Below are 243,793 nucleotides of genomic sequence, written 5' to 3'. Positions count from 1 at the left end.
TCTACTTCAAACTCTCTTTTCCCTTGATCTTCCATTGTTAATTTCAGTCTCAGCCTGTTTCTTGCCTTATGTCTATGTGGTTTCCCCTCCCACTCCCAGCTCTGTTTCCGGGTTTTTGTCTTTTGTTGTTGCTTTTGTTTTTGTTGTTTGTTTTTTACAGAGCAGGAGTCACAGGGAGAAAGGCCCTCATCTACCATCCCTGAGCCAAGTCACTAGTAAGGGAAGAACAAGGAGTTACCTTATGTGGAAAAAGGCTCCTGAGGCTGAACCCTAAAAGACCGAGCTGTATGACAGTCAGTCAGGTTTCATGCGTAGGATATAAAGTCCCAATAGTGACAGGAAAAGATGTGTTGCTCAGCTCTGTAGCAATTGCTTTGAACTCCTTAGAGAAAACACAGAGTCCACCTGGGAAAACAGGGTAAGACATGTTCCTCCTGTAGCTGAACCTGTCAGGTGAGGGTACCTACAGTTTTAAGCCAGGAAGGACTCGAAGATAGGCATCATTTCACCCACTGGCTGAGCAATAAAGGAGACGTGCTAATCTATAATTTAAACAACACACCCATCCATTTGGCAGCTAGGCAAACCCTGTTTCCTTGATTCTCCACCTTAAAAAAAAAAAAAAATCTGGCTTTAGTGGTAAGAAGGCTCAGAGTAGGATGGAACAATGAATAAAATCAAATACCCAAATGCAAATCAAATGTAAATGTCATCATTTACATCATCAAATGTCATATGGTACAGAGCTGGTACCGTTCTAAGTGTGTAACTGAATTGAACTTGGGTCTTACTTGCCTGCCGTGCAGCAGAGCCAATTTACTACCACTGGGTTGTGATGAAGGAAATCACAGCGTTTATTTGTAGGGTGCAAAGCAAGGAGTATGGCGCGGCTCGTGCTCAAAAGACCTGAATTCCCTGATGGCTTTCAGGGAAGGGTTTTCAAGGCAGCATCAGGGGTGGAGGTTGCAGGGTGCGTGATCAGCTCATGGACTTTCTTCTGATTGGTGTGTAAGGTAAAAGGGTGATGTTTCAGGAATCTTTATCATCAACCTTCTGGTTCCAACCAGTCTGGGGTCTACGTGCTCGTGTTCAGCATTTAGTCCCCATGGGTGGGAGGGCGGCCTTAGCTCCTGCAGAACAACTCAAAAACATGTGTCAGGTTGTAACATGTATCCCTTGAGGAGGAACTCAGACTCTGTTTTATTGCTGAACTATTGTTTCTTGACTGCTTTTCCTTTGTTTCTGCCTTCCCTCACTTCCCTAATTAGCAACTGCTTGAGTCTGCTCATTGGAACTCAGGGAAGCCTTAGGAGACTAAAGCCTTTTCCTACAAACAAGAAATGGGGGACACAGAGGGACTTTTGTACCCGGCAGGACCCCACAGGGTGCTGCTCACTTTCAATCCCCTCTTTTCTTTGATACTCCTCAATCGTGAGGGGACCAGGGGCAGGACCAGAAAGGGAATCAAGTTCTAGATAAAGAGGTTAATCACAAACTCGGCAGGGGAACTCGGTTTTAGGGGGACTTGGTTTCAAGTGAACTGGAGAGAAGTTAATTTATTATACACAGTGGATTCCGTATAATGATTTCCGTAGATGTTTTGAGGCAGGGGGAGGAACCTAAGACAAGAATTGAGTAAAATGTTTACCAAGGGTGATCTCATCTTGGGGCCTGGAAAGGATGATGACTCGTGCAGTAAGTACAACACCAAACTGTCTTAATCAAAAGGAATTGATTTGACTTCTCTTCGGCACACCCCTCTAATAGTGGTCAGTAATACTGAGAGCAAGACCAGACATGGACCATTCATTTCTACCTTAAGAGAGCTTTAAAAACCAAAGTCAGCATATTCAAAGTCTTTTGCCCATTGGAAGGGGCCTAGCATGCCAGGAGAACGTTTGCTTTTATCTCTCTCTATAATATATCCAATCTGCCAAGTCTTCTTTTCGGAGAAGCATGGAAAAATGCCCAAGATGGGACACAAAGCAAACTATGCTCACTACACTTAAAGTGAAACTAAAGGAATATTTTGCTTCCAAAACCGGAATCTAAGTAAGTAAACACAGAAAAGTAATACCTGCTACCTATCATACCTTAAATTGTTGGAAGATGTGAAGGCAGCCATTTCTAGCCTCTGCACCCAGTGGGTAGTCAATAAAGTTATTGACAATCTCATTCCTGCCCATCATAAAAGGGCTAAAAACTAAGGGTAAGTAATATTGGACAATTACCAGTAATACACTGGAACAATGCCAGGGAGAAGCCACAGAGTTCATTAAATCAAAGCAATTAGAGCAAGGCGTTTTAGGTAGAACTGCCTAGGAAAATACATCACGTGCCAGCTTTGTGATTGTTACTGCACGAAAACTAGTACATGAATATCCTCTGCTACTACCGTAATCCTGGAATTGCCTCTATCACATGTATATTCCTTCTTTCGGCATGAATTCTGTAAGTTGATAAAGTTGCCTCTGGGGAATAGCACAGCTGAGCTCTTCTGGGATCGTGGCCCTCTTGCTGGACACACACCCATACTTTCCTATATCCTCCTGCCCTGCTCTCCTATTCCGTTGTGACCTACTGAACTCGCATCTACTCCGACAAGATCAGGGTTGGAATCAGAGCTGAAGAGAATGAACTTGTCTGACGCTACCGCATCAGGTACAAGTAAAATGTACCACGAGTCCACAACTCAGCATGAAGAGTGAATGAAATGGAAAACTGGTGAGGTCAAAGGTGTAAAACATAATTAATACATTCATAGAACGTCAGAGCCACTGGGGAGATTGAAGGTCCCTTAGTATAACTCTCTTACTTTACAGAAAGAGAAAACTGTAGCCCAGAGAAATTATTTGTCTCAAATCACAGTCACAATTAAAGAATGAAAAACAAAGTAAAATGATGTCTAAGGACCTTTAAAGATCGAAAACATTAGGTAAAACTACTAATCATGTAGAAGCATTTGGAATTTTAAAAATTCAAATCTGTGTATCTATTTAACAAGTATTTTCTGAGAGCTTATTACATGCCAGATAGAGCACTGAACAAAAACAGACAAAAATCCTTGTGCTCATGGAGTATACAATCTAGTGGGGAAAGAAAAGAAACATTAAGTAAAATATATAGTATGCCATACAGCTGTAAGTATCATGAAGAAAAATAATGCAGGGGAAGGGGAGACGGAGCACCTAAGCATGGGGGTGGGTAGGAGGGTCACATTTTAAAACAGGGTGGTCAGGGAAGGCCCTCTACTTCTGATACACTTGAATGAAGGCTTGACGGAGGTAATAAAGTGAGCCAAACATTATCTGAGGGACAAATGTCTCCAGGCAGAGAGAGCTAATGAAAAAGAAGAGTCCCTGGAACGTCCATCGAAATACAAGGTCAACGCGGTCCAGCAGAACAAGCAAGGAGGAAAGTAGTGGGTGATAAAGTCTCAGCAGTAACTGGGACCAGATTTTACAGGGTCTTGTATGACACTGTAAGGACTCCGGCTTTTCCTGAAGGAAATGATAGCCAAAGGAGACTTTGAGCAGAGGAGAGACATGATCTCACTTTTTTGAAAGGACTGCTAAGTGGTCCTAAGTGCTAAGAACTTAGGTGGTGCTAAGAAAAGTCTATAGTGGGCAAATAGAGAAACAGAACCAACCAGGAGGCTACTGCAATAACTCGGGTGAGACATGATGATGACTTAGAACAGAGTTGTAGTAGGGCAGACATGGAAAAAATAGCTGTATTTTAAATATATCTTCAAGGTAGAGCCAACAAGGATTGGATGTGGGCTGTATAAGAAAGACAAGAGTGAAGGTTGCCTCCATGTTTTTTTGGCCAGAACAACTAGAAGGATGGTGTTGTCATCTGCTGAGAATGGAGAAGACTGCAGGAAGAAACAGATGTTTTTATAGTTTGGGATGTGTGCATGTGTGTGAGAGAGAGAGAATGCGTGTGTGTGCAGAGGGTGGAGATCAGAAGGTTTGGTTTTAGATGTGTTAAATTTGGCTGCTGTATTGAGAAAGTACACAGGTGCAAGAAGAGATTACTTAGGAACTCTTAAAATAATCTATGAGAGAGATGATGGTGGTTTGGACCAGGCATCTCGCAGTAGAAGTAATGTGAACTGGAAATATATTTTGCAGGTAGAGTTGACAGGATTTGCTGATGAAGTGATGAAAGATGAAAGAGAGAAAAAGAGGAAAGTCAATGATTTCTTCAAGGTTCTTGGCCTCAGTAACTAGACAAATGGAATTACTATTAACTGATACGGGGGAGACTATAGAAAGAGCAAATTGAGGGAAACCAATGATGTGGAAATGTCAAGTAGGCAGTTAGGGTTAAAAGTTTGCATTTTCAGGGAGAGGTCTGCACCAGATATATAAATGTGGGAGTTATCAGTATATAGGTAATATTTAGAGCCACAAGACTAAAACAGATCACCGAAAGAGCAAGTGTAGATACAAAAGAAGCCCAGGGACTGAGCCCTGGGATACTCTCAAAAGCTTTGGGGTTGTGGGAGCCATGTGTAAGGTACCTCAAAAAAACAGAGTGATCAATTGTGTTTAATTCTGATGCCAGGTCCAGATAAAGTCTGAGAATGACCATTGGATTTAGCAATGTGGATGTCATGGATGACTTTGAAAAGAGCACTTTCATTGGAGAGGTAAAGGCAAACAGTCTTACTAGAATGTATTCAAGAGTGAATGTGATGAGAAAAACAGGAACAGGAAGTATAGACACGCAAGGAGTTTTGTTATAAAGAGAAGCAGAGAAGGTTGGTGGTACATGAAGGAGAATGTGGGGTAAAGAAAGGCAGCAGGTGGCTTTCTTTTTCTTTCTCTCTCTCTCCTTTCTTTTTTTCTTGGTTAGTTTTCAAGACGGGAGAAATTACAGCAAGTTTATATACTGATAGGAACACTCTAGTAGTCAAGGAAAAATTATGATGCAGAAGAGAAGGGGAAGAAATGCAGAGGCAATGTCCTTTCGTAGGTACAAGGGAACTGGATCCAGCCAGTAGTCAGAGTAGGCCTAAGACAGAAGAGCGAACAGCTCATCCATATTAACAGGAATTAACACACACAGGTAGGTAGGTAGGTATGACGGTGGGAGCTCAGGGAAGTTCCCTTTGGACTGCTTGTTTTTTCAGTGATACAGAAAGCATCGTCACCAACTGAGAGTGAGTGTGAGGGAAAACCTATAGGAACTTTGAAGAGAGTAAAAAAAAGAAACAGTTATCTAGGAAAGTGTTCATTCTTAATCCATCGTTTTTCACTTGAAATGTCTGTCACCTTCCTTATTTGAAATAGTGGGCCCAAATTTAATCCTGTCCCTCACCCCCCCGCCCTGAAATCAAAATCTATCTCATTTAGGCTCAATCTTATCTTCAGGCCTCTTCTTCCTTATTAGTCCCTGCTAATTTAGAAAACTTGTAGAATTTGTCCTCCCAACCATGACTTCAGAAACGTGTAAATTCAGGCAAACTCTTAGAGTCCAGGCTCCTTTCCAAAGCACATTCATCCAATTCAAACAGGATTCACCGCACTATCATCACTAAGGGTCATGAGACTCAGGCTTCCTCCTTGGTAGCTGCTGGTTATCCCAGCATTCTCTAACCCCACAAAAATAAATCTTTAGATACTGTCTACACATAACCAAACTACAATACAAAAGCATACTCATTCTCAGGTGAGATTTATATTCATAGACTTAACCTAGAGGAAGAAGACTTGAAATTTCCCTGGTCCTGTGTAAGACCTAATCCCTTCACCATTCTTCCATTAACTTGATGTCAGACAAGTCAATTCACCTATATCAGATAACCAAACTAAAAAAGTAGAACAAAACCAGCAGAAAAAACAAACAAACAATCAAAACATGTTGGACGACACCAAAGAAACAAATAAAAACCAATACAACTTATCCTAGGAGTGAAAAACTTTAACATCTGAAAATCAATTAATATAATACATCTTATTAATAGAAAAAATGACAAAAATACATGATAATCTGAATAGATGCAAAAAAAGCATTTGACAAAACCCAACAACTTTTCATGATAAAAACACTCAACAAACTAGTAATAGAAGGGAACTTCCTTAAACTAATAAAACCTATCCAAGAAAAATGCACAGCTAACATCCCACATACTAGTGAAAGACTAAATGCTTTCCCCCTAAGATCAGGAACAGGACAAGGATGTCATCATTCCTATTCAACATTGTACTGGATGATCTATCCAGGGCAATTAGGCAAGAAAAAGAAATCAAAGGCATCCAGATTGGAAAAGAAGTAAAACTGTCTCTATTTCCAAATGAGAAAATCTTATAGATGAAAAATCCTAAGGAATGCCCTAAAAAACTATTAGGCATAAAAAATTAATTCAGGAAGGTTACAGGATACAAGATTGATATACAAAAATCAATTGTAGGGCTTCCCTGGTGGCGCAGTGGTTGAGAATCTGCCTGCCAATGCAAGGGACACGGGTTTGAGCCCTGGCCTGGGAAGATCCCACATGCCGCAGAGCAACTAGGCCCGTGAGCCACAATTACTGAGCCTGCGCATCTGGAGCCCGTGCTCCGCAACAAGAGAGGCTGCGACAGTGAGAGGCCCGCGCACCGTGATGAAGAGTGGCCCCCGCTTGCCGCAACTGGAGAAAGCCCTCGCACAGAAACGAAGACCCAACACAGCCATAAATAAATAAATAAACAAAATTAAAAAAAAAAATCAATTGTATTTCTATACATTTGTGACGAACAATCTGAAAATAAAATTAAGGAAATAATCCATTGAAAATAGCATCAAGAAGAATAAAATACTTTGGAATAAATTTAACAAAAAAGTACACATTTTATGCTCTGAAAATTACAAAACATTGTTGAAAGAAATTAAAGACTTAAATGAGTGGAAAGACATCCCATGTTCATGGATCAGATGGCAATAGCTCCCAAATTGACCTATAGATTCAACGCGATCCTTATCAAAATCTCAGCTGGCTTTTTTGCAGGAAGGTGATCTTAAAATTTATATAAAAAATGCAAGGGACTCAGTATAGCAAAACAATCTTGAAAAAGAAGAACAAAGTTGGAGAACTCATGCCTCTCAATTTCGTAACTTACTACAAAGCCACAATAATCAAGACAGAATGTATTGGTTTAAGGATAAACATATAGATTAATGGAATAGAACTGAGAGTTCAGAAATAAACCCTAACATTAATGGTCCAACTTTTTTTTTTTTTTTTTTTTGGCTGCATCAGGTCTTAGTTGCGGCACACAGGATCTTTGTTGTGACATGTGGGATCTTTCGTTGCGGTGCAAGGGCTTCTCTCTAGTTGCGGTGTGTGGGCTCCAGAGCACGTGGGCTCTGCAGTTTGTGGCACATGGGCTCTCTAGGGTGCGAGCTCAGTAGTTGTGGTTTGCGGGTTTAGCTGCCCTGAGGCATGTGGGATCTTAGTTCCCCGACAAGGGATCAAACCCGCGTCCCCTGCATTGGAAGGCGGATTCTTTACCACTGGACCACCAGGGAAGTCCCAATGGTCCATTGATTTTTGACAACAGTGTCACATCAATTCAGTGGGGCAAATAATAGTTTTTTGAATAAATGATGCTGGGACAACTAGATATCCTCATGCAAAAGAATGAGGTTAGACCCCTATCTAACACTATATACAAATATTAACTCAAAATAGATCATAGACCTTGGTGTAAGAGCTAAAACTATAAAACTCTTAGAAGAACACACAGGAGTAAATCTTTGTGACCTTGGATTATGTAATGGCTAAAGCAACAAAAGAAAAAGTAGATGAATTGGACTTCCTCAAAATTAAAAACTTTTGTCCTGCAAAGGAAACCATCAAGAAAGTGAAAAGACAATCTCCAGAACAACAGGAAATATTTGCAAATCATAAGTCTAATAATGGACCTTATGGAGAATATATTAACAACTCTCATAACTCAATCATCAAAAGATAAATAACGCAATTACAAAATGGCAAAGGATCTGAAAAGACAGCTCTCCAAAAAGGATATACAAGGGGCTAATAAGCACATGAAAAGATGCTCAACATCATTAGCCATCAGGAAAATGCAAATCAAATCCACGAGATACCACTTCATACCCAGTAGGATGACCATAATTAAAGAGACAGATAAGGACAAGGGTTGGAGGATGTGAAGACATCTGAACCCTTATACACAGTTGGTGGGAATGTAAAATGGTGCAGCCACTCTGTAAAACAGTTTGCAGTTCCTCAAAATGTTCAACGTAGAGCTACCATATGACCCAGCAAATCCCCTCCTAGGTATACACCCAAGAGAAATGAAAACGTATGTCCACAGAAAAACTTGTAAAACAAATGTTCATAGCAGCCTTATTCATAATAGCTAATTAGTAGAAACAGCCCAAATGTTCATCAATTGATAAATGGGTAAATAAAATGCAGTACATCCATAGAGTAGAATATTATTCAGCAATAAAAGCAATGAAGTACTGATACATACTACAACATGCACAAATCTGAAAAACATTATACTAAAGATTCCAGTCACAAAAGACTATATATTATAAAATTCCATTCATATGAAAAGTCCAAAATAGACAAATCTGTAGAGACAGAAAGTGGGCTGGTGATTGCCAGGGGAATGGGAAACAACAGCTAATGGGTATGGGATTTTTCTTTTCTATATTTAAAAAAAAGTTTAATTGTGGTAAAAAAAAAAACCCACACATAATCTAAAATTTACCATTGTAACCATTTTTAAGTATACTGTTTAGTAGTGTTAAGTATATTCACATTGTTGTGAAACAGACCTCTAGAACTTTTTCATCTTGCAAAACTGAAACTCTACTCATTAATCAACTTCCAATTTCCCCCTCCTCCCAGACCCTGGTAACCATCACTCCACTTTCTGTCTCCATGAATTTGACTACTCTAGGTTCCTCATATGAGTGGAATCACACAGTATTTGTCTTTTTGTTTCTGGCTTACTTCACTTACCATCATGTCCTTAAGGCTAATCCATGTTATAGTACGTGACAGGATTTCTTTCCTTTTTAGGGCTGAATAGTATTCCACTGTACGTATATACCACATTTTGTTTATTCATTCATCTGCTGTTGGAAACTTAGGTTGCTTCCACCTCTTGGCTATTGTGAATAATGCCATTATGAACATGGGTGTGCAGATATCTGTTGAAGATCCTGCTTTCAATTATTTTGGATATACACCCAGAAGTGGGATTGCTGGATCACAGGGGCATCTCTTTAGAATGACAAAAGTGTTCTAAAATTTGTTAGTGGGGACAGTTGTACAACCCTAGAATATACTAAAAACCACTGAATTGTACATTTCAAGTGGGTGAATCAAATGGTATATGAATTATGTCTCAATGAAGCTGTTAAAAAATACAACTCAGAAAGGCTAAATCAAGGATATAGTTACATAAGGATTTTGACTGAACTGAATAATTAATCTGGTTAAATAACCAGTCAATCTTGTCACATGGGTAATTCTGACTCTTATTTGCAATGACCTGGCTAGATATTTAGGTGTTTTTTGAGACATAACTTAAGTGCTTTTTAAACACTGACCATTAGAAGACGTAGGAAAAAGAAAATGTCAGTACCTATCTTTAATTCACAATATTAAACCTTTTCATATTTTGTGTCAAGAAACACTGTGGGGGCTTGCCTGGTGGCGCAGTGGTTGAGAATCTGCCTGCCAATGCAGGGGACACGGGTTCGCGCCCTGGTCTGGGAAGATCCCACATGCCGCGGAGCAACTAGGCCCGTGAGCCACAACTACTGAGCCTGCGCGTCTGGAGCCTGTGCTCCGCAACAAAAAGAGGCCACAATAGTGAGAGGTCCGCGCACCGCGATGAAGAGTAGCCCCCGCTTGCCGCAACGACAGGAAGCCCTAGCACAGAAACGAAGACCCAACATAGTAATCAATCAATCAATCAATAAATCTTTAAAAAAAAAAAAAAAAAAAAGAAACACTGTGAAGAAATAACAAATTCATACTAACTATAGCAATTTTTATTTCATCTGCTCTGTAGGTATGGCATTCACCAGATTTTTTTAAAGATAGGGAAATAAGGTAGAATTTTTTTTAATAAGTTTAAGGTAGAATATTTTTAATAAGTTTATATTTTTAATAATATAAACTTATAATATATAATAAGTTTATATATTAATATAAATAAGTTTATAAATTAATATTAATATAAAATAAGTTTATATATTTTAATAATATTTTTAATAAGTTTAAGGTAGAATATTTTTTTAATAAGTTTAAATCATAAGTCCATTATTAGACTTATGATTTGCTTTATTCACTTTGACTTCAGATTCACTTTTTGAAATGTCACTCACAATTATTTCACATAAAAGATGCCCAAAAGACAGAGAGTTTATTTGCCTTTCTCTTTTTTGCAATAAAAATTATAAAATTTAAAAGTCCTATGTCCATTGTCACTGAATGGGGAAAGAGGGAATAAATTAAAAAACAGGAGAGAAAAATTTTTGAGAAAAAAAAAACATACATCAAATTCAGATTGTTCTCATCTCTAATTGTTATACACAACTAGAAAAGTTAACAGCAAAACAGATGGCCACTGAGGCTCAGAAACTCATTTTATCACCTTCTCTTCTGCTTCATCCAGACATTTTCAATTTTGTCAAGACTCAAAGTACAGATATAGACTCAAAGTACAGATATAGAAGACTCAAAGTACAGATACAGAAAGACAATAAATGAGATAATCACAAAGATTTCTAATAATCTCTTCTAATCAGAGCAGAGCAAAGTGAGAGAAACCTTACCAGTCTGACTGATCATTTTTAAAGCAACATGCTCCATGTGGTTTACAGCAAAGAGACAAGTTTGGAAGCCAACTTTCAATCTTGGTGCCAAGCAGAGTGAAACAATGGTCATGATCTAATTATAGTGATAGCTGTTATTATGTGGGACAGTCTTTCTTTTCAGATTACACATCTTATAAACTTTAACATCTTTTCATAAATAATCTCTCAGGGTTGACTTTAAGTGAAGGTTGAAATACTAACAGTTGATTTCAGATTCTTATTACAGATTTTTCAAAGTCCGTCTGTGTGCAGAAGCAAAATTATGAATGGCGACTCGAAGAGTTGAGTTCCCTTCAGGGATATCACAGGAATTGATGACTGAATGTAGTGCCCGGGTATATGCTGCAAATAAAGATTTGCACAGTGGTGAATGAAGTCAGATTCTAAACAATTCTCCCAACCTTTTTCTATTAGTACTGTTTCTCTGCCCAGTCTCACAGGAATTAACTTTAACCCATTCACTGAATAAATATTTACTGAGTACTTACCACACGCCAAGTACTCTGTGATTATAGAAACAAAAGATAAGGGAGAGGATGGACACAAAAATTAAATTGCAGTGTAATATTTCCAGACCAGAGGCATATACAAAATGTCATCACAGAATGAAGTTTGGAATGAAAGAAAAACTAGGAGAGGATGGAAAAGATTTCCAGAAGTGGTAACATTTAAGATGGTCTTGAAGGATTAATAAAAGTAAAGGAAAGAAGGCATTCTAGGCAAAGAAATGAGTGTGTGGGGTGCAAAGGTATAAAAAAATGTGGCATGTCCTGGCAGTAGCAAGTTCGATAAGGCTAGAGGGTTGCCTGGAGCCAGAGAGAAAATATGCCAAATATGACATGTATTTTGTACTGTAATGGTAAGTCCTACAGGTTTGATGATAGGGGAATGGCACGATCAGATTTGTGTTTTTAAAATATAACTCACAGGACTGATAAGAAACTCATATCACAGGGCAACAGGAATACAAATACTTGCAGTACTTTCAGTGTGTGTATGAAGCCTATATAATCTCTACAGTATGTAAATCAATATATTTAAGAATGGACAGGAAACAGAAATATTAGTCTCAGCAGGAATGACTCATCTTCTCTAGCTGGGATCCCTGATAAAGATAGAGTTTATATTGGTCCTCATTTCCCTCAGTGATCCTTAGCAGAACTGAAAGTCTAATGTGGATATCTACACATTATAAATAATATATATATGTGAATATAAATAATAAGTCTATGTTAGATAAGACCTAACTTAGATGGCCGTAAGAGGCAAGCTCTAATATTCTTCATTTACAGGAGGACCTGAAACCCTAGTCTCACTACTGTGGAGTGAGCTAGAAATATTTCCCCAGCATAAATGGAGACAAGAAGATAACAGATCTCAAAGAGAAATATAATTCACTATAATTATTTTTATTGCCTCAGTTGTTTTGTAAAGGGGGTAGAATAGTCTCTGATATATACTAAGCCCTTAGTCAATAAATGCTAAATTACTACAATCACTACTTTTACTGTTGTTGTTTTCTTAACTGCCACCAGGCCCCAACCATTCCTTTAAGAGACTTACCTTTGTGGTTTTTATAGAAAATACAATTGTTGGCACAGGTATCAGGATGAGCATCCCAAAAATCAGGACCACAGCAGCATAGTGGAGGTAAAGTAATATTATACAGCTGCATTTTCTCCTGGATCTGGGCTTTTAAAGCTTCTACATATCTATAAAAATACAGTATGACCAGGCAAAGTGAACCACTAGGAAGAGAATGAGTGTGAGTCCTTATTTTACTACCAGCTTTAAACTGTTAAACTATTTCATATCTCTGTGCCTCAACTCTTCCTCTTTGTCCTGGGAAGCAGCACTAGGAAAAATGTAGTGCTATTCCAGAGAGGTATTAGGCAATCAAGAAATTTGATGAAGTTCTGTACTCCCAAAAGTATGAGAAGACACAGTCATCTCTTTTTTAAGGAAAATGAGAACACTGACTTCCTAACACGTTTCCTCTAGAGCCAAAATTTCACACAGAACTTTTCAAAGTACCTTTGGTATTCCTTTTCTTTCTGTTGTTTTTCTCTGGCTCCTTTTACTTCCTCAAGTTGTAGCTGGGCTAGTATCTCACTCATCTTCTCCCCTGAATATGGCTCTTCACGAAAGTTCATTCTTAATACCCTCTGCTCTTCAGCATAACGTTGCTGCTCTTTCTTTTTCTTAATTCTGAGAATAAAATCATAACGTGGTTAGGAATTTCGTAAAATCATTATTTAGAATTAGCTTCTAGATCCAAATAACTCAAGAAATTCCCAGAAACAGGGAAGTCAGGAAATCAGTTTAACACCCCTAGAAAAGCCTCAAAAACTCCTGCTGGCTGATTTGAGTTTATCCCGTAGTTCATGTATACACATAGCCTCTTGAATGGAAATGACCAATGGTTACTACTAAAAGAGTTTTCCTGTAAGAATTCTAATACAAGAACTTTCTCAGGTTAAAACTACAAGTAGACAGGGCTTCTGCTTCTGGCTAAAACGGAGTAATAGGGACTGGGCTTGCCCTTCCACCTTAAACAACCAAATAGATAAATAAACAAATCAACCCAGAAATCAACCAGACCAAATACAAGAAAACAATGGTTTTCAAGACACTAGATATTAGGCAGCAAAAGACAGTGATCCTTGACAGATGGAAGACAAATGAAGTGAGCCCTACAAGTGCCCAAGCTTACTGCCTCAGAAGTTTCAAGGCAGCAGCACAGGGAGTTGAGGTGGAGCCTGGGAGACTCCCTGAGTTGAGGAGATGAAGCTCAAAGTCCAGGGACACAAAAGCAACTAGAGCTCCTAAGACAGAAAACCAGGGAGAGAGAGCTGCTCAGAGAGAGGACCCTAGAGATCTGCAGAGGGTCTCCTTCTACTACACAGCAGAGCACTGTGCATGTACGTGAGGAAATGATTTGGGGCCAGGGACAGAACCATCCGAAAGAATAACAGGGAACAGTGTCCTGTGCTCACACAGAGCACAGAATAGAGCCTGTTCCCACCAGTCAAGACTTGAAAAACTCATAATGCACAGGACATTGGGTAAAGTTTTCAGAAAGAGTTTACCTCAGTGGTGGGAAATAATGATTAGTCCTAGACTGAGCACTGCTCCAGACACACCCAACATTGTAACAGCAAAGCCCCAAAGTAACTTAACTGCATCCCAAAACAAAGCTCAGGAAAATTTATAAGAATACAAAGATATCCAGTAACCAACAAGGTAAATTCACAATGTTGGACATCTAATCAAAGATAAGATGCAAAGAGGCAGGAAAACACAACTCATAATGAAGAGAATAATCAATCAATCAAAATCAACCTAGAATGGACAGTAATTAGAATTAGCACAGAAGGACATTAAAACAGATAGTACAACTATATCCTATATGTTCAAAAAGTTTAGACATAAAAAAGGCTGAAATCAACTTCTTGAGATGAAAACTACAATTTCTGAGATGAAAAATACATTTGAGAATAAGCTTATATATTAAAGAAATGGAATTAATAATAGGTGACCTTCCAAAACAGAAAGCACTAGGCCCAGATGGGTTCACCGAACAATTAAGGAAGAAATTATACCAAATCTCTTCAATCTCTTTCAGTGGGCAGAAACAGAAAGAATATTTCTTAACTCATTCTATGAGGTCAGCATTACTCTAATACCAAAACCTGACAAAGATATTACAAGAAAACTACAACTAATATCTCTCATGAACAAGAGGCAGAAATCCTCAAAAATACTAGCAAGTCAAATCCAATGGTGTACATATATTACATTCCACAACCAAGTGGAATTTATGCCAAGAAAGCAAGCCTGGTTCAACATGAAAAAAATCAATTAATGTAATAGATCACGTCAATAAGCTAAATAAGAAAAATCACAAGATCCTATAAATAGATACAGAAAAAGCATTTGACAAAATCCAATACCATATAATCCAGCAATCATACTCCTTGGTATTTACTCAAAGGAGTTGAAAACTTATACCCACGCAAAACCTGCACATGGATGATTAAAGTAGCTTTATTTATTTTATTTATTTATTTATTTATTTATTTATTTATGGCTGTGTTGGGTCTTTGTTGCTGTGCACGGGCTGTCTCTACTTGCAGTGAGCGGGGGCTACTCTTCGTTGCAGCGTGCGGGCTTCTCATTGTCGTGGCTTCTCCTGTTGCAGAGCACGGGCTCTAGGTGCGCAGGCTTCAGTAGTTGTGGCACATGGGCTCAGTAGCTGTGGCTTGCAGGCTCTAGAGCTCAGGCTCAGTAGTTGTGGCACACAGGCTTAGTGGCTCCGCGGCATGTGGGATATTCCCCGGCCAGGGCTCGAACCTGTGTCCCTTGCATTGGCAGGAAGATTCTTAACCACTGTGCCACCAGGGAAGCCCTAAAGTAGCTTTACTTATAATTGCCAAATCTTGGAAGAAACCAAGATGTCCTTCAGTAAGTGAATGGATATATAAACTGTTGTACATCCAGACAATGAAATATTATTCAGTACTAAAAAGAAATGAGCTATCAAGCCATGAAGAGACATTGCACATAAATGCATATTACTAAGTGAAAGAAGCCAATCTCAAAAAGCTACATACTGTATGATTCCAACCATATGACATTCTGGAAATAGTAAAACAATGGAGAAAGTGAAAGATCAGTGGTTGCCAGAAGCTGGGGTTGGAGGGAGGGAAAGAAGGGTGAAAAGGCAGAGCATAAAGGACTTTTAGAGTAGTAAAACTATTCTGTGTGATACTATAATGATGGATACATGTCATTACACATTTGCCCAAACCCATAAATGTACAACACCAAGAGTGATCCCTAATGTAAACTATAAACTTGGGGTGATAATGATGTGTCAATGTAGGCTTATCACTTGTTAACAAATGTACCACACCGGGCCGGGGGATGTTGATAATGGCGGAGGCTCTGAATGTCAGGGGACAGGGAGTACATATGGGAAATTGCTCTACCTTCCTCTCAAATTTGCTGTGAATCTAAACTGCTCTATAAAAATAAATTCTTTATTAAAAAAATACACTGGATGGGATTACCAGCAGATTAAATGCTGCAGAACGAAATCTGAAAGCATAATGATAGAAATTATCCAAAATAAACCACAGGGGAAAAATCCAAAAAATTAAAAGGAACACAAAAAAGCAGTTAATCCAATTAAAAATGGGTAAAGGACTTGAATAGACATTTCTCCAAAGATGATCTATAAATGACCAACAAACATGAAAAGATGCTCAATATCACTAATCTTTAGGAAAATGCAAACCAAAATCTCAATGAGGTATCACCTCATACCACATTCACAGCAATATGAATATGTTTATTTATTAACACTACTGAACTGTACACTTGAAAATGGTTACAATGGTAAATTTTACATTATGTGTTTTATACCACCAAAAAAAAAAAGACATGTCACATAAATATATAAATGAACAAATGGAGGGGGAAAAATGAAACAAAGTTGTTTTTAGACATACAAAAACTGAAAGAATTCATCCCTAGTACAGGCATAACCCAGAGATACTGCAGGTTTGGTTCCAGACCACTGTAATAAAGGGAATATTGCAATAAAGCAAGTCACATGAATTTTTTGGTTTCCCAGTGCATATAAAAGTTCTGTTTACACTACACTGTAGTCTTTTAAGTGTGCAATAACACAATGTACATGCCTTAATTAAAAACTCATGCTATTGGCAAAATGGCACCAGTAGAACTGCTCAACACAGGGTTGCCACATACCTTCAATTTGTAAAAAATGCAATACCTGCAAAGTGCAATAAAACATAGTGCAATAAAACGAGGTATGCCTGTGTATCCACAACTAAAAGAAATGTTAAAGGTTGTCTTTCAGACATGAGCAAAGTGATACTTTAGGTAATATATATAAGATTTTTCTTATTAGTTAAATCTCTTTAAATAATAATAGACTGCTTTAACAAAAATAACAATGTATTTTATATATAAAAGTAAAATGTATGACAATAGCATAAAGGTTGGGAAGAGAGAAATGGAAGAACATTACTTTAAGATTCTTATATTAAGATTTTTATACTATATGTGAAGTAGTATAATATCATTTGAAGGTAGACTGTGAAAAGTTAGAGATGTATGACATAAATCCTAGAACAACCAATAAAATAACAAAAATGTCATAGTTAACATGCCATCAAAGGAGATGTAATAGATATAAAATTATAAAAGTAATTCAAAAGAAGGCATAAAAAGAGAAAAAGAGGACAAAGAACAGATGGGACAAATAGCAAGATAATATACTTATATCAAACCCTACCAAAAATCACATTAAAAGTAAATGATCTAAACACCCCAATTAAAAGGAAGAGATTGTCAGATCTGACAAAAAGTCACAACCCAACTACATGCTGCTGACAAGAAACGCACTTTAAATATAAAGAAACAAATAGATTAAAAATACAAGAAATACAAAAGATATGCTAGCACTAGTTAAAAGAAGGTTGGAGTAGGTATATTAGTATCAGACAATGTACATTTCAGAGCAAACAAAATATCAGAGATAAAGATCACTTCATAATTATGGAGTCAATTATAATTGAGAAGACCTAACAATCCCAAACAGTTATGTATCTAATAAAAGAGCTTCAAAATACATGAAACAAAGACTGATGGAACTTCAAGGAGATACAATAAATCCATAGTTACAGGCAGAGATTTTTAATACCCTCTCTCAATTATTGATAGAATAACTAGGCATAAAAATGGCAAAGATATGGACTTGATCAACATCATCAACCAATTTGACCTAATGGACATTTATAGAACACTCCACAACATTTATAGAATAGCAGAACACACATTTATAGAACAAGAGAATACACATTCTTCTATTATAAGGTTATTGGACTTAGAACATTTACAAAGATAAATCATATTCTGGGCCATAAAACAAGTGTCAGTAAATTCAAAAGACTTCAAGACATACATAGTACAATAGAATTAAATTAGAAATCAATAACAGAAAGATCCTTGAAAGATCTCCAAATACTTGGAAATTAAATAACACACTGCTAAATAACCTATGACCAAAGAAGAAAAAAGGGGAAATTAGAAGGTATTTTGAACCAAATGAAAATGAATTTATTGAATGTGGCTAAAGAGTATTTAGTATGATATTTATAGCACTAAATGCCTATTTGAGAAAAGAAGGAAGGTATCAAGTAAATGTCCTAATCTTCTACCTTAAGAAACTTAAAAAAGAGGAGGAAATTAAATCTAAAGTAAGCAGAAGAAAAGAAATAATAGAGATTGAAGCAGAAATCAATGAATTAGAAAACAGAATTAAAAAAATTAATGAAACCAAACACTAGGACTTTGAGAAGATCAATAAAACTGATAAATCTTGAGCTTATCTAATCATGAAAAAAAAAAGAGAGAGAGAAGATACAATTTTTAAGATAAAAAATAAGAGAAATGAAACTACTACAGATTCTACAGATATTAAAAGGATAATAGGAGAATACTAAGAATAATTTTATGCCAATAAATTAGACAACCTAGATGAAATGACAAATTTGTTGAAACAAACTACTAAAGCCTCATCAAGAAAAAAATAACCTGAATACCCCTATTTCTACTATCAATGTTGAAACTGTTGTTAAGAACATTTCCACAGTGAAAAGTCCAGAAACAGGGACAGTCACTGGCAAATTCTACCAAACAGTTAGGGAAGAAATAATGCCAATTCTACATAAACTCTTCCTCCCAAATACTCCCCAGCTCATTCTATGAGGCTAGCATTTCCCTGAAAACAAAACCTGTCAAAGATATTACAAGAAAAGTAAAAGCCAATATCTCCTAGAACATAGATGTAAATTCTAAACAAAATTTTTAGCAAATCTTACCAAACAATACATTATAAATTTATTTATTTATTTATTTCTGGCTGCGTTGGGTCTTTGTTGCTGCGCGCGGGCTTTCTCTAGTCGCCGCAAGCGGGCTTTCTCTAGTTGCCGCAAGCGGAGGCTACTCTTCGTTGTGGTGCTCGGGCTTCTCATTGTGGTGGCTTCTCTTGTTGCGGAGCACGGGCTCTAGGAGCACGGGCTCTAGGCACGCGGGCTTCAGTAGTTGTGGTGCGTGGGCTCAGTAGTTGTGGCTCGCGGGCTTAGTTGTTCCGCGGCATGTGGGATCTTCCCAGACCAGGGGTGGAACCCATGTCCCCTGCCTTGGCAGGTGGATTCTTAACCACTGCACCATCAGGGAAGTCCCTCAAACAATACATTAAAAGGATAATACATTATTACCAAGTGGGGTGTAACCCCAGGAATGCAGGACTGATTTAACATTCGAAAATCAAACAATGTTATTCACCATATTAGCAAACTAGAAAAGAAAACCTATGATCATCTCGCTAGAGAGGAAAAAAAAAAATTGACAAAATCCAACATCCATTCCAGATAAAGATTCTCAACCAACTAGGAAGAGAAGGGAACCTAAGAAAAAACTATAGCTAACATCATACTTGATGGTGAAAGACTAAATGCTTTCTCTCTAAAATCAGGATTGTCCACTCTCATCACTTCTATTCAACATTCTGGAGGTTCTAGCCAGTGAAATCAGGCAAGACAGAGAAATAAAAGACATCCAGATTTAAAGGAAGAAGTAAAACCGTTTTTGTTTAAAGATGACATGATTACCATGTAAAAAAATCCAATGAATTAATAAGTGAGTACAAAGATCCATACCCCAAAATCAACTGTGTATTTCCATATACTAGCAACGACAACAACAAAATCAGCAATTGAAAATTTCTAAAAATACCATTTACAATAGCTTCAAAAATATGAAATACTTCAGGATAGACCTGACAAAAAATGTGAAAGACCTATACACTGAAAACTGTAACTGAGAAAAATTAAAGGAGAGCTAAATAAATGTTCCTGGGTTGGAAGACTCAATATCATTAAGATGTCAATTCTCCCCAGATTATCTAGAGATTCAACACAATCCCACTCAAAATCCAAGAAGGTTCTTTGGTAGAAATTGACAAACATTTTAAAATTCATATGGAAATGCAAATGGCCTAAAATAGCCATGGCGACTCTGGGGAAAAATAAACTGGAGGGCTAACACTACCTGATTTCAAGCATTATTATAAAACTATACCAATCAGAACAGCATGGTAGTAGCATAAAGATAGACAAATAGATCAGGAAAACAGAAAAGAAAGTCCAGAAATAAACCCACACATATAAGGACAGCTCATTTTTTTTAACATCTTTACTGAGATATTATTTGCATACCATAAAGTTCACATGACCATAATGTAATTTGAGAACATTTTCATCATCCCCAAAAGAAACCTTGTACTCATTAACAGTCACCTTCCACCCACTCCCACTTAGCCCTAGGCAAACACTAATTTTTCTGTCTCTATAGATTGCCTGTTCTTGACATTTCATATAAATGGGATCATACAATATGCAGCCTTTCATGACTGGCTTCTTTCACTTGGCATAAGTCCATGTTGTAGCATGTACTGGTACTTCATTCCTTTTTGTTGCTGATATTCTACTGTATAGATATTATCTGTATCTATATATTTTATTTATCTATTCATCAGTTTATGGACATTTGGGATGCTTCCACTTCCTGGCTATTTTGAATAATGCTGCTATGAACATTTGTGTAAGTTTGTGTGTGGACGTACATTTTTAGTTCTCTTGGGTATACACCCAAGAATGGAATTGCTGAGTCATATGGTAACTCTATGTTTAACCTTTTGAGAAATTGCTAAACTGTTTTCCAAAGTGATTGTACCATTTTACATTCCCCACCAACAATGTATGGGACTTCTAAATTTTAGACATCCTCATCAGCACTTGTTATAATTTGTCTTTTTTATTAGAGCAATTCTTATGCATGTGAAGTGGTATCTCACTGTGGTTTTGATTTGCACTTCCCAATAACTAATGATGTTGCATATCTTTTCAAGTGCTTATTAGCCATTTATATATTTTCCTAGGAGAAATGTCTAGTTAAATCCTTTGTCTACCTTTTAATTGGGTTATCTTTTTATTATTGAGTTGTAAGAGTTCTTTTATATATTCTGACTACAAGTCTCTCATCAGATATATGATTTGCAAATAATTTCTCCCATTCTGTAGTTGTTTTTTCACTTTCTTGATGGTTTTTAACTTTGATGAAGTCCAACATCAACCTTCTCTTTTATTGTTTGCTGGACAACTGATTTTTGACAAATGCACAAAAGCAATGCAGTGGAGAAAGAATAACTTTTCAGCAAATGGATATCCACATACAAAAAAATAAACTTCAAACTATATGTGAAAATTAACTCAAACTGGATTGCGGACCTAAATGTAAAACCTACAATGATAATCTTTCTAGAAGAAAACAAAAAAGAAAATTTTTGTGACCTTGGGTTAGGCAATGATATCTTAAATATGATGCCAAAAGTACAACATATTTAGTCATTCAGGAAATGTAAACTAAAACCACAATGAGATGCCACTACATACCTATTCAAATGGCTAAAATGAAAAAGACTGACCATACCAAGTGTTGGTGATGATGTAAGGGAACTTGAACTCTTACAAGTTATATTACTCTTGCTGGTGGTAATATAAAGTGGTACAACTACTTCGGAAAGCCTTTTGACAGTTTCTTTAAAAAATGAAATATATACCTACCATGATGATCCAGTCCACTCTCAGGTATTCACCCAAGACAAAAGGTAACATATTTCCAAAGACCTGCACGTGAATGTTCACTGCAGCTTTATTTGTAATAGCCAAAAACTGGAAACAACTCAAATGTCCATCAAAGTATGAATGGATAAACAAATTGTGGTATATCCATACAATGGAATACTATCCAGTAACAAAAAGGAATAAACTCTTGGTATCATAACAACAAGGACAAAATAATTACTCTGAATAAAAGGAGCTGGGCCCAAGAGTACATGTTGTATGACTCCAGAAAATGCAAACTAATCTATAGTGACACAAAGCAAACCAGTGGTTGCCTGGGGAAAAAGCTGGGGAGGGCAGGAAAGAGGTGCTACCTAGGGCATGAGGAAACTTTTGAGGATGATAGATATGTTCACTATCTTGACTATGATAGTCGTTGTGTGTGTGTGTATGAGAGAAGACATCAAAGTTTACACTTTTATATGTGTAGTTTATTGAATATCAATTATGTTTATTCAAAAAAAACCACCTACTTGCAGAGAGGAAATGAGTTGCTCAGTGAGAAAATTGTCAGAAAACCTAATTTAAGAGCTTTTGTTAAGAAATATAATTACTTCAAGGCTAGAACTTATAAATATATTCTGATAATGTCAGTTGCTAAAAATTACTTTGAAACAAATGAGCTATTGTTTTCTGAACAGTAGTGTGAGGTCAATTCATACTCACACCTCTTCAATAAAGCATGAACTGCTGAAAATTCTGGGCTTCTATCCATTTGTAGCAGGTTATTTGCTCCAGGGGAATTATGGGCTTCCTTTTACTTAGATTAACACAGGTATATACTAAAACCCAGGAAGCTGTCTTATAAAGGCTGAAAGATCAGGCACTGGAAAAGCACAAGAAACTTGTATTGTATGTGCAACTAAGTCCATCCAGATTATGAGAGCTAATCTCTGGCCACCTCTAGCAGAGTGACAAGGCCACTTTGAACAAGGATTTTCTTATAACTGTTCTGCCACACTTGCTGTTCTTTCTTGAGCTACAACTGTAAGTCTAAGTTGAGTATTCCTCAAAGAGTATAGAACGTAAATATAGCTTTTATGGTATGATTCAAACTCAAGTGCAATATAAAGTTGTAAGAGGGCAGAGGTAAGAAATCTCACTATTGTCACTTGGGCAGAGAGATAATGTTTTTATAACTAGCAAGGATCAAGATTTAAAGGCATATAAGGTTGTGTACTAGGAATGTGAGAAAGGTAATGTGGAGAAGAGCCACAAGACACATACCTCTTCACAATTGACTTTTTTTTTTTTTTTTTTGGCTGTGCCGCAAACTATGAGAGCTCTTAGTTCCCCCGAACAGGGATCGAACCTGTGCCCCCTGCAGTGGAAGCTTGGAGTCCTAACCACTGGACCACCAGGGAATTCCCCAAAATTGACTTTAAAATACATGTCGCTGTGCTCTCTTAAAATATAATGCATGAAATAAGAGAATAAAAGGAAGAGATTAAAAGAGTACAAAAGTTTAAAGATAAGCCTAAGATCATAGGTGCCCTTGGCTAAAGATCGTCTTATATAAAGATCTTATTCCAAAGAGAGCCAGTAAAAAAAAGTAAATGTTTTTAGGACATTCATATTTGATTAGTTCAATAACTCCTTAGCTTGTGAAAAAGGCGAATGTGAAAAGATTTTTCTGTAGATAAGAAATTAAAGTGAGGTTTTCAATAGTGAAACAAATGGAGCCAAGTGAATTACAACAGAACAGCTTAGTTACTGGTATAATTCTCTATACCATTTATTCTCTATACCAGTAAACTAAGAGCTAAGGAAACACGTCAGCATTGTTTCTCAAATGTTGGTAACAGGACAATTACTAGAAATGATGGAATCAGCCCTTTCCCCCTTCTCCCCCATAGCTACTCCTCTCCTCACAGTCAAACATCTTAAGGGTTGTCTAGCTTTCTCTCTCTATTTCCTGATCTCCTCTCCCACGCCAATATGGCTTATTAAGACCCATCAATCACTCCACCAAAACAAGTCTAAGGTCAGTGGTGGCCTACAGGTTAATCCATCTAGCATTTACATTCTCAACAGGGGCAACATTGTACCTAAGGCAGCAAAAATTGATTCAAGGGAGCAAAATATCTTAGATATTAAAATAGTTTGGGGCTCTCCAAAAAGTCATAGTACATAAGCAGAAATACACTACCATCTAGGCATTCTCCATATCTTACACTATGCCTTCTTCCCAGGTGACTTTACACATACCATCTGCTTCAGTTACCACCCACTACCAGTAACTCATTAAGCTACAGTTCCAGCATAGACCATTCCTCTGAGATTCAAACCTACTTAACTACCTGCCAATTTGACATTCCACTTGAGTGTCTCAAAGGTATTTATCTGGGAAAAGAACCCGCAGCTTTGGTCAGATTCTCAGGTTAAGAACTACTGCCATACAGTAGTTTCAGAAAGGATCATAAAAATAAAAAATGGCAAAAACCAACTAAAAAAGTTGATATAAACAATTATTCTATAAACAAGTTTATTCTTCTCGGATGTCTTTAAAGCTTCTTGCATAAATATACCTTTTAGCTGACACACAATAGAAACTAAACTAGGTTGGAAATCAACATGTCAACATATCGGTTTTTCCCAGGGCACTGACGTGAATACAATTATACTGGTTCTCTGGTTATGCTAAAAGGTATTCTAAAACCAGTGTCAGACTTTCAGTAAAAGAGAGTAAGAATACAAAACACTGCAAATTGATTTGTAAACTTGCTACACTGGGTGTTTGCATAACTAAACAACAAGTAGATGTCAATATTTACATTTTGAAGAGAATCCTGAAAAGAAAGTAATATCACAGGCAAACTGCATTAAAAATATGTTCTTATAATTACAACAACAACTCAAAAACTCTTGTTAGCTATCTTCCATATAAAGTCACACCACTAATCCTTTACAAAGTTAAACCAAGATAGAGACCTAGAACTAAAATCGAGGGCTATCTTTTTGGCTCTATGGATTCATACTTCTTGACCAATCACAGAAATTTGCCAACACTAACACTATCAAATAAAAGGAATTCTGCATCCAAGAATAAGAAATAGATTTATTTCAGGAGTTGAAAGAGGTGCTCTGTTAGGTGGTGGTGATGGGATGAACTGGGAGATTGGGATTGACATATATACACTAAGAAGTATAAAATAGATAACTAATAAGAACCTGCTGTATAAAAAAATACAATAAAATAATATTCAAAAAAAAAAAGAGGTGCTCTGTTAGAAAAATAACTTCTCAAGGAGATGACAGAAATCTTCCTCTTTGGTACAACGTGATTAAGGTCTCATCTAGCACAGTCTAAATCTTTGCCTGCTGATCCTGTTTTTCTGTTCAACTTTTTTTCTCTGTCTCTGTTTCTTGATTCTGATAGTATTCTTCCTTAGTGATTTCTCAAATCATTACTAAAAATAACTTAATATTTCCTACTGGACACTCTACTTGGATTTCCTTTAAGAACTTCAAATCCAATATGCCCCCAAACTAAACTTATCCTCTCCACCTCCACCTCCTTCCTGGAAAATGTTTCATAGTACCCCATTTACCTGGTGGCCTAAGCCATAAACCTGGGACTTATCCTTGAATTCTCCTCTGACAATATTTTATTACTTCTACCTCTTTTGCTCTTAAAACTGCCTCCTCCTCGCTGCCTTCCTGGCCCTGGCTTATAACTTATTGAAGTTACAGACTTCAAAGTGCTTAGGTGATGGAGTCAAATAAATCTGGGATTGAATCCCAGTTCTGCCATTGCTAAGTGTGATCTTAATCTTAGGCAAATTACTTAAACTCTCTGGGGCTCATTTTCTCATCTGTAAAATAAAAAGAATAATAAAATTTACCTCATACGGTTATTGAAGTAGGCAAATGAGCTAATGCCTCTAAAACACCCAACAGTATGTCTGGCATATTGTAAACACTCAATGAATGGTGGCCGCCACTACCCTGCAGGACTGTATATCAATTAAATGATACAATAATCTATGTAAAGCATTTAACATGCAGTAAGGGCTTAATATTTAGTAACCTTTAAAAAATTAATTTCACCTTTCATCTTCTGTATAAGTATATTACTTCAGTAATACCCTAACATCTAGTCTTAGCCATTTTATCTATTCCTCACAATGCCTCTAAATGGCTGTTTTCAGGATAAAATCCAAATTCCTTCTCATGACATACAAAGTTCTTTATGATCTTTCCTCATTTTGAAGGTTTACTTCTTGCCATTCCTTTAGCTCCAATCACATCCAACTCAGAAGTGTCCTATTCTTTCATGAGTTACTGCTTTTACAATGCTATTCTTTTTGCCTAGAATTCCCATCTACTCTTTTCCCCAATCCAATTCCAATTTTGTCTCATACTACTTCTTCTAACCCTTCACAACTCAGCCCAGGAAGCCTTCCCTGTCCTCGAGAAAATGGACCCAGCACCAGCAGCAGCAGCCTTGGCGCATGTCCTGGCCCTGGGCAATTTATATCCCAGCGAGGCTTCCTGGGGGACTGACTTCTCTCTTTTTTTTGTGATTGAACAGCTCTGCCCCATGGGGGGCCTTTTTCACACTTGAGTTCGAAACACAGTCTCCGCGCTCTCAGACATTCTTGTAATTTTTTCCTTCTAATGACATAAGAAGGAAGATTTTATTTTACTGATATTTTACTTGATTTTTTACATTTATGTTGATGAAAGAAATTAGTCTGTAACATTGCTTTCTTGTAATACCCATGACAGGTTGGTATTAAGGTTATACCGTCTTCTATAATTATCTGGGAAGTATTCCCTGTTTTCCATTCTCTGGAATATCTTATATAAAACTTGGTATTATTTTTTCCCTTAAATATTTGGCAACTAACATTTATTGAGCATATACTACATGCCAGATTCTATACTAAGCTCATTTACTATGTTACCTCATTTAATCCTCACAGCAACTTTCTAAGGTATATATCATTATTATCCCTGTTTTATAGAGAAGAAACTGGGTCTTACAGAAGGTAACTTTCCCAAAGTCACAGAGCTGGTAGGCAGCAGAACTGGGACTTCAACACATGTATCCCCATGTTCTTAATCACTTGCTATACTGTCTTGTAATACTTAATATATGGTATTATGATTACCTATTCATTTATCTGCCTCCCCATTAGTCAGTGAAATCTATCTAGTAAGATCCTTGAAGGGTGGGATCATGTCTTCCATTTTTTGCACCTCTTAAATCTAGCATCATGTCTACCAATTAAAAGATGCTCAATAAGTAGCTGCTAAGTGAATGAATGAAAACATATCATTTGATTCTTAAAACAACTGGGTGAGGTAAAGTGGTTATTATCAATCCAGGTTCAGAAAGCAGGTATATGTTTACTTTAGAATGTTGCTAAAATGGCTTCTGTCTTTAAGTTAAAACATATAACCCCCATGCAAAGAAGGCATACATGATTTAGTTTCTTCAACAAGGAAAAAGCAAAAAATAAATTTTAATTACTTGCAAACTGTCAATGACAACAGATTTAATGTTCTGATACCATCTGTAAGACAGAGACCTTCATATTTTTTCTGGGGTCAAGAGTATAAATCCAACAAGAAAAAGATTATCTGGTGAGAAAATGGCAATAAAACAAAAGCCTTAAGCAGAAAAGCTTTCAAAGAAGGTCAGCAGTATAGCTAAAGAAGAATTCCCCACCGACTATGCCATGTGGTAGGGATGTCATAAGAAGATTTAAGGTAGACATAAAATACCCACAGCAGGGATGTCCTGGCTTCAGTTAAATGAACTGAAATTTCCATTCTGTCTTTTGCCTGATGAGTCTGTAAAAACGCTTATATATGGGCACCACAGAACTGAGATTTTTTTTTGATGTAGATCAGATCATAATTATGGCAAAATAACTAGGTTATAGTAAGACAAATCTGGCCTAGATATAAGAATGAACGTCCGAGAGCCAATGTCCTTATGTTCTGAAATTGTTATTTGGGAGATTATATCAATATAACTACAATCCTAAAGAATATTAAGAATAGAAAAGATCCTTGAAATATTTAAATAGAATTCTGCCTAAAGGATACCCTAGACAACCTCATGAGGATTCTTCCAAGCCTCTCTCTTCTAACCCCAATCCAAAATACACATACACACACACTTTTTTACTGCAGCAGTTTTTGTCAAGTTGCTTTTAGGACAAGAGTATTATAACATATCTCAAAGGGGAAAAAAAATGTGAGAATAAAAACATACCAAAGGAACTATTAAACACCTCACAGGAAAACTATTCTCACCAGTGGACTGCCACATAAAAATTTCAGAAGTCTTTGTACTCTCTATAGCAAAACAAACAAGATATTCAGCAAGGGGTCCCTTACAATGTAGATATTGCTTAGGCTCCCAAAGTCAAATATGCTAAAGATAAAAAATTGAAATGCAGAAAGAATAGAAAAAAATGATTTACTTCCACCAGTGAAAGACAATTCTTTTTTTTTTTTAATTTATGTATTTATTTATTTTTGGCTGCATTGGGTCTTCATTGCTGCGTGCAGGTTTTTCTCTAGTTGTGGCGAGCGGGGGCTACTCTTTGTTGTGGTGCACGGGCTTCTCATTGCGGTGGCTTCTCTTGTTGCGGAGCTCGGGCTCTAGGCACGTGGGCTTCAATAGTCATGGGACGCGGGCTCAGTAGTTGTGGCTTGCGGGCTCTAGAGCACAGGCTCAGTAGTTGTGGTGCATGGACTTAGTTGCTCAGTGGCATGTGGGATCTTCCTGGACCAGGGCTCGGACCCATGTCCCCTGCATTGGCAGGTGGATTCTCAACCACTGCACCACCAGGGAAGCCCAAAAGACAATTCTTAAACATCTTGGAGTGTTTACTTTAGTCATTTTGTTCATCATCATTGTTTTTGCAAAAAGCTTTGTTTCCATTGAGTCCATAGCTTGGGAGCAGTTCAGGGGTGGTTAAGAAGCTGCCCTGGGGAAGGAGGCACAGGCTCAGGCAGAAGCCCCAAGGACAGGGGCCTGCAGCAGTGCCCCTCATAGGCCACTGGGTCTTCTTATTTTACTTGGAATATTTACATTTATGCTCATGAGAGAAATTAGTCTGTAAGTGTTGATTTCTGGTAATGTCCTTGTCAGGCTGGTACTAAGATTACGCTGGCCTCTACAATTATTTGGGAAGTATTCTCTGTTTTCCATTCTCTAGAATAGTTTATGTAAACCCTGGCGTTATTTTTTTCCCTTAAATATTTGGGATCCCCTAATGAAGACATCTGAGCCTGGACCTGAACTTGAATTTTTCTTTTAGGTAAGATTTTTTTTTTCAGTAAGTGATTTAATTCCTTTATGTGATATGGGTTTACTCAGATTTCTATTCCTTCTTGCATCCATTTTCAGTTTTTTATTTTTACAGGAGTTTGTCTATTTCATCAAAGTGATCAAATTTCTTAGTGTAAAGTTGTTCATAATGTCCTCTTATGAACATTTAATGTTTCTAGGCTCTGTAGTAATGGCTCCCTTTTCATTCCTAATACTGGTAAATGATGTCTTCTCTCATTTCGTTTCACTGATTAGTAAAAGAGATATGTCCCCAGCAAAACTAAATTTTCGGCTTTGCTGATTTTCTCCATTGTACATTTGTTTTCTATTTCATTGATTTCTATTCTTTCTGATTTCTTTCTTCCGGTTGGATTTGCTATTGTTTCCTAGCTTCTTAGGATAGCAAATTATAATGTCGATTTTTCAGCCTTTTCACTTTTTCTGATAATTTCAGTTGAGGCTGCAATGTTCCCTCTAAGCACTGCTTTAGCTGCATCTGAGAAGTTTTGATATGTTTTATTTTCATTCTTATTCCCTTCAAAGCACTTCCTAATTTCCACTATAATTTTACCTTTGAAAATGTACTTCTTACTAATTTATAGCTTAATATTGCTATAGAGAACATACTCTAGAAGATAACCCAGGATGTGATCAACTTTGGTAAACGCCATGAACACTTGAAAATATATTGTCTCCGTTCGGTGTTTTTATGAATGTTTTCATTTTTCTTAAGGAAATATCTAGCAGTAAAGCAGCTGGGTCATAGCGTAGGTGTACATTTAACTATATAAAAATACTAAACAGTTTTCTAAAGTAGCTGTGCTCTTCTCCTCTTTCACTTTAAATACATGAGTTACAGTTAATCTACACCCTTGCCACTATTTGGTACTGTTAAGTTGGGTTTTGTTTGTTTGTTTGTCTGTTTAAGCTATTCTAGTGAGTATGAAGTGGTATCTCATTGTGCATGGAGTGCATATTTTAAGATCCTATTTTTTAAATTTCAGACTTTCTATTTTATTCTATTTTAAAGATTCCAGTTCTCTGGTGAAATTCTCCATATTTTCATCTATTTTCTCCATCTTTTCCTCTATTTACTTAAAAATATTAATCATGTGTTTTAAAGTCCTTGCCTGATAACACCAGTATCTGTGGCATCTGTGAGCCTGCTTCTGTTAACTTGTGGTTATCTGGTCCTATCTCTTGACATGCCTAGAAAATTTTAACTGAATAATATTGTTTTAAAATTTTTTATAGGCTCCAAATTATGTTATCTATGACCAGAAAGAGTTTACCCTTTTCTCTGCTAGGCAGAGAGTGCAGCATTCATCACTTTTATCCAATCAAGACACTTGAGCAGAAGCAAGAAGAACAACAATTCTGCAGCCTGTGGAAAGAAAACCACATTCACAGAAAGATAGACAAAATGAAAAGGCAGAGGGCTATGTAACAGATGAAGGAACAAGATAAAACCCCAGAAAAACAATTAAATGAAGTGGAGATAGGCAACCTTCCAGAAAAAGAACTCAGAATAATGATAGTGAAGATGATCCAGGACCTCGGAAAAAGAATGGAGGCAAACAAAGATGGAGAAGATGCAAGAAATGTTTAACAAAGAACTAGAAGAATTAAAGAACAAACACCTAGAAGAATTAAAGTGCACACGGAACATTCTCCAGGATAGACCACATCTTGGGTCACAAATCAAGCCTCAGTAAATTTAAGAAAATTGAAATCATATCAAGCATCTTTTCTGACCATGAAGCTATGAGATTAGAAATCAATTACAGGGAAAAAAACGTAAAAAACACAAACACATAGAGGCTAAACAATACATTACTAAATAACCAAGAGATCACTGAAGAAATCAAAGAGGAAATCAAAAAAACCTAGAGACAAATGACAATGAAAACACGATGACCCAAAACCTATGGGATGCAGCAAAAGCAGTTCTAAGAGGGAAGTTTATAGCAATACAATCCTACCTCAAGAAACAAGAAAAATCTCAAATAAACAATCTAACCTTACACCTAAAGGAACTAGAGAAAGACGAAAAAACAAAACCCAAAGTTAGCAGAAGAAAAGAAATCATCAAGATCAGAGCAGAAATAAATGAAATAGAAACAAAGAAAACAATAGCAAAGATCAATAAAACTAAAAGCTGGTTCTTTGAGAAGATAAACAAAATTGATAAGCCTTTAGCCAGACTCCTCAAGAAAAAGAGGGAGAGGACTCAAATCAATAAAATTAGACATGAAAAAGGAGAAGTTACAATGGACACCGCAGAAATACAAAGCATCCTAAGAGACTACTACAAGCAACTGTATGCCAACAAAATGGACAACCTGGAAGAAATGGACAAATTCTTAGAAAGGTATAAATTTCCAAGACTGAACCAGGAAGAAATAGAAAATATGGACAGACCAGTCACAAGTAATGAAATGGAAACCGTGATATAAAATCTTCCAACAAACAGAAGTCCAGGACCAGATGGCTTCACAGGTGAATTCTATCAAACATTTAGAGAAGAGCTAACACCCATCTTTCTCAAACTCTTCCAAAAAATTGCAGAGGAAGGAACACTCCCAAACTCATTCTACAAGGCCACCATCACCCTGATACCAAAACCAGACAAAGATACTACAAAAAAAAAAAAATTACAGACCAATATCACTGATGAATGTAGATGCAAAAAGACCTGAACAGACACTTCACCAAAGATGATATACAGATGGCTAGTAAGCATATGAAAAGATGCTCCTCATCATATGTCATCAGGGAAATGCAATTTAAAACAACGAGACACCACACACTCCTATTACAATGGCCAAAATCCAAAACGCCGACAGCATCAAATGCTGACAAGGATGTGGAGCAACAGGAACTCTCATTTATTGCTGATGGATTGCAAAGTGGTACAGTCATTTTGGAAGAAAGTTTGATAGTTTCTTAGAAAAATGAACATCCTCTTACCATACAATCCAGCAAATGGAGTCCTCAATATTTACCCAAAGGAGTTGAAAATTTATGCCCACACAAAACCTGTACATGGATGCTTATAGTAGCTTTATTTGTAACTGCCAAATCTTGGAAGAAACCAAGATATCCTTCAGTAGGTGCATGGATAAATAAACTGTAGTACATCCAGATTTTAGAATATTATTCAGCACTAAAAAGAAATGAATTATCAAACCATGAAAAGGAATTTGAGGAATCTTAAATGCATAATACTAAGAGGAAAAAGTCAATCTGAACAGGCTACATACTGTATGATTCCAGCTATATGATATTCTGAAAATATTGGGTTGGCCAAAAGTGCCTTTGGTTTTTAAGTAAAAATAAAAGACACATTTTTTCATTTTCACCAAGAAGTTTATTGAACAACATATTCACTCACCCTTTTGTTCCACTACCTTCTGCCATTTTTCAGGCAACTTCATAATTCCATCTTCCCAAAACTTTTTATCTTTTTGAGCAAAGAACTGTTCCAGGTGCCTTTTACAGCTTCCAGGGAATTAAAATTTTTTCCATTAAGAGAATTTTATAAAGACCAAAATAAACGGAAATCCAAAGGTGCAGTGTCTGGTGAATGTGGCAGGTGAATCAGAAGTTCCCAGCCAAGCTGTAATAGTTTTTGCCTGGTCATCAAAGAAACATGCAGTCTTGCATTATCCTGATGGAAGATTATGCGTTTTCTGTTGACTAATTCTGGATGCTTTTCATTGAGTGCTGCTTTCAGTTGGTCTAACTGGGAGCAGTACTTGTTGGAATTAATCGTCTGGTTTTCCAGAAGAAGCTCATAATAGAGGACTCCTTTCCAATCCCACCACATATACAACATCACCTTCTTTGGATGAAGACTGGCCTTTGGTGTGGTTGGTGGTGGTTCATTTCACTTGCCCCACAATCTCTTCCTTCCGTTCCACATTAGTGTACAGTATCCACTTTCATCACCCCTCACAATTTGTTTTCAAAATGGAACGTTTTCATTACGTTTAAGTAGAGAATCGCATGCGGAAATACGGTCCAGAAGGTTTTCTTCGCTTAACTTATGTGGAACCCAAACATCAAAGCGATTAACATAACCAAGCTGGTGCAAATGATTTTCAGCACTTGATTTGGATATTTTGAGTATGTCGGCTATCTCCCGTGTGGTATAATGTTGATTATTCTCAATTAATGTCTCGATTTGATCGCTATCAACTTCAACTGGTCTACCTGACCGTGGAGCATCATCCAGTGAGAAATCTACAGCACAAAACTTTGCAGACCACTTTTGACATGTTCAATCAGTCACAGCACCTTCTCTATATACTGCACAAATCTTTTTTTGCATTTCGGTTGCGTATTTACCTTTCTTGAAATAATAAAGCATAATATGCCAAAAATGTTGGGTTTTTTCTTCCATCTTCAATATTAAAATGGCTACACAAAAATTCACCGATTTTCATAAGTCTTTTTTTAAATGCACGCTGATATGACAGCTGTCACATACAATCTAACAAACTTGTTTTGAATGAAGTTAAAGACAACTAAGTGCTACTAGAGCCATCTTACAGAAAAACCAAACGAACCTTTTGGCCAACCCAATAGCAAAACAATGGAGTCAGTAACAAGATCAGTGGTTGCCATAGGCTGGGGGAAGGGAGAGATGAATACACAGAGCACAGAGCATTTTTAGGGCAATAAAACTATTCTGTATAATACTACATTTGTAGATACATGTCATTATACATTTTTCAAAACCTATAATAATGTACAACACTGAGAGTGAAGCCTAATGTAAAATATAGATTATGATATGTCAATGTAGGTTTATGAGTTGTAACAAATGTATCACTGTGGTACAAGATATTGACAGTGGAGGAATCAGTCCATGTGTAGGGGCAGGGAGTAAATGGGAACTTTTTGTACTTTCTGCTTAATTTTGCTATGAACCTAAAACTATTCCCAAAAAAAAGTCTATTAAAAAAACATAGCTCTTAACCATCTTTTAATACTACAACCCAGATCAAAAATAGTTGTTTGCACTATGGATAAGAAGGTAAAACCACTGCTTGATTATTTCTAAAACCTAGCTTCCAAAATCATCTTAACTGGTAATTTAAGGCTCACAATGAGGATCAAAGAACTTACTTTTCAATTTTCTTCCTTTGTTCTTTTTGCCTTTGTTGTTCTTTCACTTGTTCTCTTTCAATATCCATGAAGAGTCGTCTATATCTCAGGTACTGCTTTTGACGCTAAAGAAAAGAAGTTAAAATTGTTAAGATTCCGCTCTCATAGGACTTTCCAAGAAAGGAAAATATCCTTGTGCCATAGACAAGAAAACTATATGATACAAAAGTCACAGGGAATTAAGTCCTTAATTTCCTTCTATTTATGGTGACTCAGGATAATATCACATATAGCAAGAGATTTATATTTTCAAGCACATAGCTATTAGATGTAACAGACAAATCAGAAAAAGAAGTACTAATTTAGTTTGCCCTTAGCATGGTCAGTTGTCAATAGCACTTGAGGAAATGATTATATTTAATATGATAAGATACATACTATATTTACTCTGTGTTCCCAAGTAGTAAGTACCACAGAAGCAGAGCCAAAGAAAGAATGTAAGAGGTATTTTATAACAGAACAACGTCACTTTAACTTTTCAAAATTAAAACCACACTACAAAAGCACACTCTAAGCCTAGCCTAATATGGTGGGGAGGAGGGAAGATTGAGGAATATCAGAGCATCATACTTTTAAAGGGAACAAGTATAATAAAAGCAAATGCTGGGGCTTCCCTGGTGGCACAGTGGTTAAGAATCTGCCTGCCAATGCAGGGTACATGGGTTCGAGCCCTGGTCCGGGAAGATCCCACATGCCACGGAGCAACTAAGCCCATGTGCCACAACTACTGAGCCCACATGCCACAACTGCTGAAGCCCACGTGCCACAACTACTGAAGCCCACGTGCCTAGAGCCCATGCTCCACAACAAGAGAAGCCACCGCAAGGAGAAGCCCGTGCACCGCAAGGAAGAGTAGCCCCTGCTCGCCACAGCTAGAGAAAGCCCGCGCGCAGGAACAAAGACACAACGCAGCCAAAAATAAATAAATAAATAATAATAAAAAAAAAAAGCAAATGCTACTACCCTGTGTGTGATCTGTTCATACTTCCAAATTTATATATTCTCTTTTTAAGGGCACAAGCTACTCAAAGAGCACTAGTATACACACAGACATGTTTTTGTCCTTAGAGTAGCTTGTGTCTTTTTGGTAAAAGTTATTAAAACTATAATAACAGTTCTCAATATTGAGGATACATCACAATCATCTGTGGTGTTTTTTTAAAACAAAGATGCCCCAAACCTACCTAAGATACTGATTCAGTATATCTGCTTTGGGTCCTGGCATTTGTATTTGGAAAAAAGCTCCATGTCTGATTCTGGTGCATGGCCAGTGTTAAAAACTGTTCATTTAAACTAACTTTAGATTGAAAAGGAAAAAAAGGAAGTCACAAATTAAAACTCTTCCTAAAATTAGCTATTATGGCAAATATACACTAACTGAAGAAACTCACTAGGATCACCTCTCTGATTTCACATCAAGGTACCCTAAATCCTAGAAGCTTAGAAGAGAAGTTCAACATATTAAAATGAGTCAAGTAACTTTTGTGCCTTTATCTATGGAATTTGTAGTACTAGCTCTTAATGTGTTAGGACACAACAAATTGTTTCCAATCTCACATATACTATTAAAGTAGAAACACTGATGTCCAAAAGCCATTATCACTACATACCTCTTTCTTGTCTTCCTCTTGACTTACTCCTGACTGAAGTGCCAGTGGAGTTTGGAATTCAGTGTTCAGTCCTGATTGATATTCACCACCAACCTGTTAGAAAGTCCAGTCACACAAAGAGACAAAATTGCCAAAAGTTAGCCCTATGTATGCTTTTGATAATTTCATCTATTGATTCCTTTCTCCTGCAATCTTGACCTCAACTGGATAAAAAAATTTAAAAAAACAAATATAAAAGAATAAAATTTTAAGAAAGAATAAAAGAAAGAAATTAATCAAACAAAAACAATAAAGAAAAGAAAATATCCAGGTCAAAAACATGGATGGGGACTTCCCTGGTGGTGCAGTGGTTAAGAATCCGCCTGCCAATGCAGGGGACACGGGTTTGAGACCTGGTCCGGGAAGATCCCACATGCCATGGAGCAACTAAGCCCGTGTGCCACAACTACTGAGCCTGTGCTCTAGAGCCCGCAAGCCACAACTACTGAGCCCACACACCACAACTACTGAAGCCCACGCCTAGAGCCCATGCTCCTCAACAAGAGAAGCCTCCGCAATGAGAAGCCTGCACACCGCAACGAAGAGTAGCTCCCGCTTGCCACAACTAGAGAAAGCCAGCACACAGCAACGAAGACCCAATGCAGCCAAAAAAAAAAAAAAAGAGGATGAACTAATGACAGATCAAAATGTTCAGAATGAAAGTACTTCTAAACTGATCACTTGAAATCACTCTATCATGAGTGTGTGCTTGGGACTGAATCCAGGATATAAAACTAGATCCCTTAACATCTCAAATCTATAATCATTTTCAATTTATACATATTCTTGCAAGGTGTGAGTTTAGAGAATAAAAGCTTGAAAATATTATAGCCATCAACTGACATGGCAGGGAAGAAACTGGGGCTTATTTCCCCCCTAATTATTAGAAAAGTCTGTTGACGTAACTTAGTACACTTACTTGGACATAATATGGTTCAAATTATGATCTCTAACTTTTAGAAATAAAAGTTTAAAATTACTTTTATCTTTTTAGCTTAAAAGTTATTTATCTTTCAGCAAAGTTGCAAGATACAAGATCAGTATGCAAAAATCTATTGTATTTTTATGTACTTGCCATGAACAATCTGAAAATGAAATTAAGGGGAAAATCCATATAAAATACCATCAAAAAATACTTAGGAATAAATTTAATAAAGGAAGTGTAAATTGTATACACTGAAACCAACAAAACATTGTTGAAAGAAATAGAAGATCTAAATGAATCAGAAGGCTTAATATTGTTAAGATGGCAAATTGATCAACAGATTTAATGCAATCTACATCAAAATTTCAGCTGACTTCTTTGTAGAAGTTGACAAGGTTATCCTTAAATTCATACGAAAATGCAAGGGACCTGGAATAGCTGAGATGACCTTGAAACAGAAGAACAAAGTTGGAGAACTCACTCTCCCCAATTTCAAAACTTACTGCAAAGCTACACTGATCAACACAGTGTGGTACTAGCATAAGGACAGACTTATAGATCAATGGAATAGAACTGATAGTTCAGAAATAAACTCTTAAATTTACAATCAACTAATTTTTGACAAGAGTGACAAGCGAATTCAATGGGTAAAAAGAGTCTTTTCAACAAATGATGTTGGGTCAACTGGATATCCAAGTGCAAAAAAGAATGAAGTTGGACCTCTACTGAACACCATATAAGAAAATTAATGCAAAGGGGATTGAAGACCTTGCAGAATGCAAGAGATATAAAATTCTTAGAGAAACACACAGGAGTAAATCTTCATGACCTTGGATCAGGCAATGGTTTCTTAGAAATGACACCAAAAGCACAAGCCACGAAAAAGTAAGTAACCTGGACTTCTTCAAAATTAAAAATTTCTGTGCTGCAAAGGAAAGGAAACCACCAAGAAAGTGAAAAGACAACCCACAGGATAGGAGAAAACATCTGCAAATCACAAAACGAATAAGGGTCTTGTATGTAGAATATGTTAAGAACTCACATAACTCAATAATTAGAAGACAAATAATCCAATTACAAATTGCGCAGAGGATTTAATAATTTTCCAAAGAAGATATACGCATGGCCAATAAGCACGTGAAGAGATGCTCATCATTAATCATCAAGTAAATGTAAACCAAAACCACAATGAGATACGACTTCACACCCATTAAGAGAACTATAATTAAAAAGGCAGACAATGACAAATGTTGGTGAGGATGCAGAGAAATTGGAACCCTCATAATACTGCCAGTGAGAATGAAAAATAGTGCAGCCACTTTGGAAACCAGTTTGGCAGTTCCTCAAAGGTTAAGCATATGATTACCATAAGTCTCAGCAATTCCCCTCCTAGGTATATACCCAAGGGAAATGGAAACACATATCACAGAAAAACTTATAAACAAATGTTCATAGCAGCATTATTCATGACAGTCAAGAAGTGGAAACAATCCAAATGTCCATCAACTGATGAATGGATAAATAAAACGTGCTATATGAATATAATAGAATATTATCCAATGAATAGGAATGAAGTACTACTACATGCTACAAGGTCAATGAACTTTGAAAACATTACGCTAAGTGAAAGAAGTCAGTGACAAAAGGCCATTCCACGATCTCATTTATATAAAATGTCCAGAACAGGCAAATCTATAGAGACAGAAAGTAGATTAGTGGTTGCTTAGGGCTGGGGATGGGGGTGAGGGGAAAAAGGGAGCGAGTGGCTGCTAATGGGTATATGACTTTTGGGGAGTGATGAAAATATTCTAAAATCGATTGTGGCAAAGTTTGCACAACCCTTTGAATATAGTAAAAACACTGAATTGTACACTTTAAATGGGTTACTTGTATGGTATATAAAGTAGTCAATCCTCATTATTTGAATACTCCTATATTATTTGTGAATTTGCCTATTCGCTAAAATGTATTTATCACAAAGTTAATACTCGCATTGCTTTTGTGGTCACTTGCAGACATGCACAGAGCTGTGAAAAATCTGAATCGTCAGTTGTGCACATTGCCAGCTGAGGTCGAACACGGTGATGCTCTACCTTTGTTTGGGCCTTCATGCTGTAAACAAGTATCCCTTTCAAGGTACATTTGGTGCAAAGGTTTTTGTATTTTTGTGCTTTTTTTGTTGATTTTGCTGTTTAAAACATCCCTCAAGCACAGTGCTGAAGCACTACCTAGTGTTCTTAAGCATAAGAAGGCTGTGATGTGCCTTATGGAGAAAATATTTACATGTATTAGATAAGCTTCGTTCAGGCACGAGCTATAGTGACACTGGCCCTGAGTACAATGTTAATGAATCAACAACACACATTAAAAAGGTGTCTTTAAACAGAAATTCACACAAAACAGTTGAGCAATGAATGGTTCAGTATTCACTAAAATTCAGTGTTTACGGCAACTTTATAGAACATAACTACTATGAATAAAGAGAACTGATTGTATATTTCAATAAGGCTGTTATTTTTAAAGTTATTTATTTGTTATAGAGGAAATCTGAAAACAATACATAGCAAAAGGCTAATGGTGGTTATCTCTGGAATTTTGGGGGTTTTTTCTTTTTGTTTATTTGTATTTACTTTCGCTATAATAAAAATGAAATTTTCTGCTTTCAAAAAAGTAAGAAAAACCGGACTTCCAGCACTGGCCAAGGAGTAAGCCCACTCTGAGCCTCTCTCTCTCACTGATTGTAACTAAAAATTCCAGGAAATGTGGCCCCTGGTATCTGGAGAGTATATGGGGTGGGTATCCTCAAGAGGAGTGAGTTCAGAACTCCACTCAATACTCTGTAATGACCTATATGCGAACAGAATCTATAAAAAGAGTGGATATGTGTATACGTATAACTGATTCACTTTGCTGTACAGCAGAAACTAACACAACATTATAAATCAACTATACTCCAATAAAAATTAATTTAAAAAAAAAAGATGCATGAGTTAGAAAAGTGGATTCCTTAATTCTGTGTATGAACTGGCACACATCCCAGAATCACCCCTGAGCTGTGCATGCATGGTATGGACTTAAAGAAGTATAATGAAGGCTTTGAGAACTGAACTAACATTGGAGCCACTGTTCACAGAAGATGAGGAAGAACGTATAATCTGAATTTAACCAGGTTGACTGCTTGCCAAAACAAACAAAAAAAAATATGCAACATTATTCAGATGATTTTAATAGAAACCTGTCTCACAATATAATATTCAAAATTGGACCCAGAAGAAAAGACGGCAAGATAATCCAGAATATGGATCCAAAGAAAGACAATTCTTCCTCTGAGATTAGTAGGAACAGGTAAGAATGGCAAAAAAGTAAATGGTCAAGGGAGTGATTGCATGATGGCTTCTATTTTTTTTTTTTAACGAAAGTCTGAGAGTATGGGGGTGCAGCAGGAACTTTAAGGAGTATTTAAGGGTTAGAATTATCAGTGTGGGCCATAGGTGAGGGAGCAGACAAGTGGCAAGTAAGGAAAAAGCTAGGCAGCACTGGGGACCCAGCTGTGACTATAAACCGTAAGGATGAATGTGTATAAATCTACACTATTAAAGAGCTTTTTTCCAATAAGGCTGGATTATTTGGGAGCCTAAAATGTGAAAGGACTGATCCAGGGTTGAGGATTTTCAGGGCTGGTATGGCAGAAGGACAAGAAGAAGAGGTTCTGACTACCAAAGCTGCACCCTCAACTAAACAGTCAGCATTCGGTACCCTCTTCTGTGCTCAGCTAATGCCCTATGCATCCTCCACCACTAAGTACGTTGCTTCAAAATTATCACTTATTTGTCAGTCTCTCTTCTTTAGACTGTCTGAAATTTGAGTGCTATGTCTTGTTCATAGTTATATCTTTGATATTTAGAACCTAAACAATGGCTAACATCAAACAGGTGCTCAGTAAGTGTTTGATTGACTAATTCTTTCTAAACAAATTTAGCAAGAAACTAGCAGGTACCAGGCACCATGTTAAAGGCTGTCCACACTCCAGTAAACAAAACAAGTGTGGTGCCTCTCCTCATAAAGCTTATAGACTAGTGGAAGCCATGTAAATAAGTAAATAATTACGAACTGTCTTGTTTATGGAGAAGGAAACAAACAGAATGCAGGGACAGAGGAAAAACAGAAGAGGGGAGGCCTAATCTTGATAAGGTGGTCAGAGCAGTCTTTTCTAAAAAGGTGACATTTAAGCTGAAACGTGAAGGATGAGAAGGGACCAACTTTGTGAAGAAAAAAGAGAAGACTATCCAAGCAGAGGGGGAAAAAAAGCAAAACAGCTGAAGTAGAAAAGGGCCTGGCATAGTTCAGGATATATAAATGGCGATGCAGAAGAAAACATGACAGCCTTCCCTTAGACCAATCTTAGAGACCCAAACCAAAAATAACAGAGGATCTGCAGTTTAGTCCTAAAAACCTCAGCCCAAATCCATAATTCTGCCTTTATGCCTCCTTTTCTTTCTGCTCTCTTAAAACAGCCAAGAGGAAATTTCTCTTTATCTCTTTCATATATTCTAACAACGCTGGTTGCCTGAAGGCTCTGTCTTTAAAATAACGTGAAACCACAAGTCAGAAATTATCCAGACAATGGTAAAATTCTAGTGGGAATAAACTAGACTTCAGTTAAGTCATAGAAAAATCTTAGTAGGCCAGCGTACTGTGACATTTTCTTGAAAAACTATAGATCTTAAATCAATACACCAAAACTTAGGCAATATAACCCTAACAAGCTCCAGCCCAAATTCTGAATAGTTTATTTCTTGGTGATCCTACCTTATGCTCTACCAGGTTACTAATGGAGATCTAGTCCTGTCTGTTGGTGAAAGATCCTCCTGACCCCTCCCCCTCAGAAACCACTTATTTCTTTCCCTCTCACACCATAGAAGACAACGGCCACCAGAAATACACCTTTAATAAAAGAACATACATGTAAAAAATACAATTTTCCAATAGGCAACAAGCGCTCCTGACAATACCCTAGGCTTCGGCGGGTAATCTTAGATTTTACACACTATGAAATAAACTCAGGATCTGCTTTTTGCTCAGCCTTACTGCTCCCAGCTCAGTAGGACCCATAACCCTATCTAAACTCCAGGGCTCATACTCTACAGTCTGCTTTACCTGTCTGCTGCTGGAAGCCTCTCTCTGGTGCTTGGGTGGAAGATGTTGATGGCCGGCCGGAAGCAAACCTGCTCGCTGTCTTTCAGCTGTTCCAACAGACGGTTGCTGTATGGAGCGTAAGCTCTAAAAGATACAAATGCATTCACCAAATTGTGTGAGCAGTGACGTAATGGTAGTAAAAATACTTTAGGCTGCAGCGATACCCCTGCTGTAATCTAAATAGGTCAGAATAGTCTAATACATTACGGCATAAAAGTAGACATTACACTTCCTTCCACTACTATGGATCTTAACTGTATCTGCAAAGCAATAAGTTTCTCTATCCATAAAACAAGGATAAGAATAGTATCCATCTCCCAGGGTAATTGTGAGAGTTAAATGAGACAATGGATACAAAGTTTTAGAACCATTTTGGCTATGGTAAATGCTTAATGAATTTAAGCTGTTAGTCTTAATAATATTAATAACATTATTGATAATATTAATAAGAGATAACACTATCATCATCATCATTGTTGTTGGTAGCATAGCTCTGGCAAGTCTATATCAGACTCTAACTAACTGACTTTCTGCTGCTTACACTTTACTATACTCTGCTCTACCTGCTCTCTGGTGGAGCCTGGATCCTGGATTTCATGTAAAACATATTCATGATGCTCCAGAAATAACTCCATTCTCCATCTCTCATCTGTCATATTATGTGAGGCCTGCCCATAGTTCCTGTGCTAAAAGAAAACAAACATTGAACATCAATTGTCCAAGCGGTAGCATCATGCCAGGGCAATAGTAAAAGCTTCAGTGAAGAGGCCAGAAGTAGTTTCAACAGGGCAGAATGGTCACGGAACAGGAGGACATTATATCTTTGCCCATTGTTATTGACCTTAACACTAAACCCCTGAAGCAGTTACTACTTTGCCCTGTCAATCTTGAACCAAAACCTAAGGAATTTACTCTCTGTTACTTACTTCTCACTATATTCTGCTTTACTTATTCTCTGGGAGAGGCTAGGTCTTGAATACCAGGTGAAACATACCGATGGCACTCCAGAAGCAACTCCTCTTTCAATCTCCCATTTCTCAAAAGATGAGGGCTGCTTGATACACTTGTTCTAAAGGAATAACAAAACACAGAACTAATTGTCTAAGCAAAAATTATAGGTTAGTGACAATACTGTACACTTCAGTGACAACCCCGAAATAATGATACTAGGGGAGGGTAATATAACAATTAGAGGTGTGCGTGTGTGTGTTTAATATAAAATTTCCAAACATACATAAAAGTGGGAAAAAAATTAGTATAATAGATCCCAGATACCTATCACCCAGCACCGACAATTAGCAACATCATGTTTTTTGTTTTTGTTTTTTCTTTTAATTTTTATTGGAGTATGGTTGATTTTACAATGTTGTATTAGTTTCAGGTGCACAGCAAAGTGAGTCAGTTATACATACATCCACTCTTTTTTAGATTCTTTTCCCATATAGGCCATTACAGAGTATTGAGTAGAGTTCCCTGTGCTATACAGTAGGTCCTTATTAGTTATCTATTTTATATATAGTAGTGTGTATATGTCAATCCCAATCTCCCAATTTGTCCCTCCCAGCAACATCATGTTTTTTCATCCATCTCTTCTCCCACTCTTTTTCCTGGAGTATTTTAAAGCAAATCCCAGATTATTCTGGCATTTTTTTTCTTTTTCATTTTTTGCATGGGGCAACTCTTTATTCAACAACACATTTGGAAGAAGATAAGGCAACAAGGCAATATTTTTATAATGTTGCTAGCATTTTCTCAGGTAAAGCCAGGAAAAAAGCTTGTGTCATTTCCCAAAGTACTCCTACTCGATGTCCCCAATAACTCCATGAAGAAACACTAGAAGTGGTGAAGTCTAGGAAGTTTTGAGTGGCAAACAGCTTGTTTTTTCCTTCATCATAATTGGTTTGCAAATTGGATGTCTGGCTTTGGTGTACTGCTTCAGATGGCCAAGAGCAGAATTCCTTCAGTATGTATAAGACTAAAGGTCAAAAGCCAAATTTGCTGAAGGACTTGAGTTCAAGAAGAACAATTTACGGATAACCAATCAATGTTATATAAAACCTATCTCTTATTTAACCCAAATGACAGAGGTATGCTTTCTCACCTGGACTCTTTAGATCTGGCACACTCTGAAATAAATGAAGACATCATACTCTTAGCCTAACTCTAGAAGCTTTAATTCTATGTAGTCTACATACTAGCTAGCTTGGCAAGCTCCAGCCCAAATCTTAAGTAATTTCATCTGTTACTCTTTTAGAAAGTAGACAGTGCTCTCACTGTATTCTGCTCTACCTGCTCTCTAGGGGAGGCTTGGTCTTGCATTTTAGGTTTAACATACTGATGACACCCAAGAGTCAATTCATCTCTCACTCTCTCTTCTCTCATAAAAGATGACAGTTGCTTCAGAAACATGTTCAAAAGAAACAACAAAAACAGAAAACAAGTCGTCTAACCAGGGCAACAGGCTAATCTTAATACTCTAGGCTTCAGTGAGAACTCCAGGGAAATGGTACCAGATGAGGATATTCTGATACATTTTGGCTTGAACGAGGATGTTATACTTTTACCCCAACTCTATAGATCTTCATTTTTTTTTTTTTTAAATTAAACCTTTCTTACAACACTTCTTAATTTTATTTATTTATTTATTTTTGCCGTGTTGGGTCTTCGTTTCTGTGCAAGGGCTTTCTCTAGTTGCGGCAAGCGGGGGCCACTCTTCATTGCGGTGCGCGGGCCTCTTACTATCGCGGCCTCTCTTGCTGTGGAGCACAGGCTCCAGATGCGCAGGCTCAGCAGTGGTGGCTCACGGGCCCAGTTGCTCCGTGGCATGTGGGATCCTCCCAGACCAGGGCTCGAACCCGTGTCCCCTGCACTGGCAGGCAGACTCTCAACCGCTGCGCCACCAGGGAAGCCCCTAGATCTTAATTTTTAATCCCCAAACACGTACAGAATAGTCTGACAAACCATCCCCCCCAAATTTTAAGTAATTCAGTATCTGCTAATTCTTCCTATAATATTCACGTAAGGGCAGTATGCTTGTGGTAATAAAGTGGGCTTCAGCAAAAGTTATAGCATAATCTTAGTAAATTAAAATAGTCTGATTCCACAATAAGAATATGAATGTGACTTATCATCCTTCTGAATGACAGAACTGATTTGACTGATACAGTTCACTGAACAAGGACCTGATTCTATATTTGACATTACCAGTTGTTGAAAATGTATAAAATCCAGTTACTTTATTTCTTATCTATCTCTTTCTGATTGTGCTCTACCTGATCTCTGATGAAGGCCTGGTCCTGAAGTTTAGGAGGCAGATACTGATAACCTGCCAGAGGAAAGTCTTCTCTCCCTTTCTCATTTGTCATATCACAATATGACTCCTTGAAGCGTACCTTCTAAAAGAGAAAAAAACATAAAGTGTAAATTGTTCAGTGGGAGTAACGTGATAGCAATAATATTCTAGGCTTTATTGGGAGCCTTACGGTAATTTTTTCAACTCCAGATAATGTGAAACATTATGGAATACAATAGAAAACCATACTTTTTGAAATCTAGCTAAGAACAATCTTGGAAAGTTCCAAACTAAACCCAAACAATGCAGTTCCTGATGGTCTCTCTCCTTTTTCTGCTCTACCTTGCTGTTGATGAAGGCCTGATCTTGATGCCTGTGTAGAAGATCCTGATGGACATCCAGAGGAAACACCTCTCCCCCACTCCTACCTATCAAAATTGATGCTGGCGGCTTCAAATTTGCTTTCTAAAAAAGAACAAATATAAAATAGCAATTGTTCAGTTAAGAAAGACAGGTTAATCAATAATACTTTAGGTTGCACTGAGAATTCAGGAGTTAACTGAGGTCAGAATATAATTGAACATCTTATAGAATTAACAAATTATACTCTATTCCCCATAAACCCAGCCACAACCCTAAGTAATTTACTTCCTGTTGATCCCTTTCTTCTTCCTCTTGGTCTAACTGATCCCTGGTGGAGGGCTGACCTTGGAACCTGGGTAAAAAATACTGTTGGACACTTGTGGGCCACTCTTTTTTCCCATCTTTCAGCTCTCAAAACAAATGACGGCTGCAAGAAATACTTTCCCTAATGAAGAAAATTTTTTAAAAAGCAAATTGTTCAGACAGGAGTAATATGCTGCTGATAATACTTTAACACTTAATAAGAACCCTGGACATTTATTTGATAAATCAATCAGTAAACTATTTTGTTCCAACTATGGCTCTCCAAATCAGCTGCAATATAGTCCTTGCAAATCTCACTACAAGCCTTAAAGAGCTTATTTCTTTTTGTTATATCTCCTTTCCACTCTATTTTACCTGATCTCTGGGTAGAAAATCCTGGTCCTGGCATTTGGGTTGAACATTCTGGTCTTTGGGAAGAACATGCTGGTCTGTGGGTAGAAAAGCCTGGTTTTGGAGTAGAAAATCTTGGCCTTCCAAAACAATATTCCCATCTTCTAGTTCAACACTCTGATCTTTCAGCGTAACACTCTGAGTTTTGGTCTTAACAGCCTGGGCTTTGGGCTCAACAGCTTGGCCTTCCAAAACAATATTCCCATCTTCTAGTTCAACACTCTGATCTTTCAGCGTAACACTCTGAGTTTTGGTCTTAACAGCCTGGGCTTTGGGCTCAACAGCTCGGCCTTCCAGCTCGATATCCTGGGCACCGAGCCTCAGCTCAACGCTCTGGGCTTCCAGCTCAACACTGCAGACACCTGTCACATCACCCTGGGTTTGCAGCAGGTCACCTTGGGCTTCCGGAAGATAATCCTGGGCTTCTGGCAGAACATCCTGATGTAACTGCTTTACCTCTTCCTCTTCCATCACAGCAAATAATGGATTTTTGAATTGTACTTTCTAAAAGTGAACATAAACATCAAATATAGAATGCCAAGCATCAGCAACACTGGGTTTTCTGCAAGATTCCTAAAATAATCTTAAAAGGATACAGTAGTCAAACAAATTACTAAAATAAAATGCAAAATTACGGTCTTTGCTCAACTCAATAGAACCTAAATCTACAGTCCCAAACCAGTACAAGAATACTGGCATCTCTAGTCCAAATCATAATTACTTTAATTTCTATTACACTATCTCTTTTCACTCTGCTTTACCTGAACTGTGCTGAAAGGTATATCCTTGTCTTCAAAAAGAAGATCCTGCTGGTCCCCCCAAGACAAATTCTTTTTCCCTTTCTTATCTATCATAATAGATGAAGATTGCTCAGTGTCAGGTTCCTAAAGAACACACAAACAAAAATGGAAAAGAAAAAAAAAAACAACCAAATGTATCTGTTACAGGTAGAAACAAGAATGCATGCAAAAGAATTAAGTTAGAACTCTTCCTCACACCATATATAAAAACTAACTCAAAATGGATTATAGACCTAAATATGAGAGACAAAATTATAAAATTCTTAGAAGAAGACATAGGATTAAGCAATGGCTTAATAGATACTGCACCAAAGGCACAAGCAGCAAAAGAAAAATAGATAAATTAGACTATACCAAAACTAAAACTTCTGTGCTGCAAATGATAGCATTAAGAAAGTGAAATGACAACCCAGAGAATGGGAGAAAATACTTGCAATCAAGTATCTGATAAGGGACTTTTATTCAGTATAAAGAATTCTTATAACTTGATAATAAAAAGACAACTCAATTTAAAAATGGCACTACATTTGAATACAGATTCTCTCCACGAGAGATATATAAATGGGCAATAAGCACATGAAAAGATACTCAAGATGATTAGTCATCAGGAAAATACAAATCAAAAGTATGGAGAGAGACCACTTCACACCCACTAAGGTGGCTATAAAAAAGATGGGCAATAACAAGTTTTGAAGACGATGTGGAGAAATTGGAACCCTCATACATTGCTGATGGAAAACACCTTGGCAGGGGCTTCCCTGGTGGCGCAGTGGATAAGAATCTGCCTGCCAATGCAGGGGACAGAGGTTCGATCCCTGGTCTGGGAAGATCCCACATGCCGTGGAGCAACTAAGCCCGTGCACCACAACTACTGAGCCTGTGCTCTAGAGCCCGCGAGTCACAACTACTGAAGCCCGCATGCCTAGAGCCCGTGCTCCGCAACAAGAGAAGCCACCGCAATGAGAAGTCTGCACACCGCATCAAAGAGTAGCCCCCGCTCGCCGCAACTAGAGAAAAGCCCACGCACAGCGATGAAGATCCAACACAGCCAAAAATAAATTTTAAAATTAATTAATTTTTTTAAAATTAAAAAAAAAAAACACCTTGGCAGTTCCTCAAAATATTAAAGAGTTAACATGACCCAGAAATTCCACAACCAGAGAAATGAATGTCCATACAAAAACATGTAAAAACTGCTTATAGCACAATTATTCATAAAAGCTAAGAAATGGAAACAACACAAATGTCTATCAACTGATGAACAGATATACCAAGTGTGACATACTGATGTACTTATACATGCTACAATGTGGATGAACTTTGAATACATTATGCAAAGTGAAAGAAGCCAGTCACAAAAGACCCCATATTATATTATTCCATTTATATGAAATGCCCAGAATAAGCAAATCTACAGAGACAGAAAGTAGTTTAGTGGTTGCTTAGTACTGGGGGTAGGGACAGGGAGGGACTGGGGAGTGACAGTTAACAGGTACAGGGTTTCTTTCAGGGGTGAAGAAAATCTTCTAAATTAGATTGTGGTGACAGTTGCACAACCCTGTGAATATACCAAAAACCTCTGAACTGTACACTTTAAGTGGGTGAATTGTGTGGTATGTGAATTATAGCTTAATAAAACTGTTAGAAAAAAACAACTATTGGGCATTATAATCTTAATACTTAAACCCATCCTTAATTAGCTGTGGATAGCTCTAACAAGGCATCTTTTTTCCTCTACTCTTTACATTTCCCTACCTGATCTTCCATACATTTCTGGTAATCTACAAGAGTTAAAAGACCTTGATGGACCTCAAAGGGCATTTCTCCTCTTATCCCTACATTTATCCTAGTGAATGATGGTTTCCTACAAAGTGCTTTCTGAAAAAAAAGAAAAATTAATACAAATATAAATGGTCTAGAGAAAGCAATATGCTCATGACACTAAGCTGAGTTTTTGTGAAAGATCTGGAGCAATCCTAGCAGGTTATGGTAGTCTAATACAGAATAGTGAGTTCTATTTCAAGTATACAAACAAGTCACTTACATATCAAACACATGGAAGTGAAATTCCTGGTAGGAGAATTTTTTTTTTTAACATCTTTATTGGAGTATAATTGCTTTACATTGTTCTGTTAGTTTCTGCTGTATAACAAAGTGAATCAGCTATACATATACATATATCCCCGTATCCACTCCCTCTAGTGTCTCCCTCCCTCCCTCCCTATCCCACCCCTCTAGGTGGTCACAAAGCACGGAGCTGATCTTGGTAGGAGAATATTTTAACTTTATAAATGATAATTTGCCCCTATCCTAGCCAGTAACAATTTCAGAAGGCTTATAATTTTGTCTTGGTGATCTAACAGTGGGCAAGGCAAATATATCTCTTCTATGTTTATCTCTAAATCTGGAACAACAATAACAACCAGAGAGATTCTAATGTCAGTCAAAATAAGTCTAACAAGAAAACAAAACCAGAGTTCAGCTGGGTTATAGATTGTTCTCCTTTCTGACTGGCAGCTTCCTCCTTCACACAACTGAATGGGTAGAAAACTGCTCAGATTTGAGGGGAAGACTACATACTTGATAAGAAAAATTTCACTAATTTCTTAGATCATTCTCAATTATATGGAGTAGATTTGTTTGTGATGTTTTACCTGAAAAACACACATGCATTCTTTGGAAGCAAGCAGCTAGCCTGAATTCACCATCAACATCATAATGAATTACACTTAAATGGCACCTTTGATGTATCAAACTGGTTTACACAAGGATGTTATCTCAGACTTAATCCTCCTCCCTTCTACTGGAGAATTATTTCAGTCAGGCCTAGGAACAGTACTCTTTCTGGGAAAAACATCAGTTGAAAGATTTGAACATGCTCCACACAATGTGAAGTATCAGTCTCTAGGCTCTGATAACCCTTTTTTTTTTTTCTGGTTTAAATAAAATGTGTCCAATCATCTCCTTTGAGCAGTACCGGGAAGTCAGTCTTATGGACCAAACTATAGTACTGCCAAATCCGTGGTAGAGGTATGAAAATTGTCAAGAAACTAAGTCAAGAATTTAGTTTCAAAAGAGTCTTAAGTCACAACAAGGCAATCCTAGAAAAAGTTAACCATACTTAATGCATCTAAGATGGAATGCCATATGTAGGCACACCCATGCCCACTTGTTTTTTATATTTAACTATAAATTTCTTAATTATCGCTGAAGAGGAAGGTATTAGAGCTTAGTATTCTACCAACTGCAAACATATAAGAGACAAATGTCTTTGATGGTTGCACAGAGATACTGAAGGAAAAAATACCAAAATAAAATATAAACATATATGTAACCTAGGAAAATGTAAAAAAATACCAGTTAGGAAGCAAAACTGAGAAAGAACTAAGCAAGAGACAGAGTTCATAATGGTACCAAAAAAAAAGAGTAAAAAAAGACTAATTAATGATCCATTTTACTGATGCTGCCTATCAAAACTTGAAATTAATGCTAAAATTAAGTAAACACAGGAAAACACATGGGTTTAACATCCAAATTTGTGAACATGGAAATAAGGAGGCACCAAAACAATGTAATTTTACAAGCACAGCTTTAAATATTCTTTTAAGTCTAACTCCATATTTAGGTTCCAATTATTCACTCTAAACTTATTCTATATTTTGAATCAAAAGAATTTCTTTCTTTTTAAAAAATAATGGTATTGACTTTTTCCTGATTAAAAAATAAAATATATACATTATGGAAAATTTCTACAGTAAAGAAAACCAAGAGAAAAAAATAAAAATCACCTATAATAACACTATCCAGAAATAATCAGTATTAACCTCTTGGTCCATTTCTTTCCAGGCCTTTGTCTGTGCTCATAGCATTCTCTCCCCATCTCGATATTTTGCTTTATTTTTTTCATAGCACTTATCATTTGAAATTATATTTTGTATTTATGTGCTTATTTATTATATGCTTCCCTACTAACACAGGAGCTCCTTGTCTACCTTTTCACCACTGTTAAGTCCTGCTTCTAGAACAATGCCTGGCAATGGTAGACATTCCATAAATATTTATGGAATGAATTTTTTTAATTGAACTTATATTGTATCTAATTTTATATCCTACTTTTTCCACTTAACTTTATATCACAGACACTTTCCCTAGTCTTCAGATATCCTTTGAAAGCATGATATTTTTGATAATAGCTATAAACGAATATATCATAACTTTTAAACTGCTCCCTACTATTGGATAATTAAGGTTATTTCCAATTATTTTTCAGGTCTAAATAATGTAGAGATGTAAATTAATCTTTATCTTATTTTTTATCTGTATTTTTCGAACCAGCTCATTAGAATTTAATTTACCTCTTGGGTGGGAAAGTTTTTCTTTCGATCATCTGGAAACACCGATGCATTTTTTTTATTCACAGTCTTAAATGATGCCAGCCGTTGACGTGCTTCTTTCATGGTTTGACTAAGCTGCCAAAGAAAGGGGAAAAAAAGAAAACAAAAACAGGCTAAAGTCTTAATACCAAATTCACTAAGTGTTCCAACAGGAAAACAGGCCCCTATTATTAAAAAAAATGCCAGACCTAAGACAAGAGGATTACTTGGAAAGGAGATTTTCTGATCTGCTGATAAGTGTATTTACAACATTATTTTCATTATCTTAAGAGACTGTATTTCATGACTTGATTTAAGTGCTGTTACTCAAATCATTTTTTAATAATGTATGCTTTATATTAAGTACGTACACAAAAATATTAGAACCTAAAAGTCTGAATTTGGAAATTATTGAGCAGATACATTCCTTACCTTCTATCCATCTTCTTAATAAAGAGTTATTTCTTCAACTGGTCCTTGCATGCCTGATCACTTTTATCACTCCTTGTAAGAAGACTCTATTCCTAGTCCCCCTAAAATCCTTTTTTCCTATTTACATGAGTCTCTTCTTCACCCATAACATTTGAAAACTATAGTTATTTAGTCTTTTCTCAAATGTCTCTTCTTCCAGGAAGCCTTCCTAAGTTAATTAAGAGTATAAATTCAAACCTGTCAACAGAACCAATTTGTCTCAGGTACTCTAGGTAACAATTGATAATAAATATTAATATTAAATATGTTAATTTTGTGTTCATTCCTTATCTCTACCTACCAATTTCAGTAAGTATCTATTTTGATTTCTTTTTCAGAGAAGCACACAGTCTAATTTACATTTCACATATCTGCACAGAATGTTCCTTTAAGGAAAATACAGAAAAGCACATTCCCTATACTACTCAGTGAAATTATGGCGAAGCCAGGACCAGTTCTAACCCATCCAGTGAAAGTTTAATGACATCATTTCTCCCTGAAAGGGAAATAATGACTATGATTTACAGATAGAAATAACAAATACTTTATGATATTTACTAATAGTGACATAGAGATAAAAACACTCTCTTGCTAACAGCCCGGTTTCCTTACAGCATTATCACCTCTGTTTTGTCCTCGTTTCTAGAAGGTCTATACCTCTAGCCAGAGAAATCAGCTTGAAACATTACTCTTTATTCTACTAAGAGGAGGACTTCCAAATTTGGTTAGTGCAGAGGGCTAAAGCGGTCAAGATAGAGTTAATCACAACGCAAAAAGAGATAGTATATCTGCAGTTGAAGTTATGAAAAAATACAGAGCCATGAACATGCTTACTTTTACTCCTTGCCAAGTGTGGTAGACATTATTGCCCTGCACAAAGTGACCAAGGATGCAAAATACTTGCTGTAACAGATTTAAAATAAGAGTACATAATCTTCATTTTCCATCAAGTCCAAACCTCTATTAGTCGCAGATTGATTTTAGTCCCTTAAGCAGGATATTTCAACTGGTCCGGCAGTTGGACTAAACATTACGTTCAGTTTTTCTGTCTTTACCAAAACCCTTCATCAAATCAACCAAAAGATCCTTTCAATAACCTGCTATGAGGACTGTAGTAGGCTGAATAATGGCCACCCAAAGATATCAGGGCTTAATCCCTGAAATGTTACTTTATAAGGAGAAAGGGCCTTTGCACGTGTGATTAAGGATCTTGAGATGAGGAGATAATCCTGGATTATCCAGACAGGCACTAAATGCCATCACAAGTGTTTTTATAAGAGAGGTAGAGGAAGATCAGACATACGGAAGAAGTGATGTGAAGATGGAGGCAGAGATGGGTCTGATGTGGTCACAAGCAAAGGAATGCCAGCAGACACCAAAAGCTTCAAGAGTCAAGGAACAAATTCTCCCTAGAATCTGCAGACACCTGGATTTTGACTTAGTGAAACTGATTTTGGACTTCTGGCCTCCACAACTGTGAGAGAATAAGTTTCTGTCATTTTAAGCCACTGAGTTTGGGGTAATTCGTTACAGCAGCCACAGGAAACTAATACAAAGACCAAAGTTAATGTTAATAAGCACTAAACAAAACACAGAAGACAAGGGGATGGTAAAAATCAAATTATGTAAAATGAACAGGCAGAGAAGTACGTTCCTCTTATTGTAAGATAATGGTGATCACTACATATATTGGTGAGTATGTGTGTGTATATATATGCATTTGTATGTGTATATATATACATATATATTTACATATGTGAGTTTAAACACATATATGTGTTGTGTTTGTAACTACTCAAAACATAAAATTTGACCAAAAGTCTTGTCTGTTCTTTTTCTTTTTGGGGGGCCGCGCCACGCGGCTTGTGGGATAGTTCCCCGACCAGGGATTGAACCCAGGGCCACAGCAGTGAAAGCACCAAGTCCTAACCACTGGACTGCCAGGGAACTCCCCCAAAAGTCTTTTCTGTCCTAGAAGCTTAGACACAATTTTCATTCCTTTGTAGCTGTTGTTATCAACAAAGACTGGCACTGAATCGCTAACCAAGACTTAAAAATTCCCTGATGGAAATAAATTATTATATAATTACATAGAAAACCCAGCTATCAATAAGCAAAGGTAGTTCTGACCAATAAAATGTACTATATAAACAAATTTTGAGATTTAAATAAACAAATTTTGAGACTTAAATCTTAAAATCTAAAGCAAACACTGATCATATATTAAAATGTAAAGCTTCAAACAAATATGTAGGATGAAATTTGACAAATATAGATATCTACTGTGACATTGTTCCCCACTCATTGTTCATATTTTCTTCAGTTCTTTTTTTTTTTTTTTTTTAAACTTTGGGTTTATTTATTTATTTATTTTTATGGCCGTGTTGGGTCTTCGTTTCTGTGTGAGGGCTTTCTCTAGTTGCGGCAAGTGGGGGCCATTCTTCATCGCGGTGCGCGGGCCTCTCACTATCGCGGCCTCTCTTGCTGCGGAGCACAGGCTCCAGACACGCAGGCTCAGTAATTGTGGCTCACGGGCCCAGTTGCTTCGCGGCATGTGGGATCTTCCCAGACCAGGGCTCAAACCCATATCCTCTGCATTGGCAGGCAGATTCTCAACCACTGCGCCACCAGGGAAGCCCCAGTTCTTTTTAATTTATTCAGACAATTAGGAATTTATATGGAACTATATAAATGAAACAATGTAGTAATAACATGTAGGTCATGGGAAAAGACTATAGATGAGATCTAACATTTATAGAATTTCACCTATTGCACTGCCATGGAGGCCTAATACCAATGTATTTAAATGTATGTTAATGCCATAAAAATCTACCCAAAGTTGAATTCTATCCAAGTACAATATAGTTTATTTGCAAAAGATAACATATTGAGTTTTCAGTGTGTTAGACTTTCCTACAGCCACAAAAATACCATACACCTAAAAATTCACATGAGGCCCTTAGCATAGACTATGAACCCCAATGTAGTGCATCAATTTACCTTTAAGTAGGCATACCAAACTAGAGGTTGGCCAGTAACCTAGACCTAATGCAAAAAGGCAGGATGGGCCAATAAAGATTCCTTACCTTACATAATGAACAAGGAAGTGTTCAGAGAAAAAGTCAGAGACAGGAGCTGGACCTAAAAGATCCTAAGATGGAGAGAAGAGGCTAAAGGAGCCTCAGGTATGCCAAAGTTTTGGAGCTGTGATGATGAAAATACCAGTTAGTAGTAGAAAAATAAGTAAAGAAGAGAGAACACATGTAGAGACAGGATGACCAACTCTCCGTTTGCCTGAAACTGTCCCAAAGGAGTTAGCGCTTAACTCTGTCTCATTGTCTAGTTCTTAGCGACATCTAGTGGATAGAAACTGCAACAAAAACAGTAAGATTAAAAAAAATTGAGCATCTATTGTCATGGTGTTGTATGGGCAAAAGTTTACAGGCTTAAAGTAGTTTAAGTCACTGAACATTCCTCAGTAGTGCATCTTCTTTTAAGAAAAAAACAGGGTTGGGAATTCCCTGGCGGTCCAGTGGTTAGGACTCCGCGCTTGTACGGCTGGGGGCACGTGTTCGATCCCTGGTTGGGGAACTAAGATCCCACATGCCACAAGGCACAGCCAAAAAAAAAGGAAAAGAAAAAAATGGTATAAAAACTTTTCAGATTTGGGGAACATTTAAGGCTTTTCATAACCTGATTTTTCCTACCCGTCTAACCTCATTTTCTGTTGCTTTACCCTGTACACTATCAATTAGAAAGGTTCCATCACTTATTAGCAAATATATTGGGTTGGCCAGAAAGTTTGTTCGGGTTTTTGTACGCTGTTACAGAAAAACCTGAACGAACTTTCTGGCCAACCCAATACTAAGCTCATTACATATTCTAGACTTTTTACTATTCCTCCTATCTCAAAATTCTTTTGAATTTACCAATTAAATTCAGTTTACCAATTCAAAATACACAGCTCAAATCCACCTCTTCCAGGAATTCTTCCCAAACTATTTCCTTGGAATTAAAAAATTTTTGAATTTGCACTGTACAAATTTATCAACAATGCAGCAATTATCTCCATATTATTATCTAATAGATTGGGGGTCTACCAGCTTTGTATCTCTACTTGGAAATATAAACCCATGAAAGGTCCTATTTCACATATTAGTATCCCTACAATGTTTAACAAACACAGTATATTCAAATATCTGTGGACTGATGTGTCCTATTCATGTATCAAACAGATGAAGTAAAATCCTCACTACAATGGAATTTATAGCTACCAGTAGCATGAAAGCAAGGACTGTTATTCTGTCTCAGTCAATGTTCTATCCTTTGCAATTTCTGCAGTGCCTGGCTCAATAAATATTTGCTCAGTAAACTGTTCATAATCTTAAAAACACAAATGGTTATAAAAATGATCACTACAAACCAAATAATGACAAGAAAAAGTCATAGTTTGGGCAGAGAGAAAAATCTTTTTAATAAGTATTTCAACATAACACGTGCTTATAAAGCTTTCCCTATTTATACTAACAGCATAATCCGATTTGCTTCATACTTATGACGAAGTATGTCAGCAATCACACAACTTTTATTTTCACATAATCATAATTTTCCACATTTTTGTTCTCCTCTCACTAACCCTAGGATTACATTTTAGAATGATAAGATGAAGGATTATTCCCACAGAAGAGTTGAAGAACATGATCAACCGGACAAAAGCCTGGGTATATTATGCAGGGTGGAGGGGGGTACTGATTAGATGGCATCAAGTGATTTGAGTGGATGAATCTACTCATGGTGGTTAATTTTTAAATATTCGTTATATAAAGTGAGTCACTAAAAAGTTACATTAAAAAATTCTGAATATGTTAATTTAGAGTTTACTATATTATTACTTGACTTATAGATCAATTTATTGTGATAATCAGATTGAGGGACAGAAAAAAGAAACAAAAATAATCTTTTGTCCATATGCCACAAACTGAGAGTAACTTACCCATAACACAATTTCAGTATAACTGAAAAATCTACATTCTTTGACCTAAAGCTCTTTCTAATAAGTTTTGAACTCTAACACTCTGGCACCTTTCTTTAGATGATTCTTAAGTGTCTGACCAATAAATATAAATTTAAAATATATATAAAAATAAACATCATCCCATTATTCCCCACTTTACAAAGGTAAATAAAAAGAGGAGGTGATAAAAAGCGAAGTTGAATGCGACACCTCCTAATCTCTACATCATAGCCTAAAAAAAAACCCAGAGACATAAAATAAAATGAATATGTACTTACAGCCTGGGCTTGTTGTTGGAATAGTTCATTCTGATTCTCTCTATCTTCTATTCCATCCTCAAGCTTCTGGGAAGGAGGTAACCTAGCACTTCCAATAGCAGCATTCAAATGGTTTGGAAAAACACTCGTTCTTTTAAGAGTTAAGTATGCTGGATCGGAAGAGTGCATGGCTAGAGAGCCTTCTTTTTCTGCCTACACAAAGGAAGAAAGAGTGAGCTTCCCCCAGTCCAGTGCAATCAAATAATGTCTACCAGCAGCCCAAAAGCTTTAAAACTGGGGTTGGGGGGAAGGAGGGGAAGACTTTAGCTGGCAAAAAAACTAACATTTATCAGGCGCCTACTATGTGCTAATATTTTACATTATCTAATTCTCAAAACAACACTGGGAAACAAGTATCATATCCCCATTTCACACATAAAGAAACTATAGTCGAGAGAATTTAAGTAATTAGCCCAAGGTCACAAAGCTAGTAGGCAGCAAAGCCAGAATTCAAACCCCAACCCCAAACTCTGACATTGTTTATAACTATTTGGCGAAAGCAAAAGAGGGAGTCAGAACAACACAGGAAACAGAAACAACAGTTTCTCTGTATACAATCCACTGCCCTCACTAGTAAATCAGATTATGCGAAGCCTGGAATCAAAAGAAAGTGATTCTGTCATTGCCTAATAGCATTTCTCATAACAAACACACTTCCCATTCAATCTTTACTCAGGCTCACTTTTGAACTTACGGCTTCATAAGACCTCTGAAGTTGTTGCTTTTTTCTCAGCCTAATTTGCTGATTTACTCGGCGTTTGACTTGTCTCTGAAAACGCTTCAGAGCTTCTTGTTTCTTTCTTAGCTGTTCCTTTAGCTCTTCTTCAATCAAATATGCTGAAGTCTTTAAAGATGAAAAATAGAAAATAAACTTACATGTCCCATTCGTTTTGCCCATTAGGACTCTGTTGTAAACACAAAGCAGTCAGAATACAGCCCTGAAAAAATAATTCAGTTCTACAACCCAAAATTCCCCATACAGTAAAGAAATCACAGGAGTTCAGAGCTGATAATCTAGACGTAGCTAGTGAGTACCAAGAACTTAAACCAAATCACAAACCAAAAATTGGAATCTGTGAGCACTCAAATCAAATCTTAATTTTTCATTGTACTGAGAACTAAAAGTATCTTCATTAATTCTTTTTTTTTTTTTTTTTTTTAATTTTTTTTTTTTTTTTTTTTTTATTTATTTATTATTTATGGCTGTGTTGGGTCTTCGTTTCTGTGCGAGGGCTTTCTCTAGTTGTGGCAAGTGGGGGCCACTCTTCATCGCGGTGCGCGGGCCTCTCATTATCGCGGCCTCTCCTGCTGCGGAGCACAGGCTCCAGAAGCGCAGGCTCAGTAATTGTGGCTCACGGGCCTAGTTGCTCCGCGGCATGTGGGATCTTCCCAGACCAGGGCTCGAACCCGTGTCCCCTGCATTGGCAGGCAGATTCCCAACCACTGCGCCACCAGGGAAGCCCTTCATTAATTCTTAATGAACCAATTCAAACCTATATTATGTTACATTCTCTAAAATGAGTAAAATAGTCCAGATACACCAGATTGCTCACCACTCACCCACTATGTCCTATTATAAAATGAGAATTAGGCTTCATTTTTAACCTAGCATGCCCTTCTTGTCACCTCTATCTAGAAAAGGCCTACTCAGTCAAGACCATCCAATACCCATCTAGTACCTCTCACTCTTATTAACGTTGAGTACAATACTTCTTAACTCCCCCATTAGATTATGAATTCTTTGAGGGCAGGAAATGTATTTAATTCTCCTTTGTTTCCCCTATGGTATACAACACAGAGCCTTGAATACAAAGGTACTCAATATTTATATAATGCTTAATTCCAAAACATTCTAAACAATCTGGAACATTTTATCACATTTGAGTCCTTGATCATTGTTCACCTCCTCCAAGTGCTTTGAATAACAAAGTCATTATAATAACAGCAGTTACCATTATTAAAGATCTATTATGAGATAAACACTTTAACTACCTTGTATCAATGAATCCTCAAAACTACCTCCAATACTAGGTATTCTTAACTCTTATGTTAAAAATGAGGAAATGGGGCTCAGAAGGATTAATCTTTAGTAGTAGCCCAAGATCCTATAGCTGGCAAGCAGCAGAGCTAGAAGTTTCTCTGACTCCAACACTTATGCCCTATACTGTACTGCTTTTCTCTTGACTATGTCTCTCTTCCATAAGGAATCTTCATATTAAATAAAATCATCATACCTCCTATCTATCCCTTCTTCTAATGCAGTGATTCCAAATTCTAATTCTGAGGGGTGCCCCAAATTATTTCACAGAGAGTCATTAAATTCTCCAAATCAAATGAATTTAAGTTCCAATTAAAATTAAAATTTCCAAGAAATCTATCCCATAAACTATTCTACAAGAGTATGTACCATAGGAGTAGAATGTACAAGACAGATATCAATGAATAATTAAGTAAAATAATTCCAAAGTAGATATATATGTAGTAAAGCCTGAACAAGTGACTCAAGTTAAGTCAAGACCCAGACAAATTTAAGCCATTCTGCCTTTCTTTTATTCCCATTGTCTCTGTCGGCCCTCTTTTACTCGTACCTTGGGATTATCAAACATCTTATTGAAGTGCATGACTGGTTCCAAATTGTGGATCTCAAGCATAAACCAAAGATAAGATTGTACCATAGAAACATATTTTAGAAACATATTTTTCTTATCAACCCTATTGTGTAAGACAACCAGAACCTGAAAACACTTGTTCCATGGGATGTTAAGAGGTTCCCAGAATCATATAAACTTGAGAAATACTGGGTTAAACAAAAATAAATAGTCGGCCCTCTGTATCCACAGGTTCCTCATCCTCAGATTCAACCAACCATGAATGAAAAGAAAATTTTCCATAAAGTTCCAAAAAAGCAAAACTTAAATATGCCAAGCACAGGCAACTATTTACATAGCATCTACATTGTATTAGGTATTATAAGTAATCTAGAGGTGATTTAAAATATATAGGAGGATGTACATAGGTTATATGCAAATTCTATGCTATTTTATACAACTGCTTGAGCATCTGTGAATTTTGGTATCTGCAGGTGGGGGAGGTGGGGGAAGAGAGGGGTCCTGGAACCAATCCCCTCCAGATACTGAGGGACAACCGTACTGTTTCAATTGTACAACCAATTCTTCATAGCCTTTTTGCACCCTATAGACCATCCAAGGGGGCAATACAGAATGAAGTGTTTCTCAGGACAATCAAAGAATACATTCGGATAATTTATATATGGTGGAACTAATAGTTAGATTTCATAGTCCTTAGTCTCCAAAGGTGATCTCCCCTTCTGCCCCCAATGAATCAAGCCTCCCAGTATGTATGCTCTTGTGTAGTCATCTCCCATACTGAATGTAGTCTGACTGTATACTCAATAGACTGAGGCACAAGTGTTGGCTCCATGACTTCCCAGGCAAGGTCATAAAGCAACCTCCACCTAGGGAAGCCCATACTAGCCAAGCAGAGAGACCACGTGGAAAGAGGAAGATGTCCAGCCAGCCCTCAGCCATTCTAGTCATCCTAGCCCAAGTGCCAGATATATGAGTAAGAAAGCCATGTAGGACATTACAGCCCAGCAGATGCCAGATAAAGAAGAACCAAGAAATCCAGCCACCAGCCAGAATCCAGTCAAGTTGTTCCAGACATCATCAGCTATTGGAGTCACCCCAACTGAGGGCTCAGACACTGTGGAGCAGACAAGCCATCCCCTCAGTGCCCTGCTCAAATTCCTGATGCACAATATTGTTTGCTTTATGCCTTTAAAGTGGTTTAGAGTGGTTTCTTACACAACAGTAGATAATCAGATAAATTATAAAACAATGCAATAGCTATATATGCTGATAGGAAAGCAGTATCCTTGGATGATAATTTAATTAAGGGGCAGTCTCAAACTATGGCGTTTTTAGGAATTCTGATGGCTCCTTGAAACTTAAGGACAAAAATGATTAGGCATTTCCCTTTAGCATAGACATGATCTTAGGGTAACCAAGCTTTAGAAGTTCTAAGTTGACAAGACCTATGTCTGTTAATAAGAGTGAATTCCCCAGGCTGTATATGCTAAAGTGATAAAGAGTTCTATTAGATGCTTGATCAAATTGCCTTTGACTGGTAATGATCAGAATTTTTTAAATGAGGGAAAGGAGACATGTTTACACATGCTCCAAGACTTTAATATTTTGAGTTGATATGTGGGAACATGTGATGATTCTTTTTAACACAGAAAATCTTGGTCGTTTTTAGACATTTTTATGCTATTGATATTATAAAGATATCATAATATGGGCAATTAAAAACAGGTGTCAATAATTTAAATACCAAAATAACTTTGTACCAAATCTTACTGATTCTTCTGGGATGTTTCGTACATTTATCCCTTTTCATTTCCATTTCAATCCCTTTTTCAAGGCTTTCCCTCTACATTACTTACCACTAAAATCCTGGTGCTATACTTCATGCCTAAATTGTTACCATTACATCCTAATTTGTCCCTCAGGAGCCAATCGCTCCTTCACCTTTAAAAATGTTAAAGCAGGACTTCCTTGGTTGCTCAGTGCTTAAGAACCCGCCTGCAAATGCAGGGGACACGGGTTCGAGCCCTGGTCGGGGAAGATCCCACATGCCACGGGGCAACTAAGCCCGTGCGCTACAACTACTGAGCCTGCACTCTAGAGCCCGCAAGCCACAACTACTGAGCCCGCGTGCCACAACTACTGAAGCTCGTGTGCGTAGAGCCCGTGCTCCACAACAAGAAAAGCCACCGCAATGAGAAGCCTGCTCGCCGCAACTAGAGAAAGCCGCACGCAGCAATGAAGACCCAACGCAGCCAAAAATAATAAATAAAATAAATAAATAGTTATAAAAAATAGAACTTTAAAAAAAATGTTAAAGCAATTAATCTAATCAAAACACTATTTGATCATGAAATTAATCTGTAAATATTAAACAATGAATGAATTCAATCCCTTCTCCAAAATTTCCTGTGGTTCCCTACCACTCCTATTTTCCACAATCCTATCAACCACCATGCCCCTACTAGGCCTTCCACTGCAATCAATCTAACCTACCCTTAAATCCTAAATATACCTTGCTTACTTCCTACTCTCTCCATTCTTCTTAATTGGAGAATCATCCTCTTTCTTTTTGATTAACGAAATTCTTCATTAAACTTTCTTGGGTCACATCAATTCAAAACCATATCTTTCTTCGTTAAGTGCTATAGTCTTAGCACTTTATCATATACTACTCAGACTCAAAATCCTTTCTGGAAATAGCATAGTAATAAATGAATGCATATGTATATACATCCTTACAGACATAAATAAAATGAACGCATACATGCCATTGCACTGCTATTTAACATTTACTTGAAACATGTCTCATTTCTTCTCTGAGATGAAGGACCACTAAGAGAACCTACCTCATACTTTTCAACTCATGTTCAGCACCTTGTCTATACATTGTGAAGATCTTCACACATCTTGTGCATTCCATAAATATCTACATGCTCCATCAGGAAAAGGAGATATGTAAACAACTTACTATAAATATAATGTGGTATTTATAATAATCAATGAACCACAATAATATATGAACAAATAGCTAAGGAGCACAGTTTGGCGAAAGACAATCAAAAATCTTCTTACCAAAAATGAAAAAAAAAAATCTTACAAAATTGTCCTCCTGTGTTAATAGCTACGTAAGAGAGTTGTCTGACAGGCACACATGTCAATTTGCAAAAGTTTCCCTTCATCTGAAATGCTCTTCCCTTTCATCTGTACTCACAGCACTTCCATTCTTTAAGGACTAACACAAACTATATTACCTCATTCACTCATTCAACAACTATATCCTGAAGACTTGCCATATGCCAGTACAGGAATGAACAAAACATAAAGATCCCTGTCCCCATGGAATTTACAGTTAAACTTTCTCGGAATCCCAATCAGAATTCATCTCTTTCTCCTTTATTCTCCCACTACATCTGAACCTTACTGAATCTCCATTACAAAACTTACCATAAACTTTAAGCAATCAATGTTACATTAACTGTGGTCGTCATCCCTACTACATTGTAGAGCGTCTGAAAGACAGTGCCTATGTCTTGTGCATAGAAAGCAATCAAGGGTTTGCAAAGCAAACTGAAATATATATAGGTAACAAATATTTGATTATGCCGACTAAAGCTGCAGCAAGTTTCGGCAGATACATATTTGTTCTATAATCCTAATGCAAGAACATATCTATTTATGACAGAATAGAAACGGTAACCCCAGACTGCTCATCTTATCTGAGCACCAGGGATTTGAGAAGGCTAATACAAAGAAAGATGGAGGAAGAACCCCACCATACTTGCATCAAACTGACACTCACAGATGCCGGGACTGCTGAACTATCCGGCGGGGCAGGCTCCACCCATGCCCCAACGGGTACTATAGCCTGGTTCCTCTCAGCCAGCACTGCCAACACGTCCTTGCTCTTCAGGGGGTTTAAAGCCAGGGGCAACTCTGTGGTATTTCGAGGCTTCTTGAGGGGGGCCATACTTCCTGGCATCTATGATTCCTGGTTAGGAGAGAGGAAAAGCTTAAAATCTTCAAACGACCGCCTTAAAAGCTCAACCCCCTAACACGTATGCCACAGGCTCCTGAAAAGGAGAGAAGCCTTGGAGGGAGGCAGTAGCCTGACAAGGATACTGGAGAAGAAGGAACGAAAAGGGAAAAAAGGGAAGAGAAGGGGGAAGAAACAAAGGAAGGAAATGTTTAAAGATCGCCCTCGGAAAGGAACAGGGACGAGAAGGGGGAGAAACAAGAATCTGAATGAGAGAACGAAGTTTGTGCCAGTGGCGGCAAAGCGATGCAGGAAAGGGAGGAAAGTGCGTAGCAGCCGGAGGGCAAGGGGGCTGGGAGGGTGCGGGGTGGGAACCTGGGTCTGAGGCAAAGAGTCCGAATAATTGGTGTCCGGTTATGGGGGGGAAGCGCTGGACGCCGGGGAGTCCCGGACCAAAGAAAAGCCTGTTTCTCAAGCCTCAGGGTCCCACTCCTGCTGAGACTGCACCGGCCTAGTATCGATAGCGGTTCGCCACGGATTCAAGCTACCACTGACACTAAGGGAACCGCCTCCGGTAAACCGCCGCTTTGGAGATGGCTGCCCCGCCTCGCCGCGCCCCGCCCCTTGGCGGCCTTGTATCTGCCTCTTCCGGGCTTGTGTCACCTACCGGAGACTGGAAAGGCGTGAGGGGCGGGGTTTCGCGCTCCAGAGGTTCGTCACTTCCGCTTTGTCTCGCTGTGTGGGCGGGACTTATAAACGCGCGTGGAACTGGTGGGGCAGGGGTGAGTTCGCGTGGCCGCTGGGTAACAGGCGGGCGGAAGTGTCGCCCCACTGGCCGTGCCCCGAGTGTCCCGGCGCTGGGACCATCCCACGTCCTTCAGGAAAAGAAGTATGTTGGGCTGAAGAGCTGGTTGGGCAGGGCAGGGGACCAGTTGAGGGAAGCACGGGAAAAGGATGGGAGAAGGCGGGCCTGGCAGGGCTTTCTTGAGGAACGAACTAAGCCAACAGTAAATCATACTGATCTTTTGTACACCTCGCTACGTTAACGGAGCTCTTTCATACCTGTTCTTATATATAAACATCGCAGCCTCATGAGTGGTCTCCCTGTCTGCTCCAAGCTTTGCTATAATCCTGGGACACTTCGCTATTATCCATGTGGAATACCCATTCGTTCGTTCGTGTAATATATAATTGAGAGATTTTTATATACCACCACTGTTCTAGGCACTGGAAGTATATAGCAGTGAACAAAACAGACATATATCCCTTGTTCATGGAATTGACAATGAGAAGTAACCAAATAGACTAATGAATAAGTAGACAAATGTGTCTGGTGCTGATGAGCATTGTAGAGTAAAAGCTGAGGAAGAGGATTAAGTGTGTTGGAGGGTAGGGGAGATGCAATTTTAGATAGGATGACCAGAGAACACTTCACTGAGGTACTTTTGAGCAAAGACTCCAATGCAAAATTCCATGAGGTAATGGAACAAGCTACTTTAATTTTCACCAGAGAGTGTTCCAAAAGAGTGTTCCAGGCAAAAGGAACAGCAAGTACAATCACTCCAAGGTGGGTGCCTGCCTGGCTGAGAAACTGACCCTGGGGTTTTCCAACATTAAAGAGGCTGGAAAGAAGAGGGAAATGCAAAGAGATTGGGAAGGATCAGCCAGCAAGCTAAGGAAGAAAACCAGGAGGGTGTGATACCTTGAAAGCCAAGTGAAGAAAGTGTTTTGTTTAAGAGAACCAACCACCTATGTTAAAAACTCTGCTATTAGGTCAAATAGGATGAGGACTGAGAATTTACCATTGGATTTAACAATATGGAGGTCATAGACGACTTTTATAAGAGCGGTATTTTTAGAGTAGTTTGAGAGCAAAAGCCTGATGGGGTAGACTTAAAAGAGAGGGGGAGGAAGAATTGGAGACAGTCATTTTAGACAACTCTTTCAATGAGTTTTATTGTAAAGGGACACAGAGAAATGCGTAGCTGAAAGGAGAGATAGGATCATAGGAGGATTCTTTAATATCGCAGCACATATGTTTTGTTGATGGGAATTATCCAGTAAACAAAAGAAAACTGACAATGCAGGAGAGAGGAGAATTTTTGTATCTATGTCCTTAGGTGGGCAAGAGGGAACAGGATCTAGTGAACAATTGGAAGGATTGGCCTTAGATAGCAGGAGAGAGAGAGTTCATTATAACATTAGCAGTGAAAATAGAATATATACTGGTAATTGGGTAATATGGCAGTGGGAAGTTCTTTTCTGATTCCTCTGTTTTTTCTGTAAAACAGAATTGTAGCCAGCCTACAAGATGGCCTCTGATGATCCCCACCTCCTGGTATTCACACCCTGTGTAGTCCCCTTTCACACCGTACCAGAGTTGGTCTGTGTGACAGATCGAATATGGCAGAAGGGATGGTATGTCACTTCAGAGATGAGGTTATAAAAGATACTGTGTCCTCTCTCTGTTTCTCTTTCTCTCTCTCTCTCTCCAGCGTGCACTCTCATTCTTTCCATCTCTTACTCTTGCTCTCACTCTCATTCTCACTCTCACTCAGGTCACTTCCTCTGGGGGGGAGCCATTTATGTCATGGTAAGTCACATAAAAAAGCCCACATGGCGAAGAACTCAAGGCTCATGCTAACAGCCAGGTGAATGATCTTGGAAGTGGATCCTCCAGCCCCAGTCAGGTCTTCAGAGACTATAGTCTTGGCGAACAACTTGACTGCAATCTCATAAGAGACTCAGAGACAGACGACCCAGCCAGAAACTGTATGAGATAATATTTGTTGTTTTCAGATGCTAGATTCTGAGGTAATTTGTTACACAGAGATAACTAATACAAATAGAAAACAAGTTCATCAATTAATAAAATAGAGGAAGAGATGTTGGAGGTTTGAAGAAGGTATAAAATAGTTGTCCAGAAGAGTAGAAGTATGAACTAGAAACATGTGCAATTGCCAGACAGCCTTAGGGACCCATGTGAGGTTCATGATTATGAATTTAAAGTGAGACTAGTCAGCATGGTTGAGTGTTTTCCTTCAGTTGCATGGTTACAGGCATAGCCATAGGTAGAAATTTTACTTTTAATCAGGGTTGAGGTTTTACCAAACTATTACTCTCAAACAAGAAAGGGGCAAGAGAGTTAAAGTTGAGTGCAAGGGAGTGATTAAATGACTGACCATGGAATTTAAGATAGGTAATATGGGAAAGGATAACAAGTAGATAAGGGACCTTGTAAAATTTGTAGGATCAAGAGATTGTAGGCTCCAGTGGGGATCTAAGGTTTATTAGAGTAGGATACTAGAGGGAATGCACTGAAAAAATAAGAGATGGTGATCCAAGAGTGGGATGTTTGAAACTGCAGATATTGGTACTGTCAAAGTTTATGGTATGACCAAGGGAGGGAGTAGGAGAACAAGATGACTGGAGAAGAAGAAGTCATAGAAATGAGGGCAAGAGCACTGGATGGATTATTCCTGAGGTTGTTGAAATCACCAGGATACATGACCAGAGAGTGTTGGCGAGAGCCAGGAGCAACAATCTTCAAGGAATTTCAGGAAAAGACCCGGAGACTGGTAGATGAGTGTAGCCTGGAAAGTAGCGAGTGACATAGTCTAACATCAGATTCAAAGCAAGAGGTGAAGCTGAGAAAAAAAGGAGCTCCCTTTTTATAAATAATAAAATAAAAAATAAATGGTTTGTAAATAGCCCTGAGTAATCAAGTAACAAGAAGGAAACCCATCCCACATCCACCCAGAAGGATGAGGAAAAGAACATACCACTGGAGAGGGCCAGAGGGAGATTGATCTGTACACCTCCATACACACACACACACACACACACACACACACACACACACTCAGAAGAAGTGTTACTAGGTAGCTCCTTGCTCTCTCTAACCCTCTACCTCAGGTCTGTGCCTCCCACTAACTGCTGTGCCAGTGGCTTCATATGAATCTATACTCTCGTATGTCTAGAGAGATCACATCTTGGGCCCTGCACCCATTTTCTGACGTCTTCTCAAGGCTTATCTTCTGTATGGCCAGAGTTTGTTTCTCAACAAGAGAACTGTTTGCTTAGAAATGTCTCTCTTCTTCAGAAACTCGAATGGGTATTGCTGGCAGCAGTCTTGCGGCCCTACTCCAGAGCACTCCTCATCGGGCTGGATAGTCTCTGATGTGTGTGGCTGGGGGGTCCCTGGCCATCTCTGCACAAAGCCCTGAGTCACTGGGTCCCTGGCAGTGGTCCACCCCACACAGAACTCAGAAATGTGCTGCTTGGTCGTCACTGTCCTATTTGTGGCCGACTGACACCCCCCACCTGTAACGAATTAGAAAACTTGGTCACCCGTTCGTCCTAAGGGCCTATCCTAAGGAGAACCTCTCTGGAAGTGGGAAAGCTGCCTATTCCCACTCTCGTGGGATCTGGATATAGGGATCCTCAGGCAGCTGAGTCGTACCCTCTTCCACTCTCTTTCCCAAATTTAAGCAGGATTCCCCAGGGCTAACAACCAATGTTCTGGGATATTTCCTGAAAGTTCTCTTTGTTCCTCCTCCTCCTTACCCACCTCACAAAATAACCCTTCTAACTGGAATAGTTGATGAGGGTTCTTCTGCTTGCCTGTGCAAAATGAGTTTCTGCAGCAGCATTTCATTGTATGTGGCACTGATAGCAGATTGTTCCGGTTGTCTCAATAGCACCTGCTGTACTGATCTTTGCAAAAAATTCTCTAATTTTATCATAGATGCAGAAGTCTTTCCCCTTTCTGTCGGTGATAAAAAAAAATTAACACAAGAATTTCATTGTCCTCCTCGTTATCAAATACTCATCTTGGATGGACACAGAGATGCGCTTCCCAGATCCCCCTTCAAGGAAGGACTTGTTGGCCCAGCTTCTGAGAATGTTGTAGTCCCTTGAGCTGTCGGCTCCTTCAGGGACGGCCTCAGCTTCAGAGAGCAGCCTCACCCCCCTCTGAGGAGGAGCCGCATCCTGAGACTGGTGGGTCTGGGGATGTAAAGGCCTGGCGGTTTCTGCCTAACTTGGAACAACGCCAGTGAGCCATCATTTCAGCTTCAGAGCTCCCGTGGGCTTGGCTGAGGTTGTCCAACCTGCATCACAGCTCAACCTCTTCCTGTGCCTCTTCCTGCTTCCTCCTCCTCCCTTCCACAGGTGCCAATCTCCAGCACACTCCCTGATAAACATCCTGAACTTGAGTCTTAGAGTCTGCTTCCTGGAGAGCCCACCTACAACCCCCTCTGAGTGTTGTTAGGCCTCAGGGACCAAGGCACTAACAGCTCTGAGGCCACATAATTCCCAGTGTAAAAATACATAGACAATCCTTATCATTATTCTTTTCCACCAAACCACAGTTTAAAGTCCTTCCTATTCCCTGTTGACACTTTTGAGCCTCTGGATTAAGCTAAGTCTCAAGGTTACCCCACCTCTAGACTTTCAAAATATGTGAGCCAAGGAAGTTGTTTATCGTGAATGCCAATTTGCATTAGGTTTTATATTGTTTGTAACACAGAGAGCCCTGAGATGAGCAAAGTAGAGGGAGGCAATTGGTAAATGTAGGAGGATGAAGCAGATAAGCAGAAGATTCCGAGTTACCTACAAAAACTGGTTCCAGGAGCTGCTTCAGTGTTTGAGCTCTCCAATTCGAGATCCTTGTGATGTGCCTCTCCTCTGATGGTACCTTCCCTGGGATATCTGTTCTTTGAAGCCAAGGAAGCTTCACGAAGATAAGAGACTTTGCCTTAACACTAGTTAGGACCAAAAAGATTTTATCTATCAATAAATTGTTACCAATATTATTCACCATATTTTTACTGTTTTAGAAAATGTACCTCTAAAATATAAAAATTACAATCATTAAAGATACTTTAAAAAATATGTTGCAGGATCTAAAAGCAATTTCAAAAGAGGAATTTCAAAGATGTTTTATAGAATAAGTAACAGGCGCTCAAGATAACTATTTGGAGAAAACCAAGTCATTCATTTTGTGTGTTCTTCTATGATTGTTATAATTATCCACTATTAATAGTCTCGTTTTCTATATCCCAAATCTCTAGAGACAGCATATTATAGCGCAGAGAACAGAGACTTTGGAAACAAACCTGGATTTATATTCTGACTCTGCAATTTACTGTTTATGGTCAAGTCACATAATCTGCATCTTTGTTTCTTCATCTACAATATGGGTGGAACAATTGACCTTTCAGGACTTTTTTGTGAAAATGAAGGTAATATATGTGAAATGTGTAATATATAATAGGTTTTCAATAAATGCTCGCTAAATTTTTTTTTTTAGGAAGCAACATAGAATTCATCTCTTCTGCCCCTAGCAGACTGATTTGTCTGCACATGGCCCAGCCTGGGATAGCATTCTATCCTCCTGGCTATTGTGACTGATACTGAGCTGTGTCTGTGACCTATTCCGCACCAGCCACAGTCCTCCACCAAGTTTTTTTTAGCTAGCTTCATCAAAATTCTCCTCCTCCCTGGATAACAAGCCGCACACTCCAATGTGTTAACCACTAGCTACATGTCGCTATTTAATTTCAAATTAATTAAAATTAGATAAAATTTATAATTCAGTTCCTCAGTCCTACTAGCCACATTTGGAGTTCTCAATAGCCACGTGTGGCTAACAGCTACTGTGCTTACCAGCAGAGATACAGAAGTTATATCGGGCAGCACTGATACCTTAGACTGACTGGCAACGACGGCCCCCCTCAAAAAGCGTAAGAAGGTTTATGAGAATGAAGCTGACACCAAGACATAAGCAAGAGAGATGAGAGATAACTGCCATGGCTTTTAAGTATCTCATTCCCAATTATTCTGGTTCCCTCCGAAATTTTGTTACATGGTGCAAGAAATTCCTCCTTTTGGGCTTCAAACAGTTTAAGTTGAACTTCTGTCACTTACAACCAAAAAATCTTGATGAATCACATTCTTTAACTTGACGAGCAGCAAACCAGATGCAGAATCCTGGAGGGCTAACTCTGGTAAGGATCTGTAAATGAGACAGAGCTGGACCCTAAAAGTACTACAACAAGGGGTGAACATTTTGGCCTGTCTTCAAGGCCACCTTCCTACTAACTTAGTTGGGGCCTTCTTTTAAGAAACCTTGTCTCAGGACTTGCCTGGTGGTGCAGTGGTTAAGAATCTGCCTGCCAATGCAGGGGACACGGGTTCGATCCCTGGTCCAGGAAGATCCCACATGCTGGGGAGCAGCTAAACCCATGCGCCAAACTACTGAGCCCACGTGCCACAACTACTGAAGCCTACGCACCTAGAGCCCATGCTCCACAGCAAGAGAAGCCACTGCAATGAGAAGTCCCCGCATCAAAACGAAGAGTAGCCCCTGCTCACCGCAACTAGAGAAAGCCCGAGCGCAGCAACGAAGACCCAACGCAGCCAAAAAATACATAAAATTAAAAAAAAAAAAAAAGAAACCTTGTCTCTCCCTATGTTGCATCCCATGTATCATAAATTCATCTTCTTAGTGTCCCCAGACTCACCACTGGGGACCCAATCATTCTCTTGCTGACTAAGTTTTTTTTTTTTAAGTCCCTGTTGCTCGCCTTTATCCTTCCTTGTCTCACGTCTTGTCTCAGAGCCTTCCTTTTTTCTACCCACTTTTTACTTCTGGGCCTGAGTGAAGGCAGCCTCTTTCAGGAGTGTAGTATGTGAACACTAGTCCAAGAAGCACAAGCTGAATCTGCACTATGCTGACTTATAAACTGTGTGACTTTGAGCAGGTTACTTAACCTCTCTGAGCTTCATGTCCCTCCTTGGGAAAAAATTCTTACCACATAAAGTTGTTAGAAGATTAAATAAGGCCATATTCTGAAAGACAATTTGTTGATGGCGGGGAGCCTCGTGGAGAACCCCAGAAATGAAGGGTTTAAACGAGAAAGGAGAATTTATTAAAAGGATACAGGAATGTCTCCAGGATACAGCTGAGCCTGAGGAATGAACTAGTACTAGGGTAGCTGTTTCAAACATTTTACATATTTATTTATTTTTAGAAGGCCCTGCTAAATCTATAGTTTCTTTTTTTTTAAATTTTTATTTATTTGTTTTTTTATACAGCAGGTCCTTGTTACTTGTCTATTTTATGCATATTGGTGTGTATGTGTTGGTCCCAATCTCCCAATTCAACCCCCCCCGCCACTTTCCCCCCTTGGTGTCCATGCGTTTGTTCTCTACATCTGTGTCTCTATTTCTGCCTTGCAAGCCTTGCATCTGTGTCTCTATTTCTGCCTTGCAAGCCTCTATTTCATCTGTGCCATTTTTCTAGATTCCACATATATGCATTGACATACAATGTTTGTTTTTCTCTTTCTGACTTGCTTCACTCTATGGCAGTCTCTGGGTCCATCCGGGTCTCTACAGGTGGCCCAGTTTTGTTCCTTTTTGTGGCTGAGTGGTGTTCCATTGTATGTGTGTGCCACACCTTCATTATCCATTCGTCTGTTGATGGGCATTTAGGTTGCTTAAGCATTTTACATATTTAATCCTCACAGCAACTCGTTCAGTCCTCAAGTCAACACTCTGAGGTAGGTAATACTATAATAATCATCCCCATTTTACAGATACGGAAACTGAGAGATTGAGTAGTTTAACTCAACACCTAGTAACGTGGTAGCCAGGTTTCAAATTCAGGGAGTTTGGCTTCAGAGTCTGTGTTAACCCCTACGTCATATTGTCTCAAATGGTGATAAGTACGATGAAAAAAGAAGCTGGGACTGGTAGATAGCAAGACAGAAAGGACCTGGATCCTCGATAACATTGCTGAGCCACTTACTTTTACAAGTTACAGACATGCCCTTATTTAGGACTCTGGTTATATAAGATAATAAATCCCTTTATTGGGGGACTTCCCTGGTGGTCCAGTGGTTAAGACTCCATGCTACCAATGCAGGGCGCCTGGCTTCAATCCCTGGTCAGGGAAGTAGATCCTGCGTGCTGCAACTGAAGATCCCGCGCGCCTAACTAAGACCCAGCACAGCCAAATAAATAAAATATTAAAAATAAATAAATATAAATAAATAAATAAAAGACAATTTGTAAGGGGCAATGCAAATATATTATCAACAGTATTATAGATATAGATGCAGCTCTCCCAACTAGAGTTAAGCACCTAGGCAAGGATTGTGTTTTCTGTTACTTTTGAATGTGACACCCCCACATCCCACTCCTCTTACTAAAGTCTGGAACACGGAGTGCTCTTCACACAGTAGGCAGTTATTAGATGCTGGCCAGCTGATTTCCATTTCCGTGCCTCCCTCTTTGGGAGGAGGGCAGGAGACGGAGCATGGGACCAAACCCGTTCCTGATAAGGTTGGTGGGAGGACACCATCTGAGGATCTAGGAGAAAAGAAAAAATGAAGCCATTCATGAGTTGGGGGTAATTTGTGGCTTCCCCATGATTTTTCAACCTGTTTTTCTTTGAGCACTGAAGCTTTACATGAACAGAAATCCAGAGATGTTTTCTAGAATGTCCTTGCCACATCTCAAATAGGTCAACGAAAGCTGGATCTCTCCATGCTTTAATAGCAATTCATGTCTCCTCTTTGTTCCTCTGGAGAGTTGCTGAATAGGGCACGTTCATCGACCGTGGACACAAGCCTGAGTTCCTCTCATTTTCTGAGGGGGTGGGAATTCTATTCAGAAATCAAATATTGACTCTCAGCATAAAACACTTTGATGTTTTCAAGTTTTCCAGTTTGGAACTGGGAGCACCTCCTCCCTGCCTTATGGAAATCTGGACCCCATGCCGTTGCAGGATCACATTGTTTCTGCTAGTAAACTCCACGCCTTTTTGAGACACCCTATCTCTGTAGAACGCTTTTCTTCCAGGCGTCCCCTCACATTCACAGAACTCACAGGCAGCAAAACGAACGTTCAGGATGAAGGCCCCGGGGAGGGCACGGGGAGACTTTTGACCCCCATCTCTGTTCATATTTGATGTTTCTCAGAAGCGAGCCAGAGGTGGGGAACTTTAAAAAGAAAAAGGAAAGAAAAAATGTCCTTGGGGAGGGCCATTCCTCACTCTCCAGGCCCACAGAAAGCTTGTTTTGTTCCAAAGAGAGCTGGCTAATCTGTCTCTGGTTCGCTGGTTGCTGGAGCAGCAGGGCCCTGCCTTCTCTCAGCTCAAAGCCTCACACAAATTCCTCGTTCCCAGGCAACGCGCTGCAGCTCCACAAATTCTCAAGTCCTCCCTCTCCCTCCTTTCTGGCAAATTGAACTGATGGTAGGGACAGCTCTGGCACCATTCACATATAGGTTTATGGAACAAAGAATCGAAAATAACTTCAGCAACGAGAGAGGGCACCAGGAGTGGGCAGAGAGGTCCACCTTACATCCTGAAGCTTAGTCAGAGCGTGGGTGCTGGGGGTAAAGGGTTAGACCAGGATTTGGACTTCCAACTGATGACCCAGAGAGGTGGTCGGGAGCCACAGCTTTGTGAGCGACTAACCTGGGTTTCGAATCCAAGTTCTGCCACTTAGTAACTATATGACCTCAACAAATTGCTAACTTCTTGAAGTTTTAGTCTCTCTTGTTTGTAAAATGAGGTGATAATATCTACTGAAAAGGAGGTACTGGGAGAATTAAATGAACAAATAGATACAAAGTGCCTGACAGTAAGAGTAGCTTACACACACACACACACACACACACACACACACACACACACGCTTTGAGAGCAGTTAGAGAAGGGGAGAAGGTTTGGACAGGATACGTTCCTGCAAGGTCACCCAGAAATCTGGGGAATTAACTTCTCCTTACCCCGGAGAAGCAGCCTTCAACCCATATCTGGTGGCAGTTGGTGGATAAATATCCCAGCTCCCTTGCCCCTTGGGTGGGATAATTGAGGCTTATTCTTCATTATTTCCCACAGGATTAAGCTCTAGCTGTCCACGGTAGTAAATTGCTTGATGTGCAACCTTCATTGGCTTCCTTCCCTTCCATGTCTCATTCCCCCAATATCCTACCTGGTTTTGCTGGGGTCACCTTTCAGATAAACTATTTAGCTTCTTGTCTTGGAGTCTGCCTCTGGGGGAACCTGGACTAAGATATCAATATTTCTCCAAATTTCTGAAGGCCTAAGTTCTCAGCACTATCTCTGACTCCAAACTCCTGCTTCACCTGAATTAGTCCCTTTAGAGATCATTTCACTGTTCTATATGTGCTGTCCTCCTGCACCACCTTGTTGATCCAGACCTGGAACTCCGTCCTTTGTCTCAGTGTGTAAACACACACACACACACACACACACACACACACACACCCGTATTAGTTTTCTATGCTGCATAACTAATTGCCACAAATTTAGCAGCTTAAAACAACATACATTTATTTTTTTTACAGTTTCTGTGGGTCAGGTACAGCTTAGCTGGATTTTCTGCTCAAGGTTTCATCAGACTTCAGTTAAGGTGTCAGCTGGTTTGCATTCCTTTCTGAAGCTCAAGGTCCTCTTCCAAGCTCATGTAGTCATTGGAAGAGTTCAGTTCCTTGTGCCTGTAGTACTGAGGTTCCTATTTTCTTGCCAGCTATTAGCTGAGGGTAGCTCTCGGCTCCTAGAGCCACCAGCATTTCCTTGCCACGAGGCTGTTTCACAACAGGGCAGTTGACTTCTTCAGAGTCAGCAGGACCATCTCTCTCTCTCTGGTCTGCTAAGTCTGAGTCTTATATAACATAATCTAACCAAGGGAGTGGCTATCCTATCACCTTTGCCATATTCTATCAGCTAGAAGCACACACACACATACCGCAATTTGTGTACAGTAAACTTTTCTTAGAGTTTTGAAGAAGACAGAGGAGAAAGGGTTTTATAGTGTAACAATGCAAGTTGTTCTTCAACTGTTTTCAGCTCCCTGCCCCTTGTTGCTTCCTCACCCCGACCTCACGTCTCTCCTCTCTGCTCTTTCTCCATCCCCAATTCCTGTTTATTTCTATTGCACAGGGGTTTATCTTTTTGTGCCTTGATGTCTTCTGCTCCAGGCCTTACCTTCCACTCCATGTGGCATATCTAGATATTTTTCTTGCTAAAGACAATTTACTCTATAAGAGGAATTTGGGTGCCATTTGTCAGATTATTTTTCATTCTGCTACCAAAGATTAATTACAGTTTAGTGGAGGAGACAGATTTGACTCAATTAATAACAGGAAGTGAATGAAGGGAAGGAGGGAGAGGGTGCTAAATATAAAAATCACCACTGATGTTACGATATTAGCAAGGACCAAACCTCTCCAGTAGTATCGGTGCCAGAGCCTTCTTCCTGCGGCCTGGAGACAAGACAAGAGGCCAAGTGGGCAGGGACATTCTTCAATCTAATGGTAGGGCTTCCCTGGTGGCGCAGTGGTTGAGAATCTGCCTGCTAATGCAGGGGACACGGGTTCGAGCCCTGGTCTGGGAAGATCCCACATGCCACGTGAGCCACAACTAGAGGAAGCCCTTGCACAGAAACGAAGACCCAGCACAGCCATAAATAAATAAATAAATAAATTTAAATCTAATGGTAGGGTTATTAAAACCTACTTATCTATACATCATTCGTGTGTGTGTGCGTGTGTGTGTGTGTGTGTTGGGGGAGGTTTCCATTCTGAGCTGCAGGGCCACTGTCTGTGTGCTCAGCATAGCGGCCTGAGTACAGCAGGCCAGGGCTGCCGTGGGCATGGGGGAGGGGAGGGTCGGAATCCCAGAGCCCCAGAGCGGGTGCCAGACGAGAGTGGCCTGAAGCACCTGTGTGCAGCCGAAGGGCCAAGAGGACCGGGCCGAGCTGCTCAGGAGAGGACGATGCCCGCGGAAATGCATCTGTTGAAGTGCTCAGAGGAGGAAAGGGCACGGGCCTTGGAGGCGGTCAGTCAAGCAGGGTGTCTACACATTGTTTAATAGCCATGTTATGCAGAGCTCAGAGCTCCTCCCTGGGAGGAGACCCATAAGAATGAAGAATTACAGCCCCTGCCCTGGAGAGTCTCCCAGGCTAATGAGGAGATGGCCACAGTAACCATGTTTTCTGATCCCAAGGGGGACAACCCTCTTCAAAGCTAAAGAAAAGTAATATTTATAATGAGGATATCCGTACCAAAAGAAAAAAACGAAAGACAAAAAAACAAAAACCCCCGTCTGAATCATCAACAGTTAGCTGGAACAGACACACCCACAGGGAAAAACCCAAGGAGTTCATGGAAGGATAAAACGAGGTCAGCTCAGACAGGTGAGATCACCGGTACGTGTTGTGTGTGAGACTAAGTTGGCTGGACCGTTACCTTATGTTTCTGTCACCCGTTGCCTATTGGATCAGTGGCCCCCCTCAAGTGAATCCCAGTTACTTCTGGGAATTCCCAAAGGGCTGCCTCATGTGTGCTCACACATCGCTCTGTCATCTGCAGTTGCTATTTGGTGCCCTCCCCGCTGTCATTCCTCTGGCCCAGCTCCCCCTCACAGTTGCCCTTCACTCCACCAGCTGCTAGAGAAGCCCCCTTACCCCCCAACAAGTTCTGGCCCATTCAATAGTCAGCAACTGTCTGCTGAGCACCTACTATGTGCCCCGCCCTGTGTTACACAGTAGGGCTACAGAGGCCAATAAGGCACAGTCCTTCAATCAGAGAACTCTCTGTTCTTGAGATGAGAAAAGCACAGAAGCAGATGATATACGCTTCTGTAGGGCTACTCATCTTAAAACACCTGAAGCAGGATTGCAGAATTGCTCCTCGTACACTCAGATGTGCAAAGGCACAGTGGTGCCTTTGTGCCTTTGCAGCTGCTGGGGTCTCCCATGTGAGCCTCCCACCCCCCCACCCCAGGGCAGCAGAGGAAAACCAAAAGTCAGTCCATCCTGGTAAACTCAGTCTAACCCAACCACCTGAATGTTCTCTTGAGGTAGCTCAGTCTCTGCTTGGATCAGTCTTTCCAGTTTCTTCCCCAAACCCAGCTCTTCTCTGAGAAGGGTTAGGGTGAGCATAGGTGGTGTGGTTTAGGGGTCCTTGTGGCAACGGGGGAGATGGTGTCCGGGGACCTGTGTGGCCTTCTCAGGACTCCCACTGGTCTCTGCATGAGTCTAGGTTGCTCCCTGGTCTGAGGGCAGTTGGTGGCCCAGCTATCACCTGCACAGTGCGGCCCCTTTGCTCCCTGTTCTGCCCTCTACTAGTGCTTTACCCTTCAGCACCTCTGGGTCCCCTCAAGGGAACATGTGGCCACTTTGGGGCACTTTCGTATTCTGCGTGGGTGTAAGGAGCCTCAGGTTCATCCCTGGAGGGGACGTGGAGAACTTAGATCCTGCCCAGGTCTCCCTCTATCACAGTTCTCTTTCCACAGTCCTTCAGGATGAAAAAGGCAGAGTTCAGGCTTTCTATTTCCTGAACATCATATCCTTTTACCTCAGACAATAAGCCTCTGGACCTAACCATCACAGGCAAAAGATGCCATTTGTCTACAACTATAGAAGAACGCTATGGTCTGGTCCACAGCCTGCTCTGTGATACATCAAAGGAGCAGATAAAAGAAATTAAAATATCCTTCTGTACCTTACAAATACTGGCTTTCAAACCTTTCGTCTTGCTACTGACTCTAAAATACTATTTTCGATGTCAGAAGCTGAATATTGCCTTTCTCTTTTTCATAGTATTCATGCTGAAACACCATTAACTCTACCAGAGGCAGACAAGCGCCTTGAGCTGTGTAGGAAAAAGTCACAACCATAAAGATGCAAAAGGAAAAAGAATCTGACTTGTGTATCTCAGAATATTTTTTGGAGTTCCTCTGTGAAGTTCAAAAGCAATGCTTCCCACCTCTTCTCCCCATCCTTTGGCTCAGATGATGCACTCAATCTTCAGTTCTAGAAACCTGGCTTACACAAGCTGTCTCCAGTACGTAAAAAGAATACTTTGAGAGATAGCTACTGCATTTACAAAACCAAGGTCAGCGTTAGAGACAATCAAGAGGGGAAGTTGTAAACTTTGGTCTCACCAAGATAAAAGATCCCTAAAGGAATGGAAAAGAAGAAGAGGCAGTTTTTTCTTAAAGTTTAAAATATCACCTCTCCAACAAAGAATTTTCTAGGCACTCTACCGTACTAAATCTTCAACAATCCTCTCAACAATTTCTACAAGGAAGCTACTGTTTTCCCCCCTTACAGATGTGAAATTGGAGCATTAACAAGGTTGCACACCCATCCCCAGATCACACAAGCATCCATTCCACTGACGCCCCTCAGGAGACGGTGTGGACGTGGTAATGAAGGATCAGGGTAGAGCTGGGGTGTCTCTCTTCATCACGCCTCAAGACTTGAGGGAACGGCTGGGCTGTAGCTGGTGACAGAACCCCAGGCTCTTGGGCTATTACCTTCATCTTTGCTCTGACATGTTCTAGAAAATGGGCTGGAGGCTGGGGAATGAGCAGAGTAGCTTCTGGAGAAAGGTCCCCAGCAACTACGTGATTCTATGATAGGAGAGAGAAGCCCAAGCAGGACCAGGACCGGTATGAAAATAATAGAATTCAAGCCATATTCCAATCTTCTTTCTTTGGGGTGGAACAGAAGTTTTCCATTTCTTCAGCAGTTTCTGGAATCTCTCATTCCCCAGCTTTTGAAAAGCTCCTCTCCCTTCATTTTCAGAGCTTATTGGAGGTGTGTCCCTGGCACACACCCTCCTTCGCAGGAACAGGGAGTGTGAGGTGGAGACAGGACAGGTTGGGACGCACAAGGTCCAGTTTAGTGTGTGTCCCAGGCCAGTCCCTTCATTGAGCCCAAATCCTCATCTCCCCCTGGCAGTGGGGCTCAGCGCAGCTGGGCAAAGAACTGCTAGGCTGCTGGGACCCATCAGACTGAACCCTGTGCTGGAGATTATCTCCCAAGCAGATACCCTCCTCCGAACCCGGGATGTAGGGCTTTGAAACTAGAAAATGCCAGGTCTGAAAGAGAGGAAAGAACAAGTCCAGCAACACACAGAGCTCTGTGTATTCAGAGAGAACTTGGCAGGGTTGTGTTCGGGCAGAGAAACTCCGAGTGGTACAAAGAGACGTGCCCAGAGTGGAGAAATCATGCTAATTGTGTGCACCAGAGCTGGAGAACGCCACCCAAAATGAAGAGAGAAAGGGAAGCTCTGTCCAGAGCCTTCAGTGCCCTGCGCCTCACTCCTTTTCTCTACCTGCTTCTGATCCAGACAGGTAGGAGACCGGAGGGTAAGAAAGGGTCTGGAGAAGGGACCCGGGGCTTTCCAAGGAGAGGGAGGGGAGAGCTGAGGGCCAGAATGCCTCTGGGGCGGGAGGAGGGGAGAATGCTCCGCCGCCGTGGGAAGCGTCTCAGTGAATTCAGGCATTCGTGTTGAATGTATTTCTTCATTCTGTGTGCCTCCTGCCCGGCCCCTGCCCCCCACCCCCCAAAGCCTGCATGACTTTGCAGCTCCCACGGCATTCAGTACATTAGATGGAGGGCAATGAGCCGTTTCTGATGGGATGTCTTGTTGGCGTGGGCCAGTCCGGCATTCCTTCCGAGGGACTATGGTGGGCCTTGGAGGGGTGGGGAAATCTTGGTTTTGTGCCTCCCCAACCGCCACCCTGGCTTCTCTGAGCGTAAAATAACAAGGGAGATGAAAGAAGCTTTGGAGATAATAAGCCTCCTGGTTTGGGAGAGTAACACCAACCTATGCATAACACACGCGCCATAGACACCTACCTCCCCCTACCAACTCCTTGGAGAAATGATCTTATTTGAAATACATGTGCTTATGTGCACACACACATGCGCACACACACACACGCTATTCCAGAGAGCCTAGGAATTCACAATTTAGTGGGGCAAATAAGATGCAGAGATCATTTTAATAAAATGCAGAAACTACTATGAGTCAGAGAGGCAGAGGGTTCCAAGAATCAGAGAGAGGTCACCTACCCCATCAGGAAGCTGGTGCTGGTGGTACAGGATGGGAGTGGGGGAATATCAGGGGAGGTTTCCTGGGAATGTCTGCACTGAATTTTAAAAGATGAGAAAAACAGGTAGGTGTGGGAGTGAGCATTATAGTTGGGAAAATGGGCCAAGGTCAACAGCTTGAAATGGTATCACATGTCAGGAGCAGGCCAGCCAGTCCCCGCTGCTGGAGAGGAAAGTGTGGATGGAGTTAGGTGAGACTGGTAAACCCTGCTAAGGAAACTGTAATATAATTTGCAAACAATGGGAGCGGGGGAGGATGCTGAATGGTTTTTAATCTGGGAACCAGCGGGGCCAGAGTATAGCTCAGATCCCTCACTCTGCAGTGAGGCGTTGGAGGTGAAACTGTAGGCAAGCAAGATAGGAAAGGAAGCCTGTATCCATTTGCTGGAACCACAGACTGGGTGGCTTCAACAGCAGAAATGTATTGTCTCACAGTTCTGGAGGCTAAAAGTTCAAGATCAAGGTGTTGGCAAGGCTGTGCTCCCTCTGAAGGCCCTAGGGAAGGTTCTGTTCCAGCCCTCTCTGCTGGCTTCTGGGAGTTCCTTGGCTGTGACAGATTAACTTTAATCTTCACATGGCATTCTCCCCTGTGCTTGTGTGTATATCCAAATTTCTCCTTTTTAAAAGGACACCAGTCATCTTCGATTAGGGGCCAACCTCACTCCAGCATGACCTCATCTTAGCTTATTACCTTGGCAATGACCACACTGCAAAATAAGGTCACATTCTGAGATACTTGGGGTTAGGACTTCAAGATATGAATTTTAGGGGACACAAGTCAAACCATAGAGAGGCTATTGCAATAGTTCAGGAGAGAAATGACCTGGGCTGGAATTCGAACAAAGAGAGGGGGAGTGAGGGATGTTGAGATAATATTTTGGAGGGAAAGTCAGGACCTAGTGATTTACAGGAAGTGAAACGATCTAGAGAAGGAGGTAGGGTTTCTGTTTGAAACCATAAATTTAAAAAATGGGGCAAGGTTGGGAGATATGATAACTAGTGTTACTCACATTGAGGTTGAAATGCCTATGAGACATTTGTGGGAAAATGTTGAATAACCTAAAGCTGGAGGGTTGGAGAGAAGTATTTGGAAACTGTCAGCCAAGAGGTGAGATTTAAAACGATGAGAATGAATAAATATTACCTTAGAGGAGAAAATGAGCTAAATATGGAACATTGAGGAACCCCAAGATTTGCAGAGGAAGGCAGAGAATAAAGCCCATTGAGGAGACCCAGAAGGAACAATCAGAGGCACAGAGGGAGACCTGGAAGACTGTGGTATCCAGAAAGTGAAGGGAGTTGGGAGTTTCCCGGAGAATCATCATCAAATGTATCAAGGAACCCAGTATAATAAGGACCTGAAAGAGCCCATTGGATATGCCAATTAAAAGGTTACCATTAGGGACTTACCTGGTGGCGCAGTGGTTAAGAATCCGTCTGCCAATGCAGGGGTACACGGGTTCGAGCCCTGGTCCAGGAAGATCCCACATGCCACGGAGCAACTAAGCCCATGCACCACAACTACTGAGCCCATGTGCCACAACTACTGAAGCCCTTGCGCCTAGAGCCCATGCTCCGCGACAAGAGAAGCCACTGCAATGAGAAGCCCGCGCACCGCAACGAAGAGTAGCCCCTGCTCTCCGCAACTAGAGAAAGCCCACGTGCAGCAACGAAGACCCAACACAGCCAAAAATAAATAAATAAATAAATTTATTTAAAAAAAAATAAAAGAGGTTACCATTAGCCTTGGTGAGAGCAGTCTCAGCAGAAATTACAATAAGTTGAGGAAATGAGAGCTGAGGGTATGGAGGCAGTGAATTGGGAATAGGAAATGCACAATGAATTATACAAATCAGAGATGTCCCTAAGCTCTTTCAGGTCATCATATGGTAAAGAAAAAAATATATAGAAAGATCTTGTCAGTCAGTGTGATTAGGCAAAAACAAAAGGTGACAAAGGATCTTCTGTGAGGGAAAATGGAACTTAATAAGGACTATATAACAAGGGACTTCCCTGGCGGTCCAGCGGTTAAGACTCCATGCTTCCACTGCAGGGGGCATGGGTTCGATCACTGGTCAAGGAACTAAGATCCGTCATGCCAAGTGGCTCGGCCAAAAAAAAAAAAAAAAGTATAACAAAAAAATTCTAAATATAAACTATGCTAATAAGATATTAGTTACAATCTATGACAGGTAAGAGGTAAGTGCAGGGTCAGGCCATTGTACTGCTGTGGACTCAAGAGCAATGAAGAGCTGAGATTCTATAAGGAATTTCTGCCATCCTCAATCTATGAGGAACATGTCAGCTTCTGTGACAAATAAATTCCAAAACTTAAGTCCTCCTGGCATTAACCATGGAGTAGTCAGTGCCATTTCAGGCTAGGTCTGGGATGAGGCAAGACTCTGTTCCATGAGGTTTTTCAGGGACCAAGCTGATGGAGCGCTATCAACTTTGACATGTGTGTCCAATGGTCAGTCTGAGATTTATCTTCATTTCTTTTAGGTAGAGGATTAAAAAAAAAGGAGGGAGGTTTTTCTAAATCAGCCTATAAATGGTGTCCACCACTTTTACTAGTATTACTGGCTAGAAATCAGTAGTAGCATAATTAATTGCAAGGGAGGCTGGGAAATGTAGTTTTAAGATTGGCACTAAAAGGGGGGCTGGACCATGTGGCCCTGGCTCCCAGAGATTTACCGTAATCCCTTGCCATACTCCCTACGGCAGCAATCACCAAACTAGCCTCAGGCAAGTAACACTTAGTGCTCTGAACCTAATACGGCCTAATGAGGCTTTCCTAAATTCATCACAGCCCTATTCCTGGAACATTCAAACAAGGCTTTTCTAGAGGCTAGGATACTAATTTAGACATAAACACAACATGCCATAAATCTACATAATCTGATTTGCAAGATGTTACTCTCTGGGATCCTAGAGCCAGCCCATCCTCTACGGACCCAATAGGAAGAAGTCCCTTGCCTGGTTTCCACCCTTTTAGTCCTAAGATGACCTTCACATTGTAGGTGCTGTCTTTTTTTTTTTTTTTTTTAATTGCAATTGAAAATTACGTACAGGAACATGCATTTTGCATAAGGATACAGTTTTATGAACCTTTACGAAGTGAACAGACCCATTTAATCAGCCCCCAAGACCAAGAAAAAGAACATTTCAGCACCTCGGAAGCACCCCCATACTATTTCTGTTACTATTGCCTTCCCCTCAGGGTCACAGTGGTGTCCTAACTTCTAATACGGATTAATTTTGCATGTCTTTGAACTTCATAAAAATGGAATTATATGTATGCATTCTTTTATGCCTGGCTTCTTTCAATGAGCACCAAATTTGTAAGATTCATGCATTTTGTTGTTAAAATTATAACTTGTTTGGTCTCAGTGCTATAGAATATTCCATAGACACTGTGGTTGTTTACAGTTTGGGCCTTTATGCATAGAGTTGTTAAAACATTCTAGTAGATGTCTTTTGGTGAACAGATATACCCAGGAGTAGAATTTGCTGAGTTATACGTGTGTGGTTAGACTTAGTAGACATAGCCAGAGTTTTCAAAAGTGGTTGTATCAATCTACTTTCCCACCAGCAGTGACTGAGAGTTCCAGATGTTCCATATATTCACCAATAATTGAATCTTTTCTTTTTCATTTTAGCTATCCTAGTAGGAGGTAGCATCAAATTATGGTTTAAAATTGCATTTTTTTTTTTAATTTTTAAAATTTATTTATTTTTGGCTGCGTTGGGTCTTCGTTGCTGCGTGCGGGCTTTCTCTAGTTGCGGTGAGCGGGGGCTACTCTTCGTCGCGGTGCGCGGGCTTCTCATTGCGGTGGCTTTTCTTGTTGCGGAGCACAGGCTCTAGGCACGTGGGCTTCAGTAGTTGTGGTTCACGGGCTCTAGGGCGCAGGCTCAGTAACTGTGGCACACGGGCTTAGTTGCTCTGCAGCATGTGGGATCTTCCCGGACCAGGGCTGGAACCTGTGTCCCCTGCCTTGGCAGGCATATTCTTAACCACTGCGCCACCAGGGATATTGCGTTTCTATGATGATTAATGAAGTTGTCTTTTTCATATACTTATTAGCCATTTGGAAATCCTTTTATGTGAGGTACCTGTTCCAAGTCTTTTGCCCACTTTCTATTGAGTTTCCTGGATTTTGTTAAAGTAGTAATTTGTAGGAGTTTAAAATATATATGTTGGATATGAGTCATTTATAGGATATATGTATTACAACTATCTCCCACTGTACAGCTTGCCTTTTCACTCTCTGAATGGTGTCTTTTGATGAACAGAAACTCTTAATTTTATTGTGTCCAGTGTATCATTTTCTTCTTTTATGGGTACCACTTTTCTGTCCTGTCAAAAAATCTGTGTCTTCCCTCAAGTCATGGAGATATTATGCTATGTTTTCTTTTTAAAACATTGTTTTACCTTTCACACTTAGATCCACAATCTACCTAGAATTGCTATTTGTGTGAGATGTGAGATAAGGATCAAGATTCTTTTTTTTTTTCCTATGTGGCCCAGCACTATTTATTAAAAAGAAAAAAAAATCTTTCTCCACTTCACTGCAGTGTCACCTGTGTCATAAGTCAAGCAATCAGGGAGTTCCCTGGCGGTCCAGTGGTTAGGACTCCATGCTCCTACTGCAGGGGGCACGGGTTCGATCCCTGGTCAGGAACTAAGATCCCACAAGCCTCGCAGCCAAAAAAAGAAAAAAGTCAAGCTATCATGTTTAAGTCTGTTTTTGGACTCTCTATTCTGTTCCATTGATCTATTTGTCTATCCTTGTGCCAATATCACAAAGTAAACCTCCTGGGATTTTGATTGGCATTGTATTAAATTTATAAGTCAGCTTGGGAGATATGACAGCTTAACAATAATGATTATTCCAATCCAAAACACGGTAAATCTCTGTGTGTCATCTTAACACTTATTAGCTAGGTACACATTACTGAACATCTACACTCTGTACAGTGTAGAAAAAAAGCTATCCTTCTCTTCCTGGATCCCAAGGGCCTTCTTCACAATTTCCGTTTCCTGGTTTTCTCTTATATTCCTGAGTGATTGACACTTAAAATGATTTCACAGTTTTGTAGGCCTCAGCGTGGTAACAGCATAAGAATACAATACAATAACCCCAACAGTGAAAGCCCTGTATAGTAGGGACAGAGGAGGGGGGTTGTTTTCTCAGAGCATTTAATATCCTTTATTATTAATTCATTAAGAAGAATATTAAAAATGAAAAGTGGAAAGCAATATTTTTTCCTCTTCAAAAACCACGCTGTGTGCTGCTCTTGGGTTACTGTATGCAGTTCTGGTTACCACATCTCAAAAAAAGAAATAATAGAGCTGGAGAAAGCCCAAACAAGGGTATCTATACTAGCCAAAGGGAAAGAGGGACTTCCTTGTGGAGACATATCCAAACAAAACAAAAAGCCCTTCAGATAAAAAGGGATTTAACTGCAGTCCATGGTATCAGAGTGTACAGATTAGGTGTAATATGTTTCGCACTATCTCATTGATACTTTTAAAAGGTAAATTGATGGCAAATACTGGTAAAAGAAAACCTTTGCCCAGCAAAAAGGATCACATGAAAATGAGTAGATGATGGTTTCTTTAAAGGAAGAGGCTATTAAGGGACCCCAAGGCTACTGGTAGGTACATTCTATTTTTTTTTAGCATTTTATTTTTATTTTTTTTTGAATTTTATTTTATTTATTTTTTTATACAGCAGATTCTTATTAGTCATCAATTTAATACACATCAGTGTATACATGTCAATCCCAATCGCCCAATTCATCACACCACCACCACCCCCACACCCCCGCCGCTTTCCCCCCTTGGCGTCCATACGTTTGTTCTCTACATCTGTGTCTCAATTTCTGCCCTGCAAACCGGTACATCTGTACCATTTTTCTAGGTTCCACATATATGCGTTAATATACGATATTTGTTTTTCTCTTTCTGACTTACTTCACTCTGTATGACAGTCTCTAGATCCATCCACGTCTCAACAAATTACCCAATTTCATTCCTTTTTATGGCTGAGTAATATTCCATTGTATATATGTACCACATCTTCTTTATCCATTCGTCTGTCGATGGGCATTTAGGTTGCTTCCATGACCTGGCTATTGTAAACAGTGTTGCAATGAACATTGGGGTGCATGTGTCCTTTTGAATTATGGTTTTGTCTGGGTATATGCCCAGTAGTGGGATTGCTGGGTCATATGGCAATTTTATTTTTAGTTCTTTAAGGAACCTCCATACTGTTCTCCATAGTGGCTGTATCAATTTACATTCCCACCAACAGTGCAAGAGGGTTCCCTTTCCTCCACACCCTCTCCAGCATTTGTTGTTTGTAGATTTTCTGATGATGCCAATTCTAACTGGTGTGAGGTGATACCTCATTGTAGTTTTGATTTGCATTTCTCTAATAATTAGTGATGTTGAGCAGCTTTTCATGTGCTTCTTGGCCATCTGTATGTCTTCTTTGGAGAAATGTCTATTTAGGTCTTCTGCCCATTTTTTGATTGGGTTGTTTGTTTTTTTAATATTGAACTGCATGAGCTGTTTATATATTTTGGAGATTAATCCTTTGTCTGTTGATTCGTTTGCAAATATTTTCTCCCATTCTGAGGGTGTCTTTTCGTCTTGTTTATGGTTTCCTTTGCTGTGCAAAAGATTTGAAGTTTCATTAGGTCCCATTTGTTTATTTTTGTTTTTATTTCCATTACTCTAGGAGGTGGATCAAAAAAGATCTTGCTGTGATTCATGTCAAAGAGTGTTCTTCCTATGTTTTCCTCTAAGAGTTTTATACTGTCCGGTCTTACATTTAGGTCTCTAATCCATTTTGAGTTTATTTTTGTGTATGGTGTTAGGGAGTGTTCTAATTTCATTCTTTTACATGTAGCTGTCCAATTTTCCCAGTACCACTTATTGAAGAGACTGTCTTTTCTCCATTGTATATCCTTGCCTCCTTTGTCATAGATTAGTTGACCATAGGTGCCTGGGTTTATCTCTGGGCTTTCTATCTTGTTCCATCGATCTATGTTTCTGTTTTTGTGCCAGTACCATATTATCTTGATTACTGCAGCTTTGTATTATAGTCTGAAGTCAGGGAGTCTGATTCCTCCAGCTCCATTTTTTTCCCTCAAGACTGCTTTGGCTATTCGGGATCTTTTGTGTCTCCATACAAATTTTAAGATTTTTTGTTCTAGTTCTGTAAAAAAAAGCCATTGGTAATTTGATAGTGATTGCATTGAATCTGTAGATTGCTTTGGGTACTATAGTCATTTTCACAATATTGATTCTTCCAATCCAAGAACATGGTATATCTCTCCATCTGTTGGTACCATCTTTAATTTCTTTCATCGGTGTCTTTTAGTTTTCTGCATACAGGTCTTTTGTCTCCCTAGGTAGGTTTATTCCTAGGTATTTTATTCTTTTTGTTGCAATGGTGAATGGGAGTGTTTCCTTAATTTCTCTTTCACATTTTTCATCATTGGTGTATAGGAATGCAAGAGATTTCTGTGCATTAATTTTGTATCCTGCAACTTTACCAAATTCACTCATTAGCTCTAGTAGTTTTCTGGTGGCCTCTTTAGGATTCTCTATGTATAGTATCATGTCATCTGCAAACAGTGACAGTTTTACTTCTTCTTTTCCAATTTGTATTCCTTTTATTTCTTTTTCTTCTCTGATTGCCATGGCTAGGACTTCCAAAACTATGTTGAATAATAGTGGTGAGAGTGGACATCCTTGTCTTGTTCCTGATCTTAGAGGAAATGCTTTCAGGTTTTCACCATTGAGAATGATGTTTGCTGTGGGTTTGTCGTATATGGTCTTTATTATGTTGAGGTAGGTTCCCTCTATGCCCACTTCCTGGAGAGTTTTTATCATAAACAGGTGTTGAATTTTGTCAAAAGCTTTTTCTGCATCTATTGAGATGATCATATGGTTTTTATTCTTCAATTTGTTAATATGGTGTATCACATTGATTGATTTGCGTATATTGAAGAATCCTTGCATCCCTGGGATAAATCCCACTTGATCATGGTGTATGATCGTTTTAATGTGTTGGTGGATTCTGTTTGCTGGTATTTTGTTGAGGATTTTTGCATCTATATTCATCAGTGATATTGGTCTGTAGTTTTCTTTTTTTTGTAGTATCTTTGTCTGGTTTTGGTATCAGGGTGATGGTGGCCTCATAGAATGAGTTTGGGGGTGTTCCTTCCTCTGCAATTTTTTGGAAGAGTTTGAGAAGGTTGGGTGTTAGGTCTTCTCTAAAGGTTTGATAGAATTCACCTGTGAAGCCATCTGGTCCTGGACTTTTGTTTGTTGGAAGATTTAAAATCACAGTTTCAATTTCATTACTTGTGATTGGTCTGTTCATGTTTTCTATTTCTTCCTGGTTCAGTCTTGCAAGGTTATACCTTTCTAAGAATTTGTCCATTTTTTCCAGGTTGTCCATTTTATTGGCATACAGTTGCTTGTAGTAGTCTCTTAGGATGCTTTGTATTTCTGCTGTGTCTGTTGTAACTTCTCCTTTTTCATTTCTAATTTTATTGATTTGAGTCCTCTCCCTCTTTTTCTTGATGAGTCCAGCTAATGGTTTATCAATTTTCTTTATCTTCTCAAAGAACCAGCTTTTAGTTTTATTGATCTTTGCTATTGTTTTCTTTTTTTCTATTTCATTTATTTCTGCTCTGATCTTTATGATTTCTTTCCTTCTGCTAACTTTGGGTTTTGTTTGTTCTTCTTTCTCTAGTTCCTTTAGGTGTAAGGTTAGATTGTTTATTTGAGATTTTTCTTGTTTCTTGATGTAGGCTTGTATAGCGATAAACTTCCCTCTTAGAACTGCTTTTGCTGCATCCCATAGGTTTTGGGTCATCGTGTTTTCATTGTCATTTGTCTCTAGGTTTTTTTGATTTCCTCTTTGATTTCTTCAGTGATCTCTTGGTTATTTAGTAATGTATTGTTTAGCCTCCATGTGTTTGTGTTTTTTACGTTTTTTTCCCCGTAATTCATTTCTAATCTCATAGCGTTGTGGTCAGAAAAGACGCTTGATATGATTTCAATTTTCTTAAATTTACTGAGGCTTGATTTGTGACACAAGATGTGATCTATCCTGGAGAATGTTCCATGCACATTTGAGAAGAAAGTGAAATCTGCTGTTTTTGGATGGAATGTCCTATAAATATCAATTAAATCTATCTGGTCTATTGTGTCATTTAAAGCTTGTGTTTCCTTGTTAATTTTCTGTTTGGATGATCTGTCCATTGGTGTAAGTGAGGTTTTAACGTCCCCCACTATTACGGTGTTACTGTCGATTTCCTCTTTTATAGCTGTTAACAGTTGCCTTATGTATTGAGGTGTTCCTATGTTGGGTACATATATATTTATAATTGTTATATCTTCTTCTTGGATTGATCCCTTGATCATTATGTAGTGTCCTTCCTTGTCTCTTGTAACATTCTTTATGTTAAAGTCTATTTTATCTGATATGAGTATTGCTACTCCAGCTTTCTTTTGATTTCCATTTGCATGGAATATCTTTTTCCATCCCCTCACTTTCAGTCTGTATGTGTCCCTAGGTCTGAAGTGGGTCTCTTGTAGACATCATATGTATGGGTCTTGTTTTTGTATCCATTCAGCAAGCCTGTGTCTTTTGGTTGGAGCATTTAATCCATTCACATTTAAGGTAATTATCGATATGTATGTTCCTATGACCATTTTCTTAATTGTTTTGGGTTTGTTTTTGTAGGTCCTTTTCTTCTCTTGTGTTTCCCACTTAGAGAAGTTCCTTTAGCATTTGTTGTAGAGCTGGTTTTATGGTGCTGAATTCTCTTAGCTTTTGCTTGTCTGTAAAGGTTTTGATTTCTCCATCGAATCTGAATGAGATCCTTGCTGGGTAGAGTAATCTTTGTCATAGGTTCTTCCCTTTCATCATTTTAAGTATATCACGCCACTCCCTTCTGGCTTGCAGAGTTTCTGCTGAGAAATCAGCTGTTAACCTTATGGGAGTTCCCTTGTATGTTATTTGTCGTTTTTCCCTTGCTGCTTTCAATAATTTTTCTTTTTTTTAAATTTTTGCCTATTTGATTACTATGTGTCTCGTGTTTCTCCTTGGGTTTATCCTGTATGGGACTCTCTGCACTTCCTGGACTTGGGTGGCTATTTCCTTTCCCATGTTAGGGAAGTTTTCAATTATAATCTCTTCAAATATTTTCTCTGGTCCTTTCTCTCTCTCTTCTCCTTCTGGGACCCCTATAATGCGAATGTTGTTGCGTTTCATGTTGTCCCAGAGGTCTCTTAGGCTGTCTTCATTTCTTTTCATTATTTTTTCTTTATTCTGTTCCGCAGCAGTGAATTCCACCATTCTGTCTTCCAGGTCACTTATCCGTTCTTCTGCCTCAGTTATTCTGCTATTGATTCCTTCTAGTGTATTTTTCATTTCAGTTATTGTATTGTTCACCTCTGTTTGTTTGTTCTTTAATTCTTCTAAGTCTTTGTTAAACATTTCTTGCATCTTCTCGATTTTTGCCTCCATTCTTTTTCCAAGGTCCTGGATCATCTTCACTATCATTATTCTGAATTCTTTTTCTGGAAGGTTGGCTATCTCCACTTCATTTAGTTGTTTTTCTGGGGTTTTATCTTGTTCCTCCATCTGGTACATAGCCCGCTGCCTTTTCATCTTGTCTATCTTTCTGTGAATGTGGTTTTTGTTCCACAGGCTGGAGGATTGTAGTTCTTCTTGCTTCTGCTGTCTGCCCTCTGGTGGATGAGGCTATCTAAGAGGCTTGTGCAAGTGTCCTGATGGGAGGGACTGGTGGTGGGTAGAGCTGACTGTTGCTCTGGTGGGCAGAGCTCAGTTAGACTTTAATCCGTTTGACTGCTGATGAGTGGGGCTGGGTACCCTCCCTGTTGGTTGTTTGGCCTGAGGCAACCCAACACTGGAGCCTACCTGGGCTCTTTGGTGGGGCTAATGGCAGACTCTGGGAGGGCTCACTCCAAGGAGTACTTCCCAGTCTTCTGCTGCCAGTGTCCTTGTCCCCACGGTGAGCCACAGCCACCCCCGCCTCTGCAGGAGACCCTCCAACACTAGCAGGTAGGTCTTGTTCAGTCTCTCCTGGGGTCACTGCTCCTTCCCCTGGGTCCCGATGAGCACACGACTTTGTGTATGCCCTCCAAGAGTGGAGTCGCTCTTTCGCCCAGTCCTGTAGAAGTCCTGCAATCAAATCCCACTAACCTTCAAAGTCTGATTCTCTAGGAATTCCTCCTCCCGTTGCCAGACCCCCAGGTTGGGAAGCCTGACGTGGGGCTCAGAACCTTCACTCCAGTGTGTGGACCTCTGTGGTATAAGTGTTCTCCAGTCTGTGAGTCACCCACCCAGCATTTATGGGATTTGATTTTACTGTGATTGTGCCCCTCCTACCGTCTCACTGTGGCTTCTCCTTTGTCTTTGGATGTGGGGTATCTTTTTTGGTGAGTTCCAGTGTCTTCCTGTCGATGATTGTCCAGCAGCTAGTTGTGATTCTGGTGTTCTCACAAGAGGGAGTGAGAGCACGTCCTTCTACTCCACCATCTTTGTTCCAATCGGTTCTGGAGGCTGAAGTTCAAGATCAAGATGCTAGTAGAGCTGGCTTCTTCTGAAGTCTTTCTTCTTGGCTACCTTCTCTTTGTGTGTTCACTTGGTGCTCCCTCGGCACCTGTGCACCCTTGGTGTCTCTTCGGTACATTTTTATACTTTAAAGCTTGACATTCCTTGGTGTCACCGCAGTTCAAAATCCTACTTGACGAGGGCCACCTACCTGATCCGGTATGGCCGTTTAAATTGATAGGGACGTCTTGCTGCGAGGTCAATTTCCTTTTGTTCGGCCTCCAGCGGGAACAGAGACTTTCTACATAATGATGCCTCAGAGACTTGAGGACGATGATTAAGTTAATCATTTCTCAAGGTTGAATAGTCCCAGTCCCTTTTATTTGCACTGTTAGCCATTTCCTCACTTCTGTGTCCTGCTTTGGCACCTGTCCCAGTTCTCTGTGTCCCTTGAAAGTTGTGGGACCCTGAACTTAAAAGCAACTCCGATTTTGGCGCGAGTTTTGGGAACCAGTGTTTGCTCCCCAAAAACGCTTTCTTTGTCAGCTTCTGAGAAAGACTGCTCCCTCCACCAAGAACATACCTACATACATCCCTACGACTCATGGGCAGGCCCTGTTCACAGGCATCCACCTAGAAGAGGGTGAGGCCCAGGGCAATCCACATGCTGTAGCTTCTCCAATGTTTTTATCCAGAAGAATCAAGTTTAAATTGGTAGAAAGAGGGACTTCTCTGGCGGTCCTGTGGTTAGGACTCCATACTTCCAATGCAGGGGTCACGGGTTCAATCCCTGGTCAGGGAACTAAGATCCCACATGCTGCGCAGTGTGGTCAAAATAAATAAATAAATAAATTGGTAGAAAGAGCTGACTTGAAGGGGGAAAGACATCACAAAAGCACTAGAAGGACCTTGTGTGGGATGGAAGAGAGTGGACGATGGGGAAACTCAGGGAGGGCCAGAGAAGACAGAAGGGGGGAGGAGAATCCCTTCCACTTTTTCTTGGGGCTGGGACTGTCACTGTCCAGCCTCCGGGAGGGAGGAAAGGGGAACCTCAGTGCTTGGGGTTGCTAAACCCCAGGATGGCTCTGCATATATATCACTCTCATGTGCCAACCCCACTGCTTCAGACTGGGTCCTGAGGAAGGGGGGTAGATGTGCCCACCCTGGCCTTTAATGAAGCTCAGTGATTTTTTTCAGGGCCACCTCAAGTCACACACACCAAACCCTATTTGCCTATTCAGGGAAATTTGAAAGCTTTTGTTTCTAAATCAAAGCAAGCCTGGGACCTAGCAGATACAAGGCAGGAAATCCCATCTAAACAATCACAGAAACTAAGAGCTGGAGAAATCTTAAGGATCGTGTAGCCAAACGATTTCAGCCTGATACACAGAGCCATAAGGATTCCTAGCAGCACCCCAAGGTATTGGAGAGGACAGGGCTCTGGTCCTCACCACCTCTTTGACCAAATCAGGTGAACTAGAACTAAATTTCATTTCTTTTCAATTTCTATAAGGTTTTGTGGGAACAAAAATACCTTTAATTTAAAAAATTTGAAAATAGTTGATTTTGTCCATTCTAACTCCTGCCAATTGAGACTCCTCTCAGTAACAAGTATATAATATTCATACATATGGTGGCTTTCATCATTAAAGTAGTCTCTTCCATGCTTAAGGTTTTATGATTGTAACATCCTTGACAGGTGATGGATCATAGAATGTCAGGGTGGAGAAGGCTCCTAGAGATCATCTGGTCCCACCACCTCACTATTCAGAGGAGGAAATGGAAGCACAGAGAGGTGAAAGAACAGTCAATTGGCCTTTCCTTGACCACTTCCAAAGATGATGAGCTCATTACTTAACAATGCATTTGCTCCCAAAATGGACTGGATATGTTTTTAACTTAAATTTGCTTCGATCTGTACAACTAACCTTTTAGTTCCATTGCCTCCTGGTTTGGTCTGGGTCCTCGAGGTACAAGGAGAGGAATAGGGGTTGGAAAGGTACAGCTCACCTTCGCCAAATCTACACTGCAGCAGCAGCAGAGTGGGAAATAGGGATGAGAAAGAAGGAGGGAACTTCAGAGGCAATGAGAGTCAAAGGAAGCAGCTGGGGGTGCAGAGGGACAGAGAATCTGACATGTATGTGTCTATTCAGCTAAATTCAGCCCTGTTCCTAGCTGACATCCTCTCCAGAAGACCCCTCCCTCAGGTGGCTGTATTGCTCTGCAAGGCCAGGTGACACCAACAAGCAGCATCTGTTCAGGCCCCAAAGTTCCTAAGAGATCTCTGAAATGTGAGATGTGTCTCTGGATGGGGCTGCCATTGGACAAGATGGTCAAATCCCAGAACTAACTACAGGGCTGGAAAAAACCATGAGACCATCTCGTTACCACTCATTTGACCTGTGGGAAATCTGAGCCCTGAACAGATAAGCAACTTCTCCCAGGTCCTAAGTCAACAATAGGGCCCCGATCTCTGATTCTCTATTCTGTGTTCTCTCCCCTACACCACAGTAACTGACACACATATCGTGCTTTTGCACTGTGAACTGGATAAGACACTTGCTCTTGTTATTGTTGTCATCCTTATTTTCTAAAAGAGAAGAGTGAGGCCTAGAAGGATGACTTGCCCAAATTCTCACAGCCAGTAAGCAGTGGAGCCCAATCGTACAAGGTCTTCTGACTCCAAGCTCTTTGCTTGACCTGTCCCAAATCCCTCTTCCATAGGGGATGCAAATTGGGCTGGAGTTTGGGTGAATTTCCAGGACTGTTCTGCCCTGGGCAGGCCTAGTATGATGCTACGTGCAGCTGGGGCAAGGATAGGGGAGGCTCTTGGTATGACCAGAGAGTTGTCCAGTTGTCCTCAGGCCCCTAAACTTGCCCTTTACTGGCACTGTCTCACGACACCCTCCTTTCTTTGGGAATCTACATTTCCATGCTTTCTCCATCCCCCGCTCTCCCAATGCCCAATTAAGGAGAAAATCTGACAAATTCACTCTGAGGTCTAATGACCTATAAGCTTCAGTGGGTAGGGATGTTTGTCAGTTTTGCTCACTGATATATCCTGGGGACATAGAACAGTGCCTGGCACATGGGAAGTCTCAATACGTATTTCCATAAATGGGCCACATAAGGTATGGGTTAGCTGGAATCTTCCTCAAGAGGAAGGCAATGGGGAAAACTGCCAGAGGCAGAGGTCCAGATTGAAGAAGGATTGAGGTCAAAGGGGTGGGTGTGAGGGATGACAGGGGAGTGGAGGGGCCAGAGCTACAGTCGAAGGGTAAGAAGGAAGGACTGACAGGGAGTGAAGGGCCCAGAAGGGTGAGGCACGGAGAGACCAGAGGACTCGAAGATGGGAGTGAGGTTAGGAGCCAGGGCCTGACGCTGCCCTCGCCTCGTGGGTCTCTGTTCGCAGAGCCCCTGGAGGGGGTGAACATCACCAGCCCGGTGCGCCTGATCCATGGCACAGTGGGGAAGGCGGCCCTGCTTTCCGTGCAGTACAGCAGCACCAGCAGTGACAAACCCGTTGTCAAGTGGCAGCTGAAGCGGGACAAGCCAGTGACCGTGGTTCAGTCCATCGGCACAGAGGTCATTGGTACCCTGCGGCCCGACTATCGAGACCGCATCCGCCTCTTTGAAAACGGCTCCCTGCTTCTCAGCGACCTGCAGCTGGCTGACGAGGGCACCTATGAGGTTGAGATCTCTATCACTGATGACACCTTCACTGGGGAGAAGACCATCAACCTCACTGTAGATGGTAAAGTCTCTGGCAGGGAAGGAGGCGGGACTGGTGACTGGGACTGGGGCCACATCCACCCAGTACATTAGCTAGACCCCAGGAAAACCCACACAAAAGCCACCTGGGAGTGAACCAACTGGAATGTTAGAGGTTGGCAGATAGGCCATAGCTAACACGTATACAGCGCTTACTATGTGCCAGAAACGATTGTAAGTGCTTTGCCTATATTGACTCATGTAATGCTCATAATAATCTAGGGATAGTTAATATCAGGGACCCCATTTTGCAGATGAGGAAACTGGGGCATAAGTTCAGGCAGCTAGTAAGTGGTAGAGCCAATATTTGAACCTATTTGGACCTAAGCTTAGCCCAACTAAAATATCGTCCAGGCTGGGTCAGTTTAAGACATCTTGGAAAGGTATTTGGGAAGAAGGGAAGGGAAGGTCCATGAGGGCAGGGACCATAGCTGTCTTGTTTGGCATTGTACTCCCTGTGCTCAGTAGGTGCTCAATAAATAGTGGGTAAATAAATGAGTGAGTGGATGGATGGATGGATGGGTGGATGGATGGTGGTAAAGAGCTGGAGTGATGATCTCTGAAGACCGCAGACTGAGTTGGAAGGTAGGCAGTTAAGAAGGGGAAGGGAGATGCTTTTTGGCCTGTGGCTCACAGGCTCCCCCCACCCCCGGGCTCAGTGCCCATTTCGAGGCCCCAGGTGTTAGTGGCTTCGACCACGGTGCTGGAGCTCAGCGAGGCCTTTACCCTGAACTGCTCGCACGAGAATGGCACCAAGCCCAGCTACACATGGCTGAAGGACGGCAAGCCCCTCCTCAACGACTCGCGGATGCTCCTGTCCCCCGACCAAAAGGTGCTCACCATCACCCGCGTGCTCATGGAGGACGACGACCTGTACAGCTGTGTGGTGGAGAACCCCATCAGCCAGGGCCGCAGCCTGCCCGTCAAGATCACCGTGTACAGTGAGTCTCCCGCTGCCCTCCCCTGGGACTCAGAGCCCTGAGAGGCAGGTGCCCATGAGAGGCTAAGGACATCCCAGACAGAGTGCCACTGGACGGGGAGAGAGGCAGAGATGGGCCAGCTCTCCCTGGAGGACAGCCACAGGTGGGAAGTGAGCTCTGGGCAAAGTCCACCACTGGCCAGCCATGCTGCCTGGGGTTCCTTTTCTATTCCTTCGGCCGCAGGAAGCTCTCCTCACCACACCCCCTGCCCCCTCTGAAGTCTCTCCCACCTCTCTGCCTCTCTCTCCCTAGGAAGAAGCTCCCTCTACATAATCTTGTCCACAGGAGGCATCTTCCTCCTCGTGACCCTGGTGACAGTCTGTGCCTGCTGGAAACCCTCCAAAAAGTCTGGGTAACTCTCCAAGTTCCTCTCCCTGAGCACCTGAATCCTTTAACCCATCCCAGCCCCAAGTTCTGTTCTTTCCTTTGTCTCTTTAAACGCCTTTCCTCCCAGGGCCCCGCACCTCTTCCTAGGAGATCCATCTTACCACTGCATGTGTTGTATATGGAACCACATCCTGTGCTCACAACCCTGACAACCCCAGCACTATGAATACTGGTTTCACTTGCACGGCACCTTTTGTGAGCCAGGCACTGTGTTTGTGGTTAGGGTGTTACATTTAAATGTGATTATCTGCAGTTTACAGACAACGACCCCGAGACTCATATTAGTTAAATGACTTGCCCACAGTCACAATGCTAGGGACAGACTCAGGATGCAAACCTAGATGGGACGCATCCCAAAGCCCTGGACTACTCCCCCTCCCACCGCACTCAGCCCGTCTTCCTGTTACAAGGCCTCGTTTATGGCCATCAGATCCCGCCCGTGTCCTCACCCCCAGAACTTCTCCTGCTCACACTCGACAGCTCTGTTCACAGGGTGCTGGGTTGATTTGCAGGAAGAAGAGGAAGCTGGAGAAGCAAAACTCCCTGGAATATATGGATCAGAATGATGACCGCCTGAAAGCAGAAGGTGAGCTCCCAGCCACGCACTCACCCGTCCCATCTTCACTCAGATCAGTGAGCTGCTGGGAAAAGGCTGAAATGGGCGACAAGGAAGCCAGCTCTGCAGGGCCCCTTCCTCCATCAACTGCACGAAGACTGCAGAGCAGGGAGAGGAGCGGCCAAGGTAGGACCTCGGTATTCCGGACCCTTTGGTGGAGGCTGGCTTCCCGATGGCCTTAACTGGCCATTGGGAAGCAAAGAGTGTGTAAGTGCTGGCTGGTGGAAAGGGTTCTGTACCCGGGCCAGCCACCCCATTCTTTGCTCCGTGCAGCAGACACCCTCCCGCGAAGTGGAGAGCAGGAGCGGAAGAGCCCCATGGCACTCTACATCCTGAAGGACAAGGTAAGCAGCTCCGGGCTGGGTGCCCTGCAAACACTCCGCCAGCCCCTGCCATGTTCTGGTGTTACGTAGCCATACCATATTGATATACCTTTCTAGGACTCAGACTAACCCTGAGAAATATTTGTGTCATCCCCACTTTAGAGATGAGAAAAATAAGGCTGACAAGGGTGAAATGACTTGCCCGGGATCAAACAAGTCAATCAGTGGCAAATCTAGGCTTCAAACCCAGGTCTTTGGACACTGTCTCTGGTGGTTTCCCTACTATTCCATAACCAACTCTGTCCCACGCTGTCCAAGGCAGGTGGAAGGCGCAGAGTAAGTGGACAAAGCACTCAAAGTAATGCATTTCAACATTTAATGAGCACCTATTATGTGCCAGGCCCCACGCTAGGTGTCCTATGTTGCAAGAAAAAACAGACCTACGCCTGCAGCCCTCCAGGCAGTCGGAGTGTGGAGGGGACTATGTCCCCTCCACCTCGGTATTCCCAGCGCCCTGGAACAGCAGGCGCGCTCCCAGCCCTGGCCGGCTGTCCGCTGACCCCTCGCGGCACGTGTCCTTGCAGGACTCCCCGGAGCCCGAGGAGAACCCCGCGCCGGAGCCTCGGAGCGCGACGGAGCCCGGCCCGCCCGGCTACTCTGTGTCGCCGGCCGTGCCGGGCCGCTCGCCGGGGCTGCCCAGCCGCTCTGCCCGCCGCTACCCGCGCTCTCCAGCGCGCTCCCCCGCCACGGGCCGGACGCACACGTCGCCGCCCCGGGCCCCGAGTTCTCCCGGCCGCTCGCGCAGCGCCTCGCGCACACTGCGGACTGCGGGCGGCGTGCACCTGATCCGCGAGCAAGACGAGGCCGGCCCGGTGGAGATCAGCGCCTGAGCCTCCTCGGGAGCCCCTGGGAGGCGCCCGCGCACTGCTGCCCGCGGCCCGGGGGAGGGCAGGGCAGCGGGGCCGCAGCCCGCCAGGGGCGAGGGGCGAGGGGCGTGGGGCGAGGGGCGAGGGAGGTCCTCACCCGGCGCGAGGGGTCCAGCGCGTGGACGACTGTGAGCATGCGCAGATGGGGGGACGCGGCGGGAAGGCGGAGGGTGGATCCGACGGTGAAACCGGGTTACGTTTGCTCCCGGCTCTTTAGTTGTGTTCTCAGTGGGTGTGGGTTGTGCCCTTTTAGGACCATATAGATTATTAAATTTACGGCCCAATCCCCGGAGGGGCTTATGGAAACTAACATCAGTAACCAAACCCCCTTGACTCTCCTATGCCCTTCTTAGGGCGCACTCACGCTTCCCACCCATTCCCCTTCCCTCCGAACGAACTCTTGGTTCCTGGGGAACTTTTTTGGCAAGCCCAGATTAGAGAGGCCACTTGACTCAAACGTACAACTGTCCTAAACTAAGGGGAAGTCCGATGCCCTTTACTGGGTGTACAGAGGGCTGTTCTGAGCGTCCACGGAATCATTGTGAAGGCAGTGCCTTGGAGCGCCCTTCTCAGGCATATGGTACCTCGATACCTACCAGTTGCTGAGGGAGGAGCTCAAGTACAATACATTCCGTTGCCCCGCTACCGGGGTTCTAGCAAGAGCAAAGGATTCAAGCCTCCCACGCTTGGCCTCCTCCCACGCTTGGCCTCCTCCCACGCTTGGCCTCCTCCCAAAGCCTCCCTCAGTGGCGTGCCCGGCATTCTTTCCGTCTCTGTTCCATAGAGAAGGGGCTTCTCACTCATTCTCCAGGCCCAGAAGGCTAGATCAAGTGAAGATCTGTCTTTTGACCCCTCATACCTATGGCTTCTCCCTGGCTTTGTACGAAACAAGCCTTTCAAACAATCATTATCCCCCGGAAAGTTGTTGGGCTTCCTCCAGCTGTAAGAGGATGGAGTTCGACTCTCCCCAAAAATGGTAGGGGGAGGAGGAGGCTTATTGCTCCCCAGCATGTCGTGGAGACATGATGGAACCCTTGGCCTCTGGCCTCTCACCCGCCCTGCTCCCAGGTGCTCAGGTCCCAGGAGACAGGACAAGGGAAGACTCCGCAGTCACACAGACAGCAGAACACCGAGAGGCTGGTCCACTGTGTAGCCCGGCCACGCCCATGCCGCCGCCTCTTGAACAGTTTGTAGGAACGGTAATCTACCGTGTGAAGAGAGAGGGCAATTAAAAAGCTGAAAGAGAAGAAGTCCCTCGCTGTGTTCTGACCTCTCTCCCCTGATGCCTCTTGTGCATCCCTGGTCCCTCCTTAACTTCCTAAGCTCCTGCTCTGACTCTGCACCATCCCACAGAGCGACTCTCAAGGTCCCTGTTCCCCACCACTCCACACTGGGGCCAGTTTTGTCCCAGCCCCAAGGACAACAACATTTCTAGTTGTTCCTCTCTGCTCTTACCTGGACGTCGTGCCCCTCCCAGCTCCCTGTCCCTATGCACTTCTCCAGGCTCATCTGAGCAGGTGTGCCTTTGCAGCTCCCCTTCCTTAGCCAGAACTGCTCCCCTCACTTCCCCATGTGCCTCATCTAGAAGGAGATAATGCATGCAGGGGAAAGTTGCTCAGGCAGGTGGAAGATGCAGGACTTGGAGATGGGTACATGCTGGTCAGCCTTGAGAGGCAAGGGTGAAGATTAAGGTGAGATGAGGGCAAGTTGTACTCCAAACCCCGGTTCTGCATCCCTGAGGGGCCGGCTTCCCAGGCTCAAGCCAAATCTGCCTTAAATGGGGTGAGGGGGGAGTGGTTTTGTTTTTGTTTCGTTTTGATCTTCATCTTTGTATTACTGGCATCTAGCAGAGTGCCTAGCACATACTGGATGCTCAATAAACTTTTGATGAAATGAAGTGACAACTTTATTCCACTTAATCAAGGAGAACAAACAGCCTAAAAATACCAGTCATTTCCCTTTTCTCTTTTCTTCTCACATCCCTCCATCATCCTTCACCCTCTCTGGAAATCCCATATTGTCCATTCCAAAATCATCACTCACTCATTCATTCATTCATTTATTCGGGTGTTCTTTCGTTTATTCAACAAACATGTATTAATCTACCATGATCCGCCCTGTGCCAGACACTGGGGAAACAGCATAACTATGCCATGACCCCGACCAAAGAGAGTCTCATGGAGGAAGACAGATAAGTAAACAGATTATTACAATACAGTGTGGAAAATGCAACGACAGGTAGATACAGGGTGCTATAAAGGCATGTAAGAGCGGCATCTAACCCAGACTAGGGATCGTCAGCAAAGGTATCTTGGAGGAGAACAAGCCTGAACTTAGTCTTAAGATTGGTTAATCACATGGGGCGTGGTGGGGAGGATAAAAGGACACATATTCCAGGCAGAAGGAGCAGCATATATAAAAGCTTAGAAGTGTAAGGTGAGTCCTGACTTCTTAGCACTCATAAAATGTGGATTACCCAAGGGCAAATGTTTATATTAGCACTGACGAAAGACCAGACTTGTGCCAGTGGCAAGGTGTGGGAGCTGAACCTGAGACTCCTGGATTAAATTGGTATTGGCCCCCAGCTGGTAGCATCCCAGGCTCCTAAAATAAAAAATACAAATCCTCTCTGGAAAAAAACATCTCCTTAAATTTTCAGAGACTAAGACCAACCAAAGACAAGTTCACAAGGAAAGGTCATTAAACACAGAAGGAAACAAATCACCATGAATGAAAGTCAGCAAATATAAGAAGCAATAGATTTAGACACCCGAGGTCTTCAGATACTGAAATTATCAGATAGAAAACATAAAATAATTATGAAATGCTTGAAGTAATACAAGACAAAATTACAAAAATGAACAAGCAACAAGAGACAATCAAAAGTGATCAAATTTGGAAAGGAACAAATAGAACTCATAAATAAAAATATAATTTATTGAAATAAAAATGTAAATGAGTTTAACAGCACACTAAAAACAGCTGAAGAGAGTTAGTTAACTGAAAGGTGTACATGAAGAAATTATTCAGAATTAGGCACAGACAGACAAGGAGATGAAATATATGAGAAGAGAGATTAAGGGATACGGCATGTAGCATGAAAAGGTCTGACACACATTTCCTCAAGAGCTCAAAGGGGAGAATAGAGAGATGGAGAAGAGACAATATTTTAAGAGTAATGACTGAAATTTTTGTAGAACTCATGACAAATGTAAATATACAGATTCAAGAAGGTTGACACACAAGATATTTTAAAAGATTTCCACACCTACATAAAATGTAATAAAACTAGAGTACACCAAAGACAAAGAGAAGATCTTGTTGACTAAAAAAAATGCAAAACTTGAGAGTTGTGAATTAAGTTTTATTTGGGGCAAAATGAGGACTATAGCCTAGGAGAAATCATTTCAGATAGCCCTGAGAGACTGCTCCAGAAGCAGGGAGGACGGTCAGTGTTGTATATGATTTTAGTGAAGGAAGGTGCCTGCAGTCAAACACACATTTTGGCAAAGTCTTGCTGCTAGTCATGAGGAGCAGATGTCACTGGTAATGATTTTAATGCTTTTTTAGAAGATACAAGGAGATGCAAGAATTGGGCTCATAAAATCTTCTCCTGAAAATATCTACTGCAAGACCTGTTCTGCCACTTTGTCCCAGAGCACAGAGTGCCTCATTCCTGATCTCCACCTTGAACTCCTTTCAGGGTGTGTTGCAGGTCAGCAGCTGCAGTGGCTCATGATTTAATCTTTGTAGACGTAGATGGCAAGTGCCAATTTATATTGAATAGTTGGCAATCTTAAAGGCAGTCAGAGGGAAAAAGACAGATCTTACACATTTAGACAACAATAATAAAAGAAATCATTTGAAAGTGAATAATATCTTCAAAATGATGGGCAAAAACAACAATTAACTCAGAATATTGTACCTAGCAATGCAGTCTTCCAGATATGAGGGTAAAATATATTATCATCTGAACAAAAACTACAGTTCACCATCAACACTAAAAGAACTCCTAAAAGACGCATTTTAGGAAGAAGGAAAATTATTCCAAAAGAAAGTTTTGAGGCAGAAGAAAGAATAGTGAGCAAAGAAATTAGTAAAAACATAAGCAAATCTAAATAGTACCTGATAGGGATTTCCCTGGTGGTCCAGTGATTAAGAATCTGCCTTCCAATGCAGGGGATGTGGGTTCGATCCCTGGCCAGGAAGCTAAGCCCGGGCGCTCTAGAGCCCACGTGCTGCAACTTCTGAGCCCATGTGCTCTGGAGCCTGCAAACCACAACTAAATAGAAGCCTGAACACCGCAATAAAAGATCCTGCATGCCTCAACTAAGACCCGATGCAACCAAATAAATAAATAAATAAATAATTTAAAATAAATAAATAAATAGTATCTTATAAAATGAAAATAATATCTAATTTGTGGTTTCAAAACCTGACAAATAAAATACAGGGAAATGATATCATGTATATAAACCAGGAGGGGAGTTATCAGAATTAAATTATTCCAAAGTCCTTGAATTCTTTCAGGAGGAGAAGATGGCTAAGATATTAATTTCAGATTTTATTGAGTATGCAGGGGAACATTATCAAGGTAACTGCAAAAAAAAAAAAAAGAAAATGAGAGAATTGGTATAAGTTCCAAATCGATAAAGGGGGGAATGGAATAAGGAAACAAACACAAACTCAATCAATTTCTTTTAAAGCCGAGAAAAGAGAAAAAAAGCATAGAGGGTTTCCCTGGTGGCACAGTGGTTAAGAATCTGCCTGCCGGGGGGCTTCCCTGGTGGCGCAGTGGTTGAGAATCTGCCTGCCGATGCAGGGGACACGGGTTCGAGCCCTGGTCTGGGAAGATCCCACATGCCGCGGAGCAACTGGGCCCGTGAGCCACAACTACTGAGCCTGAGCGTCTGGAGCCTCTGCTCCGCAACAAGAGAGGCCGCGATAGTGAGAGGCCCGCGCACCGTGATGAAGAGTGGCCCCCACTCGCCGCAACTGGAGAAAGCCCTCACACAGAAACAAAGACCCAACACAGCCAAACATAAAAATAATAAATAAATAATAAATAAAAAATTAAAAAAAAAAAAAAGAATCTGCCTGCTGGGCTTCCCTGGTGGTGTAGTGGTTGAGAATCTGCCTGCCAATGCAGGGGACACGAGTTCGAGCCCTGGTCTGGGAAGGTCCCACATGCCGCGGAGCAACTGGACCCGTGAGCCACAACTACTGAGCCTGCGCGTCTGGAGCCTGTGCTCCCCAACAAGAGAGACCACGACAGTGAGAGGCCCGCGCACCGCGATGAAGAGTGGCCCCCGCTCACCGCAACTAGAGAAAGCCCTCGCACAGAAACGAAGACTCAACACAGCCAAAAATAATAAATAAATAATTAATTAATTAAAATTTTTTTAAAAAAAGAGAAAACATGAGGCCAAACTTGTTCTCACAACATCTCTAATTCACAGAGAGTTATTTTCCCAAATGTATAAAACTCCTGAGAGTTATTGAGAAAAAGACAAATAAGCAATAGAAAAATGAGCTATAGATAGAAACAAATACTTCCCAGAAGAAAAAACACAAATGGCGAATAATACTTGAAAAGATGCTCAGCTTCATTATTTAATCAGGCAAATGCAAATTAAGACAATAATAATATATTTTTTTGCATACTAGATTGTCAAAAATAAGAAATCCATCAACTCTTCTGAAGATGTGGTTTAAGGTTATTGGGACAACCAAATGATCTGGAAAACAATTTGTCATTAGCATCTGAAGTTGAATATTTGTATGTCCCAAGACACAGAAATTCTACTACTAGGTTTTTTATTCCCTAAAGAAAATCTTAATTATACTAGAAGACATACAAAATAAACATTCAGCACGGTTCATAATAGAAGAAGAAAAAGAACCACTTGATATACTACAGAGTAAGGAAATTATCAAAGACACTCTTCTGCAAAGAATCATAGAATTGTACCTGATTCCTGACAGCACCCAATTTAGAGCAAAACTTCGCTTCCTAGGACCCTCCTCAATACCCAGTCAAAGTCCAAATCTTATCATAGGTTCTAACACCTTACTGAGGCACCCCATGGTGCACACTCCCCTTAGCTGCAAGGAGTAATAAACCCAACATGTTAACAACAGGTATGTTCTGGTGGTCTTTTCTTTGCCTGCAGGGCATTGACAAGCTGAACACAAAGTACAATAACTGATCTCTTTTTCTTCTTGGACATGTGAGCAGACAGTTAAATACTGATGCCAACAGCTTTCAAAATCTCTACTTGGTCCAATTTCCAATGTTTGGTCTAGATGTGACCCATAGACATTGGTGTTGAGGAAGCCAAGAAACTGTGGTGTTGAGAGTGTTAGAGGTGATTTCCACATGGACCCTCGAATTGCCCGTGATGTTGATGGGATCAGGAAGGAGGAAGCAGAAGCAGAGCCAGTCAAGTGGCCTCAGGGCAACTTTCCCTTGGCTAAGAGGAGATCATTCCTGTCTCCTCTCTTGTCTCAATTTCCCTCCAGCTACTGGCATCATGGAACAAAGAGGAGAGTTTGGAAAATGGGACCAAACGGACTCAAGCAAAGAGGGAAACAAAATAAAGCAAAACAAAATAAAAACAAGAAAACAGAAAGGGCAGGATCTCAAGGCCAAAGAGAGTGCCCTGGGTGGTGAGGGCCGGCCGGCTGTGACTCTGTTGGTCAGTGAGGGCCTATGCCCCTTCCAGAACCCTCAAGGGCTACTTAACACATACCTAGTGTTTTCACAGCACTTACATACCCACTATCAACAAACTTCATACAGACACTTCACAGATAAAGAAGGTGGGGCTTGGAAAAGTTATGTGACTTATTTGAGGTCCCTCTGCCAGTACGAGGTGGAGATAGGATCACAACCTAAGCATAACTGACATCAAATCCCACCTGAATTAGTACTGTTTACCCCACCAGCTTGACCAGCAGGAGTCCCTGGGCTGCATTTTCAGAAAACACAGAATAAGACGCCAGAGAAACCAGGAGAAAAAAATGTCCTCTGGAGGGTCCTTGAAGAGCACCTAATCTCTCTCCTCTCTCTTCCCTCTTACAAGCAATGAAAGAGTTACTCACAAAAACACAAAACTCTAAAACTAGGGGGTGAAGGAAGATAGTATTTAAACTGGTCACTGGCCGGAGCATCCCCAGGGTCCCAGAGCAGAGCTTCCTTGAAATAGTTGGAGGCGGGTCCCATTGACTAACGTCATCCCCATGACTCACGCAGTCGGCTCTTCCTTAGTGTGTGGAAATGAGACAGTCAGGATGCTGATGGGACAGGTTGCTGGAAATGATCACTGTGGTCTCTGAGAGCCATCCAGACATACCTCACTGTTGGGAAGTCCCCTCGGCCATCACTCCACGGATCCCTGAGTGCCCTGGATGCTTGGACTGAGTGAGGAGAAAGAGTCTTAACGTCCTAAGGAAGAGCTCAGAATGATGGGGCCTTCCAATCCCCATCAGTTCTTAGCACTTGGGTGTCCAGAGTCTGGGAATGGAAAGAGGCTGTGCCAACGGCATGTCCAGGGGTGAGTCACGTAACTGTGGGGCAAGGGCCCCTCCCCAGCTGCTGCAGCCTCCAGGCTCCATTCCTGCACTACAGCACTGGCGCCTCTCCTCGCTGAGTCACCTGCCCGTTCCTACTCAGCGGAGGACAGCGCTAGTCATGAATCTGAATTCCTTTGAGACTTGCCCTCTTACCCCCCAAGGGAAATTTATACCATCTTTCTGGATTATAGAGATTTGAGTCAAATCAGGCTGCCATCAAATAATTAGCAGAGAACTTGTTTAGTCTCCCCAAGTCCAATGTATAAGCAGAAGAGACTAAAAAGGACTGCTAACAGCAACGTTCCTGGGGAGCAGGTAGTCACTGGGTCAGACAGGCCTGGGGGGTTCTGGACCTGGGAAATCCCAAATTGGCTAGATGTGCAGTAAATCCATCTGTCCCACCACATCCTTTCTTGTTCATCCTTGGCTGACTTCAGTGTCCATGTGAATACCTCCTTCATCACTCTGTCCCCACAGATCCCTGACCCCATAAATTCTACTCCGCTATGCCTGGCACACACATGCCCAGGCACGCGCCATGGAGTTTGTCACTGCTCTTAGTTCCTCCACTTCTGAAATACCAAGCTCTATTCTCTGACCCCAATTCCTATTCTTCCAGCTCTGTCACTCTGTTACTTTAACTCTATTTTTTACCCCTTGGAAATGCCCAGTTTGGAGAGACCACAGTGTTCTCTTGCTCTAATTGTCTTAATCAGTCTTGGTCTGCATTTGAGGGGAAAGAGAAGAAAGAGTGAAGGAGGCCTTCCTCTTGATAGGCTGTGAGGGCCGTGGCTGCAGCTGGCACCGAGGCCAGGCTGAGAAGGGGGAGGAAGGGAGGGAGTCGGCTGGGTTAGGGGCCCCACAAAGGAGCTGGCCAGGAACAATGGGGAACAAAGGCTGGACATTCTTCCGCTGAGTCTCCAGAGCCTGGCCTTGGCCTTCCGGGAGCAGTTCCAGGAAATGTCTGAGATTCCAGATTTGGAAGGAAGAGACCTGTAAACAGGAGCTGGGCTCTGAGAGGGGAGAGCAGCATCTCTGTAGGCAGGGGGTGGGGAGCCACGGGGTGAGCACTGACATTGCAGGCTGACAAGCTACAGTCCTGTCCGCTCTAGACATGAGGTTTCAGGGCTGGAAAAACTCTTAAAGGTCATGTACTCCAACCACCTTTCCAGGGCCTGAGAAATATCCCTGCCAAGGATGCTCAAATAGTTTCAATGACGGGATGTGCATAAAAATAAATGTATCACAATATTGGCTAAGCTTTACTGATCACTTACAATGCATTAGGCACTGTGCTAGGTGATTTTATGCTTTATCTCCTCTCACTCTTACTGCAGCTCTCAAGGTAGGAACTATTATTATTATTATTATTATTATTATTCTCACTTTACAAATAAGGAAACTGACTTTCAGGGGTTAAGTCACTTGCCCGAGGTCTCCCAGAAGCTTATCTCATCTGTCTCTGGGCTGACTAGGCACACAGAGTGGGCGTCTCCCAGACTGTCCAAGAGCCTGTGATCTTCTCTGTCTTCTGACCTACCACCCTGACCTCTCCCCGGGAAACGGGCCAGGGCATGACAAGACACTCTTGCTCCCCGCACTCGGCTTCCGGGGCCTGCTTTCCTCTACCCTCAGCTTCAGAATGCTGTGCCCTGACATTCCACCTCTGGGTTTTCACGCCACTCTAGCAGGGGGTCGCTTGGAAGCCAAGGGGTTGGGATTGGGATTCAAGGGTTCCATAGAGGCTTGAGGTAAAGGATCAAAACAGTGGCTGGAGTTATGGTTAGGCTGCGGATTACCTCTAAGAAATTCTAGACTAGATCACAAGATAAACCCTAGGGCGGGGCTTGGAGTCAGAGGTTATGACTAAAGGATCAAGGTCAGAGACTTTCTCTCCTCTGGTCTCCTCCCAGTTCTCCAAGGCACTGAGGGCCAGGCAGGAAGCATCGGTTTCCTCAAAGCCGCTTCCCTCCTGGGGCAGAGTCTCGGTCACAAACAACCACCACCACCGCGCCCGCCCCTCCTTCCCTCCGCTGTGAGCTCAGAGCAGTGGGACAAAGTGCTACGGACGAGGACAGAGGCCCGAGGGCAGCCATGGGCTCTGGAGGAGTTTGCCTCCTCGGGGCCCGTCAGCCCCTGCCTCTCCTGCTTCTGCTCGTCACAGGTGAGTGTGGCCCTCCCCACTCCTAGCCCACGCTCCGCTCCGTTGGTCCGAGGCCTGGCCGAGGCAGGGAGGAGACCCCCTTGCTCCTTTGCTTCCCTTTTGCAGTGGGGGGTACCAGAGACGACGGTGGTGATGATGATGATGGTGATGTTGAGTGTGAGGCAGACAGACTGAGAGCTCCACTGGCCCTCACCTGGGGGCCCCGCGCGCATGCTGGCCTTCTCCCCTCCCAGCTAGCGTGTTATTGGGGAACTGATCTTCAGGCAAGAGGAGGAAGATGAGGCGTGCAGGGATTTGGGGGCCCTATTTGTAGTCAGACTGGGCTCCACCTCCTTTTCTCTCCCAGGAGGCATGGCTCAGGACTCCCCACCCCAGATCCTCATCCACCCCGAGGACCAGCTGCTCCAGGGCCCTGGCCCGGCCAAGATGAGCTGCCAGGCCTCAGGCCAGCCGCCTCCCACCATCCGCTGGCTGCTGAATGGGCATCCCCTGAGCATGGTGCCCCCAGACATTCACCACCTCCTACCTGACGGAACCCTCCTGCTGCTGCGGCCCCCTCCCCGGGGACGTGCCCACGATGACCAGGCCCTGTCCACAGACCTGGGTGTCTACACGTGTGAGGCCAGCAACCGGCTGGGCACGGCAGTCAGCCGGGGCGCTCGGCTGTCTGTGGCTGGTGAGGCCTGGGCGGGGAGACTTGGGAGTGGAGACCTGGGCTGGGGGTGGCCCTAGATGGGAGACCTGGGAGGTGGGGCTCTGAAGAGTGAGCTCAAGGCAGCGGAAAGGTAGGTAATGCAGAACGCTGGGAGATGCCAAGGCGGGACCTGGATGTGGGGACTGGGTCCCGCTCTCTGCGACCCTCCCTCCTCCCCACAGTCCTTCGGGAAGATTTCCAGGTCCAGCCTCGGGACGCGGTGGCCACAGTGGGCGAGCAGGTGATTCTGCAGTGTGGGCCGCCCTGGGGCCACCCAGAGCCCACAGTCTCATGGTGGAAGGATGGGAAACCCCTGGCCCTGCAGCCAGGGCGGCACTCGGTGAGTGTAACCCCCTTCACCTCACCCTGTCCTGGCCACAACTGTGCACACCCGAGGGACTGACCCGCCCCGTGGCCCAATGTCCCCCTGCAGAATTTGAGGAAGGGGAGGCGGTGAGGCCTTAGACTTCCCTCCCCACTCAGAGGCCCTCCCCGCAGGGGAGACTTCACAACGCACCTGGTCCTGACAGGTGTCCAGAGGTTCCCTGCTGATGGCAAGAGCAGAGAAGAGTGACGCAGGGACCTATATGTGCGTGGCCACCAACAGTGTAGGACGACGGGAGAGCCGGGCAGCCAGGGTGTCTGTCCAAGGTAAGGGGAGGGCGGTCAGGGCCAAGGTCGGGGGCTCCAGTTAGGGTGGTGTGGTCTGCTTTTGGCTGGGGTTAGGGGATGTGGGAGCGGAACCCGGGATCAGGGTCAGAGCGGCGGGGACCCCATTTAGGGGTGGTTCCCCTGTCCTAGAATAGAAATCGGAGTGCTCTCAACCTGGGCGAGCTGCGAGTTCTGGCCCCTCTGTGGCCGAGGGATGTCCCACTCCTCAATTCCTCCATTCTGGCCTATGGGCCCCACCCCAGCCCTGTGCTCCCCACAGAGCCCCAGGAATACAAGGAGCCCCTGGAGCTTCTGGCTGTGCGCATTCAGCTGGAAAACGTGACCCTGCTGAACCCAGACCCTGCAAAGGGCACCCAGCCTGGTCCTGCTGTGTGGCTCAGCTGGAAGGTGAGGCCCAGGACCTGGGCTGGAGCCCGTCACAGCTTCAGAAAGGGCTGGTCACGAGAGCCCTGAGCCCTCCTCTCCCTCTGGACTCTTTCCCAGGTGAGCGGCCCTGCTGCACCTGCCCAGTCCTACACGGCCCTGTTCAGGACCCAGGCTGCCCCCGGAGGCCAGGGAGCCCCGTGGGCAGAGGCCCTGCTGGCTGGCTGGCAGAGCGCAGAGCTTGAGGGCCTCCACTGGGGCCAAGACTATGAGTTCAAAGTGAGACCATCCTCCGGGCGGGCTCAAGGCCCCGACAGCAACGTGCTGCTCCTGAGGCTGCCTGAACAAGGTCAGGGACAGATGCCCCCCAAAACCCAACAATATACCCCCAGCCCCTTTTTGTCCCACTCTAGCCGGGGGGGATGGTGGGTCCCAACCCTGGGCTCCCTCCTGCCCTGGCTCAGCAAGCAGAGCTGAGAAAGGCTCTTAGTCTCATCAGTATGGCTCTGACCCTGTGTCCCATTCCAGCTCTTTTCCCTAGAGCCTTCTCCCTCAGCATCCCTTACAGCCTCTCTCCCTCCCCCCTCCCCAGTGCCCAGTGCCCCTCCGCAGGAGGTGACCCTTTTACCTGGCAACGGCAGTGTCCTCGTGAGCTGGGTCCCACCACCTGCTGAAAAGCACAATGGCATCATCCGTGGCTACCAGGTACCCTCCACAAACTGACACACCCCCTCCTAGTGGTGCCAGGAGATCCCTCTTCCCTGGCCTCCTGTAAGACACTTGCTCTGGGCACTAAGAAATGGTACTTGGGCAGAGAAGCAAGGGAAACTTACTGTTGTTGGGCAAGGACCCTACTGTCTGCCAGACGCTGCCGAGCACTTACTTACACAATCTCATTTCATCTCATAGCCCACCCTGGGTCATTGTCCCCAATTTACAGACATGGAAAGTGAGGCTAAGGTCACAGGTGCGGGAAACAGAACAGGAGTCAAACCAGGCCGTGTCTGACTCCCAGCTTCTAAGGCAGTGGTGTCAGAGGGCGGTTCCTGGACCAGCCAACATCAGCATCACCTGAGAACTTGTTAGAATGCAGATCCTTAGGTCCTTTGCCAGGCTTTGTGAATCAGAAAGTCGGGGAGGGACCCGGCAATCCGGATTTTATCAAATCCTCCAAGTGATCCTGAAGCACGCTGACGTTTGTGAACCACGGGTCTAACGCCTATTTCGGCAGATTACTTTTGTCCCTCGTCTGTCGGTCTAGAGAGAAGTCTCTCCCACGCTGTAGGGGGAGGAGGAAATAGGACGTGTGGGTGCATGCGAGGGGCGTCCCCAGGTGAACGGCAGGACGGGGCGGCCACACGCCCGGAGTCTGATCCGCAAGAGGAAGGGCTGAGCTGCTGGGCTGGTGCCAGGGGGCGAGCTCCCCTCTGTTTGCGTCTCAGGTCTGGAGCCTGGGCAACACCTCGTTGCCCCCCGCCAACTGGACGGTGGCGGGCGAGCAGACCCGGCTGGAGATCGCCACCCGCATGCCAGGCTCCTACTGCGTACAAGTGGCCGCAGTCACTGGGGCTGGGGCTGGGCAGCCCAGCAGCCCTGTCTGCCTCCTTTTAGGTGAGGACAGTGCCCACCGGCCCCACCCAGACCCATTCAGGCCCCATCTCCGCCTTCCTCTCTCCCCGCTCACGCTTCCGGCTCCTTCCCCTCGTCTGCCCCACCCTCACTGCCTCGGCCGCCCCCTCCCCACTGAGCTCAAGTTCCCATACAGAGCAGGCCGTGGAGCAAGCTGCCCAGGAACCCAGTGCGCACGGGCCGTGGACCCTGGAGCAACTGAGGGCGGCCTTGAGGCAGCCAGAGGTCATTGCCAGCGGGGGTGTTGTGCTCTGGCTGCTGCTGCTGGGCACCGCCGTGTGCGTCCACCGCCGGCGCCGAGCTGGGGTGCACCTGGGCCCAGGTGAGAAGGTGAAGTGGGCTCCCAGGTGATCAGGTCTTCCCTGGGTCCAGCCAGAACGCTACAGGGGTTTAGACCGCTAGCCAGGTGCTGGAGACTCTGGGCTGACCCTTCCTCCTGCCCTCTCCTAGGTCTGTACAGACATACCAGTGAGGACGCCATCCTAAAACACAGGTGAGAGACGAAAGGGCCTGAGGCGAGGGAGGGGCAGAGGGGCCGAGGGACAGTGGAGCTGGGATGGAGAACTGGCCAGAGTACTAGTCTCCCCTACTGCCAGGCAATTTGGCATCCTGGTACCTGAATTTCCCTTGAACTTCAAGTGAAAATTAATTTCTCTTTCATTAATGTTCCTATCACACCACTTGACAAGGTGAGTAAACTGAAGACTCACGACTCAAGTGACTGCCCAAGGCTACACAGCTAGTAGCTGCCTTCTGAATTCCTAATCCAGTGCTCTTGTTACCAAGCTCTCATGAATACTTGCTGCACTCTCCTGCTGACTCGTTGTGCTAGGTGGAGAGTAACTAGCACAGGAGGACCAGTCTGATTTCTAATTTGCTCTGCACACTCAGCATCTACCTAGTAGTCCCTCTGGGTACAGGAAATCACCTTCCCACGGAGGCATCTTTCCTTCGCAATAATCCACCCGCAGTTCCAGCAGAGGGCGCTCTGCCCTTGCGTGATGGATTCTTACTCCTTGTTCTCAGCCGCGGAGCCCGCCTGCAGGTACATCTGCTCCAACCGCGTTTGGCTGACAGAGCAAGTCTCCCATTATGAGACACGATACTAAAAAAGAAAACATCCTTTTTTCTCCTACTGGCTGAATTTTACACTAAATAACCATTTCATCTCTGCCCACCTTCTCCTGTTCTTTATCTCATTAGATCTCCTCTGGGAGATTTCACATTCCAGGTCTGCATCTTTCAACAGGAATTTATCAAGCACCTACTGTGTGTGAGACACATCCAGCTCTACCATTTTGCTGTCAGTTTCTCGGCCCAGAGCAAGGTTCTGTGCTGGCTGGTGCTGTGTTCCTGCGTTGTTCTGTGCTCATTGGTCTTTCCCTTCCAGCTACCTCCTGGGCTTAGTCGGCTCTGCCCCGAACTTTCTCTGGCTCCCCTGGGACTTCATCCCTTCTTCCTGAGGGAGATTCCACTCTGATCACTTTGTTCATTCATTCCTTTAGAACACCTTCCGTCTAGCAGAGACAGCCACGCAAGCATAAATGCAATCCAGAGTTGGGAGTGCAGAAAGATGTACAAGTACAAGGAAGGGCCTGGGGGGGGGGGAACTATGGGAGGAAGAAGATTTCACATCTACCCTGACAGTAAGAAGGGGAAGGGCAAAGGGAACAGCAAGAAATAGCCTGTTGCGTTCATAGGGAAAGACAAACCTTTTGGTCTGGCTGGGGCATACTGTGTGGGATGGGTCAGAGCAAAAGGATAAGACTGAGGAGCTGAAAGCCAGACCAACGAGGGCCCTGTTAACCATGCTAGGCAGGTGGGTTCTATCCTGGTAAATGGGGAGCCACTGAAGGTTTTAGGCAGAAAAGTGCTTTGGTCTGATCCCTGCCGCATAGTGTCCCATTCAAAGGGAAGCAGGCTAGAGGTAGAGAAGCCAACATTCAGGTAGCAAACTCCTGATCTGCTGGCTGAGTGATCTCACATTTCTTCTTCTCAACTTACAGCATCAGCCTTGTAAGGAAGGCCTTACTGTTGCCATTTTACAGATGGAGAAACTGGGGCTTAGAGAGGCTAACAGACTGAGTGGCCCAGGGTTGCACAGCTAGGCTGCAGCAGATCTGGCTCCAGGTCTGTGTTCTTTTTGTGTCAGCCCATAGCTATCTCTCTTTGATACCTCCTAGCTCTGGGCAACTCAGACTTCCCCTGATCCCAGGACAAGAAAGCGGCGCTGAGTTTGGGACAGCAGATCAGAGATCTGTAGGAGACTGTGAGGGGCTGAAAAGTAGTGAGAATAACACCCCACCCCTTCTGCTACCCGCTGAGCTGGAGGTCTTGGCCAATCTTGTTCTCCCTCCACCCCGCCCTCCATTGCCCAGGATGGATCACGGTGACTCCCCGTGGCTGGCAGACACTTGGCGCTCCACCTCTGGCTCTCGGGACCTCAGCAGCAGCAGCAGTCTCAGCAGCCGACTGGGAGTGGACCCCCGGGACCCACTAGACGGTCGTCGCTCCTGTGAGCATGTCCCGAGGGGGTGGGGTGGGCCTGGCAGTGGAGCAGGGGTCCCAGGGCTGGAGAAGGGGGGCATGGGTGGGATGCGCTCACCATAATTCCTCCTGTCGTTTTTATTGCAGTGATCTCCTGGGATTCCCGAAGCCCCGGTGTGCCCCTGCTTCCCGACACCAGCACTTTTTATGGCTCCCTCATCAATGAGCTGCCTTCCAGCCCCCCAGCCCGGCCAAGTCCCCAGGCCCCAGCTGCCAGGCGGCTCACACCCCAGCTGGCCAGGGCCTCCAGTCCCTGGCCCAGTTCGGACAGCCTCTGCGGCCGCAGGGGCCTCTCTTCTCCGCGCTTGTCTCTGGCCCCTGCAGAGGCTTGGAAGGCCAAAAAAAAGCAGGGTAAGGATGGGAGGATGGACACGGCCTGAATCGGGTGGTAGGGGGGACAGGAGAGAGCATGGGGTGACCTCGACGCCGGGTGTGGGCCGCACCCCACTCACAGCCTGTCCTGATGGACGCCTATCGCCACGCACCCAGCCCGGAGTGTGCTGGCCTTAGCTTTTCTTTACACCGTGCTCTTGCTTGGGTTTTGCCACACCAGCAGTGAGCCTTGTTTCTGCAGCCAGCTCAACTCAGCAAACATTTAATAAGCACCACTGTATGCCAGACGGGGGACACAGAGACACCAGATATAATCCTTACTCTCTACGAGCTCAAAGTCTAACGAAAGTGCCTGACCAGTGCACAGATAATTCTAGAACCTGGAGGGGTGTAACCAGTGCTAGCCCGATGCCTCAGGCACTCATGACCTCTCTACTACGCACTGTGTCCATACGTACTACATACGTGCACGATATATGGGTCTGCCCAGGTACCCACCTCCAACTGGTTTCCCAGAGAATGAGTATTTCCTTTCTGTCCAGACTTTTCTCCTGACTTCCGGCTACCTGCTTTGACTTTCTAGAGAGAAATAATTATAGTCTCTGTTTCTTTAGCAACTACTCTATGTGAGGTGCTTTACTTATATTTGTTTTCAAATATTTCATTTAACCCTCACAACATATTGGCTAGGTGCTATTTCTCTAATTTTACAAGATTGGGAAAGAGGATCAGAATTGGGTAACTTGTTCAAAACTCCATGTCCATAAGCGGCAGATCTCAAATTTGAAGCCAGAATGGTCTGCTTCCAAAGGCTACTCTGAATCTCTCTGGGAGCACCCTTGGGAAATTCTATTCTCTCCCTGACTCTTTTCTCCTGTTTCTGAACATTGTCTGCACTCTCTCTGCTGTCTTCCTGAGCCTCCTGTACTGATTAGTAAGATTTACAAATGTTCAACAGCCAGTTTTGTTAAGTGGATATAATCCAACTTTTATTAAGACAAAGATGGATTCAGAGTAATTAAGAGCTTGTCCAATATCCAGAATTTTATGACTCTAAATATTAGCCAAGCTGGCATCCTTTCCAGCTTTGCCTCAGAGCTATTGCATTAGAAATCATCTGTGATAATGAAATACCAGCTAAAAAGAGGTTGCAGAAGTCTCATTTAAAAACTAGCTTTTCCATGGATAACCACACTAATTTGAATATAATGTATACCCTGTCTGAGAACATTAATACTACCCCACAAAAGGTGAGCAATTTTCTACACTCAGTTCTTAAGAAGGTTCCAATTCTGAGATGAAGCTTCCTAACCTCACTCAGAGATTCAGGTCCTCACTGCACCCCTTTTCTTCTCACCCGGCTCCACCCCACCATTGCCCAGGATGGGCTGAGAACAGCGACTCCCCTGGGCTGGTGGACACTTGGCCTACCTCTGGCTCTTTGCAGCGGCAGCAAGATCTCAGAGGCATGGAGCTCCTCTACTGCTGTCAGCTAGTCCGAAAGGCTGCTTCCTTGACTTCTAAAACTGGCAGGCTCTCTCAGTGTCCTCTACCCCCTTGACTTGCTTATTCTTTTTTCTTTTCTTTTCTTTTTTAATAAATCTATTTATTTATATATCTGTTTGTGGCTGAGTTGGGTCTTCGTTACTGGGCCCGGGCTTTCTCTAGTTGCAGCAAGCGGGGGTTACTCTTCGTTGCGGTGCACAGGCTTCTCATTGCGATGGCTTCTCTTGTCACGGAGCACAGGCTCTAGGCTCACGGGCTTCAGTAGTTGTGGCACGCAGGCTCAGTAGTTGTGACTCACGGGCTCTAGAGCGCAGGCTCAGTAGTTGTGGCGCACAGACTTAGTTGCTCCGCGACATGTGGGATCTTCCCAGACCAGGGCTCGAACCCGTGTCCCCTGCATTGGCAGGTGGATTCTCAACCACTGTGCCACCAGGGAAGTCCCCTTTTTCTTATTATCTGACCTTAGTTGGGTTTTTTCCTCTGTGACTAATAATCTCACAACTGCTGTCTCCCGTGTCTAATCCATTATATCTTATTCTCAGTTCACTTTGCTGATACATATCATCAGTACATTGAATAGCCTCATTAAATAATTAATTCAAACAAATATTTATCGCAATTCAGGTGTGCCCAACAAGATTCCACCTAACCCTGATAACATGTTTACTGTATAGTTTAATTCAAATAATATTGAAACTAAATTCAAGTAATTCCAAGCAAGGTGGAAGGAGGGTTGTTTTGTTACCAGAATCCTTAGAGGAAATGATAGGAGCAGGGATGAGTATGGCCTTTTCCTTCCCTTTCCACCCAAACCAACATAAACAACAGGTGCCCCCATTTCTGAGCTTAGTCAAGAAGCCAGGCACAGGACAAGACAAAGGTGATGAGAGCAGGGTTGGAGCACCCAAATTTGGCCTCCGGGACTCCCTGGGTCATATGACAATTAAAGGAAATGAGTAAAAGCCAAACCAGCCAAAGTACAAAAGGAAACTTTGATGGAGGAAGTCTAGCTATTGTGTGGCTTTTCATCCCAGTGGCTCAGAAGGTCTGGCTACTGTACATGGATTCCTAGGGTCCAGATGGATTCTTGATGAATGCCTTGTCCCTGCTTTGAACCTGCCCCAGATCTTTGAAATCAGACTGACTAGACAGCTCTGTCTTGAGAGTCCTGCCTGGTCTCCGGTCCCCTTTCCTAACTGGGCTTCTGATCATGTGACACTGACCTGAAGGCTGTTTCTTTTCTCCTTTGCTCGATGTTCTCCTGTTCCTGTTCTTGGGAAAATCCTTTTCCCTTTATTATTCTGCTCCTCTCTGGTTTAAGCTGAGATCCATTTTGGTTTTGGCCTGACCAAGTCATTGCACACAGCCGGGTCTTCTGTATTGTCACACTTCACTCAGAGCCCTGTCTCCTAAGTGGCCACATGGGCCTGATGATAGCTGCCACCTTGTACATGATTCTTCTCACCTTGTGTTTAAACCTGCATCTCTGATATCATCCATCCATTCACTCATTCATTCAACACGCACTGAATATCCACGGGCAGGGCATTGCCTCCCTGGGTGAGACCAACACATCTTCCTGTTTTAAAGTTCCTCTTCCCATCAGCTGACTCTCTCCCTTCACACCTGACATGGTCTGGAGCTCCCTGGTTTTGTCTTCCTCATTCAGCTCAACTTGACAGCCCAACCCATCTCTCCAAGTGAGAGACACTTGGGTTTATCAGGGCAAGACTATGCAGAGCCATGTAAGATATTTGCAATGTGAGAAGTGGAAATTAACAGATTCTCTCCAAGAAAAGAAGGAGTATTTGCCTTCACGGAGCCAAAAGTCATGACAGTAGGTAGCAATTTGAGGGTATAGAGATCAGGAAATTGGAATGTGTACAGTAAAGAGAAATAAATATATCTGTTAGGTGCCAAAAACTTTCCAATCTGTTTTCAGTTAACTGGCCAAACCATGCTTTGCAGTGGTTGTTTACAAACGAAACGGGCTCAGGAAGGTTAATGGATCTACCTGAGGTCACACAGCTAATACGTGGCTGAGCCAGGCTGAGTGCAGGTGTTTTGACTCCAAGCTTAGTGCTCCTTCCATTATATCACAGCAGCCTGGATGGAGGGAGGTTCTTCCCTCTTCCCTCTGGGTTCAAGAACCCTAAAGCTTAACTGGATGACCAGGCGGAAGATAGAGCCTGTGGTTGAGGTCTGCAAGGCACACCCAGGCTTGGCCTCCAGCCACCGACTCTTTGCTTTGCAGAGCTGCACCAGGCCAACAGCTCCCCGCTGCTCCGGGCCAGCCACCCCGTGGAGCTCTGGGCCTGTGAGTTGGGCAACCGAGGCTCCAAGAACCTTTCCCAAAGCCCAGGTGAGAGGAGGGCACTGCGAGGCAGGTGAAGGGGTGAGGCAGGGTGTGGGGCTTCTCCTGTCCCTGAGGAGGCTGGCTGGGTGCGGACAGGACTCTGAGGGGCTGGGTAGATGGACAAACTGGGGCCCGGGGCTGATGGGGGTTCTGCTCTCTCACGCCCAGCCTGTCGTTCCCCAGGAGCTGTGCCCTGGGCCCTGGTTGCCTGGCGGGCCCTGGGACCACAGCTCCTCGGCTCCTGCAGTGAGCTGGTGACTCGCCCTCTCCCCGCAGCACCCCTCTCTCCTCGTGGACCCCCCACTCAGAGTCAACAGACGCAGTAAGAGGGCACAGGCTCAGGAAGCAGGGCTGGGCACTGGGGGTGTGGGGTGTCTGCTGAGCGTGGACGGGGCTGGGGGAGGGGTGGCGGGGCCAGGAGGACGGCACTAACCATCCTGCCATCTTACCCCAATCAGGCACTCGGTGGAGCCCCAAGCCCCCTCCTGCCCCCCACTGCCAGCAGCCCCCGTCCCCGCCTTTATCCCCTCCAGTCCCCAGGCCTCTTCCCTCTCTGGCCCCAGCCCAGCATCCAGTCGCCTGTCCAGCTCGTCACTGTCATCCCTGGGGGATGACCAGGACAGTGTGCTGACCCCTGAGGAGGTGGCGCTGTGCCTGGAGCTCAGTGAGGGTGAGGAGACCCCCAGGTGAGTGGCCAGAGGGGCAACCAAAGGATACAGATGTGAGCGCGAGGCAGGAGCGTGCCTACGTCTGCTGCCTCCACCCTCCTCAACGGGGCTGTTTCTGCCACTCCATGCCCCGCCTCCCCCCTCCCCCCCCGACCGCGTCCCATCCCCCGTTTCGCCTCTTCCTAGGAACAGTGTCTCTCCAATGCCAAGGACTCCTTCACCCCCCATCACCTATGGCTACATCAGCGTCCCGACGGCCTCGGAGCTAGCGGACATGGGCAGGCCTGGAGGAGGGGTGGGGTCCGAGGTGAGGGGCTTGCTGTGCCCACCTCGGCCCTGCCCCACACCCACGCCCAGCGAGGGCTCCTTGGCCAACGGCTGGGGCTCGGCCTCTGAGGACAACGCCCCCAGCGCCAGAGCCAGTCTGGTCAGCTCCTCCGACGGCTCCTTTCTCGCCGACGCCCACTTCGCCCGGGCCCTGGCCGTGGCTGCGGACAGCTTTGGCTTTGGTCTGGAGCCCAGGGAGGCAGACTGCGTCTTCACAGGTACGTGAGATCGCGGGCTTACTCCTCACCCCCACCCCCTGGAGTGGACACAGCTTCTCCCCAAGCAAGAGGCAAAGCACCCTAAGCATCGGATTCATCGTCATCATCCCTAAAACAGCTAGTTTTTTATTGACGGATGACTATGTCCCAGGCACTATGATAAGTGCTTCACATACACTCAGCATTAACAGCAACTCTCTGAAGAATATTCTTTGTCATTCTTTTCCAAATGAGGAAACTGTAAGTCCAACGGCTTTATTAGCTTGCTCAAGGTCACCTACCAGAACCAGGATAAATTGTTCAAGTTAAAATCACAGAGGCAGCCAATTGTGCAGTCCATTCTGCTACCTCCAGGACCCTCTTACCAGATGTGGGTCTCCAGGAAAGGTTGCTCCCCAGCCCAGTGACCCGGCTCCGTCCCCACTGTGGGAAGTTCTGTTTTCTCTCATACGTCCCCCTGTGCTTTCAAGGCCTTCTTCCTGTCCTGTGTGTGGCAGGGTGGGAAGTCACTGGGCTGCCTGTTTCACGTGTCTAGCAGGTGGGACCGTCATCCCCAAGTCAACAGAAGGTAGTCAGGGCTCCCCATGGCCCTTTGGTGTGCCCTTCCTCAGACACTCTATTAGATCCCCTAGACCCATCTTACGAGCCCTAACTCTACCTTTTGCCCCGCAAAAAAAGCAGTCAGCCTTGTGGCGAATAGGAGAGCAAGGATTACCTAGGACAGAAGGCCAGGGCTGGGCTAGGAGGAAAGAGTTCAAGCTGTTCTCTCTGAAGAAACCAACAGACATCTTCCTTTCCCTGGGGCAGAGGCTCCTGTGGATGTGGCCACTGGGGGTGATCGACCGAGTGGGGCTGGGTTATGTCTAGGGTTGGGTGTATGCCTTAAGCAGCCCCAAGCTCTCTGCCCTAAACTGGTCCATAAGGGTGAAGGACAACCCTCCACAGATACCTCTACCCTCCCTGACAGATGCTTTGTCACCTCCCTCCCCCCGGGATGACCTCTTCCTGAACTCCGCCCTCTCCCTGCCCCCGTGGGAGTGGAGGTCAGAGTGGTTGGAGGACATGGAGAAAAACCACACCCAGTGGCTGGGAAGGGGGCTGCCTCCCTGGCCCCCCACCTCTCGGATCTCGTCCCAGAGAAGTCAGCTCAGCTGTCCTGCGCCCAAGGCCGGCGGTAAGTGTCTGGCTGGCTGGCTGATGTGGCGATCTTGACTGCAGGGGTTCTTGGCAGTGGGGTGGGGTCCAAGAAGGCGCCTGGGGTCTGGCAGGAGAGCTAAGGAGCTGGGGGATAAATCCATCCTCCTTCAACTTCTCCTACAGACGCCTCGTGAGCTGATCCCGAGACTGCCAAGAGGAGAATCAGAACCCTCTCCCCTGTCAGCCACCAGCCTGGGCTGTGGACTGTGGGTCTTGGCCTGTGCTTCTCTGCAGTTGGGGTCCACCTCTCCCAGCCTCCAGAGTTCTCCGTCCTGGATTGTGAAAACAAATGAAAGCAAAACAAAATACGAACAAAGCGGACCTGGAGCCCCCGGGGGGAAAAAATCATCTCCACCTGACTCCCAGCCCTTGCTTTTCCTTCTGCTTCATCCACGTCCAAAACCAGGTCATTTGGGCCTAAGAAGCAGCCCTAAATCCTGATCTCCCCACCCACTTGGATCACGGGAAGTGGAGGAGCCAAATGTCTGCCTGGAGGACAGCAGTGGCTCACGGGAGAGGGCTGTGGAGGAAGGAGCTTCTCATCTCAGGGCCTCCCCTCTCAGCCCTTTCTGGACCATTCCTAGCTCTCTCCCCAAACACACCACGAAGGGACATAAAGAGAGACTCCACTGAGGCAATGAGGCCCTATCTCAGCACCAAGACAAAGGGTTCAGGATGAGTCTAGGGAGGAAGATGAAGGAAGAGTGACGAACGTGGGACAAATGCACCCTCCTCACACTGTTGTCACTATAAGCTTAAGGAATTTGATACCATAAAGCTACGATGACTTGAGTTCTATGAGGTCACTCTGCGGGGCACCATCCTGGGGAGGGCTCCCGGGTTAGAAAGGGATGCAGTGTTCATTGACACTCTGGCTGTCACTCCTTTCTGTTCTGTTGTGAATGGGGGAATTACCTGCAGCTTCCAGACTTTAAGCAGAATCCAGGAAAGGGAGGGGTGGGGGATTTTTGGGGGGGTCTGCTGGTCTTAGCAACTTGTCCTGTGAAGACAACTCCTGCTTTCAGAGGTCCCAGCTGCCCTCCCCAAAGACCAGTCCCAGATGGTTTCTTAAAATAGACAAAGTAGGGGCTTCCCTGGTGGCGCAGTGGTTGAGAATCTGCCTGCTAATGCAGGGGACACGGGTTCGAGCCCTGGTCTGGGAAGATCCCACATGCCGCGGAGCAACTGGGCCCGTGAGCCACACCTACTGAGCCTGCGCGTCTGGAGCCTGTGCTCCGCAACAAGAGAGGCCGCGATAGTGAGAGGCCCGCGCACCGCGATGAAGAGTGGCCCCCGCTTGCCACAACTAGAGAAAGCCCTCACACAGAAACGAAGACCCAACACAGCCATAAATTAATTAATTAATTTTTTAAAAAAAGTTTATTAAAAAAAAATAGACAAAGTAGCTAAGTTTCACAAAAGGTAGAACCACCTGTAACGGTTGGCTAGTGGGCACCCTTCAGACAAAAAACAGAACAGAGAAATGGAGGAGCAGGACTTCCAGAGCCTGAGCCGCAGAAAACCAATGGCGGGCAGGCAGGGCTGCATCCTCTCACTTGGTGGGAAAGGTCAGGGGCAGAATCCACACGCTGGGCGGTTGCTACCGGGCACGCCCAGGGCCGTGATCTCAGGATGAGGAGTCAGTGCCCTGGATACACATCCGTTCCTCTTTATTTGCTTTTCCTTTTTTGGATTTTATTTTTCTTTTAGCTTCCTGGTAAAATTCCTTTTGAAAACATGCCAACCTCATTTGCCAGACCAAATGAGAAAAAAGGGATTTGTACACACTTAGGTCAAAGTGGCAGGAGAGGTCAGAGCCTGGGACTGGGGGGGGGGGGTCAGCGGCCATCCCCTGAGAGCCCAGAGCAGTCACTGGGCAAGTGAGACGGAAACAGACCTCAGTGCCCAGCGAGTGGCGTGGGCTGTGGGTTCGGGAGTGATGGGGACTATGGCGTTCGTGGCCAAAATTAAAAGGAAATTCTCTGCCAGTCTAACCAGCTACATCTGGGCCTAATCTGGCTAAGAGGTGCCCGTCTACACACACCCTTCGTGAGGGGGTGTGGCTGGTTGTCTGAAAAAGTCTGTTTTTCCTTCTTGGCTGGGATTTCCCCCATCAGCTCCTTCTTTCTTTGAGTTTTTAAAAATTACTGTTATTGTAAGGGGTATATTTCCTGATAGGGGAGGAGGCCACCAAGGGAGGGCCTGGCTCGGCTCTCAGAAGGCGAGACAAGATTCTCGCTGTTGGTTATTTGGAAAGTCCTTCTGGGTGTAACTGGGAAGACAGTGGCTTCAGCTCCTTCTGGAGGCAAAACAGGTGGCATCTCTTAGCCCTGCCCTCAACTAGTGCTTTCAGCTGAAGAAGCTCAAATGATATATACACGCTCGCAGCCCCCTTCCTCCCCACATCCCGCACAAAACCAGACAAACAGGGCCCAGGGCTCTGATCAGACTCTTTTTATTGTCTTTTTTATGAATGGGTCCCAGATGGCAAGGGAAGAGCTGGCTCCTGGCTTCTAGGCCAGTTTCTCAGGGAGCCCCACGCATCATTGCTGAGAGGGAAGAGACTCGTCCCTGCTCCTCTCTGCTCAGCCCTCATTCACCAGGGGGAGGGGCTCTTGCTCAGGCTCCCGGCCCAGGGACACGCCCTTCCCCATGGGATTTCTGGTATTTCATCAAAGGTCATCTTGGTTCCTAGAGAGAGAGAGAGAGAGAGAGAGAGAGGCTGGTTTGCAAGGCGCTGGTCGGGACAAACAGGACCCAGTAGGGATGCACCTCATTTCTGGTCAGCCTCTCTCCTGATCCAGCTCTCCTACAGAGTCTGGCCCCTCCGTTACATCATCTGTCTTCATCCTTTGTCACCTGTACTCCAGGAGTCCTCCCTTCCTCCTTACTCACGGGGTCCCCTCCTTTTGACACTTCCCCCAGAAGACCTCTCTGCCTTCCTACTTTTAATCATCCCGTGGCCCACGCTCCCTAGCCCTCCACTCTTGTTTTTTGCCATCCCCAGCCCCTACCTCTCCACGCTTCTGTCCTGGCCTTTGGCTCTAGCTCCGGCTCCGGCTCCGGCTCCGGCCAGGGCCCCGGGAGCCCCGAGAGCTGCCGGAGCCTCTCGAAGAGTTGCTGCCGGCTGTGGAACAGGTGCTGGTGCCCTGGCCCCGGGACAGGAAGCTTGGTCGGCTGTAGGGGAGCCAGGCCTCTTCTGCAGCACGAGACAGAGGGGCATTTGTGCCCAGGCAGGGGGAGAACATCGCTGCTTGCCCCCGTGCCCCCCTAACCGCCATCCCAGCTCTGGAAGCAGAGTTGAGGGCAGACCATCCTGGGGGCTGAGGAGAAGCAGAGCGCGCAGCCCATGGCCTTCACATAACACGTGCTCAGAAACCCGTGGGGAACTCCCACGCAGAGAGGGCCTTGGGAAAGCAGGGACAGAGCGCCCGGCTCCCACTCTTTTCTCCTCTGGGCTTCAGTCCTGGGAAAGGATACAACTTGGGAACCTCAGGGGATTTTGCCCAAAGAGAGCTAGAGAGACAAGTGTCTTTGATGTTGATCAAATGTTGACCTCCTCCCAGCTGGAGGTCAGGGGTGAGCTGGGTTGAAAATTAGTGCATCAGTGGCACGGTCTGTACCACCTGTTAGGCCCCAGTCCCTGCGCCCACCCTCTTGTGTAGCAGGGGCCCTCCTTACCATCCAGGTGCGGGCCCCGCCAGGCGCCCAGGGGCCCGGCCTGCGCCACTCTCCTCCCCCCACTGTGCTCCCGCTCCCGTTCCAAGGAGGACATGCTGCCTGCAGCCCTCAGCCCCAAGGCCCAGCTTGCCTCTTCCTCCGGCGGCGGCAAGGGAGGGGGCGGCAAGTCTGGGGAGAGACCTGCTTTCAGCACTCTCCTGCTTCTCCCGATATGGGTCTTTCTCCCACTCCCACTCCCTGGCGTCAGAGGGCGCTGAACGAACAGCCCAAGGTTTGGGTCCACTCTCTCCCTCCTCCAGCCCGCAGAGCTCACCCTTGGTTATCCGCCTGCTTCCCCTACTGTCACCACCTCCCAGGCTCATGGCCCCCTCACCCCCAGGACTGTGCTCCCGCCGGTAGGGAAGAGCCTTGGGTTTCTTCCGGATTCGGGCACGGGGCCCGTGAAGTGGAGGAGTCATCTCCCCAGGCGCCTGCCGGGTTCTCCCTGTGGCATCGGGAGATGCAGGGAGGAGCGGGTAAGAGAGTTGGTCAAGAAAGGGGCTTGAGGGTGAAGGGGAAACAAGCTTCCGGGGGATGGGGAGGTGGAGGCCAGTTGAGGGGTCTACAGACTCACCTGGGGCACTGCTGGCTGTACTAGCGGCAGGGCTGGGGCTGTGATGGAGGGCCATGGGGTCAGCACCCAGGCCAGCAGACCTCCCTTCATGGCTACTCAGCGTGGGCTGGGATACACTGAGAGGGGAACTTGGCCCAAGGGGCGCCCTCCTGCAATGACATGAGGCTTCATTTGTTTGCTCAACAGACACTAAGTGCCTACTGTGTGCCAGGCACCGTGCTAAACAATCAACCTAACACTCAGATGAATAAGACACAGCTCGTCCTCCACAAGGCTCCCATGCTGGTGGAATACTAGGAAAGCCAACTTTGAAATGCCCCAGGAAGCTTGCAGAGTCCCTCCAATGACTGTCGGGAGTGAGAGACCTTGCCAGCCTCCACATTTCTCCCCAGATCACACTTCCACCCTGATACAGCCATGAGACCTCTGGGCCCCAGATTCATCCATCCATCTGGTCATCCACCCATTCACCCACTGAATAGATATGTACGGAGGGCCTGTAACATGCAAGGTACTATACACCTCCCTACCTGGGCGTCTGGTGGAGATGGGGAATGTCAGTGGGGGGCTGGGGAGGGTCAGGAGGTGAGGGGGTAAGAGTGGCTGTGGACTGCTGTCCATAGGAAGGTGTGGGAGAGGGTGTTTCCCCTCGGGACGGAGGGACCAAACACCCCCCGCTGGTGCTGGGCTCTGCCACGTGGCTCCTCTCGGGCACTGGTGGGCCCCACTCTTCCGGCTCTGAGCTGGGGGCAAAGAGGCAGGAGGGCGGGGTGACTGAGTAGCTTCATACCCTCCCTCTGGCCTTCCGCTGCCCCCTTCCCTTCCTCTCCCAGCATCTTTGCCCTCCGCCGACAGGAGGCCCTGGGCTGGTCCCATGTGTACAGGGCATCTGCAGGCAAGGCGCCTCCTTACCCGCCCTCCAGCTCCTCCTCAGGCCCCTCTAGGCAGCTCAGTTCACAGGAAGGGGGCGGGGGTGGCAGCGCTTCTGGCCAGTTGAGAGAGGGCATCTGTACAGGTTTTCCCAGAAGCTTTACTTTGCCTCCCCTGGCTCCTGAGGAGAGCAGGGTGGGGCCACAGCAAGATACAGGCAGGAAAGAGGCAGAGGTGAGACACGTCAGAAAGGAGTGCTGGGCTAGGTCCCAGAAGGGGGGGTGGAGGACACTCTTTGGGGAAGATGCTGCTCAGGGCTAAAATGGGGGTGTTGGGAACTGGAGCCCTACCACTGTCCCCCTGGCTCCATTCTGGAGGAGCATACTGGCTCCAGTCGCCTGGTTCCCCTGAGGGGTGTGGAGGGAACCCCCCGTGGAAGGTCTGCAGCTCCTCGCCGGCCAGGTCAATGGTGCTGTAGACGGGACCCTCAGCAGAGGCGGCAGCTCCCCGGGCCGTCTGAGCCAGGTAAAGGGAGATCCCTGCTTCTGAGGGGGAGAAAGACAGTGGCCCCGGGGAGGAGACGGGGCAGAGACAGAAAAATAGAGGACAACAGGAGAATGGAGGGCACAAGGGGATCCCACTTCTTCCCCTATCCCAATCCGGGGTAAAGGTGAGGCATGAGAGAGGCTCCCCCAACTCACAGCTTCCCAAGGACCACGCAGTCTCAGCAAGACTGGGACCCCTTGGCCCCCTTCAGTTTGCCCCAGCCGGTCGGGAGGAGAGAGGGTGCAGGGCCTCCTGGTGTACCCCTGAGGGAAGCAGAACTCCTCACCATTGTAATATCTGTCGTCTGGGTCAGGATTGCTGGGGCAGCAGCTTCCCCTGGGTTCCTGGGCCGAGGGGCTGCGAGATGAGTGCGGCCACGAGTCTGCCAGCCACGGGTAAGGAGCAGGGCCAAGGCCCATTGGTGGCCTGAGGGACAGTAGGTGAACGCTGGGGACAGAGAGCCTGAAGAGGTCAGTGAAGTAAGGGAGGCAGGGGTAATGGGAGCTGGAGGACGGTAACGGTGAGTGTGGCGGTGAGAGGAGGGCGGAGGTCAGCACGGGGAGGCAGCTGGGCCTGGGACGAAGGGAGTGGTCTCATCTTGGGGAGATGAGCTAAGAGAATTACCTGGAACTGGCTGCCGACAGGCCCTCTGAGTGTGGGAAGGACACTGGGGAAGACGAGGGGGAGACTGTGAGAAGCGCGGCTACCTGGGGTCCGAACCCCGCCCCACCCCCACCCCGGGGGCAGAGATGTCTTACCTGCAGGTGTGTAAGCAAAGGAGGCTTCCGAAACGGAACCCGTGGGAGAAAGAAGAGGGGAAATGGGGAGAAAAGTCAGAAATATCCATATTCTGGTCCACTCCTTGGGCCTGGTCCTAATTCCACCACTCGGGTTGTACCCTGGACCAATTTCATCGGAATTCCTAGGGATGCGACTCAGGCATCAGTATTTTTCTAAAGCTCCCCAAGTGATTCCTGCGTGTAGCGAAGATTGAGAACCTCTGAACTAAGAGACCTCACATCTCTCCGGACACGCCCCTTCCCAGGGAGAAGCAGAACTCAAGTCTCCTCCTTTCAGCGGGTCCCCCCTTTCCATCCAGACCCCGCCTGACAATTTATCGCCTGGGATCCTGGCCACACTCCCTCTGCCAGCCCCCGACCCCCAGGAAATGAGTTTCCGCCCCCCGCCCCCCAGACTTGCCCCTTCTCTACTGAGGCTGACCGCAAAGCCTGCTCCTTCCCGAGGCATTTTAAGGACAAATCTCACTCCTCTCAGCAAACTCAGGCCCCGCCCCGCCCCCTCTGGGCTCCGATCTTCCCCGTCCCCCCCCCAACCCCCCAGCCCAGGTCCCGACAGCTCCCGGTTCCACCTTGGGCACCCGGCCCCTGTCCAAGGGGCTGAGTTCCCGGGCGACCCCTCGCCCGACGCCGCTCCGGGAGCTGTTGAGTCCCTCCTCCTCTCTTTCCATCCTCCCCGCCTCCCTCCCTGGGGGGGAAGGGATCTCCAGGCTCCGCCCACTCCAAGGCCCTCCTTTCCATCCCCGCGGCGCCCTTGTGACCCCCGCCCGCTCTGCCCCCGGGCCGGGCTCTCACCCGTGTAGTGACTGAGCTCCTTGCGCTGCCTCTGGCGCCGGTAGAGGGCGGCGCAGAGCCCGAGGAGCAGCGCCCCGCACGCGGCGCCGCTGCCCGCGAGGAAGGCGGGCTCCCGCAGCACCCTCGCCAGCCGCTCCGCCAGCCCCGGGCCCGCCTCGAGCCCAGGCTCCAGTTCCGGCGGAGACGCTGTGGGGGTCAGAGAGGTGAGGGGAGTAGAGGCACCGCTACCCCAGGGCCCCCCTTAACTCCCAGCCCCGCCCTCCCACCCCCTCCGGACTCACGCAGCTGCACCGACACCGGGACACTGGCCACGCCCACGCCCGCGCTGGTGGCCGCCGCCACCTGGGTCCGGTAGAGGAGACCGGGCAGCAGTCCCCGGAGCACCGCCGAGCGCGCCCAGCCTGCCGCGGACCGGTTGAGGTGGAAGCGGCTCTCATTGCCCAGGCACCAGATCTGGGGAGGCCGAGACCCAGGTTTAGAGTTTCAGAAGTGGCTTCTGGCCTCACGGGGAAACTTGAAGCTCTGGATGGTAGAAGGGGCTTAGCCGGGCGTAATTCAACTCAGAGAGGGCACTCTGAAACCTGTCTCCTCTTCCCCCAGCCTCGTCTCCAGGCCCAAAGCCAGTCCTAGGTTCCCTCCTCCCTGATCCTAACCCCAGCCTGGTCTCCAGGCCCAAAGCCAGTCCTAGGTTCCCTCCTCCCTGATCCTAACCCCAGCCTGGTCTCCAGGCCCAAAGCCAGTCCTAGGTTCCCTCCTCCCTGATCCTAACTCCTGGAGCCTCCCTCTCCCTCCACTCCCCAGCCCGCCCACCTTCTCAACCCCTGCACCTGGTATTCCTTGATGACCCCATTTTGCTGGGAGGGGAGCGGAGGTTCCCAAGACACAGTGATACTGCTGTTGCCTTCACCCCCCAAGGCCACTGCCACTCCCTGGGGGGGACCACTGGGGGCTGGGCCAGGGTGGAGCATGGTGAGAAGGACACAGACAGTCATTGCAAGCTGCCCCTCGTGCCCCGCCCTTCCTCATCCTCCCAGTTCTAACATCTTAGGGAAGCGAGATGCATCCCTCCTTCCCGCCGGCTCCTTGCTCTCCGCAGGCAAACCTTCATCCTCCCCCACTCCCTCCCTCTTGTCCACCCATCAGCTCTGGGCCCCACCCCCTTACCCTCCTCAGGAATGCTCCTGGTCACCAAGGGGCTTTCAGCCCCCAGCCCCTCCTGGCCTTGAGCTTGCACCTTGATCTGAATTTGAGTCCCTGGGGGGAGTCCTCTTAGCACAGTACTTTGCTGGCTTGGGGACTGTAGGTCCAGCACTGACCAGCTTCCCCCATCAGGACCTGCTACCCTCCAAGACACCCGGAAAGCTTGTACCAGCTGGACTGGGCCATCTACCTGTGGGAGGCAGGACAAAGCACACCAGGGGGAGAGCTGGAGCCACACAAGCCCTCCAGCCCCAGCCCTCCTCCACTCACCCATCTTCCCCAGCCGCTCACCTCGCACCCTCCCACACCCATGCTTGGAGGCCCCTTTGTGCCCCATCATCACCTCCGCCCTTAACCTCATCCCTAGGCCACACTCACAGTCCAGGACACCTGCAGGGTCCGGGGCCCAAGGACTACGGGCTCCTGCAGACGCACAGCCACTTCAGCCAGTCCCCGCTGGCCCCTCCACGGGTCCTCCTCCACTGGCCTGGATGGGTCGCTGTCTACAGACCAAAGAGCCCACTCAGCAGGGGCCACCGGGACAGGGGTCAGGACTGAGAGTGTGTGTATGTTCCACCTCTGCCCTGCCCCACAGACCACTACTTAGTACTTCGGAGCACATCCCAGGGTCAGGAACAGGCTGGTCAGGGGAAGACCTTCGAGAGGTGGGCCAGGGTGTCCAGCTAACATGAGTATTCTTTCTGCGTGACTACATATGTGCCCTTTAAAGGCCCTGTTCCTCATCTCTCACATGAAGATGACCCTCCAAGTTTCCTTCCACTCCTTATAATCTGCGTTATCTGTGGGTAAAGGCTCAGAAGTGAGGAGTTACCAAGATGCCTGAATCATCTTCCTCTCTTTCCCTCTCTCCTCTTCTCTCGTTCCCTCAGTGAAAGGGAAGCATGACCTCCTATTCCAGGCCGGGCCACCAGGACAGACCTGGAACCAGGTAGGTGCCATGGTTTGCGGGGAGGGGGTGCTCTGCCATGTTTCACGTTATACCTGTGACCCAGAGACCCTGACCTTACTCACCCTGGGTGCGGACGGGCTTGGAGACGGGGCTGGGCTCACTGAGGCCCCAGGTTCCCACGGCTCGCACCAGGAACAGGTAGATGGTATTGGGCTGCAGACCGCTGACGGTGTGTGTCTCCAGCTGCACGCCATCTGCCACCGTCCGCCACATGTTGCCAGAGGCTTGGCTACAACAAGAATGAGGTGACAGAGCTGTCCGAGCCCAACCTGTCTATTTCATCTCATCCATTCTCTGTCACCCCCTACTACCTCCTCACCCTGGCAGACCTCTCGCCACAACAGCAAAGCCTTTAAGGACACAGGGGCCCCTCCTTGTAACATTCCATGTTTGCATTCAAAACCTTCTCTTTACCTGAAAGCCTCTATCACATAAGAGGTGACTGTGGCCCCAGCTTGTGGGTTAGGCTTCCAGGTCAGGGTAATGCTGTTCTTGGTAATGTCAGTGACCACTGGTTGCGAGGGAGGCCCCGGAGGGGTACTGGGTTCTGTAGGGGGGTCTGGTGATACTCCCCAGTCTTCTGCAGTGAGGAGATAATCTTTGAGTAGAAGGATGGGGAAAAGATGGCCCCAGCGTAACCTTCCTCCTTCCCAGAGGAGCTGTGGCGCTGTGACAGTGGTGATGGTGGAGGGGGGACATAGTGAACTAACCCCTGCTCACATGTGCCTCCCAAGGGCACCACTTCTGTCCTCCTTCTCCCCACCACCATGACCCTGGCATTTGGAAGATAAAATCAGTCCTGGGGTTTGGGGAGGTACTGGCCACCTTTGAAGCAGGTTTGGAGAAGGGTGCTGGCAAAACAAGGGAACAAAGGAAAAACTCACCCCGCCTCCTAAGCCAGCCACTCCAGGTGGCCTCCCCTGTGGAACTCTTGGCCACACAGCTGTAGAATCCCATGTGCATCTCCTGCGGGAGAGGGCGGAGGATGGGCAAACTGGGAGTGGAGCAAGGTAGGGCGAAGGAGTGGAGGTGGGTGTACAGAAGGATGGGGAGGATGTTGTCCACTCTAGGTGGCCTGAGAGCAGAGGGGCAGAGGTGGAGTTCAAGTTGCAGCAGGTACTGGAGTTGGGCATGTGGACCACGTGGCCATTCTCAGTTACTTGGGCCCCAGGAGTGAGACTCACCTGCACACTGGCGATGTGCAGGGTACCGTTGGCCATTAGGTTGAGTTGGACGCCATCCCCTTGCAGCCACTGCCCATCCTTCTTCCACTGGACGCTAGGCTGAGGGTTCCCAGTCACTCTGCATGGCAGCCACACAGAGGAGCCAAGTGCCAGCGTCTGATTGGCTGGTCCCTGGAGGATGATGGGAGGCAGCCCATCCAGGGAGGCTGAGAGAGGAAGAACTTGGGCACCTCAGGCGAGGGTCCTGGGTTCAGGCAACCAGCCCCTTGTCCTCATCTCTGCTCCTGCACTTCCCCTCCCCTGGATATTGCAGGGGGCTTCCATAACCACCTGTTGTCTCTGTGTGGGATCAGCCATCTATTAGTGGCTTCTGTACCTGATTTCCAAACTTCAAGGACATGCCTCAGGAACATGCCTCTCCCCTTGCAGATATATTACATAGAATCCAAGAAAAACAGATCTCTTTAAGTCATGATTTCCTTCCAGGCCACGAGTCCAGCCCTGTCTCCATGGGCACGTACCTCCTTTCACCTCCAACAGAGCCTTGGCCAGGATGCTGCCGGCCACACTGACAGCCTGGCACACGTAGTAGCCAGCATCCCCGCTCTGCACTTCAGTGATGCTGAGCTGGCCTCTGGGAGAGACTGAGAAGCGCCCCGTGGGCTGAAGTGACTGACTGGGGAATAGCAGGGCCTGGGGACAGAGCAAGCAACCAAGCCACCTGGCAGCTGGCAGGGAGAGCTCCCCATTCTCACCAACCCCAGAATCCAGAGAAGTCCTAAGGTTCTAGTTCATACTCTGTCCCAAGCCAGTTTTGTGACCTTAGGCAAACTAGTTAACCCTATTCACAAGAATAAGGGAGTTTTATTAAATGATTTGGGGGTGCCCGTCCCAGCTCTACCAGTCAGGAAACTGAGCAAGCTATTTAACCTTCCTGAGCCCCAATTTCCCCAAATTTGACTCTTAGAGGATAGTTATGAGGATTAAATCAAGTGATTACCTGAAACTCTTTCAGTACATTGGATGATAAACGTTAAGTACTTTCCCCTTCTTTCTGGCTTTAACATTTTACATTAGATACACAGAAGGTAGGGAAGCAGGTTTTAATGGCACCATGCTGAGCCCCTGACTGATACTTATTCCCACCCTCTACTACCATCAGCGTTTTTATTCATTTAAGAATCTAATTAAAATGCAGCATTCCCCAATGCTAGAGAAGATGTTGGAAAATTGTGGCTGTGGATTTGCAACGAGGTAGTGGGTGGCCTGGTTTCCCAGTGGGATGGGGTTAATGAGACTTATTTTATTATACTGACCCTGTTTCCCAGTAGCAAAATTCCCACCCTTCCCTTGGTGCGAGTTACTTGTGTTGTAACATTAACTAATGTTCATTCCAATTCTATATGCTGAGATTTGTTTGCTAAGGTTGAGGGGTGTCTGTGAGCTCCCCCTGGTGGAAGTCCTTTGTAATTAGAAAAGCTTGTAGTGTTCTACCCTGAGCAGCTTTGGTACAGTCATTGCTTTCCAGAGCGGAATGTTAAAGCCCAGGCCCCAGGCCTGGGGAGGAGGAAGGATCTAATTGGATCTGCTACATCCTCAGGACAGCCTTGCCCAAAACAGAAAGATTCTCCAAGGAATTACCATACAGGACTGTTCCCTACCTCCAAAACATATTATCATATGTTCCAGGCCTTTTATATTCATTATCTTATTTAATCCTCCCAAATAACTTGCACAGCTTTCTGGAAGGAAAGGTAAGACAGAACCCCAGAGAGAAGTTTGCAGAATGTAGAAGGAGGAAGGCTGAGACCCAGAGGAGAAGCTGGTGGGAAGGCCTGTGGAGCTGGCCACCTACTTGACTTCCCTCCTTTTGCCAGAAGATGGCAGGCGGGGGGTTTCCTTTGGTCTCGCACTGGAAAGCTATGCTCTCTCCAGGAGCCGCCATCTGGTCCTGGGGCTGGGTCACCAGCTGGGGTGGGACTGGGAAGGGGAGGGGAGATAAAGGAACAGGGAGTCAGGGGTACTAAGAAGGGAGACAGAGGGAACAGGAGAGAGAAGCCTGAGCTTGGCTTAAGCAGGAGCAGATGTCCATCTCTTGCTCAAGCCTGCTTAGCTTTCCCATCCTTCCTCCCCTTCCAGAAATCTCAGGGGACGCACTCATATCTCCTGCTCTGTCCTTTCTCCTCATTCTCCACCTCCACCCATCCTCCGTCTTCCCTCGTCTCATCCCTGCTGCAGGCAGTCCCAGGTGGGGCCCTCACCGTGAACACTGAGGGAGCCGGAGGCTTCGGCGCGGCCCACGCTGTTCTCCGCCACACAAGTGTAAGTCCCCTCATCTTCAGCGCTCACACGCCCGATCCAAAGGCTGTGGTCGCTCCGGATCTCATACCTGCTCCACCCCCCCACCCCCAGGCTGGATTGGCCACAGCTACAGACCCTTTCTCACCCACCCAGGACACACACCAGGATCAGGGTACATAAGGACAAGGTAGACCTCAACAGGGACAGAAGCTGGTACCCATGGACCCATGAACGGACGTGGGGACTGGTTAGCGCAGGGGCCACAGGCTCTGGGGGACAGACTTCTCTGTGCCATCAAGTGAGAGGCATCTGCCTTCCTTCCCCCCTCCCCCCCAGTTTTCTAGGGCTGGGTATGTTCTTGAGCTGATTGGGTCTCCTTACAGGCAGTAGGAGGGGGCTTCTCACCTGCCTGTGGGCAGTTCCCCATCCTCCTTGCGCCAGCGTAGACGAGGCGGGGGATCCCCCTGCACCTCACATGGGAAGTCCACGGGGGCATCAGCCAGGACCACCTGATTCACTGGTCTACGCAGGAATGAGGGACGCTCTGTGCAGAGGGAGTGAGTGAATAGTCAGGGGGTCTGCTCAGTTACTCACTCCCCAGGTTACACACTCCCGTAACTCCAAAACCCCACGTGCCTACCCAGGACCACAAGTTTGGCTTCCCCACTCTCCCGTTCTCCTGCCATGTTGGAGGCCACGCACACATACATCCCTGCATCACTCTTGAGCGTATGTGACATCATCAGCTTCCCTCCACGGAGCTGCAGAGTAATAATGGAAACTTTGATCCCTTATAGCCATCAAAGCATATTTGTTTATCTGATCCTCAAAGCAAGCCAATGAAGAAGACCAGTGAATTTGACCCACTTATCAGATAAGGAATCCTTGAGTGATCTGCGCAAGGTGGGGCTCAGGTGTTTCATTTCTCCCACAGCCCAGACCACCTCCCACCAGTCCCTGGGGCATCATACTCCCCACCTTCTTACACTGATTCCGTCCTACCTTTGCTGATTTATCCCCCACTCAGTAGCTGACTCTCAGCCTCTGGTCAGCTAATGCCCCAATTTCAAATCTCTTGTCTTATCGCCTCCAGGACTTTCCCCCCCGCCCCTCCAAGACCTTTAGATTCAGGCCTTCCTCCTCTGACACAGGTCTCAGACCCCTAGCCTAGGGCTTCGCCCCTCAGGATGTCCCTGGCCCGGACCCTGGCTCCCAGTCGTTGGATCCCCAGCCGTGGCCCCGCCCCTCACCGTGATCCTTCCCTCCTCCTCCTTGAGTCTAGCACCGTCCTTCTTCCAGGACACGGAAGGCTCTGGGTGGCCGCGGGGGGGCACGCATTCCATTACCGCGGGCTCCCCCACGGCCACCACCACGTTCCTAGGAGACTGCCGGAAATCATCGCGGAGGACTGGAGAGAGGGAGAGCGAGAGCGAGAGAGAGAGAGAATGAATGACCAGGGGAATAAATAGGGTGTGGGGTGACATAACTGGGTGAGGACACAGGAAAGTGTTTTGGGGAGAGGGGGATCACCGCAGACCGCAGACCGGAACTCTTCCCGGGTTGCGACAACACCAGGCCCACTTCCTCCTCCGGCCAAAGCGAGGGCTTTAGAGGCCAAAGGTCTTAGTCCCAAAGGGAAGCTGCTGAATGGGTTGAGATTGGGCCTGGCTCTGGATGGCATTACCCGGTGCCCTCCCGCCTCCCCGAGGCTCTGGAAGCAACCAGGGGACTCCTACCTGCCACTTCTAGAGAGGCGTTTCTACTAGCCGCCGCTCCCAGGTAGTTGCGCGCTACGCAAGTGTAGACACCCTCGTCCGGCCGCGCGCGGCGCCCGTGCACGATGCGTGGGAAGAAGAGGGCGCCGCTGGGCAGAAGCAGGCGGTGTGCGCGCGGGTCCTCGCGCGCGGTGGCCACGCGCGCCCCATTCTTGTACCACTCGATGTTGGGCCGCGGCCGGCCCTCCGCGCGGCAGGGCAGCGTGGCCGGCTCGCCTCGGGAGACCAGCAGATCTGGCGGCTGCTCCACGATGCGCGGCATCGCGTCCTCCGGCCCGACCTTTGACCCTGAGGGGGGTGGGGGGCGCAGAGCATTCAGACCCGGAAACCGGGAGAAAGATCGAATCTCCAGAGAGAAGAAAGATCTCCGCCTGCCCACCCTCTCTGTGTGTAGGGTCGAGTATCTCCTTCGGGACAGGTGCCCCGCACGTTCTTAGGCTGGAAAGGAGATGCCTGCGGACAGGCAGATCAGTAGAGGAATCTGGACACCTGCTCCTAGGCCGGCTTTCTAGGCCGGCTAACGACGCCAGCCTCCTCTCCTGCCAAGTTGAAGTGCAGAGTGACTGGGCCACGGCTTGGCAAGTAGACCGCGCCTCTAGCCGACTGGTTTTCAGTCCCCCTCCCGCGCTGGTTCACAGACCTGTGAACAACCATAAGCGGTGCACCAGCGCCGACAATTTGTTCTTCGCCTCCGCGCGGTCCCGGACCAGCGATATGGAGACTGTGGCCCAGCCTGGGGCCCCCCCTTAGGAAAGGGAAGAAGTGAATGATGGGCTGAGGGCTGGGACTCCTTATCCTGGAGCCCGTGAATGGGCACAGTGCCCACGTTTCTGGGTCCTGTGAAGTCACAGGAATTGAACGCAAATGATGGTGGAATAGTGAGTAACGCTCCTTTTCTAAGAGGGCATAGTTTTCAACAGATTATGCTACAGGTTGATATAGTTAAGAAAGGCTAAGAATCATTGAGAGAGGAATTCCTCTACTTTCCTTGGTCACTCAGATCCGTTCACCGCATGTCTGCTCCTGCCCCTCACTTGGCCTACAGACTTCTGCTCGCTTCTTCTTCTGCAGTTTGGGATCCAGGATCCTCGAGCGGGTTGAGCTCAGACGCCCACCCCCAGATTCGTCAAAAGTGGATTTGTAACCTATGGCGGCCAGTAGGCGTCGCTGCCGCCTCGCGTAACCTGGTGTCCTTAAATAATGAGGGACAGCCCCGTGCTTCTGTTCTCTGCCTCCCCTCCCCCGCCCCCGCCCCCAACGCCCCACCCCACCCCCAGTTCCAAAATCCGCGGGGACCTCTTGCTTCCAGCCTCTGTACGGGATTGGGTTTCATTTCTCAGCCCCGGCTCTTAAGAAGTTCTAGTGGAGACAAAGCTGCATGGGCTGCCCCGTGCTGCTGCTATCCTGGGGGGAGGGTATCTAACTGGTTAGGGACAAGAAGATCGGTTTCCCTCCCACTTAGGGAAGGAAGGAATTTTTCTCGATTTCCTCCCTTTCAGATGGAAATCTCTGCTTCTCACTCGTTTCTTCTCCTCCATCCCATTCCAGTCCCCGTTTAGATAGACCAGACCCCACGTGAGCGACCCTGGAGTGGTTAAGAGCTCAAGGAGTGTCGTGGAACCGACAGGGGCTGGAATCTCAGACGCTGACACTTCCTAGCTGTCAGAACTAGGGCAAATTATTGAACTTGTCTGGGTCGAAGTTTCTTTACCTGTAATGTGGCAGTAGTGATAGGGTTGTCACAAGACCAGAGTGTATGTAAAGCACTTGGAAGAAGACTCCATGAATATGGCTATTCTACCATTAGTTACGGGCTCTTCCTCCCTGGCCCACCTTACCTTATCTTGACCTCTACAGTCTCTACCTGAATCAGATTCTTCCAGGCCCCAAAATTCCCTTTCCCCCCTTCACATGGCCTTTGGGTGTAATGGAAGTTGGTTTGTTATTGCCAAGCTTTACGTTGCTTTCGTGACCATTGGGATACTATTCATCCACTCTGAGTTTGTTTTCTCAGTCACAAAATGTGACCATCAACGCACCTCCTTAAATTTTCGAGTTTGAATGAGACCGTGTGTGGTGAAAACACTGTAAGAGCGCTGGGGGAGCAGAGGCGCGTCTGGGGTGTCCGTGAGAACCTCCTGGGAATCTAAGAGGGTCAGGAGGTTGGAGAATCCCATCTCATTCCCCATCTTCTTCCTCCTTGCTCCCTCCATACAAACCACACCCTTCTCATCGGCTCTTTCCCCCTAATTCCTGTAGACACAGCTGCAGGCGTCCTTTCCCTGGAATTTCTTCCCTGTCATTCCAGGTCTCAGGAGATGCTTCGACAGCAGCTAATGAATAGCTAATGGCCACGCTAATGGGGCTCTGGCGCTCCTCCCCCAGCACCTGGATTACCCCACTCACAAACACACATCCATTGCCTGGGTCTCCTTTCTTGCCACCTTGGAGTCCCCAGCACGGTGCTGGTAGATTCGAGCGGGTAGAGGCGGAGGGATGAAGGCTGTGCCCAGAGGGGGATCAACAGCAAAGTCGTTCAGGGATGCGGGAGTTCCCGATGCGGCCGGCAGGGGGCGCAATTGGCCCTCTCCCCAGGCTCCGGCAGATCTACTCTCGCCGCCTCCCCGCAGCGCTAGGGGAAAGCGCGCTGTCTCAGTCATTTATTAATCACCGTAATTAGCGGTAATGACCTCCCCGCCAGCGCTGCCCGCCCGCCGCAGCTCTGCCGGGGTGGGCCGGCGGTGAGTTCTACCTCTGAGGGGCAAACTTCTAAGTTTCCCTGAAATGGTCGCCGCCTCTACCTTCTTCTGTAGCAAACACATGTTAACATTTTGGCGTCATCACCCTCGTCCTAAGTGAGTTCTTGGAAAACTTAGGGTCCCAAAGGGAAACCTGTTACCTGGGTGGGTCACCGAGTGGCCCGGCTTGGCCCAGGCCCTCCAGCGACCGCGCCCCCTCCTCTACCCTCCGTGCTGTGGGTCCCGGCCTCTCTTACTCCGGTTCTTCTCACCTGGGGTGGCCGTGGGCATCGGTTGGGGAGGAGAGGAGTGGTGGACTCAGCTGCCAACTCTTCCCAAGCCCTCGACCTCCCGCCGATATCCCCACTCAGGTGCTTTAAGCCCCAAACTATCCATTGGCCCCCACCACCCGGGAGGCGCTGGGAGGCGCGGGAGGGCATCGCTCGGTCCCGGACCTTGCCGCCCTCCCACCTTACCCCATCCCTGGATCCGAAGTCCCCGTGGGGCAGGGTCTCACCGTTGAGATAAGGATCGCCGGGGGTCAGCTGGCTTTGGTTGAGCGTCGCCACCGAGGAGTTGAAGCCGAAGAGCAGGTCGCTGGAGTTGGAGATGTCCCCGCCCAAGGAGTCCGCGAACAAGTTCATCTGCAGCAGCGTTTTAAGCAGGTAGCGCAGCATGGCGCGACCCGACTGAGACCGGGGCTGGGGGCTCGGAGCCCAGCCCCTGGGTCTGAGACCCGCGGGCCGGGAGCCGTAAGCCCCTCTACAGCCTCTGCGCGCTGTCCCAGCCACGGTGCCGCTCTCCTGCCGGCGCGCCTGGGTACCGCGCGTGCCTCCGCGTGCCCTCCTCCTTCCCTCGTCCTTCTCTCTCCACCCGCCAGTGCCCGGGTCCCCCGGGAGCTGGGCGGGCAGAAAGCAGGTGCCACGCGGTTCACCGCGTAATTAAGGGATTAATCCGCCGCCTTCCACCTTCCCACCCCCACCCCGACGGCCACTAGCAGGGCCAGAGACTAGAGTCGCGTCGCGCGCGAGATGGAGTCCCCGCCCCGCGCCCCGAGTCCCGCGTCGGTTCTGGACACCTCGGGAGAGTTTCACTCCTTTCTCAAAGCACCCAAGATGAGGGATGAGGCTCTTTCGGACTCTGCCCTTCTGCCTGACTTCAAAGGAGGAATCCCTCCCCTCTTTTCCTCTTTTAGGAAACTGAGGCAAAGCGCCAGACCGTTCCTCTAGCTCTCCAAGTCCTGGCTTCCACTTCCTCCCAAGTCCCCGGGCTTTGCTGCGGGAGTGCGGACGGCTGGCTTGGTTTGGGGCGGGAGTTGGGAGTGGGTGGAGAATAATTCCGCGGTGCGTCCACCCCTTTGCCCAGCAGTCGCCTGGTTTGCAGCCGAGAGACCGGGGGATGAGGCGGCGCGTCTTGACCTGGGAGTCCTTGCCCCAGACGCACCACTAATCTAGTAGTTCCTGAGGATACTTAACAGGGATAAAACTGGAGGCGGAAAGCCCAGGGAAACCCAGACATCTCGCATCTATTGGCATGCTTTTGCATTACTTTGCTCTGACATATTTTATTAAATTGTCTTACCTTTCGGAGGAGACTGAAGGGGAACCAGGGAGTCTGGGGCTAAGACAAAGAGAGCAATATTGTTTCTGTAAAGGCAAGTGCAAGAGAAGACATGGGGTTGATGGAAAACTCGCTCAAATCTGTTCAAACTTGATAACGATCCTCCTTGGGGGGGGGGACACGACACCCCCCCCACCCAACCCCCCCCACCCGCCTGTTTCTGGCTTTTCTGGCGTGCTTTGTACCTGAAGATCTCCCAGTCGCCCCCCTCCACACACACACACACACTTTCCTAGGCTAGGGGTGGCCTTGGGGTGTCAGGGGAAGAGAGACCCGGGCCTATCTGAGCTAAGGCCCTGCTGATGGTGGGGTTCTGGTTCAACCGGAGGGCTCCGTGTGAGGAGACCACCTTTGAGGGGTGGCTGCCTCCGAAGTGGGAGGAGGCAGGTGAACAGGTCAGCATCCTGAGGGGTGGGTGCTACACAGACGTAGACCCCATCGTAAGCTAAGTCAGGAGTTGAGTATTTCAGGCAGGCAGCGCTCAAGTGAACTAGAGACTTAGTCAAGGGGTGGGGGCTTGTCCCCAAACTCCTCCCTCAGTCCTCAGAGCAGCCCTCGGGGGCCTCAAACGAACGGGCATTTAGGTGCCTTCCTACGGCCTCCCCCCCCCGCCCCGCCTCAGCTCTGCGCGTGACTTCGCCAGGCCAGAAGCAAGACGGGCGGAGGCGGGGCGGGGCAGTGGGGCAGGGCCTGCCCCACCAGAGGCTGCGCCCTAGGAGCTGTTCTTTCAGCACCCCGTCTGTCCTTGCTGGACTAGGAACCTGGCGCCCACATACGACTTAAATCCCAGCGGACCTTAAGTTGGAGTAGGTGGGAGAGGAGCTGGTGACACATTCTTTCTCAAGGACCAGATACTAAGAGATAGGACCTGACGTCTGATCCTTGTTCCAGGACGAGGTTGCATTCAGATAAGAGAGGTGATAAGGGATAGATTTTCCCACCAGAAATCAATCCCTTCAGGAATGATGAACCCAGACGTCCCAATCCTATATTTGCCAGTGAGGAGATTTCACACTCTAGAGCTGTTTGCGCATCCATTAAGGAGAAATTGGACTACTTGCTCTGCTCTGATGCTTCAGGTTCCCGGTTCAGGAGCCCTCTGCCCCCCTTCCTGCTGCCCCTCCCAGGTCACCTGGGTTCCATCACATCAGAGGATGAACCAGGACAGAAATCCGACGTCCTGGCACCAGCCCTGCTCTGGGGCAGGGAGGGCTGCAGCAGACAGGAAACTGCATCCCACCATGTGGCTCCTGCCCCATCCTAATCCCCTGATTTGCTCCCGGTGGGCCTCTCAGCAAACACAGGGCCTGCCAGCGTCTAGGGGCTTGTCACCCTGTTAGCGGATTTGTTCCCAGAGACAGCGCAGTTAATTGGCCCTTTATGTGGGGATCAGGGCTATTTGCTCAGGGTTCCCTGAGCGGAGGCTGCAACTCAGCCCATGGGCAAGGCTGCTTCCTAATCCCTGGCATCCTGGGTTTGGAGGCTGGACAAAGTAGGGCCACTCTCTTCCTTTCGGAGACTCTCCTGGCCCAAATCTCCTGTCCCTCTTCTACACCTCACTCCGTCTCAATACTCTTTTCTCTCTCCCCACTTTTTGTTCTTGTTTCTTCTCTTTCCTTTTTTGTACTTCTCTGTATCTCTAGAATACTCTCCCTTTGAACCAACTCATATTAAACGCCAAAAGAGGGTGCAGTACTCAACTGGGATGCATTGGAGAATAAACACCTCCCAACCACAGCCCAATTCCCAGCCCCCTCAGGGTCCCTGGAGCCCTGGATTTAGTAGAGCGTGGGGCAGAGAGTGGGCAGAAAAAGCCCAGCCTCCCTTTCTTAAGGTCCGATGGGCAGCCTGGACACTGGCCCTGCACCTTTTCCAGTCCGGCTTCTCTCCGTGCTCTTCCCACAGGCAGTTCTGGAAGGAGTTTGCCTCCTATTTGTCTCCCCACTGCCTGCCCCACCTCACCCCACAAACGACCAACACAACTCTGGCTTCTACCTCTTGCTTAGAATAGGTAACTCGCTGCATCTGTCTCCATTTCCTAACCTGTAGATCACAGGCGCTGGTACAGCACCTAAAGCAGCGGTCCCCAACTTTTTGGCACCAGGGACCGGTTTTGTGGAAGACAATCTTTTCCACCGATGAGGGGCGGGTAGGGGATGCTTCAGGCGGTAATGCGAGCGACGCGGAGCGGCAGATGAAGCTTCACTCGCTCGCCCGCCGCTCACCTCCTGCTGTGAAGCCCGGTTCCTAACAGGCCGCGGACTGGTACCGGTCCGAAGCCCGAGGGGTTGGGGACCCCTGACCTAAAGCACTCAGTGTGTGCACTATAATTGGAGGGTCCTCGTCTAACTTCCACCGTAGGCTGGAGAAAGAATTTGAGTTCCAGGCCCCTCCCTTCTGCTGCCTCAGAAGACTACTTCTTTCCCAGGGTTTTATCAGTAACAGTCTGCACTTCAGAAAGAGTAAAAAAAAAAGGAAGTTTTGAGGGGAGTTGGCAAAAAGAAGAGAGTAGCAAGAGGCAGAGAGGATGGGGAGAGTTGAGTCTATGGAGAGAGAGGGTAAGTTTCTTCTGATAGGGTTATGGCGTCTGGCGGGAAGAAATGTGTGTCTGGGGTGTGGGCGTGGGTGTTTATGGAGGGAATAGCTACCCCAGGGCAACTTCCGTGGCCTAGAGCCATCACATAGGCCAGAGAACGTAGCTGGGAATTTTCAGTGGCCAAGCTAGGGGCTGTATGGGAAGCTTCTTGGTGGTTCGAAGCCTGCATGCCAGCTGGTAGTGGATGAGCTGCTGGCATGTAATTGCCCAGGAGGGCACTCTAAGGACAACCTCCCTATCTCACACTGATTACTGCCCCTGCCTCCCCCTATTGCACACACACACACACACCCAGTCCATTTACATCCCCCCGGAGCCTGTAGCCTCCCATCACTCTCTCCGCCTTGGTCCCTTCCCAGGGCACTGATACACCCTGAACGTATGTGTGTGTTTTTGTTGGGGAGGGGGACAAGGAACTAACATCTGTCCCCCACCCCTACTAGGCTATGCCTGTGAATGGCCCAGCAGGGTTGCTGGCTTCAGAGCAATGATGCCAGGGGGCACTGACCCAGACTGCAGGGGCCAGAGGGCCAAACAGGAGGGGGGATCAGAGAGCAAAGAATAGGCCCCCAGCTGGAAAGCAGACAGCAGGAGCCAGCCCCCGGCAGGAGCCAGGGTCTGTTGGCTCAACCCCTGTAGCTGCTGAGATAATAGGCCAGGGCCCCTTGTCCTAGAGCGCACTTCCCCCCCACCCCGGCCCCCCACCCCTGGGGTTCCAGTGGAGGAGCCTGGGGGGAGTTAGTGTGCAACACACACCGCCAACTCTGGAAATTTGGAGGCACCTGGGCAGAAAGGTCCACATCCCAGTACAGATGGAACAAAGGCTAGGGAGAACAAGAGCTTTCCTGATTCCTTTTATTAAACTTGGTACAGAGCAAGCACTCTGTACATATTGGTTTAGTGAATACACCCAATTAACTAGTCAGTCCTCACAACAACTGCCCCCTCAGAGCCCATTAGCCTTCCCTCTGTGCCTCCCATCCATTCTTATTCTCTGTCTCTGTCTCTCTCCCCTTCTTTATTATTTTCCTAGGGCTGCTATAACAAAAAACCACAAACTAGGTGGACAAAAACAACACATATTTATTCGCTTTTGCAGGCTGCAAGTCTGAAGTCAAGGGCTATGCTCTTTCTGAAGGCTCTAAGGAAGATTTCTTTCTTTTTCTTAAATTTTTATTTATTTTTTTAACATCTTTATTGGAGTATAATTGCTTTACAATGGTGTGTTAGTTTCTGCTTTATAACAAAGTGAATCAGTTATACATATACATACATCCCCATATCTCCTCCCTCTTGTGTCTCCCTCCCACCCTCCCTATCCCCCCCCTCTAGGTGGTCACAAAGCACCATGCTGATCTCCCTGTGCTATGCGGCTGCTTCCCACTAGCTAGCTATTTTACATTTGGTAGTGTATATATGTCCATGACACTCTCTCACTTTGTCCCAGCTTACCCTTCCCCCTCCCCATATCCTCAAGTCCATTCTCTAGTAGGTCTGCGTCTTTATTCCCGTCTTGCCCCTAGGTTCTTCATGACCGTTTTTTTTTCTTTTTCTTTTTTAGATTCCATGTATATGTGTTAGCATACGGTATTTGTTTTTCTCTTTCTGACTTAGTTCACTCTGAATGACAGACTCTAGGTCCATCCACCTCACTACAAATAACTCAGTTTCGTTTCTTTTTATGGCTGAGTAATATTCCATTGTATATATGTGCCACATCTTCCTTCTTGTCTCTTCCAGGTCTGGTGGATGCCGGTAGTCCTCGGCATTCTTCGGCTTGTAGACGCATCACTCCAATCCCTGCCTTTGTCTTCACATGGCATTCTTCCCTGTGTGTGTACATCTTATAAGGATACAAGTCATTGGATTAGGGCCCAGCCCAATCCAGTGTGACCTCTTCTTAACTACTGCCAAGGTCCTATTTCCAAATAAGGTTACCTTCTGAAATTTAACCAAGTACACCTTCTTTTTCTGTTTTTCTTCCTTCCCTTTCCCCCTCTATTATGTCTGATACTCTGCTAGGGACCCTATTTTGTTAATTTAAAAAATAGTTTTATTATCCTAGGCATAATACATGCTCATGCAAGAATATCCAAGCAGAATAAAAGAGTATGAGATGAACAAAGTCCTCACACCATTCTTATCCTTCTTCAGCCTGGGGTAGCTACAGATGGTTTCTTGTGTATCCTTTCAGATTTTAAAAAAAGCATATATCTCTCTATCCTTCTTAAAACACAAATATGATCATATTAATTGTACTGTTTTGCAGCCTACTTTTTGTTAACATCAATATTTTTAGGGTATCCTTTCACATCAGTATATATAAATAGAGCTGACAAGATTTTACTGGTATGGGGAAACCTAAACATATTGTAGATTTTATGGTTAATATTAGTAAGTTAGTTTGGGGCATGTTAAATTTGAGATGCCTGTTAGAAATCTCAGTGGTGTCATCAGATGGGCAGTGGGATGAACTAGTCTTGAAGTTCAGAGGAGCAGTCTAGGCTAGAGATATAAATTTGAGAGCCTTCATCATATAAATGCTACAGAAAGCCGCAAAACTAGATGAGATCATCAAGGGAGATAGAAAAAAAAAAAAGTAAACAGGTCCAAGGACTGGAGCTTTGGGTACTTTAATATTTAGGATTTAGGGAGTTGAGGAGGAAGCATAAAGAAAACTTAGAAGGGGCCAGAGAGATAAGAGGAAATCTGGGAGAGTGTGGTATCCTGGCAACCAAGTGAAGGAGGAGGGAGGGATCTATAGTAAATGGAGTAAGAAGAGCTAGAATGAAGACCGAGATGAGTCATTAAATTCAGTAATGTGGATGCCACTGTGACCTTGTTAAAGGCAGTTCTGGTGGTTGGGTGGAAACAAATTCTGACTGGGGTGGCATGAGAAAATAGAAGCAAAGGAATTAGAGTTTTGCTGAAATGGGAAGATTTGTAGGGAGAAAGTTGTAAAAGAGGTGGGATCAGAAATCTCTTTTAATAAAATGGGAAGGAGAGCCTCCTGCTTCTGTGCTGACTGAAATTACCTAATAGAGAAGGGACATCCACGATTCAGAGAAGAGAGGGGAGAGTGGCTGGAGCAACGTCCTTGACTGGAGAGATGACGGGGTCTCGTGCACGAGTGAACAGTTTCACTTAGGACACAGATCGTTCTTCCACAATAACAGGAAGAAGAGGGTACGGCGTCCAGACACAGACACGAGTAGGTGGTAAGATGTGATGGTGGGAGCCAGTGGGAGTTATCTTCTTTTTGATTTTATTTAATTTTATTTATTTTGGCTGCACCGGGTCTTAGTTGCGGCATGCGAATTCTTAGTTGCAGCATACATGCGGGATCTAGTTCCCCAACCAGGGATAGAACCCGGGCCCCCTGAATTGCGAGCAGGAGCGCGGAGTCTTACCCACTGGACCACCAGGCAAGTCCCGGGAGTTATCTTCTGATTGCTTCTCTGTTCCCCATGAAATAGGAAGTAAAGTTATCAACTAAGAGTGGGATAGGGGAAGAGATGTTGACGGTTTGAGGAAGGAGGTGTGTGTATGACTTATTCATATAGGAGAGCAGTAGAGTTAACAACTACGGAAATGCAACATAATCACCAGGCAGTGTTAGAGACCTGCTTGGGGTTAGTGATCATGAATTTAAAGTGAGACCATTATGCATAGTTTTGCATGTTTTCCAGGTACCTTCAGTGGCTTGGGTGCAGGTTCAGAAGAGGTGGATTTATTCAACTTTGTGGGTTAGTCAAACACACTCAGAGAAGTGAGGGTCAGATAGGAAAGCTGAGAATGTCTACAAGAAACTGATTCTGATGATTGACCATGGGAATTTAAGCTGAATAAGGAGAGAAGTAGGGCCACGAGTTGAAAAACTGGAGTGACAGTGAAAAGGAATTGAGATCAATGGGAAAAAGTAAGATTCATGGATTATCCTGGTGGGGGTCTAAGTTTTGTTGTAATTGGAACATCAGAAGAAGCCAATGGGAAAAAATAGGAGATGATGATTGGAAATGAGGTTGCTTGAAATTAAGATCATGGAGTAGTTCAGTTACTGGTTATGACAAGGTCTACTAGGGTATGACCACAGGAATTAATGGCTAAGGTAGAGCAGACAACAAGGTTGTGAGCGGAGAGGTCAAGAAACTGAGCAGCAAAGATATTGTTCAGTGTTTTTGTTTGTTTGTTTTTTGATTTTTTGGGGATTTTTGGCCGAGCTGCCAGCATGTGGGATCTTAATTCCCTGACCAGGTATCAAACCCGTGCCCCCTGCAGTAGAAGCTTGTAGTCCTAACCACTGGACGGCCAGAGAATTTCCGAGCAGCAAGGATATTGGATGGATCATCTGAGTGGTTATTAGAACCATCAAGAATTAGAGCAGGGGAAGAGTTGGTGAGAAACATTGAGCCGGAAGCTAAAATCTGCAAGGAATGAGGTGGTAGGACCCAGGAGTCGGCAGTAGGTAGTACTGAGATGGTGGGTAATAGAGTCTTATGACATTGGACTCAAATATGGGGCATTTTCAACAACGAGGGGCAAGGAGTATATTGTTCCCCTTTAGGACCAGTGATACATGTTTGTGGCAGAAAACATCTGCCTCATTTTTATGTCCTTTAACAATTTTAAAGTTTCCATGATGTAGATCTTGAATACTTCTCATTTGTTTATTCCTATGTTTATTATTGTTGTGTTACAATTATAAACAGGACCTTTCTTTTGGACTCTTTCTAAATTCTTTATACCTCCCCCCCTTAAACCCTGAACCTGAGGATGCCAGTCCAGTGAGTCTCTGAGAGCTATTTCATCAGCTCTTGTACCTCCTGCCCGTCTCCACAGCCACTGCCTTAGTTTAGATTCTCACCATCTTTCACTCTGACTATTGCAAACTAACTCCCTGCGTTCAGTCTCCCACTGGGAATCCATCCCCTACTCTGCTGCTTCAAGGAGTTGTCATATATTTGTTCAAACCCCATTTAGTAAGCAACTGCCAAGTGCCAGACACTGAGCTACATGCTTGTCTCTGATGTTCAAATCTGATCATGTCACTCGCCTACTTAGAAATGACCATGGCTTCTCAATTCCTAAAGGAAGTGCATACGAGTATCACCATAGATCATGTGTGCCTTTCCCAGATCTTCTCCATTACCCCACCTCTCACCCCATCCCTCTGGCCATCTACATCTCACCACCAAGCTGCCTTTTTTCTTTCACGTGTGGTGCTCTCTCTACTCCTGTACCTTAGCTCTTGCCGTCCTCCACTTCCTCTCCCTTCTGTTCTCCACCTGCCAGGATTCCGTGCACCCTGGCAATCCAGTCACCTGGTTAGTGAAGCCCTCCCTGACTCTCCCAGACCACTTGATTTATTCCCCTACTGTATAACTTAACATGTGATGTTTAAATTATTTGCTCCATGATTAGCTTCCCCATGAGCTCCAAGTTCCCCTTAGGGAGCTGGAACTTATATCTGACTCATCTTTGAACCCTGGGTGCCTGACATAATGTGTAGCATAGCATTTATTGTGAACTTACTATTGACAGGGCTGTTCTAGGTGCTTTGCTCATTTAATTCTCCTAATAACTCAATAAATAGGTACTGTTACTACCCTCATTTTACAGACGGGGAGATGTAGGCACTGAGTGGTTAAGTAACTTGTCCAAAGTTAACTTAAGTGGCTACTAAATGGAGGATCCAGGATTTAAACTCAGGCTGATCATACACCTGTGTGCTTGGTATACCACCTCTCTGTGAAAGACCTGCATCTGAGGATAGCAGAAGGAAGATTCCCCTGCCCCCACCCCACCATTCTTATGTATAATTCATAATTCTAGTAACAGAATGACTTCTACAATCACATTGCTGAGTGTAATCCACTAAGACCTCCAGATCTTTTTCTACCATTCTGTTTTTAGTTCCGAAATCCCATAGTACCTGGTACCTATCAGTATTAAACCTGCTGCTCTTTGCATTTGCTCATTTCTATAATTCCTGGAACTTTTGCAGTTTCAGGGGAGTCAGAAATGGACTATGTTTTTTATCACTCTTTGTCTCAATTTCCCAGCCTCAACCTCTCTCTCTCTCTCTCCCCCTCTCCCCCCTCCCTCTCCCTCTCTCTCTCTCTACGTGAGCATAAAATTCACAAAGGAAGAGACCAATTAAGATCTTCAAATCCCCTGCATCCAACAGAGAATGTCTCATTTTTCAATTAAAGAGAAATAGTCCCATGCCTCTAATGATTTACATTCAGAGGGAAATGTTTTTGCGTTAAATACATATGTGAAAGGTTTTCCACCTTACGTCACTGAGTCTTTAGTCTCTGTGTTCTTTGAGTTGCTACTTGTGTTCATAGATTTATTTGTATTCACCTTGAGTACTGGACCTATCTCCAGTGTCTTTAGGGACCCCTCTGCCCTGGAGTCCTTCCTTCCACTGCTCTACATTGATCTTTGGTTTTCTACACCATAAGGGGCTCCGTTTAACTGACATACCTGGAGCTCAATTCCTGGGAGTGAAGATGACTCCAAGATCTCTCTGGGCTTCCATGGTCTGACCTGGAAAAGCCAGCATCATTGTGACCTCATTCACCATCTACACATGTAGAGAAGTCATTATTCTGACAAGTCATGAGAACCTATTCTTCTTCTTCCTTCCTTTCATGTGTCCCTCTCCTTTCCCCATGGCTTTTCTTCCATGTCCCTCTCTCTCCTTCCATCTTCCCTACCCCCATCCTGCTGCCTGTTTATTTCAAAGCCTTACCGCCTAGGTCCTGATTGCAAGGCTCATAAATATTCAACATTTCCTAGAAGCAACCTCTGAATGTTATTTCACCACTCAGTGTTGTTATCACATCCAATCAGAAATGGAGCTAGACTTTACTCAGGGTCACTTGCCTCCACCCCCTGAGCCCTACACTATCAGCATGGGGGACTTATTTTCCTCTCCAAGATCTTAATCATAAAGGGATGGCCCACTGTGACTTTGGAGCCCTTTATGGATTCCAACCTTGACAGGTGCTGAGACCCCCATCTCAAACGTGAGAATTTCCAAATATTCCATCATGAGAAGGTTTACCTATTCCAGAGCAATAACCCTGTTATTAAAAGAGGAGAAGGAAAGATAGGAACAGGTCTGGAGTTATAATCCAGGTAGAAAAACTATAAGCGCTGTGCCTGACGCACAGAAGACATTCGGTAAATACTTTAGTTGTGTGGAATGATTTCTAAGCATACGATGAAAGAAAAATAAACCAAAATCTAAGCAATGGTTGGTTAGTTATGAGGGACTATATGCAATTTTTTCACCTTTCCTCCATTTAAAAATATTTTGATAATTAATAATGGAAAATATAAAATTATCATTTTAAAGGTTTAAATAGAGGAAGGAGGGCAGGCAGATCACAGGTCGAGGACTCTCCTCAGGACAAAGAGTTCCTGCCTCGATGGGCACCCAAGCCCAGGCAGCAGCCAATCTCTTCTTTCCTCCATTGGTTTGGAAAAAGGGTCAGCAAACCCACAGCTCTTCATATTGGAGGGAAGGAAGGAAGAGAGATGTAGGGATAGGAAGCAATTGCAGGGAATCAGAGAATAGTAGGTCCCTTTGCAAATATCCTCCCCAAACCTTTCTTCTCATCCAGGCTTGGCTTGAATCCTTCCAGAGACAGGGAGCTCAAAACCTGGTGGGACGCCTAGGACAAGATGGGCAGCTCCAACAGAGAGAACGGCTCTGGTCTGTAGATACCTGCCTCATCTTTGGGGCTTGGTTCTAGTTCTGCCTCTAAAGAATTGGTTGGGAAGTGGGTAGGAAGAGAAGTAGGATCAAAAAACAGAGATGGAGTCCAAGAATTAAGGAAGAGAAAATCACTTGGTGAGATTCCAACATTAGTCGAGTCATTGGAGACTGAAGGCCAAGCTCATCTTTTAACACAGCCTGGAGCCGTCTCTGCCCAAAACCCACACGGGGACTTAGGTTGGCAGAGGTTGGGGGTGGAGTGGGTGGCGATGAGTTGTGCCAGCGTCCAAAGAAACAGCTTTCCAGCTCCCATTTCAGCACAGCTTAGGTGGGAGATGGAAGTGGGGAATATTCCGTGGGGCTATTTCAAAAGGCCAGGGCTGCTGTGAGAGGAAGCTGTAAAAGTGTGTGTGTGTGTGTGTGTGTGTGTGTGTGTGTGTGTGTGTGTGTGTGTGTGTGTGTATGAGGGGGAGGGTCGGTGTGGGGACAGGGCCCATGTGTTTTGGGCTCTATTAACTAACTCCCTCCCATCCATCACAGCCTCCCCCCAGGCCTCCGAAGCCCTGGCAGCTGGGTCACCCCGGGGAGGCTGGGCTGAGGGTCCCTAAAGGGAACCAGGCTTCAGGCAGAGCAGCGGAGACACATGTGTGCCTGGCTGGGTTGGGGCTGGCGCCTCATTGAGAAGGGGGCTCTCCAAGCTGGGCTTCATTAGGGCAGTGGCACTAATAGGGGAGGGGGTGCAGGGGGCCGGGCTGACAGCCAATTACTTGCTCGTCTGCATTATGGATTAACCCATCTGGGTCTGGGAGATTGGCTCCGAAAGGGGCACAAAAGGGGGGGCGTGACCACAATCACACACTGAATTATCCAGTCTGAGCACAATTGTCCACCAACAAACGGGGCCTCAGGATGGGTGACCCCCTTGGGTTCTCTCCATCCCCCACCCCTCGCCCCACAGGAAGAGCCAGAGATAAACTGCCGCCTGGTTAAAAGGCAGGGTCTGGGATGAGGAGAACAAGGATGCCAGAGAGGCAGGGAATTTAGGGAACGGGGGGCTGGGTTTGAGGTTAAGCCAGAGAAGTCAGGAGCCAAGCAAAAGTTCTCCCAACAGACTTTTTAACTTCAGTCCTCTACTTCAGAGGCAAAACATGACTTAAACTTGCCCATCTGAAATACCGGACAGAGTCAGAGAGCAGAGGGTCTCAGCTGAGTCTAGGGGAAAGGAATGGAAAGACTCTCAGAATCGGATGTCTCACATCTCACCCATCACCCTTTCTGAGGTTAATTGATTCCAGAAGTGAATAAGGGGCTTTTAGATGGGGTCCAGGAGGACCCCTGCCCTGCTCTGGCATCTCTGATGCTCTCCCAGTGGGAGTGCCCTGCACCCTCCCCCACACCTCCTCCTCTAGGAATAAGCCCACCGTGCAGGGTGATGGAGGAAGAATGGGAGGGGGCGGCAGGCAGGGGGCTTCTCTCCTCTGGCTAATCCCCTCATTACCATCTCATAATCAGAATCACGCTTTCAATGTAAATGGGGTTGTTAAATATTGGTTTCTCTAGACACAAGCTCCTTTGGAGAAAATTATTGATGCTCCCTTTTTGCCATCCCTGGCTGGCTCCCACAGTGAGGGTGGGTGGTGTGGAGTGTTAGTGAGGGCTGGGGGCTTCAGGGGCTGGTTGGTGGTGAAGGTGAAGGTGTCTGACAAGCAGGGGAAGACTGATTTGTTTTTAGTTGGCCCGGGCAGCCTCAATTTCCCTGGTTCAGCAGAAGAAACTCATCTGGAGGAAACTGGCTCATTTTGAAGTCAAGAACTTCTTGACTTCAAGAAGTCAAGCTGATTGGCTTCTGGTACCAAATCACTTTAGACTGGAGATCAGTATAGAGCTGTAGATCCCAAAGTGAGATTACTGGGAGAAGGGAGGTGTATTCATTGGGCAGCTCTGGCATCTTGCCCTTTGCCCATTGCTAGAAACCCATGGCACGCCCCAGGGCAGTGACCTGGACTCCCTGGCCAGCCATTTCTAGATACAAAGCACAACATAAAGTTACAATGACTCTTTACATGCAAAGCTTCATGCTTGTCCTGTTACAGCAGTCCTGTGAAACAGCTATGGTTGTTACCATCCCAACCGGCAGATGAAGCTCAGGGTCGTCAAGCTACTCACCCAGGTCCACATGGCTGGTCAATGGCAGATTCATATTGGAACATGGTTCTTCCAAGTCCAAACTCAGCCCCATCCCTTTGTGCCAAGCTCTATCCTTTAATAGTGAGTCTACTACTCCCATGCCACTGTGTGAACATGGAGACCATTTGGTGTGTCTGTAGTATGACCGTAGAGGTGTGTGCCTTGAGAGGTGGGTACGTAGAGCAAAGCAGGTCATTTTCTGCTCTGCTCTCCCACTATGGTTAGGACACAAGGCTGCAGACTGTTGGCGAGGCCACCACACCGCCTATTGTCTCTCCCTGTTCAGGGGCCACATCCTTCCCAGCCCTGTCTCTACCTTGGGTCCAAAACTGAGTATGAAAATAATAATAATAACGACAACAACAACAGTGGCTTCTTCTTACATTTGCTTAGCATTTAACACTTTACAAAGACTTTTTCATGTGTTATATGATTAAATCCTCACAACCACCTTGCAAACTAGCACTGTTGCTTACTGCTAAGGACACGAGCTCTGGAATCACACCGTAGGTTGACGTCCCAGCGCCACTTAGTAGCTGGGTGGCCTTGGGCAAGTTACCTCACGTTCCCTGCTTCTATGTCCTTCTCTATGGAATAAAGATGGTAAGAATTGAGCCTGCCTCCTAGAGTTTGAGGGAGCAATTAAGGAGATTATACATGCCAGCTGCTTACAGGAGTGTCTGGTACATACTAAGTTCTCAGTCAACCTTAGCCATTTTGAGGTGGGGTAAGGAGTATGATCCCATTTTACAGATGCAGAAACTGAGGCTTAAAGGACTAAGTAACTTGTCTAAGTTTAGTCGGTTGGTAACGACAGAGTTGGTTATTAATTCGGGTCGGGAATGAAATCTGCAGGGGGTCTGGGACTCCTGCACGACAATGAAGAAGGCGGTCTCCTGAGGTCCTTTGTTGGGTTTTAGTCGGGAAGGGCAGGTTCTTTCTCTCTTTAGCGAGTTTGGGCACACACAGAGGAAGGAGAAGCAAGTTCTCCACGGCGGCGAGTGTGAGGCGACCCCTCCTCTCCCCGGCCGGAGGCAGCGAGCGGAGCCCGGGCACCACGTGGCTCGCGCAGAGCCTTGGCCGAAAAGAGAGGGCGGGAGATGCCTTCGGAGGCCCCCTCCCCCCCGCCAGGGCCTGAGAGTGATTCCGCTGCTCGGCTCCCTCCGTTTAGCTTTCTCCTCATTAACTCCCCGGCCTCATTAATCAGCCGCGATGAAATGCGCCCCCGGGAACACTGCCCGCCCGCTCCGCCGTTTGGCGCTTTAATTATCGTCCCAGCGGGAGGAGGAGGGGTGGGCAACGTGCGCGCGCGTACACACACACACACACACACACACACACACACACACACACACACGTGTCCTCGGATGGACAAGACCAAGCCGGGCCCGGGTCGTGGCTCAGCCAGGGCAGCAGACACAGGCTTGGTCCCCAAGATGCTGCATCAGCCCCAGGCAACCCTAGCCAATACTTGGCATCTGTCAGTGAGTTTACTGTAGTGGTGTCATTTGCATCAAGCCCCCTCCCCACAGCGGAAGGGAGAACTTTCTTCTGTCCAAAAAAGTCCACAAAGCTTCATCTCTCTGGTCTAATTTCATTTACTAAACAAAATCCTCGCTGACCCGCCTACTGTGTGCTGCGCTTCTAGGTGTTGGAGATACAGACATAGCACCTGTCAGGCCTCAGGAAGCTCCCACATCGTCCAGGTGGGAGACAAGTGGAAGAAAAAAACGAACCTAACTTGAAAAAGAGAATACAAGAACAAAAACCCACACAGGAGGCCACAGAAGTGCAGAACAGGGCAGGGAATGCAACCAGGGCCTGCCCAAAGCAGTTTTCCAAAGAAGATCAAAGCTTGAAGGGGACTTAAACTATAAGTGAGAGTTAGCTGGGGAAGGAGTGGGTGCTTAAAGAAGCAAATAGAAAGTACAGAGGACAAAATATAGACAGCACTGTGTGTGCAGAGTCCTGTGGGTAATTCAGTCTGGCTGCAGGACAAGATCATGACAAGGGGACAGCATGTGGTTAAGACGCAGGTCACGGGGAACCTTGTCTGACGTGCAAAGGAGGCTGACTTAGATCTAACCTAAAGGCAATGAGAAGTTACTGACAGATTTTTAAGCCAGAGCGTGACATGATTAGACTTATGGTTTGGAACACCTCTTTTTGATGAGGAGGATGAATTGGAGGGGACAGGAATGGAGGCAGGGAGGCTAATTAGCAGGTAGGTGACTGATTGGGTGTAGAAGGCAAGAAAGAGAGAGAGAGGAATTTGGGATAGCCTCAAGTTTCCTCTGCAAAGTGTGTTTTGGGAATTGGGAGGAAGGTTGTCTTGAGGCATTTCAAGGTCTCTGACTCAGCTCAAATTAAAGGTAAGGCAGAGTCCAGCTGGTTCTCTCCTCTGAGGAGGCAACCAGGAGACTTGTCTTCTAGTCCCAGGTAGGTAAATTACTTCACCAGTTCTCTCATCTGTAAGATGAAACACAGATTGAATCTGGTTTACGAACTCACACCTGCAGTGTCCAGGGAGGTAACAGAAAAGATCTGAGCAGACCAGGAGAAGAATAAATGCCCAGTAACGAGGGCAGTGCCCTTCAACAACAGACGGCTCTAGCCATGTTGGAAAAGCGCTCAGGATTGCCAGATCATCTGCAGGAGAAACCAGAACTCAGAATTTTTAATATGGTACCTCCTAATTTAAAAATACCCATGTAATCAAAACATACTTGGTGTGAAACATATCAAATATATTTAAATCCATGAGTTCATAATGGTTTTTTTTAAAAAGTCATTGCTTACCTTTAGAGGATGCTAAGGAATTGGTTCATTATTTTGAGAAATAATAGGTAAAGGAAAAGAATCAAGCCTTTATCCTACCTTTTCTATTTGGATGTACCTAAGTGTAAACAAATAGTTGATGACAGGTTTTCTTTAAAAAAGTATTCCAGCTAATAAATGAAGATGGAATCACAGAATTAGAATGCCACAATTTGGCAATCCCTAATGAAATAATGGATCCAGGCAATGATCTTTACTGGATACTGGATGCTGATATAACAACAACAAAAAACAGACAAGCAGACATTACTCCTGATACAATTACACAATATTGCCTATGAAGTACTCTTGCAAAAAAATATCAAGCAGGGCTTCCCTGGTGGCGCAGTGGTTGAGAATCTGCCTGCTAATGCAGGGGACACGGGTTCGAGCCCTGGTCTGGGAAGATCCCACATGCCGCGGAGCAGCTGGGCCCGTGAGCCACAATTACTGAGCCTGCGCGTCTGGAGCCTGTGCTCCGCAACGAGAGGCCGCGATAGTGAGAGGCCCGCGCACCGCGATGAAGAGGGGCCCCCGCTTGCCACAACTAGAGAATGCCCTCGCACAGAAACGAAGACCCAACACAGCCATAAATAAATAAATAAACAAATACTTTAAAAAAAAATATCAAGCATTAATTGATCAAGCCTTTATATCTAACAACCAATTTACAGGAAATATAGGAGCAGAAGAACATGTTAAATGACACCATGGGGATACATTAAACAAAATTCAGACTGTGGAAAATTCTACAGAACAAATGACCCAGTTTTGTCATTTGCAAAGAAAAAAAAAAGAGAAAGATTAGAGGGGAACATCCAGTTAAAAGAGACATTGCACTGTATAGATTCATTTGGATCCTAATCTGAACAACAACATTGAAGAAAAATCATTGAAACAACTGGGGAAGTTTGAATATTGATTATATATTGGGAGATATAGGTGTGACAATTAGGTGTCAATTAGGGAGATTGTGTGTGACAATTAGGGAGATCAGGTGTGACAATGTTATTACTCTTATTATGTTATCTAATGAGACCTCACCTTTTAGGACTACTTTGAAATATTTACAAAAGAAATATGATTTCTGACATTTGCTTCAGAATCACGAGGGGAGAGAGGTGGAGATAGATGAAGGAAGATTGTTTTTGAATGGACAAGTGCTGAAGCTGAGTGATGGATCCATGGGGCTCATTCTATTACTCTCTCTGATTTTGTACATGATTATTATCCAGAATATGCTATTATCCATAATAGAATGCTTAAAAATACTTAACGGGCCAAAATGTGTCTGTCGCCTAGATTTGGTCCACGAGCTGCCAGATTCTGGCCTCTGGATCTGATGAGCTTCGGCTTCCACTCAACGCTACCCCCCCACCCCCACCATGGGTCCGAACCCTCGGTGGTGGGCGCTTTATCTCTAGACCTCGCTGTCCCTTTTCAGGTCCTTTCCCAGAGGTGCCCATCTCCCAGGGAACGTAAGAGTGTGGCAAAGAGGAGCATGAAACAAAGCCATAAAGACCAGCGCGAGTTCCCTGGGACAGAAGGCATCCCAGAATTAGGGAGCAGGGAGCTGGGTGTCAGGGGCCGTCACAACCTAGCACACTTCGTTTAGTTCCCTCCCTCCACCCCTCCTCTATCCAAGTCTTCTACCTCAACATCAAAGGTACACACACCTGTGCAGACCTCCCAGCTTTTATCTCAGCATTCCAAAGCCCAGACAAAGGCTTCCACTGCCCAGGAAAATAAAATTAAATAAAAAGAGGGCATCTCTCCCGGAACAGTTCGGGTTAGGGAAGAGAGTCGTCAACCTGGGGAGACGAAGCATTTGGGGCGCGGGAGGGGAGCGCGTGAAAGTCCCGTGATCCGCAGGCACGAGTGAGGGACGGTGTTGGAGGCCGGCTAGTGCTTTTCTGTGCAGCCTCTGCTTCCTGCCTCCCCTTCCTCTCCTCCCCCCAGGCCCCCTCCGTGAAAGACCCTTCCCCCGGCACGCGCCGGTGGCGCTAGCTGCTCTTTCGAACGGACGGGGCCAGCAGGGAGAAGGAGTTAACGCCAGGCGAGCGCGAGGGGCGGCGGCCGGGCGCGGGGCGCGGAGGGGACGCGGACAATAGGCAATCAGCAGCCCAGCAGGGCGCGCGCTCCCCGGACGCCGCCCGTCCCTCCCCAGCCCCCTTGGGCCTCTTGTTGTTCCCTGGCTCCTCCTCCCGCCCGGCCTTGGGGGCCCAGATTGGCCCGGGCGTTGGGGGTTTGGCGAGGCTCGGAGCTCGGCCGCAACTGGAGCGGTGTCCACGGTGCAGGCCTCGCCCCTCCACCCTCGCGCGCCCCGGCCCCGGGGTCTGCGCGCAGTGGTCTGGCGGCCGGCCCTGCCCTTCTCCCTCCTCTTTCAACACCCGCTCCCCGGCCCATCGGGGTAATGAGCCGCCCTCGGCCTGGCCCCGGCCCCATTGTGTGCACGTAGGGAACGAAACTGGGTCTCCGCGGTGCGATGGAGAGTGACCGCGCGCGCGGCTGCGACCCCCGCTTCACACCTGCTCCCCGCCCCCAGCTCGGGGCGGGCGCGGGTGTGTCCTCTCCCTCCCCGCGGGAGGGGTCTCAGCTGGGGCTGCACTTGGTAAAGAGGCCGTGGAGAGGCCGGCGGCGGCCCGAGGAGGAGCTATAAATTTGGAGCAGATGCGGCCTGACAGGCCCCGAGCCCGGGGAGGTGGGGGGAAGGCTCCGTTCCCGGCCCAGGCCCCATCTTCCCGTCTGCAGCGGAGTTGGACGGACTCCGGGCGAGGTGACCCGGGACTTTGGACGTACAGAGCCCGTCCCCCCCCCCCCCCACTGCCACCTCCGCTTCGGCTCTTTGTGTGCCCACGTGTGCGGAGGAGGAATGGAAGGCAGGGGGGTGCCGGAATGAGCTTATTGCTTTCCCCTTAAAAAGAGTGGTTTCTTTGGAAGAGACTGGCAAAGTCTGAGCCCCTGGCTCTGGCCTGACACTTCTGGGCAGCGGCTAGAGAGAAAAAAAAGCAGATAATAGAAGCATGCTTCGGCTGTTCATTCCACACCATTTAAATGCCCATTTTGTGCTAAAAATGCAAGGTAGGGAGACAGGCAGACGGGATGGGGGGAGGATGGGAACGGGTGGCAGAAAAATACTAAGGAATAATGCCTGCCATGCTGTAAGTACTATAGGTGCTGCGATACCGTACATTTAAGTAGCATTTCCCTTTAGTAAGTACAGTCCTCCCTGGGTATCCTCTGGGGCTTGGTTCCAGGACCCCCATACCAAAACTCGGATACTCAAGTCCCTTATCTAAAATGTCCTAGTATTTGCATATAACCTATGCACAGCCTCTCATATACTTTAAATCATCTCTAGATTACTTAAAACTCCTAATACAGTGTAAAAACTATGTAAGTACATAGTTGCTCTCCCGCAGCAAATTCAAGTTCTGCTTTCTGGAATTTTTTTTTTTCTCAGTATTTTCGATCCACAACTGGTGGAATCTGTGATTGCAGAACCAACGGACCCAGAGGGCCCACTGTAGTATTCTCTCCGTCCAACAGAGGAGGGAGCAAGGTGCTGAGTGCTGCCAGGGGCTTGATGGAGTTAGTATTCAATCCAGGTATCCCAACCCCAAGTGGGAGGAGGTGGGAGGGTGTGCTAAGGGGGCTTTCCAATACACTACACTGCCAAGGAGGTGAGGCGGGCCTGTCATGGATCTGGAAGGGAGTGGAGAGAGTTGAAACTGAGTGTCGGTAGCAGTTGACACAGCCCTGATTGACCTTACCTGGACTCGACACTGTGCAGCTACTTCTCTGGAGTGGCACGAATTGAAGGCTGAGTCCGTGTCCCAAGTCTGAAGGTCGTGGTACGGTCACCATTCTGACCTAGGGTGAACTGGGGGTTAGTGTCTACAACACTGGTGCCAAGCTGAGTTGGCAAAAGCCACTGTGTGCAGTGTCATCTCCGTTTACAGCTGTTCTCTGCTTCCTCTGCTTCTAACACGCCATGGGGCTAACCAGATTGGCCTGCAGGAACCATTGCTTCTTCCCTTCCCTTCCCTTCCATTCCTATCAGTCTCCCTGGTCCATACCCACATAGTTTTGTAGACTAATGGTTCTCAAACTTTGGCATGCATCAAAATTGCCTGGAGGGCTTGTTAAAAACACTCCCAGGGTTTCTGATTTATTTAGTCTGGGAAGTCGTAGGGCCTGAGAATTTGCATTTCTAAAAGTTTCCCAAGTGATGGCGGTGCTGATGGCCACAATTTGAGAGAGCTGACCTAGATGGAAGGAGAAACGAGGGCTGGTGAAAGAGGAAAGAACTGATGTGTGTGCAGTGCTGGAGAAGGTTATTGGAAGTTCAAGCTCCCCAGGGTCCTGGGGTGTCTTCACTCTCTGTGAGGGATAGATAGGCTATATCCCCAAGCAATTGTGGGCATATTCCGGAATTAGCCCAGTATGTGGGTTCCTTGTCTGGAGACTTAGCACTCCCCCTAATGGACTCAAACGATTCTGCACTCTCCTCAGCCTCCTAATGGAAACAAGAATTACCCTAATTTATTTTCCCAACCTATCTTGGTCATCCGTTCATCTCTTTGTCACTAAAGGTGCAGGGATGTTGTCTTACACATTTCTGTTAGCAAATTGATTAACATGTTTTTTTTTTCAAGGAAAGGCATTTTATTTTGATTAGCATGGTTTTGGGCGCTCAGTGGTGACTCCGTGAATGAATGAATGCTTTCTTTCTTCTTTAGGAGAACCCTAACATCTACCAGTCCCCTCCCCCTCACCTTTGCTTCTCCCAGCTGCTCTAAAATACTCTACAGGTGATTTAAGACCCAGATATTTGCTGAAAAATTCTCCTCAACGTGTCAGCATCATTATCACCAGTTACAAGACTTTGGCTGGGGGCAAGCAAGCCCAAGTCAGAGGCTGAGGATGGGTTTTGTAAAAATGTGATTAAAAAAAAAAATAGTATAGCAAGAAATTAGATGAGAAAAGCAGGTGGCATTTTATTTCCTACCACCAGGTGGCAGACCTTGCCCCATTAATGAGAATTTACCCTGGACTTGAAGCCTGGCCTCAACTACTTTTTTCAAATCAGAGCCAGGACAAAAGGCTGTTTCTCTACTTAAATGACTTGGGAGTTGAGGCAGGGAGAGCAGTTACTTGAAAATACCTTTGTTAACTGCTGCTACTCAAGGTACTTGAGTAGATCCCTTGAGTTTCCTCAAGGGCTCGCTGAGACGTGCTAGTTTTTCCTTCCGGAAAAGAGGTTCACCCTCTTGTAGATGGAAGAAAATGGGTTAGTTAACTAAGAAAAATGCAAAAAATGTAACTTCAAACCAGAGGTTTCTGGCGCCGCATACACACGTGGCAGCCCTGAACGGCTTTAAGCCCCAGTGCTTGGCTTCTTCTTCCCAGCCCCCATCTGGCAGTCAACCTCTATTTCCTACCACCCGACAGTTCTTTGTTCTCTTGCTCATACTGAATCTTCCTCAAACTAAAAATGAACGCTTTATTTTAACTCTAGAGTCCACTCCAGGGCCTTCTTACTAAATTCCAGTTTGCAATCTAATGGACATGTGGATGGTCTCTAATCTACCCCTCTCTCAGAGGATCCTCAGTATGTTACAAAACCTAAATCATACAGCAACTTGAGCAAGAGTTACAGGCTCACAGCAAGAATATACATACATATGTGTTTGTGTGAAAATATATATATATATATATATATATATATATATATATATATATATATATATATAAAATGTCTTACAGGAGGGCTCAATGAATGTTTTGGCAGACAAGCAGGTGAAGATTCGGTTTTATGCACCTTTTTTAAATCTCAGTTGTATGTGCAACAGATATTGAGAATAGAGTAGTATCCACCACAGTGCCAGGGTCAGAGCAGATCTATACCTTACACAGAAAACAGGAAGTTGTCTCTACCATTGTTAAGGGTCTCTAACACAGGTGAGCCATTACCCTCAGCTCATCAGCTTGCAGCTTCCTCCCTCCCTTTGGGATGTGCAAATCTCAGGTAATACTGACCATCTTAGACTAAGTAAAACTCACAGCCCAGAGCGCTTCACTGGTTCCCTACCACTGCAGCAGCTCCCTTGGTGGCCTAAAATGTTTATAGATATCTGTGCTAAAGACAGAGGCTATGAGAAAATAAATAATTGAAACAGTACATATTTGGGTTTTTTTTTTCTGTGTGGATTGTTAACAGAGTCAGTCAAAACATATTTATGGCCTGCCTGCAGGGCACATAGCATGGTACTTCACCCCTCATTGAAAATCCATTAAAACAATTACCAGGCCATGCTTGGAAACTTTTTTTCACAAAGGAATTTGCTTTAGTTGCCGGGTTAGCAGGAACTAATTTGAGATGCAAAACTAACAACCCCCTTTGTACTAGGAAGCCCTTATGTAAACTGTCACATACTACAAATAATATATGTGTATTTATTCATACCTGTGTCTGAGTATATGGACTTAAAAGCTACAAACCTAATGGGATAGTGATATAAGGGAAAAATAATTTTAAAAGTTAGTGAATCATCTTCTACTAATGCTGCAAAGTTAAATGTTTACCTGGGAGGTTGTGCCCTGGTTATAGGCCATTAACGACCATCAAAAAATAAAATCATGTTCACATCTATCACACTTACGGAATGTCGTATTGTTTTGACTCTCATACGAAGAAGCTAGGTTCAAAAAACCCCACTTTTATTGAGATACTGTTGATCAATGCAAATAGTGAGACTCATTCAAATCAACATTTGGTCTTTGAAATTAATTTATAAACATAAGAAGATTTCATAAGTTTGTTTATTGCTTTTCCCCACTGCTAACTGTAACAACCTTTATTAGCATATGTACATACACATAGTTGGTTCTGTCTTCTTTCAATTATTTGTTCAACAAGGAATTTTCATTACTTACTTAAGGCACTGAAACAGAACTTACCCCCATATCTTGCAAAGCCCAAGTTATCTAGTAGAGAGATGCAGTTTGAGGGAGTTGTGGGGTCTTGTTAATGGTACCCAGTTGTAGTGGGAGCCCCACCATTGCTACTCTTGTCCTGTGTTTCTAGTTCCAAATCTTCTCTGCAACCAGTGTCCAACCCAAGACCCTCTACTGAATCCCCTACCTACTTTAGGGCAGAAGGAGAGAGAAAGAGTAGACTTGGGCAGAGGGCCTTACTCTTAAGAGAAGAACACACTTTCCATCAAATGGTAGAACTGTGGTGACTGACACAAGGAAAGTAATATAGGTTTAAAGCATAAGCTGAGGTCAGACAGTCCCAGCATCAAAGTTTAGATTCATCATTTACCAGTGATCAGGTTTTGGGAAAGTAACTTAACTGCTCTGAGCTAAGGCTAAACATCTCACTTATAACGTGACAATAAGATAATGCATGTAAAATTCTTAGTATAGTGTCTACCAGAATGCATCAGTGAATGGAAGTTCTTGGTATCCACCAAAGCTCTGTGAGAGTAGAAAACTACTTCACCTCTGATGCTTCAGGTGGCTTCTGGCTGACCTTCACCTGTGATCAAGAGAGTATGTATGGGGAATTCCCTGGTGGTCCAGTGGGTAGGACTTGGCGCTTTCATTGCTGGGGCCTGGGTTCAGTCCCTGGTCAGGAAGCTAAGATCCTGCAAGATGTGTGGCCAAATTAAAAAATAAAAATAAAATGTAAAAAGAGAGAGAGAGAGAGAGAGAATGTATGCACTTGCAATACAGCAGAAAGCTCACTGATCTGTCAGTAAGCCAGGGTACTGCATCATGGGAACATTCTATTTGGGGAAAAGCTCTGTTTGGGGCTAGGAGTCATAGATGAGTAAGACTCTTTTCTTTTTTCCTAATTATTTTTCCAATTATTGGTAGGTTAGTTTGGAACTTCCAGAGATCGACGCTGAGACAAGGATTAGAGTGCAAGGAGTTTACCTGGAGAAGAGGACCACCAGTAGGGAAAGAGGTGTTTAAGAAAAGGAAGGAGGGCAATAAAGGGTGAGTGTGGGCAACTGGGGTTTAATCCCGTCAGGGAGCCCTGGGAGATGGTGTAGGACACACCTCAGAGCTATCCCACAGGGAAGAGCAAGGATGTTGGGATATTTATTTACCAACTCTCCATCATCGGTTAAATCTGCTTCTGGGAACATTAACTGTTGCAGGCACAGCCATGCAGCAGAACCCTGGAGGTCTACACTACAGTTTTCCCAGTGGAGCTTGCAAAAACTCTACATGGCATACACATGTACAACTAACGCCACTAGCACCAAGGAATCTACTGGTCATAGGGCCAGGCAGCAAGGCCACTTAAACGGTACCCAGAACCTGCTACAGAGTCTGCTCTTGCTCTGGCCCCCCTCATAATGTGTGACATTTAAAGTCACTAATACATGGATTCGAGTGGTATTCCCTAACGTGGTATATGCTGTCTCCAAAATCCCAAGAAGCCTACCAGAACTACACCTCCACGTGGTAGGCGGAGCAAGGTACAGGAACTTGTCCTCAAGCTTGGAGTGGACCTCTTGGGCATGCCCCAGACAACTGGACCCTAATAACTACTGATATGGCAGGCACCCCCAATCATTTTAGGGTGTATATCCTCCCTGCTGGTATTCAAGTGATCCAATTAACACAATGCTATCAAAATAGGGGAACTTGTGGTGTTTCGTGTCACATATACCAAGACAATCAAGGTCTCTGGGGGCAATAATTTGGAACTACTGTGGGAAAGCATCCTTAAGATTCTCAGAAGCCCTTGCTGAGAGTCCTTTAGGCATTTACCTTAAATCATTCAGGAGTCTTAACAAAGGTTCTCACAGCCATACCCTTGATTTTGACCGAGGCCTTGGACTCTTTTAATGCTGAGAAATATAAATGAGCTGGGAAAACAGGGGGTAAGAGACGGTTCTATCAGCCAAACCAGCAAATCCTTGTGTCTTCTGCATCTCCTCCAGATTCTGCTTGTAAATTGCATGGTGTCTTCTTTCGCTCACCCCTCTCTTCCTGTGCGTTATTACACTCCGTTAGAAGAAACCAAATGGCACTTTCAACATTCTGTCTGGAGATCTCTTTATCGTATATTTTAAAGTTTATTAGGTACGTTTCTTATCTTTCAAGTTTCCACAGGCAACATTTTGCCAATTATTCCATCACACATAACACGTGTTGTCCTTTCTCAAGCCTCTAATAACTATTTTCTTACTGCTTTCTCAGCCTCCAGCAACTGTTTGTTCACCATTCCTCCAGGCTTTGCTAACAGCGTCTTTGGTATTTTTCCAGCTTCTAACCACCAACTGGTCCAAGGGCAGAATTCCAAGAGCATGAGAGGTTAGGCTCTGGAACCCTTCTGCTGCATTTTATTGCAAGCAAGCCCCAGGGCCATTCCAGATTCAAAGAGTTGGGGAAACAGATTCATCTCTTAATGGAAAGCATTGTAAAATATTGTGACAGTGTTTTTCAATATACAGCAGACATCTTTACACTAACCAGTGGATACATTTTTAGAATAAATTCCTAAAAGTGAACTTGCTGAGTCAAATGCAAATATGCATTTGTAAAATGTTGCCAAGCCACCCTTCACAGAGGTTATACGAATTTTGAATCTCCCCAGCAACATAAGAGGGTGCCAGATGAGGTTTCCCCAGATCTCACAACACAATGTATTATCCAAATTTTTTTCTCTGCCAATCTGACAGGTAAAAATGACATCTTCTTGTAGTTTTAATTTGTATTTTGCATACTATGAGTGAGATTGGGAATATTTTATTTACTTAAGAGCCAATTGTATTTTTTTTTCTTGAAACTGACTATTCGTATGTTTGCCATTTTCCATTTGGTTTGTAGGCTTGGCTTATCATCTTTCAATGCACTCAAGAACTTGTATATGTTAGTAGTGTGATACAATTCTGGGACAGGCTCTCTCAAGTCTCTGAACTGAAAGTTTCCTTACATACCTAATTTTGGTCTTTCTGAGGGTAATGAATTCTCTCCTCCCCTGGGAAAGGCCAATAGTATGAGACCATTATGAGCTCTAAGGGAATATGTGGTTCTCTAACTGGCGAAGACCTGGGTTTCTAGAGATTTTTTCCCCAAATTTCACTGCCCCCAAAGAAGAAAGTCACATAAGTGGAAGAGGATCCTGAGTCCTAAGTCTGGAGGAACCTAGTTGCCTTCAATTTCCTAACAAGGGCTTAGGCAGAACTGATCATAAAGATACCCCTGCTTATGTGTTATAATTGACTTCTGTAGTTTGTGGGTACTACTATAAAGAGTTCTGTGTTGAAGTAGAACACCTGTGTTTGAGTCTAGTGACCTTGGACAAGTGTCTCCCCTTCACTTCAGTTTCTTTGCTTCTAAAAGGAGGATGATATTACCTGTTTAGAAACTCAGATTTGAAATTTGCCAAGGTAAGTTGTACAAATATGTGGTGTTATGATGTTCACCTAGAGCTACTGGGTACCATCCAGGATCTAATGCAGGCTATGGAAACTCAGTAGTTCTAAACCATCATTGTCTGCGGGACACTACTATTTCTCACAACCTGAGGTACTAGATATTGTTGCCTAACTTCTTCTAATGCTACTGTTAGAGCCAACCGAGGTTAAGAGCACAGACCTCCAGACTGCCAAGTGTGCCTGAGACTAGGCACCAACTGCAAGTTCAGGGATCCCTAGGGCCACGCTTACTTCAGACCAGCTGGCTACAAATTAGGAAACTTCCATGACCACCATCAGGTTCCATCCTTTGCTACAATGACTCACCGGACTCAGGACTTATGATGGTAGTTTTGTTATAATAAAAGGATACAAATTAGAACCACTCAAAGGAAGAGATACATATGGCAGAATGTAGAACTGAGAGAGTTCCAAATGCAAACTTTTGTGTCCTCAAGAATGAGTTTCTCTCATGGCTTCAATGTGTGGTAATATGCAGAATATTGCCAACATAAGAAGCTCATCCACACCAGTCCCTCCCATCAGGAAGCTTGCACAAGCCTCTTAGATAGCCTCATCCACCAGAGGGCAGACAGCAGAAGCAAGAAGAGCTACAATTCTGCAGCCTGTGGAAGGGAAACCACATTCACAGAAAGACAGACAAAATGAAAAGGCAGAGGACTTTGTACCAGATGGAGGAACAAGATAAAACCCCAGAAAAACAACTAAATGAAGTGGAGATAGGCAACCTTCCACAAAAAGAATTCAGAATAATGATAGTGAAGATGATCCAGGACCTCGGAAAAGGAATGGAGGCAAAGATCGAGAAGATGCAAGAAATGTTTAACAAAGACCTACTAGAATTAAAGAACAAACAAATAGAGATGAAAAACACAATAACTGAAATGAAAAATACACTAGAAGGAATCAATACCAGAATAACTGAGGCAGAAGAATGGATAAGTGACCTGGAACACAGAATGGTGGAATTCACTGCCATGGAACAGAATAAAGAAAAAGAATGAAAAGAAATGAAGACAGCCTAAGAGACCTCCGGGACAACGTTAAATGCAGCAACATTCGCATTATAGGGGTCCCAGAAGGAGGAGAGAGAGAGAGAGAAAGGACCTGAGAAAATATTTGAAGAGATTATAGTCGAAAACTTCCCTAACATGGGAAAGGAAATAGCCACCCAAGTCCAGGAAGTGCAGAGAGTCCCACGCAGGATAAACCCAAGGAGAAACATGCCGAGAGACATAGTAATGAAATCGACAAAAATTAAAGACAAAGAAAAATTATTGCAAGCAACAAGGGAAAAACGACAAATAACATACAAGGGAACTCCCATAAGGATAACAGCTGATTTCTCAGCAGAAGCTCTACAAACCAGAAGGGAGTGGCATGATATATTTAAAGTGATGAAAGGGAAGAACCTACAACCAAGATTACTCTACCTGGCAAGGATTTCATTCAGATTTGATGGAGAAATCAAAAGCTTTACAGACAAGCAAAAGCTAAGAGAATTCAGCACCACCAAACCAGCTCTACAACAAATGCTAAAGGAACTTCTCTAAGTGGGAAACACAAGAGAAGAAAAGGACCTACAAAATAAACCCATAAAATTAAGAAAATGGTAATAGGAACATACATATCGATAATTACCTTAAACATGAATGGATTAAATTCTCCAACCAAAAGACACAGGCTCGCTGAATGGATACAAAAACAAGACCCATATATATATGCTGTCTACAAGAGACCAACTTCAGACCTAGGGACACATACAGACTGAAAGTGAGGGGATGGAAAAAGATATTCCATGCAAATGGAAATCAAAAGAAAGCTGGAGTAGCAATACTCATATCAGATAAAATAGACTTTAAAATAAAGAATGTTACAAGAGACAAAGAAGGACACTACATAATGATCAAGGGGTCAATCCAAGAAGAAGATATAACAATTATAAACTTATATGCACCCAACATAGGAGCACCTCAATACATAAGGCAACTGCTAACAGCTATAAAAGAGGAAATTGACAGTAACACAATCATAGTGGGGAACTTTAACACCTCACTTACACCAATGGACAGATCATCCTGACAGAAACTTAATAAGGAAACACAAGCTTTAAATGGCACAATAGACCAGATAGATTTAATTGATATTTATAGGCCATTCCATCCAAAAACAGCAGATTACACTTTCTTCTCAAGTGCGCACGGAACATTCTCCAGGATAGATCACATCTTGGGTCACAAATCAAGCCTCAGTAAATTTAAGGAAATTGAAATCATATCTAGCATCTTTTCTGACCACAATGCTATGAGATTAGAAATCAATTACAGGGAAAAAAACGTAAAAAACACAAACACATGGAGGCTAAACAATACATTACTAAATAACCAACAGATCACTGAAGAAATCAAAGAGGAAATCAAAAAATACCTAGAGACAAATTATAATGAAAACACGACGATCCAAACCTATGGGATGCAGCAAAAACAGTTCTAAGAGGGAAGTTTATAGCTATACAAGCCTACCTCAAGAAACAAGAAAAATCTCAAATAAACAATCTAACCTTACACCTAAAGGAACTAGTGAAACGAGAACAAACAAAACCCAAAGTTAGTAGAAGGAAAGAAATCATAAAGATCAGAGCAGAAATAAATGAAATACAAACAAAGAAAACAATAGCAAAGATCAATAAAACTAAAAGCTGGTTCTTTGAGAATAAACCAAATTGATAAAACTTTAGCCAGAGTCATCAAGAAAAAGAGGGGGAGGACTCAAATCAATAAAATTAGAAATGAAAAAGGAGAAGTTACAAGGGACACCGCAGAAATACAAAGCATCATAAAAGACTACTACAAGCAACTCTATGCCAATAAAAGGGACAACCTGGAAGAAATGGACAAATTCTTAGACAGGTATAACCTTGCAAGACTGAACCAGGAAGAAATAGAAAATATGAACACACCAATCACAAGTAATGAAATGGAAACTGTGATTTAAAATCTTCTAACAAACAAAAGTCCAGGACCAGATGGCTTCACAGGTGAATTCTATCAAACATTTAGAGAAGAGCTAATACCCATCCTTCTCAAACTCTTCCAAAAAATTGCAGAGGAAGGAACACTCCCAAACTCATTCTATGAGGCCACCATCACCCTGATACCAAAACCAGACAAAGATACTACAAAAAAAGAAAATTACAGACCAATATCACTGATGAATATAGTTGCAAAAATCCTCAACAAAATACTAGCAAACAGAATCCAACAATGCATTAAAAGGATCATACACCATGATCAAGTGGGATTTATCCCAGGGATGCAAGCATTCTTCAATTTACGCAAATCAATTAATGTGATACACCATATTAACAAACTGAAGAATAAAAACCATATGATCAGGCTTCCCTGGTGGTGCAGTGGTTAAGAATCCGCCTGCCAATGCAGGAGACAAAGGTTCGAGCCCTGGTCCGGGAAGATCCCACATGCCACAGAGCAACTAAGCCTGTGCGCCACAACTACTGAGCCTGTGCTCTAGAGCCCTTGAGCCACAACTACTAAGCCTGTGTGCCACAACTACTGAAGCCTGTGTGCCTAGAGCCCATGCTCTGCAACAAGAGAAGCCACCGCAATTAGAAGCCTGTGTACCACAAACAAAGAGTAGCCCCCCACTTGCCTCAACTAGAGAAAAGCCTGCGAGCAGCAGCGAAGACCCAATGCAGCCAAAAATAAATAAATAAATTTATTTTTTAAAAAAACAACATATGATCATCTCAATAGATGCAGAAAAAGCTTTTGACAAAATTCAACATCCATTTATGACAAAAACTCTCCAGAAAATGGGCATAGAGGGAACCTACCTCTACATAATAATGGCCATATATGACAAACCCACAGGAAACATCATTCTCAAAGGTGAAAAACTGAAAGCATTTCCTCCAAGTTCAGGAACAAGACAAGGATGTGCACTCTCGCCACTATTATTCAACATACTTTTGGAAGTCCTAGCCACGGCAATCAGAGAAGAAAAAGAAATAAAAGGAATACAAATTGGAAAAGAAGAAGTAAAACTGTCACTGTTTTACTATACATAGAGAATGACATGATACTATACATAGAGAATCTTAAAGATGTCACCAGCAAATTACTAGAGCTAATCAATGAATTTGGTAAAGTTGCAGGATACAAAATTAATGCACAGAAATCTCTTGCACTCCTATACAATAATGATGAAAAATCTGAAAGAGAAATTAAGGAAACACTGCCATTTACCATTGCAACAAAAAGAATAAAATACCTAGGAATAAACCTACCTAAGGAGACAAAAGACCTGTATGCAGAAAACTATAAGGCACTATGAAAGAAATTAAAGATGATACCAACAGATGGAGAGATATACCAACAGATGGAGAGATATACCATGTTCTTGGATTGGAAGAATCAATATTGTGAAAATGAGTGTACTACCCAAAGCAATCTACAGATTCAATGCAATCACTATCAAATTACCAATGGCATTTTTTACAGAACTAGACCAAAAAACTTAAAATTTGTATGGAGACACAAAAGACCCCAAATAGCCAAAGCAGTCGAGAGGAAAAAATGGAGCTGGAGGAAGCAGACTCCCTGACTTCAGACTATGCTACAAAGCTACAGTAATCAAGACAATATGGTACTGGCACAAAAACAGAAATATAGATCAATGGAACAAGATAGAAAGCCCAGAGATAAAACCACACACTTATGCTCAACTAATCTACGACAAAGGAGGCAAGGATATACAATGGAGAAAAGACAGTCTCTTCAATAAGTGGTGCTGGGAAAACTGGACAGCTACATGTAAAGAATGAAATTAGAACACTCCCTAACACCATACACAAAAATAAACTCAAAATGGATTAGAGGCCTAAATATAAGACTGGACACTGTAAAACTCTTAGAGGAAAACATAGGAAGAACACTCTTTGACATAAATCACAGCAAGATCTTTTTTTGAGCCACCTCCTAGAGTAATGGAAATAAAAACAAAAATAAACAAATGGGACCTAATGAAACTTAAAAGCTTTTGCAAAGCAAAGGAAACTACAAACAAGACGAAAAGACACCCCTCAGAATGGGAGAAAATATTTGCAAACGAATCAACGGACAAAGGATTGATCTCCAAAATATATAAACAGCTCATGCAGCTCAATATTAAAAAAAGAAACAACGCAATCCAAAAATGGGCAGAAGACCTAAATAGACATTTCTCCAAAGAAGACATACAGATGGCTAAGAAGCACATGAAAAGCTGCTCAACATCACTAATTATTAGAGAAATGCAAATCAAAACTACACTGAGGTATCACCTCACACCAGTTAGAATGGGCATCATCAGAAAATCTACAAACAACAAATGCTGGAGAGGGTGTGGAGGAAAGGGAACCCTCTTGCACTGTTGGTGGGAATGTAAATTGATACAGCCACTATGGAGGACAGTATGGAGGTTCCTTAAAGACCTAAAAATAGAATTACCATATGACCCAGCAATCCCACTACTGGGCTTATACCCAGAGAAAACCATAATTCAAAAGGACACATGCACCCCAATATTCATTGCAGCACTATTTAAAATAGCCAGGTCATGTAAGCAACCTAAATGCCCATCGACAGACAAATGGATAAAGAAGATGTGGTACACATATACAACGGACTATTACTCAGCCATAAAAAGGAACGAAATTGGGTCATTTTTAGAGATGTGGATGGATCTAGAGACTGTCATACAGAGTGAAGTAAGTCAGAAAGAGAAAAACAAATATCGTATATTAATGCATATATGTGGAATCTAGAAAAATGGTACAGATGAACTGGTTTGCAAGGCAGAAACAGTGACATAGATGTAGAGAACAAACATTTGGACACCAAGGGGGGAAAGGCGGGGATATGAACTGGGAGACTGGGATTGACATATATACACTAATATGTATAAAATAGATAACTAATAAGAACCTGCTGTATAAAAAAATAAATTAAATAAAATTCAAAACAACATTAAAAAAAAAAAGTTCATCCATATGCTTTGTATATTCAAGAAACAGGAAGAAGTTTGGTGTGACCGGAGCTGGGAGCAGCAATAGGAGATGAGGTCAGAGAGGTAACTGGATGGCAGCAGGAAGACCACTTAAGCAGTTCTCTAAATAATCTAGGCAAGAGATAATGGTGACTTGGAACTAATACTACTGATATATTATTTCACTAAAGTCCGTAGTTTACATTAGCATTGGTTCTTTGTGCTGTAGAGTTGTATGGGTATTGACAAATGTATAATGTCATGTATCCATGTGTGTATGTCAGTATCATACAGAACAGTTTCACTGCCCTAAAAATCCCTCCTGCTCCACGTATTCTTCCTCCTTCCCTTCCTGCCCAACCTCTGGCTGCCACTGATTTTTTTTTTTTTTTTTTACTGCTTCCATAGTTTTTCCTTTTCCAAAATATCATATAGTTGGAATCACACAGTATGTAGCCTTTCTGACTGGCTTCTCTCACTTAGCAATATGCATTCCTCCATGCCTTTTCATGGCTTGATAATTCATTTCCTTTATTCGTTGAATAGTATTCCATTGCATGGATGTACCACAGTTTGTATTTCCATTAACCTATTGAAGGACTTTCTGGGTGCTTCCTGTTTTTGACAATTATGAATAAAGCTATTATAAACATTCATTTGCAGGTTTTTGTGTGGACATAAGCACTATTGCTGGATTGTGTGGTAAGACTATGTTTAGCTTTGTAAGTGGTTGAACCATTTTGCATTCCCACCAGCAATGAATCAGAGTTCCCATTGCCCCACAGCCTTGTCAGCATTTGGCCTTGTCAGTGTTTTAGATTTTAGCCATTTTAATAGTTGTGTGGTGGTATGTCATTGTTGTTTCAATTTGCAATTCTTCAATAACATATGACATTAAGCATATTTTAGTATGCATATTTCCATCCATATATCTTCTGTAGTGAAGTGTCCATTCAGATCATTTGTCTATTTTTTAATTGGGTTGTTTTCTTTTTGTTGAGTTTTAAGTGATCATTGTATATTTTAGATATGAGTCCTTTATCAAATATTTGTTTTGCAAATATTTTCTCCCAGTCTGTGGCTTGTTGTTTCATTCTCTTAAGTCTATTATTATTATTTTTTTTAATGTCTGACCTTATTTATCTGTTACTCTTAGAGCATCTCATTTTTGACTGGACTCAGACTTAGAAGTAGAAGCTCTCAGGGCGGACAGCCTCTGTCTCATGGCAATCTGTTCCTGGCATTTTTCTTTGGCCTCCTTCATTCTTTAGGCCAAAAGTTTAGCATATTCTGTAGCCTCTTCCTTATTCTTCTTAGTACGCTGTTTCTTCAGAGCAATACACCTATGTTTATGTTGCAGAACACATGGAGTAACAAGACGCTGAATTTTAGGTGCTTTGGTCCTAGGTTTCTTACCTTTTTGTTTAGGGGCTTTCTCAAAACATACGGGTGGACGTCATGTTCTTTAGAGAGACTGAAAAGTTTGCAGATTCTGCAAGTTCTTCTGGGCCCCAGGCGACGAGGCACAGTAGTATCAATGAGTCCAAGAATATCCTTCTCCCCTTTTTCTACGATGACCAAATTGAGAACGCTCAGATTGGCATCCACAATGCAACCCCGTACAGATTTGTGCTTTCTTTCTCCAGTCCTCCTCGGTCTGTAACAGGAATGCCCCTTATTCAGTAGCAGGCAGGCTCGGCCATTGGTCAAGACACCCTGCTTCATGGGGGAACCTGGTTTGTCGTTCCCACCACTGATACGGACCACATAACCCTTCCATTCTTCACCCAGAGCGTCAGCAGCAACTTCCGTGGCCATATGCTTCTCATAAAAGGTAGGAAGTTTTCGTTCATCATCCACTTCAGTGAGTTTCTGGCAGCCAGTGGCCGGGAAAGAGATGGTCAGCTTCTTCCTGAAGCAGCCGACTGCCTCCAAGGTGCCACAGAAAATAGCAGTCTATTATTCTTGATTAACAAAAAATAGTCTAAACATCTCTCTAAGTTAATTCATTTGCTACATCATTTTTCTTGTCAGAATAATATTTCATGGAATGAATATAGCAGTGTTCATTTAACTGGTATCTTACTGCTGGGTTTATAGATCCATTCTAATTGTTGGTACTGCACACAGTGTAGAGGTGAACCATCTTGTAACTGAATCTTTGTGTGCAATCTTATTTTCTCAGTATACATTTCTAGAAGTGGAATAGCTAGATCAAGGGGTTCTTACGTTTTTTGAAGATTTTGTTATTTATTAAAATTGTTCTACAGAAAATTTCTCCCAGTTTACGTTCTGATTAGCAGTACAGAGAAAGCATCTATTTCCCCAATCTCTTAAGTAGGTATTATAAAATGCTTTAGAAATGGAAATAGCTTTCTTTTTTCTTCTGAATACAAAAATAACTCATGCTTATGCTATCATTTAAAGCTATTTGAAAATTGAAAGGTTAAAAACAATATTTCGTTCTTTTAATTTGTATTTCTTCGATTGTTAATGAAGTTAAACACTTTGTCAAGAAAAATATCTTTAGTCCCACTTAAATAACATTAATATAATGGATGTGTAATAAATGTGCCATGATAATATTCATAAAACATCATTTGAATACTTGGTACTCACATGGTACTTTGCTGGGTATTACCTAAATATGTATAGAAGAGTCAATCGCTAACCACTAAGAAATCACAGTCCAAGAAAATCAACAGTCAGTCAACAGATGTTTATTGAGTGTCTACTATTTGCCTGGAACTATGTTTTTTTATAACAACTTTACTGAGGTATAATTAACATACAATGAACTGTACATAGTTAAGTGTACAATTTGATAATCTCTAACATATGCATGCACCTGTGAAACCATCACCACAATCACCTTGTTTCCCATCTCTTAGGTTCACTCTCCTTTGTTTTCTGATGTCCTTTGTCTTGAATACCACTGTTTCATATATTTTGTCTGGTTTTCTAGTTATTCAAGGGAGGAGGGTATATCTAGTCCCGGTTGCTGCATCTTGGTTGATGATGAAAGCCTGCCTGGACTATTCTAAGTGCTGGATCTAGTAGAGGGAACAAAATGGACAAAATCCTTGGCTTCAAACAGCCTACATTCTAGAGGGGGGTGGCAGACAATAAATATATGAAAAAAATTAATTTGCATAAATAAATGATTTCAGAAAATGTGTGTCAACAAAATAAGATGGTAGGGGCTTCCCTGGTGGCGCAGTGGTTGAGAATCTGCCTGCTACTGCAGGGGACACGGGTTCGAGCCCTGGTCTGGGAAGATCCCACATGCCGCGGAGCAACTGGGCCCGTGAGCCACAGGTACTGAGCCTGTGCGTCTGGAGCCTGTGCTCCACAACAAGAAAGGCCGCGATAGTGAGAGGCCCGCGCACCGCGATGAAGAGTGGCCCCCGCTTGCCGCAGCTGGAGAAAGCCCTCGCACAGAAACGAAGACCCAACACAGCCATAAATAAATAAATAAATAAATAAATAAATAAATAAATAAATAAAAACCAAAAAACCCCATTTATTTGGCCCACTATCCCCTAAAAAAAAATAATAATAATAAGATGGTAATGTGATAGAGATGCCGTAAAGGCGTCTCTGGGGAGGTGACATTTGAGGAGATGACTTATGAGAAAGAGGCTGTCACTTGAAGAGCTAAGATAAGAGCGCTCTAAGGTAAGGATATATGACAAGTCCAAGGGCCCCCAAACAGAAATAAGCTGGACTTACTTGATAGGACAGATACAAGGCCAGTGCTGTTGGAATGTATCTGAGACGGGAGATGAAGTTGGTGTGGTAAGTAGGCTGAGCTTAGAGTAAAAGGGTCTTGTAGATCAGTGTTCCATTACCAACTGCTGCATAGCACAGAACAACAATCGTGAACTATGCTCATGAAGCTGGGGGTGCCTGGGGTGAGCTAGGTGGCTCTTGCTAAGGGTCTTGTGTGGTTGCAGTCAGGTGGTGGCTCGGGCTGGGGTCATCTCAAAGCTTCTTCATCCCCCTGTCTGGAGCCTGGGCTGTTTAGACAAATAACTGGAGGATGGAACATTTCTGGCTCCTGGGCACCATTTCTCTCTCCCTCTCTCTCTCTCTCTCTCTCTCTGGTATCTCCACGTGGACTTAGGGTAGCCCAATTTTGTACATGGTGGCTAAAGGTTTTCAGAGTAAGTATATCAACAGAAACTGGCAGAAGCTTCAGGGTATTTCCAAACCTAGCCTTGAAGTCACACAATGTCACTCCCACCACATTTGGTTCATTGAGATAGTCACAAAGATTTACCCAGGTCCAAGGGGAAGGAACATAAATTCAACTTCTTATTGGAAGAGCATCACATAATGTGTGGATATATTCTTAAATCACCACACTCAGGACAAAGAGTTTGGATTATATTTTTACAGTGGGAAGCCATTTGTGGGTTTTTAACGAGGGAATGATATGCAGTGATTTACCATTTTAAAAGACCAATCTGTCAGGATTACTTAGATGCAAAATCAGCATTCAAGCATCAATCGCATTATTATATACCAGCAAAAACAATTAGAAAATAAAATATGAAAACATGATACCATTTACAAGAGTGTTTTAAAAATACCAACTACCTAGGAATAAATCCAAAAAAAATGTGTAAGACCTTTATGCAGAAAACTACAAACATTTTTTGAGAGAAACTAAAGACTAAATAAATGGATATACTATTTTCCAGGATTGTAAGACCAATTCCTATAAAGATGTCAGTTTTTCTCAAATTGGTCCATAGTTTCAATGCAATAGCAATCAAAATACCCACAGCTTTTTCTGTAGAATTTGACAAGCTAATTCTAAAATGTATATGGAAATGTGAAGGATTAAGAATAGCAAGCCACTCTTGAAGAAGGAGGAGGAAGAAAGGAGGAGGAGGAGGGACTTTCTGTACTTGATATAGACTTATCATAAAGCCAGTGTGACCCACTATTAAGGCAGTGTGATATTGCCACAAGGAACACAAATAGAAAAATGGATACATGGACCAATGTAACAGAAGAGCCCAGAAATAGACCCATGCACATATGGACACTTGATTTATGTCAAAGAGACATAAATGTCTTTTTTTGGCATTGCAAAAAAAGGAAGGAAAGGATGGTCTTTTCAGTAAATGGAGTTGGAGTAATTGTGTATCCACATGGAAAGGCGGAAGGAAAGAAGGGAGGGGGAGGCATATACTCTGCAGAAGTACTTGCACATATGCACTGGGAGACATGTACAAGAATGTTTGTAGCGGCATTATTCATAACATCCTAATTTAGAGACAACCCAAAGATTCAACAGTAGGATGGATAAATAAAATGTGATATGTTCATAAAACAGATTATTTTACAGCAACAAAAATGAATAAACTGCAGCCTCATAGAGAATAGATGAATCTTAGTTAAAAATATTGAATGAAAGAAGCCAGACACAAAATACATGTGATTTCACTTCCAAAAAATTCAAAACCAGGGAAAACTTTTAGCGATGTATAATCAAGTGATAAAACTATAAAGAAAAGCAAGTCAGGATAGTGACTTTATGAGGGAGATAGGGGTTAACATTGGGAAGGGATTTTAGGGTAGGCCTTCTAACGTGCTGGCTATATCCTATTTCCAGTCTTGGGTGGTGATTATATAGTATTTGTTTCATAATTCATATAGTAGTTGTACATGTACGTTTTATTTACTCCCCTATATGCATGTTATATTTCACAAGAAAAATGTTTTAAAATACCAAGTTCACTCTGGCTACTGTGTAAGCAGGCAAGTATGCAAGTGGGAAGTCCAGTTGTCCAGTAAAGACATGATGGAGGCTTGGACCAGGGTTGAGAAGTAGTCAAATTTAGGAAATGGTTTAGAGGTACAGGTAACAGGACTTGATATGCAATTTGAAGGGCAAAAAGATAAAGCAACAAACATACCGACAGTCATAAAACACAGCAAGAGAGTATGCAACAGAATTAACTAAGCTTCTGAAACAGAAACATTAATGTGAAGTGCTAAGTTGTGTGAATGGGTATTAGATGGAGGACTTCTGTCCAACAGATTAGGGAAGGCTTCATAGAAAAGCTTGGAAAACAAACACTTGACTCAGATTGTGGAGGAAACGGATAAGGGGTGATATGGTTAAAGGGAGTAGTGTATATTTTACAGGTGGAAGATTTGTATTGTTGTGTACTCTTTTGCCCATTATTATATTTTTGAGACGTTTCATATATTATCTCTCAAATAAGATTTTATCTACTTATGACTACCATTTGGATCCACAATAAAAGGTGTAGCATATTACTTCAATCACAATAGCCATTCCATAAGTCCTGATTAAACCATGAAGTCTTGAACAAGTATATCGCACAACTTCTGGAACCCAGGAGCGGCCACAGGGAGCCAACATGATGATCACATGATCCTGGTGGACTATATAGCAGTGCCTCTATACTATGGAACACATATTAATAGCTTTTACATTATTGGCTTCGTTTTAACTTCAGGGTGTTAATGGAAATTTTATTATTTTATTTTTAAAGTAATTTTTAAATAGATTTATTTATTTATTTTTGGCTGCATTGGGTCTTCGTTGTGGTGCGCGGGCTTCTCATTGCGGTGGCTTCTCTTGTTGCGGAGCCTGGCTCTACGTACGGGGGCTTCAGTAGTTGTGGCACGTGGGCTCAGTAGGTGTGGCTCACGGGCTCTAGAGCGCAGGCTGAATAGTTGTGGTGCACGGGGCTTAGTTGCTCCGAGGCATGTGGGATCTTCCCGGACCATGGCTCGAACCCGTGTCCCCTGAAGTGGCAGGCAGATTCTTAACCACTGCGCCACCAGGGAAGTCCCCAGAAATTTAATTTTTAAATTTTTATTGTTTTTATTTTTTTAAATATAAATCTTTATTTATTTATTTAATTTTGGCTGCGTTGGGTCTTTGTTGCTGTGCGCGGGCTTTCTCTAGTTGCTCCGCGGCATGTGGGATCTTCTCGGACCAGGGCTCGAACCCTTGTCCCCTGCACTGGCAGGTGGATTCTCAACCACTGTGCCACCAGGGAAGCCAAGAAATTTTATTTTTGATACAAGATTTTCTCATTGGATAGACTGATGGGTGTGGGAATAAAGGGGGGGGTATATAGAAATAATGTCTAGAAACAGAAGTTTGTGGGAAGGGAGACTTCTCAGTCAACCCACTTCATCTAGGAAGGCTTCCTGAATGAGTCAGAGTTGATTTGAGAATCATCCAGAATTAACAGTAGAAGGAGGGAGGATTTTTTTTTTCAGGCTTGTGGTAAAATGAGAGCGGGAGAAGCAATGATTTTAAAACTCTTGGGAGTTTCTGATTTCATTATGATTCTAGGCATGTCACTCCCTCTCATACATCTTATGACATTAAAAAACTTACTGTTGGGCTGAATGATAGTGAATTTTGCTTTGATAGGTGTTTGAGCTTCCACTAGAGCCCTTAAGAGAACTGGAAATGAGAACACTGAAAACCAGAAGTGGAGAGAAAGCGACAAAGGGAAGATTCTATTAATGAGAGTACAGGCAAAGTGAGATGACAGCTAATGCTCATACATGTTTATGTGAACCAGGCACCATTCTAAGGGTTTTATCTGTATTAACTCATTTATTCTCATGACAATACTCTGAGGTCATCCTCAATTTATAGATGAAGAAACCAAAGCACTAAGAGGCTAGGCACATAAGTTGGCTGAGGCTGCAGAATTGGAATTTGAAGCCAGGTATTCTGACTCTAGAAATCATACACTTAACTGAGGTGCTAGACTATATCTTTTATTTATTTATTTATTTTTGGAAGGATGTGAAAATTTTGTTTTTTGTTTTTAATTTTTATTGGAGTATAGTTGATTTACACTGTTGTGTTAGTTTTAGGTATACAGCAAAGTGTATCAGTTATACATATACTATACTATATCCTTTTCTTAGAAAAAGAGGAAGAGATAGCATAAATGTTGGAATTTCTTTATGTTTCTTCATATTGCTAACATAAACTACAGTGTCATTTTAATATGACATACGGAGACAATTATCTCCTCTACTTCATCTCTATTGCTTATTCCTTTGTCTTTCCAGTGACAACCATGTCATTCTCTGGGGTGATTCTGAGTTTAAAATGTAGCTGACCTCAGTTCTTTTTTTTTTTTTAAACCTAAAATATATTTGCTATTTAAAAAAACATTGAATAGGTTATTCATATTTGAACAAAAAAATCAGCTGGGGCCTTCAAGTTAAAGATCCAAGATAAACAATTAGATTTTTGGCTTTGAAGAATATTGAAATATCTTACAGCGATGTATTGGACTTGGGGTGTTAATGTTCATTTAACTGCAGCATGTTATGGAGGGTTCAGGCGCGGTTACCACTAATTACCGGAGGTCACAAGAGCTGTCATAATTGACAGTCTTCTTTTTAGCCTCCTTACACTTGAGAGCATGAAACACTGTGGGAAAAACATGCAACTTCCAAATTAGGGCGGATGGAGAATGGTATTGTAAAGTAACTTTTCTGCCGAGCTCGGGAGTTCCTACCTATTTAAGTTGTAGACAAACCGTGCAAGCGCAATAAAGACATCTAACTATTCTACAAACCGTCACACCCACCCAGATTAACTAGAAAATAGATCAGAACTGGAATCAGAGTTGCTCTTCAAATAATGCGCTTGGGTTTCGTGAAAAGCTACGCCGCAGGAACTCTAACCCTGGTCCCCAAATGCTTTTTAAAGTCTTCCCCAGAAAGCCTCCCCCTGCAGTCTCGGCGCCTTACTAGCTGTGCCCCGCGCAGGGCTCCCCAGCCTCCGCCCTGGACGTCAGCCTCTGCACCCCGAGGCCAGTTCCGAGTGGGGAGCGGCAGAGCCGAGGGAGAGAGGCGAGCGAGCGAGCGAAATGGTCAAGTCCTCCTTAACTCTGGGCCCCCTCGCGGGCCTCACCCCTCCTCCCAGGGGCTGAGATTGGAGAGGAAGTGGGAAGGCTTCAATCGGTTCCTCACACCAGCGCCCTCATGCCCCCACCCTACTCTTCGGCTCGGGGCTTCGGCGCGCCTCACCGCCGCCCCTCGCCCCGGGAGAGGAGCGGGCGGCGCGGCCGGGCTCGCGGTGAGAGGCCTGGGGCGGCAGGCGGCCTCCGCGGGGCCGCCAGGGCCCGCAGCCGTCAGCCCGCTGGAGGGCCAGGCCCGAGGGCAGCCCCGGAGTCCGCGGCGGCCGGATGCGCGGGCGCGTCACTTCCGGGCGGTGCAGCGGCGGCCGCTTGGAAGATGGCTGCGCCCTGTGGCTCGGAGCTGCCCGCCAACTCGCCGCTAAAAATCCCGAAGATGGAGGTGCTCTCCCCGGCTTCTCCTGGTGGCCTGAGCGACGGAAATCCATCGCTGTCCGACCCTTCCACGCCTCGGGGTGCCTCCCCGCTCGGGCCGGGCAGTGCGGCGGGCTCGGGGGCAGCGGCGTCCGGGGGTCTCGGGCTGGGGCTGGGGGGCCGCAGCGCCGCCTCGTCCTCGGTCTCCTTCTCCCCTGGTGGCGGCGGTGGCGGGGCTGCGGCAGCCGCCGCCGCCGCCTGCCGGGGCATGTCGTGGACGCCGGCCGAGACGAACGCGCTCATCGCAGTGTGGGGCAACGAGCGGCTGGTGGAGGCGCGGTACCAGCAGCTGGAGGGAGCCGGCACGGTGTTCGGCAGCAAGGCCCCCGGGCCAGCCATGTACGAGCGCGTGTCCCGGGCCCTGGCCGAGCTGGGCTACGAGCGGACCCCGTCCCAGTGCCGGGAGCGCATCAAGGTAACCGGCCGCCCGGCCTGGGGCAGCGAACCAGAGGCAGAGAGAAGGCGGGGAAGCGGGCCTCGGGGGCGGGGGCCGGTCTGAGCGCAGGGCTCCCCTCCGGGGCCCGGTGGGCGATTCGCATCTCCTCCGCCTTTTTCTTCTCTCCCTGGGAAGGGGGCTTTTTTCCAGATGGCCGCCAGCCCGTAGGTTTCCTGAGTTTGAAGTTGGGCGTGCCTGCCGCCGCCCCTCTTTCTTGCCAATTGAGGATGTTCTCGCGCTCTGAAGTTGGTAGTTGCTCATTGTGCGGCGGGCGGCGGTCCCCGTGCTGCCCGCGCCTCTCGCCCCCACCGCCGGGGCCCCTCGCTTTGTTCCAGGCCGGGGGCTCCTAGGCAGAGGCTTACCGGCCGGGGCGGGACGGAGCAAGGGTAGAAGAGCGGGGCCGCTGAGCCCCCAGTTTAGGAATTTTCAAGTGAGTGGCAGGGGCAGAGCCGTACGAAGGGCGCCTTCGGACGATGGCCTTTGTGTCAGTCGTCTTGCTTCCGACTTGAGCTTGCTTCTAACTCGAAGGGCGACCAAGTCTTGAGATGCTTTGGAGAATTGGAAAGGCTCGGTTGTAGCCAGATAGTGTATTGCTTTCGTGGAGTTAGGAGCACACAGTTCGCCTGGCTGGTAGTTGGTCTGGAATTTGGAGTGTGATGCCTGCAGAGTTAGGTTGGTTTGAGGCCCTGCTATGTTTCTGACTAAACTCCTTCTTGAAAGCCAGTTTTCCCCTGCTTTAGCTGTTGTGCCGGCTGCGGTGACAAGTAAAGCTCTCACTGTGCATCTGGCCATCCTTGTGTACCTGAATGTTTAAATACAGAGACTTAATTTGGGCTAGAAATTTCACCTGCAACCGGGTTATCGTTTTGCTCTTCCTACTGACTTTTAATCTAGGAGTTCAGATTTGTAGTCTTGGCAGATACGGAGTTATTTTTTAGGTAAGCTGGTTCCCTCTTCACAGTGTCTGCTAAAAGATTCTGGTAGGATTCTTTCTCCCAGTTTTCACGGAACTCCTTCTTGTTCAGAGTTATAGTATCTGTGTGCTTCTTTTCTGGCAGGGATGACACTTTTTTGGGAACTCCTTGGGGGGTAGAAACCCAGTAAGAACTGTCATACTCACACTAGAGAAGGAGATTGCTCCAAAGTTCCAGAGATCTTGGCTTAAGTAGTGTTCATCTGAGGACATTGTTGCTTAGAAAATTTGGTCCAGAAACCAAGATATTTCAAACCTATTAACTCTTGTTCAGGGAATTTGACACCCATTTCTCAATTACAAAATTAAATTGGTGTACCTGATAACATGTACCTCTGGGTTCCGTCTCCCCCCGCCCGCCTTTTTTGAACAAGGATGTCATTAAAGTGATAGTTTATAGGTAGGATTAAAGTAGTAGCTAATAGTAGCCACTGTTCTCTGAATCTCATTTGTTGTTCTGTTCAAGGTTAAATTTGGGGGAGAGTTTTTGCATTGTACTGTTTAGCATCTATCCATGAACTTTTCTTGAGTTAAGTGCACTTTAGGTATTTATAATTGTTTTAGCTTTATTGATTTTTGTCCATAGAAATTTCCCAATCAAAAGGAAAGAGTGTCTTATCCAAAACTCACTGCTTATAAATCTAACTGATTATAAAATTGTTTCTCAAATAACCAGGAAATCTTTAGTTGGGTTGCATCTTTGTCTGGTTATGAGAAACATAACCTAAAGCAAGGAAAGGAGATTGAGTGTCTCTGAAGAATTTTAAAAAGAGGATCGTCTTATCTGTCTGCAAACAGATAAGATCAAATTGACCTCAAGCTCTTAGACTATTTTGAGACTATATAGATGATGGTGATGGGTTCTCTGATCCACAGCAGCAGTTGGCAAGGAGGGTAGATAACTGTTTTTTGTTTTCTTTTTTAAGTGCTCTACTCCTTAAGTCAACCAAGGAACCAGACTTCTTCATTAACAATGTAGGTCTTTCCTGCCGGAATTATAAGCTCCGTAAGGACAAGTTCTGGTCTCTCTTATTCACAACCGTATTTCCAGTGTCTAGCACATAGTAGGCACTGGATACATATTTGTTAAGTTCACCAAATAAAGTCTAGAAGGAGAATTTTGGAAAGTATAGAAATCTAGAGCAGTGTTACTCAAACTTTAACCCCAAAACATAGACTTTGAAACCCAGTTTGAAAAAACTGCATTAAAAACTAAGCTCTGTCCCTCTAGGAGGCTTAATATGAATGTAATCTTAAGCATAGAAGGACACATAGTCACTGAAATCATAGCTTTACACAATTATGATGTGGATGTCCAAGTACTCCAGATTACATTTATGAAAATAAAAGCACAACTTTAGAAAATTCTCAGAGAATCCCAAACCCCTGAAACAAATCTTTCTATCCTAGTTTCAGAAATGCCAATTTAGAACAAGTAGTTCAGAAATCTCTTTCACTTTATCGTGTTAATGATAACTGCAAAAAGAAATTCAGTAATCCTTTTTGCTTTAGATTTTGCAAAACAGAAACAAAGTAGTGCAGTAAGATATGGACCTGGAAAAACATCTTGTATAGGCTAATGTAGCTCACTTAAGTGTGAACTCATGTCAGAGGCTCCCAGGGAAGGAACACCATGTGCGTCAGTTACATTTCTGGTCAAATGTATTTAAATATCTATCAAAATTCAATTATGAAGACCCAGTAAATAATTTCTTATAAATTTGAAAGGAAGCATGATACATAGTAACTTCAGTTTTTCCCTGAAACTTTCCCTTAATCATAGTTTCAATATATTGATGTAGCGGCCTTCACCTCATCATATGAAGGCAACAGCAAGCTGAGTCCTATCCCAGCCTCTTCGCAGACCACCTTCCTGAGTAACCTTAAAGCACGTCACTTCCCTTCTCTGGACTGCCTCAGTCCTCTTATCTATACAGTGAAAGTATTAAAGTTTTAAATATTGAAATTGAATTAATGACTCTTGGATTTTGCTACCAAAGTACTATTTTTAAGTACTCTCCAAGCGAATATGTGTATTTCTAAGCACACAGAATTTGAACTTAAAGTCAGATACAGACATTTTTTTTTATTGCTGCAAAGACTTTCATTTTGAAGTCTGACATGTCCTGTTATTGGTATTTGTTCAGCCATTTGGATAAATGGATGTGTTTGAGACTGCCTTGCTACACATGTTATTGTTTGGTTCTGAAGTTTTGTTGCTTTTTGTTTGTTTGCCAGAAGAAAATTAGTCTGCTAGCAATTTCAGCCTAATTTTGGAGTCAGATCAACAAATAGGTGGTTTTCTGTTCTTTTCTGTAGACCTTGTCTTCATATCTCCATTCGCCAAATACTTGAGTGTTTACTGTCTGCTAGGTGTTAGGACGAAGAAAAGAACTGTAATATACAGTCCCAGAGCTTAACAGTGCAGTTGAAGTCTGTAAACACACACCCAAAGTTACAAAGCTGTACAAGACAACACAGGGGATAGTATGCAGTGCGGTACTTGATTGAGTGTCGAGTGACAAAAGCAGACAGTAAGTGTGATAACTGCAGAGGGGGGAGAGATCTCAGCACAGTCCATACTGTAGTAGTTGAAAGACCTATCTAGACTTGGAATTCATGAAAGCATTCACTTCTGAGCCAGATGCTGTATTCACACTTCAGCCAGTCAATCTGATGCACTGCAAAACCCATTCTCAAGTCCCATATTTTTGGGTCTTCTCCAAAAATTTGCCTCTTGAGGGTTGGCTTTATGTCTTTGAAACAGATGTGTACTTTTAGCTCTCCCTCAAGGTGAAATGCAAGGTGATTGTATGACCTAAAAAACTTGTCTTTGCTGGATCAATGCTGGTTGCTCATCAGGTAAATTTAAAAGTGGTAGGGAGTCTTCTGCCTAGCAAACAAGATGATTAATCTTTTAGGGACTTTGCTTAGATCTATTCATCATAATTCATCATATCTTTGGAACAAATATTGTACTTTAGCAGACAAATCACAGTATAGTATATGTGGTCTTCATTTTAGCTATCAAGACTTGTCATTATTTGTCTGTGAGAACCAATAGGGCAAAGATAACTTGGAGCCCAAAGATACCATTGTCCCTGTTTAAGCATTTTAAGACTCTATGGATCTCTGAGGACTCTCCTCTGGTGTTTGCAGACAAGACTTTCCTTCTGCATTATCGTTGAAAGATTTTCCAGAAATAACGGTATACCACTCAAAGAGTTCGTAAGATTTAGTGAGATTTGTCTCCTTCCATTTCTGTTGTTCTAAAGCCGTTGCCACCCGAAAGCTTGTGTGTTCCAGTGTTTTTGTCTGCTTGTGAATCTGACAAAGCCTTGATATGTATCCTAAAAGAATAGACCATCCTAGACTCCTAGCCATACATTTATATTCAGGCTTTCAGTTTTGGAGGTAAGGGATCTAGTAAGCACATGTTAAAACTGTGCATGAACAGGCAGGCATCTGAGTTTATTTCCTGGCGTTTTGGGAAGTCTACTGAAGAGTGGAGTGAAATATTCTGGATCCTTCATTAAGAGGATATATTTAAAAAATTAAAAAAAAAAGAGGATATATAAAAGGAAAAAAAATTAGAAAACCCATAGTACAAAACAGTGTAGTTCAATAAAACTTTCTGTAATGATGGAAATGTTCTGTATCTGCTGCAGTTCGGTGTGATAGCCACAAGCCACATGTGGCTGTTGAGCTTTTGGAATGTGGCTAGTGTGCTTGAGGAACTGAATTTTTAATTATATTTCATTCTAATTAATTAAATTTTAAATTATAAATAACTACATGTGGCTGCTAGTGGCTACCATATTGAACAATGTAGATAAAAAGTTATTATTCAGAATATTAAAAAAGTCTTTATTTTATGAAAGGATTCTCTTGGCTACACACTCAAACCTCCAAAAGGAGCTCCAAGTTTCTTCTTCTTGCCCTCCCTGTCTCTTTCCCCTGAGTAGGAGGAACCTCGATAGAAGTCAAGAGATATGGTCCACCATCATAGGAAGAGGAACTTTTCCTGTAAGGAATAAAGTATTATAACCTCAGTTGGCTGGGGCAAACCATGTCATATTCTTGGTTCTCTAGGGCAGGGCTGTCCAATAGAACCTTCTGTGGTGATTTGAGTGTTCCGTATCTACACTCTCCAGCAGCCACTGTGCAGTAGCCACTGGCCACAGGTGGTGATTGAACACTTGAAATGTGCCTGTGAAACCAAATTTTTAATCTCAATTTTAATTAATTTAAATTTAAATAGCCATATGTGGCTAGCTAGTGGCAATTATATTGGCCAGAACAGCTTTGGAATAATGATGTTCAAACTTTTTTGCTTATGTACTCCCCAAAGAGTTTTGAAATCCGTGCACTCTCTTGAACATTTTAAAGCTGACATTAAAATTTTTTCATCATATGTTTGAAAGTTTATGGGGAATTAACAGGATATAGGACATATTAAATCTAGTATAAGATGAATAAGATGAGAATTGGCTGTAAAATTTATTGAATAATGTACTCTGAATCTGAAAGATTCACCCCAATTCTTATCTATAGGTTTTATCAAATGTACCTTGAAAATGCTGATGATCAGACAGTATTCCACTTACATTTAAAGTAAACAATATCACTAACCTATATTCCTTTGGCTATTCTAAATTCAGCAGCCAAGCTTCATGCCTAAAAAATACATGCAAGACTGAGAATGACAGGAGTTCCTAAGGTTTAAGTTGCCTTGATCAGTCATTAAAAAAGGCATATAGGTACCACAATTAAAGACCACTGCTTTAGAACTTTGAGCATCTTTTCGATATCCTTCTTGGCAGATGTAGAGGGCCTGGGCCCTTGAATTGCACTGCCCATAGGAAACAGGAGAGAGGGGTGGAGCTTAACTCTTGGCTGAAGTCCAAGCACCTGGGGGAGGATTTGGAAATCTTACCCATTCCCTGTCATCAGACTCATCTGACAGATTCATCACAGGGTTTCTTTAAATACTAAGGTCTGAAATAAGGACTTCATTTTTTTTATTATTCACCAGCAGATACTCGAGTGCCTCCTGTGGGAGGCCCTGGAAATACAGCAGTGTACCATTTACTGCCAAGGCGTCCGCCTTCCAGGGCAGGAGTCAGGATGCTAAAGCGCCAGTACTGTGACCACGGCCTGGGTGTTGTGTGGACATTAGGCTCATGGTGCTGCAGGCACACACAGGAAGGGCATGTCAATTTAGGCTTTCAGGAAGTGGATCGCGAAGGTGAGGGGGGACTAAATTGGGCAGAAGGGAGTAGAGATGGATCACTAGTTGGGGTAAAAGCCCAGAGGCAGCATGGCCTAGAATGGTGCAAACTGCAGATACAGTAAAATCTATTTTGTCCAAGAATCCAAAGTTGGAAGCATCCAAATAATGCAGTTCCAAAAATTTTAAGTGATCAGTTATTTAGAAAGTCTTGCCTTTCAGTTGAAGAACAGTTTGCCATAGCTCATGAAGGTATTGCTGTAGACACCATGAATGACTGTTCGGTGGTGTCATCAAGGACCTTGTCAAAGGGTGGAGCCGATAGTTTTGGGATAACCGCAAACATACCAATTCTAGAAATTTATATGTTTTGATAAATAACTTTTTTATAGTTTGAATTGCAGTTATGCAAATATCCATTATCTATCTAATTCCTTAATTTATATACTAGAAAGAAAAAGCAACGCTATGTATCTTTTTGAACATACAACAAGAAACATATTTTACCCTGTGGCCTAGTACTCACACAACATACATATATGTGCATAAATATATACATGTATATGTATAACTGAAACAAATTTCACAAAATAATAATGCTTATATAGCATTTACTCTGTGTCATCCACTGTTCTTAGTGCTTTAACAAATACTAACTTATTTAACCCACATAATGACACTATACTTAACTGTGCAGTACACTCTGGTATGTTCCACCCTATTTGAACGCAGATCTTCTAGCCCCAGCGCCTCTTGAGTAACGCACGTGCCCGCACCTGGCAGGGCCTCTTTCTCCAGCCCCTCCCCACACCCTCCTCCTCCTCCCCGCCAGTGCTTTTCAGCATTGCCTCCCCTGGCACCCCGGCCCCTCTGGTATGTCATCTTTCCTCTACCCCAGCTGCACTCTCAGTGTCTCCGGAAGGTCCCTCACCTAAAACAGGTGCAAAGAAGACCTGGGAGGATGGGGGCGACCGCACCCACTGGTATTGGGCAGCGGGCTTACTCCTTGGGGACTGGCAGCGCAGGGTCACGTTGGTCCCCACGTGGGGCACGCCCCGGAGGCGGCAGGATGGAGGAGCTGGAGGAACTGGGGGAGGGGAGACAGGTTAAACACTCACATCCGGGGGCCAGCGGCTCCCCCTCCCCCGCTCCCACACACCGACCCCCTGTCACTCTGTTTGCCCCTCCCCCAACCTTCACACTCAGTCGTTTGGGGGAGAGACCTGCCCCACCTCCCATGGGTGCCTCTCACTTACCCAGCGCATTGAGTTCTAAAGTCTTGCTGCTGTGACCTCGAACAGTGCCTTGACTGTCTTGCAAGTTCACGGAACAGAGGTAGGGTCCGGAGTCTTTCTCCTGGAGGCCCTGCAGCCGCAGTGACACATTCCGGGAGGGCATGGGGTAGACCAGGGATGCTCCAGGTTTGCTTGATGTGACCCCACTGATGTGCGCCAACACCTGGTGGGCGGGCGTAACACCTCCCCATTATTACTTGTCTGCTCTGTGCCCAGGGCTCAGCTAGTCCCCCTCCCCCAAACTGGGGGTCTTCAAATGCCCCTCACCTGCACCACCCCCTCTAACCTCTACCAGTTCTCCATTCACCCCTGTCTCTCTAGCTACCATCTCACCGCCCTGGGTCCTCTGCACCAGAACAGGTCCTGTTCCCCTGGACGCTGTCTCTTCATCTCCCACTTGGGGTGTTTGGAAAGGTGCCCACAACTCATTAAAATGGATTGCCCAACGTACTAATGGGCCAGAACCTGCAGTTAGATAAAAGAGGAATGGAAGAGAATGAGGTGAGATCAAGTTGAGAGATCATTGTGCTACTTTAGACTTAAGGTATCAAAACTCCAGAAACATCATTAATTTGGAACAGGTCATGTCCCAGATATTCTGGTGAAATATTTTATCCTGTGTAGTTCTAGATTGCTAGAGCCTAGGGTTTGAGGGAAAGGGTGAAAGGAGGTGGGAAGCAGTAAGAAATGAGACGGGAGACATAAACACGAGATCAGATGATGGGCTAAGGAGTTTGGACTTTATCCTAAATTATCAAAGAATTTTCAGCTGGGGAGTGACATGGTTCATCTTAGGTTCTAGAACTGGCTGTAAGGCGGGAAATGAATTGGAAAGGGTGAGAGTGGAAGCACAGAGACCATTTAGAGGCTGCTTGCAGTGAGCTAGGCAGGAGGTGAAATAAAGCAGTGATGGTGAAAATGGAGAGGAGAGAACAGATTTCAGATATACCAAAATCAGTGGAGCTGTTTCAGAGAATCTGAAGATTCTAATTTATCGGATTTATTAGATCTTAACCTGGCACACAACTCACTCTGTGCTTCTCTACCAACTTACCCAGAGGATTCTTAGTTGAAGTCCTCAGAGATCATCACAGTACCTCATAGCCTAAGTTTTAAGAGTTGGTTCTTTTTTTTTTTTTAGCCTTGCCGCATGGCATGCGGGATCTTAGTTCCCCGAACAGGGATCAAAACCTGTGCCCCCTGCAGTGGAAGCGCGGAGTCCTAACCACTGGACCGCCAGGGAATTCCCTAGAGTTGGTTCTAGAACCCAATGAGATCCAACTAAAACACTGTTTTAGGGCAGTCCTGTCTGTGTTACATCCAGGCTATATACAGCCTCTCTTGATTCAGATCTAAAATTTCAAATGTTAATTGTCATGCAGGCACTCTGAAGTCTGCTCATATCACTAGGATGAGGTAGAATAGCAGTCCCCCGTCCCCTACCCTTTGGATGGTTGTATCTGTGTAATGTTCACAAAACGTTAAAAAAAAAAAAATGGGAGAAAAAACTTATTGAGTTTCAAAAACAAAGACCAGTACCATAAAAAGCTCTAGATTTTAGACAATTGTTAGGATTGCCCATTGATTATTAAGTAGTCTTTAATTTTATTTCTGTTGTGGGGATTATGCAATGTGTTCTTCTGCCTGCTGTTTACCATTGCAATAACTCCCTTCAGTGTTCAAAATGAATGCTTAATGACTCTGTACCTCGTGTGCTGCATATGTTACAAATTATCTGGGGTTTGTAATCTATGTGGCGTCTCCCCCCTATTGTTCTGAATAATTGAAAAATGTCTTCATATTGGAATAAGGCATGTATTTAAATCTGTATAATTCTTACCTATTCGTAGTTGAGAGAGTCCTTGAGAGCCAATGGAAATACTTTTTTTTCTTGGCACCAATCAAGTGAGTGTTACCTTGTCACTTAGTGGGTGGGATGTGGTGTTATTTCTTAGTAAAATACAGACCTGTGTTTATTCTCAGACATCTTAGGAATAACAGCCATCATCTTATTTTTATATATGTGTTCTTGGCTGTATTCATAAATTACATTTTTTGAGCTACCAAATAATACTTCACTCAGTATAAAGTCATACGATAGAATGGAAGTTATTTACCTAGATATGTTTTCTAGTTGCATTTTCTCAGCCTGTGTAAGATGACTTTGTTGTAATAGCCTGAATTTTTGAAACTCACAATGTTGTTTCTCTACTATCTACCTTCAGATTACTTCATTTATCCAAAAAGTCAATTATGTTTGTACTTGATATTAATAAAACCAGAATAAAGTTCATATCTACCAAAACCTGCTTTTATCATTATTATTTAAAATTTACAAATACTTTTCTCTAAATGGATAGAGCTGGTTTATGATTTAGAAAGAAGAGTGTGGTAGGTCAAAAAGTACCTTGACCTTATATTTGACCTCTCAACTGCCACATACAGTCTTAAGGAGTTTTCATTTATTCATTCATTTAGCGAAAATCTATTGAGCCACTTCTGGGTGCCAGGTACTGGGAATACTTCAATGAATAAAACTGAAAAAAAACCCACCTGTCTTCAAAGAGCTTATATTCTGGTAGAAAACAGTATATTTTAAATATGTTAATTCAAAACAACACAATTAGAAAACCACTCAAATATGATATTCCTTTATATCAGCCTCATTGACCTTAGAAAGTTTGAGCTCTCTACCTTTCATTATGCATAAGAAATAGAAATTCATTTGCCTTGGCTTTATTAAGAATGATTTACATGATTTCATATTACGCCTTCTTATTGTGATATGTTCAGTTGTCACTTTTACCCCTCCAAGCAGCAAAGTGCCATATTGTTGGTATTCATGCAGTCATTAGATAATAAGCATGTCTGTGCTGGTCCTGAAGGTACAGTTTTCAGCAGAAATAGGTAATGTTCCTTCTCTTTTGTACAAATTAGGAAACATGGTTAATAGTTGGACTTGAGAAATCAGAGTTGTGCCAATTTTAGAACAATATAAAATATTTTTAATATAAATTACGTAAACCACATTACAAAATAAAGAGAAAAAAGCAAGGGAAGAATTTTACCTTCTCCACTGTAGCATAACTACATATCTGTGAAATGTTATTTTTCAAGAAGTGGTGAATCTGATTTTAATTCCAGTAAAATTTCCATGCACCAAAAATGAGAGGTCTACATGCTTTTTGTTTTATTGAACTCCAAGAAAATATATAGGTCATTCATACTTCTTATTTGATTCATGCCTGCCACCTGCTTCTTGCAAACAGGTTGCCCAGTGAGTGAGGCCAAATCCTCACTCTGGATGGGTAGTTAGGATTCCTTTTTTCTCCCTTGTTTATATATCAGTGTGTTAGTCACCATATTCTTGCTGAGACTATAAACCTTTGAAAATGGTTAAATGATTGGCTTTTAACTATAAAAGAATAAATATGAGTGAAAAGTTGAAGCTGTGATGACAAAGCCAGGTGTTTATGAAACTTGAATAATGTGTGGCAAAAACATGTTTGTATAACAATGTTACTTAACATGTAACAAACCTAAATCTAAGTATAAACTTTTACTTATAGATTTCACATGTTATTAAGCAAAAACAACTTTATAAAATATTTTAAGTACTAATAAAACTAAAAAAAAAGAAAAATCAAGTGAGCATTCTTTTAATATTGGATGGTGTAGTTTAGCTGAAACTTACTTGCTTTTCCAAACAAGGTTCTGATACTGACTGCTACAGTAAGGTTCTTTGGAGTTTGTTATTCTTACCATGTGCTTAGTGATAAAACTTCGCTGCTACTTTTTCTCTACTTGAACTGACCTTTACATAAGGCACCTTGGTCTCCAAATGGTGTGACTATCATTTTTGTAATAATAACAAATAGTTAACATTTACTGAGTACAAGCTATTAAGCAAACACTGTTTTAAATGCTGTGCTTGAATTTTTTCATTTAACACAACAAATCTATGATGGAGGTACTGTTATTAGCTCCACTTTACAGATGGAGAAATTGAGGCAGAGAGAGATTAATTTGTCTAATGTCACAAAGCTAGCAGGTGGTGAAGCCAGACTAAGGAGTCTGACTCCATGCTCTTAACCACTTGATTATACTGTCACCTTGTGAATTATCAGCCCACCTTTATTAAAATTTGACAGTTGAACTAATATTTTGGCAACAATGAAATCATAAAGTCATAAATGCCAAAAATACCAAAATCACATAGCAACACCCAATGGACATCATTGTGCTCATACATGTTTCTTGTCATAGAAATGAAAACACAAATTTAAAAAATTCTTGCAGATAATTCATGGTGTCCTAAGATTGTAAACACAGTGAGAAACATTGATTTGGAAGTCCCAAGGAAGAATTTAAAACAAGTGTTAAAACATCAGACTTTTATTGTAGAAGGCTCATTCAGTCATTCATTCAAGCCTTTATATACGTGATGGTATTTATTGGACTACCAACTCCTCTTAAAGGAAGTAAGTTTGACATTATAGAAGGAGAAACATTTACAAAGTAGAATTACTTTTTGACAGTAAAAGTGGGTAAGGATGTGGCTTACCAAAGGAGGCCACGGAGTGTCCATTATTTTATGCCTGCCATTGTTCACCTGATGTGTAAATGATTTGGATACTCTTCTTAGAGATGATGAGGATGAGACAGACTGTCTTGTATAATACAGATATACAAAGAAGGAAATATGCATATGAAGAAAGCTAAAAATAGAATCAGAACATGAGAAATCAGAGTACAGGGAGTATAGCAGTAACCCAGGTAAATATGGTTACTTCAGCTAAATAGTAAAATGAGCTATGAACTTCCCGGCAACCATGGCAAAAAGGTAAATACAGTGACTTTCTGTACTTTTCAATGTCTGCAGGAGAGACGCATACCAGGTCCTAGTTTTGAAAGCTAAGATGAATTTGCATTAAGGACACTCTGATGGTGACCTCGCATAAGCTCTTACCTTTCTTTTAGTTCTCTTTTCTGTTAAATAGCGATGCATCACATATCTTCTGTGATATGTAATACACTGCCCGGACCCCTCCTCCAGGAATGAGACACTGGTGCGTCTCCACCAGCTGCCTGGAGCGCTGACTGGTGACGGCTTCTGGTTGGATTCCTCCCAGGAATTTCCCGTTGCCCAAGGTTAGGCTCCCTCTCCAGTGGCGTCCTGGACCCAGTGATTGGTCAGTGCTGAAATACAAAGGTACAGCCTCCTTGCCTCAATTCAGGGCAATTCTGAAGGGTCATCCAGCTTCCATACTTCACTTTAGGATTAACCGAGGCCTCTGCTGCAACTGTGAGTTCCTTCAGCTCCTCTCTCTGCCCCGTCCTGCTCCTCGTTTGCTCACAAGTGCTGTTCTGAAGAGCCCTCCGCTGTAAACCTCCTGCACGGTCTCCTCAGCCTCTGTTTCCTGGGACCCCTCTCTTTTAGCATTACTGTAAAAATTAGAAATAATAAATGTAAACTGCTTACCCCAAATCTCAGCACATGGTAGGCACTGAGAAAATGGTAGTTATGGTTGACTTTCATTGCATGGGACATTGAGCCACCTGTGGAAATGTTTTGATTTTTGTAGAAGGTACAGACATTTTTTCATATGGTGATTGCTTTTAGCAATCCTCATAAAGGTAAGGGTAAAATGTAAAAATGCTACCAAATGAGCTATAAAAAGTGTTATGATTACCTGAATTTCTTTCTAACAACTTCCTAAATAAGTTCAGGTTGCCCAAGGACAGGTGCATAAACTTAAAACAGGCTAATTTTCAGATTTTTCATAGAAAGTTTATATGTCAGGATATGAAGATGTATTCTTTTCATGCATTTATGACCTATAGTTTATACCATGTAAATGTGAAAAAAAAATTTTAAAAACCCTTTTGAAGTAATTTAATATTTACCAGGTTTTAACAGTTGACTGAATCTTGACTTAATGCTTGTACCCAGATATCTTGATGGAGGATTTCTAATAACCTTACTTTTTAGATGATTTTGTCTTAGATGTCCAAATTACTTTTTTTCACAACCAAATACATAAAACTTACTAATGGGAAAAAAGTCTGTATTGTAAGTTATCTTTGCATCATAGATGATAGTTTTTAGTAACAAAATAGCTACAAAACAGAGAATCACATGGTCACCATATGAAAGGAATCAAGTGACCTGTTTCAGGGGTTAGCCTGCTCTGCATAAACATTGGTCTCATGAGTATAAGAAAAGTACCTTTGTGTTTGGGAAGCCATACAATGTTGTAATGATAAAGGTCTGTGAGGATTTTTGGAATGTGTGTGCATGTGTGCACGTGTGGTGCCTAACCTTTAGACACCGCTGATTACAGAACAGTCAGTGCGTGATGCAGGGTGTTTGTATGGCAGGACTTTAAAGATGAATGGCTCTCACTGCTATCCTAGATATATTTTAGGTAATTCTCTTGAGTGTGTTTTCTAGTTCTCACATACTAATAAAAGTTACCATTTTAATATCATCCAAATACTACTTCTAGGTGGTGCCGTGGGATGGGAAGTACTGAGAAAAGATTCAACAGAGATGCTAATGTAGCAACGTCAGAGGTAATACAGGAGGTCAGATGAAAATAACCTCTAATCCAAGTCGGTGCTTTACCAAACAACTGATTTCTTTTCCCTTTTAGGTGGGAAGTTCTAGATACATAGTGTTATCTGACTATGTTTGATGACTAACTACCTGCTGCTTATGTCTGAAATAGTTAAGTAGTTCAGTAAACCCTAATTTTTTTACCTGTCTTGTTCTAAATGGAGAAGCCCTTGAAGATGTCTAGAAGGATTCTTGTGTCCCAAAGAAGCCCTTAAACATGACCATACATACTAGGTATAGCTTATCTAGTATTGCTGCCAATATGAGATTTTGTATGAGTATCTGTATGATTTATATACAGAGTAGAGTTAAAAGCTTTATGGCCATATGAGTATAGTTCCTTGAGCCAACGAAAGGTATTTGGTTCTGACAATTAGTATTGTCCTCCTTGAGGGCTTTTTTCTTCATAATCTGAATGGATTAAGACCCTCAGCTCCTAGCATGGAGGAAGCTAGAAAGCTTAGGAGTTGATACTCACTGAGAACAAAACTTCCTGAATGATTTGTTCTGTGCAAGTATTTCTCCCTCATGAAGACATACTGACCAGTTAATAGACATCAAAGTGAGTCGTTGATAGGCAGATTCGGGATGAAGTGCAGCTGATAGAATTCAATCCTGGTCAGTTCCCCACAAAGACTAAGGCTCCAGAGAGGCAGGAGCTCTTGGTTTCTGGTGGTCATTCTTCTGTCTGACCCTGTTAAAATCCAGGAAGCAATTGAATCTTTTTTCCTTTTCTACCTTTGACAGAACTACTGTCAAAGAATATTATATTCTTGAATATTTTATTTATTTAATTTGTAAGGCATAAGAAATACAATTTGGACAGGGTTACAGAGCTCCGTTTGGCAGGTAATGCCGCCCCGCCTCCCCAAAGAAAGTGTAACATGGTAGATATTTAAAAATAGCCTTGCCCTCTGCTGTTAGTCTTCCTTTGTTACAAAGAAATTAATTTGCTTTGCTAATTATAGCTGTATCTGTTTTATACCCTTTAGGGCTCCTGCTTTTTTCAAAAGGTTTTAGGAGTCCTACCTACCTTGGATTTATTGATTTTTATAAATATAATCCATCGTTGTGGTTAACCAATGAGTTTCCTGATTTTCTTTGCTAAAAAAATTTTGATCTTCTTGGTAGTGATTTACTACTTTAAAATTACCTCAATTCATTTAATAAATATATATTGAACAATCCTTATGTGATAGGCACTCTTCTGGGCTCTGGGAAGCAGCGAACTAGGCAGACATAACCCCTGCCTCATGGAATTTACAATCTAGTGGAATAGCTTTCTTAGGATACAGTAACATTTTGTGAGTGGCATTTGGTAATTTTTATATGCCAGATCCCTTTTGAAGGAATACTTAACTTGTCTTGGGACCTTGGCTCCTCATTTGTTAATTAGACCTAGATGATCTCTAAAGTTCTTTTCCATTCAAAACTTCTGTAATGTTTCGGAGGTTGGAACCTGGTTTGGTATCAGAGCATTGGGCAGCTCCACCCACTCTCTGTGAATCAGTATATTACAGAAAGTTTTGCAAAAGAGGCACTTGGCAAGGATGGTGACACAGATAGGTAATGAATAGTATTAAGTGCTGCAGGAAAGTCAAATGAGTTAAGGACAAAGTTTGAGGACCATTGTTCTTAGTAATTAAGAAGGCATTGCTGACCATGACAGTTTCAGTGGAATAATGGATCAGATTTTGATCCCATTGAGTTAAGGATTGAATTAGTGTAGACATTGCCTATTCCTTTGAGTCCCTTTAGTCTTCAGGCAGTGTTAAAATGGGGAAATGTTAAGGCTTAGCCATTATCCACTAAGGAAGGTAGTCAAGACTTACTTTCCTATACTTGTTTCTAGGTGTGTGCATTTCCCTAAGTTGTTACCTTAGGTAATTTATCTAGCATCTCTATTGATAAGTTAATCAGATAGTGAATGATCAAGTACTGTGTGATACAACCGGAACAGGTGATCAACATGTTATGAATCATCTATTATTGTTTAATTTTGCCACTTCAGAAAAAGATTTCTTCCCCAGCAGGTAGAAAAAAAGCGCTATATTTTTGTGAAGAGTAAGTTGATATCCTTGTATGCTTTTACTGATAGAAATTGTTTCTTTCAAGAAATGGGAATTTTGCTAATTTACCTCTTAAAGGAAATATTAATGCTGCTTTATCTAAATGAGCAGGATACTGAGGAAACTGGAGAAGTTATTCTTGAACTGGCCCCAGTCTCCAGACTCTCTTATAAAACCTATGACACAGACTAAGTCTACCTCATTTTAAGGTTTCTGACTAATATCTATTATATTTTTTTATGGAAGAAACAACCACGTGGCATAGAGCAGAGTTTCTTAACCGAAGGTTCTTTTATGAGCTCTTCAGTGAGTCCATGTTCCCCTTGACATTGTGTGGGACAGTTTTGTATGTGTATTCTTCTGGGGAGGAAATCCAGGACTCAAAAAAGTTAAGAACCTCTTCTCTGGAGTGGAAAAGGAAAAGGAAATCTTAAGAATAAAAAGATTTCTCACTTGCCAAAACTTCTGTAGCACTAAGAACCGGGGAGTGTGAAACAAGTGCTGTGTTTTTGGTTTTGGTTTTCTTCTGTTGGGGTTTTTGATTGGTTGGTTTTAAAGGATTAGGTGATTGGCAGGTTAGTTTGCCAAATTTTAATGTACAGAAAACCTAAGAAAGTAGGTAGTAAAGCTTCTACTGGCCCCAGATGGATTTTACCTTAAGATGATTTTACCTCATCATTAGTTACAGCTCTGTGCCAAAAATATATATAGTAATTTATACTATGTCCGTAATATCCCTCTTACTGTGCAGAAATGTTTTTACAGTTGTCTGCCATTTCAGGGTTTTTTTTTTGCCCTGCCTTTGTGCTCACAGAAAATAAAACTAATTTAAGAAATTTTGAGTCTTTCTTAGAGATACTGAAATAAACTCAGTATTGTTCTGTTGCCTCAGTTAACTAAGAGCAACTAATTGCAACACAGTAAAGCAGTAGCTTTAGTTTAAAGGAAGAGGATAGATCTATTTCACAAAGGCTTCTTTTGCTTTGCAGTACACATTGCTTAGGCTGAGGTACTGTTCTTAACACTTTTATAAATAGTCACTGGAGATGTGCTCCCAGTATAATTTCCCCTATCTCTTGCGGAATATAATATGTGATTTTTAAGACTTTGTTTGCAAATAAGTGTATTCTTTATTTAATCATTTGGGTTAAAGAATTTTAAATTTATCATATTTAGTTGGCAGAGGGTTAAGATAAACTATAATATGTAAGCCATTTCTAGTATGGCCAGTTTGACAACTACATTTGAAAATCTGTTTCACTGCTTGTTTTTTCTTATAACACTGTTTCCTGCTGTTGTAACTGAGCTGTCCTCCCTGCAGTATGACTATTTTCATCTGACATCTTAGACTGATCATGCCGGTGTTTTCTAAACAACACGTTTATATGGCAATTATGCCTTATTTCTGTTCCCCCCTGTTATATACCCTGTTCCATTGATAGACAGTTCTGTTAGAACAGTGGTTTTGTCAGGGTGATGATTTTATGATTGTATGAAATGGGGCAAATTTTGAGAAAATGATTGAGCCAGTAGCAGAATTGGTTGGCATATGCTCGTATGATTTATTTAGCTTGCTTCCTACTTTGCCATACCAGGGAAGAATTCTATTCTTCCCACTTCTTGAAAGTTGAAGGAGGGATTGGAGGACACTGAAACAAAAGAAACCTTATTTTTACCCCCAAAGTAGCTTATATAATGTCAGGAACGGCTTTGATGAAACCACTGGCCCTACTTAAAGATCTTATTTTCCAAGCCTTTCATTATTTTATTTGCCCTTTTCTGAACTCTACAATTTCCCTCTCTTGTAGCTGGTTCGATGCCCAGAACTGAATGCTGTGCTCCAGCTGTGGCCTCACCGGTGCTGAATAGAGAGGAAGAGCCACCTTCATAGCTTACATGTGATTCCTCTGCTTATACAACCCAATACTGGATTTACTTACTTTGGCAAGATAGCTGCATTGTGCACTGTATTTAATGTTACGTGTACTGTAACCCTGGGTCTTTCTCTGCATTGCTGCCGTTAAACCCCCAATCCTGCCAATCTAAAACTCCTGCCTTTGTTTACCTGCCCCATCCCCTACCTCCAGACTCCCCTTACATTCATCCACAATGAATGTCATCTTTATTCTCTCATTTTCTTTCACTGTAATCTTAAACTTTGGCAAAACTTTCCCTCTGTCTATAAATTGTCAGTTGTCAGCCATCTGATTTTTCTCCCTGCTTTGGTAATGGGACGTCTTTCACATCTTTCCTGTGGTACTTTTCCTTTCCTAGTCATTGAACACTTGGCACGGTGGATTTACCAAGCATTCACTTGGCATTTCTTCCACATCAAATACCTTTGGACTTCTCTGATCTGACCACCTGGTCAGGTTGTTTCCTGTGTTTTAGTTCTTCTGTTCAGATTTTTTTGACTTCTCCTGACCTCTATCCTTATAACTTCACTCAGGATATAGTATTATCTCATAGCTCTTGTCCCAGGGAGGAGACAGTAATACTGATTTACCATGGACATTCCTAACAATAAGGAAAGTGTTCTTCTTCACTGTGACTAGAATAGTCTTTAATAATTTTAAGCAAATTCTTTCCCCTCTGAGATCTTAATTTTTTAAAAAATGCTAGAGCTAAGTGACTATAAATTTCTAAGATGAGTGAGGTAAAGGAAGAAGGAAGAGAAACAAGGTTTTTGTGTTGAACAGGAAATGGTTCTCCAAGGAAGCTGAATTGAGGTTCTTGTTGGGTTTGGTACAGCTGTCCAAAATGGGAGGCAAGACTTCGTTTTTCCTAGATTCCAGAGCATTATCTTAATCTAAGATTTACAGTAGGTGTTAAGTTGGTTTATTTAGGACTGTTGACAGAGACACACAATCACTTAATTATATGCTTTGGTTAATCATGTAGAGTGTCGAAAGTGTAACCTTTTCTGATTTATTATGGATGATAAGAACTGGAAGGTCTCCATATGTCCTTTTTATCCATTTCTAAAGTCCCTCTCGTTTATCTAAATCTGTGTTTCTTATAGTAGCAGTCAAGCTGATGTTTAAGTTCTTGCTTCTTTTTCTTAGTTGATATGTGCTATTTAAACAGCCTCTCCTTGGATCTGTGGTCTTTACTGAACCCAGAAGATACGTCTTTTGTATATTTATGTCCTGAGAGAGTTAAAATCAATTTGGAAACCTTTCAATACATCAGATACCTATCATATGGATTTAGGAGTTACCAAACATTTTGCATTCAGACCCCTAATAGATATTTTACATATCAGCATATTGCACTATTAAAGTGCATTTCAAAAGTACACTACAAAGTAAGAGGTGGCAAGATCTGTTAGGCTTTTCTGATGAAATATAAAATATATCATCTGACTATTCTTCCATATCTAGAACCCTTAGATATTTCTAGTTTCCTTATTCATAATTACACAAGCCAAGTGAAATTTTAAGCTCGATTCGGTGGTTTAAAAGAAAGTAAATCTTTTCTGTGGTTTCCCACCATATATAGTGTCAAAGATTGGTCGCTTTGCTTATGCCTAGATCACATCCTAAGTGTGGCCCCTTCCTTCAAAGGAATGTTAGTTTTATTCCCTGACTTCTGAAATAACCCTCCGTGACAGATCCAGTTGGGCTTTTTTGTGTGCTGAATGCCTTTCTCTAGGCAGCCAGTAAGTAGTGAGCAGTGGCATGGTTTCCATCTCCATTTATGGCCTTGGAAGGGTGACAGGGACATGGCTGGGACTCTCCATTTACGGTCCTTGGAGGAGCTGAGAAGAGTGGCTGGGGTGCTCTTGGAGGGCAGAAAGTAGACATTGTGAGATAAAAATAAATAGGAGATGTTTGCAATTCAAATTCCAGTCCCTGGGGGGAGGGCAGAGGGCACCGGGAAGGGGAGTGTGTAGCAAGTCAGATGAGATCTGCTGCAGGCATTTGTCTCCTTCCATTGGAAGGGTTGCTCATCACACGTTTCCCAGGTTCATTTCTGATTTGTTCCAGAAAGTTGTGTGTTATGTACTTGTGACTCTCCTTTACGAAGAGAGAGAAGGAACACTAATTAAAGTGTGGCAGAAACCTAACTTCTTTAAGGCATCATTTGAGGCACCAGAAGAAATCTCCAGAAGGGGGGAATGAGGCAGGTGCTTTACGCAGGGGATAGGCTGGCTGGTTTTAGGACGGGGTGACTCTTGTCACTCCTCTGCTTGTGTCAGAGGGAGATCATCATCCGTGTCTTATGTTTATTATTCCTTTTGCCCATCTGGATTTCTGGCCTCGAGGGACAGATCTGCAAAGTATTCGACAGAGTGTCTTCCTGTAGTTTATCAACTGCGATTTAAAGGTACTGAACTTCCGAGGAGGCCCGATAAAGATTATTCAGAGTTGTTTTTGTTTGCCGAGAATAGAGGACATATTGGCTTATGGAGAGTCATCGCACATTCAGGAGAAATTTATAGTCTGGCTAATGTGTGTAAAGTAAGCCTGAGGTGAACTGGTTTGGCACAGCTGAGTTAGAAAGTATTTGGAGCCACCCGAGAAAAAGGGTCTTGTCTGTCACGAAAATCCTCAGAGTAAAACCCAGTAAAGTAGAGAGGAGAGCTGAAGGAACAAAAGGAGGCAGCGATGGGACAGAGAACGATGTAATTAAACTAAATTTGGGACTAAGTCCTTGATTTATCTTTTGAAATTTCGTGTAAGATAGCATAAGATGTACCATGAAACTAAGGAAAGAAATCATCAGACATATGTGTTAGAAGACCACAAAGCAAGTTGAAGGGTTGTGCAAGATAATAAAACTGTCCAGGTTGTATCTGTGGATTTGCATAATGATATTTGCTGTGTGCCACGAAAAAGAAGTGAAATAACACCCTTTCACCTCACTTCCCCCGCAAAAGGAAATTATTGGCTTCATTTGTTGGTGCGTTTGGCTGGCAGTTTGAGTTGGTAGAATAGATTAGTATTATCACTGGCTAATTTTAGATGTAGGTATTAGTGTATTGTTTCTTGATAATTGATGTTTGAGACTGGGAATCTGTAGCCTTATGGATTTGATCTCTTTTAAATTTTAGCAACTTCCCCAAAGACAGAGTGAGTTAGTAAAGATTATGGACTATGTAAGGAACAAGTTTTACCAGCTGATTTGTTTAGGCAATTGTTTTTACCCTGTATTCCTTCTTAATCAAGGGTAAGGAAGGTTATATTCTTTGCTTTGGGAAATTCTTCTTTCTGTCCTCCCTCCCCTCACTTTTTCCAAATTCTGGGCACAAATAGCAGCTCTTTCTTTTCTGTGGCAGGTGTGCATCCTATTGGCTGGCTGGTATTTCTTGTTTTCCTTTTTTTTTTTCTTACTCTTTTAAAATGGGGGTGGGGGTGTACAAATACGTGTATGGGACACATGCAATAATGTTGTAATGTTTCTTGTTGTTTAATGGATAATTAATTGCAAAGTAATTGTTTGAATTATAACATGTTTGAGTAAATGCTAAATTAGTATTTTTTTTTCTAATATAATCATGAATTTAAAATCTAGCATTCCTGTAACAATGTGTCTGTGTTTGTCTGTCTGTGTCTGTCTAATAGTAATTAATATCTGTGGTCCGTACCTGGAAGAGGAAGTACAGCTTTAAAGGAATAACAAAAGACTTTGTGTCTTAGACCCTTCGCAGGTGTTACAGTCGGGTGAAAGAACATGGTGTTGGGAAAAGAAAGAGCAGTTACACATTTGAACAGTTGGAACAGGTGTTTGGTCAGGGAGGATGGGATGCTCAGCCCTGCCAGCCTGTACTTATTAACAGTAGTGGCTTGTACCAGGAGCTGGAGTCAGATGGCAGCACTATGGAGGAGTATTCACAGGAGGACTGGGGAAACCACAGTCAGGATCTCCACGGCTATCCAACAGATCAGGAATTGGGTAAGAGAGCCAGTATCTATGTTACTTGTGTGTGTGTGTGCGCGCGCACGCGCGTGCACGTGCATATACATATCTTTATATGTGCACAGGTACTTCATATCTGTAATATCTTCTTATACCATTCCCACTGACAGCACAACGCATATAGCCAGTCTATTGGGGGCAATTTGGGCATCCTTAAACTACCAGCCTAGTGCCTAGTGACTTGGGTTCCACAAAATTCCTAAAGACACAGAAGAATTCCTAATTCTGAGCCGCACAAGGAAGCTCAGTGACAGGCTATGCAATTAAAAATATCCTGCACCTCTTAGTTCTAAGACGACTGCTAAGAGTGTTGACTCTTGGCTCGACTGGTATAGATATAACTGTCTTTTCCTTCCTTTATCCCAAATACTTTTTTTTTCCTGTTTGTGATTTGCAAAAGGTCCCTTTCCAGGCTTCAGTCTGAACAATCAATGAAGGGAAGCCTTGGTTTGAAAGGAGCTGATATTTGAACATTATCAGGGATCATACTCCTTCAAACTCTGTAAAGGATCCCAACCCAACAGTAGCTGGAATGATTTATTCCCAGTCTTCACATTAAAAATGGAAAACAAAACTCCTGGCCATCAAATCTAAACTTGTGTGGACTAATTAAGAGGGTATATGTAGTTGTTTTTCTTTTTTATTTTCAGTAAATGGTCCAATTTTAGTTTTCATAATTTGCAAGTACTAATCAAGTTTCTGCTGCAACCTTTGTACATTCATAGCAAGTTGTGTAATGAGTGCTCACTTATAAGTAAACGTTCTCACTATCCAGTGAAATACTCAGGTAGCCCCCAAGGAAGGATAAGTAGGATTGGTACTATAAATGTGCCTCCCTAGCTTAAGACAAAAGCCAATGGGCACTATTTTACAGAACTCCTGATGATAGAGAAATGCTTAATTCGAAAGAAAAAGGATTAAATGTTAATATTTCTTGTGAATGCTGTGTCTAAAAAAAATCTCTCAAATATCAGAAGAGAGAGGGAGCGAAGAAAGAGGTTATGAAACTGTAAGACTAACACAATGTAAGAGAGAGAATTGATGACTAGAAGAATAAAAAGGGCAGATGCTAAGTGATCACTACCTCTTAATTGCAAAACGGTACTAAGGTCTAAATTACTTTGGCATCCTCTAACTCTGGTTTTGCTGGAGAGAGTTAAGTCACCTAAACCTTTGGGAAAAAAATAACATGTGTAGTATATATTGATCCTGATATTAGGGGAGTAATTGCTCTCTAAAACCTACATATAAAGTCTAAATAGAACAGAATTATTTTCATTCTCGTTCCTTTAAAAATCATGTTTGCCATGAAATTAAGCTTTAAGCTCCTAGCTAGAAATCCACTGGTGACCTTGAAGAATTTTATACTTGTAGAGCTGGGTTCTGATCTTGCATATAAATGTATGCATCTCATTATGTAAGAGTTATATTTATAAATCTGGCATTGGACAGTGTTTGACACTAGAATTAAGTTCTCGCATTGGAAAGTATGGAACAAACAGTAGACATATAGCTACTTAGCTACATAAATGTATGCCACCACTTAGGAAAATATAACTTTTTTCAAAACCTCTGTTTTTCAGATGAAATACCTGTCACAAAGAGAACATTAAAAATAAAACAAGAGTCTTCTGAAGAAGCACAGTAAGTAGATGTTCCACCTTTCTACAGAGTGTATTTACCTAAGTTTAATGACAAAGGTCTTGCTGTAATGAAGCATGCTATGAGGGTTACAGCCGTGCCACTGAGAGAGCATGTCTTGTTGTTCTTCCTCATCTTTTTAGCCTAAGTTTTCCAGTGGTTAATCCAAAATGTTGAGAATGTTGTATACAACAAGAAGAAATAAATATATTATATGAAAATAAGCGTGTTTATGGTATTTTCCTGTGTGTGGATGTGGTATTTGGATGTTTAAATATGATACAAAGTTAAGTCACAGGGCCCAGAGTTTGTCTGGGGTTAAGTGAAATGATAGGAGGGCCAGAGGGACACTTAAATTCCTTATAATATTCCATTTGAGGACTCAAAAAGCAAGTTCTTAGGAACTACAAGGGAGGCCCAATTGACGTAACTGGGGATGAACTCAAGCTTCACAGAACTGGTGTCACCAATCTCAGACCCCCTGAACTTTTCCCATGGTTGGAACTTCAGAAATACAACAGACAGTTCTCAGGAACTGTTTAAGTAACTGGATCTAGTTCTCACTGTGCTCCACAGCTGTGGAAAGCTCATCTGAGGGCTGAGCCCGGGGAGCTTCAGGCCGAGATCAGATCAGTGGGGCAGGAACCTGACAGGCTCTGCAGAAGTGTCCTGTGTGGCTGCCTGTTCTCCAGGTTTCAGCTCACAGGGTGCGAGGGTTCTAAGAGGCAGTTCATTTCCCAGTGCAACAGTTTCCTCAGACCTGTTCCTTACTGATGATTTAGGTCTATGACAGCGCTGCATAAAATGACTTCATTTGGGCACTGGATCTCTTCACTCTAGGTTTAGGTGGGATTAGCCTGAACTAGCTGCTGTAGCCTGCAGTCAAATACACCATCCTTCACCCGCGAAGAAGAGTCACCACTTATTTATCAAATGCCTACTGTATGTCAGGCATAGGAATACAGCAGTGAGCAAAACAGACAAAAAGCTCTGCCCTCCATCCCACCTCCTTAGCCTAGTCCTCCTTGAGATCAGTAAAATATTTTAAAAGAGGACAGGGAGAATGGTAGCTATGAAAGATAATTTTTCTTTAAAGCATTGACCCATGCAGAAGCATGGTCCTATGTCTTAGCCTCACAAGCACCACAATCTAAATATTAGAAAAGTGATCGAGTGCCTTTGTGTACTCTGAGAAGAGAAACAATCTCCAGAAATGCAGTGATTTCATCCTGATGGCCACTCAGATACTTGAGTAGCTTTCAAGACAAACTAAAGTGTGGAGGGTAAGTCCAGGGCAGTCTTTGGTTCAAGAAGCAACTGATAACAAAACGTTAGCTCTTTGCCATCTTGAAAAGAAAATCAAGGAAAGTAAGAGAGAAGGACTATGTGGAAGATTTCCCCAGTTTGTTCCAAAAGCTCTTCCAGAAGGTATGAGAATTTAAGAAGAAAGTTTCCAGGATCTGTCTCCTTCCAAGAAGCTGTTAGCAAACCACCCTTACACCCTGTTTTCTTGCCTGTGTTTGATTGTATGTGAGTGTGGTAGTTGAGTATTTTTGTAGCTTAAACCTATGATTGATGTCGAGTGTAATTGTTTGTTGCTAAGTTGATATTTAACAAACTAAAGTCTTCCAATATCAAAGTTGTACCCTACCTGAGAAACAAATATCCTCATATATATGTACAAATCATCATGAAGTATCCGTTGGAATTACATGAATTAAGCAGCATATGAAACAAGAATTTCCCTGTACTTGTCTTCTTCTGTTAACTGTCCAGATCAAAATTGAAATAATTTCTATACTTTTGCTTCCCTTTATAAAATATATTTTAGAAAAATCTCAGTTCATTATCTGGAATTTTTTTTCTCTTACAACTGAAGCTTAATAATGGAACTTTCGCATCTGAATTCTCAGATCTTAATTCTGTGCTAAACTGACAGTTCTTTTAAATTTGGGAGTAGTAATGTATTTCAGACAAATAGAAGAAAATGTCCTTTTTTCATGTTTTTGTATCAGATCAATAGTCATAATCAGTTGTATATTTTCCTATGGCCAGCGTGTATGGGCCAAACTTATTGAACTTTCAGAATTTCCAGGTTAGAAATTAATGTGTTCATTCTTTTAAGTGATACCTACTGGTTACTTTTCTGAATACAGCATCCTTCACCTGCTTTTGGTAGTTAGGTCTGAAGGTCATCATATGCACTATAATAGCCACTTTAAAAAGTACATGATCCTTGGTTTCTGAAATCCTTTAAAAAGTACATGATCCTTGGTTTCTGAAATCCTTTAAAAAGTACATGATCCTTGGTTTCTGAAATCTTATGTATCAATAGTTACTAAGTGGAATACAGCCAGACTTTAGAAGTAATGGAAAGCAGTTTTTCACTAGTTCCTAGGAACTTCCTAAGGGTGAGCATGTCTCAGATTTTAATACTATGATTATCTAGACTTGCACAGTCCAATATGGTAGCCACTAGTCACCTAGGGCTATTTAAATGTAATTTAAAATTAATTAAAAACTTAATACCTCACTCACACTAGCCACATCTTAAGTGCAATGGCTAACATATTGGACAGCACAGACACAGGACATTTCCACCAGTGCAGAAATTTCCACTGGACAGTGCTCATGTAGACACCTGAAGAATCTGACTTTTATTTCTCTTTCCAGGAAAAGAGACATCATGCAGAATATCGTACAGATTTTGGAATCAGTACAGTTGAAATGGGAACTGTTTCAGAGCTGGACAGACTTTTCAAGGCTTCATCTTTCTAATAAACTGGCCATTTTTGGAATTGGTTATAACACCCGTTGGAAAGAGGATATCCGTTACCATTATGCTGAGATCAGCTCCCAGGTGCCCCTTGGCAAGCGACTCCGGGAGTACTTCAATTCTGAGAAGCCCGAGGGACGGATCATCATGACCCGAGTGCAGAAGATGAACTGGAAAAATGTTTACTACAAATTTTTGGAGATCACTATTAGTGAAGCGCGGTGCCTGGAGCTGCACATGGAAATTGACTGGATACCCATTGCCCACTCCAAACCAACTGGTGGGAACGTTGTTCAGTATTTATTGCCAGGAGGCATTCCCAAAAGCCCAGGCCTTTATGCCATTGGCTACGAAGAGTGTATTGAGAGGCCCCCCTCACCCCACATGGAGCGACGTTCCCTGGACCCAGGAAAGGAGGGCCGGGTTGACTTGGAAACCCTTTCAGCACAAGCCTCACTACAGGTGGAAATAGAACCTACCCGAATTATCTATTGCTACCTCGGGATCGCTGAGGTCAGGACTCTGCAGCAATGCTTATTTTTACATTTCCAAGCAAATACCAAAACCTTCAGCAAAGATTGGGTCGGTATTAATGGGTTTTTGTCTCAGAACTGTATTGTGGATCCTGGAGTTTCCCCCAAATCCATCTATATCAAATTTGTAGAAGTAGAGAGGGATTTTCTTTCCGCTGGCTCTTTAGTTGAGTGCCTGGAAAAAGCCATTGGCTACCCCTTAAAATTTAACAACTGAATGTCATCCTTCATAAGGATTTGGGCTCTTACCTCTCTCTTGTCTACTCACATCCCGTTACCCAGACTGTCCCTCATCCAGATGCTGCCATCAGACTTCATGGAAACTCTTTCCACGATCAGGCCAGTACAACTAAGAAATCATAGTAGACTTTGGGCAGAAAAAACAGACCTCACCTGAAAATGCTCATTTTGAGCCAGCAAGCTATACAGCGGACTTGCATGGTGGGTCAGTTGTTTCTTTTTTAAAAACAAAAAACAATTTTTAAATGGATTTTAGAGCCCTGATGTAAACAAATGTAGGTACATTCCATATTGGACAAAACTTATACTTTGAGTTTCATATGAAATTGAAAAATTGTATTTTTTTCACGATGTTTCATTTTTACACATCTCTATGTCTCTATATAAGTATTATTTACAACCTTGAATAAATAAGCAATAGATAATGGCAAGTTAAATCTTGAGTCACAGTAAATAAGACTTTTTCAATATTACCCTTAGCTACTATTGTATATAATTTAGAGTTTCATTTTTTTCACCAATCAAGTGTTTTGCTATTCCCAATCAGTGTTGCCTGCAAAGACCTTTGTTTCTGTGATGTACCAACTTTATGGTTGTGCTGCCATTTAAACTTTTTTTTAAAAAAATCATTAAAGTAATTCCTGGCCTCTTGGCGTACTAGTGGAGCTTTTTGCAGCCGAGTGTGGTCGCACTGGCAGTGGGGCCGTGCTCTGACTTTACTGCCAGGGATGAACACAACAGAGTAGGGCAGCTTCACTCCCTCTCGCTCTCTGTACCCCACTGACCAATGTCATGATCTCTTGTCAGAGTAACAAAGGTCATTGGACATTTCACTTTGTGCTACTTTTTAAAAAGCTACAAAAGGATATTCCTTTTGGCCCTAAGTACATGAATTTGTAAGAGACTCTCATTCCTCATCTTTACACTCAGTAATCAGGGGCAGCTCTCTCAGGAGCACAGGTGGAGAATTGATGTCATCATACTGCCTGTGAAAAAGGAGAGAAGATCTAATAGAAACATCCAAACAAAAATTTTAAGTGATCCGTAGGATAGGAAACTGTAAGGTATCAGTCCATTAGGAGGGTAACTATCACCTTTAGATCTTGCAGTGATTCCTGTGGGTCAACTAGCACTCCAGTTGGAGGTTAGTACTCTTGGCTAAGAACTACCTTACTAGTAGAGTAGTCAAGGGTCACTTTGGTCTCATGACAGGGACTTGTTAGATTGGTTATTTATCTTTAATGATTCCCCCAGCATCTCTCGGGTACTCTACTTTAAATGGACTGCAAATCCAGGTAAGAGCTATAATTCTCCCCATTTTTCTGTACTATTGAAGATAAAATTGCACATTGATTAAAAAAAATGTTCTTTCCTGCAGCCTGAGTTGTCTTAAATCAGTGGTTTTTCTCATTCTGATACCTCTTGGTTGGTTGATGCTTATTTATTTTTCTAGTGACTAGAGAGCTTATAACCAATGGGATGACTTTTATTAATGTCATTTAAGTCTAGGTTTATGGAGTTGGCTGTTTCCTGATGTGAGTTGCTAAAAGTGGGTGCTAGTTCAGGGAGAGTATATATAAATATTCTGGAATGTTTGAGTGCAGCACCTCTTCTCCCTGGGCACAGGCTGTAGGTATCGGCTTTAGGAAATTCTCATGAGTTTGCTCTTCTTTGGAACTTGGAATTATAGTCCTAAAGACCAAGCCTTCATTGACCATTTTGTAGCAATAATCTCATAATATTAGTGCCAAGTGCTGCAGGAAAAAGCATTATCACCAGGAGTAGTACATGGCATCCCCCAAACTTTGCCACTGATCAGCCCTAAAACTAACATTATGCTTCATTCATTTCTTCCCCCATCCCACTTTTCACTGCTGTTAGTTACTTAGCAGGGGCAGAACATTTGGGAACATTTAGTGAGGATGTCTGAGATCTACCTAACATTACTGAGAATAGGGCATTGCTAGACCACTATGAGCGGCACAGAGTGTATGGCAAAGACTGATCCAATATGTGTTTTCACCATGTGGCTTGGGATGGGTGAGGGGGAGGGGCAAGAGGACAAAGCTGAGCACCGGGAAACGGAGACTTGGAAAGAAAGTACCTTGCTGATGCTGAATATCCATTCTCTTTGGCCAGAACAATCTAGAAAAGAGGACAGCAGGGTGTCAGATAACTATATGAGCATTTCTAAAAACAAAAAGTAGACTATTTAGACCTCAGTGAAGCCTTATAACTGATTCCAGGAGGATGGAGACACTACATTCAAATGTAAGAGTCAGCATTAAAAAATACTGTAGAGATAAAAGATGAGGTATGACGGGGAGAAACACTAGTGAGCTGCAAGTCTCTTAACACATGAAACTATGAACTTAGCTCTTGCACACAACCTGTTGATGCAGGTCACTCACAGATCATCTGCACTAACATTCCCATTATACACAAGGGTAGAGAGCAATGTTCACCCTAAACTGCAGCTCAGCAAAAACTTTCAGAAAGTAATAGAACTGCTCTGCTAACTTCTACCACTTGACTGCCTCAGGGTCAGCAGAAAAGAAGTGGCTGGAGTAGGAGATAGTATAGAAAATTCTTTGATTGGGTGAGAGCAGTGAAAGAGTCCTGAAGAGACTGTTTCATTGTCACATGGAGAGAATCACTGCCTGCAAATCTTTATTTGTATCTTTACTTCTGATGTTGTAAATTGTTTGGGGCACAAATTCTGGAACGTTACCTACTGAGAGTGAATGTTGAGGCCCTCCCTGCCTTACGTAGCACTTGATAGGGATGAGCACAGCCTCTGTAATCAGATGCTCTGGTGCTCCTGGGATACAACCGAGAGCATTGTACTGCTGTTTTTGGAAGGAATTACTTATTTGGGGTAACCTAGGCCTGACCTGGAAATAAAGGAGGGATGTTTACAAGAGGTGCTTTGCAGTGAAGACTAAAGTAAAAAAAAAAAGAGTGTGATAGACTAGAAAAACCAAACCAACAGCACCCTCCCCCCATATATATATACACATACACACACACACACACAATCTACTTGACAATTCAAAGTTTGTAGGTCCCTGTATAAGGGTATGAGACTAGCAGTTACCTATTACTGTTGCCTTTGCTGTCACTGAGCTGCCAAGTACTACGATTCTAGGGGTTGCATGAGCAGTCTAGTGTTTGCATAGCCATTTCTCAAAGCCACTGCATGGCAGGTATTTGAAGAGCAGCCAGGCCGGTCACACTAGGAAGAAGCAGCTGAGAGCGTCTACAGGGCGCTGTGTAGAAAAAGACCGTGGGCAGCGCAGGCTCAAAGACCACATTCAGTGTTAATGCAGGGCCGTGTGGAGTAAATGGAATCCAGGAGGCCTGGCTGCTTTTCTGCCCAGTCAACTGGTCACCTAGAGCAGGCAGCGCCAGGGACTCCTTGTTATGCCTTCTGTCCTCGGTGACCTTTGCTCGGTGGTTGAGCCGTGCCCGGATGTTTGAAGCATCTTTATTTTGGCTGTCCGACCGAGAAGCCAGAACGGGTGCGTGCCCTTCTGTAAGAGAGCTTCGGCCGCCAGAGGGCGCAGAGGTGCCTGTGACCGGCTGGCGCGGGGAGGGACGGTTAAATTAAATTTCACAGCGAACATGATCTAGTCCCGGGAATTAAAGGATCAGAGCGGGCCTGAGGAGGGATGGGAGGCAGCGAAGACATGGGGATAAATAAATGGAGGGACTTGGTCCAGTCTACCTTCCCGCAGCTGCCCCCTCCTCCCCAGTCTGCATAAGGCTTTTCAGAGTTAAGCGGGGAACCGGGATCTTGTTTCCTCAGTTTCCTGCTCAGCTCCTGGGGTTTCCTTGCGCCAGTCACTTCCCTGCTCGGGTTTGCGGCGCAAGCTCCGGGTGACCCTCGGGCCTTGGTTTTAGGGAGTCTCCGAGAACCTGCTGAGAGGCCCCGTCTTCTCCCGCCACAGGTGAACACGGTCCTCGGGTCCACCGCCGGCGCATCCCCCACCGCAGCCTCGGGGCCACGCGGCACGTGCGGGGGTGGGCGGGGGTGGGCGTGGCCGCCTCCCTTCCAGAGCCTCTCTCCCTGCCCGCTCCCGCGGCCTAACCCGCCCCTGGCCCTGGGAAATTGGTAGTTGCGGGCAGCAGAACCGGGCCCGCGCGGCCGGCACTCTGGACCTGTCCTGCCGCCTCAAGCCCCACACTGCGGAGCCCCAGTGGCCCCGGGAAAACGCGGCTCCCCTCCTCCCCGCTTAGGCTGAGGACGCGTTACCCCCAAGCTCGGAGCCGGTTGGTCGGGCGGGAGCCCCGGCCGCTTAGGGTGTCGGGTGCGGGTGGCCCCTGGACGTCGGATAATCCCCAAACCTTCCTTCCTTCCTGGCCCTCCTTCCTACCGCACTTAGCGGAGGGGGAAGGCTATGGCGTAGTCTGAGAATTAGGGCTCTTCTCCTCTGCCCTTGCCCCCGGCCGGCTGCGAGGGCGCCACGACTCACCCGACCCCGCCCCTGCGTCCTGACCCGGTGGAGGCCGCGGGAGCCGGCCGTCGGAGCGCGAGGAGCGTCCCCCCCGCGGCGGGTCACCCTCGGGCCCCGCCCGCGAGGACGGCGACCTCTCCGCCCCCTCGAATGCCCCGCCCCAGTCCCCGTCGGTCCCCACCCCACCACCGGCACACGCACGCAGACTCTGGCCAGAGCCGCCCTTGGTGTCAGTGGCCCGGCTCCCGCCTCCGCTCCGGCCGTCGTGCGGCCCCAGCACCTGTCGCTTGGTGTGTCCCGGAGCCGGCGCCCCTGACTCCGTCGGGGCCAGGGAAGGCCATGGTTTCCCTGCCCGGGTTCCCTGCGACCAGCTTGCTGCGGTTTTTGTTCCTGGGGCTGACTACTCTCGGTGAGTGAAACCCTGGACCTGGAGGGGACGTGAGATGGGAGAGGTGGGGTGAATGCGACCCTGAGGGAGGTGGTTTTGGGCACTGATGAGGAGCTGGGTGGGACAGGACTCCCGTCTCTGACTCTTTCCCTCCCCGCCCTTATACTTCCCCCCACGCAGGGCATCACTTGTGTCCCCGCTGCGTCGGGGAACAGCTCCCACTTTGGGTGCGGTGTGTTTGTGGTCGGGGAGAGGGTTAGGGCACCGCCTGGGGTGAGTTGTTGGAGCCATTCCTCACCCCCACTCCCCACCTCCACCCAGCAGAGCCGGATGAGCTGAGCTGCTGGATGAGACACTGGCTAAAGAGCTTAAGGACTTAACTCCAGCCCCCCTCCCGACCCCCACCCCGCCACAAACTGATGTGCGAGAGCCCCTGGGGAATTCCCTGGTTCCCGGGCTTGACACACGCACTTCACCTCAATTCCCCAGCCCAGATCCTCCCACTTGCCCCCTCCTCCTGCTTCCTGCCCTGGGAATCAAGGGAGGTGCCCCCAAAGCACGACCGTGAGGTCATTTGGGACACAGGAAATGGAGGAGGGCTTTGAATGCCTAGAGGAGCAGAATTGTGAGCCCCCCCCCAAGAGGTCCACCCCCCCCCATTGGCTCCCAGAGCCAAAGGGACAAAGGAAATAGAGAAGAGGGCCTTTGAGTCAGAGAGGAAGGGCCCCTCCTTGGAGCAAGTGCTTGAGGAGTGTTTGAAGGCCTCCAGGAGCGCCCAGGAGCTGGGGTGGCCCAGGGCAATATCTGGGAGAAAAGGACCCACAGGAACTAAGCTCATTATAAGCTGTTTCACATGCTGCCTCCCAGGCTTTCTTGCCATCTTTCTTCAAGGATCCCGAATGAGGGTGAAGGGTGGATTTGTCCAGGTCAGCTTTAACTCCTCATTTCTCTCAGGTTGGAATCACCAGGGCAAGTAAGGCTTGGAAAGATGTAGAGTGAAATTCAACCACAGTGATGGGGCCCACCTAACTTTTACCCGTGTCTCCTTTAGCCCAGTCTGTGCTGCAAGGGTGTTGGGGCATGAAGTATTAGGGTCCCCAGACAAAGTGGGGCTCAGGACCAGACCACCAGCCCCTCTAGGCTTGGTGGGGCTGCTCCAGGATCCCTTGACTTCTCAGGCCCCCTCTCCCAACTTCAACATCAATACCTCTTTCCCTTCTGCATTCTACCCCCCAACTTCCCCATCCCCCTTCCTGCTGGGGATCTCTGAAGAAAGGGAGAAAAATTCAAGTTAGCGGCCAGGGCGTCATCGGCAGCTCTCCTGCAACCCGTCCTCTTTCTATCCTAACTCTGAGCCTCAGATTTCATACTGAAGACCCAGGCTTCAGCATCCCTACCCGGCCACCCCCGGGGGGCCACTTGAGGGTTAAATGGCCCTCGGGATGGTCAGCGCTTTGGGTGGCACAGGCTCCATTGGGCTCTGCCCGACAGGGTTCTCCGCCGAGGCCCTTCTGCTCCCTCGCTCCTCCTCGGACGCTCAGCGATGCTGCCCCTGGGGCGTGAGAAGCCCGCGGGGGGAGTTTCTCAGAGAAAGAGGGAGACTAAAAATAGTAGCCCTGGGGAGCAGGCCCATTTTCCTTCTCCTGCGCTCTAGCCTGCTCCACACTCCGGTCTGGCGTGGGCCAGAAGGGTCCCTTTCCTGGGCTGCTCCTGTCTCCTTCACTCAGACCCAACCACCCCCTTTGCCTCTCCCTGTGGCACCTGGGAGCAAAAAGGGCCGAAGAGTTGAGGGGCTTCTGCTCCAGCGGACACCCCGGACCAGGGCAGCGAAGCCTGGGGCCCTCTGCAGCTCCTAGCTGGCCTTTGCCCAGACCCCAGTGTGTCCACATTATTATTGATTTACCACCCCTCTACCTTTGGCAAAGTGACCTCATAAATGCAGGACCGGAGGGAGGTGGCTGGGGGTGCCTAGGGCGGAGGCGGCTCACCCCTCTCCCGGGACCGTGGCCGCTTTCCGGTGGGAACTGTGTCTGGCCGCTGGGGGTGAGCTGCAGAAAGGCTGGGCCAGAGCCTGCACCACCCGTAGGCCTCTCCGCGTCCCAGCCGGCGGGCTGGTCCTGAGCTGGTGTCAGGCTCCTTGAGGCAGAGGTTGTTTTTGCTTGCAGAGCCTCCGGTCCAGCGGCGCCCTCCTCATTGTCTTCTGGCTTATCACCGGGCACAAGTTTCCTGCTTGGCCCACAGGGACCTGCCAGGAAATGGGGAGGGGGGTGCTAAGAAGGCCAAGGAATCGGGCTGGGGGTTCTGTAAAGACACGCAGCCAGGAAGCCATGGGGGCGGTGTGCATCCTGGCCGGATCCACTCCTGGGCCCTTAGAGGCCTTCAGCCGGCCTCTAGCAGGGTGGAAAGCTGGACCCGTGCGCGGCCGCTGTCCGAGCGGTGGCCCCCTGATCACCACGCGGATGTGGCATCTCACACTCCAGGGCAGAGCGTTGAGGCCGAGGACTCAGTGCCTCAGTGAGAGCAGGGCTTAGGACTAGGGCGGCCAACATCCTCAGGCCTGGCCACGGACAAGCCCAAGCTTATTCCCCCAAAGGGCTTTTGACTGGCTGCTCCCTTGCCTCTCCAAAGGGCAATAAGTGAGTGCTCCTGGGCGCCATGATGCAAGCTTTGATTCGACAGGCCCCTCCTTGAAACCAACACCCCAGGCCACCTCCTGAAGGTCAGTCACAGGCAGAGGCAAGCTCTGTACTTGATTGCTTTGTACTTGATTGTCAGGGGAACCTTCATTCTCCTCTAGCTCTGCCAGGATTCCCTGCGACCCGCCCAGATCCCCTGGGCCCCAAAAGGACCCTTGGGAGCTTTCCTGGGGAAGCCCACGTGTGGGAACCCAGCAGGAGGCCGGGGAGCACGGGCAGTCACTGGGCCGGGTTGGGCGCTGGGCCACTCCAGTTTCCCTGGCTCGGAGTAGTTCAGAAGGAGCCGCGGAGTTAATCGGTAACCGATTAACCCTCCCACCCCGCTCCGCCCATCTGGTTGAGAACGCAGGAGATGGGAAAGCTGCTGATCCCGACCAGCGTCTTACCGCCCAGGAAAATTGGGGGAGCAAGTGGCCTACGTAGAGTGTAGATAAAAAGTATTGACTCTTCCCTTCCTCTTGGATGTCTTTCCCTTCTCGCTGGAAATCTGCCCCCTCCTCGTCTTGGTGCGCGGAAATCTGTGCCTCTGGATACCAATAAATGCGTAGACACGGGTCCCTATCCCAGCCGCAAGCCAGCGGGCTGAGGTTGGGGAGAAGAGGCTCTGATGAAATTGACAATGGGATCCCAGGCCAGCGGGCCCTGGGCAGTCTTCGAGGCCCACGGTGGCGGGACCCCGCGAGGTTCGTCCTCTCCTGCCGCCGCGTTGAGCTGGGTCCTTGGGCTCCGCGCTCACCCTCCTCGCTCTCATCCCCAGCGTCCCCCTCGCGGGCCCAAGTGGAGCTGCACGTGCCCTCCGGCCTCACCAAGTTGCGGGCGGTAGAGGGAGCGGAAGTGGTGCTCCCGGCGTGGTACACCCTGCAAGGGGAGGTGTCTTCGACCAAGCCCAAGCCTTGGGAGGTGCCCACCGTGATATGGTTCTTACTGGAAGGGAAGAATATGAATATGAGCCAGGTGAGGGAAATCGTCTCGGCCAGAGGCTAGCTACGCAGGAGGGGGGGCGGGGGCGGGGTGGGGAACAGGGGAGAGCTGGCAACGGTGGGAGGGGTGGCCAGGGGATGGCTGACTCGAAGGAGCATCAGGGAAAAGCAAGGTCCACCTCACCGGTTCACTTTTTGTTTTGATCTTGGAGGCTTCCCCAAAGAATTCTCTTTTTCCCAGGAGTCCCTAGAAATCCAGCGCACCAAACACTGACAAGTGGAGAGGCATTTTACTTTGTGGGGCAAGGGGGAAAGTGAGGATTGAGGGTATAGGAAACAGGAAGGGTTAGGGCAAGTATCACACAACTTTTAAAAGTTGAGCTTCTTCCTGTTTTCACATTATCTGTGCTTTGGACATTGTCACAGGCCGCGTCTCTTTCCAAATGATTTTCTGTCCCCCTGCTCCCACATAACCTCCTTGAGAGGCAAGGGTACATGTCCTCCTACACTCTCTCACCTATCTTCCTTCCTGACATCAGATGAAGACTCAGAGGCAAATTTACCCAGAAGCCAAGGAAACGTCATTTTCAGAGCTCCTTACTTGCTGGGCTCCTTGCAAGGTCCTAGAAAGTGTGTTCAGGAGGTCATTTGATAAGTAGGGGGTGTGTATGAAAGAAACTTAGATTGCAGGGGTAGGGCCTGGACTTATACACTGGGGGGCTGGGGATCTTCAAGAAAAAGAAAATTTAAAAAGATATTTTTTTCTCTTGGCACTACCCCTGCAGTCTAAGTTTCTTTCATACATGTCCCCCTATTTACATTATCCCTCATCCATTTTACCACTTTCTAAACACCCCAAGTGGGAGATGAAGAGACAGCGTCCAGGGGAACAGGACCTGTTCTGGTGCAGAGGACCCAGGGCGGTGAGATGGTAGCTAGAGAGACAGGGGTGAATGGAGAACTGGTAGAGGTTAGAGGGGGTGGTGCAGGTGAGGGGCATTTGAAGACCCCCAGTTTGGGGGAGGGGGACTAGCTGAGCCCTGGGCACAGAGCAGACAAGTAATAATGGGGAGGTGTTACGCCCGCCCACCAGGTGTTGGCGCACATCAGTGGGGTCACATCAAGCAAACCTGGAGCATCCCTGGTCTACCCCATGCCCTCCCGGAATGTGTCACTGCGGCTGCAGGGCCTCCAGGAGAAAGACTCCGGACCCTACCTCTGTTCCGTGAACTTGCAAGACAGTCAAGGCACTGTTCGAGGTCACAGCAGCAAGACTTTAGAACTCAATGTGCTGGGTAAGTGAGAGGCACCCATGGGAGGTGGGGCAGGTCTCTCCCCCAAACGACTGAGTGTGAAGGTTGGGGGAGGGGCAAACAGAGTGACAGGGCGTCGGTGTGTGGGAGCGGGGGAGGGGGAGCCGCTGGCCCCCGGATGTGAGTGTTTAACCTGTCTCCCCTCCCCCAGTTCCTCCAGCTCCTCCATCCTGCCGCCTCCGGGGCGTGCCCCACGTGGGGACCAACGTAACCCTGCGCTGCCAGTCCCCAAGGAGTAAGCCCGCTGCCCAATACCAGTGGGTGCGGTCGCCCCCATCCTCCCAGGTCTTCTTTGCACCTGTTTTAGGTGAGGGGCCTTCCGGAGACACTGAGAGTGCGGCTGGGGTAGAGGAAAGATGACATACCAGAGGGGCCGGGGTGCCAGGGGAGGCAATGCTGAAAAGCACTGGCGGGGAGGAGAAGGAGGGTGTGGGGAGGGGCTGGAGAAAGAGGCCCTGCCAGGTGCGGGCACGTGCTGCAGACTTACATTACTCAAGAGCCGCTGGGGCTAGAAGATCTGCGTTCACTAGGTGTTTGACTTTGTGACTCTGTTTCCTCATCTGTAAAATGGGGATATCAATAGCCCTGATTTGAACACACCAGCTATAAAAAACATTTGGGGGCAATTGGAACTTTTTTTTTTTCAATTTGACTGAGATAATCGATGGAACAATTTTAATATGGAGTACTAGATGCTCTTGGAGAATTAGTCTTAATTTATCAGGTGTGGTAATGGTATTGTGGTTATGTAGGATACTGTCCTTCCTTATTTTTGGAGTTTCATGCTGAAGTATTTACTTTAAAATGTCTCAGAAAAAAGAGAAAGAGAAATGAAATAAGTATAGCAAAATGTTAGCAACTGTTGAATCTAGGTTGTGGGTATATGGATTTTTATTTCGTCCCTCTTTCTACTTTTTATTTGACCATTTTTATAATAAAAGTTTTAAAATTATTTTTACATAGAGCTTACCTCATAGGTTTGTTGTGAAACTTTTCTAAGTTAGTACATGTAAAGAACTTAGTCTTTGGTGCAGAGTAAGCAGCCAATAAACTTTAACTGTTAAAATCATTAGAATATTTCATATATTCCTTTCAACACCATCAAGTAGGTCGTATTACCCCATTTTACAGATGAAGAAATTGGGACCCAGAGATAGCAGGTAACTTTCTTAAAGTCAATTGACCAGTCTTCCCAAGGAGAAGACTGGTCAATTCTGGATCCTAGGTTTTCTCATTCCTCGCTCAATGTCCTTTCTCTCTCACTCTCTGCCATTCAGAAATAAAAGTAAAAATTGGATTTTGGTTTTTCTGGGCATCACTTCCTCTTTAGCCTCCTTTCAGATATCACTTGGGGACACTGAGCGGTGGAAATGGAGAGGGGTACTGAGCTGGCAGTTAGGCAACTGGGAGCAGAACCCAGCATACTGGCTGTCACACCTTTCCCTTCCCTCAGGGAACGGATAGCCTGGGAGTCTCTCCCAGGGAGTCAAAGAGGACATTCCAGAGGAGGGGCAGGATGATTTTTATGGGAAAGAGGATCCCTGGACTGACGGTTAAATTGTGTCCACAGATGCCATCCATGGATCTTTAAACCTCAAAAACCTTTCCACTTCCATGTCTGGAGTGTATATCTGCAAGGCCCACAATGAGGTGGGCAGTGCCCAGTGCAATGTGACCCTGAAAGTGAGCACAGGTCAGTGAGGGGTAAGTGTGGTTAGGGAGAAGATTGGTCAATGGGGGGTGGGGTGGGTTTGCAAGAGAGGGGAGGAGGCCTTTCATTACAACAGGACAAGGAGCTTGTCTTGGTCAAATGTTCATGCAGGTGCTTGGTCAGTGACCACTTTCTTCTTGACAGCACCTTCTTCTTAACAAAGAGAAAATGTGTATGGTGGTGGTAGGGCAGTGGGGCAGTGGGGTTGGAAGGGGCCAGGGAATAAGCTGAGAGTCCCCCGCTGACAGCAAGGTTTTTCCAGGGCCTGAGGCTACGGTGGTTGCTGGAGCTGTCGTGGGCACCATGGTTGGATTAGGGCTCCTGGTTGGGCTGGTCTTGTTGTACCAACGCCGGGGCAAGGCCCTAGAGGAGCCGGCCAACGATATCAAGTAAGTGTCCCTGATCTCTGCCAAGATGAGGGCTCTCCTTGGGAATTCGGGCAGCTCTCATCTAATGGAAGGTTGGGCGGTGGTTGAACCATCCTTCTTGTGGGCAGATTTTAAGTGAGAGGAGAGTTGAAGGAGAGGGGAGGTGAGAGTAAGACAAAGCACGTGGAAACTCTCCCCCTTCCCCCTTCCGGCTTCTGACCTCTTATTGCTTCTTTGATGACTAGGGAGGACGCCATTGCTCCCCGGACCCTGCCCTGGCCCAAGGGCTCAGACACAATCTCCAAGAATGGGACCCTCTCCTCTGTTACCTCTGCACGAGCCCTTCGGCCACCCCACGGCCCTCCCAGGCCTGGTGCATTGAGCCCCACACCCAGCCTCTCCAGTCAGGTCCTGCCCTCACCAAGGCTGCCCAGAACAGATGGGGCCCACCCTCAGCCAATATCCCCCAGCCCTGGGGGGGTCTCTTCCTCTGCTCTGAGCCGCATGGGTGCTGTCCCTGTGATGGTGCCCGCCCAGAGTCAGGCTGGGTCTCTGGTGTGATGGCCCAGCCACTCGCTGGCTGAGCATCTGGCTTCTCTCCTTCCTACAGGGGTCACCCCTAGCACAGAGGCCTGAGCCTTGGGAGGGTGGCCGCCTTCCAGACCTCCGGTCCTCTGCCCCCACCTTTCTTTACTATGGGAAAACTGAGTCTCAGTTAAGACCCAAACTTCCAGGAGGTAGAAGAAGAGGACGTGGACCTAGGATTAGGAAGGCCCCCGCCCTGGGCTCTCTCTAAGACTGCAGTGGGATGCTGCTGAGATTGCTACCTCTGCCTCTCACCCCCATCCCCCAGGGCCTGGTCGGGACCACCAGTCAACCAGTCCTCCAGGCCCCCTTGGTCTGTACCCCGTCCCACCTAACCTCATCCTTCACTGCCCCTCCAGCTCCCGGCATTAATATAACCTGTCCTGCTGGTTTGGTTGGGTTTTGTTGGGGCAGGGGATAAGGAAGATATTTTTTATACTAACTTGAAATGCATGGTTTTGCTTTTATTTTGCAAACCTCAATAAAGATACATTGTGTTTGTGTGGAAAGTGAGAGTCAAATCACCTTTTCAGACTTGGAATTCCCAGGAGAAGCTGAGTCTCAGGATGATGCAGAAAGGACCCTGCCCAGGCTGTGGACCCAGAAGGGCTTCTCCACACAGCCTCCAGCTTGGCTTACTGGCTCGGGATAGCTCTTCTAGAGTCTTTCAAAGGGTCATTTGCTGTCAGGCAGTGGTGGAGAGGCACAAAGGGCCTGGGGCTGGGAGACCCTCACTCACTTTGAGCAGCAAGGGGATAAAATTGGTGACTTTCTGCTGGAGCTTGAGTGCTCACAGCTCAGGTGTGTGTGCACTGAATCTCCTGTTTCCTCCTCAAGGGCAGGGGAGAAGAACCTAACTCCCGCTCCTCTCCCCCAGACCACTGAGTCCTTACCCGTCTTCGTGCCCGTCCAGCAGTGATCCCCCTCGTATTGGGGGGCAGCCAGGCACAGGATGTGGTGGCGGTGTGTCCACCCCAGTCCTGCCGCACCTTTTCCTACCAAGGGTAGGGGCTCCTCCAGATCTCAGTTTCTCTGCCCGTGAAATGGGGTTGCTCTGGGAGTGGGGAGGGCTTGTAGTTTCCATGGAGACTCCTGCCTCAGCAAGTGGTGATAAAGGTGCCAAAGAAGGGATCTCAGAGGAGTAACTTGAAGAGGGACTGAGGGGCTCAGAAGGAACAAGCCTCTGAAGGGGGTGGCAGGGTCTTGGCCTGGGGCTGGAGCTCACAGTGTGAGACCCCAAAGTGGTGACGTCATTTGCCAGCTCCCAGGTTCTCAGAATGCCTCCCTCTTCCTCCTGGGTCACTCTTTCCCTGCAGAGCACCAGTTCTGATCCCTCTCCTGCCCTGAGGTGCCCGCCCCAGGCCCAGCCCTTTCCCCAGGGCCTGACTGCTTCAGAAATCGGGGGGAAGGGGACAAAAGAAGGGAGTAGGGCTAGAATGATTCCCGTACTGGGGCCTGGAGGAGGGAGGCGCACTTCCTTACCTGAGGGCCAGGCCTCTCCCCTTGTTTGCTCTGAGATAGCCAGTCTCGCTGGGGCCTGGCACCAGGAGGCTGCCCTGTGGGCACTCGCTACCTTCTCCCAGAGCCAGATGCCCAGACGGACCGAGAGCCGGCAGGACGCGGCCATGGCCTGGCTCCCGGGGCCCTTCCTGTGCGGGGCGCTGCTGGGCTGGGTCTGCGTGAGTGGTGAGGAGGGGGCCTGCAGACGGCGGTGGGAGGGGGCGGGGGCAGAGGCCGGGGAGAAGACGTCAAGGCCGCCGGGAGGGTGGAGGACAGAGGAGGCCGGCGGGCCAGCAGACAAGTTGGGCCTCTCGGGAGGGTTTAACCACCACCCGACTTTTGTTTTCCTTTCCCCGACAAGCACACCCTCAGACCGGGCCCAGGCTTGGCCCTTTCAGGTCCTTTCACCCAAAAAGCCGGTGGTGTGTGGGCTCCTCCCTCCTGGAAACCCCAGGTTTCAGGAAGGGAGGGATGGAGCGGAGGGAGCTGAGCCCCAGGGGAAGAAGGGCACCCCGGCCGGGTCAGCTGAGCGCTTCTCCCACCGGCCTCTCGGCCACTCCAGCCCCCGGGCTGGCCGTGGAGGTGAAGGTGCCCACCGAGCCCCTGAGCGCGCCGGTGGGCAAGACCGCCGAGCTGACGTGCAGCTACAGCACATCGGTGGGAGACAACTTCGCCCTGGAGTGGAGCTTCGTGCAGCCTGGGAGGCCCATCTCCTCGTCCCAACCCGTGAGCTGAGGGCACCCGCGCGGAATGGGGGGCCCTCCTGCCTTTGGCGGGCTTGGCCAGGAGAGGCAGGAACAGGGGACCCACCCAGAGATGAGGGCGAGGGGGTCGGAGAGGGCGCATTTGTGGATCAGTATGCTTAGGTGAAAAAGATCTTTCTAGATCTTCTTAGGAACGCAGTCTCTGTGAGGCTATATCGCACATACAGCCCTGTGTATCCAACTGCCTCCCCCAGAGTTCCTCCGTGCAACCCCAATACGTTAGTGCCACTCCGGTGTCAGTTCATAAACCCACCAAGGCTAAGCTGTTGTGATTAAAAGCAGGATAAAAATGCTGCCCCCTCCGGGAATGTTTGCTTCCCCTCCCCCCAGATTGAGAGCATGCTTAGCGGAAAGCAATGAATCTAGTTCATTCAGCACCTGGGAAGGGATGGTATTTGGCGACATAGATCTTCCTGGTTCTGGCTACAGAGTATCAGCTTCCCTGGCTGCTATAAGGGAGGGGCTTCTATTATCCGCTTTGAAGAAGGACTACAGAGTTGACGCCAGGTGGCAAAAAGCACATATGTGTCTTCTGCTTCTCCCCAGATCCTGTACTTCACCAATGGCCAGCTGTATCCAACTGGTTCTAAGGCAGAGAGGGCCAGCCTGCTTCAGAACCCCCCCACAGGAGGAGTGGCCACCCTGAAACTGACTGATGTCCACCCCTCGGACACTGGAACCTACCTCTGCCATGTTAACAACCCGCCAGATTTCTACACCAATGGGTTGGGGTTAATCAACCTTACTGTGCTGGGTGAGGCAGGCTGGGGATCCACCAGCCACCCACATAACCTGAAAGATTGCACTGGTCCTGCTAAATCCTCCCCTATCCTGATTTCCAGCCCAAGGGCCCAACTGCACTGGGGACCCCGAAGGAAAATGCCCCCTTCCCAAAGTCATCCAATCCTACCCCTGCTCCACCGTCCACAAAGAATGCCTCCTCCCTCAGTCGCTAGTGAGGGTTCAAGAGAAAGCCCTTCCCACAGATAGGGATCTGAGTCATGCCCCCAGCAGCTCCATCTTTGGGGGAACCTCCCATTTGTAGCTAGGTTTCTGTCCCTCTCTAGGTCAGTAGCAGAGAGGGGGAGTGCCCGTTCAAGGAAAAAGGGCCCCTATCACTGAGCACTAACTTTGTTCAGAGCATCCATCTCACCCCAAACTAGAGCCTGCTTGGAGATGAGCAAGCAGAAGAAACTATTAAAGGGGCTGGAGATGTTTAGATGGAAAAGAGAAGACTTAGGAGGTGGTGTATGACAGCTGCATTCAAATATCTGAAGGGCTGTCCTGGGGAGGAGAGATTTTTTTCATTTCTCTTTGTGGGCCCAGAGGGCAGGAATTGGGACCAACTGGGATATTATACTAACACAGATTTTGGTTCAACATGAAGAAGAATTTTCTAACAATCAGAATTTCCAATAGTGGAAATCATTCCCCTGGGATGCAGTGGTATGTGAATAGAGGTGGACCGCTACGTGGTAGGAGGTATTGAAGCAGGAAACCTAGCACTTCATGGGGGTGGGGTTAGAAGATGGCTAAGGTACTTCCTGTGATTTTTGCAGTGCCCCCCAATAGCCCCTCGTGCAGTCAGAGTGGTCAAACCTCCGTGGGGGGCTCTGCTGCATTGAGATGCAGCTCTTCCGAGGGAGCCCCCAGGCCAGTGTACAACTGGATCCGCCTTGGATCTTCTCCTACACCACCTCCTGGCAGCATGGTGCAAGGTAAGGGCCCACGCCATCAAGGAAGAAGGGACTCAGAACCTGGGCAAATCTGGCCTCTAAACTCCACACACCCACAGTACAAGTTCCAAGCTTTCAGGTATGAGACACACTGCTATACCTTTCCCCTGCTTCTTCCTTGGCTCCCGTTATTGTTCCCTCCTGTCTTCCTGTACAGTCTGTGGCTGTGTGGTCCCTGGAGCATTACTCAAGCTAAACGTACTCCTGATATCCTGGAAGAGAGTGGAAGGCAGGGGCATTCTATGATTCCCACTTGCCTATTTTGGGGATCAGGATTCCTTTTAGATTTCTTAAGGGTCATGAATCATTTCCAAACTTCCTAGAGAGGAAGCCGAGGCAGAGTAGCATGGACTGGCTTGAATCATTTAGCCAGTTTCTTCAAGGAACCATGTGACTGTCTAAGAGCCTTGGCTTCTCAGCCTCCTCATGCTGGCTCCAGTGCTCTGGTTCTCCTCCCAGCCCCAGCAAACCCCTCTATCAATCCAGAGAGCCCCCAAGATCACCTCCCAATGTGTGCTCTTCCTTCTAAAGGGAAGGTAAGCAGTTTAGAAGAGCATTTGGGTCAGCTTAGAGCCACCCAGAGGACACAGTTTCCAGCAATCAAGCCCTTTTCCCCCAACCAAGAACCTGACATCAGCCAGTAGACACCCCACCCCGATTCCACTGTGGTTTCTGAACCCTTCATGTGTGTGCTGTCTCCCCCTTCCCTGAAAAGGCAGCTGTGTAGTGAGGAAAGAGCACAGAAGTTAACAGTGGTTTTGACACTTCCTCTCTGGATCACCTTGGACAATTACTTTCCTTTTCTGAGCCAGTTTCCCCACTAATAGAATGAGGTTAGTCCCTTCCTGACAGGATTATTGTAAGGATGAAATGAAATATGCTTTTGTCATAGTATAGCTCACTGTGAGTTGAATGAGTGATGGAACGCTTCCTCTTTACCCTCTAGATGAGGTGTCTGGCCGGCTCATTCTCACCAATCTCTCCCTGGTTTCCTCGGGCACCTACCGCTGTGTGGCCACCAACCAGATGGGCAGTGCATCCTGTGAGCTGACCCTCTCTGTGACCGGTAGGGGATGCTGGGCAAAGGCTGGGCTGGCAGGCCTGGGGTGGGGGTCTGCATGAAGCTAGCTGAGGCACCAAGGAAGGTCTGCAGCGCTGAGGATCCTGTGTCTCCTAGACGCTTCCAAAGGCCGAGTGGCCGGGGCTGTGATCGGGGTGCTGCTGGTCGTGCTCTTCCTGTCAGTTGCTGTGTTCTGCCTGATAAGGTTCCAGAAAGACAGGAGGAAGAAGCCCAAGGAGACATACAGGGGTAGTGACCTACGGTGAGCAGGAGGGCTGAGGGCTGGTGCAGAATGGGAAGAAAGGGCTTGGGTTAAGAGTTGGTGACTTCAGCCCTCAAACTCTGACACCTTTAGGGGGTGTTTCAGGGTGCGGGGTGCTGCTCAGCGCTGGGCTTTTGTGGTAGGAGTGGCAGTACATCCCGTGGAGTTGAGCGTGTGAGCAAAGCATGCAGGGTGGAGGGCTTGGTTCATGAGCTGCCCTCACCCTCCTCACACTTTTCAGTAAGGTAAAAAAGAAGAATTTTTACTTTTCACTATTTAAGGCCTTTTATATACATCGACAGGATGTGGAGGCCAGGAGTTGTTTGTCCTGAGCACTCAGCTGAGTTTAGTTCTTGTGTGTGGGGCAGTAAGGGAAGGAGAGGCAAAAGCCGCCTGTCATCAACTTCAGCTGTCAGTCATGGGGTCCAGAATAGGGATCAGAGCAATATTTCTCCAAGTGTGGTCCTCAGATTACTCGAACAGAAGTCACCAGGAGCTTGTGAAACATTCAGATTCAAGCCACTTCATATCCCTCCTGAAGCAGAATCTGTGTGTGTGTGTGTGTGTGTGTGTGTGTGTGTGTGTGTGTGTTGGGGGTGATGGGGCCTGAAATCTTCATTTCAACCAAAGTTCCACCATGATTCCTATGCAGAGTGAGAATTAGAAGCCCCTGGGTTAGAGGATGATGGTGCACTGAGGGATGCTTCCAGCCGTCACTTAGAATTGCCTGTGTTTATCAGGGAGGATGCCACCGCACCTGGGATTTATGAGCAAACTTCTGTGAGGGCCGATTCTAACAATGGGCTCCTGGAGAGGCCCCCGTCTGCCAGCACTGTGACGACCGCCAAGTCTAAGCTCCCTATGGTTGTCTGATTTCTCTCCCAGTCCCTGAGGGGGAATATCAAGAATTAAAGCCTTTGGGTACCATATTGTCTCCTTCTTTCTGCCGGTATAGCGAATTCCTCTAGGCGGCCCAAAGAGTGTTACTGGTAAGGGAAGGAGTGGGCTTGAAGTCCCAGAGGGGATGCTGTAGGCGGGAAGTCTGGTTGGTTCCGAAGGTACGTTCTAACCTAGGTTCCTCTCCTCCCTTCCCCCTCTCCACCTCCACTTTTTGGTTCGGTCAAAGGAGATTGTTCAAATTTCGAACGGTGGCCTTGTGCACCCTAACTCCCTTCCCCTCTGGCACCCTCTGAACACTTGGACATTCCTCTTTATTGTTCACATTCCAACCCAGCACGGTCACATGCACACACGGAGATAAAAACCCTCCCGGCCACAGCCCCAGGAGCCCGTGGGGGCGGGGCCAGCAGGAGCAGGGGCGGGGCCTCGGAAGACTCCTCCTACCGAGCCTCCCCCGCACTCGGCCTTTGCAGAAACAAGCAGAGGGCTGGAGAGGCGGCTCTCGGGGTGCGCTGGGGAGAGGGGAGGGCAGATTACAGGCAGGTGTGGGGTTGGGGTGTGAAATGGGGACTTCCGATCACAGCAAGGGGTATCCGACATCGTAAAAACCCTCCTCCCCTATCCAAAGTTCTGGGACTAAGCTGGGACGTGAACAGCGCAGAGAGGCATGGCGCCCCCTTTAGCTGCGCAGAGATCGAAAGGACTTCTTTTTTGGAGTGTTTTTGGGCAACGCTTAGGGCGCCCTCCGCAGAGCGCGAAGGGAAGCGCACCGAGGCTGCGGAGGCAGAGCAGCATGCTGGGTGCGGGGAGAGGTGGGCGAGAAGCTAAAGAAGGAAGATTTGGGAGCGCGGAGACTGGGGTTAGGGTCGGAAGGAAGGGCGAACGGGGACCATACTAGACTGGAGAACTAACTAAAAGGGCATGGCCTTAGTGAGTCCTCGACGGAGTCGGCCTCGGTGAGGGGGTCTCTGAGGACGCAGTGCGGGCTCCTGAAGCTGGCAGGTTGGTGGGAAGGAGAGGATCACAAACACGGCAGGGAAGTCTCGTCGCTGAGAAGGACGTGGCATCCATCTCTCTTCGGGAACTGAGGAGAGAGAAGGTCTGAGCACCTGCCCTCTCCCAGTACTTCCTCTCCCCTCTCCTTCCTGAATCAGGAACCAGGGCGGGGAGCACCAGGGAGCCCCGGTCACCCGGAACTGCACACCCGGAGTCACTGAGCTGAAATGAGCCCGCGGCCGGTACGTGTGAGACGCTGGGTGCTTATGGCCCCCGGCCGGGCTGGTCAAACGCGGGTGACTGGGTATCTGCGTCGGTCCAGGTGCGTCCCCGTCGCAGTCTCAGGCGTCTCCAAGTGTCAGAAAGCCTGCCGGCGCAGGTGCATTTTCCCTGGCTGGGAGGAGGTGAGGGCGGGCGGAGGGAAGGGCTGGGGATTTGGTCCTTTCCTCCCACTCAGGGGTCCCACCCCGCTGCTTCGGAGTCGTATTCATTACCTTCGAAAACGCTCAGTTCTTCGGTCCGGGGCGGGGCAGCAGGGAGGGTGGAGAGAGAGAAACAGGTGAGCGCTCCAACCCGCGGCATCTTCAGCCTCCTCCCACCCACCGCACGTCTTAGATTTCTAGGCCCCCATCCTTGACTCCTTCCACACCCGTCTCCGCCCCCCAGCCGCCCTTAGTCTTCCTTGCTCCTTCGGAGGAGGGGGTCCGGGGTCGGGAAGGAGAGCCTGCGGCCTGCCTCACCTGGCCTAGTCTCCGCTGGGGCCGCCGCCCGCGCCTCCCCGGGCGCCCCCAGCTCCGCCAGGACCCCCGGGGCCCGGGCCCTTCCGGCCGCGCTCTCCGCTCTTTATCTTCTTCCGCGCCATGTGGCCCCGGAAACTCGCCTGGATTTTGGCAGCGGCCGCATTGGCACCCGGATCGTCCAGCGGGATGTCTAGAATGTCGTCGTCCGGCTTGGAGCAGGCGCTCTCCTGGGGGGTGGGGGGGGTCCTTGTGGGGTGACCGGGCCGAGGCCCCCCGAGAGTGGGGTAGGAGGAGAGTGTTGGGGGATTGAGACGAGGGCGACGCGGGAGTGGGAAGTGCAGAGAAGGACTAAGGCAGCGCCCGTGTGTGTGTGTGTGTGTGTGTGTGTGTGTGTGTGTGTGTGTGGCTCCTGGGCAGCGGCAGGTAAAAAGGAAGGTTCAGGGTCAGGTGGACACAGTTGTGTTCCCAGCTCAGGAAAGAGAAGTGCACGGTAGATGGGATACAAGACAGCCGGGTAGCCCTGAGTGAGCGAAGGCCCCTTGCCAGCGGCCGAGTTAGGGGAGCTGCCCAGCTGACTGGAGGGTGGGTTTGGAGGAGCAAAGTAAACCACAGCAGGGACTCCTGGATGTGGCTGCCTTTCCCCCGTCCTCAGAGGGTGCCTCCAGCTCAGAAGGGTCCCTTCTGAGTCCAGGATTCCCTGGGAGAGGGTTCAGAAGAACCGGCAGGCCAGTCCCCTCGCTGAGTAAAATCGCACCAGAGGTCAAAGCTGGAATTAGGGTGAAGATGGGGCTTACCCCTCAGCGAGGCAGCCCCCCTCCACCCAGGGCTAGAGGCCAGAGACTGTTTTCCCATTGCCTCTCCATTTTGCACTGCTCCTCAGGATGTACTCAAATACAGAAGAGAGGAGATGGTCTGGAAGAAGCTACAGAGAAAAGGCTTCACTCCAAAAAAGGACAAAAGGAACATAGCAGGAGCAAGAAGCCCTTTCCATGATGTGCTCAAGAGAAAGGAAAGAATTATGACAATAGCTACCATTTAAGCAACGCCCTTGTTCCCGGCACAGCATCACAGAGTTTTACAGATGTTATTTTATTTAGTCTTGGCAACAACTCTATGACGTACCTTTTATTGTTATCCCAGTTTACCCCTGATAAAACTGATTAGAGTGTTGAAACCATACCTGAGGTCATACAGGTAGTTATCAGTGGACCAAAGAGTCAAACCTTTGTATGCCAGAGTCCAGAGTATATTTTTAACCCCTACTCTGCAGGTAAGCAAAGGCAGTCAAGAAAAGGAACCAAGCTCTACCACTTGCTAACTGAGTGGTCTTGGGCAAGTTTTCTAATCTTTTCCTAACTCAGTTCCTTCATCTGAAATCAGATAATAATATCTACCTCTGGGTTGTGGGGAAGAATAAACAATGTGATATGCAGAAAGCTTCTGGCACCATCTAGTTGGTCGATTAATGGTAGCTATTATGATTCCTTTAAATGATAGTGAGTTGATGTGAAAGAGCTGTTTTTGTAGGCTAAAGTGGTCATATAAAAACAATTTCATAGGGATCAACCTAAAAATAATGAGACCCACCCACAGGCTCCAGGTTTCTGTTTCTCCAGCAGCCAGCCTGCCCTAGCTGAGAATAGAAAGGGGTAGGGAACTGATGGGACTGATTTCAGAGGCGAGGCTCTGGAACGGAGAGGGCCTCAGCGCCCCCGCCCCCAGCCTGCTTCTTGCTTAGTGTTACTCACAGTGATGACGTGGGGTAGGAAGCAGAAGGGTACTGGGGAGTTAGAAGGGCATTTCTTCTTTGAACTGACCCTCTGGCTTCTAGGAATTTGCTTTTTTTTTTTTGCCTGAGGACTTCCACTACTTTCCCTGTGCTTTGCTTCTCTGCAGAGGTCTCACGCAGTAGTAGTAATTCAGTTCTATTCCTTTCCCCTCGCTCCATCACCCGTCCGGTTCACAGAATTGGGATGGGTGTGCGTGGGGCCTCAGTGATCACTGCCCCAGCCCAGTCCTGTCCTAGGAGGCACAGATTTACATCCCAGATGCCCTAAGCCCAGGTTTACAAATGGCTTCCTCTCATTATGGTTCCCAAGGCTGTCTTCATTTCCTGGGCTTTAGAGCTCCTCAGTTTGTGCTCAAGACGTCCACAATTGATTTAACTTCGGTTAAAAGGAGTTATCAAGGGCCGGTGTGGTTGTGGAGGGGTCTGACACACTCTTTTTGTCTTTCCTGGGTCTAGTGCTCACCCCCTGACATCTTATTCCCCACTTAGAAACAGAAACAACCCTTTTTGGATCCTTGATTCTCAGAGCTCAAGCCTTTCTTGGGAGAGTCTCAGGGAACAGGGACGCTTCTTCTCAAAAGAGGACAGTGCTCAAGAAAACATTCCTGAGCCCCTCTCCTGGGCCAGCAGCTGTAGAGGTGGGGCGGAGGAAGGGGTATCTTCCCCCAAACGTGCTAAGACCCACCTGCGGTCACCACCCACCCCAGCTGGATCCAGGATGGAACAACAGGCAGAGCCACCCCCAGCACGCTGCTCCTCCCCGGAATCAGCCCCCTCTCCCTCCAGCTGAATTCTCAGGGCAGAGCTGGAGGGACAGAAATGGAGGGACAGTAAAAGGAATCCAGGAAGGGTCATGGTGCCTGCGTTGGTGCCTTCCAAAGCCAAGATCTGATGGTGTGTGCCTGAGAGCTCTGCATGAACTGGGGGGGTTTGTAGGAGGGGGAGGGGGACAGTGGTGGGCAAAACACGAGCCATGGCTTCTGGCCCCAAATGGTCCCATCACTTCACCTCTGAGGGTCTCAATATCTTCAGCCACAACTAGAACTTGGCCTAGATGAATAAAGTCCCCTTCAGCTCCCAAATCCTAAAAGCTTTAAGAATGATCCCTGCCTACTGCTTGTTATATGCTGGGCCCTGTGTTCAGCGCTTTGCACACATTACCTCATTGAATTCCCATTTTACAGGTAAAGACACATCCTCAGAGACATTTTGTAACTTACGTAAGGTCACAGAGCTGACAAACAGTGATGGGATTCAGAAACCTGTGCTGTTAACCACTACCTCAGGGCAGGTAATTATTTCTATGAGTTCAGCTGGACCAAGTCAACTAGACTAAGCAAAAAATGGGTCCAAAAAAATGTTTCTTTGCCTTTTTATATTAAGTGAATTCAGGAAAGTCAGATATAAAGTCAGACTATGTAAATTGGCAACTGGTACATCTGAATCAACAGCTCTTGCTCTTAAAAAAAAAAAAAGCGGATCTGTTTTCTTCTTCTCATTTCTGTTTGAGCCTCCTTACAACGGAGAAAGAAGAAAATAAAGCAGGACTAGGTGTTGCCCAAACACCAGGTTGGATGGTCAGCAAGGAGAGCCCCAGAATGGAAGGTGAAGAGGGACCGGTCCTCACCCCCCAGATGTGCTCTGCTCTCTATGCACGTCCCAGCTGCTTCCCAGCACTGAGCCCAGCCCTCCGCAGAATGGGGTTGGGTAGGAAGATGATCAGTGCCAGCCCTGCCCCTACGCTCTGCCCCGTTACCTCTTCTTGGCTGCCATGCTACCCCCCCCCCCCCCAACGCCATACACAGCCTGACAACGGTGCTGTCTCTTGCTCAGTTCTTTAGCCCTGCAGGCCTAGGACAGGGCCTGAAAGGGGAAGGCTCTGGTGTAGAGAATGCGCTGGAGGAGGTGACCCAGGGTGCTGGGCCTCTGGGATAATTATGCATTTGCCTCTTCTGTACTGTTTCGGTGGGCAGCTTCTCCTTTTTTTAGGGGACACTTATTCCAAACATGTCTACCAATCCCTCAGTATGGCCTTGCGGGCACCCAGGAGTATGGTCCAGGGCAGATCAGAGCCTACAGGCAGGGACCCGACATCCTACTCTAATTAGTCCTGCAGGTACCAGGGGAGACAAGTTACATTCCTTCCCTGGCTTCTTGGAGTCTTTGCTCTCTCACCTCTTTCCACTGACCATTCTTCCTACCTTCCCTTCCCCATCATTCATACCATCTTGGCAGTATTTCCTCTCCCTTACATGTGTATCCAGAACCCACCATCCATTTATTGTCTCTGTTTTGTAAAATACTGCTGGGGGTGAGGAGCCCAGGAACCTCCATTAAGAGCCCATTCCTCCTTTCACAACCAAAAACTGCTTCCTGGGGAATAACAAACAGAGGAGAAAGACTGGAAGAAAATATGTTATTAGAGCTTTCTCCAGGGGGTGGGATTGTAGATGATTGATATGTTTCTTTTTTATACTCTTCTTTAGTTTTTAAATTTTTCTGTTATGACCATATTACCTTTATAATGAGGAAATATAGTAAATGTTTATAGGAGAGGTTAAATTACAGCTATTGGAATCAGACAAGGCTAGTGTCCCACCTCCACACTTAGAAGCAGTGCCTCCTTGGGCAAATCATTTAATCTTTCTAAACCTCAGTTTGCACATCTGTAAAATGGGAAAAATATCTACTTCACAGGGTTGTTGTGATGATTAAACATAAAATGTTAGGTACATGGTAAGCATTCACAAATTGACAACTATTATTTGTATTAATAAGAGTTAAACATCATAACAACAACCACAACCACTTGTCCCTAAGTTCTTTCTGCCTCTTGGTACCCAGACATAGGGAAGTCTCACCTCTTCTAAACTGGTCTATTCTTTCCTTCCAAACCTCACTTTTTTTCCTTTTCTAAGCAGGCAAAGTCATAACCTCTTGTATCATTAGCTGGGTTGACCAAACGGCTGAGAATACAAGACTTTGGAGTAGGACTTTCTCCATATGTAGGGGCTAAAATAAAATAAATAAAAATATCAAATAAATGAACAAATAAATTGTATACATGCATGATCACTGCACTCCTCGACTGTGCCAGCAGCCTGGTCCTGTACCAGGCGCTTTCATACCAGAGTACTTTAACAGCAACCCGCTTTGGCATTAGGTCTCCGTGTGGGCGCTGACAAATTGCAGACACTTCCTTCCCTCGCCAGCAGGGCTCTCTCGCGGTCACTTCACCCAGCCCCCTCCAGGGCTAGAAGGCGTTGGAGGTCTGGCCAATCCCTCCCCAGAACCACACGGACTAGGCTCTTCGCAACCCATCATCACTACTAAGCTAACCAATAATAATTGACTATCTCACCCGGCGCTGTACAGGGCGCGAGGGTCACGAGAGTTAACCTGTCAGCCCACCGACGGCGGCGGCGGTGGGATGGGGAATGGGGCGGGGGACGAAAGCCAGGGGAAAGGAGTCGCGGGAGCTTCGCTAGGCGACGGTTTCCAGCGTCTCTCTGGGGGAAGTTCCTCTTCCCGTCTAACCTGCAGCTTCCCTGTTGCAGAGCCTTGCCGAGCTCCCAGACCAACCTAGACTGCCTGGCGGATGGGCGCCCAGACGCCCCCACGAGTTGGGGAACATTCTTCCTAGGGCTTTCAAGTCAGGCGGGCGCCTTCCACCACCCACCACCCACCACCCACGTCTCAGCAGGCACCCTTATTGCTGCTAGGTCCTCTGCACCCACTTCCATCCCTCGCTCGCCCTCCAGGGGCTTCTCGGGTGCCCCTTCCCCCAGTCCAAGCTGAGTGCCCGTCCCCCAGACCCTCTAACTTACGGTGCAGCAGTCCATGCTGGTGTTGGGGGCCCTTGGCTGGGACGGAGGCTGGCGCAGGGGGTCGGTGCGGTGCCGGGTGGGGACTCTGGGGCAGTGGGGAGGCAGCCGACCGGGGCCAAACCAGCCGCTCAGCTCTCGGGTCCTCTCTCCCGCGCTCGGCCCTGCGGGAGAAAGTAACCTGAGCCCTGCGGTCGAGAAGCCAATCAGGAGAAGCCTTCGGCAGGGTGGGCGGGGAGATTGGAGGGGGACCACGCCCCCTCTCGGCTCCCTCCGGCTCGCTCCCCCTCCTGCCCCAACCCCTCTGCCTACACACTTCCATCCATTCCTCCTACACACCCCCATCCTCCCAAACTCACCCCCGATGCTGCCGAGGCGGCAGACTGCCAGGCAGATGTATGCTGGCGCAGGCAGAAGGAGGACCCCGCCATCCCGGGCACAAATACACTCGCATCTGTGCACAACACCCCTCCCACCCACATAGAGAAAAGCATGCACCCCTCACCCACCTCCCCACGCTTCCACAACCTAGCTAGAGTGCCAAATATGGCTCCCTCTACCTTCCCTCCCCCTCAGTCCTCAAAGAAATGCCCCCTAAGACGTGCGGTTTAAAGGTACCGTCATCGCTCTGCTGTGGAATGGAGAAGGTGGGCACACATAAACACAAAAGCTCACGCCTGAGCCCCACAGGCCCATATATGATACTCCCCAGGCTCACTAAAACGTGCACTTCTTCAACATACAGACACTACAGACACAGCCTGCAAAAATAACTACACAGACCTTGTACACACACTGAGCAGATACATGCAGACGCCCTGTTATGTGCACACACAAGCACACACATCCACAGGCAATCACACTACCCGAAATGTCTGCATTGCATATCTATCTATCCATCCATCTATCTAAATGCCCTGCACTAAACAGACAAAATCATACATGCACAACACCCATTTTGTATGTATTTATATATGGATATGGGCACTCTTCCTTCCCACTCACTGAACCACACTCTCCCTAACCTCTTAATCTACTGTTTCTGAATAAGACAAAAACTGACCACTCTCACCCTTGCCCCTGGGAGGAAAAAAATACTCTCAACCCAGTTTAGGGAAATATCAGAAGTCATCAGTTCTTTAGGTCCATGATGGAGGAAGGATGTGGGCTTTGTGAGAGGCCTGGGAAGGGGAGATAGGAGAGGAGCAGCCTGCCACTTTCGTGGTCGCCAGCCTCCCCAAACCGGTCAGGGTACGAGAGCTGGCAGTGTGGCATGTTAGTGAAGAGAGCGGGCCACCTCTGAGAAAACTAGAACGTCTTTCTCAGCTGAGGTCCCAGAGGAGGGAAGGAAGAAAGGAAGGCTGCCCTTCAGGCCTGTTGACTGAAGCAGAGGGAGGAGGGGAAAAATGCCCTGTGGCTCTGGTCGGGACAGGGGATCCTGCAACAGCACTGCTGTGAACCAACAGCCCCTGGCCAGTCCTAGCATGGCTGTCACACGCTTCCTTCTTACCTGAATATTTGGGCCACGGGCTTTGCTTGCCAAAGGGAAGATGAGCGGGAGGGAAATTCCAGTGGCCACTCTGGCTGGGGACAGGGTTAGCCAGCTTGGGGCCCCAAGCTGAGCTGGATGCTGGCTGGGATTCCAGAGCTTGGGGTGTAGGGGTGTCTCTCCCAGCATGTTTGGGACCCACCCACCCTTGTAACTGAAAATCTGTTCCCCAATCTGTCTCTGGCACATCCTCCATCCCCCCACCTCCACCAAATGACAGGATGTCTTGGGAACTCGAGCCCTTGCCTAAATGATGCGCACATCTAGGGCCTTGGTTTGTGCCAGTTCCCATTGGATTTCAACTCCAGATTCCAGAGGACAGAGGGAAGGAGGACACTGGGGGCAGACTGGATATCAGGCTTGGACTCCGTGCTTTTCTCTTCCCAAATCAGAGCTGAGGAATTCAGGATTTAGTGAGTTTGCAGTAAAGTCTCCCAAGTTGCTAGGCAACATCCCTCTGCAGGCCGCGCTGCCTCTAGGCCCTTCTTCCTGCTGGTCAGAGCTGAAGAGGGGCTATCTTTAAAACGTGCCCCCCATCAAACCCCCTCACAGGCAGCACAGCCCTTTCGTCTTCCTAAAAGACACCTTTGTGTGGGGTGAGGGTGTCTCTGAACACCAGTGGGCCCAAGGGAGAACAGATACGCGCGCCTATCAGTTCCATCGGCAAAACAACCGTTTCAGCCACAGCCCACTTGAGGCGCCCACGCAGAACTGGCCACAGTGTTGGTCCTGGGGGATGGGCAGGCCCCGAGGTGAGGAAAAGGTAGACAGACAGGAAAGCAGAGACTGGAATAGGAAGGCAGACACCCACAGACTCAAATATCCAGAGGCAGGAGCAGCAACACGGATGGCCCCATTTAGTGACACCCACACGCAGACACACACAATGTCCACGCATCCACAGAGACACATACACATACTCACATCCAAAGACACGCACAGAAGTGGACCCCTTCACCAGCATACATCAAGGGCATGCACTGCCCCTGGTAAGGGGTTCCTCATCTGGACTAAGTGGCCAGAGTTTGTCAGCGAGTCCGGCTGGGTGGAACTCTGAGCCTCTGATTCTCGAACCAGTGAGAAGGAAAGGGGGCAGGAGCAGTGCGGAATGCCGGGTCCGGCTGGTTTAAGGAGCGGTCTGCCTCACCCTGCGTCTCGCCTGGGGCCAAGGTCAGCCTTTGGAGGGTTACCTAGTAACCTGCTGGGCTTGGGCCCTACAGTTATTCTCCTTGACTCTTGAGATTTCAAAAACTCTCCTCTATCTTTGCTCCACACCCCCCCCCCCCCCCCCCCCCGCCAGCTACTGAAGGAGAAGGACTGCAGGCCTGGACAGGAGAGGAACTCCGGAAGGGCCCGGTTAGAGAGGGAGCTGGGACCTGTGGGTGCAGGGTCTGGACCCAGCATGGAGCATGGAGGAGGAGGGCACAGAATAGAAGGCAAGGCTGGCAGAGGAGGAGATGATCCAAAAAAAAAGAGAGGATAAAAGATGGATTAGTGGGAAGCTTCTGGGGTCCAATACAGATCCTTCTTGGGACAGATGGAGGGGGATTTGGAGAGAGTTGGTCCTTGTAAGCAGAGAGAAAAGCCAAGGCACATGGCAAGCTATTTGCCAATACTTGCGGCTTCCCCTCCTGGGAGTGGGCACTTTCTGAACATAACATCCCGGCTCAAGCCCACAGAGGGACTCCATGATAAGACGAGGGTGGGAAGTAGGAGGCTGTGCCTTTGGTGGAGCTGATCTGGGGGCTTCTTAGGTCAGGATTTTACTCATTTGAGCGGAGGGGGTGAGGGTGGCAGGAAATTCAGTTTTCTCGGCAAATATTCCAGCTTTTGCTGTAGTAGTATTTTTAGCAACTTGGCTGGCAGAGGGGGAGCCCGGGTACAGCTTTAAAGGGGCCTCTGCTAGACGGGAGGCCTCCTCCCGCCCTCACCCCACAGGTCATAAAGGCGAGGGGGAGAAAGCACGCAGCTCAAGGGCTGCATTCCAATTTAAAAGTCAGGCTTGCTGGGCGTTGGATGACCCTTAAGTCATCTTCACCGATAGTCGTTATCCGTCATCATCGACATCGTTCTCATTAGCAGCTTTATCAAGAAGAGTAAATATTACTTGGACTTCTGCTGTGCGCAAGGGACCGTTAGGGACACGATACAGAAGGCTTAACACGACATGCTTGGTGAGACGAGGGAAGGAACCAAGACTTCTGAGTGAGTGCTGGGAGCTGTGTCGTACTAGCCACGTTATATATGTGATTTCATTTAATTCTTACAACAACTCTGCGAGTTAGGCATTATCTTTCCTGTTTTACAGGTGAGGAAGTGAAGGCTTTTAGGGGCTGAAGAATTTACCCAAGGTTACACCGTCATGAAATGGAAGAGTCCGGGTTAAAACTCAGAACAGCATAATAATATTATCCTAAATCCGAGGAGTGATTTACAAGGTGCTTCCACATCCATGATTTAATTTGTTGCTTTTGAGAACTGTGTGAGGAGGCGTTAGTATTTTTAACCGCTTTTTCTGAGGAGGAAGTGAGGCCTAGAGAGGTTAAGTGACTTGTGTCTTGTTGGAATTAGACCTCTAGTGAACTGCGGTACTAGGGCTAAAACGCAGGAGTTCTAGCTTTGAATTCTGTGTGTGTTCACCTCTTCGGCTCCCAGCACTTGCACTGGGCTCGAAGGAATGGGTTACAGCGGTTAGCAAATCACTCACAGTCTCTTGGCTCTTGTCTCTTACAGTCTTACAGATAAAAATATATATGTATGGGGCTTCCCTGGTGGCGCAGTGGTTGAGAGTCTGCCTGCCAATGCAGGGAACACGGGTTCGAGCCCTGGTCTGGGAAGATCCCACGTGCCGCAGAGCAGCTGGGCCCGTGAGCCACAATTACTGAGGCTGTGCGTCTGGAGCCTGTGCTCCGCAACAAGAGAGGCCGCGATAGTGAGAGACCCGCGCACCGCAATGAAGAGTGGCCCCCGCTTGCCGCAACTAGAGAAAGCCCTCGCACAGAAACGAAGACCCAACACAGCCATAAATAAATAAATAAACAAATACTTAAAAAAAAAAAAAAATGACCTTCGATATATGTTAATGACATTAAAATTTCCTTTAAAAAAAAAGTATATATGTATGTATGTGTGTATATATCTATGTGCATATATATCTTATGTATATATAGATATGGATGTATATAAATACATATGTATCTACATGTACATGTATGGGATATATTTATATTTCCTGAAGTAATACACGGTAGATGCCAAATGAATGGTGTGGACAGTTAAGTATTATGACAATTGAGATGGGGGAGAAATAATTGAGAATTTGGATGATCCAGGAAAGCTTCCTGGATGAGGATGGTTTGGAGGAAGAATAGGACTCAAAGAAGTAAAGGGGCCTGGGAATAGGCAGGAGGACATTTCAGGCAGGGGCAAAAGTTGTGAGCCATGCACTGCATTTAGTGTCACTGTTAGCTTACGCTGTCCCAGTCCGGAAAGGCCCTGAGGACAGCAAACCCCGCCTCCTGCCTCTCACGCAGCGTTTTTTGTCTAAAGCTCAGTGCCCTGACTAGATACACCGGAGCCATTCCGGCCCTCTAGGTCACACCAGCCGTGTGCTCATGCCTGCTCGGCAGCCCCACTGCTCCTTGGAACTGTAACACACACTCCCCGCTTGCTCCTGCTGATGTGCCAGGTGCCTGCTTCCTCCACCTCCGTGCCTTTTCCTCTGGGTCTCAGTGTAGTTCAAACTCCTGGATGTGGTTTGCTCCTCGTTCCTATATCACCCCAAACATTTACCTGTTCTCTACTCCTCCACTTCCCTTTCCTCAGTTTGCTTCCCCACGCTTCTTTACGAATAAAAGCTGGTGGTGGGGACTTCCCTAGTGGTGCAGTGGTTAAGAATCCGCCTGCCCAGGCAGGGGACATGGGTTCGAGCCCTGGTCCGGGAAGATCCCACATTCTGCTGAGCAATGAAGCCCATGCACCACAACTACTGAGCCTGCGCTGTAGAGCCCATGAGCCACAACTACTGAAGCCCGCGTGCTACAACTACTGAAGCCCGCGCACCTAGAGCCCGTGCTCCGCAACAAGAGAAGCCACCGCAATGAGAAGCCCGCGCGCCGCAACGGAAAGTAGCCACAATTAGAGATAGCCCGTGTGCAGCAACGAAGACCCAACGCAGCCAAAATAAAATAAATAAATTTTTAAAAAGCTAGTGATGGCCAAGCAACATGTGTACATGTTGGGCCTCACATCCCACCTGCAGACATTGGACCAACACAATCATTTTTTTTATATAAATTTATTCATTTATTTTTGGCTGCATTGGGTCTTCATTGCTGCTCGCGGGCTTTCTTTTCTCTAGTTGCGGCGAGCGGGGGCTACTCTTCCCTGGGGTGTGTGGTCTTACTGCGGTGGCTTTTCTTGCTGTGGAGCACTGGCTCTAGGTGCGCAGGCTTCAGTAGTTGTGGCTCGCAGGCTCTAGAGTGCAGGCTCAGTAGTTGTGGCGCACGGGCTTCAGTGCTCCCCGGTATGTGGGATCTTCCTGGACCAGGGCTCGAACCCATGTACCCTGCATTGGCAAGTGGATTATTAACCACGGTGCCACCAGGGAAGTCCCACAATCATTTTTATAACAAGGATACAACCATTTTGCTAATATTTTAAACTCTCATACAAACCTGAGAACCACTTCAATTTTGGTCCAGAAAAATGCCTATTTTAATTGTTTTTTTAATAAAAAGGCTTACATGAGGTATGATTTTTCCTTATTCCTTAGTCTGTTTAAAGACCTTTTCTCCTTTTGTGGTTCAGCTGGACAGTCAAATAAAAGAAATTCGTGGTTCTTCCAGTAATGTGTGTCATGTGAGGTGCAGGCCATTCTCCCCTGCCATTGTCTACCTTAGGGAAGAAGGGAGAAACTCTTATATAGGAGATAGAGACTCTCAGAATCATCCAGGAAGAGCACCTCTTAGAGTGTGTGTGTATGGCCAGTAACCCAGGCTCACGCTTCTCCACGCTGACACTCTCTAGTCTGAGAGCTTGGATGGAGTGGTGGTTTTGACCTGGGTCCATGCGCCATGGTGGTCATTCATTTCGCATCTAGCGACTATTGCCTTGTATTAATACTTTTAAAAAAACTTTTGTTTTACTGTAGAAAAATTTAAACACATGCAAAAGCAAATAGAGTAGTATATAAGGAACTCCACTGTATCCATCTGTACAACAATTCTCAGCTCATCACCAAACTTATTTTATCTATATTCCTTATTATTCCCCCATTATCCTTTTATTCATAAATATTCAAGTATGTGTCCCTGAAATATAGGGACTCTTCAACACTTATTTTTAAGGCATATGTTCATTAGACTGGAAACTCCAGAAAGAAAAAGATTAGTATTGTTTTCTTTACCCCTGTAGCCTTATCGCAATCTCTGGGACATACGTAGTGGGTACTTCATAAATATTTTTTGAGTGATTGAATGAAGAAGGGGGTGAAGGAATAATACTGTCTAGAGGAAGCAAGGGGTAAAGAAAAGTGCATATTTCTGTGGTCAGGCATGATCTAATTTGCAGTGGGCCATGAGTTTGATAGAGGACCAGGCATATCTTCAGCAAGAACTTAGTAGGTGGACCTTAAATAGGGAGGAACTCCTCATCTCTCTGAGATTCAGCCTCAGGGCTTCCCTTCTGAGGAGCAGAGGCATTTGGACACATGTTCCACGGACGTCCTTGCTGAGGTGGCCCCCTTTCATGGGAGGAGCGTGGGAGACAGAACATGACAGGGCCAGCGAGCCTGGGAATCGCCTTGCCTACAACCAGTTTATCTAGTTTAGTATTTCTGTTTCCGTTTTATGGTTTCCTTCCTTTAGCTTGGTTGAGCATTTCAATTTTGTCTTAGCTATGCAAAAGGACATCGAAGGAAGAATGATATACTCAGTTTTAGACCAGAGGGCCAAGATCAAAAGGCCAGTTGGGTGGCAACATCCGTTACTCAGGGACCTTAAGAGGAAGCTGGCTTTCAGGGGATCAGAGCCCGGCTTTGTGGTCTTGCTGCCCTTTTTAAATTTGGAGTTTCTCTTTCTATTGATAACCTTGGAAGGTTTCATTTTCATTTAAAAAAGTGGGAAGTTTCTTTCATGGGGTGTTCTGATGCAATTGATCCCAATTCCCTTGAATAAGTTTATATGTTAATGACTTCTGCATACCAGCCCAAACCAATGGCCTGTTGGGTAGACAAGACCAGCCTGCCACTGCCATTTATAAGGAATTAAGGGCCTACCACTGTCACTTTTGTTAAACCAGTACAGATCAGCCATCTGGCTGCAGATGTGTTACCACAATCATCTTCTAGTGAACTTGCATATGAGTTTCTGTGAGGACAGTTAGCGTTGGTATGGAAAGGTCTCTTACCTAGACTGCAAAAGGAAGGAGACATTGACAGAATTGTCCTCACAGACTGTCATCCAATATGGCCAAGACACAGGTGAACAGATGTTAGAACTCAGCCATTGTAGGGCCTGGGTGGCAGGCCATCTGCAAGAGAAAGCTTCCTCAAGGGCACCACCCAACATGAAAGTCATGTCACACACCCCTCGGATTGGATCATGACACAGGAA

At 45.0% G+C, this 243,793-nt stretch overlaps 12 protein-coding genes, 3 long non-coding RNA genes and 1 pseudogene across 44 annotated transcripts; 7 read left to right on the top strand and 9 right to left on the bottom strand.

Moving 5' to 3' along the window:
• Positions 1-10,541: 10,541 nt before the first annotated feature.
• CCDC15 (coiled-coil domain containing 15) lies at positions 10,542-64,398 on the bottom strand. Of its 6 annotated transcripts, none has more exons than XM_082341005.1 (17): positions 64,173-64,398; positions 63,624-63,812; positions 57,910-58,059; positions 57,177-57,368; positions 51,396-51,509; positions 47,002-47,124; positions 46,205-46,744; positions 45,506-45,628; positions 45,144-45,266; positions 42,798-42,940; positions 42,435-42,552; positions 41,833-41,955; positions 35,712-35,804; positions 34,063-34,166; positions 12,892-13,065; positions 12,421-12,569; positions 10,542-11,199 (listed from the first exon to the last, which is right to left on the bottom strand). In XM_082341005.1, exons 2-17 carry the CDS (start codon positions 63,801-63,803, stop codon positions 11,078-11,080), a joined length of 2,571 nt encoding a protein of 856 aa, XP_082197131.1. In that variant the 5' UTR covers positions 63,804-63,812; positions 64,173-64,398; the 3' UTR covers positions 10,542-11,077. The 6 variants fall into 6 exon arrangements, with proteins under 6 accessions (XP_082197131.1, XP_082197132.1, XP_082197133.1 ...); XM_082341006.1 differs by having other exon boundaries at positions 42,435-42,557; positions 42,866-42,940; XM_082341007.1 differs by lacking the exon at positions 35,712-35,804.
• Positions 64,399-64,469: 71 nt separating this feature from the next.
• On the top strand, positions 64,470-71,256 carry LOC309605328. 4 transcript variants are annotated; one of them, XR_014231337.1, is made up of 3 exons: positions 64,470-64,686; positions 66,089-66,215; positions 68,545-71,256. It is a non-coding gene; the product is annotated as an uncharacterized lncRNA (long non-coding RNA). The 4 variants fall into 4 exon arrangements; XR_014231335.1 differs by lacking the exon at positions 66,089-66,215 and having other exon boundaries at positions 69,872-71,256; XR_014231336.1 differs by lacking the exon at positions 66,089-66,215.
• Positions 71,257-79,626: 8,370 nt separating this feature from the next.
• HEPACAM (hepatic and glial cell adhesion molecule) lies at positions 79,627-99,415 on the top strand. Of its 3 annotated transcripts, none has more exons than XM_082341045.1 (7): positions 79,627-79,977; positions 95,759-96,100; positions 96,777-97,058; positions 97,350-97,449; positions 97,997-98,226; positions 98,374-98,444; positions 99,008-99,415. In XM_082341045.1, the coding sequence occupies exons 1-7, from the start codon at positions 79,893-79,895 to the stop codon at positions 99,311-99,313; spliced, it is 1,416 nt and encodes a 471-aa protein (XP_082197171.1). In that variant the 5' UTR covers positions 79,627-79,892; the 3' UTR covers positions 99,314-99,415. The 3 variants fall into 3 exon arrangements, with proteins under 3 accessions (XP_082197171.1, XP_082197170.1, XP_082197169.1); XM_082341044.1 differs by having other exon boundaries at positions 79,794-79,977; positions 98,114-98,226; XM_082341043.1 differs by having other exon boundaries at positions 79,794-79,977; positions 98,377-98,444.
• Positions 99,416-99,434: 19 nt separating this feature from the next.
• Positions 99,435-104,115, bottom strand: LOC309605326. The gene is made up of 3 exons (XR_014231333.1): positions 103,475-104,115; positions 100,075-103,144; positions 99,435-100,040 (listed from the first exon to the last, which is right to left on the bottom strand). It is a non-coding gene; the product is annotated as an uncharacterized lncRNA (long non-coding RNA).
• A 1-nt stretch (position 104,116) lies between these two features.
• ROBO4 (roundabout guidance receptor 4) lies at positions 104,117-122,390 on the top strand. 6 transcript variants are annotated; one of them, XM_082341002.1, is made up of 19 exons: positions 104,117-106,905; positions 108,838-109,088; positions 109,435-109,764; positions 109,965-110,122; positions 110,313-110,433; positions 110,714-110,841; positions 110,938-111,166; positions 111,410-111,522; positions 112,260-112,428; positions 112,583-112,768; positions 112,897-112,939; positions 114,825-114,961; positions 115,081-115,344; positions 119,087-119,194; positions 119,465-119,510; positions 119,647-119,874; positions 120,043-120,401; positions 121,369-121,575; positions 121,722-122,390. In XM_082341002.1, exons 2-19 carry the CDS (start codon positions 109,019-109,021, stop codon positions 121,730-121,732), a joined length of 2,907 nt encoding a protein of 968 aa, XP_082197128.1. In that variant the 5' UTR covers positions 104,117-106,905; positions 108,838-109,018; the 3' UTR covers positions 121,733-122,390. The 6 variants fall into 6 exon arrangements, with proteins under 6 accessions (XP_082197128.1, XP_082197127.1, XP_082197130.1 ...); XM_082341001.1 differs by having other exon boundaries at positions 119,372-119,510; XM_082340999.1 differs by having other exon boundaries at positions 104,118-106,905; positions 119,357-119,510.
• A 1,647-nt stretch (positions 122,391-124,037) lies between these two features.
• LOC309605308 (roundabout homolog 3-like) lies at positions 124,038-129,897 on the bottom strand. Its single transcript, XM_082341017.1, is given in 14 exon segments — positions 124,038-124,289; positions 124,613-124,797; positions 125,280-125,447; positions 125,653-125,763; positions 125,893-126,041; positions 126,423-126,635; positions 126,805-126,943; positions 127,113-127,307; positions 127,595-127,734; positions 127,933-127,975; positions 128,067-128,090; positions 128,901-129,122; positions 129,125-129,353; positions 129,728-129,897. Coding segments are annotated over 13 exon segments (1,953 nt in total). The 5' UTR covers positions 129,893-129,897; the 3' UTR covers positions 124,038-124,289; positions 124,613-124,642.
• A 443-nt stretch (positions 129,898-130,340) lies between these two features.
• Positions 130,341-131,285, bottom strand: LOC309605325 (roundabout homolog 3-like). The gene is made up of 2 exons (XM_082341071.1): positions 131,133-131,285; positions 130,341-130,603 (listed from the first exon to the last, which is right to left on the bottom strand). Exons 1-2 carry the CDS (start codon positions 131,281-131,283, stop codon positions 130,464-130,466), a joined length of 291 nt encoding a protein of 96 aa, XP_082197197.1. The 5' UTR covers positions 131,284-131,285; the 3' UTR covers positions 130,341-130,463.
• A 186-nt stretch (positions 131,286-131,471) lies between these two features.
• LOC309606657 (roundabout homolog 3-like) lies at positions 131,472-132,578 on the bottom strand (the record flags this gene model as incomplete). Its single annotated transcript, XM_082343946.1, has 4 exons — positions 131,472-131,650; positions 131,955-132,036; positions 132,255-132,484; positions 132,566-132,578. 4 exons carry the CDS (start codon positions 132,576-132,578, stop codon positions 131,481-131,483), a joined length of 495 nt encoding a protein of 164 aa, XP_082200072.1. The 3' UTR covers positions 131,472-131,480.
• On the bottom strand, positions 132,403-139,745 carry LOC309606656 (roundabout homolog 3-like; the record flags this gene model as incomplete). The annotated part of the gene is made up of 11 exons (XM_082343945.1): positions 132,403-132,947; positions 134,110-134,234; positions 134,516-134,691; positions 134,961-135,099; positions 135,196-135,316; positions 135,806-135,963; positions 136,292-136,618; positions 136,971-137,075; positions 137,374-137,522; positions 138,737-138,962; positions 139,586-139,745. The coding sequence occupies 11 exons, from the start codon at positions 139,743-139,745 to the stop codon at positions 132,645-132,647; spliced, it is 1,989 nt and encodes a 662-aa protein (XP_082200071.1). The 3' UTR covers positions 132,403-132,644.
• A 21,989-nt stretch (positions 139,746-161,734) lies between these two features.
• On the bottom strand, positions 161,735-174,674 carry LOC309606655 (small ribosomal subunit protein eS6 pseudogene; annotated as a pseudogene). The gene is made up of 2 exons: positions 174,657-174,674; positions 161,735-174,484 (listed from the first exon to the last, which is right to left on the bottom strand). The product of its transcript is annotated as a small ribosomal subunit protein eS6 pseudogene (transcript).
• Positions 174,399-210,274, top strand: MSANTD2 (Myb/SANT DNA binding domain containing 2). Of its 10 annotated transcripts, none has more exons than XM_082341830.1 (5): positions 182,285-182,302; positions 200,318-200,407; positions 204,308-204,407; positions 206,015-206,075; positions 208,746-210,274. In XM_082341830.1, the coding sequence occupies exons 3-5, from the start codon at positions 204,332-204,334 to the stop codon at positions 209,596-209,598; spliced, it is 990 nt and encodes a 329-aa protein (XP_082197956.1). In that variant the 5' UTR covers positions 182,285-182,302; positions 200,318-200,407; positions 204,308-204,331; the 3' UTR covers positions 209,599-210,274. The 10 variants fall into 10 exon arrangements, with proteins under 10 accessions (XP_082197958.1, XP_082197959.1, XP_082197957.1 ...); XM_082341829.1 differs by lacking the exon at positions 182,285-182,302 and adding an exon at positions 195,053-195,126; XM_082341827.1 differs by lacking the exon at positions 182,285-182,302 and adding exons at positions 195,067-195,126; positions 196,331-196,397 and having other exon boundaries at positions 200,318-204,407.
• LOC309605714 (endothelial cell-selective adhesion molecule-like) lies at positions 187,186-190,265 on the bottom strand. The gene is made up of 4 exons (XM_082341845.1): positions 190,155-190,265; positions 189,783-189,984; positions 189,458-189,613; positions 187,186-187,320 (listed from the first exon to the last, which is right to left on the bottom strand). Exons 1-4 carry the CDS (start codon positions 190,248-190,250, stop codon positions 187,280-187,282), a joined length of 495 nt encoding a protein of 164 aa, XP_082197971.1. The 5' UTR covers positions 190,251-190,265; the 3' UTR covers positions 187,186-187,279.
• A 3,900-nt stretch (positions 210,275-214,174) lies between the features above and the next one.
• Positions 214,175-222,568, top strand: LOC309605711 (endothelial cell-selective adhesion molecule-like). Of its 2 annotated transcripts, XM_082341838.1 has the most exons (7): positions 214,180-214,487; positions 217,920-218,116; positions 219,176-219,377; positions 219,547-219,702; positions 220,966-221,088; positions 221,369-221,495; positions 221,720-222,568. In XM_082341838.1, the coding sequence occupies exons 1-7, from the start codon at positions 214,229-214,231 to the stop codon at positions 222,033-222,035; spliced, it is 1,380 nt and encodes a 459-aa protein (XP_082197964.1). In that variant the 5' UTR covers positions 214,180-214,228; the 3' UTR covers positions 222,036-222,568. The 2 variants fall into 2 exon arrangements, with proteins under 2 accessions (XP_082197965.1, XP_082197964.1); XM_082341839.1 differs by lacking the exon at positions 219,547-219,702 and having other exon boundaries at positions 214,175-214,487.
• A 136-nt stretch (positions 222,569-222,704) lies between these two features.
• Positions 222,705-228,494, top strand: VSIG2 (V-set and immunoglobulin domain containing 2; the record flags this gene model as incomplete). Of its 4 annotated transcripts, XM_082341843.1 has the most annotated exons (7): positions 222,705-223,745; positions 224,122-224,285; positions 224,870-225,077; positions 225,883-226,041; positions 227,006-227,125; positions 227,237-227,381; positions 228,122-228,494. In XM_082341843.1, the coding sequence occupies exons 1-7, from the start codon at positions 223,337-223,339 to the stop codon at positions 228,252-228,254; spliced, it is 1,338 nt and encodes a 445-aa protein (XP_082197969.1). In that variant the 5' UTR covers positions 222,705-223,336. The 4 variants fall into 4 exon arrangements, with proteins under 4 accessions (XP_082197969.1, XP_082197970.1, XP_082197967.1 ...); XM_082341844.1 differs by lacking the exon at positions 228,122-228,494 and having other exon boundaries at positions 222,705-223,742; positions 227,237-227,385; XM_082341841.1 differs by lacking the exon at positions 222,705-223,745 and having other exon boundaries at positions 223,945-224,285.
• Positions 228,495-228,573: 79 nt separating this feature from the next.
• Positions 228,574-235,794, bottom strand: NRGN (neurogranin). The gene is made up of 4 exons (XM_082341853.1): positions 235,634-235,794; positions 230,018-230,244; positions 229,772-229,789; positions 228,574-229,365 (listed from the first exon to the last, which is right to left on the bottom strand). The coding sequence occupies exons 1-2, from the start codon at positions 235,646-235,648 to the stop codon at positions 230,023-230,025; spliced, it is 237 nt and encodes a 78-aa protein (XP_082197979.1). The 5' UTR covers positions 235,649-235,794; the 3' UTR covers positions 228,574-229,365; positions 229,772-229,789; positions 230,018-230,022.
• A 3,698-nt stretch (positions 235,795-239,492) lies between these two features.
• On the top strand, positions 239,493-240,240 carry LOC309605719. Its single transcript, XR_014231514.1, has 2 exons — positions 239,493-239,617; positions 239,913-240,240. It is a non-coding gene; the product is annotated as an uncharacterized lncRNA (long non-coding RNA).
• Positions 240,241-243,793: the final 3,553 nt, after the last annotated feature.

This window comes from Balaenoptera borealis (assembly GCF_965194805.1).
Source record: "Balaenoptera borealis genome assembly, chromosome: 11".
Classification (NCBI taxonomy): Eukaryota; Metazoa; Chordata; class Mammalia; order Artiodactyla; family Balaenopteridae; genus Balaenoptera; species Balaenoptera borealis.
The sequence above is the reverse complement of the archived record's forward strand: the minus strand, read 5'-3'. Positions and strand labels throughout refer to the sequence as shown.

Coding starts and splice junctions, on each gene's coding strand:
- LOC309605711 (XM_082341838.1), top strand. CDS start 214,229: ATGCCCCGCCCCAGTCCCCGTCGGTCCCCACCCCACCACCGGCACACG. Junction 219,378..219,546: donor TTTAGAACTCAATGTGCTGG/GTAAGTGAGAGG, acceptor CCCCTCCCCCAG/TTCCTCCAGCTCCTCCATCC. Junction 221,496..221,719: donor GAGCCGGCCAACGATATCAA/GTAAGTGTCCCT, acceptor TTTGATGACTAG/GGAGGACGCCATTGCTCCCC.
- LOC309605714 (XM_082341845.1), bottom strand. CDS start 190,250: ATGAGTTGTGGGCACCTTTCCAAACACCCCAAGTGGGAGATGAAGAGA. Junction 189,985..190,154: donor GGTGCAGAGGACCCAGGGCG/GTGAGATGGTAG, acceptor CCCGCCCACCAG/GTGTTGGCGCACATCAGTGG. Junction 187,321..189,457: donor CTTCTTTGCACCTGTTTTAG/GTGAGGGACCTT, acceptor TATTCCTTACAG/GAAAAGTTCCTCTTCCTATG.
- HEPACAM (XM_082341045.1), top strand. CDS start 79,893: ATGAAGAGAGAAAGGGAAGCTCTGTCCAGAGCCTTCAGTGCCCTGCGC. Junction 96,101..96,776: donor CATCAACCTCACTGTAGATG/GTAAAGTCTCTG, acceptor CCCCGGGCTCAG/TGCCCATTTCGAGGCCCCAG. Junction 98,227..98,373: donor CAGGGAGAGGAGCGGCCAAG/GTAGGACCTCGG, acceptor TGCTCCGTGCAG/CAGACACCCTCCCGCGAAGT.
- MSANTD2 (XM_082341824.1), top strand. CDS start 181,541: ATGCCCCCACCCTACTCTTCGGCTCGGGGCTTCGGCGCGCCTCACCGC. Junction 182,303..204,151: donor AGTGCCGGGAGCGCATCAAG/GTAACCGGCCGC, acceptor TTTGTGTCTTAG/ACCCTTCGCAGGTGTTACAG. Junction 206,076..208,745: donor GAGTCTTCTGAAGAAGCACA/GTAAGTAGATGT, acceptor TTCTCTTTCCAG/GAAAAGAGACATCATGCAGA.
- LOC309605325 (XM_082341071.1), bottom strand. CDS start 131,283: ATGTGGCGGACGGTGGCAGATGGCGTGCAGCTGGAGACACACACCGTC. Junction 130,604..131,132: donor CAAGCCCGTCCGCACCCAGG/GTGAGTAAGGTC, acceptor TTTGGTCTGTAG/ACAGCGACCCATCCAGGCCA.
- CCDC15 (XM_082341005.1), bottom strand. CDS start 63,803: ATGCCAGGAAGTATGGCCCCCCTCAAGAAGCCTCGAAATACCACAGAG. Junction 46,745..47,001: donor TACCTTTCAGCACAGTTCAG/GTAAAGCAGAGT, acceptor GTTCACTTTTAG/AAAGTACAATTCAAAAATCC. Junction 45,629..46,204: donor ATTTTCTACCCAGAGATCAG/GTAAAATAGAGT, acceptor GTTCTTTTTTAG/AAAGCAAATTTGAAGCCGCC.
- ROBO4 (XM_082340999.1), top strand. CDS start 109,019: ATGGGCTCTGGAGGAGTTTGCCTCCTCGGGGCCCGTCAGCCCCTGCCT. Junction 110,842..110,937: donor CTGTGTGGCTCAGCTGGAAG/GTGAGGCCCAGG, acceptor ACTCTTTCCCAG/GTGAGCGGCCCTGCTGCACC. Junction 115,345..119,086: donor GAAGGCCAAAAAAAAGCAGG/GTAAGGATGGGA, acceptor TTTGCTTTGCAG/AGCTGCACCAGGCCAACAGC.